Source organism: Tenrec ecaudatus, chromosome 13 (genome assembly GCF_050624435.1).
Source record: "Tenrec ecaudatus isolate mTenEca1 chromosome 13, mTenEca1.hap1, whole genome shotgun sequence".
Taxonomy (NCBI): domain Eukaryota; kingdom Metazoa; phylum Chordata; class Mammalia; order Afrosoricida; family Tenrecidae; genus Tenrec; species Tenrec ecaudatus.
In genome coordinates this window covers 2,144,719-2,429,346 of record NC_134542.1, presented here as the reverse complement: position 1 = coordinate 2,429,346, position 284,628 = coordinate 2,144,719, and the positions used below count along the sequence as shown (strand labels likewise).

The following is a 284,628-nucleotide window of genomic DNA, read 5'->3' as shown; positions in this document are numbered from 1 at the left end:
TTTCCTTCACCAAGACCTCTTTAAAATGTGAACAAGGCAAATCTGCCCCTTTGGGACTATGGTGCCCCGTCCCACACTGTGGTGTTTTTCAGTGGCCTCACATGCGTGGGGTGGAGGAGGCGGGACCATAAATGAGGAGCACGGAAGAAGGAAGGATGTCTTTGAGTCATGGTGCTGATGAAGATGACGCGTGGCCTGTGGACTGCCAAGGAGCCGTGGTGGCACGGTGGATCATGAATTGGGCCACTAACCACACGATCACACTGGCCACCCTGGAAACCCATGGGCTTCGTGGCAGTGAACTTGGTTTGGTGGCTGTCAGAAGAAGCACCATGTCAACAATTGGTCTTGGACGAAGTGCAGCCAGCAGCTCCTTAGAAGTGCAATGGCAAGGTGCACGTCTCAATGGTGACCCGTGAGCAGGAAGAACGGCTTCTGGGAGGAGGACACCATGCTCGGGGCAGTAGAGGGTCAGCGAAGGAGAGGGGGATGCTCAGTGTGGTGAACTGATGTGGTGGCAACATCTGGGAGGACAGAGCAGAACAAACGGGGCAATGCTGGCCCCGCTGGGCACGGGCTTGCTCAAAGCTTGCTCCACGGACCTAGCAGCATCCTACTGTGGCAGTGACGTCACCACCTGTCAACTGGAGGAAGGGGTGGAGCCGAGCCTGCCAATCAGATCACAGCTTGATGACCTCATTTGGAGGTGCTAAGGAGATAAATAGCTCCCTGGAGGTGAGATACACACAATTGCTGCGGGGACATTCCTGCTGACAAGCCACATGGAGCTACGCTGATGGAGTCAGAGCCCTGGAGCTGGAGGAGCTACGTGGAGACCCACGCCCACACGGAGATGCTTCCACTGCGACTGGATCCACAAGACTTTCCGCCCACTGGCCTGTGATCTTCTTGCACTCGGCGTCATTGTCTGTGTTGTGTGAGTCTGAAGAGGAACTGGACATATGGGCTAATATCGGACTTATGGACTTGATCTGGATTGGACTGGGATGTTTTCTTAATATATAATTACTCTTTATATAAAGTTATTTCTTGTACACATGTGAGTGTCTGTGAATTTGTTTCTCTAGACAACCCGGACTAACACAATCCCATTTGGTTCATCATAATCCTGATATTATGGTTTGAAACTAGCCCAAACCACAACATCCCCGACGTCAGTTTCAGTGTGACTTCTGCTGCCTTTTGGACCCACTCAGGCCAGTGCTTCGAGCTGATGGGGGAGGAAGTGAGAGGGCTGTCAGGGAAGGGATCTCTCTCTCTCTCTCGCTCACTTTTCTGAGTGGCATATAACCCACTGAGGGAACAGCAAACAGCCCCCTCCTGGGAACAGTGATAGCACCCTGACCATTCATCTCTGGTGGACCCTCGAGTGGGGCCCACCCTTGGCTCTTGTGAAGAGCGCTGCTGTTGACAGGGGTGAACACGTATCTGTGGGCCCTGCTTTCCGTCCCTAGATCTATGCAACCAGCAGCTGCGGCCTCGTGAGGATGGTGCAGAGCCGCGGTGCTTTCCTGCTTGACTTTGGGTTACTGTGAGCTGAAATCCACTCAACAGAACTTCACTGTCGCTGCCACCACCATCTCCTCCACCACCACCACCACCATCTCCACCACCTCCACCTCTTTCTCAACCATCACTAACGCCACCGCCACCATCTCCACCTCCACCACTACCATCTCCACCTCCACCACCACCACCTCCACCACCACCCCACCACCACCTCCACCACCTCCTCAACCACCACCACCACCACCTCCTCCACCACCACCATCTCCACCTCCACCTCCATCTCACCCATCACTAACGCCACTGCCACCAACTCCACCATCTCCATCACCACCATCTCCACCACCTCCACCTCCATCTCAACCATCACTAACGCCAGCGCCACCATCTCCACCATCTCCACCTCCACCACTACCATCTCCACCTCCACCACCACCACCTCCTCCACCACCCCACCACCACCTCCACCACCTCCTCAACCACCACCACCACCTCCTCCATCACCACCATCTCCTCCCCCACCACCACCATCTCCACCTCCATCTCACCCATCACTAACGCCACTGCCACCAACTCCACCATCTCCATCACCACCATCTCCACCACCTCCACCTCCATCTCAACCATCACTAACGCCAGCGCCACCATCTCCACCATCTCCACCTCTACCACCACCACCACCACCACCTCCACCACCACCCCACCACCACCATCTCCACCACCTCTACCTCTATTTCAACCATCACTAACGCCAGCGCCACCATCTCCACCATCTCCACCTCTACCACCACCACCACCACCATCTCCACCACCACCCCACCACCACCATCTCCACCACCTCTACCTCTATCTCAACCATCACTAACGCCACCGCCACCATGTCCACCTCTACCTCCACCACCACCACCATCTTCTCCAACACCATCTCCACCACCACCACCACCACATAGCAAGTCGATGGTTAACTTGCGGAATCGCCTGATTGTTTTCCATACTGTTTGCTCATTTTCCATCCCTGCCCACGCTGCATGGGTTCCCAGGTTTCTCCACAGACATCTTCATCATCGCTGGGTCTTTCCCACGTCCTCACCATCCCAGTGGATGGGAAGTGCATCGCACTGTGGTCCTGAAGTGCGTTCCAGTGGCTCATGGGGTGCACATCTTTTCCTGTGCTTACTGGTCCTGTGAGGATCTTCTCTGGAGAGATGTCTGTTGACGTCCTTTGCCCAACTTTTACTTTTTAAAAAACCGTTCAGTTGGGAGCTCTTTCTGCGTCCTGGGCAGGGACCCCTGGCACTTACCTGGTTGCAGTGACCGGCTCTGCTCCTCCTCTTGGCTCATGTTTCTCCCTGGGGTGCGATCCTTTTCATTTGAAATGACTATATTTTAAGGTGAAATTATTCCCTTGCTCACAGTTACGCCACCTATCTGGTACAACATTGGGTATTATTTGTTAGATTTTTATCCTTAGGGATTTAACATCTTTTATGGGATTTTTCTATAACGATGCAAACTCTCTATTATTCCAAAGTCAAATCCACAAAACAAGGATTGTTCCCAGAAGCCTGGCTTCCGCTTTTCTCCCTCCCAACTCTGTGTCCGTGGGGCTGAGCTCTGAACTGTGTTGTTAACTGGGGCCTGCTGTGTATTCCGAATAGGGGGGCGGGGAGCGGGGGGGGGGATCACACAGAGTTTATAGCACGAACAGCGTGGTTGATCCAAAGATCATTACTGTGCTTTTTTTAACGCTGGAATTTGGTAGTTATTCCAAATCAGAATGAAAAATACGAAGTTTGCTGCCAGAATAACTTGGGTTAGATTGTAAAGGTGCTCACACTGTGAGCCAAAGGCCAGTGTTGGTTCCAGATAATTAGAGAGCGGCAATGGAAGCCAGAGAACTGCAGTCTAGGGCAGCGATCACCCGAGTGGGCGGAGCCCATGGGTCCAAGGGTGGGGTCTCCCTCAGGGGGCTGGAGAACAGGACCTGCACCCACTGGCTTAGGCGGGGTAGGGTTTTGTAGACACCGAGGCAGGATTCTTTGTGGGGCAGGAGAACCTAGCAAATAGACCTCTTGGGACACTCTCCCAAACCATACCACAGAAGACCTCGTCTGTGAAAAGCAGAGATTCCAGACGTGCCTTGAAACCAAGGGGGTGCAGCAGCTGCCGGCTCCCCAGCTGGGCCACCCTGTGCACACCAACCCAGGAAAGGGCTGCCCGCCCTGCCCCAGACATCAGAGGCTGGCTCTCTGAAGGAAGCAAAAAAGGCCAACCCTCTCCATCTCCAGAGTCCCCTGGGAAGAGGGATGGGGGTCTCCCTCCTCCTCTCCCCTCCTACTTGGGACACCTCCTACCCCCGAGCAGCTGGAGACACAGGAAGGGCAGTTTCTCACTCCCTGCCAGGGCTCCAGGTGATGCAGTGGTTGAGCACTTGGCTGTGAATGGAAAAGCTGCGGGGCGGAGCCCCACTGGCGTCTCCCTGGGTCAAAGGCAGACGTGACCGCCTGCTTCTGAGCAGATGACAGCCTGGGAGGCCCGCTGGGCCAGTCAGCGAAGGATGCGTGCCTGGTGCAGGAGAGGGTGAGGGAAAGGGAGGAGGCGGGCTGCCCTGCCCTGGTGGCTGCAAGGACGGCTCATGCCATGCTGGATGGGCAAAGACTTGGGAACAGGACACCCACACTCTGGGCTGGCAGGGACTCTTAGAACCAGGAACGCTGGCTCCAGCTGCCCTCTGGGCCTGAGAGGGCTCCCTCTCAGGTCAGGCAGCCTGATCTCGAGCACCTAGGCTGGCAGCCACTCGATCCAGGTCTGGGCCCCCTCCGCTGTCCCTCAGCTGTCCGTCAGAGCACTGCCCAGAGCTCCAGCCCATTGTTTAAGTTGTTTCTGTCTGATCCCTTCCCTTGTTGTGGTTGTTGGTTGTGATTGTGGTCCCTGCCTTTGTGTTTATTTTTAGTTTCTTCTTTCTCTGGTTTCTTCCCACCGCCGTGTACTTTCTACAGCTGTCCCTGCTCTCTCCGTCTCTTCCTCCTTCTCCCACACTCTCCATTAGAACACAAACCAGTGCCTCCCCCATCAGCCTTCCCTCGGTCTTGCTTGTCTTTCCGCGGGAGGGAGTGGTCTTTCTTGTTCTTTCTGGGTTTTCATTTTCTTATCCTTTCAACTCCTTTTCTCCGCTGCTGTTTGTTGGCCTCTCCCCCACTTGCTTTCTCCTCCGTTGATTGTTTTCTTTATTCTCCGCCATTCATTCCTTTTTGTCCCACCTTTCCCTCTTGTTTTCTTTCATGTCACTTGCTGAGAGAAGATACCCTCTCTCCCAGTCGGTCCAGCCACACCCACACCTCCTGCAGCCCCACCCACTGGTAGAGAGCCACCATCCCACCAACTCTAGACAGTGGCTCACAGCAGCAAGCCTGCCCCCGCTGCGGCCACATGCAGCAGGAGGCTGAGAACTGTGCTCACACTCCCAACCAACCACTAACCTACTTGCCAGGAGGCAGGTGTGGGTGTCTGAGAACACACCAACATGCAATCACCCATCAAACGCAAACATAAACACACCACAATGAGCCAGCAGCAGCAGACTGCTCTGTTTCACAAGAAGAAACAAGAGAGAGTGGCTCAAACATGTGACCCAAATGCAGCAGGAAACCTTCCTGAGGAATAAGGAGCACAGGTGTACTACCTGAGAAAGAACGTCAATGGAGGTGAGTCTGTAGGCTAATGTCTTCTTGGGTGCATGTCAGGGGAAATTTGGGGAGTGGGGGTTGGGGAGCGAGTAATAAGGAGGACCAGAAAGAAGACATTGCTTTGAACTTGATTGTGGTGATGATAGTACAACTCTTCTTGACATGATCGAATTACTGAATTGTATGATATGTGGGTTATGTCCCAATAAAACTGTTTTGTTTGTTTGTTTTTAAATAATGCCAGTGAATGATATTTAGTCACCTTCAACTGACCGAGAGTGAGATTCATGGAAGCACAGACAAAACTCAGGAAAAAATGCAGGGACAGGTTTAGAAGAACTCAGGAAAAACCCTACAAGAATACATGGATAAAATAAATGAAGAAGAACCCAGACAGAGACCACTGGATCCGTACTAAGGTTTCGGAAAGGAGAGCTGCAGAAAAAGGACAAAGGAGTTGAGTTGAACCGTTGGAAGACAGAATCAGCGAGCTTGAAGACAGAGCTCTCCACCCTCATCCGCTAGAGGGGCAACGAGTGAAGATGAACGTGGCTGGGGGTGAGATGGAGAAAGGCCCACGTTCTCTGAGTTGGAGTGGACTCAACTGCCATGGATTTTCCACTGTCGGAAGTTCGAGAAAGAGCAAAAGAAGGATGAGAGGGAGGCTGGACACCCTGGACCCGGTGGTATCACAGGGGAGGGGGCACGACTGCAGTGATGGCATGGGAACCTACGGACCTTTGTGGGGAAGTCTATCGATTCATGATGGGTCCGTTGAGCAGTGGATGCCAGCCCTTTGTATGTTGTGACTCCACCCTATTGCTGTCTTCCAGGAAGGCGACTTCCATAAACTCTTTGGATGTCCATCACTGTAGCGAATACATTGTATTTTGCTCTGATGCTTGGCATCTTCATTTTAGGACTGGAAGATGATCTTTTTGGTGAACTCCCCCTCAATGTGGCACGGTGGACAGTGTTGGGTGCTTGAAGTCCTAGCGAAGAGGCTTACCACATTTGCTGAAAATAAAGCCAACGCCATATGGTCCAAGAATGTCTTTGCCTATGACAACGTGCGTCTAACCATCAGCACAGTGAAGCCAGGGTGTCAATGACTGGGCACATGACCATGTGGCTCCGCCTCCAGGATGTGTGACTCTCGGATGCCATGGGATGCACTGGTTGCCACCTCCGTCCGAGGTAAGATAGTTTGAAATGAAGGCGTCAACCATCTTTGCATACCAATGGGCTATGGGGTGGTGTTAGGGCAAGACTCACCACCATCATCAGCATCGGGCAGAAGAACTCGCTTTGCAAAGAGTGAAGTGCTGTTCACCTGGGAGATGCTGTTCCCAGCTTCTTGCAACACCAGCCTGCTGATTGGACCCTGCTGGACTGACCCTGGGTCTGTGGCTTCTCCCATTGAGAATCTGCTGAGGCTCCAGGGGAGCCTGATGGGAAGCCACGAGGAAGTGGACATAGGGCTGTGTCCAAGTTCGGATTTCCATCTCTGGCTCTAGCATGCAGTTCCTGGACCCCAGGGCCTGCTGGGTGGGCTAGGGGAGCTCACCTAGGTAGCAGTCTCTGCACACACATGCTGGGCTTCACTTTTCTTCTCAAGGATCGCCAGCCTTTTTCCCAAGCAGAGCTAGCAAATATCCCACCATCACTGTGACGCCCAGAGGTGTCACCTTCCTTGGAAGCAAGGGTAACATGAAGGGATCTCTGGTGGTGCAGCTGGTTAAGCATCGACCAGAATGGCCCGAGATTCGAGCCCCAATCACTTGGAGTGAGGAAAACTAGGTGTTCTATTTCTGCAAAGGTGTGAAGCCTCTGAAACCCGGTGAAGCGGTTCTGCCCATTCTTACAGGGTCCACAGGGGTCAGAACCCACCTGAGGGCTGTGGGCTTGGTTAACGGCCATCAAGTTCAGTGAGAAACATTCCTTTTCCTTCCAAGCCACTCTTGAGAAAACACACCTTCCTGAAGCGCAGACTCTTTCTGAGACAAAGCCACCTGAAACAGAGGGAGCACAGGTGTCTTCACAGGTAGGAGACGGAGTCGTGACAGGACTTCCCTCACGTGACACTGCTGAAATACTCCAAGAGCTGTTCTTATTCCCATGAATCCTTCATTGCATGACCCTAATCGGAGTTCCAGGGAGCCTGGGAGATTGTGGCCAGGGACACACACACCAACTCACGGTTTGTGTTACTCTTACATCGGTTTTACAAACCTTAACATCGCCCTGATTGCTAAACAACAACAACAAAAATTTTAAAGTTATAGACAGGTAACCTGAGTGCTACCTCCTAATTCAATTACTTAACAAAAAAAAAAAGGAAAAGAAAAAAAGCTGAGTTCCAATTTAGCCAACCCAAAATACAAAGAAATGTGAAGTGAGAAATCCTGGTGGTGCAGTTCCAAACAGTTAGCTCCTGGGCTGGGAAAGGCCACCTGTCCAGGTGGGAGGTCTCGGGCTTGAGCAAGGGAAACTCTCACAGAGCTCTGCAGGGTCCTGGAGCCCCACGGTTTCAGCTGTTGTCCCAGTGTAGGGAAGGTGAGACTGAAGAACTAAGCCAGGCTGTTAAGCAGAGGCAGTGAGAATCACAAAGGACCCACTGGGGCCTCAGGCCAAGTCCTCCACTCCAGTGTTGATGGAGTCTGCCGGTGAAAGTAGGCCCCCTAACTTGAGGTTGGCTCCACCTTCCAAAGACACCCCTGGGGCCTGTGACTCCAGGGGCTGGTCTGAGCCTGGGTTTTCAGTTCAGCTGTTTTCCCTTCCAACGACCCCCCTCCCTTCCCCGCACCCCCATGACCACCCCCACCCAAAATAAAGATCCCTGGTGCAGAGAGAGATTGAGCAGTATGCAAACCTGACCTCCTTTTCCTGGGAAGAAGGGGAGGGGAAATGAGCTGTGGGTCCCCCTTTGACACATGGAGCTGGTCAGATCTCTGCTCTATGTGCCCCAGACCTCGGAAGGCTGTCAGGAAGGAGCAAGGCTGTCCCACCAGCAAAATCCACAGGAGAGAGATCAGGATGCAGGCAGAGCGGGGTTTGAGATCCAATCGAGTCCAGGCTGGAACGGGGTGCAGGGTAGAGGAAGCAGAGGGAGCTGCGGCAGGATGGCACAGAGGCCGGCTGGAGTGGGGTGCAGATTGGAGCTGGGACAGGGCCTGGCTGCGTTGTTAGTTCTTTATTTAGAATTTGCAGAGGGAGGGTTCAGGATAAGCACAGGCATCCGGGCCCCTTGGGGTAGAGTCCCTGGAGGGCTTAGCTGGGTCCCCGGAAGAGCAGTACAGGCCAGTGCGTGGCTGCCTTTGGGGGTCCTAGGCAGAGCCCAAACCACCGCCCTCCCCCCTCCCCTCCTGGACCCTCCTAGCATCCCTGGCGAGGCTGCCTCTAGCCTGGTTCCACTTCCATAAAAAACTGGGCTGCCCTTGATCACGCGGCTCCCTGACAGCAGCGCGCAGGCAGGCCTAATTGAGCCCTGTCACCTGGGAATAGGTTCAAAGGCCTCTGAGCTGTAAACCACAAACCACCTCCAGGCCTGTAGCCCGAGCAGCCTGGCCAACAAAGAGCCAGGGCTCACTTCAAACGCGCCCGCGCGCGCCGCGGCCAGATGGCGTGGTCCAGGCTCTCGTCCCGCCGCCCCGCGCAGGCCCTGTCCCCCTCCAGAGCTCCGCACACGCGCCTCCACGTCCTGCAGGCCGGCGAGAGGCGGGGGTGCCCAGGCGGCCAGTGGTTGGAGAACGCTGGCTCGGCCGGGCGCACGGCCCCTAGCTCCTGCAGAATTCCGGTGGCTCCGACGGAGGGTACCCTCTGCCAGGCCTAGGGGCGCACGCGGGCCCGGCCGGGCCAGACTGGAGTCTGCACGGATCCCGCGGCGCGCCCAGGAATCAGCGTCGGACCGTGCGCCCGGGGACTCTGTGGTGTCCCACACTCCAAGAGCGCACGGGCCACCCAGCAGCAGTCTCTCCACGTCGCGGCGCAGGGCGCGGGGTACGGGCACCCGGGACGCCTGCGTTGGGGTATTGGGGCGGCGCTGGCGCGGGGGCGGGGAGCTGATTCCAGCTGTCCGGCCCCCGGCGCAGCGGCCAATCAGCGCGCCTCCCCGGCTCCTGACCGCTATTTAGCTCGCGGCCCGGCTAGAGTTTCCCCGAGTCCGACTCACTTCCTCCCGCGGAGCCCTCCCGCGCGCACGCCGGCCCTGCCACTCCCGGAGCCGGCGAGCCGGCCGGCCCGGGGCCAGCCACGCCGGCGCCATGGAGGAGGGCCCCAGCTCGCCCGTGTCCCCCGAGGACAGCCTGGCCACCAGCGAGGAGGAGCTGGAGCGGCAGCCCAAGCGCTTCGGGCGGAAGCGGCGCTACAGCAAAAAGTCCAGCGAGGACGGCAGCCCGACGCCAGGCAAGCGCAGCAAGAAGGGCAGCCCGAGCGCTCAGTCCTTCGAGGAACTGCAGAGCCAGCGCATCCTGGCCAACGTCCGCGAGCGCCAGCGCACGCAGTCGCTCAATGAGGCCTTCGCGGCACTGCGCAAGATCATCCCCACGCTGCCCTCGGACAAGCTGAGCAAGATCCAGACCCTGAAACTGGCCGCCAGGTACATAGACTTCCTCTACCAGGTCCTGCAGAGCGACGAGATGGACAATAAGATGACCAGCTGCAGCTACGTGGCCCACGAGCGCCTCAGCTACGCCTTCTCCGTGTGGCGCATGGAGGGTGCCTGGTCCATGTCCGCCTCCCATTAGCACGCGCCACCACCCGCCCCGGACCGAGCCAGGGAAGGTAGGTGTGCGCCCTGCGGGGACCAGTAGTGGGGGAGCGCCCCTCGCCCCTCTGGACCCCTGTCAGCTGGTAATACCGGCACGGGGAGCCATCAGCACTGTGGGATACAGTGGCAGTGTCTAACTGGATGTGGGTAAGAGGGGGCACCAGAAAACCGCCTGGGTCAGCAGCCTGGAGGGCGATGGGGGCCAGTCCTTCCAGGTCTGTGAAGTGGATGCCACCCAGAGCCCTGCGTTCCTTCTCTCTGGAGCACCGATGGTCTTCTAACAAGCTGTCCCTCCTGGCTCCTGGTGCCTGGGTCACATTTGCCCCCAACCATGGTCTTGGTGCTGGGGACAGCTTGTTTGGAAAAGCTGAGGTGGCCGGCAGTCCCGGACTTGGTCCTCAGCAGTCCTCGGTGGACACCACTGGCTTGCTCCAAGCCCCTACCCACCAGGTCCCAGGTGGACAAGCCCCCAAAGTGGTGTCCTGTGGGCCAGACAGGGATCTGCCGGCCCCAGGCTGCCCACTGGCAGGTGGAGGGCAGTCAATGGCAGAGCCGCAGGCCTCTGGTCTCCCTCCTAACCACCCCCACCCCCCACTTGAACTTGGACAGCCTGGGAGGCCCAGGGCCTGTCAGGGCTCCAGGCTGGGAAACAGGTTTGCAGGACTGAGGAGGACAAAATGCAGCTGGAGGTCGGGGTCCCCGTGGGAGTGCTCTGAGGGTCCTACAGGGTCCTTGGGATCAGGCACCCTCTAAGTTCCGGTAGACCGCTGGGCCGTGGAGGCACCCACCTCTCCAGAGGGCTTTACAGGTCTCTGGGCATCTGCTTCACAGCCATCCCCTGCTCTGGGAAGGATGGCGGGGTCTTTCTGGGGAACCCGATTTCTGTTTCCCCCCGACTTGGTATGCTTTCGGTTCTTGCCGGTCTTCCAATGTTGTTGCAAACGCCGCTCCTTTGCGCACGCAGAAGGAATTTAGATTAATCAAGAGTGGGGCCTGACGGCCCGTTCTCCCCAACGTCTCGCCTGCTTTTTTATTTGCTTCTGAAATATCTGCAAATGTGGTTGCCATCGCACAGGTGGGTTTCATATTTCATTTCACTTTTCCCGCACATTCCCGCCGCTGCTGAAAATTCTCTGGGCGCACCGGCACCCTGGGATAACGGCAGTTTGGCCGTTTTCTGTCACACACACATGTGAAACACACACTGCAGCGGCACCACGTGTGGGATCTTCTCGGGCCTTTGTCAAGCCCAGATGGAGTGTCTCAATCACATTTCTCCAGGAAAGACCCGTCGGGGTTGGCCGAGGGCTAAACCACTCCGGTGCGATCCCACACCGATTCTCCGTGTGTGCGTTTTCTCATGTTTCCACCCCAGGAACGAGCGCCCCTTAGTTTATTCCCTCTGCCCTTTGTATTGTCGTCGTTTATAGCACATCTGAAATAAGGATAAACAGACAAGGAATGCCTTCTTTCACACACACACACACACACACACGCAGAGTTTTGTTTAAGAAAAATGTCAACAGAATTACCATCAAGTTTGCCCCCCCCCCTGAAAATTCTGGGGCTGAGGCGGCGAGATGTGGAGGAGGGGAGAAGAAGGCGCCGGGAGAGCGTACCTTCACACAGGAGTTCCGAGGGGCTACTCAGAATCCCTTTTTAATAAGAGCTATTACCTTCTAAGATTGAAAGAGGCACGCACAGATCGCAATTACAGCCCATACTGAAGACCCGTGCTTGTGACCGTGACAAGCGGGGCTGGCACCTTTGGGGGGGCCCTTGAGAAAAGTAATAGATCACATATTGAGATGGGGAACAGATGGCCTCTGCGGGGTCCTTGTTTCATCCATCTGCATACAACTGGCCATTCTGATAAGCGGGGTTCTTTAAGGCGGTAAACACATGCAGCTTGCCAAGAACGGCAGAAGTATGGGTACACCAGTGCCCCGAACGTGCCTCGTGCTTATTTATCAGGCACGTTTAGATGAACATGGTTTGGGTCTTTTTATTTTTGCACCAAAATGAACCTCAACATGGCGGGGCCCGCTGCTTGATCTCTGTGAGTGAAAACGTGGCCAGAGCTGGGCTGGTCGGAGCGCGTTGCAAAATGGCATTTGCTCTGAAAGCATCCGTAGCTCTGCCCGGAGGTGCCGCCGATCCTCTGTCAGCTGTAGCCTTTCACTGTGAGCGGCTTGCGGCGTTTGTGTCCCATTAGAGATGTTTTCAGCTCTGCAGAAAGCGGAGTGTAGCTGCCCGGCAGCAACAGGGCTGAGGTCGCTGGCGTCCAGCTGGGACTAGTATTTATCCTGACTGGCATTTACAAACACCACGAGCCAGCTAGCCCTGTCCTGTCCCTGGCCGGTCTGCAGAATTTACCCACCTGATACATTTGGCTGTTCTTCTTAATTGTCTTCTTAAACATGTGGGCCTGGAGCAGGATCAAAGCCACCTGGCCGGAGGGGCAGTGGACGATGACCATGACCTCTCAGGTGGCTGGCCTAGTCTATGAACCCCCAGGGAAAGGAGAATTGCTTCTCCCGCATGTGCACAGATTTCCAGCAGTTACTGGAGTCCCAGACTGCAGCGTGCGTGCGTGCGTGCGTGCGTGTGTGGGTAGGTAGAACTTTTAATTATTTTGGAAAACGGTGCTAAGGCCTCTCCATGCAATACGCCTCAGCGTTTTCTTCCCTCCGGAAGGAAGTTGGGTTTCTTGGAGCTGTGTGTTGTCTTCTGAAGTCTAGATGGCCTGGGCGGAAAGAGAGGTCCCCTGTGGGGGTGTAGAGAGGAGCGGGGTGCATCCCGAGGGATTAGGAATTTGAAGGGGAGGAGGAAACAGACAGGAAGGCCCAGCCAGCTGAAGCTCGGGGTCACTGATGCTCATCCACAAACTGCCGCTGCTGTCACCTTTGTCCTTGTGGACAACAACAGTTTTGCTTTCCCCCCTGTGGGGAGCCAGGCTGGACCAGGGTGGGACTGGGGACCCCAGCACTGCTGCGTGAGGCCGTTCCAAGAGTCGTGCCTTCCTGGGTTTGTTTCTGTTTGTCGGAAGCATGTCTGGAGCCTGTGAGCACGGGCGTTGAGGCGTCCCTCTCTTGCTGTGCGCAGGCTGGGTGAGCCCGAGGCCAGGGCCCCTGGCCTGGACCCAGATCACACATCCACCCTTTCTGAGCCCAGTGCGGAAGCTCGCCACTTCAGCCTAAATCCGGGCCTTTGAGAAGAAATGACGACGGCAGATGTTTTACCCTGCCAGTTTCTGAGTGGGGACATCGTGGGTGGGTGGGCGGGTAGGAATACGCTGGGGTTCTGTGCACCTTTCCTGGGGAAGGAGGAGCCTGTGGGGGACAGCAAACCAAATGCAAAGCGCCCCTCTTCCTACAGTGCTCCCAGAGGAGGCGATGCCGCCTGGGATACGGGAAATGGGGCAGGAGTCATGGGACCCGAGGGGTCCTGTCAGGCTTGGCTGCATGCAGGAAAAAAGCCAAGAGGAAGGAGCAGAGGGACCACTTCAGAAGAGACGGCACATGGTCCTCGGAGCACGTGCACAGGCACACTCGCGCGCCAGGCAGAACGGTGGGTCTGCGTGCTGTGTCCGTGTGCGCTGTTTTCTGCTTGTGATCCTGGGTGGTGGCTTTGCGAGACTTTGCCTCTGTGGGCTGGAAGGGACCGGGTGCCTGAAAGGACCCCAAAGCTCCATCATTTCTCAGCGTTGAACTGTATCAGAAGCATGGGTTTGATATTATTATCAATGGGCATCAAACTCCAGCGGAAGCGACGATGAAGCCCAAACCGAGCTGGCTGCCATTGAGCCGCAGAGAACGGCCGCTGTGCGGTTCCCGAGACGGGAACTTTTCACGGGAGCAGAAAGCTGCCTCTTTCTCCCGGCCGCGGCCTCGCAGTGAGCAGCCACCAGGGCTCCTTGGAAAACCACCAAACAAGAACAAGCACACCTAAACCTTAAAATTAAATTCGAGATGATTGCAAGCTACGTCACAAAACATTCATTAAAAAGACTATTTTTAATAAAAGATATTCCACAAGCATTTGAAAAATATTTCTACAGGCAGGCCTGGGAGCTTCACGCTGTTTGCTTGCTGTGTGTGTGTGTGTGTGTGTGTGTGTGTGTGTGTGTGTGTGTGTGGTGTTGGGGACGGGGGGAGGGTTGGTAGACACGAAGCTGTCTTCTATGTAGCTGTGAAAGGTTTGAAATCGTGGGGGCACGGTCCACAGGGGCACAGAGGCGGCCCACAGCGAGCGCAGGTAGCGGGGAGATTGGGGCCCAGAGACTTGCTGGATGCTGGGTGGCTCCAGACCTTCCATTTGCCAATAAGCAGTTTCTGGGTAGCTCGGGAGATGGGTCCCCACATGTCCCCGTGCTCTGTCAGGGCTGGTCCTTATATCTCAGCAGAAATCCCCCCTGCGCCCCTCCACTGTTTCCACGTGGCATTTCTCCTCAGAATATGAGCCACTCTCAAAATATATCCACCAGTGAATTAAGTGGAAGTGGTTCCCATAGCCCTTAAGCCGAGGGTCTCGGAAGTCCCATCTGCTTCTTGGATACTTTGTAAGTCTTTTCATAAACCGACCGAGAAACGCCTCCTCTCCACGCTTCCTCTGCCGGAACCCATTGTTGCGGCCACTGTGTCCGTCCATCCCGTGGAGAGCCTCCTCTTTGTCTCTGCCCCTCCGCTTGACCGAGGGCCGGTCTCCCCTGACGGCGCGGACAGATTGACTGCAGTGGAGACTCCAGGCTGGGTGGCCGAGAGCTGGGGCGCTGGCCGGGAGCGGGGTGTTAGCTGAGTGTGGATTTGGAGGGAAGTTTAGTGGTGCTGACTGAGATTTTCATGCAACATCAACTGAGGCGTGCGTGGTGGGGGAATTCATCCTGGCTGGTGACTACGGTTGTCACGCCAGAAGGTGGCTTGTCCCAGAACCTGGAAAAGCCAGCTTTGTGCTGACGTGAGGGAGCTTTTCATAGCTCACCGTGTTCACTTATCCGTAACTCGGGTGCCCGATCTCACTGATGTTCTTATTATTCCGAGTGTGTGGGGGCTGGGGAGGGGACTCAGCTATCACCTGCTTCCCATGGTCACACTGTGTCCCAGCAGGGCCTGCACGGGGACCCTCTCAATGAGCCGTTCTCGCGGCACCCTGCGGATTCGTCACGTTGCTTCTCAGATCCCTGGGCAATGGCTTCAAAGCAGGCAGATCCCTCCCTCCCTTCTCTTGTGTGCCGTTCCGCTCGCTTCGTTGAAGAACGGTGGGCTGCCCAGAGAGAGCTGCTCTTATCAATGGCATGCCTTCTAGAACATTCTCCCGTCTCTCTCGCTCGCTCGCACGCCTCTGACAACGGCCCGTCCTCTGTGGGGAGTGAGAGTGAAACGTCCTGTGTGGCGTGTGGGTGTCGGGTGTTCGATGGGGACGTCCTGCTGGTTCATCTGGCGTGTGACTGGCAAGGAAGGTTTGGGCAAAGGCCTGTGGTTGGCTTCGCCCTTGCCTGTGCGTGGAGTGTTGCCATGGCCAGGACCGGAGCCGGGCCGGGCACCACAGGACAGGGCGGGAAAAGCAGGACAGGGAAAGCAATGACAGACAGACACTGCTGTCGGGCCTCGGCTTCCGTTGCGTCACATACAAATAGCAGGTCGCCCGGCCTTTCTGTTGGACTCTGACGGGTCTGCTGCCTAGGCAGGTGGGCTACGTGGGGGCGGGGGGGCAGCTTGACAGATCCACGGATGCCCCCAAAGAAAGAGCAGGCTACCCGGCCCCGGTCACCCTCTCCTCCCATGGCCCCAGTTCTCCGTGCCAGGTCTGCTCTGCTGGAACCTTCTGGAAGCCCGGGTGCAGGCCGGCGGCCGGCAGGGTCGTATTTGTTTTCCGTCATGAGAGCTGCATATAAAAACTGAGCCGCTGTTTCCTGCCGTTGGTCTCTGCTCCTTCGGCGGCTTTGGTCAGAGGGGGTGCAGAGGGACCAGAAGCTGGGGGCTGGGTGATGACAGGCTCTCAGCCTCTCCTCTTGCCGGACCCCGAGCCCCCTGGGCCTGCTGCTGGCGTGGCAGCAGCCACGTTTGCCAGCCACCTTCTGGAAAGCCTGTGAGCAGTTCAAGCCCCATTTGGATCCGATGCTTTGTCTTGGCAAACCCAAGAGGTTTCCTGGGGGCGCCCTGAAAGACGGGGAGGAGGAATGCGGGCGCATTGGCCGTCTCCAGCTGAGCCTCGTGGCGGCCCTGCTCCGGCGCTGGGGCTGAGTGATGGCCGCCATCTTTGTGGGCGCTGGCGTCCCGGCCAGAGCGGGAGAGGAGAGGCAGCTGTCTGTGGTGGGCTGGGAGTGGGTGCTGGAGCTGAGAGGGCCTCTTCTGGTGACGGCTCGGGCGTGGTGTGGTCCTCTAGAAAAAAGACCGGAGGGCCCGGCCTGTGGCCACCTTAGGAACCTGGCACATCTCCTCCCAGGATGCCCTGCACTGGGCGCGTCCGCGGGCAGCTCCGAAAGCACACCCCGCTGCCTCTACGCGGTGCTGCCTGCCGTCCGGGCGCCCTGTCACAGTGCGCTCAGTGTTCACGCCAACACCGCGGAGCCCAGGGATGCAGTGGGCAGCTCGCTGGGCTGCTGACCGCCTGGCCAGCAGTTCAAACCCGCCAGCTGCGCTCACACACGGTGAGTTCTGGGAAACCCGCGGGCCGTCCTAGCCTGTCCTGTAGGGCCGCCATGAGCCGGGACCGCCTGGGTGACGGCGAGTGAGTGAATAAGACACCGGCCAGCTCCGTGGGTACACAACCCCTGTGCCCAGGCATAATTCTGCAGCCGGGGCCTCCCCTGTCACGTGTGTGCTTGATCCTCATGTGCAAAACCACCCAGACCTGCATGGGCCCTGCGTGTCTGCGCCTGAGAGGGAGCTTGGGCAGACAGAGCTGAGAGGGAACACGCGCACACACGCACATGCTCACACACACGCACGTGCTCACACACGCACGTGCTCACACACGCACGTGCTCACACACGCACGTGCTCACACACTCATGCGCTCACACACGCATGTGCTCATACAATGACTTCTCCCAACCCCCGGGCATACAGCTAAGGCTCCCACAGCAGTAACTAGGTTTGGGGGTTCTGTGGGCTGTTGACCGGTGCCCCCAGTTCCCATGTCCCCTGCTTCTGGAACACCCGGATTTATTTTCTTGACCCCAAAGCTTGTGACGAGTGTCCATGGCGTTCAGCTTCCACCCACCGTGTGGATTCCTTTCTGAGCCCCATGCTTTCGCCCCACGTCAGGCCTCACGCCAGGTCACTGCATGCGCCTGGCCATCTGTCCATGTGCTTCTCTCCGTATCTGTTTCCCCTCATGACCCTCTGGGGTGGCACCGAGGGAAACAGAACTGCAGGGCAGTGTGTGAGCCACAGGGAACTGGCGCCTTCAGGAGTGGGCGTGGGGGTGTCTGCCCAAGGAAGGTGGGGGCTTTGTGTGACTGTGGGTCTCCTTCCCCTGGCGCCCACAGAAACCTCCAAGACAGTGCTTGGCAGAAGGGCCCCCTTCCCATCTCCCAGTTAAATGACACTTTAATGAAGCCCAACCAGACAGCCCTAGCACTCCCAGGGTGAGGCCCCTGGGCCAGCAAGCCTCCCCTCCTGTCCACTCTGTGCCCCCCCACCCCCACATCATCACGAGGGACATCAAGGATGTCCCAGAGCCCACCCTGCCCTAGAGGACCCAGCCCCAGTCACTAGGAGCAGGGGTCACCAAGATGGACACCAGGGTGCCTGACAGCTGTGCCCAGGGGGCCCTGGACAGTGTGGCCCTGACCCACCCCCAGGGCAGCAGTCCTGAGAGCTGGAAGTTACAAGTACTGTCTGAAACCAACATGAGAGTTCCCTTCTTCTGCAGGTTGTCCCAGGCCCCGGGGTGCCCCCACCGGCCCCTCCTCTCCTGGTCCCCCAGGAGGAGGAGCAGGAGTTAGGGGACCCTGGGGGCTCTCAGTGTGGGCCCACCTCCCTCCGTGGGTACCTTCCCGTGGCCCTGCAGCTCATGGAAGCCGTTGTTTCCAGTGTCCACCCGACGGGCTTCCCTTCCAGCGCCAACATGTCTGACGTGGCGCTTTATGATCTGGGCATTTGAACGCAGAACCTCCGTGGGAGGTGGGCTGGGCTTCCAGGTCGGCCCCTGGACAGAGACCTTTCTCCTTAGGACGCAGCAGCTCAACTGGGCATTCCCGCACACAGCCAGGAGGGAGCCAGCACACATTCTCGCTCCCCGCCCAGCAGCTCTGGGCCTCAGTTTCCCCATCTGCAACATGATGGCCCGTAATGCTGGTAGCCCTCCATTTCCAAAGTCCTATGGGACCAGGTGACCCAGCAATTCCACTCCTAGGTAGATACCCACAGGATCCAAGAACAGGTGTGCAAACAGACACCCTACCCGGGACGCCCCTAGTACAACTGCCCAAAGGTGGAGACGGCCCATGTCCACCAACAGGTAGATGGATCAGCCCAATCGGGTGGATCCGTCCAAGGAATGTGCTTCTGCAGGCACACACACGCTGCGACTGAGTACATGCATGCTGTAACATAGCCACGGACACGCTATGACGCAGCTGGATCTCAAAGACACCATGCTTTGTGTGATAGTCAGGCGCAAAAAGTCGCCCCCCTCCCGTGGAATCGCCAGGGTAGACAGAGACAGGAGGCAGAGGCCTGGTGGTATGGTGGTTACGCATTGGACTGCTTACTGTCAAGTCAGCAGTTCAAAACGACCAGCCGCTCTGCAAGAGAAAGACGAGGCTTTTTACTCCCACAAAGAGTGAATACCCACCGGGGCCAGTTCTACCCTGTCCTAGAGGGTCGCTATGAGTTGGAAATGGCTTGATGGCAGTGGACAGCAGGAGGGGGGAAGAGAAGTGGGATACTGCTGCCGGGGTGCAGGGTCGCTATTTGGGGTGCTGAGAGTTCAGATGGCGGTCCTCAGTGCCGGGGGACTGTCCATCTTGGAATGGCTAAGGCTGGCATGGGAGCTTTGCCACCCACAGGGATGCTGTGACCCATCGCATGGGGGCAGTTAGGTGAAACCTTCAGCCCCCACCCCCCTTTCAGAGACAGACTCCTGTGAACCCACAGGACTCCACGCTGATCAGGCAACCACCACCGTACCTCCCTAAAAGCATTTTCTTTCTTTCTTTAAAAAAAATCTCTTTATTGGGGGCAACTTTATCACAGTCCATACACACATCCATGTGCCAAGCACATCGGTACATTTGTTGCCATCATCCTTCTCAAAATATTCCTTTCTACTTGAGTCCTTGGAATCAGCTCCTCATTTCCCCCTCCCTCCCTCCCACATGAACCCTTGATAGTTTATAAATTATTATTTTTTCGTGTCATACATTGTCCAATGTCTCCCTTCACCCACTTCTCTGTTGTTTATCCCCCAGGGAAGACACAATTGATAACTGTGATCAATTCCCCCTTTCTCCCCCACCTTCCCCTTCTGGTATCTCTACTCTCATTATTGGTCCTGAAGGGATCATCTGACCTGGATTCCCTGTGTTTCCAGCTCTGATCTGTATCAGTGTACATCCTCTGATCTAGCCAGATTTGTAAGGTGGAATTGGGATGATGATAGTGGGGGGGTGGGGGTGGAAGCATTTAGGAACTAGAGGAAAGTTGTATGTTTCATCGGTGCTATTCTGCACCCAATCCATTTCCTTTCGATAAAAGTTGGTCAGAGGGCACTTCAGACAACCCTGGTGCCACCCTGCTCCCTGGCCGGTGCCCTGATCCTAGCGGCAGGTCCCGGTGCCTCTGAGACCTACCAGAGTGCTCTGGCCTCACGGGGCAGGGCGCTGACATGGTGCACAGCCTGAGTCCCGAGGAGCCCCGTCTACAGAGGACTGGTTAGTGTCATGGACATTGTAACCCCCTTCTCTGGCTCCCCTGCTGAGTGGGCATCACGGACACTCCCTCGGGTGTCAGAGCAGCAGGGTGGCAGGCTCTGATTGGCCAGGCTGGAGAAGGACGGGTGCCTTTGGTGGGTGGTCTTGGCAAAGGATGCTGGGTACATCCAGACAGCCAGAGCAACAAACAGAACTGGACGTGGGACACACAGTCTCTGTGCTCTCCCATTCCCACCCAGCGTCCCAGATCCACCCACTTGTCCTCTCACTGGTCACATCCGAGGGCCTGCAGGGTGTAGAGAGGGTCACATCGCCATCCCACTCAGCTCAGGCTCCCAGGACGTGCAGTCCAGGTGTGGGTAGAGTGCAGGCCGCACCCTGAAGCCCGCCGGTGAGCCTGCCGCAGACCCCAGGACAGTGCCTGGCGTGGGCCATCGGGGACTCGGAGGTGGAGGACTGGCCCTGCTGGGGGATGGGGTAGCTAGCAGCAATGGGGGGCCTTCCTGTGGGAACGTCTGCTCAGAGCCCCTTCCTCAAGCAGGAGGGGTTTCGTCTGCTCAGCCTGGGGGCCGGGGCGGCAGAGTCTGGGACATCAAACAGGGAGGAGACCACCACCCGGTGGGACAAGGCATGCCTTCCTGGAAGCAGCTCCTTTCCAAGGCCCTCCTGATGGCACCGATACGTCTCGTGACTCCGCGTGGGCAGAGCAGTGCTGTGTCCCACACGGTCCCCCGTGGCTGGTTTGAGGGGTTCAGTCACCAGGCCTGTCTTCCAGGGGCCTCTGGGTGGACTCAATCCTCCCACGGTTTGGTCAGCAGCCAATGACCTTAACTGTCAGCACCGCCATTTGGGCCATCCGACTCATGGCGCCCAGTCCAGGCAGAGGCTGCCCATCGTCTCCAGAGCAGACAGCCTCTCAGCCTTGAGCTGGACACACAAACCCACTGCCCTTGAGTCCATCCCGGCTCACAGTGACCCTGGGATCGTGGGTCATGCATCAGGCTGTTCGCCCAGAGGCCAGCAGTTTGAAACCCCCAGCCGCCCTGCAGGAGAACGAGGAGGCTGCCTGCTCCCCTGAGAGGGACAGTCTCAGAAACCCACAGGGGCAGCTCTACCCTGTCCTGCTCGGGGTGGCTGCCTCCAGGGCAGTGGTTTTCACCCGTCTTCATGCCGAGACCCTTGAATACATTCCTCATGTTGTGGTGAGCCTCCAACCATAAAATTATCTTCATTGCTACTTTATCACTGTCATTTCGCTACTGTTATGAATCGGGCGACCCCTGTGAAAGGGTCATTCGACCCCCAAAGGGGTCGGGGCCCACAGGTTGAGAACCGCTGCTCTAGGGTCTCCTAATTGGCCAACAAACACTTGAAAAGCCTTGAACTCCAAGATATTCCAGGCAGACCCTGGGATAGCTGACAATTTCTCAATTGAATTGGAAACGCGGTTCATCTCCCGCTTTGAGGACAGTGTGGTGTCCTTCTGGTGGGGTGTGTGAGAGAGGGCAGGTAAGGAGAGGGGCCACAGCCCCACCCACGGGGCCCTGACCAGGACCAGGGATCTGCCACAAAGCCTACCCATCAGGGCCTTCATGCCAGTGGAAGCTCGGGATGCTCACCGCCAAGGTCAGCAGTTCAAAACCACTGGCCGCTGCGCAGGGGCAAGACGGAGCTTCCTCTTCCCGTAAAGAGCGACAGTCTCGGAAACCCACCAGGGCCGTAGTACCCGTCCCTTCGGGTCGCTGTGAGTCCGTGTGGATTCCATGGCGGTGAGTGTGGCTTGGTTTGGTCTACGGAGCCCCAGGTGGGGGCTTCTTGAATAAACCTGCTGCAGGTAGGGGACTGTGTGGCCGGCGGGTTCTGTGGCACCTGGTATTTGGCAGTGCCTGTCACCAAAGGCTGCGGGACCAAGGGAGGCAGGCAGGGTCTCTGTGAGAAGCAGCTGACAAGCCCCTCCTCCTCTTGTCTTCTGTTTCCCCAGTGTCAGGGCTGGCTGACCAGTCACCGCAGGGTGGACAGGGTTCGGTGAAGGGGGAGTGGTGGGGACAGCCTTCCTTGCTCCCCTCCCCTCCTCTTGCACAGTGGTATCTTCCTGCCCTGAAGCAACGGCCTCGGGAAGACAGCCAATCCCAGACCCTTGGAGCACAGCAGACCCCGGAGCAACCTCAGGACCACACATTCTGTCCCTGTGTCTGCTTGTCTGTCCTCTGCAGACCCAGCTCGAGACCCTGCTCTGAGGACTGCCTCAGGGCCGTCTCCCAGCACTCATCCTGAGCATGGGCCTCACATAGGCACGGAGGCCCGTGGCTGTCAGCTGTCCTCACCGCTCTTGTGGTCGGCAGGGCTTCACTGAGGCCCCCCTAACTCCCTGGGTGATGCCAGGGGTTAAGGACCTCACCACTGACAGTGAGGTGGGCAGTTCGAATCCACCTGAGGTGCTTCTGCTGAGAAAGGCCTGGCAGTGAACCACAGCCGTGCTCTGACTTGCCCCCTGTCAGATCCTCGGCCACTGCGTTGCTCCCAGCAGCCTGCCTGGTCTGTGTTTCCGAACCTTGTCTCTGGGTGCACATCCTTACAAATCACTCCCGATGGTGGATAAAACGCAGTGGACCAGGCAGCTCTTTCCCTAACCTAAGTCCTGGTGACCCAGGGGGTTACTTGTAGGGCTGCTACCTGCATGGTCAACAGTTCAAAACCACCAGCCCCTACTCAGGAGAAAGCTGAGGCCTTCCACTCCTGTAAAGAATGACCATCTCAGAAGTGCTCAGGGGCAGTCTGCCCTTTCCTGCAGGGTGGCTGTGAGTCGGGTGGGCTGGATGGCAGAGGTGAGAAGATGGAGCAGGGTGGAGACCCCACCCCCTCCTCCACTGGGCAGCCCTGCAACTCTGCCCCTGGGAACTGGGGTGAAAGGCTCACCTCCCCAGCACCAGCATCGCGTGATGTTAGCTGACCATCCCCGAGGGTGGCTGCAGCCCAGGAATGTTCCGGTGCCAGGAGGGGCCTGGGCCCGGAAGTGTGCAGCACGGGACCTGGGCAGCCCAGTGGCCAGCGGGCCACATCACTCTCAGAGACATGACTAAAAGGTGTACGTGTCTCTGCCCTCACTAGCTGTGAGGCGGCCACACATCTGGGGGGTCCTGGGTGCACGGAGGGCAGTGGGGTGCTTTCTCCTCCTCAGGGGCCGAGAGACCCTCGGGGTGTGGACCCATCCAAGGAGAATACTTGATCTCAATGTGCAGGATCCCTTGGCAGTGGGAAGAAGGTCAGAGGTGAAGGGGCGGGGAGTCTGGGCAGCGGGCCTGCAGCGTGAGTCACAGAGAGGGAGCTGGGTGACGCAGAGCAGGCCTGTCCTCCTCCAGCTTAGGCCTGGGGTGCAGGCTGCTCGCAGTGTCCGCCCCGCTCCTCCCCTCAGGGCCTGGCCAAGGAGGGGTGGAGCGGGCTGTACTGCCGAAGGGGCAAGGTCAGAGGCACAGAGGAGGGTGCTGGGGGTGGCCTCTGAGTGCAGAGGCAGCTCACCCAGGGTCCTCCTGTCTAGCTCCCCACCCTGGGTCCATGGCCCCTGCACTTTGTCCCCTGCAGGCAGCCACACAGCTTGTCCCAGGCCCGCCGGCCCCTTGCATCTCCAGAATGACCCTCGTGACTTGTATCTACTCTTCCCAGGAGTCTGTGCTGGCTGGAAGGGCTCTGCGGGGCGACCTCTTCTGGGGACCGTCCTTACCTTCAGGCCTGAAGGGGTGGGGCCGCCTCCAGGCACCTGAGGAGGAAGGGGTTTGCAGGTGGGGGTATGAAGGCTCGGGGTTGTGCAGCAGTAGGACCATCGCCTGCCAAGGAGGGCTCCCCACCTCCTCGGGCTCCCCCATGCTCTGCACTGCTCCTCCTCCCAAGAGGTGTACAGTTTCACACAGGGAGAAACTGAGGCAAGAGGGGAGCAAAACACCAGTCCCAGTTTCATCAGCTAGCCTCAGGCAGGGACAGGCAGTCGGCAGGAGTTTGGGCTCCTGAGCCTGGGTCCTAAGCTCAGTAGTCAACACAAGTGGAGGCTTGGCCCCCTTCAGAAATGTGAGGCCCGTGCTAGGGACACACGCACCCATTCTTAGGATGTGGGCCGGGGGGTGGGGGCGCAGGTGAAGTGTGTGGTTTAGAATTCCCTGCTGCTTGGGGTGGGGGCTGTTTGCACTCACACACATTCACACAGATGTGCACACTCAGCACACAGTCACTCATTGCCGGCCCTCCTTAACTCTTCAAGACAACCTGAGACGCACCGCAGCTGGCTTCTGGCTGGGCTGGGGTGAGGGCCCTACTGAGCCCGCAGTTCCGGAGCTTTAGAAGGGACTACATAGGGCTCCGCACAAGCAATTGTGGCTTGACTACTAACCAAAAGGTGGGTATTTCGAGCCCAGCTAATGGTTCGGAAGGAGAAAGGTCTGGCAGCCTGCTTTGGGAACAGTGACCGGGCCGGGAAGCCCAGAGGGGCAGTGCTGCCCCTCTGGAGAGGGTAGGTGTGAGCCAGCCCCCAGTGGTGACCCAGGGAGCGGAGCAGGGCTCAGATGCCAGTAGGAGCGTGGAGATCCGAGGACACCAGCAGCTCCGAGGAAGCAAGGTTTGTTGACTGCTTCCAGGATGCCCTTGGGGGCACAGGCTTGACTCTCGTGTGCCCAGGGCTATGTGAGGGCGCTGGATGGGGGCGGGACAGGGCAGGGGCTGATGGGGCTCAGCGCAGCCAGAGCTGGAAGGCTCGAGTGTCCAACACCTTCCAGAGGGCGGGATCCCTGACGGTGACCATGGTGTGGTCTCTCCCGTGGAAGGTCCAGCAGACCAAAGATGAAGGACCCGTCACACTGTGCATCAGGGGGGTCCGGCTGAGACCTGCAGGCCCAGAATTGAGAGGGACACGGCAGGGGGCCACTCCAAAGCTCCACGACAGCGGCATCTCTCACCATCGGTCTGTCTGGCCCTCATGGGGCATCTGTGGGGACTCCTGCATGTGGGGCCCCATGCTCTAAAAAGACAGCACTCGGTCCCACTCCCCTGGGGCTCAACCAGGGACTCCAACCGATTGCCGTCAAGCGGAGGCTGGCTCCCGGTGGGCCCTGGGCAGAGCAGAGCGGCGTGCAAGCCACAGCATTTTCTAACCCCTCCCCCCCGAAGCAGACCACCAGGGCTTTCTCCTGGGGCACCTTTGGGTGGGTTTGAACTGCCCCCCTTTTCACCCGGTTACTGAGTACTTCACTGCCTGAACGCCTCCGGGAGCCGACTTGATGTCGGGATGTTGGAGGGCCTGGGGAGGAGCAGGGGGCAGGGTGGTAGCTGTCACTTGGGGGTCCCTGCCCAGATGGAGCTGGGGAGTAGCCCAGGGGGAGCCAGTGGGGGTGGAAACTGAGGACGGACTGGATGGGGAAGGGCTATCAGGATGGACGGGCATCACACCGTGCTGGCACTCAGCAAGTAACTCATCGCCGGTCCCTTCCGGTGCCAAGCCCTTGAGGGGTGGGGACCCAGTGTGACCGGTGTTGCTACCTGCCCTGAACAAGCTCACCTGTATGCTGTGGGAATTCTCACAAGGGGACCAACTGGTCCCATCAGGATAAACAGAGATAAGCAGACTTCGCTCTTCAACCCCGTCTTCCTTGGACCCGCAGTCTGTGCTCATGGAAGCAGCAGTCAAGAGATCAGACAGCACAGAGAACTGGGTAAGTCTGCCACACAAGGCCTGGGCACAAGATCAAGGGTGCCACTTTAAGGACTCCGGTGCACTTGACCCAGGCTGCGATGATTTTCAGTCTTTTGCTCGTGAAAGTTGGGCGATGAAGAAGGAAGGACAGAGAGGAATTGATACGTTGAATTGCGGTGTTTGTGAAGAATGTTGAAAGGGTCTTGCACGGCCAGATCTGTCTGAGAGGAGGCACAGCCAGAATGCTGGTCAGAGGCGAGGGTGGTGAGACTGCGTCTCCTGTATGTTGGTCATGTTAGCCGGAGAGACCATCTCTCTGGGAAAAGACACCATGCTTGGTAAAGTGGAAGGGCGGTTTTAAGGAAAGAAGACTCTGGGCAGGCTGGACGGACACTGGCTGCAACGGTGGGCTCACACGTACATTCTGACAGGGGCATGGGACCAGGCGGTCTTCATTCTGGGTTTGTTGCGCACGGGGTTGCTGTGAGTTGGAACCAATCTGAAGGCACCTAACGACCAGAATTCACTTGAGTTCTATACCTCCCTCCCTCAGGAGGGGTCTGTTCCAGGTGCCCGTGGGCAGCATGCAGTCTATGGAGGCCCACACCTTCTTCTGGCCTCACCAAATGGGCCTGGTAACTCAGGGAGTCAACCAGACAACCAGCCATCACCCAATCAACTAACCAGTTAGCCAATTAGCCAACCAACACCTAACCAACTAACCAGCCAGCCAACTAACCAACCAACCAGCCAACCAACAAACCAACCTACCCTCCAGTCAGCCAACCTACTAACCAGTTAGCCAATCAGCCAGCCAGCCATCCAACACCCAACTAACCATCCATCCAACCAGCCAGCCGTTAACTAACCAGCCAACCAGAGTACCAACCAGCCAGCCAACCAACTAACCAGCCAGCCAACTAACTAGCCAGCCAACCCACCAACCAGTCTACCAACCAGCAAACACCCAACCAGCAACCAGCCAGCCAGCCAGTTGCTGTAGACACTTCCGACTGTCGGCACCGTGTGTCAGGTGGACTACCCTCCAGAACTTGTCCCACGTGGAGTCGCTGGAAGCAGCTCGCCAGGCCTTTCCTCCGACTTGTCTCTGGTGGACACCCTCTCCAGCCCTTTGGGTGAGCACCTGAGTCCGTTCACTGTTCGCACACCCCTCAGGACCCCCGCAGAGAAGTTTGTGGTCCTGGAATCCAAGGGTCAACACAGCTGGGAATTCCACCTGCACAGACACTGTCATGAAATTCCCATCAGTCCTGAGGGCAGAAAACAAAAATTGCATCGCCCCGACCCTGACTCTCCAGCTGGGCCCTGCTGGCCCCGAGCTGCTTTGATCTGGCAGTGTTGGCGGCTAAGAGGTCCTCACGTCATCCTGTCCTTGGGCAGGTAGACAACAGAGACCAGGTGTAGCCCCGGTGTCTGCAGTGACAGGTGTCCTGGTGGCTCCTGTCTTCTGTCCCACAGACACGCTCTGGACCCTGGGATCCTGGAGACCCTTGCGAGCTCCCCTCTTCCACGAGGTCTAGGGGAGTGACCTCTGAGCTCCCTGAAGCTCCTGGTGGCTCCTGTGCCTTGGTCTCTGCCACATGGGGGCCTCTCTGTGCCCGTCACCAGTGGCTCCAGCTGTCGTCAGACACAGGAACAGGAGGTAACAAGAATCGACCAGGAGGAAGCTATTGGAGGAGGGTCAGCCCTGAGTGAACTCTGATTTCTCTGACCGCCAGATGTCCTGGAGCAAAGCAGGAGGGAGGTGGCCCTCAACGCTTCTGTCCCTTAAAGGGTTTGCCTAGCTGGACAAAGCCTGGCCAGAAGATGGAGCACCTGAGGCTCCATGAAGTCCCAGCCCTCTGTCCTCTCCAGCCCACCACCCTGGCCCCCGGCTCTGGGTGAGCCAGGCACAGAAAGGAGGACGCTCCAGCCCCCAGCAGCCTCCTCCAGGGAAGATCCAGCAGGCCTGGGGGTGGGCTCCCACAGCCTCCAGCACCATGTCCTCAGCAGCGGCGGCCTCCTCTGGAGGGTGGACCCACCAAGACACAGGTGGAAAAGGGCCATCCTATGAGTGGATGCGATTAGAGGACGGCCCCCGCTGCCGGGCTGCCCGCGTGTCGCTGCATGGTGCCTGGGTCAGGCGGCCTGGCTCTCAGCAAGCTGGAAGTCCTTGCACAGATGGGAGACAGTGTCCTGCTCCTGCCAGCTCCCTGCCCTGGGTGAATGCTCGCCCAAGGATCTATAGGCACCAAGACACTGGGCCCCTGGGCCGGGTCTTGGGGAGGGGTGGGGCAGTCTGGAGGCTCTGTGCACTCTCCCCAGCAGCCCCACCCGTCCCCCGAGGTCTGAAGGGGTACACAGATGGGTGAAGAGGTTACCTACCGAGAGGACCGGTAGCAGAGAGTGCAGCTCAGTCCGAAGGGAAAGCTTATATCTGAAGACCCTCATGCGAGAGAGAAAAAACTGAATAGAAGACAAAGGGTGCGGTTGCAGTGGGGCCCGAGTATCGGGGGCGGGGTGGGGTGGGGTGGGCAGTGGCCCAAGGAGGCTCTGGACTGGGGGTCAAGTTCCCAAGCCACGTCCCGGCCGTGGGTGCGCCGGGATGGGAGAACTTATTTTCAAGCAGTCTGCCTCCTCTCTGGTGTTTCACATCCACGGCGGGGAAAAGGTTTCTCTCTGCCCACCTTAGCTTATCAGCCAGTGGGCATCTCCCCCAGCAGGGGACCCACCCTCGAAGGGGGCCCGCTCTCGACACCACCCTGTCCTGGAGCTCAGCCTGGAGTTTGTCCCACCGAGCCTGTAACGGGGAGGGACCAGACGCAGGAGTATCGGGAAGAGGAGGACAGCGAGCCCTCGGTGGTGGTGGTGGGGTTAAGTGCCGGCGAGGCCGTGCCAGCTCACAGTAACCCCGTGCACGACAGAACGAGCCCTGCCCAGTCCTGCGCGCCCTCACGCTGCTCTATTATTGCTCGAGCCCCTGTCAGTCCAGCGATCTCCCAGCCACCTTAGCCCTGACCTCGTCCCCCAAAGAAAAGCCGCCCATGAGGAGCTGTGGCATCTGCTCTGACACAGCCCCGCCCAGGGGACCAACCCCTGCCCGGCCCCTGCTCTGTCCTCAGCCGCCCCGGCAGTCCGTTGTGTGGCGAGTCTTCCTCTTTGTTGCTGACCCTCTCGCGGTCCTGCTCCAGGGCTGGCCCTCCTTGACCTCACGTCCGACGTGCATGAGATGAAGTCTTGCCACCTGTGACCCCAGGGAGCATCTTGTCTGGATTTCTTCCCAAGCCAACTATTCAGTTCTCTGGTGATTCCACGTGTAGCCAGTCCTTTCCTGGCTCATCCCAGGTCTCTCTTCTTCACGGCCCACCTTTCACCTGCGTGGGAGGCGGCCGAGAAGGTCAGGTGCACCTCGGTCCTCAACATGGCATCTTCATCCCCCGGCACCTCAAACGGGGTTTTGCGGCAGATTTGCCCGATGCCATGTACCGTTTGGCTTCTTTTTATTTTAAAAATGCCCCCCAGCAGCTGTGTCGGCAGATAATTCACATATCAGACAATGCCGTTGTTCCAGCCCAGCAGGAAGAGCTGTAAAGTCGTCACCGTAATCGGTTCCGAACATGTTTTTGACTCTTGTCCTCGTCGTTATTAGCTCCCCCTCCTCCCGCCCCCCAACTCAAGGAACCGTCTGGACTTCCTGTGCAGAAAAATATTAAACAACAACCAAATAAGAACTGACAAGAGGAACAAAATAAAACAGACCAAGACCTCCAACAAAAAGAAAGGTACAGAGTATTAAAAATGAGAAGCAACTTAACGGGGTCGTAACAGAGAAGTGATCACCTGAGAAATCTCAACCCGCCTGCACCTGCCACCTGCCGCTTCTCTGAACGCTGTGGGTGGACCCAGAGCCACAGGACCCTCGACAAGGTCACGTCACCTTCCTTCATCGCCAGGTTGGCCCCGGGGTGAGGTTTCGGGCCGCGCTGTTGAAAGAGAAGGACCATCTCTTAGATGGACGGGGACACGACTGCTGCGAGCTCGGCCCTCACATCTGTCATACGACGGTGGCGATGGGAGACCCCACGGCCCTCTCCTTGGGCCACATGGTGGGGGGGGGGAGGGTCTCAATGCGCTGGAAGCGACCGGAGGCTGGCCAACAGCAGCACAAAAACAAGCCGCCAGAACGCTCTGCAGAAGCGAGGCTGATGGAGACTCCGTCTCACGCACTGCGGACACGTCGTCAGGAGTGGCTGGTTCCCGGAGAAGGACATCGTGCTTGGTAGAGCGGAGGGGCAGCGACAGAGAGGAAGGCCCTCAACGAGCTGGGCAGACGCGGGGGCTGCGTCCCTGGGCTCACACGCAGGCACGATGGTGAGGGGAGTGCAGGCCGGGCAGTGTTTCCTGCTGTGGTACTGGAGTTCCTATGTGTCAGAGCTCCCTCGGGCACCTCACAAGGACAGCAAGCATCTCTTGGCGGGGTGGGGTGGGGCCCACAGGAGCTCTGTGCACAGCGGGGTCTCCACACAATGATGCTGCACAGACACACTCATTATGGAGCATGTAGTTTCTCCCCCAGACCCGCCACCCCCCGAGCTGGTTCATGTAGTGACCACGATTTCTTTTTTTTAAATCGTTTTATTAGGGGCTCATTCAACTCTTATCGCAATCCATACATACATCAGTTGTGTAAAGCACATTTGTACGTTCATTGCCCTCATCATTCTCAAAACATTTGCTCGCCACCTAAGCCCCTGGCATCAGCTCCTCATTTTCCCCCTCCCTCTCCACTCCCTCTTCCCTCATGAACCCTTGATAATTTATAAATTATTATTTTGTCATATCTTGCCCTGTCCGACTTCACCCTTCACCCACTTTTCTGTTGTCCATCCCCCAGGGAGGAGGTCACATGTAGATCCTTGTAATCGGTTCCCCCTTTAAAACCCACCCGTCCTCCACCCTCCCAGTATCGCCACTCACACCCCTGGTCCTGAAGGGATCATCCACCTTGGGTGCCCTGTGTTTCCAGTTCCTATCTGTACCAGTGTACATCCTCTGGTCTAGCCAGATTTGTAAGGTAGAATTGGGATCATTATAGTGGGGAAGGAGGAAGCATTTAGGAACTAGAGGAAAGTTGTGTTTCATCGTTGCTACATCGCACCCTGACTGGATGTCCAGTGGCCTACAAATGCGCTTTGGCTCTCCACACCACACCCCTGCCTCATTCACAATGATATGACTTTTTGTTCTGATGATGCCTGATACCCGATCCCTTCGACACCTCATGATCACACAGGCTGGTGTGCTTCTTCCATGTGGGGTTTGCTGCTTCTGAGCTAGATGGCCACTTGTTTACCTTCAAGCTTTTGAGACCCCAGATGCTATATCTTTTGATAGCTGGGCACCATCAGTTTGCTTATTCACCCTCTTTGTCTTCAGAAGTTTTCATCGGGAAGGTGAGCGTCATAGAATGCCAATTTAATAGAACAACGTATTCTTGCATTGAGGGAGTACTTGAGTGGAGGCCCAATGTCCTTCTGCTACCTTAATACTAAACCTATAAATATATGCACATAGATCTATTTCCCCATCCTCATATATAAATATATTTGCATATGTACATGCCTTTATTTAGACCTCTATAAATGCCCTTTGTCTCCTAGCTCTTTCCTCCATTTCCTTTGACTTCCCTCTTGTCCCACTATCATGCTCAGTCTTCATTTGGGTTTCAGTAATTCCTCTTGGTTACATTACCCTTGATCATGCCCTACCAGGCCTCCTACACCCTCCTCACCACTGATTTGGATCACTTGCTATTCCCTTGTCCCTGGGTTTGTTAGCACCACTACCTTTCCCCCCACCTCTCCCATGTCCCCCCGGAACTGTCGGTTCTGTTGTTTTCTTCTCCAGATTGTTCATCCAGCCTATGTTATTTAGACAGACCTGTGGATATAATAATATGCACGAAAACAAGATAGAGCAAAACCAAGCAACAATATACAACAAAACAACAACAAACCAGTGACAAAAACAAAATACAACAAGAAAAGCTTGTAGTTAGTTCAAGGATTGTTTGTTGGCCTTTAGGAGTGTTTTCCAGTTCAGTCTGTTGGAGCACCACACCCTGACCTCAAGGTCCACCTTCAGCATTCCCTGGGGACCTTGCCGCTCTGTTCCCTTGCTGTTCTGTTGCACCCCCTTAGTGTTTTGTCTCGGTGTGGTGGGATCAGATTGGGCGCAATTCCCACACGGTGTCTCCAGTGTTGTCCCCTGTAGAGCTATGGGTCAGTGAGGGACATCATGTCTCATAGTGGGCCGGCCATGTAGTGACCACGATTTCTAACTGGACGGCATTACTCTACAAGAGAGCTGGACGCCCAAGGTGCAGGAATGGCGGGGCCTTGTGGGAAGGGAAAACAAGGAAGGAGAGGGAGACTGTGCTGCCTGCAGGGACTGCGAGGACAGCCCTGGATCTAAATGGGCTCTGGTGGAGGGGAGGCCGAGGCAAGGAGCCGGGGGAAAGACAGCCGTGGGAAATTGAGGAGGAATCCGAACATCTCTCCAATTCAGGCGCTCCTCGGAGGAGCCAGTTCTCAGCAGGGGCTGGGGGCAGTGTGATGGTCACATCATCTCCTGTCAACTTGCGAAGGGGTGGAGTCTAGCCAGCCAATCAGGTTGCAGCTTGATGTCCTCATTTGGAGGTGGGAAGCTCACTGGAGGCCAGACCCACACTCTCTGCTTTGTCTTCTTGCTAATAAGACACATGGAACTTCACTTGAACCCTGGAGCTGAAGGAGCTACCTGGAGACCCCTGCCAGTGCTGAGATACTTCCACTGGATCCACAAGACTTTCCACCCACTGGCCTGTGATCTTCCTGCATTCAGCATCATTACATGTGTTGCATGTAGGAATTTATAGGCTAGCATTGGATATATGGGCTAATGTCAGACTCCTGGACTTGATCTGGACTGGGCTGGGATGGTTTCTTAATATAAAATTAATTGATACTAACTCAATTTGATATAAAAGTCTCTCTTACGCACATATGAGTCTCCCTGGATTAGTTTCTCTACTCTAGTCTACCCGGACTAACACCGGCAGGTTGTCCAGTGTGTGATTTCACGAGGCTGGTGACCGCCAGGCCCATCAGGAGCAGCTGTGGTGGCCGTGCAAAGGATGACGCCATTCTCTGTTCCTCAGAAAACAGTTCTCGCGCGAGCTCGGTGCCTCTCCTCCCAGACTGCCTGGACTGTTTGGCTGACACTGGACACTTGGCCCCACAAAGCCCATTGATCAGAGTCCACCCCAGTCCCTAGAGACGGCCCTCCCTGCTGCTCATGGTCCCGTGACACTCCACTTTGTCCTACATTGCTCTAGCCCAGAGTCGGCATGGGGACATCGCTGTGGAGGGGGAAGGCGGAGGAGGAGCAAGTGAAAAATGAAGACGAGGAAGGCGGAGGAGGAGGAGTGGAATAAGGGATAGAAGATGAGGAAGAAGAGGAGGGAGAAGAAAAGACAGGCGTAGCAGCACAGAACTGGGGCTGGGCGCGTGGTGGTCTGTGCTTCCCCGCCACATACTGGGCGCCTCCTTCCTTGGGGGGGTACCTCGGGAGCCAGGTTTTCCTCGGATCTCTCCTCTGATGTCTGTTTTGGGGGACACACCGATAATCTATTGGACATGCAAAGTGAGGGTGTTGCACCCTGTAGCTCCCTGACACCAAGTGCATTCTGAGTCAGCGCCCCATGTGGGTTTCCAAGACTGCAGTTCTTTCAGAGGTAGAGAGCCTCTTCTTTCTCCCAAGGGGCAGCCGGTGGTTTCGAACTGCTGACCTCGTCACAGCCCGCCGTGTAACCGAGAGCTCCTGCTGCCTGGTGACTCGCTCACTCACTGCCATCGGGTCAATGCTGACTCACAGCCCCCCAACAGGACAGGGTAGAACCGTCCCCCGAGGTTTCTGAGACTGTGACCCCTTGCACGTGTATGAAGCCTCGCCTGCCTCGCTCCCTCAGAGGGGCTGGTGGTTTCAAACAGCTGACCCGGCGGTGGCACCGCTGTTGAACGCAGAAACAATGGTGCCTCTACTGGGCCTCCCTCTGCGTGTTGCACAGAGGGGAGGCAGGTGGCCCCTGCATTGCGAGAGTTGCCTGGTGGCGTATGCACACACGGCATCCTCACACCATTCCACGCTCACAGTGCGATTGCACACCACGGGATGCCAGGCTGATGCCACCACCGCTTACTGTGCACTGGGAAGCCGCCCACGACTGTATCGCCCCAGGGGCTTTCCCGTGGTGGTCCGTCACGGACCCATCCTGCAGCATCTCTCTCCTTCCAGGTCTCCCTGAGACAGGTGGGTCTGACTCGCAGCGACAGACCCGAGGGACAGGAGAATGAGACGCACCTCCGCCCAGCGCCAGCCTCTCAGTTGTTCTTACACGTGAGCCCATGGCTGCAGCCCGTGTGACCTCAGTCCATCCAGTCGAGGGCCTTCCTCTGTCTCTGCCCCTCCATGATGCCGGCGATGGAGGCTGGCCTTGGGGATGGTGCTGGCCCCTCTGGGCTGTGCTGGGCTTCCGCCCAGGTGGAGATTCTCTCAGCGATACCTGAACTCCATTCTATCCAGCAAGGGGTCCCCTAGGACCCCGGTCCTGTGTCCACACGGGGAAGCGCTCCGCTGAGCATGTTTCCACTCTCAGCCGCCCGGTGTACAGCAGCAGGGGACGTTGGTCCTGCCCCGCCCCTCCCACTCAGGGCTGTGTCCAGCCTGACTCGACCTCGGAGTGCAAACTGACCGCCGGGTCTCTCTCCCAGCAGCCCCGTGGCTTTCAACTGCCAGCCTGTCCGGTTGCAGTGGAGTGCTTAATCATTGTACCACTAGGACTCTTGCCACTGCCCATCCTAAAAAACCTCACTGCCGCCGAGTCAATGCCAACTCACCACATCCCTCCCGACCAGGTAGAGCGGCTCCTGTGGGTTTCCGACATGGTCGCTCTCTGGTCTAGAACTGCCGACCAGGTGACTAGCAGGTAGCAGTCCCGCTGCAACCACTGGGTCACCAGGGCTCCGTTGACCCCCGCAGTGGCCGTCCAAGTTTCTAGGCCCAGCAACTTGCCAGAGGCCTTCTCCTCTCGGCCTCGCCGGTAGGCTGCTGGGTTGGCTGGCCGGTGTGCAGGTGTCAGGCCCGGGGCCTGGAGCAGAAGTAGAGGTGGCTTGGAGAGGGTATCCATCGTCAGAGCTGGAGAAGGGGGTGGGGGGGTTCAGTCAGGCCTGGGCTGACTGGAGGACCAGGGTGTGGCGGTTTGGGGCAAGGTGGACTTGGGCTTGGGGTGATGTGGACTTGGGGCAAGGTGGATGGGGGGTAGGTGGACATAGCGGGAGGTAGACGGGGGGGGGGAGTGGATATGGGGGGGGTGGATGTGGACATTCCTCAAGGAACCTTCCTTCTGACTGTTCCCTGCTGACCCCTCAGCGGCCGGGACAAGGCTCTCGGGGGAGGAGGGTGGGCATTGCACTTTCTCTACCTCCCTCTCCCCTCTGTGAGTGACCTGCCGGGAGGGGGCTGCTGGACATACTCCTGCTGTCATGGATGCCCCCGTGGATCGTGGCTTCCCACTGAAGGGTGGGGAGACTGGGACCCGGGTGGGGGCAGCCCAGAGCCTGGCCATCCTGGGGGCACGTCACGCCACCTCACTCATCTTCAAAGTTTTGCAGATGCTGGGCCCCAAGGAGCCTCTCTGGCTTACCTGATGCTATTGGTCTGCTGATTACAAGGTTGGTGGTTCAAACCCACCAGCTACTCTGTGGGGGGAAAATGAGGCTGTCTGCCATCGACAGTCTGAGAAACCCTAGCCAGGGCTGCTATGAGCTGGAGCGGACACACTGGCTTTTTTAACCCATAAACCAAGGAGTCTGGTGGTGGAGGGTCTAGCTGTGAGGCAGAGGTGGCTGGTTGGAGCCCAGCGGCCGCTCAGCAGGGAAAATCCTGGTCAGACGCTCCTGTGGAGACTGGCAGTTCTGCTCTGACCTCAGGCCATTGGCATTTGGATGAAGTGGGTTTCGTTGCTGGGGTTCTCCTTTTGTTGCTATGGAAGCACACATGTTGGAGTGCTGGAGAAAGGCCGGGGGCAGGGGGTGGGGGGAAGGAGGTTTAGAATACGAGTCACATAGTGTTCTAGGGGTCTCTCAGAGGGTTCGGGGTTAGAACGCCCCTCGAGGGGTCGTAGGGAGGCTGGAGAGGGAGCTTGGCAGGGGACATTGATCCTGGAGCCTCACTGAGGCTTCCCTCTGTCTCTGATGGATCATGTCCTCTGGGGCTACCAGGCACCAGGCACCGTGGACCTACTTCGGGCCTGTCCCTGGGAGGGGCTCCCTCGGCCTTCTCCCTGGGGAGGATCTGAATTCCGCTCAGATACCCTCCTCCTCCTCTGGGAAGCCCTGTTCCTGCGACAGCTCACATGCCACCCCCTCTCCAGCGTTCTCAGGACCCCTGGGCCACGGAGACCCCATCCCGGCCTACAGCTGAGAGGAGGGGGGAGTGCACGGTGGACCACCTCCCCCTGGGGCCTCGGAGCCTCACCCCTGAGGAGGAAAGCAGGCTGTCAGACAGGGGTGGGGATGGGGTGGGGGTTGTGCTTGGAGAGGAGGGGGCGTTTCCTGCTGCCAGAGGCCCCGACCCCCAAAGGCAGCACCAGTCCCGAGAGACACTGGCAGGCGGCCATCTTTATTTGCCCATGAGCAACGGTGGGCATGGAGGCCTGCAGCTTGCTTCTGTCCATTGTCCACAGGCAAAAACGACAGTGGGCACAGCGCAGAAATCTACAGGGATGACCCAGCTAGGCCTCGTTGGTAAGGCCCGATGGCGGTTCGTACCTGCCAGCTGCCCCTAGGGAGAGACTGGAGGCTGTTTGCTCCTGCAGAGAGGTTGGCAGCCTTGGCCACCCCACAGGCAGTTCTCCTTTATCCTGTGGGCCACTGCCAGGGTAGAGCTGCCCCTCTGGGGTTTCGGAGACAATCACTATTTTCAGGAGTAGAAAGCCTTGCCATCGTCCCGAGCAGTGGTTGGTGGCCCTGCCTTTGCAGTCTGCAGCCCAGCTCAAAACCAGGACACCCCCAGGCCCCCGGGGTGGCCTCAGACTGGGGCCGCCTTCTGCTGCTCAGAAGGTTTTCAGCAGCTGGTACCTCCCACGTGGGCAGCCGATTCCATCTCCGGAGTCTGCTCTCCGTCCGGAAGCTCTGCTGAGGCCGGTTCCCGCGGGGAGACAGACCCTGCTGGCCTTTGAAAGACCAGTGGCCTGGCTTCCAGCATCACAAGCCACCACGGGGCCACAGACCGATGGAGCAGCTGGGCAGGCAGTTCCTGCATGGCTGTACCGCAGGGACGGCACGGCAAGGCTGGGTGCTCTCACCGGCAGACCCTCAGAGGCACCGGGGGCAATGCAAGAGGAAGGGTCAGGAGGGAGGCTTCCGCTTGGCTTCACCCCCTGAGACAGAACCCCAGACCCGTCCCCGGAGAAATGCACGCAGGGAGCCGTTTGTGATTCACGTGCCAGGTGTTCAAGTCCAACGACCCCATTTGCTATTGTTTTTGTTTCATTTTCAATCATAACTGTTAGCCCACAAGGTGGGCCCGATTTCGTCTGTTTGTTCACTCAGCCTGGGGCTCTGTGGACCACGGTTTCTTAGTGTAACTCGCTCTTAGCATAACCATCTCACGCTCCCTACAAATCCTCTCTCTGGTCCAGGGTGTTTTAATGCAGCTTCGTTTCTGACGGCCTGCTGACTCCTCGTCTCCCCCCGCCCCCCTTCCTCCTTGCTTGCTGGCAGGGTCGTGTGTGAGTCTGGGTGGGTTCGGCTTGAACTCTTTAGGGCTGCCCGGATGTCTGCACCATCTCTCGGGACAGACAGATGTTGGTTGGGGGGCATCAGAAGGGGAGGTGGGCCTCTGGCAGGGCTTGGAACTGGTCTTTCCATCTGGGCTCAGGGAAGACCTTCTCAGAGCCCCTGGCACCCCTGAGTCAGCGACCCCTCGTTGGCTTTGTGAGGCGGCCACCCTCTGGCCAGCTCAGGAGTCCCGGCCAATTGAGCAGGTCCTCGCCCCTGTCAGAGGGCTCTTGTTTTCCTCAGATGCTTGGCTCCAACTGACCACCGCCCCAGAGACGCTGACCTCCATGGGCCAACCCCTGCCCGTGCCATCCATCAGCTCCCGCCCACGGCGACTCCGTGTCTCAGAGCAGGCCCCTGCCCCTGTGAACACGACTGGGCTTGGCAGGGTCATTGGGTGGGTCCACAGGGGCATGAGCTGTGAGCCCCGGTCCCACGGGAAGGGTGTCTGCACACGACAGGGGGAGAGAGTCACCGAGATGTGGGGAGGGCGACCCTTCCCCCAAAGATGCAGCTGCAAACCCAGGAACACCAAGAAACCGGAAACGACGACGAGGAAGGGCCTCCCCCCTGAATTCAGCCCCCAATTCCTCCAGGGCTGTTGGTGACGGTGGCCTCAGGGAAGTCTGGCAGGGACGAGAGGCAGCGGTTTCAGGAAGTGCCCGAGAGGAAGTTCTGAAGCCCAGCAGCCACTCCAGCCGGCTAGGCAACGCGTTCCCTCCCGCGCGGGCTGTTTTCAGACACTCGACACTCGACGGTGTCTCAGACCAGCAGCCGCAGCCTGTTTCTGTCCCCCACTGGCCCAGGACACACGTGAGGGCTAGGGAAATGTTGAATCGGTTGGGGCCCCTCCCTCCTTCCTTTCTATTCCAAAAACGCTCTGGAAACAAAAGTCCATGACCGTAGGATGGATTTGCGCCTGCAGAAAAAACATCCAGGATCCCTCACTGGTTAGGAATCTGTGGGCTCACCGGGGGCTCCCCTCTGTTCCTTACTTGCTGTTGGGAAACATTTGGAAAACAGAGACCGCCCGGAGGCTGACTTCATTCAGTGGGTGAAAGTGCAGGGATGTGGCTGTCCATGCCGGGTTGTTATCTGCCGGTCGCTGAGGTCTCTCTGCACCCGTGTGCTTGTCCCGGGGTGGGGGGTAGGGACGTGCTGGGGCGGTCTGGGTGTAAGGACCCCTGAGCAACCTAAGTGCTCCCATGGAGACCAAATGAAGCTTGCCGGGGCTCGGGGGCTGTCAGCCCACCACCCTTCCAGACTGGAACTTCCCGACCCCACTACCAAACATTGCCAGCACCCAGAGTCTTTGCAGCTGGAGGCAGCCGGCACTGCTGCCGCGCTGCTCAGACTAGACTGCACGTGGCCCAACTTCCCCAGGATCGGGTGGGCCCTGCCGTCATGTCAGACAGTGGCCCTGGCAGCAGGACATGAAGGGGCCCCAGGGCCCCTGAAGGGTCAAGGTCAGTGTCCACAAGCTGCTCTGTGGGAGGGGGGGATGGGCTGCCACTGTTCTGCCTGCCAGGCTTAGAGATGCTTTGGGGCCCTTCTGTCCTGTACCATAGAGGAGCCAATTCCGCTGCAGGGGCTTGATTTGGGGGAGTGGTAGGGCCATGGTTAAGCACTGGACTGTCCACTGTAAGGCTGATGGGTTCAAACACAGTGGCCGGCTTCCAGAGAGACTCCCAGGTCCAAGCCCACGGCCATCCGGTTCGTTCTGACCCTCAGTGACCAGGGAGGACAGAGAACTGCCCCAGCTGCCATCTTGGTAGAAACAGATGGCCACACTTTCCTCCCAAGACTGGGGGGCTCCGCAGGAGTCCGGGCAGTGCCGTGGGCTATAAGATAGGCTGCTAATCCCAAGGTCAGCAGTTTGAAACCACCAGCTGCTCCTCAAGAGAAAGATGAGGCTTTCTACTCCGTGAAGAAGTGTCACGTTGGACACCCATAGGGGCAGAGCGGCCCTGTCCTGTGAGGTCGCCAGGAGTCGGCATGGACCCGATAGCAGTGAGTGTGGTTTGGGACGCACAGGCATAGTGTCCAATTGAGGGGGCTATGAGCTGGCGGGGGCGGGGTGAGGGGAGCGAGCGCAGGGGCTGCTTTGCTGTGCGGAAAAGCACGCAGGGTCCAGAGATAAGAAAAAGTGCAGACACCCGTTTCTCCCTGCTGGCTGATGGGGTGCACTGGGAATTGCCGGCCCTGGGGTCTCAGACGCCTCTCCTGCTGCGCGATGTCAGCCAGTGAGTACAGGAGACCCCCTGGACTGGCAGTAGGACTCAGAGAGCCTGTAACGGAGCTGTGCCCGCTCGGTGTGGGCGATTAGAGTCCAACGCCGGTCACCCTGCGAGAATGCTCCCGAGGGAGTCTTGGCCATCGCCTTACAGGCACAGGTTGTCAGACCGTCCTTCCATGACACTGCTGACAGCAGTGGGGGGGGTGAACCCCCAAAGTGCCAGTTAGCAGCTGAGCAAAAACTGTCACCAGGGACCTTCGCTGAAGCCGAGACTGCCAAGCCAGGGTTTGAACTCTGGTTTGGTGAGTGGAGTGGCTTGCCATTCACCGGCTTGTCTCCAGCTCCGGTGGCCATGAAACCTGAGCATGGTCTTTGCGTAGAGAAGTCGATGGTGCTAGGTCGGCCATCTGGTGAGCTTGGATGGCGATGGCGTGGCCCTTGGGCAGTCTTGCGTGGCACTGTGCTAGCCGACTGGTGTGGTCGGACGGCACGGTGGCGGTCATTGATGTCGCTGGGGGGCACTAGGTTCTCTGCTTAGTTTGGTCAGAGGGCACGGGGTGACTGTGGTGAGGTTGGATGGCACTCGGTGGACTGACACGGGCAGAGCCCATCCTCTGATCGGGGACTCTGGGGACCCTTGGCTTCACGTGAGCTGTTGCCAGGCAGCCCTGGGGGCTTCCTCAGGCCTCAGATACACACTTCGGTCCAGCCCAGTGACTCGCTGACCCCGCCCTGCCTCTTCAGATGCCGAAGTCCATGTCCCCAGGATGTGTCTTCCTCCCGCCCCGGGCTCTCCGAGCCTCGGCCAAGGACCACACACAGCTCTTCTCATCATTTGGTCTCCGGATTGCCCTCAATTGCACTTCGATTTTCTGCCGGGCGGTGTTTTTATCACCCTCCCAGGCTTCCCTGGGCCGAGTTCACCACAACTGGAGCAAAGGCTTTAACCCCTGAGTGTGTGCTGGTCGGTTTCTTAATCCATCGATGCATCTGCCAGCTTAGCTCCCGTGGTGCAACGCTGCAGAGGCTGAAAGGAAGCGTGAGCTGGGAGCCGGAGAGAGGCCTGGGCCCAGCTGCAGACACAGTTGGTTAACTATGTCCCAGCAGCTCTCCCACAAGCTCTCGAGAAGCCATGGGATCCGGCAGGGTCTCTAAGACCCTCTCCTGGCCAGGCCCGCCTGTGTCCTGTGGCTTTCCAAGCCCACCGTACCCACATGGCTCAGCCGGAACCAGGGCTGCTAGAGACTTGGAGTGGGTCATAGTCTCAGTCCTTTCCTCCATCAGTAGGGGGTTTGTCTGCTTAAATGAGCATCTTTTACACAGGTTGTATGGGAAACAGATTGTCTGGTGAGATCCACCCGTGTTTACTGTTTTCAGTGCCCGTCGGCTTGGCTTCATCTCTTCCTGAGGGGCCTTAGAAAGTTCATGGGAAAACTGCTTGATCTCTTAGTTCTGTTTTTTCCACGGACTTTCTGAAGCCCCCTCATCCCACAGAGGGAGATGCGGCTTGTCCTGCTCCATCGTCACGACTCTCGGCCCATTTCCTGCAGCCGCTCGTGCCAGGAGTGGCTCCAGCCGAAGGCCCTCACCTCCCGGCTCTCCACTCAGTGCTGTTTGGTGGTCACCTGCCCAGTTTCTTAAGCCTGCCCTTGCCCCGCCTGCTGCCTGTCTTGGTCTGGAAGCTCCACCGAAACCCGCCCACCCTGGGTAGCCCTGCTGCTGCTATTTGAAATGCCTTCCAGGGTCACCGTCACACGCCAGCCACCATGGCGCCACCCGCTGACCGACTGATAGGTGCCCTTGTGCCTGTGAGTGGCTTCAACTTTGACAGCTGTCTTCGTGGCACAGGTGAGGCCAGGGAAGGAATCAAGGGGGGGGGGCAGGGCTCAGATGCCGAGAGCTGACCTTGCGTGTGGAGCTGCTTCCTCCCTCGGCGCGTCTTATGAGCCCGTGTTTGTAAGTGTTCATGGGACGCCGTGCAGAAAGGTTTGTAGGTTCCTAAACCTCGGGCTCCACCCTCGGAGCTGATGGGGTGTGGGCCCTCAGAGCGCAGGCCCTGGCTTCCGGACACCCTGGGCTTGATCCTGGGTCCTCCGCTACTGCGCCGAGGGCAGGTCCCCGCAGGGGGCACCCCTTCCCAAAGCCTGCTTACGGGCCTCTCCAGCGTGGACTGTCCCATGACCGTGGCGCCATCAGCGGAGCCCCGTGTGGACAGTGGGGGTCCTGTCTTGCCCCCATCACCCACAGCTCTTGTTCAGTGCATCCGGACCCTTACCCGGTGTCCTGCTCGTGTGGAAGACCGCAGCTGATGGGCCCTCCCCATCCATCCCTGCTCAGCCTTCTGAGACCCAAACGCCAGCAGCTGCTGTCACACTGACTGACCATGTGCCCAAAGCAGGCCTGGCCCATGGGGCTTTCCGGCTCTGGGAACCCCTCCACAGAGTGGTCCACCAGGCCTCTCTTCTGAGGTCCCTCTGTGTGGATTTGAACGGCCTCCGGGGCCTTGCCCTAGTCACTGGTGAATCTCGTTTGTCCTTCCCCTTTCGGACATAGGGTCCTCCCTGCAGCAGGGGGCGCCATGGCTCCTGAATCCTGCCATTTCTGAAACACTGTTGCTAGAATGTTTGTTCTCAGCCTCCTTTGTGCGCCGCCCCCCCCCCCCCCTGCAAACACCCGTTCTGCTGCCATTAGGAGTCCAGATGAGAAGGTGCTGCTGACATACAGTGACCCCGAAGGACAGTCAAGCTGCCCCGAGGGTTTCTGAGAAGGTGTCTTTGGGGCAGCAGGCGGCCCTGTCTTTCTCCTGCTGCGCGGCGGGTGCGTTTGAACCCCTGGCTTTTCAGTCAGCAGCCAGGCACTCACTGCACCACCCAGGCCCCGGGTCCTGTTCCTTGGAGAATAGGAATCCGAGACCCGGTGCAGGCCCGACAAAGCTAGCCATGCTTCTGCCCGGAGTGCTGTTCTTTGTCCAGCACAGGAGGGGACAGAGCCTGGCCTTTTCCTCAGCTGATGCCTTTCACACGGGGCTCAGAGCCCACCCCACTTATGGGGTCTTTGACCTGAACAGCCTCTGTGGAGGGAACCGAAACTGCGGCTTACCCTGAAAGGCTCTCACTCAGCTTGACCGCCCAGGCGTCAGGTGGCCCCCAGGTACCTTCTCTTGCTCTCCTGTTTCCTTCACTGCAGTGCAGCCCCCACCCACCCAAACTGGAGACCCCACCCTCAGACAGCCAGCCTCTTCCCGCCTTGCCTGCTACTGCTACGGTGCGGCGGCCGCAGCCTGCTCTAGCCCTTGCTACCTCTCTCCTGGACCCCTGCAGGAGCCCCCCAACTAAAGACCCCATCATAGGGGACTCCCTCTGCCCTCAGCCATGCTTCCAGCCCATCCCGGCATGGCCTGTGCGGCACACCTGCCCGTGGCTTGGAGTTTTCACTGCGCGCTGTGGGCAGGCACCCTGCAGAACCCGCCTGCCTGTCCCCTTTGCAGCCACCATCTGTCATCACCTCAACACACTCACCTCCTTCAAGCCCCTCCTTGAAGGTTCTACCCACAGGCCCCTCCAGACCTCCTTGAAGACCAAGCAACGTCACACGTTCTTGGTGGAGTCCCCCAGACTCCCCAAGATGTAATTGTCACCTTCCCTTTGGGAATGTTTATGTCTTGTTAGGATGATGAGGAGGAGGATACAGGGAGCTCTGGTGGTACAGTGCTTACACACTGGGCTGATAACCACAAGGTCAGCAGTTCAGAACCAGCAGCCGCTCCTTGGAAGAAAGATGAGGTTTCTACTCCCGTAACCGGTTATAGTCTCAGAAGCCCACAGGGGCACTTCTACCCCATCCTGGAGGGTCACTGTGAGTCAGCATCAAGCTTTGTTGTTGTTGTTGTTGTCACGTGCTGCTTGTAGCCCCTTGTTATAGCATGTATTGTATTTTGCTGTTATTGATACTGTACTTATGCTGCGTTTATATGCTATGGTCCCAGGTTACCCATTGGGCTGCGGACCACGGAGTCAGTGATTGGAACCCACTCACTGTGGGGCCCCATAGGAGGGATGTGAGCTGGTCCAATCCTGTAAAGATTTGGGGGCAGTTCCAGTCTGTTCTCTGGGGCTTCTGTGAGGCAGAAGCATCGTGATGGCAGGGAGTAAGCAGAATGACCATGGGTCTTAAAGAGCATCCAGTGGGATCGAGCAGAGCTACCCCAGGGGCTCCCGGGCCTGCTGGCTTCTGGAGACACACTGCCTCATCTTTCTCCCATGGGCTACGGTGGGTTCAAACTGCCAACCTTTTGGCTAAGGCAGCCGAACGCTTGGCCACTGCCCCACGAGGACTTGGAGTGGACTCTGGGTGTTTTCACTGCACCTGATTCGGATGCTGTCTACATTTTTGTTCCAGTGCCAGGTGTGGGGTCAGCCCCAACCCCCCACCCCCCACCCCCCTGGAAGGGTGGGCTGGGTAAGGCCAGAGCTGTCCTGGGCGTGGCCACCAGCCTGCACTGTGTCTCAGCGGGGGTGGTGGGTGGTGTCTCTTCACATCTCCATGCATGCTCTGTCTGAAGCATCCATTGGTGTCACTGGGCTCCGCTTGGGTCCCAGGTTGTGGGTGCCCACAATCTGCAGGCTCTGGGGACCTGAGTGAGCCCCCTCTGTGTGCCCAGTTCTGCAACTCTGACTGGGCGGTTTCACGGCCCTGCGGGGTGGCCGCCTAGCCCACCTGTGTCCTGCCAGACCTCGTGGTGATGGCATTCCCAAGGGCTCCCCTGGCTGGGCCACTGGCCTCACGTGGAGCTCCCAGTCCATGCCTGTGACTCATCAGGAAACGGCGAGTCTGACCGGGGTCCTGCAGCCTCTGTAACTCCCAGGCTTCTCCCCAAGACTGGCCCCTATTGGCCCTCCGTGCCCCCCCCAGAGCCACCTGCCCTCTCCCCTGGTGGCTATCCAGGCCTTCCTCCCGAGGCAGCCAATCCTGAGGCCGGCTCTCCCAGCATGAGGGCCCGCCCTCCCTCCCCTTGAAGCTGGGCCAGCGAGCCTCGCCTGGGACCAAGCGTTCGAGCAGGCTCCCTGCTTCTCACGCAGAGAAGGCCAGCCAGGGGTCAGGCGGCCGGGCTCTGTGCCCTGCAGCACCCCGGCCCCAGCGTTCAGGAAAGGCACGCTCAGACCTGCTGGACCCCTGAGCAGGATCATCTCAGAAGGCTGGGGGGGCAGCTGCTTACCTCTGTGTGGGTGGCACCCCCTCTGACTGCCCAGGGGCCTGGTGGTGTAGTGCATCCTTAGTGTTCACCACCTCAGGACAATTGGGCTGTGTGTTCTTCTGACTCAGAAAGGACTCAGCAGCCTATGAAAGAGGGGCTGGGGCTGCCCTGTGACCACTTACGGTGGGGGGGGTTGTCATGGGGAGTGGGGGGCAGCCGTGGTGAACTGTCAGGATGGTGCAGTATCAGGGTTGTCACGGAGCGCACCCCGCCCCCTTCCCAAGGATACCCAGGTCCTTCTCTGCACACAGGGGCCACTCTGACCCGATGTCCCCCTCTCTCTGCCTTTCAGAGGACAGCTGCAGGGCAGGGCATGCAAAGCCTCGCTGTGGTGTGGCGCCCTTTCCATCCTGCAGCCCCTCTGGGCATCCCAGGCCACACACAGTTGGAGAGGGAGGCAGCCCCTCCCTCCTGGCCACACTCCCCCCCCCCCACCTAGCGGCCAGCAGGAACAGCTGGACCACTGCCCCTCGGTTTTTCCAGGGCCTGGATATCCCAGAGGGCAGGCCCCACACCCTCCCATGGGGTGGCTACCTTGTTGCTTGCTTCACTCCCTGGTCAGCCTGCCCTGGTCAGGGCCCCAGGGATCTCCACCCCAGCTCCGCCCCTGCCTCCCTCTGACTCTGGCCCCAGAGAGGCCAGCTATGTCCTGCTTTGAAAGCCGGCCACTTTGCTCCCTCCCTCCCCCGCTTCCCCTCTCCCTCATCTCTGGACAGGGTGGTGGTGGGGACAGGTGGTCCAGGCACTTCCAGGCTGGCAGGAGAGACAGCAGCCTGCAGGCAGAGCCCCCAGTAGGTACCTCAAAGCTCCCCATGGAAAGAAGAAGCCCATTTGGGGGAGGGGTCTTCTGGTTGTCACCCACAGCCCACAGGCTCAGCCAGCCCCCAACTCTGTGTCCATATGTGCGTGCCCCCTGCCCGCTCACGCTGGCCTGTCCCAAGAGGACGTGGAGTCCATGTGTCCAAGTTAAAGCTACCAGCTCACCCTCCGGGGCCAGACCTAGGACCCAGCATTGCTCCACACTCTTGCCTGATGTGCACAGCAAGCCAAGGGGCCCTTGTCAGGCACCCCGGCCCTGGGGGCCCTGTCTGGAAAGGGCTCACAGCATGGCTGCCCAGTGGGCACCACCAGCCCTGCTCGGTGCCCTCTTCTCACCAGGATGTAGGGGCAGGCACGGGTGCCAGCCAGCCTGCTCCCATCCTGATGACATGAGGCACCTGGTCTCCCGCCTTGGTCCTCCGGGTCTCGGGGTATATACGGCTAGGACCGCCATGCCTCTCCGGGACCAGGGGCATAGTCCAAGTGCCATCAAGCTGATGACCCCCTCCTGGTTGCCCCCCGTGACAGGGCACCTTCTTGGCTGCCACCCTCACAGGGACACATCTCCAGGTGCCACTGTCAGGTTTGAACTACAACCTTTCCGTTCGCCATGAAGAGGAAGCAGCCACAGACATGGGCAGGAAGCTCACTAGGCTGGAGAGGTAGGAAGGGTTGGCATAGGGGACTGGTCTGGGGGTGAGCCTCCAGGCTGGCCACCCTCCGCCTGCTTGGTCTGGGCCAGCCACCCTTCCCAGGGTCCTCCCACAGGCCCACCCTGGCTGGTGACTGAGGATGATTGCCTTCTTTCAGCTAGGCTTAGCCCCATCTGTCAGCAGTCAGAACCTCAGGAGAAGGCTGTGACAGCCTGCTCTGTCAGGATGACGTCGGGAACCCACAGGGCAGCTCTGCTCCACCCCATAGAGGCAGGTCTGCTCTGTCCCACAGGGCAGCTCTGCTCCGCCCCATAGAGGCAGGTCTGCTCTGTCCCACAGGGCAGCTCTGCTCCGCCCCATAGAGGCAGGTCTGCTCCATCCCACAGGGTCACTGAGAGTCAGAACTGACTCACTGACACTAGGGTTTCTGTTCTTAAGGTTGGGTTGGGCCAGGCCAGGAGACCTTGCCTCTCACCTCTGGGCTGCCCCTACTGAGCGGGGCCCCTTGTTAATAGCGGTATGTCCCCAGAGTCACAGAGGGGCTGGCCCCACTTTTACAGGGACAGCAGCTCCTGGTCTGTCTGAATCCTTTGTCCAGCAGGGCAGCTACTGTGCTCCAGACACTGTTCTAGACACAGCTGGAGACGAGGAAACAGGTCCAGGGACCGGAACATCCCTGGCTGTCCCCGGACAGGACCAGGACCAGCTTTCTGCAGGTCACACCATTTAACCTCCAAGCACGGGTACAGTTAACACCCTCGCCTTCCCCCCCACCCCCAAATTGCCTGTTTCAATTTTCTGTGTGATACGACATCTCGGATTTACAATCCAATCAGTTCCATGCTCCACACTCCAGATTCAGTGTTTGATCTCATGCACTGCGGTACCCTCCACTCACTGTGCCCATCCCCTCCTGCCTGCGTCCTCCCTTCCCAACTCGCTTAAGAAATAACTGCCGCCCGTGCCCTCACCTGGCCGACGGTCCTCACCTGCCCTCCACGTGCTCCTATTCTGACGGAGTCACGGCGAGAATTCATCTCCAGACCTGAAGCGTGACGAAGGGCCTTGGCCTCTGGAGTCCCACTGGTCTCTCTCTGACCAGCCAGCCTGGCTCCTCAGGGGACTCTGACCTCCTAAGGTGGGCCCTTCCACACTGTCCGTCTTGGGAGCTGGGCACCATCTAGTGCTCTGGTCTCTGGGTGGTGGAGGCAGAGGGTCATGTGGTCTGTTCTCTGTCACACTGAATGTTTCCAGGCATCTTTGATTTCCTGAATTCGTGGCCTGCACGGTGAGCTTTGCACAGACTTGTCCCAAAGCAGGGGGTCAATAGATCACAGTCTCTGTGGGTAAAGTGGAGCCACTTGATGACCCCGACTGGGGGTAGGGGGGTGGTGGTTCTGCAGATGGGGAAACAGAGGCATAGAGAGGTGAAGCCACTTCCCCACAGCCACAGCCCTTAGGCAGCGGTGCCAGGATGCAGGCAGCTCAGGACCCTAGCTCAGAGGGTTTCAGGGGCACCCCAGGATTGCAGGAGCTGTGGGGAGACAACCCCACGTTCCTGTGTATCCAGTCAGAGCTGGAGGTGCTTCGTGCCACCAGCTCTGTCTTCCTGTGTCCCCGAGGACACCCGACCAGGTGTCACCCAAGCACCCAACGTGTCTTGATTTGCCAGTTGGGGGTTTTTCAATTCTCATTCGGGGCAGGGAGGACCAGCCTTTTGTTGTGATGGCATCCCGGGACCAGCTGGAATCACTGAAACCGCAAGTGGCCCTTGTCTTTAGAGTCCAAGTACTGTAAGGGAGGTCAAGGTGTCCTGGTGGTGTAGTGCTGACGTGGTGCGCTGCCATCACAAGGTCAGCAATTCAAAACCACCAGCAGCTCCGCAGGAGAAAGATGGGGCTTTCTACTCGCGGAAAGAGTCACAGTCTGGGAACCCCAGAGGGGGGGTCTCCGGGAGTCGGCATTGACTCGATGGCCGTGAGTGGGGGGATCTGCTCTTAGAGGCTGGACTTCCTCGTGAGACCGTGTGGTGGGGTAGGCCCGGCTCTTTGAGCGCCCGGTCCACCGCTGGGTCAGAGGGGGGTGGGAAGCTGGACTTGGCACAGTTCCTGAGACCTCAGCCTTTCTCGCGGTGGGTCTCCTGCCTTAGCTTGGCTTTGGGGACCCGGGGAATTCCCCACCCAATTCTGCCGTCTCTCCCAGCCCGGGCCTGGTTTATTATTTTGTCTGTGTTCCGCAGGGGAGACTCCCTCCCAGGGCGAGGGTCCTGCTTCTTTGTCGGGAAAGGGACTCTTGCTCATGTGGTGTTTCTGCAGCAACGCCCATGGGGTGGCTGTGCTGTGGGGCCTTCCAAGCGCTCTCCCTCCCAACCCGAGGGTCTGCGCCTCAGAGGCCCCACGAGCTGCTGTTCTCTGTCCCTCAAACTGCTGGCCAGGCTGCCCCTGGCAGTCCTTGCCCAGCGGCCGCAGGGCCAAGCAGCCCTGCTAGTCCGATGCCCCGCATCCTTTCCTTTCGGAGAACCCCTGGGGGGTTAGGCTGCAGCAGTAGGGCTGCTCCACGGCTCCGTTGCCCCTCTTTCCTGTTTGTTTTTAAAATTTGTTTGGGGTCTCGGAACACCATGTTCCTTTAGACTCTGGGACATGGCTTTTCCTGGGGCGCGGGACCTTCCCCACATGAGCTAGCCCTTCCCCACCCTTCATTCTACTTTTGTCCCCTCGCCGTGACCATTCGCGCGGGGTCAGGGGCTTCCAGAAGGCGGTCTCTGATGCGTTCCTTACTTTTTTTGCATCACTATCTAGTTCGCTAGGAACAGAGTGGTTACAAGGCGGGCTGCCACTGGCCATCCCCTTGCTGAAGGGTCTGGGGGAGGAGATGAGCCAGACGGGGTGCGATGTACCAACGATGAAACATACAACTTTCCTCTACTTCCTAAATACTTCCTCTTCTCCCCCACCCCCGCCACTATCCTGATACCAATACTACCTTGCAAGTCTGGCTAGACCAGAGGGTGTACACTGGTACAGATAGGAACCGGAAACACAGGGAATCCAGGGCGGATGATCCCTTCAGGTCCAGTGGTGTGATTGGTGATACTGGGAACATAGAGGGAGGGTGGGTTAGAAAGGGGGAGCCGATTACAAGGATCTATATGTGACCTCCTCCCTGGGGGACGGACAACAGAAAAGTGGGTGAAGGGAGACTCAGACAGGGAAAGATATGACAAAATAATAATTTATAAATTATCAAGAGTTCATGAGGGAGAGGGGGGCGGGGAGGGAGAGGAAAATAAGGAGCTGATGCCAAGGGCTTACGTGGAGAGCAGGTGTTTTGAGAATGATGAGGGCAATGAATGTACAAATGTGCTTTACACAATTGACGTATATATAGGTTGTGATAAGAGTTGTATGAGCCCCTAAGAAAACAATTAAAAAAAAACAAGTCGGGCTGCAATTCACAAGGTCGGCAGTTCAAAACCACCAGCAGCTCCTTGGGAGAAAGACAGGGATTTCTACTCCCATAAACAGTTGCAGTTCAAACACCCACAGGGGCAGTTCTGCCCTGCCCTATAGGGTCGCTGTGAGTTGGCATCGACTCCGGGGCAGTGCCTTGGGTTTGGGGTCATCTGGTTCCTTATTTCTTCTGTTTTTAAAACGTGGCTGCTGACTAACTGAAGGTGAGTGTCTCAGACCACGCAGAGGTTCCTCAGGGGAAAGGACCCGGTGCCACTGTGCATGGGCATGACCTGGATCCTCATTTTATTTGAACAGTTTTACTGGCGCTGCAGCCACGCGTCAGGCCATTCAACAGCTCAGTCACGCCGACCAGAGCCGCGCGACTGTGGCCGCCATCAGTGTGGAGCTCGTCCTCCATCCCTGCTCGCGGGGTTACCCCTGCCATCATTTCGTTCCATTGCACCCTCCCATTCCACAGCTCCTGCACTGTGATTCCGGGCCATTGACCTGTGCTTCGTGTTCCTGAGATTCCCTCCGCAGATTGTTCCACCACCGTGGACGTATACCCATCACCTCCCCCCCCCACCCCGCCCTGAGCAATCAGGTGGCAGCACATTGGTACTGTCCACCCTTCAGACAAGATAGCCTCGTCCTCCCGGGCTCCCTCTCTTGTGGTCTGCTCACATTTACAGGGAAGTGTGAGAGGAGACCGAGTGGGTGGGGTGGCCGAGGAGCTGTGTTCACAAGACAGAGGAGGCTGTGGCTGGGGCTTCTGGTGCGAGGGGAGGGACCCTGCTCCCTAAGACTGACGAGCAGGAGGCCTGGTCCATCCGTGACCCGCCCACCCTTCTTTCCTGTCCCAGATCCACCGCGATGGGTGGAAGCTGTGGGCGGGTGGGTTGTGTCTGCAACTGAGCCTGGCACGTTGCCCAGCCTGATGCGCACAGGAGCCCAGGGTCTGCGAGGACCGCAGTTCCAGCTGCAGCGAGTGAGGGTGGGGGGCAGGCACAGAGTGGCAGGTGACCCCTTTGGAGTAAGCTAAGGAACCACAGGAGCCCCTGGAGGCCAAGGGCACGCTGGCTCTCCATAATGGGGTGCCAGGGGGAGCATAGGCTGTGCACATCCCACCGAGCTGTGGACGGTGAGCAAGTGCCTGCCTTCCATGGTCAGGTCCTGGCCCCCTGGTCCCCCACTCCCTTCCCTCTGGTCTCGACTGGAAGAGTCCTGGGCCAGTGTGTATGAAGGTCTGAGGAAAGAGTTCTTGTCTCCCTGGCCCCTGGCCGTGACACTGTCCCCTTTGCAGAAGAAGTTCAACATCATCCGAGGGCACTCTCGCCCCTCAGGTTGCAGAGCTTCATGTGTTTCTTCTTAAGACCTTGCCTTATCTTTGGGTTCAGTACAAACCTGCTGCTTCTCCCCTGCTTGGTCTCTGATGTGTCCTCAGGCTAACTCAACAGCCATGGCCTTGGGTGTTCAATGGATGGTCCACTAGGGATGCTCACTGTGGACAGGCGGGCAACAGACCAGTAGATGGATGGGTGGGTGGGTGGCTGGATGGAGGGTTGGATGGATGGATGGATAGGTGAGTGGGTGGATGGATGGAGAGATGGATGGATGGATAGGTGAGTGGGTAGATGGATGGGTGGATGGATATATGGGGGATGAATGGATGGATGGATAAGTAGATGAGTGTATGCATGAGTAAGTAGGTGGATGGATGGAGAGATGGATGGATGGGTGGATGAATAGATAAGTAGATGAATGGATGTGTGAAAAGGTGGGTAGATGGATAGAGAGATGGATGTATGGATGGAGCAATGTATAGATGGATGAATGAATGGATGGATAGATGAGTGGATAGATAGATGGATCTATGGATGGGTGGACGGATGGGTATATAGAGGATGAATGGGTGGATGGGTAAGTGACTGAATGTATGTGTGAGTAGGTGGGTGGATGTTGGATGGATCCATGAATGCATAGGGTGGAGAAGGCAGCTCTTCCTCAGTCATATTTTGAGTGTTTTCTGGCCCACGGGGCTCATCTTCTGGCACTGCCTCTGACGATGTTTAGCTTCTATTCATTTGGCCTTCTGTATCTGAGAGTGTTTCAATGTTCTGTGTAAGGTTTTCTGCAGCTAATTCTTCTGAAGTGGGCAGCCTGTTCCTTCTCCATTGTCTGTTCTTACTCTGGACGCTCTGCTGAGCCCGGTCACTTTGGGTGACCCTGCTGGCAGTTTAAATGCCAGTGATATAGCTTTCAGCAACACACAACCCACCGCACTGACAGGCACGTGGGGGAGTCAGATAGATGGATGGGGTGATATTAGAAGTACTAATGGATCAGTGTATGGATAGGTGATGGAGAGATGGGTGGTCTTATAATAAAATCCCTCCCCCTTAAGCTCACAATGGTCTCACTCTGCTCTGGAGAACTGTCCCCTGCTGTGTCTGCCCTGGGCTAAACACTGGGTACCTGGAGGCCTAGAAGACCCTCTGCCCACCTCTCAGTGCCGGCTGTTCTGGTGTTGTGGGGGAGACCAGGCCAGGCGCGCTTCAGACGGGCAGGCAGATGCAGGGTGGTAAGCTGGACACGGCCCCAGACACCATTCCAGGTGGCTTGTATGTGCAGGACACTTAGCCCCGGCTGTCTTACATTGCTGCAGATGTGGCTGGGGACAGAGTGACATCGGGGGGCCCGGCCCAAGACTCTCCGTCAGGAAGACTAATGGACCCATGGCGTAGCTCTGCCCACGCTCTGGGGCCGAGGGCAGAGCAGCAGACTGGACCCGCCACCGACCAGGCCTGGCCAGCCCCGCCCTGTCCTGCTGGCCCTTCACGGCCATGCTCTGCTTCCCCTCAGAGGCCTGATTCAGCTCATATATCAAACACGGTTCTGATTTCCTCCCCTGAGGAAGGCTTCCATTTAACCTCCCTGAGCTCACCCACTTATTAATGACCTAATTACAACCAGGCTCTCTGAGAGCGAACAGCCTTTGACTGGGAGCCCAGGGCCACTTAGCGCGGCTTAGGAGTTTGAGTGCTCTGGAGTTGAGAACACAGATGCGTGTGTGCATGTGTGCACACATGTGTTTGCGTGTGCCTGCTTCTGCGCCCATGAGTGAGTGGGGACAGGGGAGGCCTACCTGAGCACCTCCAATAGACCATTGTCTTATCCAACACAGGTCCCGGCCAGCGCACCCTGAGACCCCATCCTGGGGGCTAAGTGGGGAGCAGGGGATTGTGGGGAGGATGCCCACCCCCACAGTCCATTCTGAGTGACGCCAGAGTCTCACATGCTCACACTGACACACGCACTCACCCTTACACACACACTCACGCTGACACACATGCTCACATGGGCACAAATGTTCACATGGACTGACATGCTCACACGGACACACTCAGAGTCAGAGAAGCACACTAACTCACACACACTGACACACATGCTCACACTGACACTCGCTCACACCAACACACATGTTCACAGTGTGCTCCCATGCACGTCAGTCCCCAGTCTGGTCCTCGCCCCCCGGCCCCCAGGATAACTGGGTTGAAACTTCTCCCCCCTCCCTGTTCCAACCCCCTCCCACAGTCTGATCCCATAGGATTACACCCGGGGGAGCCTTACAGGGTGATCGGTTCCTCAGACCAGACTCTGAGGCTTTCCAGGTGGGTGGTCTCAGGGGCTTGCTGCTTCTGGGCGGGGCTCACCATTCCCCTTGTCTTCCAGACTGCCCGTGCGCCTGCAGCTCCCGGACCGGACACATCCACGGCCCTGCCTTCTGGGCCCCGGGCCACCTCCAGGAGCCCCCGGGGCCCTGCTCTCACCCAGAGGAGCAGCAGCACCCGCTCTGACCCGGAGAGACTTCGCGGCCTCCTTTCTCCCAAGAGGAAGTGACCGTCTGGCTCCAGCGGAGGCGTCTGCGCTGACACCCTCCTCGCTGTCCAGCCTTTTCTGCCAGGGTGTAGCCCTGGGCGTGCGACGCCTCGGCACTGGGCTGCACACCTCGGCGGTGGTTCGAGCCCACCCGGCCCTGCGCTCTGCTCCTGTGAAGGTTTGCAGCCTTGGAAACCGGACGGGGCAGCCCTGCTCTGTCAGGGCTGTGAGGAGTGGGGGCTGCCCCGCGACGCGCTCCGCCCCCTTCCCGCTGAGCATCTCCGGGTCCAGGAACACACAGATGAAGGCTGGACTGGCTTTCCCTCCAAGTGCCTCCTCTAATGTATATTTTTTTAATAAAACAGAAATGTATTCCTGCACCATTCTGTTGAAACTGGACCCAGTGCCCCCACTCCAGCCTCCACCGGAGGGTATCAAGTAAACCCTGGGCCTGGCCCTGCCCCCCCTTTCCTCCCCAGACCCAGCCCCTGAGACACCTCTCTCCACCACTTGCTCAGTGAACCCTCTTTCATATTTCCTGTGCCAGGTGTGTATGTTGCTTATGTGTTTATTTATTGAGATATTTTGAACAAGCTAAGAGGTGCCTGTCGGCTGTATGTACCGCTCCATCTCACAGGGACAATAAAGACGTCGGCCCAGCTCTGGCCTCAGCCTCTCTGCCCCCACCCCAAATTCCTCCACAGGAGCAAGAGACATGGGCATCGCCTCGGTGTGGGGTGGGGCGGGGGAAAGCAAGACAGGACTCCAGGCACTGTTGTGCTTCAGGAGGCTGTGGAAGTTTCTAGAAACTACTCAGCTGAGTGCAGGATGCTGCTGGGTGGACCCACGACTGACCTTGAAGTGGGTGGGTCACCCAGTTGTGCCCAAGAGGAAAGGCCTGGCAGTCTACTTCTGTAACATTTGCAGGTGAGCAGGTCCCAGAGAGAGCACTGATGTGCCAGGGACCTGGGCGAACCAGCCTCGGCACACAGGCACACACACCTGCATACACACAGATGTGTACGTGCACACATTCATGTCTCTCACAAATGCACACGTCTGCACACATTTATACAGGCACATGCCTCTACATGCATGCACATGTCTCTACACATTTACATGTACTCACATCTCTATGCACACACATCTCTGCACAAGCAAGTGCGCACACAAATCCCTCTCACAAATGCACATTAGCACATATGTCTACACTTGTACATGGGTGCACATGCCTCTCCACATGTGCACACACATGCCTCCACACATGCACAGCCGTCTACATGCATGCATTGTACACACGTCTCTGCACACCCACATGCATGTGTGCCTACGCGTGTACATGCACACACATCTCTGGACACCCCACTGCAGAGACGTTGGGATGACAGACTGGCCAGCCGTGCTCTGGGACACTGACAGCCGCCCCCTGCCACTGGCTCCTCTCTGCCTACAGGCCCTGTGAAGACACCCTGACTCATGGGGACCATACACACTCGGGACACAACACTGCAGTGTCTTTGCCAGCCACCCCCCCCCCCCCATGATCCAGTGCAGAATGGGCCTCTGAATGAAGAAGGTAACCAGGCCTTTTTTCCTGCTCCACTGACACCACTCCACATCCTAGTGCTGCACAGGTCTCTGCGGACACACAGGTTCCCCGACTGGGACTCGAACCCTGGTCTCCCCTACTGAAGGTGGGGATCTACACCTGAGACACCACCACCACAATCTATGCCTTCTTGGTGTGATTTAAAACCAAAGTACATCCAACCCACGGAGCCAGAACATTCACATCAGAATCCCTCTTCCCGGTGCTGCAGGCTTGGCCACCTGCTCCTGTGAGCAGCTGGGCCTGAGCTGGAGGCAAGGGCATGTAGGGCTCAGCCCTCGCAGCGCAGGGGACAGAGGGCACCCGTGTGGGCGAGGTGGACACCAGGACCAGGGGTGACCAGGAGGCAGAGTTACGGCCTCAAGATCACCATCTGCCAAGAGCTGAGGTCTCCTCCCAGGCTCTTGGACCCCTCCTGAAGCTCCTGCACCCACTGCCACCCAGACTGAGACACATGCCACGAGGGCCTCGCTGTCCTGGGTGCCCCAGCGGGTGGCCTACTCTACTGCCCTGGGCCTCTGCTGAGGTCCCACCTGAGGACTGAGCCAGGACACTGGGGGTCTTGGGAGCTTACTACCACATTTCAAGGGTGTGGACATTACCCCCCATGAAACCTGGACTTACCTGCTATTCCCACCCTGCAACCCCTTCAAGACAAGGATGCTGAAGGAAGCTGGGCTTCTCGGACTTTGCACACACATGTACGCACATGTTCACACGCACGCACATGCGCAAACAAGCGTGCAGACACGTGCACATGTGTGGGCACACTCATGTATGCATATTCACACGTTCACTCGCATAGGCACGTGTGAGCACGTGCCTGCACATGTATGTATTCACACACACACAGGCACACAGGTAACAGCACACCCTTGAGTCAGATAGTATTGCTTTTCTGTCTCCAGTTCAGCTGCACACGGCTGGCTCCCCCTAATTAGCCATACTGCGGCCCGTCTGCCATCAGAGGCTGGTCCGCTCCTCGTAGTCCCTTTCAAGGCAGGGGGTTTTTTCAAAAAGTGAAAAATGTCCCATGAGACCCATGGCTTCCCAGGGAGCTGCTGGGTGGAAATGATCTGAGGCAGGAAGTCAGCTCGGATGGCCCTGGGGCCTGGGGTTTGATAGCTCCTCTGAAAGGACACAGGGTGGCCCCAGCTCTATCCTGTCACGACCACAGGAGCCAGCTCCTTCTGACTTCTTCCCCAGACTCAGAGAGCACAGGGCGAGAAGCAGGGCGTGCCTCCCAGAGCAATCCCCAGGGCTGCCCCAATGAAGGGGCTCCGCTGAGGAGCTGGGATGCCCATGGCTAATAGGCTGGCCCCGCACCATCTTCCCGCCGCCCCTTTGGACCCACTGTCACAACCCCTATGTCCGCCCACCATGTGGAGGGTCTTCTCCTCTGTCACCGCCACCCCCAGCCCCCACTTCACCAAGCTCGCTGTTCTTGGCTGCGTTAGAGACCACCACCAGGAGTCTACAGACCCGAACGCAGGAACCGAAGCCAAGCTCACTGCCTCCGGGTCGGTGCTGACCCACATATGCCTGTTGGACAGGTTCGAACTGCCCCCGTGGGTTTCTGGGGCTGTGGCTCTTTCCAAGAAGAGGAAGCCTCGTCTGTCTCTTGAGGAGCGGCTGGTGGTTTTGAACTGCTGACTTTGAGGTTAGCAGCCCAGCGTGTGACCTACGCCACCAGGCTCCTTTCAACCTTTTCCTTAAAAAAAGAGAGAAAATTAAACACACACACACACTCACGGCCATCAAGTCAATCTAGAAGCCTAGTGACCCTGTGGGACAGAGTGGACTGCCCGTGAGTTTCCAAGACTGTCCCTCTTTAGGGGAGCAGGAGGCCCCATCTTTTCTCCTGCAGGACGACTAGAGGTTTTGAACTGCCAACCTTGCAGTGAGTATCCCATGCAACCACTACCTACTGCCCCTGGCTCCCTCAGAGGATGGGCAGTGAACCCCCCTCCCAGGGCTCCCACAGGGGACGGGCAGTGTAACACCTCCCCCCGGCTCCCACGGAAGACGAGCAGTGAACCCCCCTTCCAGGGCTCCCACGGTCGACGAGCAGTGAACCCCCCTTCCAGGGCTCCCACGGGGGACGGGCAGTGAGCCCCCCTCCCAGGGCTCCCACGGGGGATGGGCAGTGAACCCCCCTTCCAGGGCTCCCACAGGAGACGGGCAGTGAAATTGCTCCTTCTGCTCTCAGTTTTGATGTTTTCACGAAAGGTCTATTCTTTGGGGGCAGTTCTTTTTGACTTGCCCACATATACACGCATGTACACATAGAATGTATGTGCACGTCCGTGTGCACATGTGCCGGGTCTGGGAGAGGACAGGGATGGCCTCCTAACCCACGTCCTAGGCCACCAGCCCTGGGCACCCGCCCCCCCGCCACAGGGTGCAAGCATTCCGTGGACATGTCTGCTCACATGGCCTGGGAGTCAGGCTGGGAGGGTGGGTGCAGACCCCGCCCTCCAGGGTCTCTGGCAGTCTGGTGGGGCTGTGGCAGGTTGCGTGGGTGGGGCTATGTGGTGTCCTTGAAGCCCAGAGTGTAGCTCCAGCCCCTGGAGCCGGCAGGAGAAAGAGAGAGAGAGAGAGAGAGAGAGAGAGAGAGAGAGAGAGAGAGAGAGAGAGAGAGCGCCAGAGCCTTCCACTGGAGCTGAGGCCCTGAATTCAGGTTTCCAATCTCCCAGGATCCCTGGGGCCACACTGGGTACACTTGGAGTTGCTAACTTGTAGACCAGCAGTTCGAAACCACCAGCCACCCCGAGGGAGAAAGAGGAGGCTCTCTATGCTGTAAACATGCACCGCCTGGGAAACCCGCAGGGGCAGCACCACCCTGTCCTGCAGGGTGACTGTGCGTGGGCATCACCTGATGGTGGGGTCGATCTGAGTGGAGACGGTGAGAGCGTGAATGTGCTTACTGAAGCCTCCCCACACAGGTTTCCCAGGGCTGCGGGGGCCCTTCGCACAAACTGCCCCGGGCTTGGACGTCAGTCTGGTCCTGAGACCCTCAGGCCTGTCTATGCTTAGCCAGAAGCAACCTTCAGCTTCCCAGCCCGCCAGGCAAGTGAGCGCCTGCCCAGCACCCAAGACCCAGCACCCAGCACTGCCTTGTTGCTCCTTTCTGTCTGCTTCCTGACCTGCTTCCCTGCTTGCCTCTCCTTCTCCAGCTGGTTGCTTCTGCAGTCGTCTGAGGATCCTGGAGACACAGCACGTCCATGCCAAGATTAGCAATCGCTGGCTCGTCCTCCGGTTGGAACTGGCCCAAGAGTGCGCAGCTTTGAAGGGGACGGACAGGAAAGGCTCGCTGCCCCGAGCGGAGGTCGCTGTGTGGCTCATCAGATGCTCCTGCTGACCCCACAGCCCCGTTCCGCCCACGTTCCTCCTGGAGCTGCCAGGATGCATCCCAGACGGGGCCCCTCAGCAGCCGCCACCCCCACCCCCATTCTCCACTCACTGGTGGGAGCGGGCAGCTGGGCGCCCAGCGGTGGCTCAGCCCATGGATGGCCCCGATCAAAGGCAGGAGCTCACCCAGGAGGGACCCTCTCACGTTGGGACACAGAGGGGCTGGCCCCACTCCTGGGGGGGTGGTGGGGCTGAGGCCCAGAGGACGGCCTCAGAATAGGGAAGGGAGGGGCCCTAGGGAGGGTGAGGTCCCTTAATGTGGGAGAGAGTGTTTTCAGAGTGGACGGTGTGCATAGAGTGGGTGGGGGACCTCAGTGTTTGAGGGGGACCTAAGGAGAGCATGGTGCCCCTAGAGTGGGTGGAAATCCCTAATGTGGGAGAGGGCATCCCTACATGGCCCCTGGGGGGCAGGGGGGCCCCTGGGGGCCAGGATCCCCAATGCATAACCCACAGCACTCTCAGGGCTCTGAGTTTCAGCACAGTGAGAATCAAAGAATAAGCCCCCAAAAGGGGCTGCCCATCAACCGGGTTGCACCCATGGGTGCTGGCATAGAGTCACACTCAACAGCCAGTGGTGGGCCTGGCTGGCTAGGGCATGTCCATTCTGGGAACATGTGACAGGACACATTCCCTCTCCTATTGGACACACCAGGTGCGCAGTCACTGGGCTGGACAAAGACAGCCCACACTTTGTGCCAACAAGTGGCACTGAGGTCCGGATGGTGCCAGACAGAATGGCACATGCACGCAGGACAAAACCCAGCCCTTCAGAAGCAGATGCCCAGATGAACTGGACCGGCGGGGACCAGAGGGCGCCCGGGACTGGTGCCCAAAGATGCTCAGTCAACTGTCAGTCAAAAGCACCTGCTGAGATCACCCTTTAGCACCCAAAGTAGAGGGTGATCTCATATGTGCAGCACTGCTTGGAACACCTGTCGACATCCATGAGCGAAGCTGAGAAGACCAGGGGCAGGAACCCAGTCAAAGAAAACGGGGTCACCTGTGGGCACGAGGGAAGCTCTCCAGCTGGACATATGTGTACGCATTGTCAAATGGAGCCTAGCTGGCCACGAACGCGCTCACCCAAACCCAGTGCACTCTCTGATTCTTCATAACTATGCAAAGCCCGGACACGGGCCCGCACGGCCAGGCTGGGGGGTGGCTGCGGCATCCCCTCCCTCCAGCCTGGAGAACCAGGTGCTGCTCCTTCTGCGGGACTGGAGGCGAGGGCCGAGAGGCTGTGTCTGTCCTTCGGACGCGTCATCGGGGGGACCAGTCCCTGGAGAAGGACATCGTGTCTGGTGACGAGGAGGGCCCATGAGAGCGCAGGAAAGCCTCCCGGAGCTGGTTTGGCGCCGGGACAGTTGCCACAATAACTCACTCCAACATAGCAACACCGTGAGACCGGCAGTGCTTCCGTCTAGTGCGCACGGGGTCGCCGTGCGTCAGATGCGCCCGGCCCGGTTGATACAACTCTGGTCTGGCAGCCAGGGTCCTCCAGTCCCACGACGGTCTCTATCAATTGCCACCACTGGCTGCAGGTAAGCGCCCTCCTGACCACAGGACCACGTGTGACACAGGACCAGCCCTAGCAGAGTAGCACACATCCCATAACACCGGTGACATGTGTAACCGTGATGTGTGCAACATAGGCGTTTGTAAAGCATGGTGACAGAGTAACACAGCGACATGTGCACCAGAGTGACACGTCCAGCACAGGAACACGCATAACACAGGGACCGTGACAGTGCACCAGCACAGTAAGACACATAACACCTAACACAGGGACTGTGACAAGTGTAACATAGTGACATGCCTAACAGTAGCATTTACTACAGCAGCAAGTGGTGTAATGGTACATGTAATGAGACATGTATGACACACGTGTAACATGGGAATGTGTGTGGCGACAGGCATGTGGCAGTGACGTGTAACAGGGAGGGGCTGAGGTCCCATGGCACTGCAACATGTGTCACCTCATGGTCTGTGCAGCATGGTTCCCCGCATGTGACAAACCTGAGGGGGGGGGCGACATCTCCCTCGGCTTCCGCTTCTGATGTTTTCCCAGGATTGGGGATCCCAGAGGCCCACAAACTCATCCATTCTGGGAGGTCCCTCATGAGGACCTGGGCTTGCCAGATGTCTCTGCCAGCTTTCCCTGGGAGCACACACCCAGAGCCCGTGCACGTGTGCACACACACGCACCCACACACAGATATACAAGCACACACCCCACCCCGTTATCTCCTGACCCAGAGCCAGCTGGGCCCACGTTCCCACGTGGGGCCAGGGTGCTTCCTGGGGCCAGGAGGGGTGGTCAGCTGGGCCCCTTCCAGCATGAGTCACCTCCCTCCTCCTCTCCGCGCCGGGCGCTCTGGGAGTGGCTGTGTGATTCCAGGGAAGTTGAGAGAAATTAATCACAGCGGAACTCCTACAAGAAGTGGGCTCAGCAGTGCCGTCCGGCCTGACCCCACAGCCCCGTTCCCCAAGGGCCTGCCGGCCTCTGCGCTGGTCACAGGCGTCTTGTTGAAGTTGAATCAGTCCACGCTTTTCCACGTGCTCCCACGCCTGCCTTCCCCTGGGCACAGGCATTTCCTCCTGGGCATTCTGTTCCGGCGAATTTTTCCTCTTTCCCCACGTAGGGCAGCCTTCTGAGAAACCCGATGTTTGTGGGCCCGGCTGGAGGTGCAGCCCCTGACCGCTCCTGGCCTTGGCCCTGCAGCTTCCCTGCTGCCTGGGGGCCCTGCTGTGCCCCCACCCACTGCGCTGTCCCATGCCCATCAGACCAGCCTGCAGGACTGCTACCCAGGGCCCACACTCGCTCATATCTGCCATGACAGCTCCAGTTTCAGGCCCAAGCTGCTCATCCCCCAAGGAAGAGGCGTCAGGGCCTCCGGACCTTGCTGCTTAGAGGAGAACCGAAGGGAGTCTTGAAGCCCGGTGGTCACTCCCCGCCTTCCCCTCGGCTGGATGGTGAGGGGCAGGCGAGGGCCCATCTCAAAGAAGAAACAGCAACATTCCTTTATCCCCCGGGCCAGGCTCAGCCTGAGCAATGGCTTGGTGGTGCCCCCAGAGACACAGCCCAGTGCTGGGGTTTGTTCTGTCCTTCCATTTGGCACTGACCCCAACACTGCGGTCATGGCACCTCCCAACCCCTGCTGGCCACACCCCTGCTGCTCCCTGAATAGGAACATGGTCCCCACGTCCCTGCCGCTCCCTGGATGGGAACACATGCCCAGGTGAACGGTCAAAGGAACAATGGAGGTCCAGGGGCCCCTGCTGACCCTGCCCACCCAGGGAGAGTCGCCCCAGGCCAATAGGTCTCTGTGGGTAAGAGGCTCCATTCACCAGCAGGAAAGAGGTCAGGGTGGGAGTGGTCCCAGGGTCAGTTGGCCTGGTGGTCCCCAGGGATGCTGCCCCCTTCTGTATTCGTGGGCCCACCTGAGATGTCGGGGGCCCCTGGGGAAGCTGCCCCTGAGCGCATGCCCTCGGGTGCACCTCATGCCCTGGGGTGCCCAGGTGTGCCCATGAACCCAAGGGGGGATGACAGGGGACTTGCTGTCTACTTTGTCAGCAAAGAAGTTGGGACTTGGCCATCTGCAGCTTGTCACGTGAGATGCAACATGGGCCATACCTCTGAGTCCTGTGAGGAAGACAGGGAGCTCCCGACAACCCCCAAGACTGGCCACGTGGAGCTCAGGCTGGGGGGTTGACCTCGAGGAGGTTCCAAGGGTCATGTGTCTTCCGCGTCATGACAGCGTCCAGGGGCCACTAAGCCACCTGGGGAAGCAGGATGCTCCCCAGGCTCCCCGCACGGGGCTGGCCCCACGCTGCCCTCTGGCTTGCTAAGTGTTCTCAGGTCACCCACGTACCTCTGGCCTCTTAGTGGGATGGGAGGTGGGAAGAGGGGTGGTGGATGAGCCCTGCCCTCCTCTGGGCTAATGCCAAGTGCAGGCCCTGGTAGGGAAGCCCCAGGCTGGGAGTGGCCCCCAAAGGGGAGAGCTGCTCTGGCCAGGGAGAGGGGAGCTCAGTAGGACCCAGCCCTTCCTCCTCGGCACACCCCACACTCAGACCTCAGCCTTCCTCCTCCAGCACCAAGGCATGGAGCCCTGAGGCCACCTTCCCCCTGGACAGCTGCAGGACACTCAGCCTCCGCCTCGGGGCTGGGCTCTCAGGTGCCGCCTGGTGGCTTTGTCTGCAACTGCTGCAGACTTTGCCCGTCCTGCCCCACAGGGTCCACTCCTGGGGCCAGGGGCCAGCTCCACTCGAATCCTCTGAAAGGGTCGCTTACCCACATTGTGTTCATGTCGTGGTTTGTACAAGGGCAGAGGTTTGAAACCACCAGCCGTTCTGAGGGAGAAAGATGAGGCTTTCTACTCCGGCGAAGAGTGACAGTCTCAGAATCCCACAGCGGCAGCTCCACTCTGTCCTGCAGGTCGCTGTGAGTCTGCATCACTGCTGGCAGAGAGGGATTAGTTACTTGTGAAGAAGTGGCCTTTGTCAGGTTAAGAGGCTCTGTTGACTGTTGGGAATCCTTTAAGCCAATCACCTTTGGGGCGTGAAAGGAGAAGATTGGCCAGAGAAGCGATCAGAGATGGTGGAGGATGGTGAACGCCAGTCTGCAGGAAGCCCACCCGGGAGCCCAGCCGCAAGGAAGCAGCTGCAGGTGCCCTTTGGAGCCATCCCCCGGGACTTCCATGAGCTGCAGGGTCAGCCTGCTTTGGTGTTGTCTAAGTCAAGGTCAGGGTGGTGCCGAGAGAGCCGTGTCCAGACTTCCTGCTTGCAGGCTTCCAGAAAGAAATTGGACATGCCATCGTTTCAAGCTATTCTAACAGGGGCCATCCAGGGGTTAAAATCAAGACAGGTGTCATGTCCTCTCCCCGCACTCATGATGGGCTCCTTGCCCCCAGGCCTGGACACTGCCTTGGGTGGGCTCTCCGGTGCCACCTGGTGGCTTTATCTGCATGGTCGGCAGTTCAAAACCACCTGCAGCTCCATGGAGGAAACCTGGGCTTCGTTTGCTTCTTTTAAAGAAATCATTTTATTGGAGGCTCTTGCAACTCTTAGCACAATCCATCCACCCATCCATGGTGTCAAATGTATTTGAACATATGATGTCATCATCATTTTCAAAACATTTTCTTTCTACTTGAGCCCTTGGTATCAGCTACTCTTTTCCCCCTCCCTCTCCCACCCTCCCTCCCTCATGAACCCTTGATAATTTAGATTCTTTTTTCATGTGTTACACTGACCACTGTCTCCCTTCACCCACTTTTCTGTTGTCCGTCCCTTGGGAGGGGGTTATATGGAGATCATTGGGATAGGTTCGCCCTTTCTCCTCCCACCTTCCCCTCGCCCTCCTGGTATCACTACACTCATGATTGGTCCTGGATTCCCTGTGTTTCCAGCTCTTATCTGGACCCGTGTACATGCTCTGGTCTGGCCGGGGTGTAAGGTAGAATTGGGGTCATGAGAGTGGGAAGGGGAGGAAGCATTAGAGAACTAGAGAAATGTTGTATATTTTGTCAGTGCTCTACTGCACCCTGACTGGCTCATCTCTTCCTTGTGACCCTTCTGTAAGGGGATGTCCAATTGTCTACAGATGGACTTTGGGTCTCCACTCTGCCCTCCCCCTCATTCACTTCGATATGATTTTTTTTCTGGGTGTTTGATGCCTGATCCCATCGACACCGCGTGATCACACAGGCTGGTGTGCTTCTTCCATGTGGGCTGTGTTGCTTTCTAATACTGTGGACAGTGACCACCTCGGTCGCTGTGAGCCAGCGTTGACGGACTCAGTGGCAGTGAGTGAGTGAGATGTCCCACCCAGTGTTTTGTAAAAGGGTTGTCACTGTGGCACCATGTCCTTGGAGTCCTCAGGAAATTCTTTCTGAACTAGAGAGCTGGGCACAGGGAAGGCAGAGTGCCCTGGTTTGCAAGGGACTGGCTGGTCTCAGCGGCGGCAGACCCCACAGGCCCCGGCTAGCTGGCACCAGGGTCTCGGGTCACTGCACACGGAACCCACTTTGGGGAAACTGTCCTGATAAATTGATATCAAAGCACATTCCGCTGAGCACACGTGTCCCTGTTTGTGTGAGTGCACACGGAAGTAACACGGAAAACAAGAAAGGAAACCTGGGTGGGGGCTGTTGGCTGAGCCAAGTGAAGGGCCCCCAGATTCAGGGGGAGAGAGTGGGGCGGGCACAGGGGTGGGGATGGCCACCTCATTATCCCCAGGAAGAGGAGGCATGGGCATCCACCGCACAGGCCAGATTCCAGGGTCCCAAGAAGGCCAAGGCATTCACGAGGCTTCCATTTCATCGGAGACACCCTGGTTCTTTACTGCCACAACTTCTCTGCTAGGAGAGGGTGGGAGGGGAGGCCGCCGCCTCCTCCTCCTCCTCTGCCTTTTCCTCTTCCTCCCAGTGCCAGGGCAGCTTGGCCGTGAGCAGTCTTCTACCTTTCCCCAGGTTCCTCGCACCCCTCCAGGCCAACCTCCATCCTATGTCCTTCCCACACCAGCCACCCCGGGCTCCACTCCCTGACCCTGGACGCCGCTGCCCTGGGCCAAGCCCAGCCCCAAGGGGCACCAGGGAAAACATGCATCTTCCTCTTAGACAGGCTGACCTAGTTCTGACATTTCAATTCACTCCCCTCTTGGCATAACAATAAGATGGAGGGGAATTAGCTCATTTGGGACTGCCCAGCCTGGTCCCCACCCTAACACATCGCTGTCTGTCCTTTCTCTTCCCCAGAGCCAGCATGCTAGCTCCTGTCCACCGTTCCAGGGTGGTGACTGCAGCCAGGCGCAGAGCTGTCTTGTGCCTCCCTCAGTAAACCGCTGCGAGTTCCCCACAGTCATGGGGTTCTTCAGAATTCTTCCAGATGCTTCCCGCCTGGCTCTGCTTTCAGTGCTGTAACTCGCAGCTTGACATTGTTCCTGAGCTCTTTCGGGTTAGGAGATGACAGCCGGGTTAGGAGATGACGGCCGGGTTAGGAGATGACGGCCGGCTTTCTGGTTTTCTAACTGTAGGTCTCGCTCGTTTCGTGATCACATTTTACTTTGTCTTCCTGAGCTGCCCTTTGACATTTTTAGCTCCTGTCAGCTTGCAAAGAGGAGGAGTCTAACCTCTCAGTCAGGTCGCAGCTTGATGACCTCATTTGGAGGCGCTGAGGAGAGAAATAGCTCACTGGAGGCCAGATACAGACAGACTCTCTGCTTGGTCTTCCTGTTGACAAGACACATGGAGCTATGCAAGAGCCCTGGAGCTGGAGGAGCCACATAGAGACCCCTGCCAGCGTTGAGATGCGTCCATTGCCACTGAATCCACAAGACTTCCCACCCACCGGCCTGTGGTCTTCCTGCATTCAGCATCATTGCATGTGCTGCGTGAGTCTGAAGAGGAATTTACAGATTGGTATTAGACATATGGGCTAATATCGGAATTATAGAACCGACTTCATGGAATCTAACAGCAACCTGCCTTTGCTGCTGCCTCTGTGGCTATAGGCTTAGATGGTTATGGAGACATTGGGAGTTCAAGCCTGCCAGCTATTCTGCAGGAGAAAGACGAGGCCATCTGCTTCTGCCCAGATATAAACTCTGACTTCACGGCCATCGAGTCAATGCGGACACACAGAGACCCCCGTGGGTTTCTGCGACTATGCTTTTTTATGGGAGTAGAAAGCCCAGTCTTTCTCCCCAGGGGCTGCTGGTGGTTTTGAACTGCCGACCATGCAGAGCACAGCCCAGCACGTAACCCCTACATCACCAGGGCTCCTCTGTAAAGACGCACACTTCTGGAAACCCTATGGCACAGTTCTAGTCTCTCTCACAGGGTCCCATGAGTCCTCTGCGTTGAACTCAAAGGCTGTGCGTGCACGCGTGCGTGTGGGCACACGTGCACAGACACATGCTCTTTGGGCTGGCTTTTATGTAATTCTCAATCCTTTCAAATGGATGGAGACTTGTTAGACGGTGGGGTGTATGGTCTAGTCTGAGGAATTCCCTATGTGCGTCTGAGAAGAAGGTGTACTCAGCTCTTGTTGGGTGGCTGGCTCTGCATGCGCCTGCTGCGTCTGTTGGTTTACTGTATTGTTCAAGCCTCTCACTATCATGTTGATGTTGTTTACTTTTTCCAGTCTCTGTTGAGCGTGGGACACTAGAGTCTCCAAGTATTAATACTGAATTGTCCATTCCCCCCGCCACTCTGTTGGTGGTGGAACTCTGCCCGCGATGTGTGATTTGTTGGATGTTGGATTTTGTCAAAGAACCGTTTTCTGCGAGCCTGGGCTTCTTTTGGGGGTGATGAAAATATTCCGCAGTCAGTGAGTGGTGATGGGGGCGTGCCTTTATGAGCCCAGTCAGAACCCCGGAGTTGGGCATTTTAGTGGGTGAGAACAAAATGCAGTCTATCGTTTGGATAAAATGCACCCTTGGATCCAGATGCTTATGAGAAGGTCGTGAACGACATGCAGGAGGCTGTTAATGGTGGCAATTTCTGAGCGGTGGGGACACAACCCTCTTATGATTGTTTCCTAATGTTCTACAATGAGCGTGCTCCACTTTCGCACAAGTCAAAGGTTGTTTCTCATTAAAAACAAAACTAGAATCGTTGCGAAGTTCATTCCTATGTGACAAAGAAGCAGCACGTCGTCCATTCCCAGAAGGTTTTCCTCATGACAACCTCCTCCTGCGCGCTCCTTCTCAGGGCGGCACGGCCGCAGTTTGGGAGCGACCGCCGTTCCTGGGCTGCTTTATCCAAACAGCACTCGTCACTCCTGAGGTTCGGTTATGATTTTCATTCAAACACACCCTTGCGTTTACCTCCAAACTTGGGTGGTTTGATTTGTGGAATGCTGACTGTTTGGGGGACTTCTTTCTCAGGCACATCGTGCTTGAGGTTCCTCTAGACGCTGGCCATGCCACACTTCTCCCCGGCATTCCATGGACTCGCTGTGCCTCTGCTCTGCATATTACCAGCCCAGGACTCTCGCCTATGTTGAAGAGTACTCATGACGATGATACAGCCTGTCCGAGCGTCTGTGGGCACACTCTTCTCTTGGGTGTCTAGGGATACAGATGCTAGACTTTTCTGGGAAGCACCACCTCTCCAACGTGGCGAAAACCATTTGCACCCTCCCCCCCCAGCGATGGGGGAGAGTCCCTGTGAGCCCCCCATCCCCCCATCTTCGCGGCATTCTGCCCCGTGGCTGCCTCGCTGTCGCGTCTCTCGGACGTGGGATGGCTGTGCTCACACCTGCATTTCCCCGACCCCTAGGCTGGGGGATCCACTTTCATGTACTTACTGGCCATTTGAATGTCCTCTTGACTCTCTTGCCCATGTTTGTGGACTGGGTGCATTTTTTATTATTGTTGTTGCTCTTGTTACCATGTAGAAATTCCTTGTGTGCCCTTTTAAAAATTTATGTTAACAGTATTATTCACATAGGATTCATAAACTCCAAACAAACAACAACGTGAAATAAACCTAAACAAACTGCCACCCAGTCGAGGCCGACTCCAGCGACCGTGTGGGACAGGGTGGAACTGCCCCTGTGGGTGGCCTTCTCTACAGGAGACCGTAGTGCCGTCTTGCTCCAGGGGAGTGGCTGATGGCTTTGAGCAGCTGACCTCGTGGCTAGTGGTCCGATTGTAACGACCATGCCATCAGAGCGCCGTAGATTCCACACATCATAACGCAATGGTTTGAACATAGTGGAAAGCAGGAGGCAGTCATCACCACGGTCGGTCTTAGACTGAGTTCATCTCTCTCGCCCCGTTGTTATCACCCCCCGTCCCCACAGTCCCCCGGCCACGGCGTATGCAGCAGACGTCGTCTCTCAGTTCGTGGCTTGTGTTTTCACGATCTTTCTCTCTCTCACCCTCCCTTCCCCCCCCCCCCACTTCATTTTGATTTGGATGAAAATTTACAGAGCAACTGGCTTTCCCTACAGATCTCCATACACATTTTGTTTGTGACATCGGTAGCCGTCCCCGCAATCGAACTGCTCTGCCCACTTCGTCCCGGGGCTCGGTTTCCACTCACCCATCCGTGGTCCTTACATAATTTGACCATCTGGAAAAGCGTAGGGGTGCAGTCTTGCCTGTCCATCGGTCACAGCCTGATGATGCCTCCTTGTGGGCGTGGCCTTCTCATAAGGAGGGTCCCGGGAACCTCCCTCTCCCTCTGCCTTCCCCTTCCTGCTGGTGGGCCACTCAGAGACCTCCACAGCCACCGCCATTGCAGCCACATGACTTTGCACCCACCGGCCTGTCGATCTTCCTACAATCTGCATCACTGCATGTGGCTGCGGGAGTCTGACTATGGACTAGCATCAGACTTACGGACTGGAGTTGGATTCGGATGGGAGGTTTTCTGGATAGAAAATTACCCGTCGGCACAAAGCTCTCTCTAACGCATATAGGCGTGTCTCTAGATTTATTTCTCTAGTCAACCCAGCCTAGTACACACCCCTCCTGCCCCTTCCTGCTCCTGAGTGTTATTCCTGGGCAGCTGCCCCTTCCTGCTCCTGAGATGGTCTGCAGCCTGGGCAGGCAGATGCTGCCCCTTAATCTCTCCTGGTGGATTGTTCCGAGGAGCCTCCCTGGTGGAGCTGCTCACTTTGTGGCCTTTATGGTTCGGCTGGAAGTGGAGCTATATGGGCTGAGTTTTGATCCTGGGTCTGCGGCCCACGGCCTCAGGGCTTCCCTCAGTCTGGATCAGGCCAGTCAGCCTGGTCGTTTATGGCCAAGTGCTGTCCCACCCCACCCCACCTCTGTCGGGGCCTTCTGCTGTGATCCCTTTTAGAGCAGCTGGGTACCATCTGCTTCTCCTGCTCTCAGCGTCTTGGAGACTCAAGTTCTCATCATCTCTTTGATTGCACGCATCTCTGACTCCCCCCCTTTGTTGCGCCTGACGGGAGAGGACACTAGCTGCACCTTGGCCAGCCTCTGGCTAGTCTGTAAGGCCCCAGGTGCCACTCTACACGTTGTCTTTGTAGACTGTTATGCCCGTTGACGTAGCTGTCCCCCAGGATGGTGGTCCTGAGTCCCCAAGTCCAGGCTGTATGTGAATGGCTCAGAAGCACTCACAGCATGGGGCCCGGAGCCCTGTACGACATACATGGATGCATTTACAGTGTATACAATACATGTGAGAAGCCCCTTCCATAGTCTACAGCATACAATACATGTGTGAATCACCTTCCACCATCTACAACATACAATACATGTGTGAAGCCCCTTCCACAGTCTACAACATACAGTACATGTGTGAATCAGCTTCCACCGTCTACAACATACAATACATGTGAAAAGCCCCTTCCATAGTCTACAGCATACAATACACGTGTGAAGCCCCTTCCAGAGTCTACAACATACATGTGTGAATCAGCTTCCACCGTCTACAACATACAATACATGTGTGAAACAGCTTCCACAGTCTACAACATACAGTACATGTGTGAATCACCTTCCACAGTCTACAACATACATGTGAGTCTACAACATATATGTGTGATGCACCTTCCATAGTCTACAACATACATGTGAGTCTACAACATACATGTGTGAAGCCCCTTCCACAGTCTATAACATACATGTGAGTCTACAACATACATGTGTGAAGCCCCTTTCGTAGTCTACAACATACAGTACATGTGGGAAGCCCCTCCCCAGTCTCTCTTGGTGGGCCTTGGGAGCGCTGGTGCGTAGTGGGCTGGCGCGTTGGTCTGCCTACCACAGGAAGGCCGGCAGTGTGGAAGTACCCACCGTTCCTTGGGGAGAAAGAGGGGGCGTTACAGCCTCAGGAACCCCGAGGGCAGTTCTACTCTGTCTCGAGTGGGAGTGGGTGCGATGGAGTGCGTCCTTATTGATGGGATTGATTGATGTTGCTGTTAGGTACCGGGGAGTCCGTTTCAGCTCCTAGTGTCCCCTGTGACAGGAGGACTGCCCCACAAGGTCATCTCGGGGCTCCCCTGTCTTCCTTCCAGGGGCTGCTGGATGAGCTTACACTGCTAGCTTCCAGGGAGAAGCCAAGCCCGCACTTAACCATGGCACCAGCTGGGCCCTGCGCCTATGATACTCTATACAGTCATTTTCTTATAATACAGCAGATGATCATCATGCAGAATCCCACACATTATAGACCAGCAAGGATCATGGGCAAGGACTTCCTCCAGAGCAGGCAGAGAGAGCCCCTCCCCAGTGGCGTCGGCGCCCTGAATGTGTGCTTCTGGCCTCGGACAGGAGAAGAACTCTGGCAGCACAGTAAGTTATGCATCTAGCTGCTAACTGCAAAGCTAACAGTTCAAGTCCACCAGCTCCGAGGAAGATGAGGCTGCCTCGTTCTGTACAGCTATCTGTTTTAAAGTTTGAAATGACCTTGTCTGTCACGACAGACTCCAAGTCCCCTTCCGTTTTACTTCCCTCCTTTCTCAGCCACTCAGACTGATGTTCATGTAAGGAAGCTGGAGGCTTTTTCTTCAATTAAGTAGTTTTTATTTTATTGTTTTCATGCTAAACCCACCAGTCTTTTGTCCCCTTTCCCTGTTCCCACCCTGTCCGTGGCCTTGTCGTGTCTGTGGTGTCTAAGCCACATTCCTCCTTCTTTGTTTTCCTGGTAACAATAGTGAAGGTACATGGGTGTCTTTGTCGGGCTGGCTGCGTTTGCTAGGCGCCATGTTGTCTGGTTTTGTCCGTGTCTTGCGGTTGTTCAGGAGAGTTATGACTGTGTGATTGGTGCATAGAGTGAGGGTGCCCGCCCTCGTTTACCCACTCCTCTGTAGTTGGGGGTGGTTCTGTCGAGATGGACAGCTCAGCCACGGGGGCAGTTCTACTCTGTCCTGCAGGGCCGCTCATTGTGTGTCGGCCTCGCCGCGATGGTGGAGAGCGAGAACTCCGAGAAGAGTTGTCTGTTTGTGTGTGTCTTTCAAAGGCACCTGGCTGCTGGTGTGTTTCTGGTACGGCAGCACTGGATCAGCTGGGCGGATCAATAAGCCGGAGGGATTTCCACCGGGATCCCATTCCGTCTTCCTGCCTGTCTGGACGTGTTCAGCTTTAAGAACCGTGAGACGTAACACATCATCCACTTCCTTGAGTGCCCTTGGGAAAATGCCCCTTTCCCTGCAGATCCCGCGGGCACACTGCTGGAGCGGGTTTCTGGTGACCTCACTTCCTACTGCTGCTTTCTGCTCCCACAGGACCAGCTCGGTGTGCCTGGCTCGTGGGCACCCTTCCAGCAGAAATGCTCAGCACCTACTTCGACAACGGCTGGGAAGCTGACCTTGGCCAGAGGTCAGCCGTCAGGCACTGGTCTTCCAGGCAGCCCTTTGAGGAGCCCTGGTGGAGCTGTGGCGTAAGCACCTGGCTGCTGCCCCAAATGTTGGTGGTTCAAACCCAGCAGCTGCTCCAGAGGGGAAAGGTTTGTAAGAATCAAAGGGCCTTGGCCACCCTGCTCCCCTCTGACCCGTGGGGTCACCCAGTCAGAACCAGCTCCATGGTGGCATCTTTGATGTCGTTTTCCACATCTTCCCCTCCCTGGTGTCTATGTTACGTATCTTGTCCTCTCTGACGGCTATTTTTTTCCTTGCAGATAGAAAAATCATTAATTTTTATAACGAGTTATCCTCCACCACACTCATATCAATTCGATGGGAACTTCCATCTTAGTCCTGCTTGTTTTCACTCCTGGAAAAACTTCCTCTGTCTGTCTTTCGACCCCTTACTTCCCCTCAAAGACTAGAACTCCCGGGTCGATGGTGACCAGGAGTGGACAGGCATGGAAGGCTCTCCTCGTGTCCGCAGTCTTAAAGATGTCATCCGAGGGCCAGGCCCTGGAGACGGACACGGTGCTCAGTGACATGGAGGGGCAAGGAGAGGAGGAAGCCCACAATGAGATGGACGGCCACACCGGCCACAACAAGGGGCTCAAATGCAGCACTTCTGCGGGCGGCGTAGGACTGGGCGGTGCTTTCATTCTTGCACACGGTCGCCCAGGGTCAGAAGCAACGCAGCAGCATCTCACAACGACCATCTTCCACTATGAAGAGGGTGTTTTCCTTGAAGAAACGAGTCGCCGGGCCACGGGGACTGAGACTGTAGTCCCCGGGCACCACACAGTCCACCAGGACACATTCTGCCTTCGACTTTGGGGAGGACCGCGAGGTGAGCGGCAGGACAGAAGCCAAAGAGAGTCGTTGGTTTTGTGTGTTTGTGTTCCTATACGTGAAACCCAGGGTGGATGGGCAAATCGAGAGAGAGAGAGAGAGAGAGAGAGAGAGAGAGAGAGAGAGAGAGAGAGAGAGAGAGAGAGAGAGAGAGAGAGAGAGAGAGAGAGAGAGAGAGAGAAACTGGATTAAGGGTTTCTTGGGAGTATGTATGAGATGGTTTATTGGGCCAGCCTGGCCGATAAACACAAGTGAGATTAATTGAAGGGCGGAGAGATAAATGGCTTGGTGAGCCTCGCCTTTCTTGTCTCTCGCTCTATAATCATTGGACCAACGTGCGGCTGCCTTGCTTGTTCTGCGCCTCAATTTAAAGGGCCCACTACCTGTGGGACGCCTAGCCTGTGGACTGTGTTGCTGTAAGTTGAGGTCCCTTTAAGACCACACTTTGGAATTTACATCTCCGGAGCTGAGGACTGACAGTTGGTGACCTGCCTTGCTGTTTGCTGCCTGTGCTGGGATAGCCTAGCTCTCTCTACAGATGACTACCCGACGGACCCCAAGACCTGAAGGACTGCCAGTGTCTCACAACTCTCTCACAGCAGTGAGTTGCACTGAGCCATTTGTGCTGCTCTATAATTTAACTGTTCTTGTATTATCTAGCTCTATATCTATCTATCTATAGATATAATTTAACAGTTCATTTCTTGTGTTATCTATATATATATATTATCAGCAATCTGGTTTTATCTCTCTAGAGAACCCTGTCTAACACATTTTGGTACCAGAAGTGCTTCTAGAGAAATAGAATCATAAATATGGGCTTCGTAAATTGGCTCTCCAGCCTGATTAGTCTTAACAGCACTAGTAATGCTACTTCAATGTCCCAAAGCACGGATGAGCCTGCGACTCTTCCTAATCCACGGTGTGAAACAGCAGAGCTCCTACCTACAGTAGCACCCCCGATAGACGAGGTGCTGATTATGGGAGAGGCTCTGAGTGATTGTAGCTTTGGCATTTTCCGGGAGTTTTGTGAGGATGACAAGCATAGGGAAGCTGGTTGGCCAGTCCTTCTTACAATGGAAAGTGTGATTAAGGAGAGGGATGGTCTCAGAGCCTCAAAAGCACGCCTCAGGTGCAAACTAACAGATTTGAAAACTTCCATCTGTGTTGCAAAGGAGAGCCTTCTCTCCTCTAGTAAAAGAGCTGACAGTGCTGAGAACCAGGTCCAGAGTCTCATTATACAAGTGGCTGAATTACAACAGCAGCTGACTTGCAGATCTAGAGTAGTGTCTGAAACCAAAGTGAGGGCATTGATTGGGAAAAGTTGGGACCCTGAAACATGGGATGGGAACATATGGGCTGATGATCCAGAAGAGGAGGATATTGAGCCCCTAGAAACAATTGACCCACCCAGTCAATAGAGCCACCCCTCCCAGCTGAAAGTATTAATTCACAATCCACACCTGAGCAGATTCGCCAAACTATTCAAGTTGATATACCAGGTGGGGCTGCATCAGTAGCATTGCCTGCAGGAGCCTTACAAGATATTGCTGAGAGCACCCAGGAAACACCCTCACCACCCATTATTTCCGCTAGACCTGTCACTAAAGTTAAGTCTCAGAAACCTCCTAAAGGTGAGGTTGAGATGATTATCCAAGAAGAAGTGCGCTACACACATAAAGACCTGCTTGAGTTTTCAAATACGTACAAGGAGAAGCATGGAGAATACCCCTGGGAATGGTTACTAAGGGTGTGGGATACTGGTGCACGAAATGTAATATTAGGCCGGTCTGAGTTTCTGGATATGGGACCCCTAAGCACAGACTCTTCTTTCAATGTCTCTGCAAGAGAGGCTAAGAGAGGATCTGATTCTTTCTTTGGTTGGTTCGCTGAAGCATGGACTTCCAGATGGCCTAGATTAGACCAACTTGAAGTACCTGACCTGCCTTGGTACGCTGTAGAGGAAGGCACCCAAAAGCTTAGAGAAATTGGTATGTTAGAATGGATCTATCAAGATATTCCCATAGACCCAAAAAGGGGGTGTCCTGAGGACATATCCTTTACCACAACCACAAGGAACAAGTTTGTGAAGTGGGCCCCAGCATCTCTAAGGACTCCTGTAATTGCTATTTTATGTGCACCAGGATTAACAGTGGGCACTGCCCTAAGCGAACTCCGACATTTGCCCACAATGGGGCTGATTGGTCCCCGTGATAGTAGAGGGCAGGTGTCAGCACTGAATCAACAGAGACAGGGTGGACGTGGTTATAATAGACAACAAGTTTTCAATAATAATCAAAGCAACCTGTCTTGTGTGGAATTATGGCACTGGCTACTTAGCCACGGTGTCCCTAGGAATGAAATAGATGGGAAGCCTACTAAATATTTACGTGATCTGTACAGGCGAAAGAATGGTAGATCAGGTGAACAGCAGAATAGACAGTCACGATCACTCAATCAATTCCCAGACCTGAGCCAGTTTACAGACCCACAACCCCTTGAATGAAGGGGAGGCCGGGTCCCTTGTAAGGAGGATCCTGCTACATCACTGAAGGTTTATACTGTTAGTCTTTCTTCTAGCCTTCCCCCAAAGGGACCTGCGGCCTTTCACAAGATTGACTGTTCACTGGGGGAAAGGAAATAATCAAACTTTTCGGGGATCACTAGACACCGGCTCAGAACTGACACTAATTCCAGGAGACCCAAAGTGTTTCTAAGGCCCACCAATCAGAGTGGGGGCTTATGGAGGTCAAGTTATCGATGGAGTTTTAGGTCAAGTATGCCTCACTGTGGATCCAGTGGGCCCCAGACCCATCCTGTGGTTATTTCCCCAGTTCCAGAATACATCAATGGAATAGACATACTTAGTAACTGGCAGAACCCCCATATCGGATCCCTAAAATGTGGAATAAGGATTATCATGGTAGGGAAGGTCAAGTAGACACCATTAGAATTGCCATTACCTAGGAAAATAGTAAACCAAAAGCAGTACCGCATTCCTGGAGGGATTGCAGAGATCAGTGCCACCATCAGTGCAGGGGTGGTGATTCCTACTACATCCCCATTTAATTCACCAATTTGGCCTGTAAAGAAGACAGATGGATCCTGGAGAATGACAGTGGATTATTGTAAACTTAACCAGGTGGTGACTCCAATTGCAGCTGCTGTCCCAGATGTGATTACATTGCTTGAGCAAATTAATACTTCTCCTGGTACATGGTATACAGCTATTGATCTGGCTAATGCCTTCTTCTCAATACCAGTCTCAAAGGACCACCAGAAGCAGTTTGCCTTCACCTGGCAGGGGCAACAATATACTTTCACAGTGCCCCCCCAGGGGTACATCAACTCTTCTGCCCTGTGCCATAATTTAGTCCGAAGGTACCTTGACCACCTGTCTATTCCACAAAATGTCACACTAGTCCATTATATTGATGACATTATGCTGATTGGACCCACTAAGGAGGATGTATCAAAGACTAGATTCATTGGTACAATATCTGCGTACAAGGGGGTGGGAAATTAACCCAACAAAGATTCAGGTACCCTCCACATCAGTAAAAATTTCTAGGGGTCCAGTGGTGGGGGGCATGTCTAGATATTCCTACTAAAGTGAAGGATAAGCTATTACATTTAGCTCCCCCAACGACTAAAAAACAAAGGCACAATGCCTAGTGGGCCTCTTCGGATTTTGGAGGCAACATATTCCTCACTTGGGTGTTCTACTTCGACCTATTTATCAAGTGACACGAAAAGCCTCCATTTTTGAGTGGGGCCCAGAACAAGAAAAGGCTCTTCAACAGGTTCAGGCTGCCGTGCAAGCTGCTTTGCCACTGGGACCATATGATCCAGCTGACCCAATGCTGCTATGGGTGTCAGTTGTAGATAAAGATACAGTGTGGAGTCTTTGGCAGACCCCTATTGGTGAATCACAGCGTAGACCATTGGGATTTTGGAGCAAAGTCTTGCCATCCTCTGCAAACAACTACTCCCCGTTTGAAAAACAGCTGTTGGCCTGTTACTGGGCCTTGGTGGAGATTGAACGCCTCACCATGGGCCACCAAGTCACCATGAGGCCTGAATTACCCATCATGAACTGGGTATTGTCTGACCCACGTAATCATAAAGTTGGACTGCGCAGCAACTCTCCATTGTTAAATGGAAGTGGTATATACGAGATCGGGCCAAAGCAGGACCTGAAGGAACAAGTAAGCTGCATGAAGAAGTGGCCCAAATGCCAACAGTCTCTACTCCTGTCACATTGCCTCCTTTCTCTCAGTCTGCACCTATGGCCTCCTGGGGAGTTCCTTACCATACTTTAAGTGAAGACCAAAAAAGTCATGCTTGGTTTACGGATGGCTCTGCACGATATGCAGGTGCCACTCGTAAGTGGACAGCAGCAGCACTACAGCCCCTTTCTGGGATCTCCCTACAGGACAGTGGTGAAGGGAAATCTTCCCAATGGGCAGAACTTCAAGCAGTGCACCGGGCTGTTCAGTTTGCATATAAGGAAAAATGGCCAGATGTGAGATTGTGTACTGATTCATGGGCTGTGGCTAATGGCTTGGCTGGATGGTCAGGGAATTGGAAGGACCATGATTGGGAAATTGGTGACAAGGAGGTGTGGGGAAGAGGCATGTGGATAGACCTCTCTGAATGGGCCAAGAAAGTAAAGGTAATTGTATCTCACATGAACGCTCACCAAAGGATTACCTCTGAAGAGGAGGACTTTAATAATCAAGTGGATAAGATGACACGCGCTGTGGAGACTGGTCCTCCTCTTTCCTCTGCCACCCCTGTTATCGCCCAATGGGCACATGAACAAAGTGGACATGGCGGCAGGGATGGAGGTTATGCATGGGCACAGCAACATGGACTTCCACTCACCAAGGCTGACCTGGCCACTGCCACTGCTGAGTGCCCCATTTGCCAGCAGCAGAAACCAACGTTAAGTCCAAGATATGGGACCATTCCTCGGGGAGATCAACCAGCAACTTGGTGGCAGGTTGATTACATAGGACCACTTCCATCACGGAGGGGACAGCGTTTTGTTCTTACTGGAATAGACACCTACTCTGGATATGGATTTGCCTTCCCTGCACGTGATGCTTCTGCCAAAGTTACTATTCGTGGACTTACAGAATGCCTCATCCACCGGCATGGCCTCCCACACAGCATTGCTTCAGATCAAGGAACTCACTTTACAGCAAATGCAGTGCAGCAATGGGCCCATTCCCATGGAATCCACTGGTCGTATCATGTTCCTCATCATCCTGAAACTGCCGGCTTGAGAGAACGATGCAATGGGCTCCTAAAGACACAATTACGGCGCCAACTAGGTGGCAACAACTTGCGGGGCTGGGGCAATGTTCTCCAGGAAGCTGTATACGCTCTAAACCAGCGGCCAATATATGGTGCTGTGTCTCCAATAGCCAGAATTCATGGATCCAGGAACCAAGGGGTGGAAGCTGGAGTGGCACCACTCACTATTACTCCTAGTGATCCCCTTGCAGCATTTTTGCTTCCTGTCCCAGCAACCCTGCGTTCCTCAGGTCTGGAGGTCCTGGTCCCGAAGAAAGGAACTCTCCCACCTGGAAACACAGCACGGATTCCACTGGACTGGCACCTGAGAATGCCCCCTGGGCACTTTGGGCTTCTCATGCGGTTGGATCAACAGGTCAGGCAGGGTGTCACTGTACTGAGTGGTGTGATTGGTCCTCATTACCAAAGAGAAATGGGACTGGTGTTACATAATGGAGGTAAAGAAGAATATGTCTGGAATCCAGGAGGTTTCATAGACTGACTCTTAGTGCTACCATGTGCTATGATTAAAGTCAATGGTAAATTACAGCAACCCAATCCTGACAGGACTTATAATGACCCAGACCCCTCAGGAATGAAGGTCTGGGTCACCCCGCCAGGCAAAAAACCACAGCCAGCTGAGGTGCCTGCTGAGGGAAAAAGTAATACAGAATGGGTAGCAGGAGAAGGTAGTTCTAGCTATCAATTACGACCACATGACCAATTGCAAAAGTGAGGTTTGTAGTTGTCGATGTATTTTCTTTTTATGTGCTTATTGCATATCTTTCCTTTGTTCGTGTATGATATATCAGATACAATATGACTCAGTGTGTTTTCATTTATATGTATGATAGATGACTGATGATAAGTATAAGTGTGATTTCATTAATGTCTGGAAATTATATAAGTATATATGGCTAAAGACTTGTGTATAGGTGCCAGGTTGTCAAGGGGTGGATTGAGATAGTCTTATTGTGCCAGCCTGGCCGATAAACAGAAGTGGGATTAATTGAAGGGTGGAGAGATAAATGGCTTGGTGAGCCTCGCCTTTGTTGTCTCTCACTCTTTAATCATCGGACCAGCGTGCAGCTGCCTTGCTTGTTCTGCGCCTCAATTTAAAGGGTACACTACCTGTGGGACACCTAGCCCGTGGACTATCTTGCTTTAAGTTGAGGTCCCTTTAAGACCATATTATTGGAATGTTCATCTCTTGAGCTGGGGGCTGACAGTTGGTGACCTGCATTGCTGTTTGCTGCCTGTGCTGGGATAGCCTAGTTCTCTTTACAGAGGACTACCTGACAGCCCTCAAGACTTGAAGGACTGCCAGTGTCTCACAACTCTCTCACGGGAGTGAGTTGCACTGAGCCATTTGTACTGCTTTATAATTTAACTGTTCATTCCTTGTACTATCTATCTATCTATCTATCTATCTATCTATCTATCTATCTATCTATCTATCTATCTACTAGCTATCTACTAGCTAGCTAGCTATATATGACTTACCAGTTCATTTCTTGTGTTATCTATCTATCTTTATAAATCTATATATATATAATTATCAGCAATCTGGTTTCATCTCTCTAGAGAACCCTTTCTAACACAATGTATGGCAGGGAGGTTGGGGGAAATGAGGAGCTAATAATAAGTGCAAGAGAAAAGGTTCTAAAATTGACTGTTGATGATTGTGTAAGTCTTATTAATATGATTGAACTATTGAATGATACGATATATGAAAGACAAGCCAATAAAACAGCTAAAGAGAAAAAGACTATCAATGGCCGAGGGAAACAATCAGTCTGAAGGCCTACTGGACCTTGAGGACCTCGGCCTCTCTGACTCTGAGGCCAGAAGAACTAGATGGTGCCCGGCACCCCACTGACCCCACCGACCACACGAAACTGGATCCCAGTAGAACGGCCTGGACAGAGGGGGTGGGTATGCGTGCGCAGGGAATGTCAAACAAAGCTCAAAATCATGCAAAAGAAGACCCAGCTGGCTGGTCTGAGAGAGGCTGGTAGGACCCTCGAGACTGGAAACTGTACACACACCTCCACACAATGTCAACTTAGAGCTGGGGAGCAGCTGGGCCCTCCCTTGAAGTGCATGGTAGATCTCTGAGGGGTGCATTCCAGAGGGACCAGAAACAAAGCTGAGGAGGCAGCCAGAGGGGGAGGGACGGCAGGACACGTGGAAGCAGGGGATCCTGGGAGGAAGCAGAAAGGCTGTTGCATTATGGGAATGCCCTCTCCCCCCACGTTGTGAAACCAAATGTGTGTCAATGGCTGGAGACAAAACAGATTTGCTCCATAAACTTTCTTTTTAAAAAAAATCATTTTATTGGGGGCTCTTATAGCTCATAACATTTCATAAATCAATTGTTTCAAACATATTTGTACATACATTTCCATTATCATTTTCTTTTCTTTCTTTTTTTTTTTACATTTTATTAGGGGCTCATACAACTCTTATCACAATCCATACATAAACTTTCACCCAAGCCACACGGACAGTGTGTGTGTGTGTGTGTGTGTCTTAGGCTCAGCTGACTAGAGAAACAAATTCATAGACACATATGTGTAAGAGAGAGTTTTGTATCCAAGAGTACTTGTCTATTCAGAAAACATCCCAGTGCAGTCCCCATAAAGTCTACAAGTCCAATATTAATGCATATGTTCGATACCAGTCCATAGATTCCTCTTCAGACTCATGCAACACATGCAACGACGCCAAGTGCAGGAAGATCACAGGCCCATGGGTGGAAAGTCTTGTGGATCCAGTGGTGGTGGAAGCATCTCAGTGCTGGCATGGGTCTCTTGTGGCTCCTCCTGCTCCAGGGCTCTGACTGCCATCAGCATATCTCCATGTGACTTGCCATCAAGATTGTGTAGCAGAGAGTGTCCTGCCTCCAGGGAGGAAGACCTGAGTTCCCATGGTCCTCGTGATAAGGCCACGCCCACACAGAGGCCTCATTGGCTATGATCTGATTGACAGGCTAGACTCCACCCCTTCGCTCAAGTTGACAGGAGATGATGTAGCTGCCACAATGAGATCGAGAGAGCGAGAGCAAGAGAGAGAGAGAGAGAGAGAGAGAGAGAGAGAGAGCATATTAAATTCAAGTGCCCTTCTATTTCATTTTTGAGGCATTGAGTGAGTGAGGGGTGGGTGCTGGCTCCCCCGCCCCCTTTAATCTCCTCATCCGCTGGCTCCTTAGAAGCCACTCTGGCCCTGAGACCCAGGACCATGTGCGCAGCCTAGAGTGGCTGCCCCGAGTGGAAGCAGAGAGCCAGGGGCAACACTATGAGGGGTTCACGGGGGTAGTGAGAGCCCACTTAACCCTGATGAGAAAGAAACGACATGTTTTGATTCGCATAAACAGCTTCCATCCGGGATCCTTGTGAGTGCCGCAGGGCTTTCTGCATCAGGGGTGGGGTGGGGGTTCAATCACGGTCTGCATGGAGCTTCTTGGGTACATCACCCCACAGATCCCCCCAAAGGCTGCTGGAAAGAGGCCCCATAGCAGTCATCAGGGGGGAGCTTAGTCAGAGAGTGGGCACGTGGCGGGCTTCCAGAAAGGGCCCTTGCCCCTCTGACTGCACAGAGCAGACTTCTGTGTAGACCTCCGATTACATCTGCACCATGGGGGGGGGGCTCCCCTGTCCATGGAGTTGCCGCAATGTGGAAGAGGGAGTGTGGGGGACCACACTGACCAGGTCCCTACCAGGAGATAGACAGGTGCCAGGTGTCTGCAGACCCAGCTGCCCCCTCAAAGCAAGCATTGTGAGGTTCTGGGTCCCATGGGCTTCAGGGTCTGCAGGCTGGATCCGGGGCTGCCTTGTGGAGCCAGGGTCCAGAGAGCCCCAAGACTTACCAGTCATTCAAGGAGGAAATGACCTCCTAGACCTCCCATCACCAGCCCCTACAGCCCCTGCTGGAGGCCCTACATCTGGGGTCTAGCCTCCCCCTCCCAACAACGACATGGGAGCGCTTGGGTGTAGGGCTCCCCAGGAGCTGGTGAAAGGAGAGATGTGCAGGCCTCCAATGCCCAGGGAGCCGGTTTCTCCGCCCCCCCCCCCACTGTTCCTTTGATTTCTGTAGGGTGTGTTTCTTGCCGTTTCTTGTCTCGTTTAACTTTCTAGAACTCTGGACCAAACCTTTATTGCACGTGCAGGTGCCTTAGAGGATGCTTTCTGTTAGCTGACGTGATATGCTCGGGGACCACCTAACTAAGACCCGGATAACTTCACATTCATAGAAATGTTGCACAGAGGGCATGCGGGGGAAGACAGAACCCCCTCTCATAACTGTATTCTTTACAAAACACATAAAGAAGAGAGCCAGGGTGGGCCTGGTCAAGAGGAGGGGGTCCAGAACAATACACTGCATTGGATCAATCAGCTGCCCAGACTCTTTAGAGCTGCGATAAAGCAAGGCGGTTCCTTTGAGGACTAAGATGTGCCTGACCCAAGACCTGGCCTTTCAACATGTGAAAGTTGGACGTTGAATCAAGAAGACGAGAAGAATCTATGTATTTGAACGGTGGTGCTGGCGAAGGCCAACAGTAATGGACTGCTACAGAGACAAGCAGATCTGTCTTGGAAGGAGGACAGCCAGGACGCTTAGAGGCGAGGATGGGGAGACTTCGTCTCACGGACTTTGGACAGGTTGTCAGGAGAGACCAGTCCCTGGAGAAGGACATCGTGCTGGGTAAAGTGGAGGGTGACCAAATAACGGAGGGTCCTGAACAAGATTAACTGTCACCGTGGCTACAATGGGCTCAAACATAATAATTATGAGGATAGCCCACAACTGGACATGGTTTTGCTCTGTCGTACATAGTGTCGCCATGAGTCAGAACTGACTTGATGGAACTGAACAACATCCATCCACCATCCATCCATCATCCATCCACTCATCATCCATCCACCATCCATCCATCATCCACCCATCATCCATCCACCATCCATCCATCATCCACCCATCATCCATCCACCATCCATCCATCATCCATCCACCATCCATCCATCATCCACCCATCATCCATTCATCATCCATCCATTATCCACCCACCCATCGATCATCAACCATCCATCTATCATCAACAATCCATCTATCCATCCATCCACCCATCTATTCATCATCTATCTCTCTAGTTATCAGCTAGTTAGCTATCCATTCACCTATATGTCCAACCATCCATCTATCCGTCTGTTATCTATCTATCTATCTATCTATCTATCTATCTATCTATCTATCTATCTATCTATCTATCTATCATCTACCTACCTACCTGTCTATCTTAGACTCTACCCATCTTCATCTGTGGCTCAGTGGTGGAATCCCCATTCTGTGCAGGAAACCTGGGTTCAATCCCGGGCCGTGCCCGCTGTGTACAGCCATGCCCGCTGCCAGTGAGGGCTGGAGTGTCTCTGTGACGATGAGCAGGTGTTAGTAGGAAGAAGGCTTGGGGCTGTCCTTGGGAACATCAGCCTCTTGGAAGCCCCATAGATCACACTGGGTTCCTTATCAGCAATGTGGACGGTGCTGGGCGGGGCAGCTCTTTGCTGCCATGGGCACTTGATCCCCATGAGTTGGGGGGCTTGCCTGATAAAGACCCTCACCCTCAGTGGGGCCCCACCAGGAGCTGGTCTCTGCCCACAGAGGGCAGTATAAGACCCTGTTCTCATGGCCTCCCTATCCAGCTTGCTGCCACTCTGCATGGGGTCCTGAGCTCCCCAAACTTCCCTTGGATCCAGGGAGGGACTGGACAGGATGCAGTTTCGGGCACTACCACCAGGTGGCGAGGGATCACCTCCGCATCCTTGAGCGGAGCAGGCAGCAACACCTGCAGAAATAAGGGGAACTCAGGACCATCCCAGCCCCACCCACCTGCACCCCACTACCACGTTCCTCGGCTAAGCCAGGGCTCACCAAATCCCGTGATCATGGTATGCTAGCGGCCCCCTGACTTCTCTGCTGCCCTCTTGCCCTTGTAGGGTTCAGGGAGAAGAGGGGGAGGGATAGGATGCCCTAGCGCCCCACCTCACCTTCAGCAGAGAAGGACGCGCGCGCGCGCACACACACACACACACACACACACACACACACACACACACACACACACACACACACTTCTGGGCAGCGCCCCTCAATCTAGCCCCTGGTGTGACAATGTGTGGAGGGCCATTTTTGCAAGATGGGCCCCAGAGGGTCTGGGCAGACGCCCAGGGTAGGGTCAGAGGTCAGCAGAGGATAGTCCAGGCGGAGAGGCAGGGTCTGTCCCCAGGAGACTAATCCGAGGGCCAGCGGCCCCATCCCCCAGGGCCGGCCCCTGCTGCGCACACAGGGTTGCCGGCGCTCTTGAACACTGGGTCTCCTTGGCCCCGGGCTGGCTGGTCTGGGGACACGGGGAACGGGAGGGACAAGTGCTCTCCCAGAGGGTCCGGCACCATGATCCTGGTACCAGTCACCTCTCGGGTGCGTGCCGTGGAGGTGGGCATCTCAGCGGGGTTCTGAGCCCAGGGGCAGCCGGGCAAGGACGGAAGTGCACCACCCGCATGAGAACGCGAACCCCAAGACGCGCTGCGCATGCGCAGTCATGGAGACCCGCGCAGCCCAAGCGGTGCAGGCAGTTCCCGACGTGGGCAAACCAGCTAAAAGCGGGTTCCTCCGGGACGCTTTTCTCCTGCATTATTGTGAAAAAAGAGCAGGAAAGAGGGAAACTTCCTCCAGACCCTGGTGGTGGTGTGTTCGGTGCCACGGAGTGGATTCTGACCCAGAGCATGGTTCCCGTGCCTGCGCCCACCGCTGCGGCCCCGGTGTCAGGCCAGGGCCTTCCTCTTGGTCGCTGCCCCTCCTCTTTACCAAGTCCGTCGTCCTTCCTGACCACAGGTCTAAAGTACGCGAGATGAAGTCTCGCCTTCCTTGCCTCTAAGAAGCACTCTGGCTGAGCTGCTTCCAAGACAGACCCGTTAGTCCTTCCAGCAGTCCTGGTACTGTCGACACTCAGCACCGCAGTCCAAGTGCATCCACCCTTCTCTGGTCTTCCTGATTCAGCGTCTGCTTTCACCTTTAGGGGAGGCGATGGCGAAGACGGCGGCGTGGGTCAAGCGTGCGCACGTGGAGAGACAGCGAGGAGGCCCCCCCCCCCCCACCCCCGCCCAGGTTGGGCACCCCCTGCGGCGTCCCGTTAGAGGGCCCCTGTTGCATCCAGTTAGAGTGGCTCCTGTGTGTGATGTGATGTAATCACTTTCTGTAATGTGATGTAATATAGTCACCTTCTGTGATGGTTGTGATGTGGTCCAATTGTCTTCTGTAATGTGATGCGATGTAACCACTTGGAGGTGATGTAGTGTGACAATCACCTCCTGTAACATAGGTGATGTGATAAATCATTGTCGCCCTTGATATCCGCGTGAGCCTGGCAGCGTTGAAAACCAGTGAGCCCACGAGTGGCGGAAACATTACACCTAGAGCAAGACAGGCAACACCTGGCTGGTCTGGGCACATTTCCACAACTCATGCTGTGAGTGCAGGTGGGGGCACTGAGATGGGCAACTTTTAAGCCCGTTGCTGGTAGGATGATCTGAGGGCCAGCAATGGAAGTGACCAGGTGGATGAGGGCCACCAACATATCACAGGCTGAGGCTGAGCTGACATCCCTAAGTGGGCACATCCCTATTGTGTGTCTTCCTGAGCTGAGGTGGGGTGGGCACTGCCAGGGGCTGCAGAGATCCTGCCTGCTGGCCTGACTGAGCCAGAGACATGCTGACCTCGTCACCCAGGTGTGACTTTGTTCGGGCAAAGGGTCGTTGCAGACATGGGTGACTTACCCATCGTGAGGTGAGCTCATTGGATGATGCTTCCCCAGGGACACAGAGCAAGACAGAGAGAAGACCAGAAGACGGGGTTCTGAGAGAGAGAGAGAGAGAGAGAGAGAGAGAGAGAGAGAGAGAGAGAGAGAGAGAGAGAGAGAGAGAGAGAGAGAGAGAGAGATAACCAAGTACAATGTTTCACAAGCACTTGTCTCCCACCAGAGCCTTTCCCACCTGGACAGGGTGGTGATCATATTAGGGCAGGTCCTACCTGTTTCTAAAGTGCAAGGTAGAGTCTGCTTATGTTTAAGACGCCTCATCTCAGAGAGACGCTGAACGATCTGCCAATGGAAGTGTCAGACTTGGTTAAAAGTAGTTGCAGTGGTGGTTGTGTGTGTGAGAGACACTGACTCACTCAGAACTCCTTATTTTAATGTCTGCAGTAGTTACGAGTTGGGCTGCCAACTGCAAAGTCAGCAGTTTGAAGCCACCAGTCACTCCGTGGGAGAGACAGGGCTGTCTACTCCCGTAGAGTGCCAGTGCGGGATACCTGCAGGGCCATTGTCCTCTGTCCTGCAGGGTCACTGTGAGTCAGCACCGACGGGACGGCGGTGAGTTTATCTGAACAGCGGAGCCCTGGCTGCACCGTGGGTTATGTATTGGGCTGCCAATCTCAGGTCAGCAGTTGGAAACCACCAGCTGCTCCCCGGAGGACAGGGTTTTCTGCTCTTACAGAGTCAGTCTCAGAAACCCGCAGGGACGGTTGTCCTCATTCCCATAGGCTCACTACTTTACCCAGAGGCACGATGGCCTTCTCCAAGGCCTGGTCTCTCCTGACCACATGCACAAAGTACGTGAGACGAAGTCTTGCCATCCTTGCCTCTGACGGGCATTCCAAGACAGACCTGTTCGTTTGGCCGTCCATGGTACTTTGAATATTCTTCGCCAACACCAAAATTGAAATACATCTAAAAAGAGGATGACCTTTGACAAGATGGACCGACCCAGCGGCTGCATCTCCAGGCTCGGGCCTAGGAACAAGTGTGAGGGGGACGCAGGACTGGGTGCTGCTTTGGCCTGTGGCGCCCCAGGTTGCTAGACGTCTGACTGGCTCAATGGCACCTAACGACACCAACAGTAGGGTCGAGAGGTGTTGGAATGGATTTGATGGCATTACGTTTTTTGAGTGTACTCCTGGATAGGTTTGACCCTATTCATTAACACAGGGTGCAGGAGGATAGTGGGTGGAGGTTTGCCACTCCAAACCCAGAGGTGGGCTGAGACCATGGGCTGAGAGGGCAAGGGCCAGAGCTCTCATTGGCCCAGCTGATGGGCAGCTGGTGTTAGAGCTGCTTCATCTCTGGGGGGTCCGGGGTGAGCCTGAGCATGTGTCCACACTCCTGAGCCAGGACAGACCACATGGTTTAGCAGCGTGTATGCTTGGGAGCTACCAGAGGCTTTCCATGGGGCCCTGGAACCCCATGTGTGGCCAAGACCATGTGGCTGTGTGTTGAGAGAAGCTGAGAGGGAAGTCGTGGGAGCTGGACTGAGGGAGGGCAGGGGTGCTGCTGACCCATGAAGAGAGGTCCCACAGGTGTGTCTCCTCATGCAGCCACCTCCCCTGCCCTCCCGAACAGATAGAGAGACACTAAGGAGGAGAGCCTGTGAAGACCAAGTGGTGCCCGGGGACAAGGAAGGACCTGCCTTGGCTGGTTGGGGCATGCACCCTGCAGTCTGTCGAGACAGGTCAGCTAGCTTTGGGCAGCTCCCCAGACTCTCCTGGAGTCTGTCCACCACCGTGGAACATGCAGGCCTGCACTGGGGGATGGGGGCGGCTATGCGGAGGTGCACTGGCCGGGGATGGAACCTGGCTGGGTCTCTTGCATGGCAGATGAGAATTCTACCACCGAGTCAGCACGGCTCCTTGTGAGTCACTGGCAATGCAGCATGAAGACATGCCTAAGAGGACCGGAGGGATGGGCAAAGGTGACAGGACAGCCACAGTGCTGGGTCCTAGGTGCCCAGGGGCAGTGGCTCGCCCAGCAGGCTGCATCCCTGGAGCGAGCGGGGCAGTGCACAGGGAGAAAGCAGAGGACCGTCCACATGTCTGTGCATGTCCACCCCACATTGCAGGTACCATTAGTGACAAGGGACATTAGCCCTGATGAAGGGGAGTCGGACTGGGAAGTGGACACTGGTGGTCAGGGACGTGGAGGACAAGGACATCACGGGCACTACAGAGCCCATAACCAGAGCCTGGGAAGGTCTAACGCTCACCGGGCATGTTTGTCACAGGAGATGCTGGTGGCACCTGCTGGGTGGGGGTGGGGTGGTGGGGCACGCTGGGCATGGAGGGGGAGTATAGTCAACATGGGGTCCTGGGGCTCTGATCATGCTCTTACTGTCCTCAGAAATAGAGACAGATCTCTGGGGAGCTGTGGGGCCCATCTTGCAGAAAACGATGATCCGTTCTGTCCGCATCAGTCCAAGGCTGTCCTGCTTGCCAATGCACAAGTCATGCGGCTCCATAGCACTGGCCATGAAGGAGCCCAGATGGTGGCATTCCCTAAGTGCTGGGCTTAGGGAAGCGAGGTTGGCAGTTCACACCTGCCAGGCACTCAGCCGCTGCTCTGTTCTGCAGGGTTGTCACCAACCGGCCTTGACTCTGCCCAGCCAAGGGTGATGGCGTCAGTGGTGTGTGCGCTGGTGTGATGGGGAAGGTTAGATCTTGTGAGAATGCCCAGCATGGGGCACACAGAGAGGAAGAATGGTGCCAGGAGGACACAGAGTAGCTTCAGACCTTCCGTGTGAAGCATGCAGGCCCGTTCACGGACCGTCTCGGGCGCCTGTCCTCTAACATGCGCACGCTTGTCCAGTACAGGCGCACGCCCTCAAACTGGGCAGATGGCGAGGGTGGTGCAGTCACCGTGGGTCGGAACCAGCTCTCTGGCAGCCACCCCCACCACCTTGTGGGTGCGTACATCCTAGGTGGGTAGGCACCTATAGATAGGTGTGTAGACATTGCAATATGTACATACGTGTGCACTGTGTATACATGTGCACACATAAAGCTTTTATACATAGGTGTGCTGCTGTGTTCATTACACACATGCTGGGGAGATACAGGGCACCTGCGAGAGGGTTTTGCAGTCCCCTGTTGCGGGGCACCTGTCCCCACCTGACCAACCACACGGAGCGGATTCTTTCAATAGAAGACTTTTAATCAGCATAAGAGACAGAGGGAGGGGCGCAGTGAAGGGCACGCCCCTCGGCGGAGTATTGAAACCACAGTGCTCGCACGGGCCGGTGGGACAGGAGCCAAACGCCCCTGGGAGGGATGAAGGAGCCGGCGCCCAGTTTGGGGGGGAGGGGGGCGGCCTCCGGTGGGCCTGCTCGGCCCCTGGAGAGGAAGTAAAAGGATAAGAAAAAACCAAAAGTGCCCCTGCCCCCTCCACGTTCCTCCTGGAGAGACAGGCAGCGCAGTGCTGGGCCCCAGCAGTTTCCCTAAAACACTGTTTCCACATAAATACGATAAACTCTATGCTCGGTCGGTCACAAGTGCTAGATAAAGGTTTTCTTAATATGACAAATGTTTAAGTAGTCCTTTTAATTTTTCTGACGGTAAAAAGTAGTTTCTTAAGAATAAGTTCAAGAAGACGCAAACGTCCCTCCCCACCCGCCCCGCCCCCCCACTCTCCTTCAAGGTTTTGTGTTACAGAAAAAGGTTTTGACTTTTGTGTCTGCAAATGTCATGGGGGGGGGGGGACAAAAAAGGCATGTGTTTCTTCTTCCTTTCCCAAAGCTGCCACGCCTGGCGTGCGGAATCTGCGTACAATATAAAGACATGCCGATCCTAGTCATGCAACGTCCAGGTGTAGGAAACTTAAAAAAATATATTCATATATATTTCTGTATAGATATTTATATAGAGATCAATGCCCACAAAACACGTGGGCCCCAAGTCTACAAAAACAAGCATGGAATGAGAGAGGGCCAGTGGGGAGAAGCCGCGCCCGCGCAGAGCAAGGACGGGAGCCGGCAACGCCAGGCTCGAGTTTGTGCCGGGCCTGGGGGGGGGGGGGGGACGGGCCCGCTCCTGGAAACAGAGCTGCTCTTTGTTCTAGAGGAAAGGAAACTGAAACACTTTGACAGAGAGCCCCTTCCACACCAGAGCCCTGGGATGCTGCAGGGGCCGCGGGGTGGGCCACGCGCTCCTTAGCTCACGGGCGCCCCTCAAGGGGGATAAAGTGCTCACTCACCAGTGCCCTGAAGGCCTTCCAGGACCACCCTGCTGGCCCTGGGCACGGATACCAGCGGTCCCTCCATGCTGGCCAGGGGCAGCCAGCTGGGGACAGGCAAGTGTATGTTCAAAGGAAACAAAGGCTACACGGTAATGCTTCAAGCAGGCTTTGAGGAGCTGGAGTGGGTCACAAAGGAAATGGGTCCCCCAGGCCGCTGCCTGAGGGACACTGGACGTCTGCCCCACAGTGGTCAGCTGCAAGAAAACGGAGACCGAGTGAGTCTCCCGAGCCACTGCTGGCGGGGGGAGAGGCTGGGGTCAGTGGCCCCAAGATTGGGCAAAAAATGGGGCCGGGAGGCCGGAAGAACCGGCCGGCTGAGCCCTGCCCGAGTGGGCCTGCTTGGACTCTGCATGCTGCCTCTGGGCAGAGGTCAGTCAGAAACTATGCTGTGGACATCACCACACCCCATCACCGGGCTGGGGGCTGCTTGTGAGGGCAGTGTACAAGAAAGCCCACCTTCCCCCACCCCCAGTGCAAGCTCAGCCCCCTTCGGAATGAAATTGAGGGCTTTGGGTGATGGAGGTTAAATTACAGTAAAAAGTCGGTCAAAGGAAAGGACAGGACGGCTGTCCTGCGGGGAGGGGGACATTTGGGGGGGTGGCTGTGCTGTCCCTCAAGGGTCATGGCAAGGGGGGCCCTGGGCGCACTGCTGACCCACTTCAAAGGTCCATGGAAAAGTCAATGTCAGGGAAGTTGACCAGTGGTACTCCTTAGCGCTGGGGCCCCGCAGCCTTCACCTGAGGTTCCGGGCACCCTGCCTGGGTGACCCCACGCGGGTCGCGAAGGGACACAGTGACACCCTAAAGTCCTACCAAGGTGGGTGGCCAGGAGGGCTCTCTAGATTTCCAGGGCCAGGACTCAGAAAAGACAATGGCGGGGACGTCCACATGAAAGGCCCCTGCCCTCCTGCCCACCCCTCCCCCTCCATCACTCGACGCTCGCTCTGCAAACAAACTCTGACGCAGTGGCAGCGCCTGCCCGGGAAGGGCTGCCAGCCGGCTGCACAGAGACAAAACGGGCATGATGGAGAACAGGAAGGCCCGTGAAGGGTTTTCCTAACAAAGGAAGAAAAATGTACAAGTGAGAATTTAGAAAGGAAAAACAAAGAAAGAAAGAAAGAAAGACGCCATCACCGCTCAGTAAAACCGCCGAATGGTGAGGGAAAATGTGTAAAATTCACAAAACAACGCTTATTCGGAATCTGCGTGTGAAAAAAAAAATTCATACAAAAAAAAAATCAACCCCCCAAAATTTATATCCTTTGCTACAAAAACTCATTAGATACATATGTGCATGGAGGTCCGGCGAAGGAATGGAGGCTTCTGGGAAAAACAAAACAAAACCTGAAAGCAGCAGCCTGGAGGGTAGCTGCCCGCGGTCAGAGTTGGCCACCGTGAGCGGACCGGTCGAGAGCTCAGGGTAACGTGAGCTTCAAGCGCCATCCCTTCCCAGAAATCACCTGGGCATTCAAGCTGCAAGCCCCCGGTCACCAGGGACCTTTACCACCTGTGTTTCTCATTTATATAATATATATATATATCTAGATATATATATATATACTTTTGTTTTTTTCTTCTATAAATGCATTATAAATATTTTATCAAGATTTCATAAGAATCAAGTTTCTTAGCTTGGAATACATTGGAATATATATTATACATATGTATGCATGTATGTATAGACATACACACACACATACATATATATACGTATACCTAAAATGTTAAGCAATACTTCATGCTACCTGCTTTTCATAAAAAGCATTCTGGCCATTAACACTGCGAGGTGCCCGGACATGCTGGACGGTCAAGGGGAGGGCGCTCGGTCGCTGTAAGACGCCTGAGGAAGAAGAACGCTTTGGATTGGTCAAAAGGGGGTTGGAGCTCAACACCCCAACAGTATTTGCCATTTCTTCTGTCATTTGGCAACGACCTCCGTTTGTCTCACGCAGCCGCAAGGCGTCCTCGCTGCGGGCCCCTCCCGGAGACGCTGGCGGGGTGGCCACGAAACGTCCCGCCGACCCCGCGGTTCAGTGTTTTTGTGTTTTTTTCTTAAGGCATTGTTCCTCAGGCTTTCGAAAACCCGGCCACGAACCCCCACCAGAGCAGTGAAAGGCACAAACTCGCATCTGCCAATGGCTTCCAGAGACCACGGCAGCTCCTCCGCTGCGCATCTCCGACGGTCTCCGTGCCGCCGTGCCCGCACCCCGCTGGGGCGCACCGCAGCCAGAGGCGCGAGAACGTTCTCTTGAATCACAACACAAGACAACAGGGGGTCAGACGAGCTGGGGAGTGGGGGGTCGGCGCGCGGAGACCGCGGGGATGGGTGGGAATCGGACGTTGAGCACCAGTTTGGATCAAGTTGGTTTTGAGAGATCTGTGATTGTCTCTTTCTCGTGCCAGCTGCACCCCGCAGCTCTGCCGACACACCTTTCTTCCGTCGACCCCCGGTGGCGCCGAGCGCCCCGTGCCCACGTCTGCTTGGCTGCGGCGCGTGGACGGCGGGCAGCAAAGGCTCTGGGCGCTGCTCGTCCCGGCCGCCCCTCGGGTTCCGAGGACACCCGGCAGGACGCAGGCGGACGCGGGAAATCTTGGCTGAGCTTCAAGACAGAGACGAACGAACAAGAGCAGGCGGCCGGCGGCTACAGCGGGGGCTCTTCCTCCATGGGCTCCTCCTCCGGCCTGCGGACCCCAGGAGAGAGGGGCTCAGGGGCGCCAGTGCCCAGCCCCTCCAGAGCCTGCTGCCCCTGGGGGGCCTCCCGAGAGCCGGCTCTCAGCCTCCCCCGACCTCCCAGGCTGCCCCAGCAGTTTGCCCGCTCCCTGCAGAGCCCGACTCGAGAACCTGCCTCGCTGCGCCCCAGACCCCGCCCCTGCTACCAACGGAGCAGACCTTACCTCTTCTCGGCCGTTTTGACGCCCACGGAAAGCGAGGCCATGGCGGTGACCGTCTCGGCCTCCTCGTTCTCACACTTCTGTGCCTCTACCAGCGAGTAGGCCACGGTGGAGGCGGCCCGCTGCAGGGAGCACCAGTACTTGCCTGGGGACAGAAGGCAGCAGCGGTCAGCGTCAGGTGGTCTGGGGGCTAGACGTTGTCCAGGGCTGAGGGGTGCTCCTCATGCCGCGTGGCCGGAGCAAGACCTGGGGATCGGGTGAGAACTCTGGAAGCCTCTTTCCGTGGACAGGGTGGGCACCCGGGCTGCCAACCACACGTTGCGCATCTGTGGACACTGTCTAGGACACGCCCACTAAGCCCTCTGTCCGACACACCAGCCATGAGAACAAGGACAGGAACTCCTGGGCAGTGCCTGCCCTCTTCCTCATCTGCGGATGCCACGGAGGCCATGGAGCCACCGGCCCATCTCCATGGTCTGCCAGTGTGTGTGTGGTCCTGGTGATATCTGGGTGGGGTCTGTGTGCCACTGGGGACGGGGAGTCCCTGCTTGCTGTCTAGAGGCTGGCTGGTGGGGTCCTATGCGGTACCTGGAGAGGTGGGCGAGGCCCTTGTGTGGCATCTGGTGGGGATGGAGGTGCATGTGCCAACTAGAGGAGTGGGCAGGCGGGGGTCCCACCCGGTGTCTGGCTGCATGGCTGCCCCTCCAGTCAGAGGAGTGCCTTGTTCTGTGGACCTGTAGGGAAGTGTGCTGCCGGTCCTTTCTTGCTGGGGGGTGGGGGTGGCTTGGGGGTAGACAGACAGGGGCTCGCCCTCTCACTTGTAAGGCAGGGGAGGAGCACAGAGGCGTCTGTACCACCCACCTCACCCCCATTGGCCATCATTCCTCCCCAGGCCTATCTGTAGCCTGTGTCCACCTTCTGGCAGGCTAGGTGGGAGAAGCCAGCCTGTCTCCCTTTCTGGGAACTCAAGCCTAGGAGGGGAGCTCTCAGACCACTGCTCGGCTCTGGCTGAGCCCCTTGCAGTTCCGTGTGTGTGTGTGTGTGTGTGTGTGTGTGTGTGTGTGTGTGTGTGTGTGTGTGTGTGTGTGTGTGTCCTGAAAGTGGTCACGGTGGCTTTGGGCGCATCATTGTGTGTGTGTGTGTGTGTGTGTGTGACCTGAAAGTGGTCACGGTGGCTTTGGGCGCATCATTGGGAAGTACTCAAGGTGACTGCCAGCTAAACCAGAGCCGCAGGACCTGTAGGTCTAGGGAGACTGTCCCCTGGGCTTCTTGAGGTGGTCTGGCTGTATGGGAGAACCCTGCTTCATCATTCTCCCTGGGAGCGGCTGTGGGTTTCGAACCACCGACCTTTATGTCACTTATCAGCATTTAACCACTGCGCCACCAGGGCGCTTACACCCACAGCCACTGAATCCATTCCATGGCAGTGCACCGAGAGGGCAAGAGTGGAACAGCCCCAGAGGGCCTCTGAGACCCTTTGTGCAATGGCATGGGGGCACACAGCCTCCATCTTTCTCCTTCGGAGTGGCTGGTGGGTTTGAACCGCCGACCTAGCAGTTAGCTGTGCCACCAGGGCTCCTTAACTGCTGTTACGTCCCGTTCTGCTGTGGCCAGTAGCAGGAGCCACCTGCATCCAAGGATCAGACAGACACTTTGAGAGGATACAGAGCAGCAGGTATGGATAAGCGCTCCTGCATTGGGGAGATCTGAGCACCCCGTTATACCGCACTTGAGTCAGTGAAGCGGGGTACTTCATTGCAGAGATGGCCAGTCCCAGGACACAGGCTCCCCACATCCTGGCCTGAGCCCCTCCCTCTTGCCAGCCCCCCGGGGACCCGGCCACAGGAGGGACTCACTGTGGACCTCGATGACCTTTTCCATGGACTGCACGGCATTGGAGTTGGGCCTCTGTTCTAACGTCTTCTCAGGGAGGGGGTCCAGCTGGAGAAGAATATGGGCAGTGGTCAGTATGGATCCCACCCCCCAGTGTCATGGACGGCCAAGGCCTGAGCTGGACTTCTTTGCTGAAGCCACTTCCAACCAGGGAGAAACCTCACACGCTCCCACAGAGTCGGTGCTGACTCACAACACCCCCAGTGGGTTCCTGAGACTTTAACTGTAAATGGGAGTAGAAAGCCCAGTCATTCTCCTGAGGAGCTGCTGCTGGTTTTGAACTGCCGAACATGCCGATTGCAGTCCAACATGTAACCACGACACCACCAAGGCTCCCAACAAGGAAAAGATGACTTGAAATCCCAAGAGTGGCCTTGGCATCGACTGCAGAAAGTGGATTCGCTCAGGACAGTTCAGAGGTGTTCTGGGAATCGGACAGTGGACTGCCCCAGGCAAACTTGCTTCACGCGACCCCTTTAAAGACCTCCTTTTTAATGTATGGATGTCGCTTTGAGGGCAAGGTGTGCCTGACCCCAAACCTGGGTATTTTCAGTTGCCATTCATGAGTAAGAAAGAATTAAGAACCGATGCACCTGAACGAGGGTGCTGGATAAGAAGACTGACCGGGCGGGACCCCTCAAGAACCGACAAGATCTGTCTCAGAAGAAGTACGTCAGAATGCTCCTTGGAAGCAAGGATGGAGAGACTGCGCTTTGGGCATGTTATCAAGGGAGGCCGGTCCCTGGAGAAGCACATCATGCTCGGTGACGTGGAGGAAGAGGAACTGAACAAGAGGAAGGCCCTAACAAGATAGAGGGGCACAGGGGCGGCAACAAGGGGCTCAGACATAAATCCATTAGGAGGATGGTGCAGGGCTGGCGCTGCTTCTTGCTGTTGTATTGGGGTGGGGGTCGCTATGAGACGGGACACCCCAATAACAACAGCAGTAGTCCCTGGGTGTGCTGGCCAGTGGGAAGGCAGCATGTCTCAGGGTGTCACCCTGCCATTTAGGGGCATGGTCAGTTTGTGGGAATACCAGTGTCCAGCCCCTCATCAACCACGGCTGTGCTCTGGTCAGCCCGCTTCATGATCAGCCCCAGCAGCTGGCCAGGAGCTTCTGGGAGTGTCTGTCTGCACAAGGCCTTAGCGATAGGGGTGAAAGCAGCCCAGGGAAGTGGACAGAGGACCCGGAGAGCTGTGGCCCAGATGTGGAAAGCTTGCCTTGGTTTCCCTCCCTCCCTTGAGCACCAGGATGAGGAAGGAACTAGGTGGGGAACATCCCTGGTCCTCGGGCTAGAGCCCAGAACCATTGGGGAAGGGGCAAAACTTGACCAACCCAAGAGATAAGCCCTGGCCACTGGGCCCAGAAGTGACATCAGGCTTTGTCCCAGGCCTTAGGGTGAGCTGCCAGAGGGCGCCCTAGTGGGATTCAGTCTGGACATTGCCTGTGTCAGGGACACTGGGGGATACTCTCTGACCCCTGCTCAGGCCTCACCTTGTCCACTGATGTGTCCTGTGGACTGGCTTTGCTGGCTTGGGTTCAGGCACAGCCCACCTGGAAACGCGCCCACCACGGCGAGCCAAACCCCCACTCCTTGGCTCTGCCTTTTCCCCACCAGAGCAACAAAGTGTCTGCCGAGCTCTGAGCAGATCCACCAGGGGCTGGAGGCCACCCACAGATGAGAGCCCCCACGGGGCAGGTAGCCGGGACAGACATGTGGATGCACCCCCTCCCCACCTCGCTCCTCAGCAAACACACACACACACACGAACAGACAGGGATGCACACACCTCGTTCCCCAGCAGACACATGGATAGACTCAGACACACACACACACACACACACACACACACACACACACACACGAACAGGCAGGGATGCGCGCACCTCATTCCCCAGCAGGGCGGAGACGCAAGCCTCTGAGGCATCACAGATGGCAGTCAGGTCGTGGCCACCTTCCAGGGCCAGTACGATGCGGCCACCAGCCAGGCCCATCAGCTGCTTTGTCAGGTACCCGAAGCCTGCAGGCGAGAGGGAGGGGTTGCAGCCGGAGGGGGCAGAGGGTGCCTGAGGCATGCTGGGTCGGGGAGTGGACACAAGGCCATGATCCCTTTACAAAGGCCCCCTGGGGACCAGTTGGGACCCCCACTGTGGGAGCAGGGATCTGGTAGGGATGCTTACTCAGGGGACTCAGAGGGACAGCTCAGCTTTGCAGACAGACGGTGGCGAGGTGGCCAGACACCCCTACTCCAGCTCCCCAGAGGGCCCTGGCACTGCTTACCCTCTGGTGTGTACACACATACAAGCTCACATGTTCTGTGCACTCACACACTGTACATACACACTACACACATGCACATACATACTTGTGTACACACATGAACGAGTTCACAAGTTCTATGCACACTGCACACATGCACACACTTGTGTGCACACGCACACGCTCACACGCTCTACGCACACTCACACCATTGTGTAACACACATAATATATATGGTGCATGCCTGTACATACTGGTGTGCACACACACTGACATCCACGTTATGCACACGCCCATGCCCACTGCCCCCCAGGAGAGGCACAGAATTGCTGGGATCCTCTCCTAATCCCAGGCCAAGGAAGGGCCCTGGAAGGCGGGGACTGGTCCTTCCCCTGTCCTGGCCAGAGGGGCCCCCAGTGGCCATGCAAGACTGCACAGCTGGGCTGTCTGCACGATAGAGATCCTGTCAGAACTGGAGAGGGGAGAGGAGCCCCCAGGGCAGGGAGTGGGTGGGCAGGTCCCCACTTACATTTGGCGGAGAGGTTGTAGCCCCCAAGGGGCGTGGGGTGGCCTTCCACCGCGTCGAAGCCTGAGGACACCAGCACTACGTCTGGGGCAAACTCGTTAGCTATCGGCATGACCACTGTCCTGTGGGAAGGGTTGGGTGGGTCAGCCATGGCTAAGGGAGAGACCCTGGGGGAGAGGGTGGGAAGCTGTATAGGGGGCCCAGAAGGCGGTGGTCAGCAGCTTCAGTAGTGGGGCTGGAGTGATTAGTCCGATAGGGCTGGGCTTGGGGGTGTCAGCCAGGCCAGGGACTAGAGAGGGGGGGTCAAGTGGTCAGCCAGGGCCAGAGAACCTGGGGGTATGGGTGAGCCAAGGTTAGGCTGGGGGTCCCTGGAGGCCCGATCAGCCAGTCAGGGGCAGGGTCTGGAGAATGTCATCAGGACCAGCCAGGGCCACAAGTCCAGGCAGTCTGGCCGGTCCAGTGTGGCATTTGCACCCCGCTCACACAGGGCCAAGGAGTTAGAAGGGACATGGAGCCTGAGAGTCACTGAGCCCCTCTGGGCTCATATACCCGCCTCCCCCTCCCCTGCTCAGACTAAGCAGCTACTGAGGTTCCAGAGCACATCACCCTGTCTGGCAGGAAGCCTCCACCCACTGCTGCAGCCTGGCCTCATGGAGGCAGCCAGTCAGGTGGGAGGCGCAGGCCACGTGCCAGAAACGGGGAGACTGGCGGCCTGCAGCTCCCGCCCCCCGGGGAAGTTTGAAGGAGAGAAACTACTTGAAGTGCCCTCACTCCCACAGAGCGCCTCTCTTGCTCCTTTGTAACCACTATGCCACCGGGCGAAACAGACCCCGCCCCACCCCCGGGGTGGGGGGGAGGGGGGGGCTGACTGCTTCGTCTGCGCGGTGAGTGCGGGTGGCTGTGGCCGGGCTGTGGACGCCGTCTGATGTCATGGGGGGTGGATGTGGATCCAGAGATTGGGGACATGTGTGTGCAGGGATGGGCATGCGCCTGGGTCCCGCTGTCTCTGACTGCGGCTGCGCGGAGGGAGTCGGGGGCAGGGCCAGGTGTCGAACCTGAAAGCAGTCAGGTACTCGGCGTCTCCCATGGGGGGATCAAGGCCACCAGCAAAGGCCATGTTCACGTTGAAGCCCACGCCGGGCCCTGTGCCCACCTGCGGGAGGGGGGCACAGCGTCAGGGCCTGCCCACCACCCCGCCACCGGCCGGCCGCCCCCTGGCGCCACCCGCTCACTTCGTCTGGGGCGCCGCTGCCTGGAAAGAAGTTGCCGTCGTCGTAGCGGTGCAGGGAGACGTAGAGGACGCTGGGGTCGCTGTAGAAGGCCTGCTGCGTGCCGTTGCCGTGGTGGACGTCCTGGGGGCAGGAGGGGGGGCAGCGCACTGTGAGCCCCCCCCCCCCCCCCCCCCCCCCCCGTGAGCCGTCACGCTGCTCATGGACTGACGGCAGCGAGAAGCCCGGCCAGACCTGCCCTCAGCCCCAGGTGTGACCCTGACCCAGCAGTGAGTTGGGCCTGTGCCCCGGACCAGGGCCCTGCTTCGATGTAGGTGCTCGGGTCTGGAAGGGCCCTGGCTTGGCCAGTCTTCTGTGGCTCATTAGGTGCCCATGGCCACCACGCATCGCCCTGGAGGGGCAGGGATGCAGAACAGAAGCGCCGGGTGGGGGCCGGCAGTAGCCTCCTGTGGACACACAGGGCCAGGGTCCTCTTCCTAGAAGGTTCTACCTCTATGAGGCCGATTCGTGGGCAGGACGGGTCACGCTGCCAGCAACCTCATCAGGTGCATTTCTCAGAGTCCTGGCCTGGGCGCAGTGTGAGAAGAGCAAGGGCGGCGGTCACTCACCCAGTCCACGATGAGGATCTTGCTGATGCTCAGCCGCTGCTGCAGGAGCTTGGCCGCGATGGCCACTGAGTTGAAGTAGCAGAAGCCCCTGGGGTAGGGGTGGGGGGCAGGGGCTGGGATTAGTGTTCCCGCCACAGCAGGCTCTGGGGCATGGGCTGGCCAGATAGTCGGAAACCACATCCCTGCACCCATCACATCTACACTCACACCACACACACTAAACCTAACACATACACAACACCACAGCCCCATACCATACACACACATACCACCCTGCCACACCCCTATACCCTCACACACACTGTACTCACATGCCTATGCTGGTGCCCCCCTTGGCCCCCTGCCCCCCCACCCCCCTGCCAAATGGAGTAGGCTTGTCCATTTGGTGCAGGTCAGAGGCCCGGAGACTGGCAGCAATACTGGCCCCACCTCAGAGGGCCAGGACGCATCCCCATCCCCACCCCCACCCCGACTCCCTTCCTCCACTCACATAGGTGTGCTCTCCTCCGCGTGATGTCCGGGGGGGCGGACCACAGCAAAACCATTCTGCACCAAGGGCGGGGGTGGGAAAGAGAGGCCGTATCTCACTGGGGGCACTATCAGACTCAGTGGGGGGCACTATCAGACTGGGTGGGGAGCACTGTCAGATTCAATAGGGAGTACAGTCAAGACTCGGTGGGGCACACTGTCAGACTGAGCGGGGGCACTATCTGATTCAATAGGGAGTAGTCAACACTCGGTGGGGAGCACTGTCGGATTCAGTGGGGCACATGACTGCTTCCCCCACCCCAAGCCCCTGAGCCAAGGCCTTCAATGGAGATGGCACCCAGGACCACTGGCACCCAAGGAGCCAGCTCAGATGGAGGGGCATGTGCCCTGGCTTTCTGCCAACCACTGCTGCTGGCAGCTGGCTGAGCCAGGTACTAGTGTGTATATAGGAGGGGGTGTGTGTGTGTATGAATTGCTAGTGGTCACAGGATGTCCCCACTCCAGACTCAAAGCCCTGACCCCAGGCTCCCAGTGGCCCTTCCACCTTGGGCATGTTGGAGGGGGCAGTCCCCTGAGGCCCCAGAGTGCACCGGGTCTCCCTCACCTTTAGCTCGCCGGTGGCCACCTTGAAAACCAGCTCCACCACGCAGCCCACGGCCAGCCGGGCTGCCCCTGAGGAGTGCACCTCGTTCCAGATGGTGTCACTGTCCACCTGCGGACACAGCCCTCAGTCACTGCTCTGCCCACCATGGCAGCAGCCCGGCCCCCAAGGCCTGCTGAGGTGCCTCTCCTGGGTCCCCTCCTTCGACTCCCTCTGAAGGGCATTCTTGCGTTTGGCCACGCCAGGGCCACTCAGATGCGACTTTGTCATGTTCGGGATGGAACTGGGTCAGTTTACGACGATGGGGCAAGTGGGCCCAGGCATGCGCAGGGGAGTGTCAGCCAGGACAGCGGGGAGGCGGGTGGTCCATTCTGAGAGCTGTTGACCACACCCCAGCCCTGGAGCTGGGGACCCAAAGCGTGGCTTCGGCAGCACAAGCATCTGGTTCAGGGGCCTCCGAGGGCCCTGGGGTTCTTGGTGAGTGGGGAGCCATGGCACCTTTGTGCCCGAGTCTAGGAGGTTCTCAGCTGGGGGACATTGGTCCAAAGGCTGAGCAATGCTCCTGCTCTGCTTTCTTGGCGTTCTGAGTCCCTCGCTCAGCTCATTTCTCCCTCCTTGGATCCCGTGTGAGGCACAAGGTGATGCCAACTTTTTCACAGGGAAACGGCCCACATGGCCATCCTACTGGGGCAGGGTTAGGAGTCCCGCTTCCTACTCTGGATCCTTTCTTGGCCGATGACGCCAGGCGGCATCACGGGAGACGAGGGTGCCATAGCAGACCTGCCGAGCACCGAGCGCCACAGCCCTGGCCGAGTTGGCTCATGTTTCCTGCAGCAACTCGGGGACACACTGCACGAACACCGGGTGGGCTCTTGGCTGTGTGGCCCCGGGCTCATTTATTTGGCTCGTCATATTTGAAAGGACACTGCGGCTAGTGGTGGACGTCACTGCCCGGTGGCCAGGGAGGACTCTGTGACACTCACTGGCCCTCGGCAGCACACCCACAACCTCTCCCTGTGGCCTGTCCGCTGAGCACCAGTCCCCAGGGACTCCTGGAGCCTTGCGGGCCTCAGGCAAGGAGGTCCCTCCAGTCTCCTCACAGCCCGCTAGAAGGGCAGACAGGCCACTTCAGGAGTTGGCTTCCATTTGGAGATTCAAGGGTGCCCAGAAGGATGTCCCCCGCTGCTCGGGGACTGTCTGCCGGTAGCCCCCAGTCCTGTCGATGGGGGCGCCCTGGTGGCATAGCAGTCTAGAGCTCTCCTTGCGATCTGCCTCCCTAGAGACCACAGCTGGGGACACTGTGTGTGTGTAGTAGGGGTGGGTGGGGGTGGTATTGGTTCTCTGTCAGGGTGGCCAGGGGCCCAGGAAGACTGGGCAGCACAAAGCCACTGTGGATCGGGGGGAGTGCCAGGCCTTTCTTCCTGGGATACCCATGGTCATAATGAACCTCCAGCCAGGGTCTAGTCGCTGAACTCTGTGCATCCCCAGGGGCTCCTCAAACACCAACCCATGGCACAGGGTGTCCGAGGTGAGGTCTGCACAGAGTAGGCTGCCCCAACACTCCTGCTCTGTGGCTGACTGGTGGGTCCAAGCCACTGACTGGCCAGCAACCCAGTGTCTTCCCGCCACTGCCTGTACCACTCGGAGCTGTTTCAGGTTCTGAGCTCGGGCTTGGCCGCTACCCCCACCTGTCCCCTCTTCCTGTCCAGGAGTCCCACCACAGTGGCAGGGAGCAAGGGCAGAGGCCCGCCCACCAAGGGGCAGGAATGAGGCCTGGGGAGGCTGCCCCACAGACAGCGGGCCTCTGGTGGGCTGGAGAGCCAGCGTCCAAGCAGAGGACCAGGCCTGAGGAAACCTGGCTCACTCAGTGCCCAGCTCGGGAGGTCAGTGGCAGGGCCTATCCCAGGGAGACGTTCTCATTCTTAGTAGTAGATGATAGCCACATGCTGACCACACTGGTACATGGGAAAGCTGAGTCCGAGGGCTGAGAGAGAAGCGGCGGTCACTCTTCACATACATGGCCTTCTGTATCCCCTCCAAAGTGGCGGCAGCAGCGTCCCTCACCAAGACTGCCTGTCCAAGGTGCCCTGTGTTTGCTGCTCTCCGCAGCTCCTGGGAGGAGGTCACAGGCTGGTGGGTACTCTTGAGCCTGGGCTCCTAGTCAGGTAGCTTCAGGTGGGGCCTGTGATTGGGCCCCCCCAGGACCTGTCATCCCCATCCAATGCAAGCAATAGGTTCTACAGGAGCTGGCTTGCCAGAGGCAGGCCGAGTCTCACTGGCCATGAACTTGCCAAGGCTCAGAGGACCCTGTGGGGGGTGGGAGGTGCACTTGAGCCGAGCCCCACGTGGCCATGTGGACACTCACTGTGAAGGGCATGTGCGGACTGGGCAGTCCCCGTCACCCCGACAGAGTGAGCCCTGAGAGTGTGCGCTGCAGATACTCACCCCAACCCCTCCACACGGGAGCCGCACGAACACCGAGGTGAGGGCACCTGTGGGGGTTAGAGGGCAGTCAGGCCAGGCCGCCAGCCCCACCCACCGGGCCAACAAGGGTGGCATGGCACCTGTCCAAGCCAAGTTCCCCCCACCCCCCGAAAACCGTGATGGCCGGCATCTGCAGGCTGAGCTGGGGTGCAGAACTGCAGGAGAGCCCTGTCCTCTGGCCAGAAGCCCTGCCTCCAAGTCGCAGCCTGTTGGGGTAGAGCCCTTTGGGGAGCAAGCGGGGCTACTCGGAGACTCTGGGGACCCTGGCCATGTCCCACATACCCGGGACCCCTGTGCACCCTCGGTATGTGGCTATGGGCTGCATGTCCCCACCTGTGTCCCCCTCACTGGACTGCACCAGGCTGAGCAGAAGTCCCAGGGCAGCATGTCCCCTAGAAGCCCACCATCCCTGGCGCCTACATGTTTCCAGGGACAAGGGGCCACCAAGCTGCCTGGAAAACTCTCCCAGGCCCCAGAGAAGCTGGCTGTGTACTGCGGGGGCCAGTGGCATCTCTAGTGGGGCCTGAAGCAGCCAGCGGCTACCTGGGCTCTCTGAGCACCTTGGGGGTCCCGCTGTCCCACTTTGCAGACCCCTGCCCTCCATATCCAGGGTGCCCCAGCCCAAACTCTTTCTTGTTCTGCACTTCCAGGCCAGAGCTCTGGGGGTGAAAGTGGCCATTGGGTAGAGGTGGTCTCCATACCGGGTGATGGATCTCTACCACCAACCATCATGTCCCCCAACCCAACCCCAAACACATTGACAAGATTGGGGCCCTGCCAGGATGGTGGTCTGGGGGCTTGTTCAGGCTGCTCTCTGCCGATGAGCGTGCACTGTGGGGCCAGGATGGTGCACATGTGTGCTCTATGCTGGGCCTGCTCCCTCTCCCCGACGAAGCTTGCCCTGCAATGCTGCCTGGTCCTGTCACCATGAGCCCTCCAGACAGACCTTTGGATTTCTGATCACCATCCTAATCCCACAGCCACAGAGGAACACTCCCTCTGTGCAGTCAGTTCACAGCGGCCCTACAGGGCAGAGTAGAACTGCCCCTGTGGGCTTCTAAGACAGTCCATCTTTCTTGTTGTCTGTCCACTCCAACTCACAGTGACCTGATGTACAGCAGAGCAAAACACCGCCCGGTCCTGCACCGTCCTCACAAGTGTTCTTAGGTTTGCGCCCACGGTTGCAGTCAGTGTGTCCGCCCATCTTGTCCAGGGCCTTCCTCTCTGTCGCTGCCCCTCCACTTTGCCAAGCACGATGCCCTTCTCCGGGGACTGACCACACATCCAGAGAACCCGAGACGAAGTCTCACCATCCTTGCCTCTAAGGAGCGCCCTGACAGGCCTTCTCCCAGGACAGATGTGCCGGTTTGCTGGCAGTCCCTGGTCCTTCTGCATTGATTCTTCTTGGGTCTTCCTTCTTCAACGTCCCACTTCCACAAGCGCAGGAGGCAATGGAGAAACCCCGGCTCAGGTCAGGCGCACCTTAGTCCCCAAAGTCACATCCTGCTTTTCCCCACTGGAGAGAGGCCTCGTGCCGCAGACTGGCCCAACGCAGCGCGTTGCTTAGTCTCTTGCCTGCGGCTTCCACGAGCACTGATGGTGGATCCAAGCAAGACACAGCCCTTGCCAACTTCAACCTTTCCGCCGTGCACCACAATCCTACCTAGGGGTGCAGCTGTGGTCTCCACGGGGCATTGTGACCCCTACTGAAGGCTGCACTCCTTGATCTTCATCAGCAAGTGCTTCCCGTCCTCCCTTTTGGCAAGCAACGTGGTGTCATCTGCATATTGAAGATTATTAATAAGCCTTCCTCCAATCCTGATGCTGCATTCTTCTGCACATAAGCCAGCTTCTCTGACGATTTCCTCAGCGTGCAGAGTGAGCAAGCACGGTGAGGGGCTACAGGCCTGGCTTTAAACCAGGCAGCGCTCCCTCCTGTTTGCATGACTGCCTCTGGATCCACGTACCAGTTCCTCAGGAGCACAAGCAGGTGCTCGGTGACTTCTGCTCCTCCCGAGGGTGTCCACAGTCACAATCCACACATCCGCACGCCTTTGCCTTTCACTGGAGTTGGGGTTACCTACCATTGAGGGGCGCACGGGCCTTGTCTGTGAGCCTGACACATTGGCGGTCTCCTCACAGGCCGGGGGTGGGGGTGAGGTTCGCACAGCGAGTGGGACCTCCCTTCCCTTCTAAGGGGCCTCATGGATTCAGTGCTAAGGAAGCTCCCTTACTAAGGTGACCCACGCCTGTCAGAGGGCCCTGCATGGCCAGAGAGCCTGTTGGTGGGTCTGAGTCCCTGGGTCCCACTGGGAGCCGCCGGCGAGCTGGGGGCCTTGTAAGCGTGTTTCTGTGAGAACTGCAGTGAGGGTCTCCTGGGTGGGTCACGTGGGGGGGAGGTAGGGGGGCTGGGGGCCTGTGTATGGTGTCCTGTAAAGGGTACGGAGGGGGACCTGGGGGGCTGTGTGTACGGAGGCTTCGGTCAGCTGGAAGCCTCTGATGTGGGATCCCTCCTGTGTGGGACTGCAGTGAGCTGGGGACTTTGTCTGGGGCCCCATGATAGGCTGAAGGGAGCTAAGGTCTGTGGGGGGCCTGTAGGTTATGCGGGGGTCCTGTGGGAGGGGGTGCTTAGGGAGCCTCATGGTGGGTCTTTCTCCTTCCAAGACTCGGGTTGGAGGTGGGCTGCTTTGCTGTGAGATACACAGAGGGCAGGTTTGGGACCCCCAGCTGGCCAGTTCCAACCTTACTCAGCCATGTGCTGTGCAGCCAGGGCCATGGGAGTGGGGGTGGGGGCCCAGTGCTGAGCAGACCGCCCACTGTGTCATTCTTACTGCCTCGTCTTCTGGGGGGCAAGGGGGCTGCTGCTGCTACTCGGGGAGGGGCCAGTGCTGGGCAGGACCAGGGGACCAAGTATGATGGCATGCCCAGGGTGGAGCTGGGAGAGCCAGGAAGGAGCACCCCAAGGCCATGGCCAGTGGGGGGCCCCAAGTTCCCAGACCTCCAGTCTGAGTATCTGGGAACACCGAGTCTGAGTCCCCACAAACCCCGAGTCCACCCCAGGAGCTGCTGTCCTCTGTTGAGCCTCTAACACCTAACCCCCTCCCAGGTGCCCCAACTTGGAGGAGAGGCCTGTGTTGGGATGAGGAGCTGAAGCCCTCTCCTGCCATTGCCCCATGGGCCCAGGGGACTGGGGACAGGTTGGCTGCAGCCTCAGTGCACAGGTGAATCTGAGCTCCAGGAGAGAGTACAAGAAGCAGGCCCACCCAGCAGTTTCTTACTGTCCAGTTTCTGCCGATTGAGGGGGTTGGTGCCGTAGAGCAGGGCGTGGGACTCGGAGTGGACCGTCTGCAGCTCCTCCAGCGTGGCCTTGCGTCCACGGATGCACTGTGGGGACAGGGAGCCGGCTGTCACACGGGGCCACCAGGGCCCAGGGACCCCATGACAGATGTGTACAGTGAGGATGGGGCCCCAGTGAGCAAGTATAGGGACAGGATGGCCAGGCTCCCATGTCAGATGTCACCCTGCCTGGCCCTCTGCCCTTTGCGGGGCCTCGCCCTGTGACATTCAGCCTGCTTCGGCTCCTGGGGAAGGTGGGCTGCTATGGGCAGCTGTGAGCTCACCGTCTGGGCAGAAGTTGCTCTGCTATCCAACCTCCACCAAAGGCCCCCAACCCCCACCCTGCCCCTAGACCTGTTTCCTGAGAGCTGAGCTGCTGCGGGTGTGCCCCTGAGGCCGGCAGCTGCCTTGCTGGGCTCAGCCTGGAGGAACCCCTGGATCTTCTGAAGCAGCTCCTGATGCCCACGGAGTGCCCTCGGGCTCCCCGGGGATGGGACTCAGAGCAGGGGTGCCCTCCTGTGTGATCCAGTAGGAGGAGCAGGAGCTGACCCCACACAGGCCCTGCTCAGCCGAGCCTCTGCTGCCCTCCAGTGGTGAAGCCAGGGTTCCACACAGGCTTCTCGAAGTTTCTTCACCCCACAGGCCCAGGAGCCCTGGGTGCTGATGGGAGCCCTGGACGTGGCTGTAGGCCCCCCTCATAGACAGGGACACTGAGTGACCCCCACAGGCCCACTCGCTTGCCTGCCCTCCCTGCTCAGGGCTCAGTGTGGGGTTCGGAGGCTCGTCAGGCCCATTGGACCTGGCTGAGAGCAGTCCTGGCCCTCCCAGGGGTCACAGGTGAGAGGAAGGGGACAAGGCGGGGCAAACTCACTTCAAAGGAGACCTCCTGACCCACATAGGGATGGAGGCCCAGGGGACCTGCAGAGTGGCCAGACAGGCCGTCCCAGCTCCCACCTCATCCCCCAGTCCTCCCTGGGGGTCCCAGAACCCTTGCTCTGCCGCCTGGTCACCCACCTCACACTTCCCCCGGAGGCCGGTCTCCTGCAGGCGCGACCAGATGCTCTGGATACGGCCGGCGTGCTCAGGGTGGCTGTGTGTGCTCCCACACCCACACTGGTGCTTCAGCATGAGCGTGTCATACACCAGGCCTGCGGGGCACCCAGCGGGTGGGGATGACAAAGGCAGGGGTCAGGGCAGGGTGAAATAGGACTGGGCTCCTTTAGCAGCAGAGGAGAACGAGGGTGCTCTCCCAGGCCTGGCTGGCCGAGCTGCAGGGAACAGAGATGCCTGGGTGTGTGGGTACCTATGTGGGCAGCTGAATGGGTGTGTGGGTGGGTCCCCAAGTGGTTGGCCCCCAGAGGCTGGCTCTAATCAGGGGACAGCGCTTGGCAGATATGGGAGTGATCAGAGGAGCAAGACCATGAGGCCCAGAGCTTGAGAGAGACCAAGCCCTGTGAGTTAAGGCAGTGGTGCCTGTGGGGTGGGGGCTGTGTGGGCAGTGGGGGGGGGAGCTGCTGGTGGTGGCGGCCTCCTGCTATGACCTGCAGCGCTGGAGCCCGCCCACTCAGCCCCACTCCATGCGAGCTGGGTCTTGGCGCAGCCCCGCCCCCACTGCCCTACAGGAGCTGCACTGGCCATGGGCTGCAGCACTCCCACCACTCGCCCTGTGGGGCCCACTGGGCTTCTACCTGTTGTGAAGCGTGGCTTGGTTGGGGACTCTTGCACAGACATAGGGAAGGTGGCGGCTGCCGGGGAGGACTGCGCCCGGGACAAGGGCCGGTGGCCGCCAAAGGACACGGGGATGCCGGCCGCCTCCATGGACGCCTGGTAGTTCCTCAGCTGGTGGATCCGCTGCTGCTCCAGGAGCAGGGCTTGCTGGGGGCGGGGGTGGGAGGACATGCTTCTGTTGATTCAGGGTTATGTCATGCCTCAAAGTACACATGCACACGCATTCTTTCTTACAGACCAACCGTAGATCATGCACGTAGATCATGCACGTGTCCACCCACGCATGTATCCACCCAACCATCCATCCATCCATCTACTCACCTACCAACCCATCCACTCACTCTATCAATACACTTATCCATTTATTCATCCACCCACCCTCACACTCATCTATTATTCATCCATACACCCATCTTTCTATCAATTAATTAATTCTTTCACTAATCACATATCCATCCATCCATCTATCCAACCACCCACATATCCATTTATTTAGCTATCAATATATCCATCCATCCATCCATCCATCTATTCTTCTTCCCTCCCTCCCTCCTCCCTATTTATTCACCAATCACAATCCATCTCTCCACCCACCCAACCATCTATTCATCCACTATGTGTTCATCAACTATTTATCCACCCACCTACTCATCCATCTATCCATCTCTCTCCACCCATCCACAAACTCACCTTCGTCTCCATCAATCCCCCACCATCCACCCATATATCCATTCAATCACTTATTCATCGATGCATCCATCAATCCAATCTTTCTATCCACCCTCCCCCTCATCCATCCATGCCCCCCTTGCTGAGCACACAGGGGCTGGCCCCACAGTCTTGGCCAGTCAGCTGGGCGAAATCTGCCTGTCCCACAGGTCTGTGGGCATGAGGTGCACTTCTGTCTCCAGGGGTGGGGGTGAGAGCCTTCACTGAGGATCTGGTCAAAGACTTAGGAAGGGCTCAGTCAGTGTCCAGTGGAGCTGGGACCAGTGGGGTCCAGCTGGGCATCTGAGGAGGGTGGTACCCAGAGGAGCAGGGTCAGGTGGTGATGGGGAGAAGGCTCTGGCTGAAGGCAGTATGAGTGGGGACAGTGTGAGGTTCGCTGAGGGCTTGGCTGGGAGCAGAGTGGGTTAGTCGCTGGGCTGTTGAGAGAAAGGCCGGAGGTTCAAACCCCACCCCAACGGCACCAAGGAAGAAAGACGAGGCTGTCTGCTCCAGTGAAGGTGGACGGGCTTGGGAACCCTGCCAGGGTCACTCGGAGGTGGACATGACTGGACGCAGCAGGTCAGGTGGGGAGCACGGGCACTGATGGTACCGCCCTGAGGAACGGAGGCTGATGCTGGGCTAGCTGAGCTCACCTGTCGGAAGAGCAGCTCCTGCTGGCTGGCCTGGCGCTGGCCCGCCTCAGCCTCCCTTGGGGGCTCGGCCTCCTCGCTGTCGCTCTCGGGGGGCTCCTGCTTCACGTGCACACCACCTAGCGTGAGCGGCCCCTTCTGGCCTGGCAGTCGGTCCACATAGGACTCCTCCAGCAAGGCCTGGTGCTCCCGCAGCTCCTCCTCCGTCTCCTCTGGGTGGCTCTCCGGCTGCCGCGCTGGCTCGCTGGGCTTGGGGAGGATCTGCAGGGAGAGGGGCGCTGATGGGGGTGGGTCTCTTCTGGGGGAGGGTCGTAAGAAGGAAGGTGATAGGGGTTGGGGAGTCCACCCAGGGGCAGGGCACTGGGCTGGGGGTCCGAGGAGGCCACTCAAAGGGGCTTTATCTCAACGCCACCCTTGGGTGATAGTCAGTCGCGAGCCTGGCTCCCATTTCGAAGGCCAGCATACCAGCCACCCTCCCCTGCTCCTCACAAACTCTTGAGAAGGGGCCTGTCTGAGGGGCGCCTGCATTCCCGGGGGCATGTAGTCTCCTTGGGTAGCGGGCTCCACCACTTGTGAGGCAGCCAGCCCCAGGCTTTTGGGGGTCCCCATGTCATGGCAGAGTTGGGGACATCCTGCCATGTTAACTCAATGAGGAGTCACGGTCAGTGTCCCTCAGGTGGAAGACTTCTGTGCTGAGCGAGTGCTGGGCCCACTCACTCCCGGACACACCTCCCCTTTGATGCTCTGCAGTGGTGCTGTGTCAGATAGGGTGTGGGGGCTGATCGGACACCACCCTGCCCTCACAGGGGTGACAGGGGGCCCATACTCCCCCATCCCCACCTCCTGTCATTTCTTCCCATCGCCCCACCCCTCGAGGCTCCTGCTGGGCTGTGGAGCTAGCTACAGGTATGGGAGATGGAGGTGTGGGGGCGGGGTGCCTGTAGACCTGGCTGACTCAAGTTTAGAGCACCTGTGGGCTGTGGGCCACCTGCTGCCCCATGGACCCTGTGTTGACGAGGGATCCACCTGCCCCCCCCCTATGCCGCCCGCCCCCCCTTTGTGCCACCCGGCCCCCCTGCCCCTCTGTGCCGCCCGGCCCCACCTGGCCCCCTCCGTGCAGCTGCTGGAACTGCTGCTTGTGCTTCTCCAGGAACTGCTGGTGCTGCTGCTGCATGACCAGGTGTTGCAGGGCCTGCGTGTTCTGGGGCAGCGGCGCCGACTGCGTGCGTCCCAGCGGGCGGTGCTGCCGCAGCTTGTGCACGGATGGGGACACGCGCTCGGCGCCCACCAGGGCCTGCGCGTGGAGGGGCAGCGCACCCAGGCCTAAAAGAGACCATCGGGGAGCAGGTGGGTGGGTGGGGCCTCGGGTCGGAGCCCGCTTCTCTTGCAGAGGCTCTTGGCTGAGTTCTGCAGCTCGGGAGCCTGCTGGCACAGTGGGTCGGGCACAGGGCTGCTCGTGACAAGGTTGAAGGTCCAGATCCTCCAGCCACTCCATGGGAAATGGCAAGGCTGACCGTCTGGGACCCCTGGGTCACCCCCCCGCCCCCCTCAGCTGTCCTCCAGGGCAGTAGGCTTGGTGTCGGGAGTCTGTAGCTAGGACTCTCCAGGTGGCAAACAGTACGGCGCTCAGTGCCTGGGCGAATGCCTGAGATGCCACAAGCCCCTGCCAGGTGCTCAGGAAGCAAGGTCTGGTCATCCCCTCACAAACAGTGCCCACAAGCTTGGGGGCACGCGCCAGTGTCACCCAGCATGCTCCAACCCCCACCCTTGAGTTAGAGCCACTTGGCATGAACTGCCCTTTAGGGGGCCTGGGGGAGGGGGTCTGTTGTCCATCAGCCCAGCCCAGTGGGCGTGGGGCCTGCCCGTGGGGTCAGCGCCACAGGCCTGGCTCACCTGTGACCAGGGGCGCCTGTGCCGGCGACTGCTCCAGGAGCACGAGGTGCTGCAGCAGGGGGTTGTGGGCTGCCCCTGCGTCCCGCTCCAGGGCTGAAGTGCTCAGGTAGGGGGCGAGGTGGGGGCCGGGGAAGAGGGAAAGGCGCTGCTGCAGGGTGGGGAGTGGCAGGCGGTCGGTGTCCTGCTGGCCGGCGGCACCCTGGGGTGAGGGAGATGGTCAGGGCCCAGGGCTGTGGCCCGGCCCAAGCATGGAAGACACATGGCCGTGACACACAGGCTGTCACACCAACTGCCCTGCAGGCATCCCCCAAGGGCTACTCACGGCAGAAGGGCCGGTGGCGGGCAGCCCCAGCGTGATGTTGGGTAAGGAAGGTGACGTGTAGAGGGGCAGCTGGGCCACTGAGCTCTCCCGGGCCGCTAGTCGGTGTGCGAGGCCAGTCTGTGGGCAGATCACAGGGTGAGCATCAAGCTAGGGCCTACCATGGCCTGGCCAGGGGTGACCACAGACACCCCATCTGTACAGTCAGATGATAGGCAACAGTGGAGGCCAGCAGCCCAGGGACTCCCATGGAGCAGGGACTCCGCACCCCTGGGCAGCTCTGAGATAACCCTGGTGAGAGACGGGTAGCTCTACCATCATAAGGCTGCCCCGACCTCAGAGAAGAGAATAACTGTGGGGGAGGGGGCTACCCCTGGAGGCCCCCATCTGCCAGGAGAGTCTGGCCACCATGTCTCAAAATCCACACTCAGTGACTGATAGTGACCCCATAGGGAAGAACTGAACCCTGTGGATTTTCCGAGACTAGAACTGTTTACGAGTAGAAAGCCTTGCCTTTCTCCCGAGGAGCGGCTGCTGGTTTTGAACTGCCGACCTTAGAGATCACACCCTTGGCCCTAGAACAAAGCTGATTGGAAATGACCTTAAGAAAGTACCTAGAGAAATGACCCTGCTGCAAGCTGTGGGCAGCAGAGCATGGGTTCTTACTGCCATGTGCCATTGAGCTGGGTCAGAGGGGAGGCCACCCCACCTCCGGACACCGGAAAGACCCGCTGCAGTCCGGCGCCTGCCAGCCTCACAGCCAGTGCTGTTTGGGGCTGCCGTGCAGCCACTGGGTCAGTCCCTATCAGGACGGTCTTCTTTTTGCTCCCCCCCTCTGGCCCAAAGTGACAGCAGTATCCCAGGATGTGGGGCCTGGTGACCACATCGCCCCAGGGAGGACACCCAAGCTATGGCATGTGCACAGCTGTGCCAGGTGGGGCTTCTGCTTTATTGTCACTCTGGCTGGACAGTGCATGTGTCCAGGAACCGAGTGGACCAGGGAGCCCACGAGGCCAGCAGTCAGGCTGGGGCAGTGAGGACGGAGAGTGGTGACCGGTGTCGGCGGCTGAGGAAGGAAGAGTGACATCTAGCACCATGATGCTCCATTTCCAGGAGGGAGTTGGGGGGCTGCTTTGCAGGGGCTTGGGGTCCATCCCCACTGTGAGCAGGCCGCGCTCAGGGGCCAGGGGCTGGACTTTCGCTCCTGAACTTTCACCGCCTTGGCGAGAGGGCCAGCGAGACAGCTGCTTTGTCCCTTGGCAGCTCTGCAGGGTCACTTCTCCAGAGAAGCGGTTTCGTGTTCCTGTTGGCTGCCCACTCACACACTGCCCGCTGCCCCTCAGATGGCACGGCTTCTGTGCCTAGGACAGGCATGCTGGCAGGCTCTCCCACGCTTTTCTCGCCTGAGCTCCTGCCCACTAGTAGAACACGGAGTCGGGAGTGCTGCTGCCTGCCTTCTGCCCAGGCGTGGATCCCATGGGCAGGCACGGCCCGCCTGGTAGTGCGGGGCAAGTGACCACACTGTGTCCTCTGTGTGCTTCAGGATCGTTGGGCTTGTCCGAATCTGAGAGTTCAGGTTCCTGTCACCCAGACTGGCACCCCCAGTTCCAGAGATTTGTGGGGACTCCAAATCTGACCACTGAGCCCCTTTCCCTGCTGACCAGGAGTGCTCAGGGACACACTTCCGGGCCTGAAAGACAGAGGGCAGCAGTGAGCATGCTGGGTCCCAGAGGTGACCCATGGAGAGGGCAGCCTGATCAGCTTGGTGCACAAGGCCAAGGTGACTGTGGGCCACTGGGCTGGTGGCCGGATCCCTGCCTGTGTGTCTGGCCCCTAAAGGGTCCATGTTTAAGGCTCCCTCCCTGGGAGAGTTAAGGCATGTGCATTACCGCGAGAGTGTGTCCGAAGTCCTCCACCGATGGGAGAGATGCTTTCTTTTTAAATAAACTCATGCAAGTATGGACTGGAACTGGACTGCGAGCCTTTTTGAATCACACACATATTCTAGCACAGGAGTTGTGAAGATGCACCCCGCCTGAAAATGAAGCCATGAAAGCCCACCTCCAACAAGGTCTCGGAACTCCCTATATGAACTGCTAATCCCACTCCTAACCACGAACCCCCAATACTAACCATGAACCCCCAATACTAACCACGACCCCCCAATACTAACCACGAACCCCCAACACTAACCACTAACCCCCAATACTAATAACTAACCTCCAATACTAACCCCCAATACTAACCACGAACCCCCAATACTAACCACTAACCTCCAATACTAACCACGAACCCCCAATACTAACCACGAACCTCCAATACTAACCACTAACCCCCAATACTAACCACGAACCCCCAATACTAACCATGAACCCCCAATACTAATCACTAACCTCCAATACTAACCACTAACCTCTACTAACCACAAACCTCCAATACTAACCACGAACCCCCACTACTAACCACTAACCCCACTACCAACCACTAACCCCAATACTAACCACTAACCTCCAATACTAAGCACAAACCTCCAATACTAACCACGGACCTACAATACTAGTCACTAAACTCGTCATAACCAGTGACTTATTATACTAACCACTAATCCCTATACTAGCCACTACCCTCCACTACTAACCACTAACTGCCAATATGAACCACTAACCCCACTAACCAGTAACCACCCACACTGACCAATAACTACCAGTACTACCCACTGACTGCCAACACGAACCATTAACCCCCAACACTAACCAGTAACCACCAACACTGACCAATAACTACTAGTACTACCCACTGACTGCCAACACGAACCATTAACCCCCAACACTAACCAGTAACCACCAACACTGACCAATAACTACCAGTACTACCCACTGACTGCCAACACGAACCATTAACCCCCAACACTAACCAGTAACCACCAACACTGACCAATAACTACCAGTACTACCCACTGACTGCCAACACGAACCATTAACCCCCAACACTAACCAGTAACCACCAACACTGACCAATAACTACCAGTACTACCCACTGACTGCCAACACGAACCATAAACCCCCAACACTAACCAGTAACCACCAACACTGACCAATAACTACCAGTACTACCTACTGACTGCCACACGAACCATTAACCCCCAACACTAACCACAAACTGCCAATATGAACCACGAACCCCAATAGGACTAAGCCAGTCTGTGCGGGAGAGAGGACCGAGGAACCCCACTATTTCCACTAATTCCTAATGTTCACTAATAACTCCTGGGACTGACCTCTTTCAGTTCATTAACCAGAGTATGGGTTGGAACGGACTCAATGAGACCTGACCACCACCACCATGCCCAGTACTGACCACTAACCTCCAGCACTGAGGACGAACCCCAACAGCACTGCAGCTGTGAGGTGGCACCACGTCAGTTCCAACACTGAGGTACCCCAGGTGCAGCACAGTGAAACACCGGCCCTCTACTCTGCCAAGCATGACATCTTCCCGGGACTGGTCTCCCTGACATCATGTGCAAGGTATGTGGACGAAGTCGCACCACCCCTGCTGCTAAGAAGCACTCTGGCCATACTTCCCTTGGCAGCCCACGGTACTTCCAATATTCTTTGCCAGCACCCCCGTCCAACGATGATGCTTCTTCAGTCTTCCTCGCTCCACCCCCCACTTTCACGTGCATACGAGATGAATGGCGAACACCTCGGCTTGGACCAGGCGCGCCTTAGTCCTCAAAGCCACACCTGCATTTCGTTCCGACACGGCACTGCGCTCCTGTGTAGCCTGTACTTGGGTGGAGGGATCCGTGGAGCAAGAGGCAATTTGTGACCGGACAAGGGAGCACAGTGTGGTGTCCAACCGGGAGAGGCGTCAGGGTGTGTCCTCTCTCCATACTTATTCAGTCTGGGGCTCAGATAATCATCAGAACAGCTGGGCTATGTGAAGGACAGGGCGGCATCAGGATGGGAGGGCGGCTTACGAGCCACCTGTGTGCAGCGTGCGGATGGCACAACCTGGCATGCTGAACGTGAGGCCTCGAAGCACTTGTGGATGAAGATCAAGGGCTGCAGCCTTGTAAAAGAGACCCAACTCTTCATCCCTGGACCAGTAGGTGGCATCAGGATAAATGGAGACAAGGTTGAAGTTGTCAAGGATCTTGTCTGGTTAGGGTCCACAATCAGTGCTCATGGGAGCGGCAGTCAGATCAAAGCATATATGGCACTGGGTCAAACTACTGTCCAAGACTCTTTCTTTAAACTGTAACTCCCAGGACTGACCACTAACTGCCAGGGCTGACTACCAGCTCTGCACATAATTGCCCACACGGGACCTAAGGCCTGTGGCCCACTGTCAGCAGGACCTGCTGGCTCCCATGCCAGGCGGGCATTGCTCTCCTGTTGGCGGCCTCCGTGTGCCAGTGCAGGGCCACTCAGACAGATAATGAGCTAAATACGCCCTGAGCCCAGGCGGAGGAAAGGACCAGGAATAAACAAGACCTAAACAGAAAACTGCAAGAGAGGGCAGGACCAAGCAAGCTAGGACCCCAGTGCCCGAAGCCTTCTCAGCCAGAGCACTGCTTCTGAAGCATCTTCCAGAACGCCGAGGGTCTGGAAACCAGGGACAACAGTGGCTGGGCCTTAATAAGCCATAGACTGTGCGGGAGAGAGGCCGGAGGGACCCCACTCCTTCCACGAGAGAATGAACACGCTCCAGGGCCCCATGCCCCCTCGGGTCTGGGGTGTGCGGGAAGCTGCTGGAAGCAGGCATCCCAAGGCCAGTGCGGGGCTGCCCAGCTCATCGGGAGTTCAAGGGCCGAGTTGAGTCAACAAGGCCATGGCTAGAGGGTTGAGGTGGTGCCAGGGAGTCACCCAGGACCTGCAGCCCTGGGAAGTCTCTCAGCCACATACTGGCCACGCAGGGCACACTGCTGCCTGGCACTCTCCACCTGCTGTTCCCGTGTCACCTGCTCAGTGGAGCCTGAGCTGCCTTCTTGCCCTACGGGTGATTTCTGGAACCTTCTGTCCTGGCTGTCCCATGGGGCACCCTCTAGATCCCAGCACAGCCAGGCCTGACCATGGGGTGGGGGTGGGCCTGTTGCACCTGATGCCCAGGGTCCCTGACATGCCCTCTCTGACCAGGAGGAGCACTGCAGGTCGCTGACTAATCTGAGGACTTCTCAGTCTGCAGCTGTGAACCCCCTGGCTCCCAGTCCTGTGTGCCAGCACCCCTATACATGCGTATGGTCCAGGGCTCAGTGACGCCTGCCCTATACCCAGGGGCAGCCAGGGTGGCCAGCAGGTGCATGGACACGCAGATGCCGAGTGCTGACCTCGGCTGGGAGGCTGGGGACCGCCGGTGTGAGGCCGTTCTCCGAGCTGATGCTGCTGGAGCAGTTGTTGGGGGAGCTGGGCCCGGAGCCGGGGGCGCTGCTGCACGCCGAGTCTGCGGGCGACAAGGTGTGGCACACGTGTCAGCGGGCACCATGGTCTGCCACGTGGGGACAGAAGACAGTGTTACAAAGGGGGGCTGGCAGTGGGAGCATTCTGCTGTATGAGCACGGGAGACGGCGTTACACAGTGGGGCTAGCATTCCTCTGTCTCCAGGCGCCTTACAGTGACCTCCAATCTCAAACTCACTGACTTGATCTAGGTGGCTCTGACTCATAGCCACCCTATAGGACAGGGCAGAAGAACCCCCATGGGTTTTACGCGAGCAGAGAGCCTCATCTTTCTCCTTCGGAGCGGCTGGTGGCTTTGAATTGCTGACCTTTTGGTTAGCAGCCCAACACACTGCCCACAGTGCCACCAGTGTTCCTGACAGCCCATCAGGTCCAGACATCTCCCCAAGCAGCAGATGGTGCACTTCTGCCATCGGCCTCTAGATGGGGGTCAAGAGCAGCCCCTTAAAGAGTGGCTGGGTTCCTCCCACAAGCTGAGGGCTGGGAGCTCAGCGGCCAGCCTGGCGGTGGGCCGTTCTCGGCCCCCAGGTGACCAGCCCAGCACGGACTCCAGCGTGCCCAGGACTTTCCACAGGGAGGACTCATGTCCTCAGAGCACCCTGGGGTGCACGCCTCTCTGGCCAGCTGCAGTGCAGACTTGCAGCGTCCATGTGTGCAGAGACCCCACGTACCTGTGACGTCCAGCGGGCGCTTTTTGAGCGCAGTGACCACAGGCCCGTCTTTCCTGCGCAGGAGGGGGCTGCTGCGCCGCTCGGCCACCTTCTGCTTCAGCCGCGAGCGTAACTTCAGGTTAGGCTCTGAGGCTGCAGGGGGTGGGGGGATGGGGACAGTCAGCATCGTCCCCTGGGGAGGGGCAGGGCGGAGCAGCCCACATGGCACACAACCCTGTCCACCCAGGACCCAGAACAGGGCAGATCCAGGCTTTGTCACTAGGGTCGCTCCTGAGCAAGCCACTCCCCCCCCCCTTCCTCCCCAACCCCAGCTCGGTTCTTCCTCTGCTGAGAAAGGGCCAGAAGAAACATACAGCTAGCCGGGGCCTCCCTTGGAAAAGCCCCCAACCCTGGAGGTGCCCCTCCAGTCAGTGTGGACCACGCACCTGGCTGGACTCAGGGTACGGTCCCTGAGGGGCCAGGAGGTGGTCAGTGTTGGTGTTAACCTGCCCTCAGTGTGTGCAAGGCTGTACCCCGACTTTCAAGTCCCCCTGGGAGGGGGCAGCTGGCTGGACTTGGTAGCTCTCCTTCAGAATGGGTCTCAGAGCCCAGGTCGTGTGGTCTGCCAAGGAGACCGAGGCTTGGGTCAAGCCCTGCTCAGCTCGGGCTTCTCGGCTGGGGCTGCTGTCACGGTGCCCAGAAGAGGGGGTGCTTGGGGCCCTAGGTGGGGGGCACCGTGGCCTGGAGAACTGGGGTCTCTGGGCCGATATCAAGCTCAGGACTGACAACCTGAGGATGGAGCAGGCTGGGCAGGTGCGTAGGCTGCTGCTGCCCTGGACTTTGTGGTGCAGTGGTCTCCATCTTCCTCAGGCCGCCACCCTTTCATGCAGCTCCGCATGTGGTGGGGACCCCCCGACCATAACATTATTTTCGGTGCTACTTCATAACTGTAATTTTGCTACTGTTAGGAATCGGGCAACCCCTGTGAAAGGGCTGTTTGACCCCCAAAGGAGTCGTGACCCACAGGTTGAGATCGACTGATCTAGATGGCCTTAAAAAGCAGCACTGCCCAGTGCAGGTTTGATTTTTACCTTTCCTGAAACTGTCCCCCTGGTCCTCCCCACCCCAGTCCACTCCTCGGCCCCCAGAGCAAGGGGCAGGGGAGTCTCCCTGGGGCATCAGGGATGGGTGGGGGAGGCCTCTGAGGCTATGCCTGGTTATGCTGGGGGTCCCGGAATCAGGGGACACTCACTGCTATTTAGCAGAGTCTGACTCATGGTGACTCTAAGGGACAGGCAGGACTGCCCCTGTGGGTTTCTGAGACAGTCACTCTCTATGGGAGTAGAAAGCCTCATCTTTCTCCTGGGGGGTGGCTGGTGGTTTGGAATGCCTGACATTTTGATTAGCAAAGGTCACCTCACCCCAGGGCTCCCCGAAGTGGGGCGGGGGAGGGGCAAGGCCTCAAAAGTAGGTCTGCAGGGACATCCTGCCAGGTTTTCCAAAGGGAGTGGGGGCTTCAGAAAGTCAGTGGAAAGTGAGAGAAGACAGGGTCTCTCTGGACATGCAGAGCCCCCGGGACATTCCTGACATGTAGTCGGGGAAATTCACAGCTTCTTGTTGGGAGCGGGCCACCTCCTTTCCCTTCATCTCCCCACACACGGCACTCTTCTCCCGCCCCCTCCCCCAATGTTTTGCAGCCCCTCCTGCACCGCCAGGGCTGAGACCATTAGACTCTGGAACATTCAGGGGCAGGTCTGGGGAGGTGGGCTTCTGATGGGCTTTGGGAGCTGGTGGGGTGAGCAGGGTGGGGCTCGGAGGGGGCCGAGGGGCACCATGGGGCTGCTGTCTATGACGTCTCTATCTGTCCCATGCCCCGCAGCCGGTCCCCTTCCTGAACTGGTCCCGCCCACCCTCCTTGCTGTAGCACCAGGTAAGGGGCACAAGGCGGGCGGTACTAGTGTCCACATGGCCTTGAGTGCAGGACAGGGTCACCTGTGTCCACTGCACACTGTGGACAGAACAGCCAAGACAACAGGCACTGACCGGGCACCTGAGATGAGACTGGAGTTGGAACCCCCAACTCCAGCCCTGTTGCCAGGCAGGGGCTAGCCTCAGCTTCCTCCTCTGTAAACAGGGCCCTCGGGCCCCTGCCCAGAGTTCTGCCACCAGTGCAGAGGCCACAGAACACCTCCTGCCTCCTGGGAATGCCCACCTGGCCCCTCCAGGCAGCTCTGGCTGGCTGATCCCTAAAGAAACAGTGGGCACTGCACCCTGCCAGCGAGCTCACTGGGCCCCTCGGGGCACTGGCCGAGGCCCACAAAGTCAGAGGACACGGTGCCCCAGGCAGTGAACTCACCTGTCTTCCTCAGAGGGAAGTCGTCTTTGGCGTCGTACATGCCCAGGACAGGGTGGTTGTAGGAGGGGGACACCCCGCTCTGTGGGGGCGAGCTCTGGTCCAGTGAACTGTGCTGTGTCTTCCTGGGGCCAGAAAGACAAGGGACCGTCAGTGCATGGAGGGACACTTGCCTCCCTCTGCTCCCCGCCACCTGGACAGCCTGCACAGAAGCCCACCACTGACTGCACTCCGACAGCCAAAACGGGCGGATCAGGTGGGCAGGGCTGCAGCCACTCTACTCTGCCCCATGTCCCTGGGATGGCACTGCCCTGCCCTGTCCCCCAGTTACCAGGCGTTATCCTCAGAAACCCAGGTGGCTCCAGGCGTAGGGATTATATGGGTGGGGGAGGCATGGGCAGTGGATGCTGGCGTGTCTGGGTCTTCTCTGCCTCCAGAGAGCAGGGCCATGCTCCAGGCCAGCCTTGGGGCCACTTGCCTGCTGAGAGCAGTCTTTACCTAGCAGGCTCAGGACCTAGACCAGCGGGATTTCCCTGTCTTCGAGGGCAGCTACCGACCCCATCTGCCACACGAGACTTCTCTGGGAGGGCTAATCCCTGTGCGGACCGCCAGGTGGCAGATAGAGTCCTTTGGGGGCTCTCATTGTGGTGTGCCCCTAGATTGATCCTGACCCCTGTGGTGGCCTCGCATCACTAGGCACTCATGGTGAGTGTCCAACCGCCTGGTCAGCTGGGCCTTTCTCCTGCCGAGTAGCTGGAAGGCCGAAAGCACTGGGCCAGCAGCCTGGCTCCACTGCTCCTCCAAAGGGCTGGGGCCCTTCTTGAGGCTGCAGGAAGGCGGGGCCCCAGGCTGGGGTGGTCCCAATGGCTGCTGGCATTACAGATGCCCCTGCTTGCCACCTACTTTCTTGGGACGCCCCCCCCCACCCCAGGAAACCGAGGACGTAATGAATTCGGTGAGCCTGTAAATGGTGCAATAGGCTCCATGACTTCAAACACACTTGCCGGCGGCCTGATTTGGAATCAGCCAGGTGGCTTATTTGGATATGGACCCTCCACTTCCACACACCTGGACTAATTTGAATTCAGAAGGTGAGCCCTTTAGCGTGCACAGGTGCACATTTAAGATCTGAGGGCTTGCTCTTGTCTAGGCCGAGTGACTGGGAGCTGGCTGCTCCTTGGCCCCCACCCGTTCCACAGGTGGTGGTGTTGACCACTGAGGAGTTGGTTCTGACCCACAGCGCCCCTGTGCACCACAGAGCAAAACAGTGCTCCGTCCTGCGCCATCCTCATGCCTGAGCCCACGGTTGCAGCCTCTGCGTCCATCCATTTTGTCAAGGGCCTTCCTCACTTTGCTGCCCCTGCACTTTGCCAAGCAGGGTGTCCTGCTCCAGGGACTGGTCTCTGCTGACAACCTGTCTAAAGCACGTGAGATGAAGTCTCGCCACCCTTGCCTCTAAGGAGCCCTCCGGCTGTATTTACAAGACAGAGCCGTCACTTAAGCAAGCTGGGATACTTTCTCTCTTCTCCAGCACCACGATTCAAAGGCATCGATTCTTCTTTATTCAGGGTCCGACCTCCACAGGGTGTACGAGGAGACTGAAAATAGCACATTTGGGTCAGGGGCCTCAGTCCGCCTCACTCTTCAACACCAACACGGGGAGGGGGGTATCTCGTGTGGAGGTGAACCCACTGTAGCCTTTTCCTTCATGAGAAGCTGTCAGGCTGCTCCTCAGGAGCCAGCTGAGTGTGAGGGTCTGTGAGCCCATCTGTAGGAGCCAGGGGGCCCGGGCTTGGTTCCCTCCCGCCTGCTATGCTGCTGTGGCACTGCCCAGGGTCCGGGGCGTCTGGACTGAGAGCAGGAGGAAAGGCCTGGAGACCCACCTCCGAAAACCAGCCAGTGAAGATGCCAGGCATGACAGGGTCTGTCCAGGGGTGACCACAACCATGGCCAGTCGGGAACAGTAGTGGGTGGGGGTGGGTGGGAGCATTGGAAGGCTGAGCTGCCACGTGCTTCCTGGGCATGAGATCCTGCATCTCCTGTTGTGCAGCTGCCCCCGCCCCCCCGCCACCCTACCCATACCCCCCGTCCCCAGGGCCCTGCGGGTAGGTCGTTCTCCCTTTGCTGCCCCTGGAGCAGGACACCTAAGCGCTGGCACTGCCCCTGACAGGTCACGCTCTTGGTTTAGAGTTCCTGGTTTCCATGCCCTGGGAAGCCCACCCCGCCGGCAGCCCCGAAGCAACCCCATGGCTCTGGGCTCCATGGCTAGTCTGGGATCCAGGGGGCTGCTAGACGGGGATGGGAGCAGGAAGCCAAACACAGGCTGCTACCCACAGGCTGTCCGAGAACACACAGCCATCGAGCCAGAGGGGCCTGCTGGGGAATTTGACAGGCCTCTGGTGACATCACAGAGACAGAGGCTGGCCCCTGGATGCACCCAACTCTGACCCCCACCCCCACCACTGCTACTGCCAGTCATTCTGGAAAGGGGGCGTGCCCCGATGCCACTAACCTGGGGTCATGCCTCATCCTGTGCAAGGATGCTCTGGGGTCACCCTGCTCACAGGGAACCTGAACCAGGGCCCTGGGGCGTGCCTGCTCCTGACTCCCTGAAACCCCTCTGCACCTCCTCACCAAGTATACTCCCAGATGGCCTACCTCCCCTCTGGGCCCAAAAGAGGCAGGCTGTGTGCTGGGCTCTGTCCCAGGGTTAGGAAGGGGCTTTTATTCCAATCCAGCACAACCTCCTGACTGAGCCCACTGGCTGGGAAGCATGGGCAAGGTGGGACATGAGAGCGCCAGGTGCCTGCCATGAGCAGACTCCACCTCGATCAGTTGGCACCCAGGCCTAGGGTGGCACACAGAAGAGGTAGTATCCTCACCCCTCTGCACTTACCCGTACCAGTAGCGTGGGTCACTGGAGATGCAGTGGTTGAGGTTCCGGTGGGCCAGTGCCTTCTTCTTGTTGAGGACAAACTCCTGCAGCTTCATCTTCACCTCCGTGCTGGCCACGGCACCTGGAACAGGAGAGCAGAGGGTGGCTTGTGGGCTGGCCGTGCTCGCAGTGGGGGCCCTCCACCCAGGAGCAACCGCTCTGGGGGACAGGCTGCTGGGCCCTATGTTCACTGGCTTGTCCATGATGTATCCACAGACCCTGCTCTGTCGGGGTCACTAGGGGGTCCTCATAGGGCCAGGAGGCGCGTGTTCAGATGCAGCCCTCAGGCTTTGTCTGTGGGGTCCATCGGCACTGGACCAGTTTCCACAGTCCCACTGTCCTCCCCGATAGCCCTGCCCTGCATGTTCACTGCCAGTGGCGCTCACACTCCCAAGTGCACACTCAAACCACCCCAGACCACCAGAGGTGAGTCCATTCCAGCTCACAGCGACCATACAGGGCAGGGGGCTCCTCCTTTAGGGGTCCTGTGAGGTCGGTCAGTCTCTTAAGGGAACAGGAGGCTTCATCTTGTCCCGAGGACTGATGGGTGGCTCTGAGCTCGCCAGCTTGGCCCCTGCTTCACCAGGGACCCTTTCCCAAGTCTACTCCAAGTGAGTGAGGTCTCCCTGAAGTCCCCTCCACGGGGTCGTCCACGTGGACACCAATAAGTTAGAAGAAAACTGCAGGGCTACAACCAGGCGTGGGATAGACATTTACAAACGAAACAAAACTTCGTATCAAATATATGGCAAGAAGCTGAGAGACGTGTGGCTGGGGCCGGCTGTCCCCATGCTGGTGGGACTCACACGGCCCCATGGATGCCCCGAAAGCCAGGATGTGGGCCTCCCTCCATGGTGTGGCCATTGCTGGGCTGGGCTGGCCAGTGCTCCCATGCTGAGATCACATTAGAGGCCTGCCAGCCAGGCACTGCCTACCACACACCCAGACTGGGCACAGATGATTATTGATAATCAAACACAGCCATCCAAATTCACAAAGGGGACCACGGACGGGGGGCTGAGGGTGACAGGGAACATTCCTGAACCCCAAGAGATACTGCAGATGTGGCTTCGGGCCGCCAAGAAGGCTCATGTGGCCCAAACGGCCATCTCTGCCTGTTTTGAGAGCCGTGAGAGGGTACCCTGTTCATTGCTGGTCAGCAAGAGGGAAGTGGCTCACTGTTGACCACGCAACAGGCCCAAGTCCAATGCACAGTGGGCCCACTGGCCAGGGAGAACTGCTCCCTATGATTCCCAGAGGGTCAGTCTTTAAGGCCTCATCTTTCTTTCCCGGGGTGGCTGGTGGGTTTGAACTCCTGGTCTCAAGTCAGCAGCCAATGATTTGACTCGCAACACCAAATCCGTGGACAGTCAGTTCTGACCCATCACGCCACACTGGACTAGGTTCGGGACTTCCCGTCGCAGTGGCTCAGCCTTTCCCTCAGGGCACTGTCAGCTTCCTCATGGAGACTTGGGAGGGCGGTTTCAACGTCCTTGTCCTCAGGTGCCATCGAGTTGGTTCCGATCCATAGTGACCCCGTGCACTGTGAACAGAACAAATCCAGCGCCGTCCTCATGATCTCAGTCAGGGCTGAGCCCATTGATGCAGCCGCTGGGCCGGTCCAGCTGGTCGGGGGCCTTCCTCTTTTTTGCTGCCCGTCTACTTTCCGCCGGGAGCAATGAGGAACATCACCATTTGCTGGTCAGTCGTGGCACAAACCAAGGACCAGGCGCTCGGGGTTGACATTTCAGTGCACAACTTTTCATCCCTCCTCCCCAGACCCAAAGCACACAGGTATACACCGAGAGCGTGCAGTGGAGGGGAGGGACGGGCAGGGTCCTGGGCCTCGGTAGAGCACACGCCAGGTGGTGTGGTGCGCCTCCCGCACTGGGCATCAGCAGCCAGGGGTGCATGTGACTGCTCCCTCACAGGCTCCCCTGGGGACAGCTGCGGGGGCAGAGAGAGCCCCACGGTATGGCACACAGCTCGCTCCGAGCCAGGGCAGGCTGGGTACCGTGTGGGTCCTGCTGAGGACCATGGAGAGGACCGTGGACACTGAAAACAGCCCAGCCAGGGCTCCCCTTAGAGGTGAGGACGGTGACAGGCCATCTCTTGGACTCAGGGGTCCAGTCCCTGGAGAAGGACACCGTGCTGGCAAAGTGCAGGCACAGTGCAAGAGAGGAAGGCCCTCAGCGAGATGGACGGAAGGACACCGTGGCTGCGACTACGGGCTTGGACGTGACACCTATGCGGGCGGTGCAGAACGGGGCAGGCTTTGTTCTGTGTGTGGAGGCCACTCTGGAAGGTTCACTGCCCCTTCCCAGGCAGCAGGGGTTTTCAGCCGTGAAAAGTGCCCAGAGGAGGCTGGGGGTCAAAGCGCTAGCTAGCGCTCAGATTAGGGCCCCGGATTCTGCCACCCTCACTGCCTGCCGTCCTCAGCAGCAAGGCATTTGCTGGGCCCCAGGAGCGGGCTGAGATGTGAATGCAGCCAGCCAGGACACTGATGTGACCAACTCCGCCCCAGTGGAGGCCGGTGGGGACTGGCTGCGCCACGCCCGGTGCATGGGCACTCCTGAGAGGAAACAGAAAGTGACTTTAGAAGTCAAACCTCCGGTCCCCTGTTGAGCCCTCACATGTATCCACAGTGAAAGGAAATTCCCGTGGACAAGATGATCGAGACAGCGCTGGTCACATTACAAAGAGAGAGGGCACCGCAGTCCTTGGGGGCATGGGCTCCTGCTAGACCGTGAGGATGGCAAGACAGTGGACGTGCCCCGTGGGCATGGCCTTCCGACCTGGCAAGGATTCCTTAGAGGGAAAACGTCAATTTTACAACCTCACAATGAGGCGGGGAGACAGATTCGCAAGCCTCCAAATGGACCCTTTTCCTGCCAGGCAGTCCAGAACACTCAGAGTCCAGAAGAGAAGAGCCGCTCTGAGAGGCTGAGGGGCCCAAGCCCGCCTGGTTCTCAATGCAGCAGCTCTGAGGGCCCCTGCCTCTGCGGGTGGTAAGCTGCCGCTGGGCCATCGGGTCAGTGTGATGCACAGTGACCCCGAGTTCCACACAGTGACGCACAGCCAGGCCTGCACCACCGCACACTGCTTCTGACGCCGGAGCCCATCATTGCAGCCGCTTTCTCCCTGCCCATCTCCTTTGCCAAGCATGATGTCCTTCTCCAGGGACTGGCCTCTCCTGACAGGATGTCCAAAGTAGGTGCCATGAAGTCTCCCCATCCTTGCCGCTAAGGAGCGCTCTGGCCAGCTTCTTCTAAGACAGATATTTGGGTTGTCGGCAGCCCACGGCCCATATTCCCCTCCAGCGCTGTCATTCGAATGCACGGCGTCTTCCAAACCAGGTGAATTCAAACCACAGCTACTAAGACTGCGCAGGAGACCTGGCCCAGAGACTAGGACGCTCTGTCTGAGGGCTTCAGAGCCACTCCGGTGGTCAGCGACAGCAGGGTGCAGGCCAGAGTGAGGAGGGAATCAGAGAGCGCAGCTCTGTCCAGGTTGGGTGGACTGTGCCCCACAGGTCCCTCCTGATTTGAGGGGGGACCACAGCTGGGAACTTCTAACTGATCCCCAGTAACATGTCGACACCCCCACCGAGGGCAGACCCTACTCAAGCTGACGTCCCAATGGGCTTCACACTGAGGATCCAATCTACTGCCATCGAGTGGACCCTGACTCCCAGCTCCCCTACAGAGCAGAACTGCCCGGTGGTGTTCTGAGGCTGTCTGTCTTTCTCCCGCAGAACGGCTGGTGGGTTCGAACTGCTGACCGCCACATGACCGCAGACACTTTTGAAGGAAGACATCTGAAATGTTCTTGAAGGCAGTAGAGATAGATGAAAAACCCTCCAGGGACTGACAGAGTTCCAGTTGAAACACTAAAAACAAAACAAGGCAGACGAAGCACTGGAAGCCCTTGCTGGTCGATGCCAACACATTTGGAAGACAGCCACTGGCCTGCCAACGGGAAGCGGCCCATATGTGTGCCCAAAGACGGGGGATCTGATGGAATGCCTCATAGCATTATAGCTGTGTCAGTCTGGGTTGACTAGAAAGCAAATTCACTGAAGTACGTGTGCCTAAGAAAGAGCTCTATCTTAAAGAGCGGTTATCTATTGAGACGCCATCCCAGCCCAGTCCAGATCAAGTGTGTGAGTCCCATATTAGCCCATATGCCCGATACTAGTCCATAAAGTCTTCTCTAGACTCACGCAGCACGTTCAATGATCCTGAACGCAGGAAACTCGCAGGGCACTGGGTGGAAGGTCTTGTGGATGCAGTGGCGGTGGAAGCATCTCAGCACTGGCATGGGTCTCCACGTGTCTCCTTCAGCTCTCTCAGTATCTCCACAGGCGGAAAGGGAAGGCAGAGATAGTGGGTCTGGTCTCCAGTGAGCTCTTTATGACTTCGTGCCTCCAAATGAGGTCATCAAGCTGCAACCTGGTTGACAGGCCCAGACTCCACCCCTTCCCTCAAGTTGCCGGATGATGTCACTGCCACAGAGGCGCCCATAAGTAAAGTGTTGTAGAAGACCTCGCAACAACACTTGCAGCAGCACATCGCCAGGGAGCTGCCAGGAAGTCAAGCTAGATTCACAAGAAGCCCGGCCCGGGGAGCATCATGGCTGACAGCACACGGATCTGGGCGGAAAGCAGAGGGCGCTAGAAAGATGCTCGCGTGTGCTTCGTTGACTGCGCACAGGCATTCTGCTCTGTGGGTTGTGATGATGATGATGGGTGGCCTTGAGAAGAGAAGGCGTTCCAATCAGGAAAGGTGAAGGTCAGAGTCCCATCCTTTCATCGTACCGAATCCACCAGCGTACCAAGCAAAGAACCTGAGAAGTTGCATGGAAAGAAGGACATGGGCCCGGATCGGAGGAAGGCTCCCTAACAACCTGCGACAGGTGGTGAGACAGCCTGGCTCACCAAGAGCAAGGAGGGCTTGAGGCTCTTACCGAGGAAGACCACAGACCGCAACTCACGACAAAGAAACAAGCATCCTCACAACGGGGCCAACATCATGGACGGAGGAAACAGATCTTTCAGGTTCAATCAGCTCAGACCGATTGATCCTCCGCACACTTCTTGGAAGCAGCAAAGACATCAAATGACATCTCACACTGGGCAAACCTGCCGCCCAAGTCTCCTGTAAAATGTTGAGGAGCTAGGATGTTGCTTTGAGGACACATGTGTGCCCAGCCCACGCTGTGGCATTTCCAATCATGCCTTACCCGCATGGAACCTGGACGGTGACTGCTAAGGAAGACGGAAGAAGAGCGGGGGTGTCTGAACAAGAGATGCGTGTGGTCCTGGTGCAGCCTATTGGATGGACGGCCAGGAGAACCAGCAGCTCTGTCTTGGAAGAAAGACGGCCAGAGGGATCCTTAGAAGGGAAGATGAGGAGACTTCGTCTCACATGCTCCGGACTTGCTGCAAGGAGGTGGTCATTGGAAGAGGCCATCATGCTTGGTGAAGTACAGGGTCCGTGAAGAAGAGGATCCTCTTGGGTGGGGCAGACGGGCACCTCGGTGGGCATATGGCACCAGTTGAGAGGGTGGCCCAGGGCCAGGCGGTGCTTCCTTCTGTCATGGTCACTAGGAGTCAGCATCCACGTGACAGCAGCTGACAAGTCCCCTGCTCCCGAGGGAGGAGCGTGACCGGGAGCACAAGAGAAAACTGTTCCACGTGCCCCGAGGCGTCCGTGACAGTGACAAGCCATCGACAATGCGCAGCTGCAGAGATGTCCCTGTGTCTCTTGCACCGTGGGAGGGGCCTGGAGCAGCATCAGCTCCCCTGCTGGCCGGCTCTGCAGGCTTAGAGACTGAACACACGCTGCAGCAGGGCAGGACCTCTCGTTTCCACAGTGTAAATGAGCAGATCAAGAGCTTCGAGAGGAGGCCCCAGGCCACCCTGGCCCTGAGACCAGCACAGCGGCTGTGGCTGCAGTTGGTAGTTGCAGACCCGGGCTCAGAATCACAGCGCCTCCCTGCCCACCAGGGTGGAGTGCCGCCTGGTCTGGAGCTGTCCTCAGTATGCCTCAGGCCGCGCCGGCAGACGACAAATGAAGGGCACAGGGCAAGCGGGACCCCGCCCTCCCCACCACTGCACCATGGGGGCTGCGTGTCCCCTCTCAGTCAAAGGCTGTCGTCTCCCGGGAACGCCTGCTCTCGAGGGGAGTCCTTGAGGACTTGCAGAGCCACGGGGACGTGCCACAGCCATCTGGGCTGCTGCCAAGTCTGAGCGGTTCTGAATCCCAATGTTGACATGGGGACCGCCATCCAAACAGCAGGGACACTGCATCAAGCCGCCACAGCCGCACTGTCCCTCCCAGGAAGTCCAGGGTCAACCCGGTGGCCCCACAGAAAAGCAGCCGTGGGCCTGGCTTCCCCCATGGGGACCACCCTTCCTGTGGGGGTGGGGATGGAATACCCCTGCTGCTGCCTCAACCTCCAAGGCAAGAATCCGAGAGCCACTATCTGTACTACGCCCACACTCACTGTCCTGGTCCTTGCCCCCTTCCCCACACTTGCTCTCCTCGTCCACCCCCACCATGCCCACACTGTCCCCGTCCACCCCCACCATGCTCACATTGTCCCCATCCACCCCATCATGCCCACACTGTCCTTGCCCACCCCATCATCTCCACACTCTCCTCGAACACCCCACCATGCCCACACTGTCCCCGTCCACCCCGCCATGCCTGCTGTCCCCGTCCCCTGCAAATGCACACTGTCCCTGTTCCCTGCACATGCCCACTGTCCCCATCCACCCCACTATGCCCACACTGTCCCCATCTACCCCGCCATGCCCGCTGTCCCCGTCCCCCGCACGCCCGCTGCCCTGCCCCCGCACACGCACACTTACTCTCCTTGCCCTTCTCCTTGTTCTTGAGCTGCTGCAGCTTCTGCTCGCGCTGCTGCTTCTCCAACTCCTGCTCCTGCCGGTGCCGCTCAAGCTTGCGCTGGTGCTCCAGCAGCTCCTGCTGGTGCTTCAGGGCCAGCATCTCTTGCTGCTGCTGCATGAGGAGGGACGGAGGTCAGCTCCTTGCCACGGCGGACGGGCATGCCCATGTGGACCCAGCACGTCCCGAGCCACAGGTGCAGAGTCCCGGCAGACATCCAGGTGAGACCAGGACAGACAGACCACGGCCTCCCCACCACATGCCCTGAGCCCATACTTCCCAGGAGCCTCAACTGACCAACTCCAGCCCCAGGGGAAGGAGGCCGCTTTGTGCCCAGATGGGACCCATTTCCGGTGTTGGAAACAAACCTGAAAGCCCTAAGGGCTAGCAGTGAACACAGACGCCGCTCATTTACATCACCCTGCACACCTGGGAGGCCTTGGTGGCAGAGAGACAAATTGTGTGAGGAGGTACGGCCACCTGGACCCCTGCCTGACACACAGCAGTTGTCTGGAGACCAGCTTTTGCACTGCTAGGGATGCGCCGGTGGGCTGGGGCTGGGGCTGGGGCTGGGGCTGACTGTGTGAGACACCAATGCACCGAGACCTTTCCTACCCTCTCATCCCTCACAGCCTCATGCCAGGGCCGTTCCCCGGCCGTGTGGCCGGCATCATTGTCGTCTGACAGGAGACAGAAGGAGAGAGACCAGAGCAGAGAGGGGCTTACTGCCACCAAGAGAAAAGAACAGGGAGGGGCGCCGGGGTCCCTGCACTGAGAGCCACCTATTCCCAGGGGAAGGCTGATGCAGGAGACGTGGGCTCTCCAGGGAGCTCGGAGAAGACACTGGGGCTTGCTCTATGGAGAGGCGACGGTGAGACCCTCCCTCACAGAAGTCACTCGGCAGACGGCCGCCTAGCCACTGCTCTGTGAGAGGCTGGAGTGAGGGTGCTAACGTCCCCCACTCGATGGCACTTGGGCCACGGCAGTGCTGGATGATGAAGACAGTGGCTGCCCACCGCCAGATGGAGCAGAAGGCGGGCCGAGGACAGGGGCCGCAGGAAAGAGGTGGTCAGAAACAAACACGGACAAAACGCACACGCTCAGAGCAGATATATACCCACAGTACCCTGCTGAACTCAGGATGTGCCTGGGAGGGTGCTTCCCTCAAACCTGAATCCACAGCTGTGAGAATGGCACAGGACTGTCCAGGTTTCCTCCTGTTGACCGTGGGGTCTCTGAGTCAGCAACTCAACAGGGCTGGAACCCGGTGCTGCCAGTGTGATGAAGCATGGCATGCCAGTGGGCCCAAGAGACTGTGGGTTGAAAGATGGCCAAGGTGTGGGACAGGGCCCTTCTACCACGAGACCCCAAAGGCTTCCTCCTAGAATGCCAGCCTACTCCCCTTTCTACTCAGAAAAGACAGAAAAAAAGTCCTGCAACCTGCACACAGCTGGGGTGCTGTGGCCAAGGTGGGGACAACGTGAACTCGGCTCCAGTTTCCAGAACCCAGCTTTTTGAGTCGCCCCCTGGCCCCCGGCTGTCAGGACCCTGGAGAGCCTGGGCTTTCGGGTGAGTCAAGAGGCCCCTGGCCCAGCTCCACTTCCTGGAAACCCCAGTTGTGGGGTACACAGCAACCTGTGGCTTTTAGCAGGGCCCCTGCACCCCAGGGTGGCGTGCCAGCAGCAAGGACAGTGTGCCTGAGTGGCCTCTGGGATGTGGGCACTTGCCCAGGTGTGGGTGCAGGGAGAGAGTAACCTCAGGCGACCTGGGAAGTCTGGGCTGGCAGCGTTCACCCGAGCCACCTGGGGCAGGTCATAAAGGAAGGAAGTAAACAGCAGGCCCAGGTTTTCAGGCCAGAAACCCAGGTTGTCCATGCTGCCATTGGCACTGCATAGGAACACATACACCACACTCAGACGCATGCCCACAAACTCACATACATACTCACGCACTCACAAATGCACATGTACACACCCAATGCACGTACTCACTCATGCACACACACAATCACAAGCAGTTACACACATGCTTGCACACACTTGTGCACACCCACAGTTGGCACCAGCCCAGTTCCCACAAGCACAGGTGTACTGCACACAGAACATGGTTGTTCCTCAACATCATCAGTGATGGCAGCAGACACACGCCCTCAGTCACACACTGGCTCAGTCTTGTTAGGGCGCCTTTCACGTGGCTTCTGAAGGGTGACCTGCTGGGCCAGCTCGGTAGCTCAGAAGGAATCACCAACAGCAGTGGCTAACCCGGACCCCCTGTCAGGAGTGGCGTCGGACACACAGGGACCCTGCACAGGGCTCTGGAAGCAGTAAACAGCCTCAGGTGAGCAGATGGCTGGCCCTGGAACATCTGGCCCTACCCCTGATGGGTTGGTGATGCTGTGGCTCTGGGTGCCCCCCCAGGGGAGAGTGGCCGGATGGTCAAGCCCTGCCCCAGGCCCCACCCACCTTGATGTGCTCATGCAGCTGGGCCTCGTGCTGCCTGGACAGCTGCTCGTGCTGCCGCTGGAACTCAGCGATGAGGATCTGCCGCTGGATCTGCTGCTTCTGCTTCAGTGCCAGGAGCTCCTGCTGCAGCTGCTGCTCCCTCAGCGTGGGCTCGGCCCCGGGCAGCGCGAACTGCGGGTCCAGGCGCAGGTCCATGGGGACAGCCGCTGGCGCCACCTGCAGGGGCAGAGGCCCGGCCACGTCCACTGTGGGAGAGCCAGGCATGGGTGGTTAGTGCCGGATCTGCTCCCCTGGAGAACACATCCCCTGCCTGTATGTGTGTCCCAACCTCCCACCCCTCAGAGGCCAGGGCCACTAAGCCCGGCACAGAAGGGGCCAGAACTCAAGTGCCCCACACTCCACTCCCCGTGAGGCCATGTTCACTGGGGGAGTATGGAACACAGGGTAGTCACTGGTGGAGGGCCCTGTCCCTCCCTCTGATGTGGCAGTCTGCCTTTGGGGGTGCCCAGCATCTACGGGGCCCCCTGCTTTCTGAGGGGTCCTCCTTGCACCCCAAATGCACAGCCTAGAGCCATTAAGGGGCTCTACTTCTTAAGTACAAACACTATCCCCCCTACCAACCTAGAAAGGGCACATCAGAAAAACACAACACCCCCCACCCCCCAAATAAAAGGGGAAGAACCTGCTCTCTGTGGAGGAGGAGCCAGGCCGGGGGGCCTCACTGGGGAGACACTGGATCAGGCGGTGGGGAGGAGGCCAGCTGGTCCGAGGGTTTCATGCCCCTGGAAGTGGCCCCGGTGGACGGAGGAGGGGAGGACTCGCCGAGGGGAAGTGAGTGTCGGGCTCTGAAAGGTGCTGACAACCTGCAGCCAACCTGATACTCACTGCTTGCCCACCCAACCTGGAGCAATTGACTGTGCTGTGTCCACGGAGAGTCCACAAGCCCCAGACCCGGACTCCCGGCCCAGCCCCCGTGTGCTCCTCAGGCAATTCTAATGGGCAGCAGGGGCGAGGCCGCGACCAGGGCGTACGAGCCGCGCCAGAGCAACGAGGCGAGCTGTGAACGAGGCCAAGTGCTCGGGAAAGCGCCCAGACACGCTTGACTGAGGATGCTGCCCCAGGACCAGGAGCACCAGCCTCTGACCCTGCCCAACCAGGACACTGCTCTCACATCACCTTGCTGCCCACGTCAGGCCACCGCAGTTATCCCCACCACTGCTGCACCTCTGCCTGAACAGACAGACAGACACCAGAACTCTCCGCAGGGGAGGACCTCCCTGGGCCTGGGAAATGCTGCCTCCTGGTGGCTGAGGTGTCTTCGCACACAGTGCAGGTTGGGGGGAGGGCAGCGGCGGACTGGGGCTGAAGGCCCCCCTGGGCAGCCCACACAGCTGCGGGCTCAGAGCCACAACCCCGTTCACTCAAGAGCCCAGTGGGTGCGTCAAACTCCGCTCGGCCTATTTCTGTCCCAGAAGGAGCTGAAATGCCAGGCCTTCTCTCCAAAAGCCACTAGTGCTTTGACCCAAGTGCCCCGAGGGGACAAGAGGAGCTTCTCTGCTTGGAGAGTGCAGCGTCAGCACAAGAAAGGGGGCATTCTCCTGGGCGTGCAGAGGCTGTGCCTGTGGAGCCCGGGAGTACAATCAGCAGTGACGCTCACAGAGACACAAAGGCCATATTCAGAGGCGAGGGGAGCAGCGGGCGAGCCTGCTCTGTGAGCGAGAAGTCGCCAGGCACAAACAGAAAACCGGGTCATCTCCTTTAGAAACACTGAGGCCGGAGTGACCCTGCGGTTTTTCCATTACGTGGGCTAGGTCCTCGGTCATGGGACCATTCCATGCCATCCTGCAGACATGGATTACAAGAGGTCGCGGTCTCCATTCAGGCAATGACTCATTCAAACCTGGGGAAAAACATGGGTATTCCAACGCTGAACCGCTATTTCCTCCCACAGTGACCTTTGCCTGTGTGTGTGTCTGATCCTGGAAAGACATCGTCGACTTCAGTGTGCTCTTTTCTGGGGTGAGGGGGCTCACACAGACGGAGCGGCTTTAGGAAGGTCGTGCCATTTCTGCACGAGCCTTGTGAAGCTTCCCATGTCCATCAAGAGCCAAGGTTAAGTGGAAGGACTCGAGTCCACAATGGTACCGCCCCCCTCCAAAAGCACACCACCATCTGCCCCTGCCCCTACTTCCGCCTCCCCACAGACCGCAGCACCGCACACACGCCTAACGCGCTGTCCACAGTCACAGCAGACAGCCTTGAAGTGGACTCCAAAGGGTCTTTGCCTGCGGTCATGCCACCTGGACTACATATGCGCTAACCTCCATTCTCCACTGTCACACGCTCAGCCTCCACGTGCACCAACATGCATTCTCCACATACAGTTCTTACGCTCACACCATCCACAGAAAGCCCTGGCATCTCTTCTTGAGTCTGCAAAACCAGAGGACCGCGCCCACGGGGGGACGAGGAGAGGGAGAGGCTGTCACTGCTGGACTGGGGGCTGGGGGGGGGCTGCAGCCCTTCAGCCCCAGTCTGTCTTCAGCTTCCAGGGCAACCTCCCAGATGTGCTTCTAGGGCCCTGTCGAGCAGTAGCTGGTCGAGGAGGAGGAGGACCAGGAAGGGATTTCCAACAGACCTGGCCTGGGCTGTGAGCACCCTGGGCTTGGGCTTCTGGGGTCCCCTCTGGGTCACAGGGCCCAGCACCCAGTTTCTCTGGGGGAAGAGCAGGCCCACAGGTGAGTGAGGAAGGTGGGCACCAGGTGGTTTTCGTGCCTCCTGCGCTGACACTTCTAGTGTGGTTGTTGTCAGGTGCTGCCAGGTTGGTTCTGACCCATAACAACCCTATGATGCACAAAGGAACAAAACCAGGGCCGGCCTGCATCACCCTCATCTCCCAGCCGCTGTGCCCTCCACCTCGCCTTCCTCTGTTGGCCGCCCCTCCTTCATCCAGCACCATGCCCTTCCCCAGGGACTGCGCTCGGCAACATGGCCAACGTCCGTGAGATGAGTCTCGCCATCCTGGCTGCTCAGGAGCGCTCTGGTCACACTTCTCCCAAGACAACGCTGTCAGTTCTGCCGGTTCACAGTATTGTCGGCATTCCTCGCCGTAATTCAAAGGCACCCATCCTTGTCCCGCCTTCCTCACTCTCCGCCCAGCTTCCCCATGCACATGAGGTGCACCTGAGTCCTCAAAGGGAACAGCTTCTGGAAGACAAACCACATATCCGCACAGAGAGGAGTGGTCTCTCATGTCTATTTCCAGGTCCCTTGTTCTTGCCCCACGGGTGCCGGGTCTCCTCTGATCTCCAGGGCCAGTCAGGGGAACTGTGAGCACATCTCCGTTTCCTCTGGGTTCTGGGCCAGGCTGGGAAGCTGTGAGCAGACGGGAGCCTCACAGTCGGCGAGTGGTGGGGCCAGTGATGGGGCGCACACGTCCAGCATGGGAAGGCTCTCCTGACGCTGACCGGCTTCTCTGTGATGAGCCCATGGGTATGCCCAGGGGTTGAAGATCAGGCCCTCAGAAGACTGAATGGAGGAGCCTGCGCAGGACTGCCCCCCCCTTCGCCCCCCAGGTCAGCAGGCCCTGGTGTGCATTCTTCAGAGACTATACCTCTGTCTGGCGGTCAGCACCATGTGCTCAGGCTCATAGGACCCTAGGTCAGTGGACCCCTGGTGTGCATTCTCCAGAGACTATACCTCTGTCTGGCGGTCAGTACCATGTGCTCAGGCTCATAGGACCCTAGGTCAGCAGGCCCTGGTGTGCATTCTTCAGAGACTACACCTCTGTCTGGCGGTCAGCACCATCTGCTCAGGCTCATAGGACCCTAGGTCAGTGGACCCCTGGTGTGCATTCTCCAGAGACTATACCTCTGTCTGGCGGTCAGCACCATGTGCTCAGGCTCATAGGACCCTAGGTCAGTGGACCCCTGGTTTGCATTCTCCAGAGACTATATTTCCACCTGCCAGTGCCAGTGGAAGTGGGGGAAGGGTCTGCTATGTGTGCTTTGCCCACCGCCTGGCCCCAGAAGACAGGGTGCCTGCTGAGGCAGTGGCGGCATTAAGCCTGTGACCCCACCACTCCACCCAGGACCCCTTCGCCCAGGGCTGCTGCATGGCCACCTGCTTCTCAGCCTGCTGTTCCTCTCATGTCCGCCTCGTCTTGGTGAGTTTGTGACTTCAGATTTTCTGTTTGTTTGTGTGGAAAAATGTGAAAACACACAAGAAGCAGAGGAGGCAGTTGCATGTGTCTGCTCTAGGCGCCCAAGCACCACCCGGTTCCAGGACCATCCGACCGGGCTCGTGCCCCCACCCCACCTCTCAGCCTGAAGCCTGCTCACTCGCTTGCTCGATGGGGCAGGGGCCACCTTGAGCAGCTGCAGAAGGGCCCTGACCAGTGGCCACAGGGACCGATTCTCCAGGTGCTCGGGCAGCCACGGGCCTCGGATGGCCTCCCAGGCATTTCTACACCGTGGTTCAAATCAGTATCCAAAGGCCCAAGCTCTGTGACTGGCTGATGTGAAATCCCTCACCCCCTACCTGCCATTGTCCCTTTTCACCCTAGGGCATGTGCCCAAAGTCAGACCAGTCTGCACTGCACCCGTTGACCTGTGGGGCAGACTGGGGTGGGGGAGATGAACGTGTGAAGATAAGAGTGGGGAGAAGACCAGGAGAGTGGGGCAGACAGGGAAAGCATAGACCGGGGGGCAGCCTGCCTGGGTTTCCCGACATCTGCAGGCTGGGTCTGGGGAGTGGGAGGGAAGCAGCTTGGACTTGCCAGCGAGGTGCACCTCCTGAGTCGAGCCAGGTATATCGTGCCCCATGGCTCCTGGGTGCTTACTCACTGTCCAGCTGGCTCCGCTGACGTGGGGCCATCGCTGTCCCAGCTGTGCCTCCCTCTCCCTCCAGTCACTGGGCTCTATGTGCAATAAGGGGGTGCCCCAGGCCAGTGGCCGTGGCTCAGGCAACCCTTTGGCAGGAGGGAGGGTGAGGGGAGCACTCGGTTCCTCCTCTCCACTTGCTAGCTTTGGGGAGCCGTCCTCCAAGCGCTGGATGTGAGGTTTTCTGAGTCCGCTCTTTGTGTTTTTGTTCCGAGGTACAATAAACTTGGGCCACTGCCACGCTTCCCAGAATGCACCATGGCCCTTCTGTGAAGGCCCTCTTGTCTGCAGTGACAAGACGGGCAGGCCTTGCCACCCTGTGCCCTCCCAGGAGAGCATGGTTCCCTTGGGTGTGAAGGTCACTTCAAGGTCAGTGGTGCTACTGGGGCAGGGCTGGGGACACCTGTCCCTCCCCTGGCCTTTGTGCCCCTGGAGAAGGGGGTGGAAGGGGCCGCCTCGTCCCCGCAGAACACGAGGTGCACCACTGAGTAAAAGCACCCACATGGCTGAGCAGCCGGCCACCGGAGCTCTCCCTCCGCAGGGCTGTGTGTGTGTTGGGCGTGCGTATCTCTGTTCGCTGGTGGATCCACCCCACGAGGTTCAACCCTTCAGGAGGGCGGCTGACATGGCTGCCTCTGTAGGACAACCACGCTCAAACCCAAACTCCCTCCCTCCCTCCCTCCGTCCGTCCAGTGGGCCAGGTGGAACTGCCCTGTGGGTTCTTTACGGAAGCAGGAAGCCTCGTCTTCCTCCCTCGGAGCGGTTTGGTGGTGGCAGTGCCATGCGTAACCACGATGCTGCGGTGCCTGGCCTGTGAGGCGCACCGGCCGTGCACTTGCTGAGATGGTGACTCGATGGATGGCCAATGCGTGAGAACTCGCCCCGTCTCCAGGGCAGAGCGCTGCTGTGTTTCTTTGCCTCTGCTTCTTCCGCTCTGGGCTAAGACTGAGCAGCACATTAAACTTGGGTCGGCATCTGTCTCCCAAGCCTAGGCTTGGACCAGTCAGGGACAGGTCTCCAGAAAGACGTGTGGGAGGGAGGCTGGTGCAGAGGGTGATGAAGGGGGACAGTCCTGGCTTCCTGTTCAGAGACTGGTTCTCCTCCTGGGGCTCCATCAGCAGGTGGGGGGACAGCACTCCTCATCTGACTCGTGGGGCAACCACTGCATGGTCCTCCTTCCCAGCCTGGAGGAGCCTCAGGGCCTCACTTCCTTTCTCAAGATGTGGGGAGGGATCCCCTGGGCTTCACTCACCAGGGTCTGCACGCCCTTCTGGCGGCTCCTGCGCAGGCACAGGTTCAGCCCCCGCTGCCCTCCCTCCCCTGCCCGACTGCCCCGGCCACACTTTGTCGTCCTTACAGGCTTGAGGACAGCCCTGTACTTTCATTTGTCCCTGGAGCGGGGGTAATTCAGAGGGCTACCTGCAGGGCTTCACTGAGATCGAACTCTCAAAGTTGCTGTCCTACACGGTCCCGTCCGCATTCCTCGCTGCAGCGTGCTCCTCCCGCAGGGGTTTGGGGCAGAATAATCCTCAGGGCAGAGCCCGCTGCCATCGAGGGGGTGAGGCTGGCAGCCACGCTGCAGGGCACGGGGGCACGTACTTGACAGGAGTAGAAAGAAGGCTCTTCGTTCTCCCTCAGGGTAGCTGGTGGCTTTGAGCTGTTCTCCCTGCTGGGAGCCACACACCTCATAACGCAGGATGCCACCTGGAGGTGCTTCGGCTGAGCTGAGGAAGGGGTGTGTGTGTTTGTGTGGGTGGGGTCTGTATGAGATAGGAAGGTGACCCTGGGTGTGAGGGTGGTTCTGTGTCTCTGTGAGAGTTGTGAGAGTGTGGACTGCACGTTGTGAGAGTGTGGACTGTGAGGTATGAGTTCATGTACCTGTGTGAGTGTACGTGTGTCGAGAAGTGTGAGTGTGCGTGAGTAGACGTCTGAGAGTGTGTGTGTTTATCTGTGTGAGAGCGTGTGTCGTGTGTGAGGTGTGAGCATGTGGCTGTGTGAGAGCATTGTGTTGTGAGACATGCATGTGTGTAAGAGTGTGAGCGAGTGTGTGTACGTGTGTGGTATGTGCGCAGGTGGGGGGGTGAACGGGGAGGTTGGCTCACACCGTGCACACCCACTGTGATGTACACCATCCCCACTGAGGCACCGTGAACAGTGTCCTTGGTTCAGAAACACATGTGCCGTTCACAGTTCTCCATCATGGAGCTAACGCCTGAGACACTGGACCTCAGCTCTCTGGGCACCAAGACCGCCCACTGGTGGGTGTGGGGTGAGCAGTGCCCAGGAGAGGGGCCAGATGGGGTCGGTCACTTTGGACTGAGACTGGCAGGTCAAGCAGTGACCATGAAGAGCACCGTGTGGTGGGGGAGGTGGTCCCGGGGCAGGCGTCACTCTGAGTGGCGTGTCCCCCTGTAGGGTCCTGACCACACTCTGGTACAGGAAGACCCCTCATCACGTCCTTCCAATCAGATCAACAGACTCTGTCACATTGCCAGCTGGCTCTAAGGACAATAGAAGATTGAATATGGGAGGAGACCCATCCCTCATGAAACCAGGTGGCCGGGTCCTTTGGAACATTCTGTGAAAGGGTGGCAGAAAGGTCTGTACCTATGGAGACAGGAGGGGCTTTACCCGGTCCACACCCAAGCCATGGTCAGTCCTATAGGCCCAGGGCTCACATGGCTGGGGGTGGGGGTGAGGGTGGGTGGCTGGAAACAACAGTGCTCATGACCCTGGAAGAAGAGTCCCATGGTGCCACGCCAGCCCCGAGGTGGGCACTGCAGGGCAGCAAAAAGGGCCTGCCCGTCACTGCCATGCTGGCCCTGACCCATAGTGACCCCACAAGCAGCAGAAGGAAACACTGCCCGGACCTCACCATAACGGCTGGGTCTGAGCCTGAGGAGGCAGCTGCTGTATTAGTCCATCTGGTGGAGGGTCTCCTCTTTTCCCGCCACCCCTCCACTTTAGCAAGCATGAACTGCTCTGCTCCAGGGACTGCTTTCTCTTGCCCACGTGTCCAAAGTCTGTGAGACCAAGTCTGCCCGTCCCTCCTTATACAGAGCATTCCTTTTGTCAAGTCAGAGTTGTCTGTACTTCCGTGCATCCGTTCCTCTCCATGTTCCACCTCCACCTGCACAGGGGAGAGTGTAAACACTGTGGGTCGGGTCGGACACACCTTCCCTGGCCCTTTCTTTCCAACACTCTGAAGGGGTCTCCTGCAGAAGACGGGCCCAAGGCAAGGTGCCTTTCGAGGCCTTCTTTTCTCCATTGGGTTGGTCCCGACCCGTGGCGACCCTGTGGAGAACACAAGGAAACACTGCCCGGTCCTGCACTGTCCTCCACTGTCCCTCTGTCTGAGTGTCCGTCCATGCTGCTGAGGATCTGCCTCTTTTTCACCTCTTGCCCACATGACCAACCATTCCTGATGTCCCTCCCCAAGGACTGGTCACTCGGATAATCCGCCCACACTGTGGAAGGGAGAGCCTCGCCGTGCTGGCCTGTGAGCAGCACTCTGGTCGCATGCCTGCCACGGCAGACCTGCTTGGAAGGCCTTTAGCTGTGCTGCCGTACCTTCCAGCTTCTCCGCCAGCACCACAGCTCAAATGCACCATCTCTTCCTGCTCTTCCTTGTTCCGTGTCCAGCTTTCACACAGGTGAGGCTCGCGTCAGTGCACCTCAGGCCTTAAAGGAACAGCCTTGTTTGGCAATCTTCTCATGAGGTTTTGTGCAGAAGACTGACCTGATGCGACACATCCACATCTCTTGAGTGCTGCTTCCATGAGCATTGACTGAGGATCCAAGTGAGACAAAAATCCTAGACAACCCCGACCTTCTCTCCCTTTATCATGATGCTGCCTGCTGGTCTAGTGCTGAGGAATCTGGTCTTCTTCACAATGAGTTGTAACCCCGACTGAAGGCTCAGTCCTGGATCTTCATCAGTAAGAACTCTGAGTTCTCCTCACTTCCAGCGAGCAAGGTTGTGTCATCTGCACACTGAAGGTCATTAAAAAGCCTTCCTCCCAGGGAATGCTGAAAGTGGACTTTGGGGCCAGGGCGTGGTGCCCCAACAGAATGTACTGGAAAACGCTCCTAAGGGCCAGCAAAAAATCCCTGAACTAACCACAAGTTTTTCTTTTGAGAAGTGTTTTGTTTTGTTCTCTGTCAGTGGTGTGTATTTGTGGTTTTGTTGTATGGTTGTATACTGTTGCTTTGTTTTCCTCTGTCTTGTTTTCGTGCATGTTAGTGTCTCCACAGGTCTGTCTGATTAGGACAGGCTGGATGAACTATCTGGAGGAAAAACAATGGGACCGATAGTTCTGGGGGGGATTTGGGGTGGGGGTGGGGTAAGGGGGTAAAGAAGGGGTGTCAACAAACACAGGACAAGGGAAGAACATGGGACCCAAAATGGTAGAGATGGGGGAGTGGTAGGCCTGGTGGGGAATGATCAAGGGTAAGGTTGCGTAGAGAAGAGGTATACTCTAGCCCAGGTGGGGTCAGAGCATGGTAGTGGGGCAGGAGGAAATTCAAGGGAGATGGAGGAAAGGGCTAGGAGTCAAAGGGCATTTATGGAGGTCTAGACAAAGACATGTACATGCAAATATACATATGAGGATGGGGAAATAGATCTATGTGTCTATATTTATAGGTTAAGTATTAAGGTGGCGGAAGGACCTTGGGCCTCTACTCAAACACTCCCTTAATGCATGAATACCTTCTTTTATTAAATTGGAACCCTATGATGCTCACTCTCCCGACACAACTGCTGGAGCCAAAGTGGGTGAACAAGTAAATGTGGTGAAGAAAGCTGATGGTGCCCGGCTATCAAAAGAGATAGTGTCTTAAAGGCTTGAAGATAAACAAGCGGCCATCTAGCTCAGAAGCAACAAAGCCCACATGGAAGAACACACCAGCCTGTGTGATCGAGTGGTCCCGGAGGGATCAGTTATCAGGCATCAAAGAACAAAAAATCATATCATTGACTGCACACCTCCATGATAGGATTGCTGAAGACAAATGGGTGCATAAGCAAATGTGGCGAAGAAAGCTGATGGTGCCCAGCTATCAAAAGAGATAGTGTCTGGTGTCTTAAAGGCTTGAAGGTGAACAAGCGGCCATCTAGCTCAGAAGCAAAAATAGCCCACATGGAAGAAGCACACCAGCCAGTGTGATCACGAGGTGCCAAAGGGACCAGGTATAAGGCATCATGCAAAAAAAAAAAAAAAGAAGATATATGTATATATATATGTGTGTATATATATATACACACATATATATATATACCATATTGAATGAAGGGGAAGTGCAGAGTGGAGACCCAAGGCCCAAGTGTTAGCCACTGGAGATCCCCTCATAGAGGGGTTTAGGAGAGGAGATGGGTCAATCAGGGTGCGAGGTAGTACTGATGAAGAACATAGCTTTCCCCCAGATCCTGGATGCTTCCTCTCCACAACTACCATGATCCGAATTCTACCTTGCAGGGCTGGATAGGGCAGAGGTTGTACACTGGTGCATATGGGAGCTGGAGGCACAGGGAATCCAGGGTGGATGATACCTTCAGGACCAAGGGTGTGAGGGGCGATGCTGGGAGAGTGGAGGGTGAGTGGGTTGGAAAGGGGGAACTGATGACAAGGATCCACATGTGACCTCCTCCTTGGGAGATGAACAGCAGAGAAGGGGGGGAAGGGAGACTCCGGATAGGGCAAGATATGACAAAATAACAATGTATATATTACCAAGGGCATATGAGGGAGGGGGGAGCGGGGAGGGAGGGGGGAAAAAAAGAGGACCTGATGCAAAGAGCTTAAGTGGAGAGCAAATGCTTTGAGAATGATTGGGGCAGGGAATGTGCGGATGTGCTTTATACAATTGATGTATGTATATGAATGGATTGTGATAAGAGTTGTATGAACCCCTAATAAAATGTAAAAAAATTAAGAAAAAAATTAACAAAATGGAAAAATCTATCTATGTACATATATTTTTACATATATTTTTATTTTTTAATGCATGTTAAAATCATTTATGTATTCTAAAATTCTTATATATTGTAAACTCATCATCCTCTTCTCTGTGGAAATATATGAGGATTTCCTTCTCTAGATGTTAAAGTTTTTGAAACCTAATAGAGTAGTTCTGCTTTACCCATTAGCACCCCTGCTAATTGATATCAATTTGACAGCACAAAATACACCTTTTTTGGATACAAAAAAAAAGTCTTCCTCCTACCCTGACTCTGCATTCTTCTTCATAGACTCCAGCTTCTCTGATGACTGAGCAGTGTGGTGAGAGGACACAGACCTGACACACCCCTTTCCTGACTTTGAACCACGTGGTGCGCAGTGCTCCCTTATTCCGTTCATTTAGCGGCCTCTCGATCATGTGCAGGTCCCCCATGAGCACAGTGACGTGTTCTGGAACGCCCATTCCTCTCAAGGTTATCCCCAGTTTAGGATGGTCCACGCAGTTGAATGTATTAGCCTAGTCAATGACATACAAGTGAACATCTTCCTGGTAGTCTCTGCTTTCAGCCAAGATCCACCTGACATCAGCGATGAAACCCCTGCTTCCTGGTCCTTTTCTGAGTCGGACCTGAACCTCAGGCAGCTCCTGTCAGGGTGCTGCTGCAGCCGTTGCTGTGTGATCTGCAGCAACATTGTATGTGGGTGCTGTGCTTTGAGGAGGCAGCCCTCCCCGTCGTGGTTTGAGTGTGTGAACCTGAGCCCCCCCCCCACCCCAGGGCACAACCATCAGCCAGTGTCCCAGTGCTGCTCAGAAGGGCTCCCCCGACCCAGTTCTCTCCTGATGCTGATCACTATGCTCCCCTTCCTCATCTGTCTAAAAGCACCTGCTGAACCCCTCTGCCATGGGGGCCTGCTCCCGGACGGGATCCCAGCGCCGAGCCCCAGCACGACACGCTGGCAGATGCGGGCTTGGGTTCCTTCTTAGCAGCCTCACAATGTGGTTGTGCATTTCCCCTAACCACTGGCCACGGAAGGAACTGGCATTACTTAATGGTAACAGTTGAAAGGCTTAAAACTAGGACACGCTTCTTAAACTCAGGTGGAGAGAGCACAGGCAATCTTAAAGAGGGCTGCATTCCTCAGGAGGAGCTGGACCCTCCGGCTCACCTTCCCAGGCATCAGTGAGCACCCCAGGCTCCCCACAGAGGTCAGCGTGCAGTGGACGCAGCTGCTTACCAGGTGTCGTGGCCACAGTGGAGAGATAATCCAGTGGGTGGTGGGAGACGTGGCCCGTACCTGTGTTCAGACCTTGGGTGTGTATGACTCACCTGGCACTTGCTAACGCGTGGCCGTCGGCACCTGTGTGCACACGGAACGTTCTCTTCAGGTCCTCTCCTAATCTACGCCAACGCTAAGGGCCTGGGGAGAGTGTGCTGTGTCCCTCGTGAGGCAAGCTCGGGTCCTGGTCACCTGCCTACCCAAGACCCCTCCTGGGCCAGCCTCTCCTTCTTCCTCACATGCTTGTTCAGGGCAGCTCACCTTCTCCCCGAAGTCCCAATGGAAAATCAAAGCCCCTCCCTCCTGCCCTGGTAAATGCCACACAGTCCCTGGAGCAGGTTATGCTGGCAGGCACCTGGCCTAGCAAGAGATCCGGAGAGACCAGGCCCTGTGTTCCACTCACAAGCAAATGCTTGCCAGGTGTCTGTCAAAGGCAATATCACCTAGAATATCCGTACTCAATAGAGGTTGATGGATGGATGGATAAATGCATGTATGTATGTATGTACGTGTGTACATATGTGTATGTAGCATGAAGGAGTAGCTAGTGATGGATGGACGGATGGCTATGTGGCAGGGTGAGTGGATGGATGGATGGCTACGCAGGTGAGTGGATAGATGGGAGGGTGGACGCAGGAGGGACTGTATGGAGGAGTAGAGGATGGATGGATGAACAGGTGGATGAGTCTAGTGCCTGGACCCCCACATCTGAACACCGGCCCCTCCCCTGCTAGGCATGTCTGCTCCGGCCTGCTCATCTGCCCCCGTACATGCACTGACTTCTCCCACCATCTCATCTCCTTAATACCAGCCTGGTGGACCGCATGCAGTTTGTCGTCCGGAGCACACACAGCGGCCAGCAGGCACAGGAGACAATCGCTGCGACCCACAGGGCACACACTTAGGAGACAGACAGCCGCTGAGGCGGGAACTCAGGGAGACCAGCCACACCGAGCTGACTGAGGACTCAGGACACAAGACAGTTGGACAGCCCGTGCCTTTAGAGATTGGCAAGGGAAACAATGTCTGAATAGTTCATCAGAGCAGAGGGGGAGGGGATATTTTAGAGAAACTACGAATTAACTCAACATCCTGGTGGCATCGTGGTCACGCTCACCGCAGGGTCAGTAGTTTGAAACCTCCAGCCACTCCACAGGAGAAAGATGGGGCTTTCTTTCCTGACAGCCTCAAGACCCCCTCTGCCCTCCAGGGTCATTGTGAGTGGGCTGTTTGGGAAGCCCTGGTGAATGAGGTTTCCTCATCCCCAGGGCGATCTACAGTCACAAAGGAGGGGTGGCTGGACGTGGACGCGGTAACTGCCAGTCGCAGGCAGAGATGGAGTGGCACCTGGAGGGAGGTCAGCTGGTGCCAGGAGGGTGACTCAGAAGCTGGGAAATGCAGCAGACAGACCAGTTCCTCCACCTTCCCCACAGTAAGAGCCACCTAAGAGCCATCGGTCCACACGTGTCAGGGGACCCACCTTCTCTCTGGACACTGATCACCTGCTACTAGCCCTACCCCTCTCCCGGCCCCTAGTTCCTGCCCCTGAGCTGGGAGCCCCATGTCTAGCCACCCACCGGGCCTAGGGAAAGGCCGGGAAGAAACTGGCCATCTTCCCCCCTCCATGGTGGAGGGGATGAAAGCAACACCTTGTTGATGGCCTCTGAGCAGAGCCCCTGGGGGAGTCAGGGGGTGGGGGATGAGTGGGGAGGGGGAGAGACGCGCTTTACTGAACACAGCCGAGCCAGCAGGCTTTTCAGGTCCCTGGCCCCTGGGCATCCAGCATTCGGAGTCCAGCCTGCCTGGGTTCTGAGTCATCAAAGACAGATGTCACATATCACCAGCAGATCCTGTGGCCGACCCAGCCCAGGCCACCTTCCTCCACACTAGCCCTTTCAGGCTCTGACCTGGGCTGGGGTCCCTGGGACTCAAGGGCAAAGTGCGCTGGCTTCCTCCTACTGTCAACCCCCTCCATTAAGACAGCCCGGTCCCTAGTGAGTGAGTCCGAGCCCACAAATCGCCCCCCCTATCTCCATACCCCACCACAGAGCAGCTGCAGGCTCTGGCGGCAGGCAGGCAGGGCCGGCGACTTACCAGTGCTGGCCATGTGGTTCACGCGAGCAGGGCTGAGTAACTCCACAGGCTGGTCTCGGCCAGAAAGTCCGTCTGGAAGTGAAAAGACACCGGTTTCAGACATGCCTGCGACTGTGGGGCACTGCAAGCATGCACCCTGGGGTCCCCAATATTGGCCATAGGAAGCACCAGCCCCAGTACCCCTCCCACGCCCTGCTCATCCAGGTGGGACGAGGCCATGCCCTCCTGCACCTGGTCTGCCATACCTGGGGTAGACTTTTCCAGGGATTCCAGCCCCTGGTCTATGACATCATGGAAGGGCGCCTGTCCCACTGCCCTTAGTGAATAGAAAGTGCAGGGAAGTCCTGCCTCCAGGAGTCTATTAGCCCCACTTCCCCAGCAGCCTGCAGTCATTCTAGAATCATCCCGAAACTTCTCATGAAGCTGTTATCATTGCCTCGAGCCATTCCCAGATCATAGGAGATGACAGCACACTGCATCATCACTGGGACCCAGCAGATGTGGATATGCTATAAAGGTCCCTGGAACCCAGGAGGGGAGGATACGCTGTAAACATCACGGGGACCCAGCAGAGAAGGATACACTGTAAACATCACTGGGACCCAGCAGAGAAGGATACACTGTAAACATCACGGGACCCAGCAGAAGAGGATACACTGTAAACATCACGGGGACCCAGCAGAGGAGGATATGCTGTAAACATCACTGGGACCCAGCAGAGGAGGATACACTTTGTAAACATCACTGGGACCCAGCAGAGAAGGATACACTGTAAACATCACAGGGACCCAGCAGAGGAGGATACACTGTAAACATCACTGGGACCCAGCAGAGGAGGATACACTGTAAACATCACTGGGACCCAGCAGAGGAGGATACACTGTAAACATCACGGGGACCCAGCAGAGGAGGATACAGTGTAAACATCACTGGGACCCAGCAGAGGAGGATACAGTGTAAACATCACGGGGACCCAGCAGAGAAGGATACACTGTAAACATCACTGGGACCCAGCAGAGGAGGATACAGTGTAAACATCACTGGGACCCAGCAAAGAAGGATACACTGTAAACATCACGGGGACCCAGCAGAGGAGGATACGCTGTAAACATCACTGGGACCCAGCAGAGGAGGATACACTGTAAACGTCCCTGAGACCAAGCAGAGTAGGATATAGTGTAAACAACAGTGAGACCCAGCCGAGGAGGATACAGTGTAAAGGTCCCTGGGACCCAGCAGAGGGGGATACACTGTAAACATCACTGGGACCCAGCAGTGGAGGATACGCTGTAAACATCACTGGGACCCAGCAGAGTAAGACACTCGGTAAATGTCCCTGGGACCCAGCAGGGGAACCGCAGAGACAGGGGTTTGCTCTGGAGGGGCCGCTGAGCAGTGACCAGGCCTGATGGTGGCAATAAGAGGGCTGAGCAGCACATTTCCCCCTCTTTGTTTCATCTAAATGATAAGGTAGATGGGGGAGGGGGGTGCAATTGACTGAGGGTGTTGGCAGGCACAGTCAGCCAAAAGAAGAAACAGATGTGTCTCAGGAGAAGTGCGGCCAGGATGCCCCTGAGATGCGACGGAGGGGAGGTTTTGCCTCCTGGAAATGTTGTCAGGAGACACCGAACAAGGCACTGGGTGTGTGGGTCACAAGCAACCCCAGGCTGCCTGGGGATGCATGGGGTTCCAGAACATGGCAGTGTGTGTGTGTGTGTGTGTGTGTGTGTGTGTGTGTATAGCATAGAATTCGCTGCTGGGCGAATAAAACGGGGGCTGCCGACAGGTGTGTGACCAGGTTGTTATCCTCTCACCATCCCTGTTTGACCTGTAAGCTAGCCAAATCATCATTCAAGACACTGATGATAAGAAGATGGTATCAGGGCAGGGGGCAGGCTTATTGACACCCCTGATAGGCAGATGCCAGCACCTTGCTCGCTGAAAGTGACGAGGACCAGAAGCCCTTGCGGATGAAGATCAGGGACTTCGGCCTTCGGCGTGTACTACAGCTCCGTGTGAGAAAGACCACGATCCTCACAAGCGGGCCATCATGGGCAGTGGAGAAAGGCTGAAGTGGTCAATGCCCATGGAAACAGCGGTCAAGAACCTGCATGAGCCGCTGCATTGCGTCGCTCTGCCGCACAGGACCTCTTCAGAGTGTGGAAAAGCCAGGCTGTTCCTCTGCGGGCCCGCACCTTCAGAAGCCCCACGTGCATGTGAGCGCCTGACGAAGAACAAGGAGGCTGGAACAGAAGCACCTGGACTGCGGCGCAGGTGACGAGGCCTGATCGAGGACCAGCAAGTCTGGCTTGGAAGAGGCGCCCTGAGAGGCAAGGACAGCCAGGCTTCACATTACATGCTGGGGCATGTCAGGAGAGACCAGTCCCTGGAGAAGGACACCATGCTTTGGGCAGTGGAGGGGCAGCGAAAAAGAGGAAGGTGCCCAGCAGGATGGACAGACACAGTGGCAGCAGCCATGGGCCCAGACATGAGGACGTCTGGGAGGTGGGTGGGGGTGGTGTGGGACGGGTGGTGTTTCCTTGTCTGGTGTACCGGGCGGGTAACTGGCTATGGGTCAGCTGAATCCACTGTGCCAACAGCAAGAGGCCCCGGGAAGAAAGGGCGCCCGCCCACGGGCTCACGCTGCCCGCCACGGGTCTCCTCACTGCGCCTCCCACACAGCTACTGCAGCCAGACCCCTGTAGCAGCACACTGGGAATCGCTGTAAAAATCATCCTTTCCAAAATTTGAAAGCTGTGTGGTTTCTAAGAACAGAAACATCACCCACTCCCCCCCACCCCCGCCAAAAAAAATCAAGGCTGCACTCGTCTCTGAACTTTTTACAGGGATTCATTTTGAACTCAGACTAGTAGTCAGGAGGTACTCCCATCCCCTGTTCTCCCCCAATGCATGATCTTACACACAAAGAAGCATGCACACACACATACTCCCGCAGGCCCACACTATTTGGATCCTTGTGTGCAAGCAGATGGTCAGGTCTTGCTCTGCTGGCCCAGCTTCCAGGATGAAGAACACAGAGGCCCCACCATGCTGCTCCTCTGGCTGTCTGTGCCCCGGACATTGCGCCAGGCAGAGTGGGCACCCTGGGTCCAAAGAGAGCCCACTTGGAGGATTGCACTGGACTCTCCAGGGCCCTTCACACTCCCTCCCCCTGCCCCCCAGGCTCGCTTCACCTGATTCCGCCTGAAAAGGCAGCACCCTGGATGCTGCCAGCCAGGCCCCTGGGCAGGGAGGGTCCACTGCTTAATGAAGCAGAGAGCTGTGATGGAGTGTGCCCTGGGGCTGTGTCCTGCACTGTGGCTGATGGGACTGGAGCGAGACACCCAGAAGGTGAGCAAGACCAGCTGCAGGAAGAGAGGGGGACAGAGGTCGGCTCCGGGTCCCAGGTTGGTGCTGGGTCAGCAGGGACATGGAGCAGGGCTAAACCCCCAAGAGGGCTGCACCGGAATATGGCCTGAGCAGGTGAATTCAAGGTTGCTGGATGGAGCCCCTGGTGGCAAGGCAGCTGATGAGCTTGGCTGCTAAGAACCGCAAGACCAGCGGTTCAAACCCCCAGGAGCTCCACAGAAGAAAGGGCTTTCTACTTCCATAAAGACCGACAGTTTCAGAAACCCAGTTCTATGTCCTGAGGGTCAGAATGGCCTGGGGCCTGTGAGTGCAGTGTAGACCTTGCTGGGCAGGAACGCAGAGACCTCGCTTCTAGAAGGTCCCCAGCCCACCTCACCCTCTACCCCCTTGCTCTGCACTGAGATGAGGTCAGCCTAGAGACAGGACAAGAGACCAGGCATCCGTAGCAGGTACACCTATCTTCAGCACCTGTTCTTGCCCCAGGGTCAAGAGCCCAGGACACGCAGGTGGACAGGAGAGGGGCCCCAGGGCTCCCCTAGACTGAGTGCAGCTTCGAGATTGTGAGGGCCAGGTTCTCAGCTGTTTTCTGTCAGCCCTCCTCTCCCGACCAGAGAAGCGTCCCTTTTAAGGCTCGCCTTCCTGTCCCTTAGGCCTCCAGTGAAGGGCGGTGCCTTACAGATCCCTGGGTGACTGCAACCCTTTCCCTTTGGTTGTGTTTTGCTGAATCTTGCATGAATGGTTCCCATGTGCCATTGATCATTTTCAGTGCAAACAGCTGTGGCAGGCAGTTCTTTCCCCTCCTCTCCATAATCCCCCTCCCCTTCTCCCCAGGTGTTCTCCTGCCCCCTGCCCCCCACCCCACCCCCACCCCTGGGTCAGCGCTATTCCTGGGCCCCAAGTGGGTTCCAAGCCCTGGCTGAGTCTCAGTCGGAGTATCAGACCCTGGGAGCCTGACCTTGGGGGCTATTCCTCCCCACTCCCACCACACACCCCACACACACACACACACACACACACACACACACACACAGCCACAGCCTGAGAGCACCAAAATGAAAGACAAGCACCCAGCTGTCGGGAGAACAAGACCAAGGGCAGAGACCGGGCTGCTGGTGTTGGGTGGCACCGGCTGGGTTCTACTGACAGCAAGTCGCGCGCCACCCAAGGCAACAGCACCAGGCCCACGCCAACCTCCACGTTTCCCTGTGTGAGCCCATGTCTGCATGTGTGCATGTCTGGTGAGTGTGTGTATGTCTGTGTGTGAGTATATCTGAGTGTGTGTGTATGTGTGTCAGTGTGTTTGTGAGTGTGTCATGTCCTAGGTCGGAGTGTAGACTTTCTCTGGAATATGCACCAGAATTGAAAAGCAAGCATGTCCCAGAGAAAAACTGGCTCCCTCCTGGGCACCCAGGGGGTCCCAACTCCAAATGAGCAGTCCCCTCTCCTGTTGGACCCATTCTGACCCGTGCAGGGGCCTCACAGAAGCCGAGCTTCCACGGGGAACTTCTCAACAGGGCCTTGGTGGCCTGCTGCTGCAGGGAAGTCTGGCCTAGGATCTCTGTTATTTCATGATCGATTGGGGTGGGTAGTGGGTTTTGGGGGTCTGCTTCACCCTGACTGCCTCCCTTGGCTCTCAGTCATCGGTGAGGCTGCCCAGGCCCAGAAGATGGCACTGCCCGCGTGTGCGCGAGACGCTGGCCTCTCCGATGAGTAGGGAACTGAGGCAGGGCTGGTTCCTGCGTGAGGAGACCCGTGGCTGAGCTTCAGCAATAGCTCATCAGCCCCACTTTCAAACACACAAAGCTCAGAGGAAATGGCTGCCGCAGCCCCGCTGTGCGCACGTGGGCCATTCTCTGGCTGCACTTGACACCGCATTTGCATGTCAGAGAGCCAGCCTTTGAAATCAGCAAGCTGGTGCAGAGCAGGCTTTGTGGGGAGTAATCAGCCCAGAGATGGCTTGTCCCCCTCTGCTCGGAAATGAGTTAAAAGAAACCAGTTCTTGGAAAATGATCCACCATTTTATGCAAATGTGCTCGCAGAGCCTCTCCATTAATGCAAATATTGTGTTTGCCTTTTATTTTAATGAAAACAGCATCTGTTTTGCACCCTCAAAGCCCGGCTTTGTAGTTCGGGCTGAGCGCCTCAAGTGTGTCCCAGCTGCTGGGCAGGCAGAGAAGCAGCTCCCACAGAAGTCCCGGGGAGAACCCAGACTGGCAAGTTGGTGGGACTTCTGGGAGGGAAGTCAACTAGCAGAAGAGAAACCGACAAACAACTACAACAACAACAACAACAACAATTCCCAGCATTTACGTCTGAGGCGGTCTGGTGTTGTGGGAGGGGTTGTGTTTTAATTTTAGTTTTATTCTTTCTCATTTAAAAAAATTCACTTTAACGAAGGGGGGATTAACTTGCTTTTTATAAATTCCCTTTGCTGGGAAAATGCACTCAGAAGGATAGCACATGTTGGGAAGGGAAACTAGGCTGCCATTACCAGCCCCCTCTGGGCCGGCCTGGCTGGCAAGCTCAGGAAAATGCAGCCCTTCCTTCCCCTTGGCCCTAGCAGACAGAAGCAGGAAAAGGTCCCCAAGGCTCCCTGGCACTCCAAGATCTTCCAAAAGCCACATTACCCCCTGGACAGGGCGAGCAGGTGAGGCCCTGTTCATTTCTGTTTCACAGCTCAAAAACAATGTCCTAGCTCAGCCAGGGTGGAACCTGATGGATGGGCGGATGCAGGGAGGGAGGGAGGGATTGATGATGGATGGATGGATGGATGGATGGATGGATGGATGGATGGATAGATGGGTGGGTCCATGGATGGCTAGATGGGTGGGTAGATGGATGGGGTTGGTGGATGGATGGATAGATGGGTGGGTCCATGGATGGATGGATAGATGGATGGGTAGATGGATGGGGTGGGTGGATGGATGGATGGATGAAAGGGTGGATGGATAGATGGGTAGGTCCATGGATGGATATAGATGGGTGGGTAGATGGATGATGGGTGGATGGATGGATGGAAGGGTGGATGGATAGATGGGTCGGTAGATGGATGGGGTGGATGGATGGATAGATGGGTGGGTCCATGGATTTATAGATGGGTGATGGGGGGGTAGGTGAATGGGTGGATGGATAGATGGGTAATAGAGGGGTAGATGAATAGGTGGATGGATAGAAGGATGGATGGACAGATAGGTGGGTACATGGATGGGTAGATGAGTGTGTAGATGGATGGGGTGGGTGGATGGATGGATGGACAAAAGAACAGATGGATGAATGTTGAATAAATTAATTATGATCCATATGGCAAAACAGATTTCATGAGAAAGACTGATTTGAAGCCCATATGTCTCACCAACCAAGAGTCCTAGTATGAGCTTGTCTTCAAACCACCAGTCTTGCCAAATTTCCCATGCCAGATGCCTGAGGCACAGAGCCCCAAAGCATGGGTCAAGAGAACAAGAGCAGAAGATGCCCCCAAATAAATATTGACTCCCACATCAGCTCACCATGACAACTCAAAAATACCTCCATATTCCCTGAGCGATTCAGGTGGGTGACATGCCCAACTCTGTGGTGGCCCCTCTGATGTCCACCCATCATCTGGTTGTTAACTCAGCTTCAAACTCACTGACCAGTCTCTTCCCCTAATTCATGTGCTTTTGACAAGACAGACATGGGGCACCGATGATTGATGGGAAACCAGCCTGCAAGAAACAAAGTACTGCAAAGTATGTGATACAGGGTCAAAGGGTAATTCGGCTCAGCCCTACAACGGAAGACACCAGAAAACTGCGCGCGCGTGTGAATAAGAGTGAAGCGTTACAGGACTTGACTGGGCCAGGAATGTAAGGCTGGTGCCTCTGGGGCTGTTTTCCCACGCCCCACCCCCCCAATAACCCTGGTACTTTCCCCAACTTCTTGGAGCACATTTCAGGTCCAGGGGTGGAGGACAGGGGATGGAGGGAGGGACCGTGGGATGCACACAAGGGTGTGGTGCCTTCACTCTGGTTGGAATGCTAGCAGAACCCTGGGGATGGCTGTGATCTAAGAACCAGGGGACGGGCACTCTGCTCACGGCAACTCCAGTTCCTGGGGTCACAGCGATTGCTGGAGCCCCCACATCTGGAAGGACCAACCTGTCTCTATGTCGGGGATGGAATCACTGAGGCTTCTCATTGTGTCAACAGATTTAGCAAATGGTGCTTCCAGTAAGTGCAACACACACACACACACACATACACACACACACACACACACCAGGACAGAAGAAAAGACAATGCTAGAATTAAAAAAACCATAAAGAGCAAACAATAGAAAATGACTCTCAGGTGCTCCAGATGTTGGGATTTCCAGGAAAAGGCACTGTCAACGGGCTGCACCCCATGATGTTCCAGCAGCACCTTCAAAGGAGTCACGTGCGGCATTCGAAGGCAGCTCCCGTGAGGGAAGAGCCTTAGCATGGCGCAGAGGTGCCCTCAGTTAAGGAGGGGCAACAGGAGCCACCTCGGCCCAGAGTGAGAAGTGTGAGCTGTGGAGGGATGGACTGTCTCCCAAGAAGACAGGTGGAACAAGAAGGGGCAAAGAGCTGCCCCCCGAGACACGGAGAACAAAAACACAGCCGCAAACCGGGTCCCACACCCGGGACAGCTAGTCCTGGGGCAGGACGTGGAACAGAGGCACCTTGTGATAAAAGCAGGAGACTGAGCACCAGGAAACACCACCCTCCTAAGAAAGAATTCGGAGCATGTGCGGAAGACAGCAATGGAGGGGAAGAAACATGTAAATGCATTTCAGTGAATATTCACATTGCAAAAGGACACTGGACCCCACTCCCAGTACAAAAAAACAACCCGATGCTGGCCGAAATGGGTGGCACACGACCAGCAAGGAAGGGCTGAGCACAGAGGGCAGGATGGTGGGTGTCTGCTGAAGGTGCCCAGGGGCTGCTGAGTGCCCACGGGCTGAAGGCTCTGGAAGGAAGGCATTTTCTGGACGGAAACAGACAGATACAATGACTCATCTCTAATCTCTGTGCATGACGAGAACACACAGCACCAGAGAAAGGACCTGAGTGAAGCTCCAGGAAACCGTGAGTCTCCGAAATGGCAAACAGAGGGAGCCTGCAAGGTGTGGGGCAAAAGGATGTCTCTGTAAGAGAACAAAGGCTCAGACTACGCCTCACTGTGAGGACAGACAGTACAGAGTGAGTGCAGACAGTGAGGACGGACAGTGAGGACAGTGAGGACAGTTAGTGAGGACAGACAGTGAGGACAGACAGTGAGGACAGTGAGGACAGTGAGGACAGGCAGTGAGGACAGTGAGGACAGGCAGTGAGGACAGTGAGGACAGGCAGTGAGGACAGACAGTGAGGACAGTGAGGACAGGCAGTGAGGACAGTGAGGACAGACAGTGAGGACAGGCAGTGAGGACAGACAGTGAGGACAGGCAGTGAGGACAGACAGTGAGGACAGTGAGGACAGACAGTGAGGACAGTGAGGACAGGCAGTGAGGACAGACAGTGAGGACAGTAAGGACAGGCAGTGAGGACAGTGAGGACAGACAGTGAGGACAGGCAGTGAGGACAGACAGTGAGGACAGGCAGTGAGGACAGTGAGGACAGTGAGGACAGACAGTGAGGACAGACAGTGAGGACAGTGAGGACAGGCAGTGAGGACAGTGAGGACAGTGAGGACAGACAGTGAGGACAGACAGTGAGGACAGTGAGGACAGGCAGTGAGGACAGTGAGGACAGGCAGTGAGGACAGTGAGGACAGGCAGTGAGGACAGGCAGTGAGGACAGGCAGTGAGGACAGGCAGTGAGGACAGAAGCGGGGCCTGACAGCTAAAAGCTTCCCTGGGAGATGGCAGGGACCGGCTGGGTGCCAGGGGCTCACAGTGCTGTTGAGCAGTTCTCAGTGTAGCTGGAAGGAGAGTGCGCCTCAGAGGCTGTTTCACGCACTTTGCACACATGGTCAGGAGAGAGCCTTCCGTGGAGAGGGATACCAAGTCTGGCGCGGGGCAGGGGCAGCAAGGGAAAGGCTGGACAGGGTAGCTGGACACCGTGGCCTCCAACAAAGGAATGCTGGCGCGGGTGGCGCAGGCTCCGTTACACATACAAGCACTATGAGTCGGGACTGAATCACAGCACCTACCACGGCCACGGCCCCGGCCCCGGCCAGCGCACACTAGCCTGGATAGCAGGCCCCCAAACGGCGACAGGAACACAAAGGGTCAGACACCAAAGGCAGCTGCCACTTCCACCATCAAAACGGGTGACTGTAACATGGTCCCACAGGCAGCAAACAGGGCAAGCAGACAAAGCCCGGCAGAACCCAAGGACGGCACAGGGACATGTAGGCCGAGCAGAAGCCCAGGACACAGGCACAAGCAGGGCCGACGACCCACAGCCAGTTCTTGGATCCAGGAGCCGCCCTGCCAGCTCCCGGTGGAAAAGATGAAGGTCTCAGGAGAGGCGTGAGGAAGGCATGTCTGTGGGGACATCGCTGGTGGTGATCAGAGACACTGACACCTCGTGACAGACGCTGCAGGTATCCAACCCAGAAAGGGGAGGCTCGTACGCATATCCATGACCTAGAAACAGGCTACTTCCTACAAGGTCAGCAGTTCAGCTCCACCAGCTGCTCCTCAGAGAGAGGTGTTCCTGTCATCTAATCCCATACAGATGGATGGCCTAAGAAACCCACGGTGGCTGTCCCCGCTGTGCTGGGCCACCGTGAGTCAGCACAGGCTCCTGGCAAGCCACCAGCATGGACCGGAGAAGAAACGAGGCCTGAAGGGTCTGCCCAGTGAAAGACATCTCACCTAAGTGCTTCAAACGTGCTCCCCAGCAAATGCCAGTGGGCGGGGAAGCCGAGGGCACGTCCTGCCCGTTACTCCAAACTCACTGCCATCCGGCCAGTGGAGGCCGATTCAGCAACCCTTGAGCACAGGGCAGGGTTGCGGGGGGGGGGAGGGGGGTGAGGTGGTGTCTCTGAAGAGCTAACTCCTAACTCTCTATGGGGACAGACCTTGATACCGTCCTCCCACAGGAGGCGGATCCTGCAGGTGACAGCCCCGCCCACCGCCCACTCCGACCCTCAGGCGCAGGAGAAGACCTGCCACAGGCCCTGTTCCCCAGCACACTGACGCTGGCAAGGGGAGCCGCAAGGTTGGCAGTTCAAAACCACCAGCCGCTCCGAGGGAGAACAACAGGGGTTTCTCCTATAGACTCACAGGCGTGTTGACACCCATGGGAGCCCTTCTGCCCTGTGCTGTTGGGTCACTCTGGGTCAGCATCAGTGCAATGGCACTGGGTCTGGTTTGGGGTTTGGCTTCCAGGCAGGGTGCCGGTGAGGGCTGAACCCCGAGGGGAAGAGGAGTGGAGGCGTCAGAAACAAGGTACAGCAAAGCCCCTGCTAACAGAGCTCACCGAGTTACAAAGAACCAAGGGGAAGTGCGTGGGTGACAGGCCTCTGTCTCAATCACAGGCAGGGCCGGTGGCAGCCATCTGTCCCTTCTGAGGCGGCGGCTGAGAACAGTCCCGACATGGCCTTTCCTATCACACAGGCAGGGTGGGGCAGCCCTAGCGGCTAGTTGGGGGGGGGGGGGGCTGCACAGGAAGCAGCCGGGCTCGGGCCCTGCTGCCCCCACCTCCCTGCCCTCACGGCTGCAGCTCTCAATGTGGGCTTCTGAGGGACAGCAGGGGTCACTCGAGGGTCCCCAGAATGGCTGGCACTGCCTCAGGGCCCTGGAGTGTCTTCTGCTGGTGAACCAGCATCTGGACCTCCTGTGGGGGGCACTGCCAGTTGGGGGAGGGGATAGGCCATGCACCCCTAGGATCTCAGGTGGGGGGTCCATGCCTCACTGCCCCCTACTCAGTCTGGACTCAGCCATTCCGATGTCCCACTCTGACCTGGTGCATGCTGGGTGGAGGGGGAGGGAGGGGGGATTTCTGCCTCCAGATGCAGCCCAGCTGGGGGAAGCAGGAGCGGGACCCTGGGTCTGCCTGCTCTGGGTCAGCGACCCTTGCTTGAACCTGCATACAGGTGACTGGTGGAAGCTGGTCCCATAGCATGTTCTAGAAGGTTCTGCAGAGAAGGCCTGACTCCTGCCAGGAGGACTGAATGAGGCTGACTGGTCACCTCTGCCAAGCCAGCAAGCTGTCTCTCTCAGCCGCTGACCCCGGGCAGAAAGTCTGAGACCCAACTGGCTCACAGCCCTGACCGGACCCCAGGCAGAAGAGCTGGGGCCCAGCTGGCCCAGGGTCTCTGGCTCACACATCATGCTCCTCCAAGCCCTGACCTGAGTGAGACTCACTTTCCCACAAGGTGTCATTCTGGTATTTTACTGTTCACCTTTGGGGGGTGGGGGGTGGGGAGCGTGAGAGAAGCATCGTTTAACCCCAAACTCACTGCCACCGCGTCCATCCTGACTCACAGAGAGCCCACACCGGGCTCTGAGACAGTCAGCATTCACGGTGCAGACAGCCTCATCTTCCTCCCAACCAGCAGTGGGTTTGAACGACCGAGGTTGTGGTCAACAGCACACAAACCCACAGCCCAGCAGGGCCCACCCAGCAGAGGCAAGAAGGAGCCAGCTGCCCCTGTGGGGCAGACGAGCCTGTGTGTTCCCGTAAAGCTCACAGTTAGACACCCTGTCTAGGTCCCTCTGCGTCAGAGCCCTGCGGGTGGCTGTGGTTTGGGTTTGGTTTGTGCCCACAAAAGCAGAGCTGGGGCACCGTGGCTACATGTTGGACGGCTACCCAGAGTCGGCGGGATGAACCCCCAGGGGCTCCGTGCGGGGAGAGAGGTGCAGCCGGGGAAACCCTAACTGGCAGCCCCGCCCCGTGCTGTGGGATGGCCAGGCGGAACCTGCTGGACATGGTGAATTCCGAGCACACACTCTGGAGGCATGCTGGGCACGGCTTCCTTCCCAAACCAACCAGAGACCCGAGTGACAGGGACCGAGGGGAAATTGGGAGGGGGGGAGGTCTGGGGAGGACTACAGAGGGAAGCTGCTTCGGCCAGGGAGGCCCGCACCCATCAGCCAGCGTCCCTGACAGACAGACAGACAGATAGACAGGAAGACGGGGCAGGTCTAAGCAGGCCTCGTTTTGCAGAGGAGGTGGGGCGTCCTTGAGGGTTTGTGCCTGTCTCCGAGAGGGCGTGATGAAACTCGTGTCAACTGTTACAGAAAGTGCCACCAAGAGCCGGCTGCACGCAGGGCCCAGGGGCCTCCAGCTCGCCAGCGGGGGTGGGGTGTCAGGAGGTGCACCCCAGGCAAGGGATGGTGGTTCCCCAAAGGACATGGGGTGAGGTCATGGGCAGGGAGCTAGGGGCTGACTCAGGGTGGCCTCCCCATTGCGGACCCACAAGAAAAGGGCACCTCCCGCCCCCAGTAAAGTTGGCCTCCAACCATTAGTGAGCTCAGAAGCTTGGTCAGGGGTCTCAGAAGCCCTACTTCTGCAGGGCGGGGGATGGGCACTCTCCGGCCTCTGTCCCCTGCCCCCCAGCACCTACTCAGCTAGGCCAAGGCCCACAAAGACAGATGCTGGAGGAGCCTCCAGTGGCCAGCACACCTCACGTCTCTCAGAGCCGCTGTCACTCAAAGCAGGCTGCCCTGGGGGGGGGGGGGGGCGGTGTCCAGAGGGGCCCTGCATGCTGGGGTCTGGAAGAACCCTGTACCCCATGATGCAAGGGACTTGCTGGGTATGACAGTCCCCGTGGCTGGGTGCACAGGTCACACACGCTGGGGGACAGAGCAGCAATTTGGAGCTCCGTAGCGGAGTCAAGAATGGAAGGTCTTTTCCTGGAGAGTTGAGAGGTCACTGTGGAGGACAGGAGGGAAACGTCTAGAAGGCAGGGCTGACAACGGGAGAAGCCTGTGAGGGTCTCCTCCAGGTGTTCTGAGTGAGGCCCAATCTCCATCACCTGCACCCCCAGGAGACAGTCCCTCACACACAGCCCTGGGGCCACATGCCGGCACAGGACCCTGCCTGGAAGCCCCCCTGCCCACAGCCACAGGGGACATGCTCAGGGGCACTGCAGAGGCCTGGCCCAGTCCTGGACTGAGCTAGTCCAGACACCTGTGCCCAGACTCCCATGTCAAGTGGCAGGAGGCTGGGGGGGGGGGGGAGCAGGGGAGAGGGAGGCTGCCCTGGAAGCTAGCATCTCATGAGAGGCTCGTGGGAGGACCCTGCAAACCTGTACCTTCAAAGGGCCCCTTCAAACACAGATACCCCTCAGAGAGTGAGGATCCTGCCACTGAACCAGACACTTGAGGTCCCCAAAACATCCAGGTTCCCACTGGTCCAAACACCCGGGGCCCCCCAAGAAGGCGACTCCTCGGGCTCTGATCTCTGAGGGCCAGAGCAGGAGCTCAGAAAGTCCTACCTCCTCTGGGCAGGCCAAGTCCCCCCTAATTCCCATCCCCACCATTCTAAATATCCTTTTCCCTGCCAGCGAGTTGGGCCGGCCCACACGAACTAATGCACAACATAACAAAATCCTGGTCCCTGAGCCTTGCAGCCAGAGTCGCCCCCTGTCCCGGGGAAGAAGGACATCAGGTCCCATGGGAAAGTGTGGCTGCTCTCCTGGGGGCATGTCTGGCCACTGGAGGAGAAAGTGCTGACTGCACCAAGGTGGACATGGGCCCCTCCCTCAGGCCCAGGACAAACCTCTCCCAGAGAAGGCAGCAGGCTGCCAGCTGGCCCCTCTGCCTCCCTTGGAAGCCGCAGCCAGTAATACAAAGACCCTCCCCCCACCCCTGCTCCTCCCTCCACAGGCACCCGGGCCCAGAGGGTGGAATGGCCACAGGGACCCCGCTGACCACCTGCCCTCGCCGTGCTCATCTGTACCCAGCGGGCAGGGAATGAGGGGCTTGGGCTGGGCCACAGTGCCATCCCCCAGGGGTCGGCACCCGCTGACGAGAGTGCAGAGGGCCACATCCGAGATCTGAGACCCACCAGCCGAAGCCCTGGGTACGAAGTGCCTGACCTGAATGTCAACAGTGGGCCCCGACGGCCCACCAACAGATCACCTGTGAGCCTTGGAAGCGCCCACCCCAGGGCACCGGGAAGCAGGTCACACACAGGACAGGGGCCACAACCAAAAAATGTCACAGCAAGGCAACAAGGCAGCTCCTCCTCCTGGTTGCCAGAACAGGGCCCACCGCACCCCTCCCCCCATGGCTACCCAAGCCAGGTCCCCCACCCTACTCTGGGTGGGAGTGGAGACTGCGGGTCGACACAAAGGCCGTGAGGACAAAGATCTGGCTGTCCTAGCCCCCAGAGCCCTGACCCCACTCCCATGGCAAGCTGTCTAAGAATGAAGTCTTTTTCCTAAAGAGACAAGCTCTCCCCGGGTAGCTGTTTCTAAACTACATGCCCAGCCACAAGCTGTGCTTCATCTCAACACACAGCTGCCCTGACTCTCCTCCGCCAACCCTCAGTCAGGGGTGGGGTGGGGGGTTCAGCCCATCCTGGATTGGGGCTGAGTGTCAGGTGTGTGGGACCCTGAGGCATCATTCTGGTCACCAAAGCGAACACTTGTGTCCTCAAGCTCTGGAAGCCAAGGACAAGAAGCCAAGAAGGTCACACCTGGTTCCCTGGCCTCAGCCCTGAATGTCCCCACCATTCAGAGGGTGGAGGGAAGGGAAGGAAAACAATGGAGCTTTCCAGAAACTTTCTGAACCCCTCACACCCCCAATAGCCCCCGCATAACTTCCCTGACCACTGAAGAAGCTGGAGATGGGGCCCTTCCTCTTGGTGTGAGGCAGGTGAGGTGGGCACTGGAGAAGCCGCTTGCCTAGGGAGTGGCCAAAACCGGTGTCGGACGTTCTCAGCAAAGGGCGGCCCTGTAGCTTCCAGGGGCACAGGGCGTGCCCTGTATGTGTGACCAGGAAGGACGGAGAGCAGGTAGGACAGGCAAGAGGCCAGAGGTCCCTGGGTGAGTGGTCCATTGGGGGGGGGGGAGGGGAAAGACCATGAAGCCCTTTCTACCTCAGTCAGCAATCTCAGGGACCACTGTTACTTTTACATACACACACACAGAAGCACCTGCGTGTTTACAACCTTTAGCCAGTCATGGAAAAAAGGACAAGACGGCACAGGACGTCAGACCAAAGGGGCCCTCATGGCCTAGTGGATGACGAACAGGGCTTCGAGCCACAAGGTCAGCAGTTTGAAACCACCAGCCACTCAGCGGGAGAAATATGAGGCAAGAGAACCCCACAGAGGCAGTTCTACTGTCCTAGAGGGTCGCTAAGAGCTGGGATTGACTCGATGGCAGGGAGTTTGGCTTCAGAGTGCAGACCAAGAAGGAACCCAAACCCAAACCTGGCTGTCAGGGGGCCCCCAACTCACACTGACCCTGCTGGACAGCTTGTTCTGCCCAGTTCCCAGTGGGTCAGGCTGTGGTTCACAGCCACGGCACACAGCCACCTGTGTGGAACTACCCCATGCATGCCTGTACTTTGTATTGTAAACTGGATGGAGGTTTGGGAGGCTGTAGGTCTTTCCAGGGGGGGGGCTGGTGGGTTAGAACCACTGACCTCACGATGAGTGGGTGTTTGATGTGTTCTTGTGTCTAGGGCAACGGCACCAGCAGCCTATTCTAAAGGTATACAGTTGAGCTTCAATTTCGCCAAATTTCTGACAGCCGCTGAGATACTTGGTTTAACGGAAGTGATTGCTGGAGGCCCTCTGGGTTCTTGGGGGCAGTTTCTGGGGTCAGCGGGCAGCCCTGCAGGCAACTGTGCTGAGCATCTCTTTAGAATGTCCAGGCCAGTGCTGGGTATAGTCGCATGGAGACAGTCGGCCAGGGTGTCTCGCTAAGGCCACGTCACCCTCCCAGCTCAGCCCACAGGACAGAGCAGACCTGCCCCATGGGGCCTCCGAGTCCCTGCCCCGCAGTCTCCGGAGGAGCGGCTGCATCAAGTGCTTTGTCCCCGGCACCACCAGGGCTCCTTCGAGTGACCATAAGCCCCGTGCACTCCCACTCTTGGACACGCGGGCATACGTCCACGCAGACTGAGGACACGGATGTCATGGCAACACCGCCCAGCCAGCCGAGAGGGAGATGCAGCCAAGTGGCCATCGACGAAGGGACAAGCAAACCCGAGACTGTTCACACCCAAAGCCAGACCCACCGCCACTGAGTGGATCCTGACGCCCAGACACCCAGCAGCGGCGGGGACAGAGCGGAGTGGCCCCTCGGGGTTCCATAGCTGCCCACGCTATGGAAACACTGTCCGTCTTTCTCTTGTCCAGCAAGCAGCCAGTGGCTTCAAACCTCTGACCTTTCCTGAGCAGCCAAGCAGCACTGACCCACTTTTCCTCCAGGCTCCTTCACGGTCAGTCATCCACCAAACACGCCAGGTTCTGGCGCAGGGGGGTGGGCTGGTAAGCCCCACTCAGTGAATGCCGGCTCAGAGGCCAGTCTCGAAGGCCACCCCGCCCATGGTTCCAGCTGCAGGAAGGGCCAGGGGCAGGCATGGCTAGGGAGCCAGAAAGCAGACTCAGGGAGGAGTTGGGGTACGAGGTGCTTTGAGGGTGATAAAAGTGTCCCTAGACCCACCGTTTTGGCGGCTGCGCACTTGGGGAAGAGACCTGGAAGCAGTGAGTGGACACTTGAAGTGGACAGGGTGCTGGCTCCACACAGCTGTCAGCACAGATGGACACTCAAGTCCCTGACCCCTCATTCTCGTTAGCCACGAAGCCATGTGCCTCCTTGGGGTCCCCTGCTGGCCCCGGGAACGGCGTGGCTATGGCTGTGGGCAGGGCTCTGCAATCGGCCAGGCCCAGCCCTGCAGACCTCGCAGTGGGGCTCCACCAAGCAGTCCCAGACCTGCGCCATGCCCGCTCCATGTGTGACACTGCCTTTGCTGTGCCGCAGCTGGTGTCTGCCACTTGGCTGCAGGGACAGGCCACATGCACAGGCAGGGCCCGGAGGGGCACCCGGCAGGGCTCAGGGTTCCCTCCTGTCCCCACCACATGCAGCAGTGGGCAGGTGGAGGCGTCGTGGGCTGGTGTCTGGGTGCCCAGTGCCCAGAATCCTACTTGAGCCACGAGCATGCGGGGTTCACTGAACAGCATGCAGTTTACTGGGACCTGGACAAGCTGTCCGGAGAGTCGGAGGATGACATCTGCTGAGCCCACAGGTGACCTGACAGCCAGGAGAGGGCTGCAGGAGGCAGAGGCAGTCCTGGGCCCGGCAGGATGCCCTGGAGGGCACTCAGAGATGGGGAGGGACACATCTCAGAAATAGTCCGCACACCTGCCTCACTTCCAGGAAAACAAGGCAAATACCAGCCAAGGCGGTGACGGGAGACTGCACGCCTTCTCTGTGTTCAAAAGGCAAAGGCAGGGCTGTTGCGGGGGGTGGGTGGAGTGGGGGGTATTGGGGAAGGGACCCTGGAGACCGGCTGGGCCCCATCGGGGCTGTGAGGACACACCTGCAGACCCTGCCACCCCAGCGCCTTTGCTGTGGAAACCACATCCCAGCAGGCCCCAGGGCACCTGCTCCAGGCCTAGGCCACAGCAGGGGGAAGGGGGGATGAGGTCCCTCTAGGGCCCAGGTTCTGTGTGAGACAGGGCAACAGGCCCCCTTCACAATTCTGAGCCCTGAAGGAGAAAGAGCAACAGGCTCCTCCTGGCCCAGGAACCCAAGGTGGCCATCTGCACACACATGCCTGGCTTCCTGGACTGCATTCTCTCCAAGGGACCAGCCCAGGCCTGCAGGTCAGCACAAGCTGGCCAAAGGCCTCCAAAGACACCCATGTGATAATCCCAGAGCCTCCACAGCAAAGGGTCCCTGGCAGATGTTGGGGTGCTGATATGGGAGGTACCCCTGGGTTATCGGTATGTCCATGGAGCCACCTGTCTTCTAAGTTGGAGGCAGGGGCATCGAAGTCACAGAACAGCAGGGCTGATGAGAGTGCAGAGCCCTGTATGTGGGGAGAGGGTCCTGCGCAAGGGTCATGGGGACCTGGACCAGGAAAGGCCAGGGCTGCCCCTGGACCTCCAGGAGGAACGCCAGGCCTGTCAGGGCCCTGATTCTACCTCGGGCCACTCACCTACAGAGCTGGGTTTGTGGGAAGCACACACATGTACAGGGGACAAAAGCAGAAGTGTCCTAAGGTCACCAGGCTAGACAGCTAGGGACACCCCAGACCCTGCTCTGAGCCCCCCACCTGTGCCAGTGGCACCTGGACAAAAGCAGAGACGAGGTCCTGCCGGTCCTCCAAACAGGGCCTTGGATGACTACTCCCCAGCACATCCTACCCAGAGAGAGGCCACCCTGGGCAGAGGGGACTGCCTGGCCAGCAGAGTGTAGACCATTGTCCCTTAGGGGGCGCTGAGGCCCCTTCGATCAGTGGTTGCTCCAGGTTGGGGGCACACAGTGAGCCTGAAAACAGAGAGCAGGGACCCACTGGGGACCATCAACCTCCGGTCAGAGGCTCACGAACATGCTCAGAGTAGCTCCACTGGCCAAAGACTGGACAGCAGGGTCTCAGCACGGACAACAGGGCAGAGGAGGCGCATGCAGGGTCCACTCTCTGTGGCTCTTGGCGGTCAGCGTGAGTGGTCCACCAGAGGGGCCAGCACAGGAGCATGAGCTCCCCAAGCCCAGTGCCAAGAAGGAATATCCGCCTCACACTAGCCCTCCAGAGAAAGAGAGTGTGGACCCCAAACAGACCCCCAGCTCTGCCCACTAACGGACCAGCCCTGACTCTGGCCCAAGGTGCCCGGCACTGGGACCCTAACAGGCTGACCTGCCATTCTCCTCACCACGGCTTCCAAGGTCTGTAAATGTCTCCAGTTTCCCTGGAGAAAAGAGAGACACCCCCCACCCCCGCCAAGAAGGGCCAGGTGCAGGCAGTGTGTGTGTGTGTGTATGTGTGTGTGTGTGTGTATGCTCGTGCATAATTTTTCCAAAGTTCTAGCTTTGATTGGGTACTTTTTAAATGTGCGGGGATATGATTTAAATGACAATCCTTGAAAAAATAATCTTTAGGGTACAGATACAGAAATGAACATGCCTGGGAGCATGGCGGGGGAGGATCTGGCCCCCAGCCCCCAGCAGCAACCCTATTTCTGTCAACTTCATCAAGAGTGAGCCCCCAAAAACCCTGCCCTAAAGGTTGGGTGGGATGGCTGGGAGGAGCTTCCCCAGGCTTCTCAGAGAAGAGGTGCCAGGCCCCTGGAAAACCCAGTCCCCAAGCTATGCTCAGCTGGGAGGGGCTGGCCATGCTGGGCTGGGAACAGCCCTCAGTGGTGACCCAGCTGGCTCACACAGGAAGCAGCCTTCCCTGAGGCCACACCCTGAGGGCCACGCCCCCACTCTGCCCTGGCCAGGGGTAAGGGCTGGACCACCAGGCGAGAGAGGCAGGCTGGCTCTGTGGCTGTCCCTGGCGAGGGTCCCCGAGCTGGACGCGCACCGCCAGCCGAGCCTGGCTCATGGCCGGCCTCTTCACATGTGGTTTGATTGACGCAAATCGGGAGACAGCCAGTGATTCATGCCTGCGTACAGCCTGCTGATTCACGGGCCAGGCCCACCCGCCCTGCCACGGGGCTCCGGGAAGGGAGAGACCCTGGGTGCCCACTGCCTCCTCGACGCCCACAGGTTCCGCACGTGTGCCTACGCATGCAGCCATGCAGGGCCAGCGACACCCAAGGCCTCCCTCTCCAGGACCCTGAGCCAAGCGAGCAGAGGACAGGCGGGGGCAGGGCAGCCAGAGCCTGCCAGGGGGCATGGTGGGAGGTGGGGGGATCTGGGGGGTGGGAGTACGTGTCACAACCACCTGCCACAGCTGTTTTCTTCTCATTCTCTTACCTGCTCAGTCACAAAGCAAGTGTGTGCTCACACGCACACACATGAACAAGTATGTGCACAGGAACACATGCATGCAGGGGACATACATGCGCACACAGGAACACAGTCGCACACAGAGAACACACACAGGAACATGCAAACACACACACACATAGGAACACACAGACAAGCACACAGGAACACAGAACACACGTGCACACACACTTCCTCCCTGCTGAGCGCGAGTCTCAAGAGTGCAGCAGGTTGTGGCACGACCTGGGGGACGGGCCACACTGGATGTCTGACCTGCAGCTGCTGCTGTGGCCGCCCCCGTCGGCTGCGAGCCCAGCCACAGTCCTCTCCTGGTGCCGGGGGCCTAAGCAGACAGCAGGCCTCCAGGAGAACCCAGCGGGCGGGACGGGAATCCCTCGGGGGAGGCAGGTGGGCACGCGGGGAGCTCCCAAACAGCCACTGGGACCCCAGAGTGCAGCGCACTCCCTTCACTCCGAGGGTCACGGGCAGAGCACGGGCTGCTGTTTCAGAATCACTCACCAGAAGCAGCAGCAACAGCTCCGTGCCCGCACACACGAGCCTGCACGGGACACGACCATGAATGGAGACGGCGGGAATTAGAACCTGCTGGACGAGGGAGGACTTGGGACCATTGTCGTAATGGTCCACGAACTACTCTTGCGTCTGGGGACATGTCACCCAGAGGGACCAGCCCCGGAGAAGAGCCTCGCGTTGCTGATACAGACCTTTGGAGAAAAAGAGGCCAGCTCCCAAGGAGAGGGGCCGATGCAGGAGGCCACACCGATCTGCTCAGACACAACGGGGCTTGTGAGGCAGGCGCGGCACCTGGCGGTGTTCCCTTCTGTTGTGCCCAGCGTCGGAACCGACCGGCAATGACAGAGACTGCTCAGGAGATCAGAGGAAAGGAAAACTGATGGGAATCTAGCTCAAGAAGAGACACGGAGAGTCTCAGAGGGTACCTGGACCACCAACGAGCCACATGGGAAACAGACAGCAGGGCCAGTCCAATTCAGATCACGCGCCTCACAGTGGGAGCCAGACAGCGGGAAACAGCCCAAGGCCGCCACCTGCTGACCCTCCCACCTTGTCAGCACTGCGACGCCATCTCTGTTCAGATGTGCCTGTTCTGGGGTCTCTGGACATGTGATGACAGAGCAGCTGCTCTCTTTGCAAGTAGCATGTGTTTCCAAGCGCCCCACCCCACCCCAACACACAGTACAAAGTGCAGGGAGAAGAAGAAGAACCAGTTACATGGACCCCTCATGGAGCCCGGGAAACAGAACCAGGAGGCTCAGAGAGGGGGAGGACAGGTAGAACCAAGAGCAACAGTCCAGGAAGGGTCTCCATAAGCCCCGCCTGACCACAAACTCACCTCAGGGCAGGGAGGCTGAGATGGTGGGTGCCCTCCCCCCCAGCGGCAGGGTACACACACCCAGAAGTAGTCCGGCGGCCTGAAGGCTCCTGGGAAGCCAGGACAGGGACTTTGCCTCTCGTACTTTGGACGAGTTGACCGGTCCCTGGAGAAGTGGAGGGGCAGCAGCAAAGAGGAAGGCCCTTGACGAGGTGACGGACACGGTGACTGAGACCGTGGACTCAAAGGTGGCAGCTATGGTGAGGGTGGCGCAGGACCAGGAAGTGTTCCCTTCCCTTGTGCATCGGGTCGCTGTGGGGCAGTCCATCGGGTTAAGTGCCAGGCTGCTTGGAAGGTGGGCAGTTTGAGCCCACTGGTCCAGAGAGATGAGGTAGTCGGCCTCCATCTCTCTCTCGGCACGGAGTCAGTGCCGACTCACAGCAAGTCCACAGGACAGCTGCCCCTGTAGGTTTCTGAAAGTGGACAGCCTCATCTTTCACCCTCAGAGTAGCTGGTGAGTTCAAACCACTGACCTTGCAGTGTGTGGACCAATAGGCAGTTCTGCCCTGCCACCCTGGTTGCTCTGTGCCAGACAGCACGCCCTAGGGCATGGGGGAGGGGGTGTGTGTTCAGTGGAGGCCCACATTCCTGGGGGAGAAACTTCAAGGGGGCTAGCAGAGGGTGGCGGGAACGTCACCCGACGGCTGTGACAGGACGTCTGGGGTCACTGGTGGCCTGTTGAGACTCGCCCAATGGTCAAAGGGCCTGGCAAAGGGCCACAGGCCGCAACAGCTGTGTCCCCGAAGGTCCGAAATAGCCAGCCTGTTTGTGTCCACTTCTGTGTCTGAGGCTCTTGCTGAGGATGGAGACGTGGGCAGCTGAGAGTGGTGACTTGGTGGGGGTTGGGGGCGGGCACAGTGCTGTGGGAGTGGAGGGGAAGGTAGCACGGCCAGCGCCTGTGTGAGGATGTCCCCTTCCTGGAGAGGAGGCTTTAATGGACCCCGGAGCACGGGTCCAACTGAACATCCCTGAAAGACTCCCTACAATTCTCAAAGGACAGCGGCTGCCCCATTCCCGCCACTGAGAAAACAGCAGTTCGAAACCACCAGCAGCTGCAAGGGGGAAAGACGAGGCTTCTGCTCCCCATGAGGAGTGACAGCCTCAGACACCCACAGGGCCCGCCCAAGCCTGTCCTATAGGGCAGCTGTGAATCAGAAGTGATTTGACGGCATGGAAGGGGAAAAAAAGAGGTCACACATCTTGACTGTCCTGGAGAACACTGAGCCAGGGAACCTTCTAGGCAGGGGTCCACCCTCTCACCACCCCACCTGCTGTCCTTCCTGCAGTGGCCACATCCACATAAGCCTTTGTTGTCCCCAGCTGCTGCTCGGTGGCTCGGTCAGCACCCAGGGCAGGGCACGCCACCAGGGTCTCTGCTCACCTCTCCAGAGATCAAGGAGAGGGAGTGGGCAGCCAGATCTCCCAGGACCCCAAGGGGCCAGATGCAGAGAGAGCCTTCCCCATTCCCTGGCTCTGCCCCCCTCTGATGCCATTCCCGATGGGGCTGGGGGCATTACCACCAAGTGCCCACTGGCCATTTTGTGGTCACTGCATCAACACCCCCCCACACACAAGGACTCGAAACAGCCCCTCAGTGGGTATCTGAGTTGAGAATGGCCAGGAGCTGTCAACCCCGCTGTCCCCCATGGACGGGCCCATGGGCCAATGGCTGACCCAGAGCTGCCCGGGCTGCCCAGCGAGAAGCTAGCCAGCCTGGGCAGCAAATCGAGTTGAAGCCCCACCGCCTGCCAGGTCTGTAAGGTGGGCAGACCTCTAGTCTCAGGAGAGCAGACAGCAGCAGCCTGGGCACTCCTCACAGCTGACCTACAGGACAGGACAGAGCTGCCCCCAGGGGTCCTAGGACTGTTACTCGTCATGGGAGGAGAAAGCCAAGCCTTGGTCCCGCAGAGCGGTGGCTACTGGTTTTGAACTGCTGATTTTCGGGTGAGCAGCCCACTGTGTGGCTGGAGCCAGAGTTGACTGTGTGCTTCTGTCTGGAGACAGAGCTCCTGGCTCTGAGGGTTGGGGCCAGGTTGCCAGGGGCCAGGCCGGCAGTTCAAACCCACCCCCTCTGGAGGAAGATGGGCTGCCTGCCACCACGGAAACCTCCGGGGGCAGTCCTGCTCTGTCCTACAGGCTCGCTGCTGTGAGTGGGTGTGGGGTTCTGGTCCAGGGGATCCTGTCCAGGCAGATGGACAGACCAAACAGGGGCCATCTTGGCATGGGTGGGGCTCACACCCAAGGCCACAGCCTCCACCAGCTGCAGGACAGAGAACGGCTGCCCCCAGGCTCTCTGTGGCGGCCACCTTGATGCCTGTACTTGGGAGACCTACCCTCTGGGGCAGCTGGTGGCTGGAGCCTCTGCCCTCTGGCTCTGCAGCGCTTCACCGACTGTGCCACCAGGCAGCCACATCACACAGGAAGGAACTGCCGGTGACGGTTGGAGGCCGGCTGGGAGCTCAATGGTGGCGTTCCTCTTTTTCTCTGATGGGGGTGGGGTGCACATAGCTGCCCACAGCCAAGGAGGCCACCCCTTTAACCCAAGCAGAAAAGGCGAGGCGCTCAGGCGCGGGGCCACCAACTGCAAAGCCCCTCAGGCCCTTAGGGGCCTCCAAGCCTTATCCTGACCACCACGACCTCGACCTTGCCCACCACCACCACCACCGCTGCCACCACCACCACTACTGGAGACCCCGTCCCAGCTTGCACGCCGAAATGGGACTCCTAGCAGAGCCATGGTGTCCCCCACCACCCCAGCCGGGTGGGCTGGACCCCTGGCTGCCACTGCTGGAACCACGCCATACGGCCACCAAGCTTATCCCAGCCGTATGACCAGTCAGCCAGCATGGTGATATGGGGGACAGGAGTCAAATGTCGCGTGTCAGGACCCTCAGCACACGCAGGAAGTCCCGCAGCTGGCTCCTCTCTATATGGATGGCTCCCCAGAGCCTGCCTTCAATCCTGCACAGTACCCCCAGATCAGCCAGATAGACAGATGCAGTGAGGGCAGAGGGGTGCCCGTCCTCAACCCAGGCTGGCTGGTCCCGGGCCGAGGGGACACTCAGGAGCTCCTGACCACCTGAGGCCACCATGAGGGCCAGCCAGCAACAGAGGAGACTGAGGGGCCGTCTGACTGCTGGAGCGGCCAGAGCCTTGGGAGGCCACAGCTGGCCAGCGGCTCCACTTCCTCAAGGCTGAGGCGGCCACTGTCAGGCCGGAGTGGGCACCAGGGTCAGTGCCCACAGGACAAGGCAGACAGTGACTCCGTGAGCACCAGGAAACTGTTACCCCAGGAGACTTGGTTCTCTGAGGGAGCAAGGTGCCAGGGGGACCCAGGGATCAGCAGGGGGACCTAGGAGCCAGGGGGAGGGGGTCAACTTGACTGGCCGCCAATCCCACGTGTTCCTACCACACAGCAAGTGAGTACAGTCAGATGGCGGGGGTGGCCACTTACTGAAAACTGGGCTGTGACCGCTGGACCCAGGCACATGGCAAGGAGCCTGATGGAGTGGCCGGGTGATCCTCACAGGAGGCACTGACAGTCCTGGCGACCCTAGGAGGCAGGTCTACTCAGGCCTCAGGGGCGGTGGGCACTGGTCCATTTACAAAGTCAAATGTCCTCCAACCATGCAGATCCACAACTCCCCAAGCCCACAGACCACAACTCATGCCTGCCCCTGCCACGGCCCTTTTCCACTCAGCTCAACGAGCACCTGACCGGCCACCACGGCCTGGCCATTCCCCGTGTTTCCCTATTCTGCGGTGAACCAGAGACCCACACTGATGGTCACCCATGGGCACAGACGCTGGGGCATGCCCTCCACAAGCACGCCCACCATGCGCACAACCACCATGGACATGAGTCTGCCCTGTCCTAGGACAAGTCTGTCCAGAGCCAGTGAGCAGCTATCCTGGGGCAGGACTGAACTGCCGACCTTGCCATTAGCAATTAGCCCAGCACTTCAGGGCCCCACTGTGGCACCGAGGGCTCCAGGCTGCCCACAACCACCCAACAAGGCCTGGTGGGTAGCGGGGCTGTGTCCACTAAGACACCAAGGCCTCTATCATGAGAGGCTCCGCCAGCTGTCTGGCCATCTGCCTGTCCACTGGGCCAGCGTGGGGTCTCTGTCACAGTGGGGCTGGAGCACCAGGTTCTCTGGTCCTGTCCCTCCCCTTAACTCGGACAAAGGGCCAGCAGGGAGTTTAGCCCATGGGGCCAAGTGTGAGAGAAACGACACTTTGTTTGTCGGGATTTGGCACTTTGCCGAGCATTTCCGGCTCTTTGTCTTAGAAAGAGGCTGTTCAGTAACACGCTGGTGCTGTGGTGGGTGCTGTCGGACACCAGCTTGGGGTGGCCCGGGACTGGGGTGATGCACCTGGCGGCGGGTCCTCAGCAGCGACTCAGTCCTCCTGGGTCTGAACTCCCAGGCAGGCCCATCTGCCGCAGCTCAGGGAGGCTCTCCCCGGAATTCCCAGCGCCAAGTCACTTGTTCTTACCCCCGAAAAAATGAAGTTGGAGTCTCCCGGGATGCGGGGGAAACAGTTAACAATCCGGCTGTCCTCATCCCTGTCCATTTATCGTCCCATTTAATATGGGCTTTTGCAAATGTGTGGGGTCTGGCTTGGAGCACTATCACACAGCAGAACATGTGTCCTAGGGGTCCCTTCCCTGGCGTCGGAGGGGGTGGGGAACAGGAAGGCACAACATGTGGGGTCCGGCCTGGCAGGAGCAGGGACACTGCTGGGCTCGCAGAGACGCCCAGGAGTGGGCCCTAGCTCAGCTGGTCCCAGAGGGCAAAGACTGGAGGGAGCTGCGTGGACAGCGGGCCGTGGAGTCAGAGGCCATGCTGGGGCCATATGCCGGAGGTCTCCCTGTGTCCTGCCGTCAGCAGAGGCTTTGTCAGGAACACACTGGGGGCTGGGCAGCAGCCTGCCAGCCCCCATCACCTCAGTCGCTGTGGCCCGAAGCAGCACCGCGGGGGTAGCTGTGATGGCACAGCTCGTGCAGGGCCAGCAGTTCAACCCTCCCAGTTGCTCTGAGGGAGAGACAAGAGGCTGTCTGCCCCGGTGCAGTTGCCAACTCAGAAACGCAGAGGGGCAGCTCTGGCCTGGCCTGTTGGGTGGCTGGGAGGAGGAAGGGACTGGATGGCAGGGGGTCTGGTGGGTTGTGGGTGCCATACCGAGAGCCACAGCCACCTACGTTGGTCCGTCTGCTTTGAGCTGTTTCCGAGATGAGACGGCCCTCTTCAGGAAGCCAACTGACTCCCAGTTCTCCCTCGGGCCTGGCCCAGAGGCCATTGGTGCCCCCAGGGCTCCTGCTCAAGGTACATCTGAATGCTTCTGTCTCCTCTCAGGAGCAGAGGGAGGGCCTGTCGGGGGAGGTGCTGACCCAGGCTGGGCAGAAGAGAACCTGCAGACCTGGCCAGAGCCGCCCAGGGCGCAGCAATGGGGGACACAGTGCATGGGGAAGGGGCACCTGTCACAGGGAGACCAGGCGGGGAGTAGGAGCGGGGCTCATGGAGGGTGGAGTGGGCTTGCTGGCTGGAGAGTTTTATAGACAGGAGCCTAGTGGCGCAGTATTCACCTAGCCCCAGACTGCTCTAGGGAGAAAGGCGTCAGGCAGTCTCTGGGGGCAGTTCTACTCGGTCATGTAGGGTCACTGTGAGTCAGAAGTGACCAGCCTGGGTGAGCAGGCCACAGTTGGAGTCCACTTGTCGGCCACAGCCACCTGCCTGCTCCTGGCAGTAACCGGAGAGGGGCCAGTCCAGCTTGCCAGGCCACAGAGAGAGGGATGCAGAGCCACGGCGGGGAAGGGTGTGGGGGCCAGAGAGGAAACAGACTGAGGATGCACTGGGGAGGGGCTCAGAACTCCTGACCCCAACACTGGGTCACTTCAGATCCTGAATTCCAGCACCAAACCCCTTAATCCCTGAACCCCAACACACAGCCCCTCTGCCTCGTGGGCCCCAACATAGGACCCCCACCTCACGAACCCCTGACACCTTCTACTCTGCCTTCTGGACACTTCCGTCGGCACTAACTGTACACTCCCTGTCCTTACAACTGGGGAGCCTGCCCAGTGGTCTCGTTGACACAGCCCCCCTTGCTGCACCCCCAAATCCTGGAGAGAGCCACACCAGGGTCCCCCCTGTGTCCAGCTGAAATTCAGGGGTAGAGGTCACTGGCTGGGACTGGGGGCAGGGGACAGCTCCCAAGCCCAGCCTGGAGCCTGAGCCTGCAGAGAGGGCCACTGGCCTAGGAGCACTCAGTCACAACTGGTCGGCAAGGGCACCTGCCCCTCCACCCCCAGCAGCCCTGTGCCCGGTGGCCCTCCCACCGACACAGAGACTTCTGGGTGCCACGGGCTGCCTGTTTATAATCCCATGTCTTACTCTGTTGCTCCAAGTGAGCCTGGCATTTAGAAAATTAACACTTTTTTTTATGAAAAACAAAACAAACAAAAAAACCAGCCATCTGCCCCATGGGCTACTTCTGGCCACATGCCACCAGGCAGGAGGGAGACTCAGTGTGGATGGGACCCACCTTCTGCTCTGCTGATGTCCAGAAGCTGTGAAACCCTCACTTTCCCCGTACCTAACCCCCTTCGTCTCTGCCTGCCTCCCCCTCCAGGCTGCCCCTCCCTCCCTGTCATTACTGGATGGTGGGGGGAAAGCCAGAGCCCACTTACTCATCCTGTCCAGCACACTGCTCCAAAGCACACGGGGCCATGCTCTTCCAGGAGACATCAGAGGCCAGCTCCGCTGTGCTGGGTCCCACGGAAAGAGCCAATCCACTCCTTATGGCCAGGGGATTGGTGAGCAGGTCTCTGCCCCCAGGACACAGATCCTATCCACCAGGAAGGGGCCCACAGTGGGTAGCATTCGATCCAGGACCTGCTGTCTCCTGGCCCTTCTCCACCCTGCCCCGCCCCAGATGAACCCTCCGCAGGGCCAGAGGGCCCCTCCTTCTGCCCCCCAGACCCTGCACCCTTCAGAATGTGAACCAGCACGGCTGCTTCAGATGTGGACTGTCCCCCCTGCCCCTTGGCCACGGCCTGCCATGCAAGGTAGGGGGTTCCACAGGGCTAGAATAGGAGCAGTGGTTGGTGGCCAGCGTAGCCCACCACCCTGGGTCCACGTACTATGACGTAGTCTGTACCTGTCTTGTGCCCCCCCTCACCCAGAGCGTCAACAGGCGTGGCTACAGAGTCGCTATGACAGGGGAGGGCTGCCCGCTGGCCCCATGCAGGCCCCAGGTCCCCGCCCCTCCTTCTCCTCTACCAGTTCGTCACGCTTCTGGACGTCTACACCCCAAACCAGATTATTGCCTGCCGGTTCACAAAGGTGGCTCCTTGACACCACTCTCCTCTCCCCGAGCCCGCCTGCCTGGCCCTCCTCTCCTCTAAGCCCTCCTGACCTGACCCACCGGCCTGCCTCTCTCTTGCCTAAGCTTCAGGGGAAACGTTAGCTATTTGGTGGAAGGAAGGTGACTGGAGTCCAGCCTCGGAGGGCAGCTCAGGAAGGCAGCTCTCTGCTTTACCCTTTGCTCCTGTGCCAGCCTGGACCTTCCTGCCCATTGCAATTGGGAACCATCTAGTTTCTCCTGGTCTCAGTTTGGAAGAGGCTGAGGTTTGTCCAGGACCTCAGGCTTGTGGATGCATCTCTTCCCTGAGTTGTTTATTTACTTCATGTCCTGCTGGGTGGGGCTAAAAGACCAGCAGTCGTGCCTCTGATGGCTGAGCGTGAACTTTCAAGGCCCCAGACAGACGTGCCATGCAGCGCCAACATGGAACATTGTGTCTAGGAGCTAAGTGACGCCCGTGGGCCCGGCTGCCCCATGAGTCTGGCTGTGTCCAGAACTCACCCCCCCAGGGCTCTATACAAGTGCACACAGTGGGCAGACAGACAAGGGGACACCTGTCAGCTCACCCACTACATAGGATGCACATGCCTTCTCCCCACACACGTGTGTCTAAGGGCTTAACTCTGGGGCCACTCACGTGGGTTTCCTTGTGACACCGGAAAGCGGCGGTTCTAACTGCTGAGTATCTTGGCGCAGGGGCCCCCACCAGGTGGCCAGGCTCGGCTGGGACCCTCCTCTGTCTGTCAGGCTGCCCTTTCATCTTGGACAGCGGTTTTCAACCTGTGAGTCTCGACTCCTTTGGGGTTTGAATGACCCTTACAGGGGTCGCCTAATACATTCTGCATATCAGATGTTTACATTACGATTCATAACAGTAGCAAACTTACAGTTATGAGGTAGCAATGAAAATAATTTTATGGTTGGGGTCACCAGAACATGAGGAACTGTATTAAACGGTCGAGGCATGAAGAAGGTTGAGAACACTGGTCTAGGAGGACAGGAGGCTGCTGGTGCTGATCTCGGAGCCCTGGGCCACACCGGTGGTTGGACTAGGGACACGATGAAGGCGCTGGTGAGAATGGGACAGCGGTGTCCCAAGGAGTAGCTGATAGCACCCCCACACCAGCCCCTGCCCCAGCCCGGGGACGCCCATACCCCACTCTTCCTGGAGAAGCTGGTTTGTAAAACGGCCCCCCTGCTGACGATAGATGGCAGTGACCAGAGCCAAGAGGGCCTATGAACAGCCAGAATCCAAGGGTCGTGGGACAGGTCCGTTCAAAGTCAAGTCAAGCCCCACACCCATGGCCGTTGAGCAGATCCCGACCCATAGCAACCCTATCGGAGTCTCTACGGACCAAGCAGTCATCCACGACCTTCTCCCAGTAAGCTGCTGCTGGGTTTGAAACAGGGACCTTGAACTTTGTAGCCCGACACCCAGACCAAGCCTCACCAGGCTCATGTTCTGAGTGCAAATCCAATGGGGGCACAAACCAGAGTCGGCACGAGAAGCACCCCTCTGCTCAGCACCCCCCACGAGCAGGCGGGGAGCACTTGAGGCCCCTGAAAGGCGGGGGGTATCGGGGCTGAAGCGCCACACAGAGCCTGCCTTTTCTTGTTCCCAGTTGTCCCCTGGGCGCCGCCAAGCCTCCAACGCCCGCTTGGTCCTCCCGTTCTGAGGAAGCTACCTCCCCAAGCCGGCTTGGGGGCAGGTGTGGCTTGTTAAAGAGTGGCCCTTGGGAAAACTGTCACCGGCAGGGACACCACTGAGCTGGCTTTAGGAAGTCTCAGGCCCTGTGTGGAGGACAAGGACCAGCTGAGCTGCTGCGGCAGGGACGGTCTTGTGGACAAGATGCTTAGGGTAGCCTGGGGCCTGTCTGGACTTCGTATGGACAAAACTTCTGCGGGGATGGGGTTCTCCATGAGTGAGTGACCAGTTGGTCCATGGGCACTCTGGCAGAGCTAGCTGGGGTGGGGGGGTGCGGTGTGCATGTGAGTGGACAGGGCTCCCTGTGCTCACTCACTGCTTCCTCAGGAGCCAGGGCAATTCACTGAGGGTGTCCCGGGGGTGCTGGGGACCAGCTCCCTCCACAGGCCCGTCTCTCACAGCAGTGGCCCTGAGCCAGCCTGAGGAGGCTCAGGTGGTTCATGGGCACATGTCCAGGAGGAACAGTGTGGCAGTCTGCCCCCGCCCTCAGAGAACAGCGCAGTTCTGGCACACCAGGTCCAGCGAGGGCATCCTCCCGGCCTGTCTGCACCCCAGGGTCCTGCAGGAACTGCCTCCAAAGGAGAACACCCCTACACCAGCTCCTGGCTATCGAGGCAGAGCAAGTCAATGGTCCTCTTGGTGTCCCGCTGCTCCTAACGATGCACGTGCGTGCGTGAGCCTCGGTCTCGGTGAGCTGCAAATGCACCTGGGCTCCCCAAGCTAGGCCAAGGGCCTAGTGAGAAGTGCTGTCCGGGTGAGCATGCTGGCACGCACGCGCGCACACACACACACACGCGCGCAGAGACTTGTGAATATGGCATCTTCCAGCTGAGCCCTGCTCTCCGCAGCAAAGACAGAGCCTGAGGATCGAGCCCTGTGGGTGGGCTGGGTGGCAGGTGGCAGGCCCCCTCCCCAATGACGGCGCCCTGGGCCAGGCCCTGACAAGTTGTCACTGTCAGTTGAATGCACGCATGCTATGCCCAAGCCCAGACGACCTAGATGGCGCCCAGCTCCCACTACTGGACCACTCTGAAAGTCCCACAGAGGGCAGGGGGAAAAGGTGGGGCGGAACTCCAATCCAAAAAAGAGAAGACAGAGAGGTGGGACCCCCCAGACCTGTCAGACCCCAGTCTGGAGTGAGCCCAACCCTGGGGCTTGGTTTTCAGTGGATGAATAAACAGGTCTGGGGTGGGGTTGGGGGGAGGCACAGGCTCCAAGAGCAGCCAGCCGTTGGCACTCAACAAGGACAGAGCTGAGGGTGAGGAACTGGCACAGGGAGGAGTGGGGTCTTGTGGGCTCGGAGGGAGCTGCGAGGCCCGACAGGGAACCAAGAGCTTAGGGATGTTGAGGGGCAAAGACCACCGGACTCTGCCAGTCCCCCACTCCACCTCACCGAGCCAGAGAGAAAGACTGACATGCTGGCACCTGACCTGGAGAGGTCCCGCCCCAAGCCTGGCAGTTCTACCCCATCCTGGCGGGTCAGCACTGAGCATGGGGCCCATCCACAGAAGGCACGTGGGAGCAGGGGACTTAGTTGATGTTTGATGGACACGGACACCGGATACCCGGGAGACTGGGGTACCCCCACAGCCCCCAGGCAGACCCCGAGTGGGAACTGGAAGAGAACCCAGCCCTTCACTGGGTTTACCCCAGTGGGGGAGCAGAGGAGGGGGACCGGGGCCCCACTGAGGTATCGAGACTCCCAGACGCCCAGGGCTTTGTCTCCAGCTAGCGAGCTGCTTCACCAGTGGCCCATGGAGGGAAGCGGCACAGTTAGATGCAACCCGAAACCACCAGGCTGGCAGGCGTTATGGCAAGGGGGGTGGGAGGGTGTCCGATCCTGAGCTGGAAGCTCTGCTCACCATGTCAGAGCAGCGTGACGGCGGCTGGTAAGTCACGGGCCACGTCCCGCCATCACACAGAGTCCAATCCATCTACAGTTCCAGCTTGTCCACATAGTAGACCAGGACATCCATCCAGGGCCCAGTCTTTCCACAGTGTTCAACTTGTCCACACATGGTCCAGTCGATCCACAAAGAGCCCAGTCTGCCCACACAGGGTCCAATCCATCCACACAGCATCAAGTCTGTCCACACAAGGTCCAGTCCACTCACACAGCATCCAGTCCGCTCACACAGTGTCCAGTGCGTCCACACAGGGTCCAGTACATTCATACAGGGTCCAGCTTGTCCACACAGGGTCCAGCCCATCCCCACAATGTCCAGTCCATCCATACAACATCCAGTCCAGCCACACAGGGTCCAGTCCATCCGCACAGAGTCCAGTCCATCCACACAACATCCAGTTTGTCCACACAGGGTCCAGTCTGTCCATACAACAACCAGTCCACCCACACAGCATCCAGTTCATCCACACAGCGTCCAGGCCATCCACAATGTCCAGGCCATCCACAGTGTCCAGGCTATCCACACAAGGTCCAAGCTCCTGGTGTCCTCACCGTCCAGCATCACGGGCCCATCTCCACCAGCAGTCTCTGTAGACTCACCCAGGAGTCCCTGACTCTGGCCCCGGCACAGCGTCTCTCCCCAGGCAAGCCCCAGCAGTGACACAGGAAGCAGGCTGCAGCTGCCTGGGCCCCCGGCTGGCTCCTCATATGGAGCTGGCCCAGACGTCCAGCCAACAGGTCACTGGGTTCGGACTGTACCTCCTCCGGGCTTGCTCGATCCCCTGAAAGCTGTCCCCCAGCACCAGCCGCGTCTCAGAGGGGCAGCTCTACACCACCCCGGGCTCTGGCTGCACAGTGCCAGGGCTCCACCCCGACATCTGGTTTTCATCCTGTGCCCGGAGTTGTCAGATGACATAACACACAGATGACACGCGGGCCGGAGCGTCCTGCCAAGCCCGGCCCGTGCCGATCCCGCCCCCAGGCCCCCAGAGCCTCCACACCCCCCCCCAGGAGGTCACCTCAGAATAGACACTTCCTCTCTGCCCTCCTCTGGGCCAAGTTCACACTGGAGAGCAGCATCCTGTCTCCCAGCATGGAGAGAGGGGCGCCAGGGACCCGGCATCATACAGGGCATGCAGGGTCCAAGTACACAGGCAGGCTGCCCTCCTTCCCGGCCCCCGAGCTGACTGGGGAAGACAGATGTTCAGCAGGGCATACCAGCATACACTGTACGCTAACAATGTTGCCCTGTCCCCCATTCCCCGTGGGGCTGGGGGTCCTCAGAGTGACCCCGCAGGGACACCAGCTGCTCCGAGTCCCCGTGAATGACCCGTGGGGACCTTGTTTTACTGGATGGCCGAGTAGCACCCAGAGACAGGAACCCTGGGGGTGCTGTGGGTACAGCTGCTGGATGCTAACTGATGGTCAGTGAGGGGACCCCCCCCCCCCAGACACACACTGGACGTTCCAGGAAACCGAGCAGGGGGCTTCCGCAAAGACGGAGGCTGGGAAGCCTGCAGGGCACCTCCACTAGGGCTACCAGGTCGCTGCAGGTCAGGGCGACAGGGTAACCAGTCAGGCTGGGGCCAGGGACAAGGGCCAGACCAGACCTGAGAGGGGAGGGGCTGGACCAGTCAGTCAGGCTGAACTAGACTACGCCCGGATCGTGGCATGGACACTGCACAGGGAACCCAAACCATGAGGCCCTGCTCACAATGACAGCAGCCCCACAGTTGGACCTGACGGCCACTACTGGTAGGAAACAGGTAGGCACAGTGGTGGGCAGGGAGGTTTGGCAAATGTGTGAAATTAGATCCCTGCTAACTTTTGTTGGGAAGCTGCCGGGGTGAGGTGCAGGCGACTCCAGGGCCAGGGTCGACATAGAGCAAGGGGTGTGGGAATGGTGGGCCGGGCCCCACTAGCTGAAGCAATGCCGCCCCAGCACCTGCCAACAGCGGCAAGAAAGGGTTCTGACCAGGCCAGGTTCTGAGTCCAAACTCGTGTAGATAAACTAGCAGATTAGGACTGACCTGGGAGCCGCAGCGGGCCAAGCCACCAGCTACAGGCACCCTGATCAGGACAACACTCCTGCTGTCCACACAGGCTGACCTCGGCGACAGACCCCCACAGCAGTGTGGACACAGCATGGACAGGGCAGGGGAACCAGTCACAGGCGCCAGCTGACCCCCGAGTGCCGAGAGGTGATGCCACACCAGCCCGACAGAGATTATGAAGTCAGTTCACCCCTTGTTTCGTTAAAGGACCCGCTCTGGGCGGGCCCACAAGTTCCTGGAGAAAGGCCTGGCATTCCTGGAGACCAGCCAGGGCGCACCCTCAGGTGCCAGCCGTCAGGTCCCTGGCTGGGGGCAGACTCACCAGGCAGCAGCCACCAACAGCAACCATCCTGTTGGTCGAGGTCTTTGTCATGAAAAGACTTGGCCAAGGACTCCTCTTCCGCGGAGGTCCTGAGTGCGTGCGTGAGCGCGCGCCTGCACACACACACACACACACACACACACACACACACAGTTTCCCAGCATGCCCGGCTGGCACCATCCCCTCCGGATTTAGAACGCAGCTAAACATAGAACGCCGTTGCCTCATTCCCCCAGGATGCCCTCGCCAAAACCCCCGCGCCCACCGAGGCGGCCAGTGTGACCTAGGACACAGAGGTCCAACCCCTGTGGGGGGTGGGGAGTAGGACCCGAGGGAAAATGTCCCCATATCCCGAGGGATCGACTGCTCGACACTGTGTGACAGCAGGGACCGCCCATCACAGGAAAGGCACAGATCGTGTAGACCTGGGTGTGGAGGCGGGGAGGACTGTTGGCCAGCCTGGGACCCCCAACAGTGAGGGCTCACAGGCAGGGAGCAGGGAGGGGTCAAAGAGCAACAGGAAGTGACAGCGGGTGGCAGGGACGAGGAGGGGGCAGGCCTCAGGGTGGCTGTGGGGCTTCACAGGCGCAATAGCTGGGCTTGGCATCAAGTAACCTTGGGTCACCCAGCCCTCACACAGGAAGTTGACAAGACCCTACGGGCATGCCCCACCCAGCTCCAGTTCTGTCCTGCAGCTGCCACCATTGCTGGGTGTCAGCCATGCCACCTCCCTGCTTGGGGGTAGAACAGCCTTGCTTTGAGCTGTGTATCATCGCCTGGCAGAGGCGACAGCACCTGGGGGTGGAGCGGGATGAGAAGGAATGTGGCAAGGTGCCTGTCACTGGCCCCCAGCTAATGCGGGGCCCGGGGGCTTGGTACCCAGGCGAGCAGTCACACATTCTCTGGTCCCCCAGCGAGGGTGACACTCTGGTGCCGCTGTCCATGAAGTGAGCCCAGCGGGAGGGACCAGGTTGTAATGTCTTGAGAGTGACCAGCTGGGTGCTGGGCAGCCCCAGATCTCACAGCAGCCCTGCAGGACAGGGTAGAACTGCCTGGTGAGTTTCCCAGACTGTCACTCTTTACGGGAGTTGAAAGCCCAGTCTTTCTCCCAAGAAGAGGCTGGAGGTTTCAAACTGCTGTCCTTGCGTTCGCAGCCCGACACATAACCACTGTGCCACAAAGCAGAAGAGCGCTCCTACAGGGAGCCTGGGGCTCCTCCCAGGTGGGTAGGAGTCGGAGGCGGGAGAGGGTTTGCTCTCCCAGCCTGCCTGTCCCTGGCCAGTCATGGGGCAGGGTGTGGCTACCTGTAGACAGGACTGAAGCCCTGGCTTCGCAAGAGGCTCCAGGCTGCCCTGGGCTCAGAAAAGGCCGGCTCCTAGCTGGTTTACCTGGAACTGCAGGTGAGTCTGAACAGAAGCACGTGGTTCTTACTCAGCCTGCCTGGTTCAACTCCACAGGCGGCGGCTCCTTGGAGAAGGGCGGGAAAGGCCCAGAGCCTGGGAAGCCCACAGGTGCAGCTCTGCCCTGCCCTGCCCTGCAGCATCACTCTGAGTCGGCAGTGACTCTATGGCAGGGGCCTGGTGTGTGTTTACTTGGCAAAAGAACAGGCACAGGGCAGACTCCATGTTTCACAAGCCACTCCCGCACAAGGAGGGTTGGGGTGGATAGCAGAAGGGCTGAGCAGAGGCCGGGGCTGCCTGCACTGGGCATCACTCACTCTGGGGCGCAGAGTACCTGGCCTTGCTGCCTGCTGTCAGGGCAGCTGTGCTGGGGATGTGCCCTCCCACGTTCCAGAAGTCCTCAGGTATCATAAAGCCCCAGCTTCGACGGGTGGGGTGTGGAAAGTGCCAGCACCAGCCGCCACAGTGCGTGTTAAGCGCCGTTCCCAGGGCACCCACAGCCAAGCCTCACAAGGCTTCTCCCCATGGGGAAGCAGCAGGTGGGCCACGGCCGGAGAACACCGTACCTGGACACCACCTTACCCCGCCCGGTGGGTGGGCACCTGTTCCTGAGGAACCAGGAACTTGTCAAGGGCCCCTGAACATGCCTCCCGAGGTGGCTGAGAAACCTGGTCAGATGCTGGCCTGGACTCTGTGCAGGTGCAGGGGGCTCTGGCTGGCCACCGTGTATAGCCACAAGGATGGGGATGGGCCAGGAGTGTCCACTTTGAGCTGTTCCTGGCCCTGTGGGGTGCAGGCTCCTGGGGTGGGGGTGGCACAGGGCCGGGCTTTGCCCCCCATCGGGAAGGCTGCCCCTCTGGTCTATGCTAGTTGTACTTAGGGGAGACCCTCAGGCTCCTCACACATGGCTCTTTCATTGAGGGGGGCAGGGAGGGGCGGACCCCTTCCTGCCTCCCAACTGCTGCAGTCTTCCACAGCCGCCTGCTCCAGTGCCACCCCTAGCCTCCTGCACGCCAGTGTCCACCGGCCAGGTCCTGCCCATGGGCACACCCATGTGTCCTCAGAGTCTGCGGGACCATTCCCTGGTGCCACCAGGTCCTCACTGCCTGCCAGGGCCGGTGCCAGTGGACGGAATATCCCCGAGGAAGCTCAAGGCTGTGCTGGCTCCAGATGCCCTGCCTGGCTGCTAGGCCGCTGAGTGTGGCAGGGCGAGCTGGTTCACACAGAGCAGAAGGCTCTGTCACCAGGCCCCGATCTCTCACCGTGGACACCCCCCCCCCACCCATGGGGTCTTGCCCCCCAGGGTCTGGCTGGTGAGTCACAGAGGAGCCCCGGAGGCAGGAGCACCGAGCCTTCGTGATGAGGACAACGAGCGCCACCCTTTCAGGCCTGGACACTGAGAAAAGCCCTTTGTCCCTCGGGCGTGGCTGGGCCCGCAGGCAGCCGCCTCTATCTGGATGGCCAGGCCTGGCTGGTGTCCAGGAGCGGGGGCTGGGCGCTCTGTTTATGCTCCAGACGGCAGGGCTGTGACGATCGGCTGACGCAAGCGCCCCTGGCCCCACATGCCAGGAATTAATCAGGGCGGGATGCTCGCGGAGAAGCCACTCAGGGCCCCAGAGAGGCGGCGTCCGCGCGTCAGCCACCATCCCCAGGCCCGCTCGGGCCGCCAGGGGGCAACTCTCTGGCTGCTGTCCACCCTCCAATGGGGACACAGAGCCAGCTCAGCAAGCTGGAGGGGCTGGGCTGATGGCCCATCTCTCAGCTCCAGGCAGAGAGTCTGGTTTGGGGGTGTTAGTCCCCAGGAAGGAAATAATTTTTAAAATGTGAAGTTAAATCTTACAGTTCTCCAGGGAGCAAACAGGATCTGAAGCAAACAGGGTGGGGATGGGGTGGGTGGGCGGCGGTTCAGGCTGGAGGCTGAAGTGGGGGTGGGAGAAAAAACTGAGGGGGATGTCAGGGGACAGGGACCTTGAGTGGAGGAGGACTGGGGGTGGGGGCCCATGGCAGGGCAGGGGCTAAGGGCAGCGACCAAGCACAGGAGGTGGTCTTGCAGATTGACCCCTCTTCCTCTGTGGTGCTCCATGTTGGGTGCTGCAGGTTGGCCCTGGGTGCTAAGTGCTGGTCCTACACAGTGGGTGCTGGCCCTGGGCTAGAGACAAATTCAGACTCCAGGTGGGGCTGGCCAGGCTGGGCTACTTGCCCGGTCCACTGCCTCTTCCCCAAGGACCCCAGGTCACAGCTCCTGACACCCGAGTCAGTGTGCAGACAGAAAAGAAAGCCCAAGTCTGGGAGATGGAGAGGGAGAGGAGTCACGTTGTGGGACAATGTAGTGGCCCTCTCTCTCCCTACCAGTCCGGCACTCCCCATGCGCCTGTGCCAGCCCCTCTCCAAGCTGCGGGAGGGCTGCTGCTGGGTCTGTTCTGCAGCTGCCCTCATCTTAGGCTTCTTATCTCTGGGGAGGACACGCAGTGGCCCTGGTGATGCCACGGTGATGCATTAGGCTACTAACCACCAGGTCAGTGGTTCGAACCTACCAGATGCTCCTCAGAAGACAGCCGAGGCTGTCTGCTCCTGTAACATTTTGCAGCCTCGGATTCGCTCTGAGTCAGGATGGCCCAAAGGCAGTGGGTTAACCAGGAGGAGACCGACATCAAACAACCAGGTAACCATGGTCCCCACATCGGACAGCCCTTCCTGGCCCAAGGTGGCCTCTCCACGAGTAAGGAAAGCCCATTTACTTAGAGATACTTCCACTCCTGCCATCTGGGACACACAGTGCTGGTCACCTAGACGTGTTCCTGCAGTGCATGCTCGCGCATGGGAGAGGTGCATTTCAGCGCTCAGAGAACCCTCACAGTGAGGCAGTCAGCTTCAGAAGTCCCCTGGGGCAGTTCTATTCTCAGCGTCAACTTGGTGGCAATGGTTTAGGGGGGCGACCCCACTCCACAGCCCCAACAAAAGCTGTGAAAGAAGTTTGGCGCCCCACTTTCAAGATGAGAAATTCCTAGACCCCGTGCCTACAGCTTCCTTTCAATGTTTCTGCCCTGGCTACCGCCGCCACCACCACCACCACCGCCACCACCACGACGTGGGGAAACAACTCCTAGAAGCAGTTGCCCAGACAAACTGACCCACAGAGAAGGGGCCGAGAGAAGCAGAGGTTCAAGCACCCTCGTGCACATGCAGGAGACCGGGTGCATGGCCAAAGTGACTGCCACCTGGCCTGAGACAGGCCCGGTGTCGGGAAGCCCAGTCCTGAGGGTGTGGGGGGAGTGGGGCAAGAAGGGGCCCACCAACCCTGCCTGCCACATTTAGGTCAGCCGAGTGCAGACAGCAAGTCTGCAGGCCCACAGAGCTGCTGACCTGCAGGCAGGTGGGGCTCAAACCTGCAGAGGAAAGGCCTGTGTGTTGTGCAGTGTGTGTATGCTGTGTGCATGTGCTGTGTGCTTGCGCATGTACATTGGGATAACCTGAGACTCCTCTATACTCTGCTCCAGGATTCTGCAAACCTAGTCCTGCTCTAAAAATAAAAATAAGCCCCCTCCTTTAGGGATAGGTAGCTATTGGTTAGCACACAAAAGCTCATGAAAGAAAGAAGCACTCTGGTAGCAGGGCAGGCAGACCAGCGGCCCTGGGGACACCCCCACGTCTGAGGGCCCGGAGCCTCCTGCCCTCTGAGCTTGCACACACAGCCTCCCAGGGTAGAGTGCTTCCCCTACAGATCTCTGAGCTTTCCGCACCCCCAGTGCCCCTACAGCTGGGTCCTAGGGTGGCAGGAATAGGTGGTGGTCTGCAGGAGCCGGAGCCGGGATGAGGGCTCCCGTCCAGCCACACCCAGCCCCTCTCAGGACCAGCTCCAGTGGGGGCAGCTCTGCAGCCTGGACCCCAAGTGGGATCACAGGAAGTTGGGGGGCTTGGGGAGCCGGACCTCCACCTGCTGGAGCAATCACTGGCCATGCCCTTGCTGGTCTACCAGGGAAGTTGGGGTGGTGAGATGGGACGCATCTGCACCCTCTCCCGGATGGCCCCTGAGCCAGGGGCTGTGTGGAGTGAGTGCTTTCTGGGGAATGCTGGCTGGCTGTCCACAGCCCCCTGATTGGTTGCAGGGAGGGGCTGCTCCAGGGGTCCTTCCAGACTGGCAGGGCATTCTTCCACAGTGCCGGCCATTTCATTTGCTTCAGGCTATGAGTTCATGGGGGTTGGGACCACTGTGACGCCCACTCGGAGAAACTTAGAAGCCATGCAGGTGCCACGAGCCCGAAGCTAATGAAATGGCAGGCGCACTCGGTGATTCCCTTCTGGGCCACGACTAGAATTAGCTCGCCCAGAGGCTCCGGCAGGCTTTATCGAGCAGCTGGTTGTCATACAAACAGCCCAGGGGGACAGGGTGGCAGCAGTCCCTTTGGGCACCTGTCACAGCCCCGAGGGGACTTGGCTGGACTCACGGGCACAACAAACAGACTGTCTGACGTGCGGGGCCTCACACAAGGCGCCCAGGGGCCACAGCCATGGGCCTCCATGCAGGCTCCCCAGCAGACGCCCCCAGCCAGGTCCCCATAGGGGAGAGGGGAGCGGTCAGGGGCCTGGGCTTGTCACTCACAGATGAGAGAGAAGCATCCGTCTGCATGATGTGTCTCGGCACTTAGCAACCAAGTCAGCTGGTGGCTGCCTCTGGGGTTCCCTGCGCCCCCCTGTCCTCTGGGCCCCAGCCGTGGCCACGACTGATTGGTGGGAGCTACCAGCTCAGAAGGCGGAGAGGGGACCGGACTTACTGAGTCCAGCTGAGTATCCCATGGCACCTGCGGACTCATAGGCTCAGGAGCAGCTGGGTGAGACGAGATGGGTAGGAACCTCTAAGAGGGAGCTCGGCACAGACCTCCACTGAGCACCAGGGAGACACCCAGTGCACATCCAGGAAACAGAAAAGCCAGTGGTGTGGCTAGACCCCAGCTCGGGCCCCGTGGCTGTCATCCTCAGCAAGCGGATCGCGGGACCTCCCCAGGGGTGCAGCGCTGTTGCTGCGATGACCCCTGAACTGGAAACCAGCAGCAGGGGTGCAGCTCGAGTCCACCCTCTGAGGCAAGGAGGGGTCTGCCAGCCTCGCAGCTGGTCAGACAGGCTCTCACTGGGGAGCGGGGAGTGCCACAGTTGTTGGCAAAGAGGAAGAGTCCACGTGTGTGGAAAACTCGGTCTCCTGACAGAACGGCCGGGCTCTGAGCACAGTCACCGCCAAGGTCTTTCTTCCTCCAGCAGCCCGGGCAGTGCATCTCTGCGTGGACCTCGCCCTCGCCCTTGCCCTTGCCAGCAGGACCCACCTGAGAAGAGACGCGCTGGAAAAGCTGGATGCCGTTAGCCAGAGCCAACAGCCCGCCCACTGCTCCCACACAGGTCCAAGCTGAACGGGAGACAAAGTCCACACAGTCACTGAGAGCCGGATCTCAGAGCATGAGATCGAGTGCATTTGCCCGAAGGCAGGGACGCTCCAGGGTATTGTTTGGCCCCAGGATGGGAGGCAGGCCCTTCCCCAGCCAGGATGCACGGACGTACAGCAAGCTTGCTGAGCGCAAAGAGCTCGTCTGGTGCACGTGCTTTGGCAGATCCACAAGGCAGCCTTCAGGACGCATTACGCCTCAACACAAAGGCCACGAGGACCCTCACCACTGCAGGATGGACGTGGAACACTGTCAAGGGCTTGGAGGCTTTGGGCAGCGAAGCAATCTAAGTGCACTGGGCAGGTCTTCTCCCCAGGCCCTCCTCCTAGCGCCTGGGGGAGGGGGCCGCTTTGAGGATGAAGGTGCACGGAACCAAGCAGAGGTATCTCCCATCACCTCCACGGCATTAGAAAGCTGGGCGAGAGAGGAGGAAGGGTGCCTGTCGACACTCGCGTTGGCAAAGAATATTAAGATGCCAGGGGCTGCTGGGAGAACAAACATGGCTGCCTGGCTGGGAAGGAATATGGGCAAAGGACTCGGTGGGAGCCAGGGCAGTGAGGCCTCTCCATTTTACTAAGCATCAAGGCCAAGGCACCGTGAGACAACTTCCATAAGGGCTCGGCATGCACTCCTGGAAGGCCGTCTCGGCCACCGGCGGGCGACTGATGCAGGAGCGATGTCGCCGGTCTCTCCAGTGGTGGTGGGGGTTGGGGTGCTCTCAGTGGGGCGAGCCGCTAGGACTGCCTTGACAGGCAACTGGGCAGGAAGGGCACGCTGATCAGGCAGGGCCGTGTGAATAGCACACAGTCTGGTCACACGCTGGAGAGCAAGGGGCCGAGAAACAATGGCCCTGAGAGACTCGCCACAAACACGCCTCGCTCTGACACATAGGTATGGGCCCTGCCTGGATTGCCCTGTCCAGGGCCTGTGCCCAGTCCTGTGCCTATGGGGTCCCAACAGGCCGCTCGCTCCAAACACCTCCGGAAGACCAAGCGTGACCACTTCTCCTGCCCAGGGCTGTCCTTCCATCCATCCATCAAATATCAGCCCCCTTCAGCTGTGACGGAGTCTGGGCTTGGGCTGAAAATGCAAGTCCCACCACCTGAAAGCCAGGAGCCCTGGTGGCACTGTGGGTTAGGCGGCAGGCTGCGCACTGCGAGGTCAGCAGTTTGAAACCACCAGCTACCCCAAGGGAGGCTGTCTGCTGTATTAGAGTTCGTCTCGGGGCCCCATGGAGCCAGCTGCGCTCTGCTCCGTCGGCCGCTCTGAGTGGGAATCGCCTTGGTGCTGGCGGTTTGCGAGGACACACGGAAAAGTGCCTTGGTGGCACAGAGGGGGGCTCACTAAAAGGTCAGTGGCTTTAACCTGATGGACACGTCATAGGCAGATAGGATCCCTGCGCTTCATAGAGGTGGCTGCTGTGGAGACCCTCTGGGATAGCTCTGCTCTGTCCTGTGGGTGGATGGACGGAAGGACAGACGGAGGGGGGAGGGACGCCACCTGGAAGCCCACCACTAGATAAGGAACTCTCAATCTCACCTTCCTAAGATGACTCACTGGTAACACCCCCAGTCCCATCTGGCCCAGGCCTGGGCCGAAGGCCACCTGCAGTCCCTGGGCAGGGCCAGGCCTGGTGAGGAGAAAGTGCCTGGCCAACAATGCTCCCCCCCCCCCCCCGCTGGTGCCCTCACACAGGAGCTGAGCTGCACACTGCTGGTGAACATGCACACGCGAGGCATCTCGGACGAGGTCCAGCGGCTCCACAGACTCAGAGGCAAGTTTCTGCTCTTAGGCTCTCTTAGTTTCTACTCTGGCACCAGTCTCCCCTGGGTCTAGGAGGGGCCTAGCACAGGGACCCTGGGCCCAAAGGTTGTACCCTGCACCCAGTTTGTCTTTCTTGGTGGTAGTAGGACACAGTCTCTCTCTCTGCTGGCTTCTCTTCTCTCATCTTTCTAGTATGCACCCCACCCTCACCCAGACCCACCCTCATTAACGGCCTAACTAACCCCCACCACCCTCACACCACAACTGGAGGACGATCGCATCGGCTCACATCCCCATGAGGTGGGGAGGGGAGTTACGTCATTGTACAACCTCCAAACAGGTGGCCCGAGGACGCAGATTCGGACCGGCACAGGGCAGCCCATGAGTCACCATGGGTCAGAACAAACTGGACCGAAGCAGTGTCCTGGCCTATGTCACGGGGCTGTACGGCCAGCACCTGCAGGGGCTGCTCCTGGAGAGTTTTCAGCCTCACTCGGCGATGAAATTCTTCCAATCTCCTGATGCCATTCAGCACCCCAGACTCTCCCCTGCCCACCTGCCCCTGCCTCCAGGTGGGTACAGAAGAAGTAGGATCAGACAAGGACAATGAGTCTACATTGCACAACTCCCTCCGTACAGCGCACCCACGACACCAGGGCCCTACTACAGGGAGCCTGAGCTACACACAGCCCACAATGTCTGCCACACGTAGTGTCTGTGCCACACCCCCACGTCATAAACGCCCCCGCCACATGGTGCCTGGCTCAGCGGCACCCATGGCCACACGGCTCCTGGAGGCGACGAGAGGCACCATGTCCGCCAGCTTCCCTAGAATAATTGTTCTGTTTTTAGCTGACACTTGGCTGGCTTCTCACCACGCTACCGGGGGACAGGCCATCTGATGGCCCCACAGGCCAGCACCCTGCCAAGACCAACACGCACCCAGTCTCGGACATGTCCTAGAAACTTCCAGAAATGACCCCGAAGACTGGAATGTCTGTCCTCAAATCCATCTCAGGGCAGTGAGGCTAGGACTGATGGGGGGTGGGGGTGGCTGGGGTGCCAGGTGGCCACCCTCCCAGGCACACTTAGACCCCAGGCAAAGTCCATGCCATCAGGGAGCACGGGGGACAGGGAAGGGCACCAGTGCCCTCCACGGAGCCCAGGCCCTGGGCTCTACCCTGTGACTCTCCTCCGCCCCTGCGGGCCATGCTACAGGAGCAGGGCTGCCCGGCCAGCTGTGTGGAGCCCGGCCCCGCCCACTGCTCCCGCCTCTCCCCGAAAGTCCCTCCTTGGAGCCAGAAATCGGTCAGGGAGGCAGCGTTTGCGTCAGAGCAGCGGCCTGCTTGGCAAAGTCCAGCGGGGCAGGCAGTAAAACCGTCGTGTGCAGCTCAGCCCCGAGGGGACTCCAAGCGGGTGCTCCCACTGTGGGGTGAAGGGGGTACCGTGGAGACCAGCCAGAGGAGGGAGGCCGAGCAAATGGCTAGCTGGGATCAGGAGGCCCAGGCAGGACCCGAGGCGGCTCCCTGGGTCGGGGTAGGAGGTCCGAGTAGCGACGCCCAAGCACAGTGAGAAACCTGGAGCCCAGCGGCTGCCTGCCCAAAGCCTCGACCTCCACAGGCACACGTGAGCAGATTGGCACCAGGACGGACGCTTGGAGGGGTGGCCTGTCGGAGGCACACAACACACAACCAATGAAAGAGCCCACCCTGCAGGCGGCGGCCCCGAGCCCCAGCTCCATCAGCAGTGGGTGAGGGGCCAGAGCAGCAGGAGGCTGACGCAGGCCCACGCTACAGGGGGCACCGTGGGAAGGCACTGAGGACAGTGCAGGGCAGACCTCAGACAAACTGGGAGCAGCGAGGTGGACGTGCTCCCCTGGCTCCAGGTGACCAGCAGATGTGCACTGGGGCTTGAGGCTCAGCCTGAAGGCAGTCCTGCCCCCGCCAGCACCAGGCCAGCTCTGTCTGGTCTCTGGAGACCAGCACTGGCCCACTGAGGGCTGGCAGGGGGCAGTGACACACACACACACACACACACACACACACACACACGGGGAACCAAGGCAGCAGCATGAGTCCAGGCCCAGCAGCGACCCCACAAACATCAGCGGTAAAATGCCCCACTCATGGGGAGTGGCGTCCACTCTGGGTCCCACAGCTGCGCCCCATGATGTCTCACGAAAACAGGAGCGTGCTGACCAGAGCGCTGAAGGCAGGCACGCCCTGCAGGCAAATTGGACATGGGGTAGCATGGCCGAAAGGAGTGGCAGAGACGGGACTGCAATGTGGATCAACAAACCAAAGACCACCCAGAGCACCAGCACTCATTGACAGGTATTGAAAAAACAAAAGAAAACAAACAAAAAAAATAACACTCAACTGTCTGTCAGCCCCACACGGCTAAGAAAATACACAGAACATGGAGGAACTAGAATGGTGACAGAACACACTCCACCTCTTTCCCGGAGGCCACGCACAACCACGGAGGAGTGAAGTGAATGGATCCTAGTCACCCAACTCCACCCCCCACCGCTCACTCGCTGCCATCGGGTAGAGGCTGACAAGCGTGCAGTGGCCCTAGGACAGGGGAGAGCTGCCCCTGCGAGATGCGGAGACTGCCACTCTTGACAGTCCCAAGGAGCGGCTGGTGGTTTAGAACCACTCACCTTGTGGTTAGCAGCGCTCTGCAGCCCAAGCTGCTGCCAGAGCTCCGTCGTTTCCTTCATTTCCAAAGTAAAGCCCACTGCCATGCGGTCCTCTGACTCACAGAGAGCACCCCCTGCTGGGCGGGACAGCTGCCCCCAGGGCTCCTGTGGCTGCAGACCTTTGGGAGCGTGAGAAGTCTTCTCCTCGGGCTGAGGGTTTCGAACTGCTGACCGGCAGTGAGCAGCTCGAGGTCACCCACAGAGTGACCATGAACACAGTGTCCACGCATTCAGACCCCTTGAGACCAGAGGACGGAAGAATGAAAGAATGACTTATTTTCTCTCCAGATGCCCAGGTGGATGCACAAGACTTTGCTGCACCACCAGGCTGGAGGCCCCTCAGGTGCAGTAACTTCCGGCAAGAATCCCCCGCCACGTGGCCTAACTGAGCCGCACTCTCTCCTGAGAGGCGGGGCTCCGGGGAGAGAAGACACACATCCTGGTGGCCGTGGTGAGGAGGCAACCCGAGATTTGACGGTCACCCGATGGTGTGCAGACATGTATACCCACTGACCCATAAACCCACCTCCTGGCCCCTCTCCGGCAGAGAGCTTTGCCAACAAGGATAGTGTGTGCACACTGGTGGGTACCACACTTCGTGCAGGGAGACCCACACACAGCGAGGCACATCCACGGATGAGCAGGGCTGGAGACAGACACACAGACAGAGAGACGGGTCTGAACACACCTGTGGGAGGAAGGCCTGCGTGGGCGCCACACAGGGCAGGCCCTCGCCTCTCGGCCTGCACGTGGAGACACGCACGCCCCTCAGAGAGGGCCCCCGCCACCAGCCAGTGTCCACAGCGATCAGTCCTGTCACATGCTAGAATGCCACAGAATCACAGTCAGGTGGCAGCTGTTCGCAGCCTGCCTTCCTCTCAGGCCCGGGACCCAGGGCAGACCCTGAGGGTGAAGTGCCAGTTTCAGCAGAAGGGGCTCACAGCCCCTCAGAGAATGCTGCATTCTCAGTGGGGTGGAGTAACCTCGGGCTTGGGTGTGGGTGGCTGGTGTCAGTGGGGTCTCCCAGGACCTGGCATCTCACAACAGCAGCTGCACCAACCCCTGAACCCCAACGCCCTGGGGTCCATGGTGCAGCCTGCACTGTGTTGATGGGAGGAGGGGCGGTGACTTCCCGGGAAGCCGGCGACTGCATGTGTCTTTAAAAAGCAGGTCAAGACCCTGCACACGTGGGACCAGGGACGAGCACAGAATGAGCAGGGCCACGGCGGGCCGCTGGCCAGGGGAGAGTAGCAACCTGCTGGACACTCTGCTGGTCCGCCCGCCCGCAGGAGGCCAGGCCACTGGCAGCCACCCCTCTTCCTGTCACACCTGCAACCCAGGCCACTGCCATGCTCAAAAAGAGGGAGCCTCCATGGGGAGGGGAGTCCTGCCTGGGCTCTGGGAAGGCTCCCCTCTGGGGATCAGCCCTCCCAGGAGGGGCTCTGTTCTTGGGGTGTCACCCAGGACCTTCATTTTGGGGAGTTTATCTCATCCATTGGGGGAGGCGGTTACCACTCTGGACTGGGGGGAAGGGTCTCTTGCCTGGGAGTGTCTACTCCACAGGGTCCTACCCTGGTAGGGGGGTGGGGCTTAACCCATGGCGCCACCAGGGGCTCTCTGCTAGCCGTGCAGCAGAGACGTGGGCAAATCCAACCTCTTGGCAACAGCTCCAGAACCAGGAACACCAAGACCCCAACCCCAATCACACATCCACCAAGACACGGCAAATGCCACTGACTGTCCCGGCCACACACAGTTGACCAGGCCACACCCTGCCTCTAGAGGCCACTGCTCTGCTGGCCCAAGGAAACCTCCACATCAGTCCTGCCTGGTACTTGAGGTGTGTCCAGCTGTTTCCTCACAAAAGTGACAGGCAACAACCCCGGCAAGGAGGCCAGTAGCCTGACTCCACGCGTGCTGCAGGCCTATGGCCCCACCTCGGGGGCCTCCTTACCTGGGTGGCTTTGGGAGTTCATTGCTCAGAACGGTTCAGAATGGCAACCAACACACGCAGTGAAGCAGCTCCTGGGCCGCCGACACCGGGCCACACATGCGCGTGCAAAGGGCAGAGGGAGATCAGGACGCGTCCGGTCAGCAAGCAGCACCTGGGTGGGCGCAGAAGGAAGCAAGTGTTAGGGTGGGCCTGGGGTCTCTGATGGCCCCTGGGTGGACCTGGGTGGGCGCAGGGGTGCCTGAGGAGCTGCAGTGAGAGCCTGAGTGCAGCCCTGTGGGTGAGTCAGCTCAGGGGGACTCATCGACAGCTCAGCCCTGAGGGCTCCTGCCAGTGCTCCCCGTCACATGACAGCCAGTGCTCCCCATGCCATGTCGGGCTCAATACCATGTCCAGATCAGGGCAGCACCTGCCTCCTCCAGTCATGACTGTCCCAACTGTCCCCAGAGAACACAACCTGTCCCTTGAGGTCCAAACGGTGGCCACAACTCTGCTCAGGGACCACAACCACTGCCCCTTCCACGCGATTCCTGACTTTACAGAGGCTTTGGAGAGGCTTTGGCAGGCCATCCCCAGCCACAGGGAAAATCAAGCACCCCACCCCCATCACTGCCAGCGAGCCCACTCTGACTCTTGAGCCAGGCCGCCCAGAGGGTCCCCAAGGCTGTGGTGCTTACAGAAACCCACAACTGCAGCCTCCTTCCGAGGGTCGGCTGTGCCAACTGCCCATGTCTTGGTTGGTGGCCCAGCACTGAACCACTGTGCCGCCCGGGATCCCTCAGCTAAAGAAGCCGCTCTGAGCCTGCTGTGTTTAAGCATATTGTTTGATGGGACAGGGTCCTGTTCTACTGCCACTAAGGTGTGTTATAAGATACAATGTTGCTGTGAGAACGCATACCTGTTCTACTAAGAGAGCCATCCTCTGGACCCCCCCACCCCACTTGCCGGAATGGCTCTCTGTGCACCTCCTCCCTCCCAGCCCCTACCCCAGACGCCCCTCCTTTACAGAGGTGTGATCACAGAATCCAATGTTAACTTTCCCTCTCGTTGTAGCCCACCACCACTTTCCTCCAGATCACCATTTTCTCAGCTCCTGGTCTGGCTGCGGGAGCAAAAGCCCGCCAGGAGAAGGCATTTAAACCCATCCATGCTGCCGCAATCTAGAGACAAACCCTGTGTCTGCGTGCGTTCAAGCTGACAGATGGCCTTTGCCGTTTGCCCAAACCTCTGCCTATGCAGGTGTGAGCCTCGGGACCTTTGCTGACCTGGCAACCACAGTGGCATTCCCAGTGGCACTCCTCAGACACCTGTCCTGTGGCTTGCCTGGGGAGCCTGCTGCCACAGGGCACTGCCCTGGCACAGCCAACAGACTCCCAAATCACTGGGCTCATACAGGGATGAATAGAGCCACTGGGAGCCAAGTCCCTGCAGAGACAAGCCCACGAGCTCCTACCTCTCAGACTCCCACACCCACACCCACACCTTGGTCAGGTCCTTGCTGAGGCCTCTCTGGCCACACCTCCCTGTGACAGTTGATGAATCCCATTCTTGATTAATCACTCAGGAGTCTCAGTTTGTTGTTTCCTACTGCTTAGAGGTGATGTCTATTTAATATAACAAAGAACGGACACGTCTGTCTTAGAGGAAATGCAACCAGAATGCCCCTTAGAAGCGAGGACAGGGGAGACCTTGTCTCACATGATTTGGATGTCCTGGAGCAGGACATCATGGTCGGCCAAGGAAAGGAAGACCCTCAATGACAGAGGACAGACACGGTGATGGCCACAGTGGGTCTGAGGCCAGGGCTGGGCAGTGCGTCACTCTGTCCTCATGCCGTCGCTGTGAGTCAGGACCTACATGCAAGGACCTAATGACAAAGGCATGATCAAATCGCCACAGCTGATTGCGTGTGGAAAGGATCCTTCCCCTAGAGGCTGGCTGCCCGAGTGGTCTCCAATTACACACACTTCCCCCGACCCTGCGGTGAGCGCCTCTGATGAGCCCTGAGCTGCAGCTGGTTCCCTTCTTAGAAAACAGTGGCTCGGTCATCTGGAAGTTTTCAATGAGCTCTGGTTCAGCCAGAAAACACCATTTTCTTGAAGGGAAAGTTGATGGTACATTTTGCAAGTCCTTGCAAACCTCCAATGGCTCCATAACCCTCACAAAATGCATGTGCATACACATCTTGGCTGGGTATAAAAGTATTAGGTTGCAAGCAGTCTGGCTGAGCTCTGGCTCCATGGTAGGCAGCCTTGCTCCTTCTGGTCACCGTCTCCTGCTGGGACGAACAGAGATTGTAGTCTTCGTCTTGACAGCCTAGATGTGCCAGGAAGGCGTCGGTGCATACTCTGTTCTGCTGCATTCTGCAAAACTCATGACCCTTTCCATACATCTCATCCTCTTTTCCTGTCTGCCCTGAATGTCATCCTCTGTTTTCCTTTCTCCCCCATTCTCCTGTTGCTCCGGCCTCTCCGGGGATCCCTGTAGTGCTTTGCTGGAATCACTCCGTCACCCCTGGGCGTTTACCAGCCTACCCAAGGTCCTCTCGAGCGATGCCCAACCATGGGCATAGCTGTCATCCACATCAGCTTGAGTCTTCAGCGTTCCACATGGGGGTGGACGATGCTGCGAGCCCCTTGCTATCACTCATCTCTGTGCCCAGCTCATTCCACCATGCTCCCCTCGTGGTGCCCTCTGACCCAGAACCGCCTGGGGTTTGCAAAAGGGGTGTGCACTGGGTGTGCATTCGCAGGCATCTGAGCTGCTGCTCTTGCAGACTGGTGAGCCCAGGCCAGGTGCCGAAGGGCCAGTGTGGCAGGTCTGTGTCTCCCCCTCGGGCCATGGACAGACTCAGTTTCCCACCTGAAGCACATGTTCTGGGGCGCTCACGGTGAGCTCTGAACCGCTCACTGCCCCACCTGGTGTAAGCGAGGCGAAGGAGGCCGGCTCGGAGCATACAGGCGCCCAGAACTACGCAGGTTTACAACCAGGACCCTTGGATCAACTGTGAGAGCATGGGCTTTGTTTCTGAAAAGAAGAAGCCATGTTTCTGAAAAGAAGAAGCCATGTTTGAAAGGTCAGCGAGTGCAGCGTTCTGCCTTTTAAGAAAGCGGCAATCGCCAGGTGAGCGGGAGGAGACAGAGTACTCTGCGCTCGCTCATTGGTGAAGGGCAGGAAAGACCCGCTGACGGAAAGGGGGCCTCGGTGAGGGTGAGGGCAAGGGCATGCTGTGGACACGGCTGCCTCCTGCCCCGGCCATGCGCTTGGCTACGCCCAGTTCTCGGGGCTCATGCCCTGGAGCTGGAACGCGTGGAGACAGCGGAGACACCTGCGGGCCCAGGGCCATGTTCACATGAAGTGGGTCTCCATCGGCCTTCTGGTAGCGTGTGGCTGACCCATGCCAGGCAAGCATGCCCTGGGGCAGGGCCAAGTGTCGGTCAAACACGGCAAGGCCTGGTCCTGGTGTCAGCCCAGGGTGGCTGGGCTCTGAGGAGCAGGGCCAGGCAGCAAGGGACAGTCACTGGCCTTCCTGGTTGGTTCAAACGATGAAGTTGTAAGTCACAGAGGGTTGGGGAGGGGGGCTGGGGGACAAGGGGCTGAAGGCAGCATGCGCCCACTGCCCTGGCCTCATGCAGATCACATCCACAAGAGGCCGGGCAGCCAAGCCCGAGTCTTGTCAGGAACACTCACAAACTGTTGGCTGGTGACGGTCTGGGCTTTCGTTGTGACTGAGGGTGTGATGTCTCACAGGCTCACCAGCTCATATGACTATGACCCTGAGCACACGCGTGCGCACACGCACACACACACACTCACTCACTCACTCCTCATACATGGGGCACTGATAACACAGGCTGTGTTAAGGATGAGACTGGCTAACACAGGGGAAGTGAGAAACACTGAAAGCACCTCGGATGGACAGAAGAAGGACGATTCTGTCTCAGAAGTCCGGTCAGAACGTGCCTTAGAAGCAAGGTTGGTAAGATTTCGTCTCCCATGCTTCAGACGTGCTGTCAGGGAAACCAGTCCCTGGAGAAGGACCTCATGCTTGGTAAGGTGGCGGGGCAGCGACACAGAGGAAGGCCCTCCAAAAGATGACAGACATATGGCGCAAGAATGGCCTCAGCCCGGCATGAATGATGGAATGATGGTGAGGACCCACTGGGACATGGGCCACTATGGGGCAGCTCGGCCCCTGGCCACCCTCGGTCAGTGCTGGCCAGCCTAAGAATTCAAATGTTGGCTGCATTACTGCTATGCATGCTGCACCCAAAGCTTATAATTAAGGTCTGATCATTAAAGTTTCCCCTGAGGACACTGGACTTCTGCTTTTGGCCCAAGAGCAAAATAAAACAGGGAGCAGTTTTATTCCCTGCCGTGAAGCGGCTGAAAAGCAGAACAGGATGTCAGAGGCTTGTGGATCTTGGCGGTGGGACAGCACAGGTCTGCGAACTCTGTGAGCTCCACAGTCTCCGCAGAGGGCACCCAAAGACCATCCCTGCAGCCAGGTAGGGAAGAGGCAGAAGTCACCCGATCACGATGCTTAGAATTCTCCAAAATTGATGAAAACTCTAAGCCCAAAGACCCAAGTATGAGCTCAACAAACCCCAGACACAAAACTCATGGAGGACACACAGCCCGGCAGCTCAAAAATCTCTCCATCCCCGTATCATGCTCTCTGCACCCTGCACCACGCTCTCTGAACCACAGCACCACGCTCTCTCACCCCTGCACCACGCTTCCTGCACCCCTGCACCAGGCTCCCTGCACCCCTGCAGCAAGCACTCTCTCTACACCCCTGCACCATGCTCTCCATACCCCTGCACCATGCTCCCTACACCCCTGTATCACACTCTCTGCACCCCTGCACCATGCTCTCTGCACCCCTGAACCATGCTCTCTGTACCCGAATCACACTTTCTGTACCACTGCACCACGCTGTCTGCACCCTGCAATAGGCTTGGCACCCCTGCATCAGGCTCTGTGGATCACAGCCTTAGAGTCCCCTGTGCGCATGTTGGAAGAGTAAGTTCTCAGACCCCATTCCAGAGCTGTTAAGTCTCAAATTCTGGAGTGGAGCCCAGTATTCTGTATTTTAACAAGCTGCCCAGGTAATTTTGATGCCTTCTAAAGTCCAAGAACCATCATTCTTTGTAAATCCGCTGTATTAAAAGTAAAACGAATAGTCCCAATGGCTTTGGAAGAGCATCGACAGATAAGCAATACAGTAGGGAGGCAGGAATAAATTTTAGTAAATATTGTTTAAAAAAACAAAACTCAAAGAAAAAAGCCAACAGAGAAGGACAAAGACAAGAACAGCAGCAAATGTTTCAGTGGAGGGAATGCTCATCAGACGATGATGGAGCAGCCTCCTACGGGATTTTGAAGAATGGGACAGGCTGGGGCAGGACGGCTGCGAGAGGGCAGGGAGGGAATTCTACTCCTAGTGGACATAGCACTCCAAAGCAAAGGTGGGGTGCACGTGTTTACAGATCTACAAACGCTGACATGACTCGGAAACCCCCACCCCTCCGGCACAAACTGTGCACAGAGTACTTCATGCAGCAGAACACCGCCAGGTAGACAGAGAAACTTACACAGAGGGTAAGATCACAGCGGGAGGGGGGAGTGCAACAGAAAAATGCATCCCTTATCTTAGATGCATTTAAAGGAGAGCTGACTGAATGAAGAAACGAAGTAGTAACGTTTGGGGAAGTTTAACATATACTACTGAAACGTTTGACAAAAATGGCACAAAGGCAAAAACAACCAAACCCACAAACATGCCAAAACAGGCGGCATCAAGTCGATTGTGACTCCTGACAACCCCTGTCTCAGAGGGGCCCAGGGACGTGGAGTGGTATAAGGCGCGTGGAAGGTAGGAAATGAGGAGAAATACAAGACAGGACGCGATGGCGGAAACAGCTATGAAGCTGGAAGCTCCCTGAAAACCCCGCCTACCCCAAATTATCAGGCAGAGGCTCTCGGCGTGGCTCTAAGTGCAGGACCCAGCCGTGTGCTGCGGCCAGGGAAATCACTCTAAACATGGAAACAGCACTCAAAACCAGATGGCTGGGGGAAGAGCAGATACCATCATGCAAACACTCACCAAAAGAAAGCTGTATTGGTTACGTTCCGATCAGAAAAAGAAAACTTGGTAGCACGGGAGATCCCTGAGTGATATAGGCCATTTTGAAATGACGAGGGGGCCAGCTCATCAAGAGGACATCCGAATTCTAAACACACGTGTCCCCAACAGTGGAGCTTCAAACATAAAGGAAACATGGAAAGGGAGGAGGAAGCAGACACATGTACAGTTTCAGCCTCTGACATCTCTCTCTCAGGAACTGCCAGAGAACAGAGGGCCACTGAGGGTGGAGCAGACCGGAACAGCACGCTGCCCAGCTTGACCCAAGTGACGTTTCGAGAACATCCCATCCACAAAAACAGAACACGTGTTCTTCCTACATGCACACGGCACAGCTGACAAGACAGACTACCTCCTGAGCCATAAACCAGCCTCACAAAGGTAAAAGGCTTCAAACCATACAAAGGTGTCCTCTGGCTACATTGAAATCCAATTAGACATCCATCTGGGAAGCTGCCAAACATCCAGAAGTTAAATAATGGACGTCGGGCCGCCAGAGGCATCGAGAGAAAGTGGGAGGTGTTTCTGAAGCGGAGGGATAGGAAACACAACACGTGGGATGTGTAACAGAGGAAGTGTGGCGCACTGCAGCACACACACCCCACCAAGTCGGTGCCAGCACGTCGTGGCCACTGACCCGTGTCAAAAAACCAAACTCACTGCCACAGAGCCAATTCCAAAGCAAGTGACCTTCTAGGACAGGGCACAACTGGCCCTGGGGGGTTCTGGGATGGTCAGTCTTTTCGGGGGTGGCCAGACCTGCCTCTCTCCCATGGAGTGGCTGGTGGTTCCGAACTCTTGACTGTGTGGTTAGCAGCCCAATATGTAACCCAAAATGTACTCATATGAGGGGGTAACCCCCCCCAAAAAAAACCACTGGGATAAAGCTCCACTGGGCGGAGCTTTCATAGGACACATCCCCTCCCCCACACACACACACACACACGGTGAGCATTGAGCAGCTCACTCTGAGTCAGTGCACCCAGTGGTGTCACCTGGGAAGGTTCTCTCTGCTCACAGTGCATTTTTACATACAAGTAGTTTTGCTCAAACCTCATTGTTTTGGTGGCCAATTTTAGAGAACAGTGTGCGTCGGTGAAATTTTGTTTCCTGCTCTGGAAAAATGCCAGCGAAACTGCTGCGATGTTGAACACAGCTTCCAAGGACAGCGCTGTGGAAAAACTCAAGTGTACCGGTAGTTTCCTCGTTTCAAAAAAGGTGAAACGTCGATTGATGACCGACCTAGTTCTGGACATCTACCAACTTCCCAAACGGACAGGAATGTTGACAGAATGTGTGCACTTGTACTCGCAAACAGACGACAGACCACTGGAGAGATGGGGACGTTAACTGGACGATCTTGGAGCGCGGGTCAGTGAATTTTAACAGTTTGGGAATGAGAAGGGTCCCTGCGGAAGTTGTCCCTTGGGTTCTGTCTGACCAGGAAAAGAATTTTGTAAGAGCAAACGATCCCTGAACTAACTATAAGCTTTTCTCTTGTGAAGTGTTTTGTTTTGTTCTTTGCCAGTGATTTGTTGTTGTTGTTTTGTTGTCTGGTTGTATACTGTTGTTTTGTTTTCCTCTGTCTTGTTTTCGTGCATGTTAGTGTCTCCACAGGTCTGTCTGAATAGGACAGGCTGGATGAACTATCTGGAGGAAAAACAACAGGACCGACAGTTCCGGGGGGACTTAGGGTGGGGGTTACGGGGGTAAGGAAGTGGTATCAACAAACACAGGACAAGGGAACAACATGGGACCCAAAATGGTAGAGAGGGGGGAGTGGCAGGCCTGGTGGGGAATGATCAAGGGTAAGGTTGCGCAGAGAAGAGGTATACTCTAGCCCAGGTGGTGACAAAGCATGGTAGTACGGCAGGGGGAAAGTCAAAGGAGATGGAGGAAAGAGCTAGGAATCAAAGGGCATTTATGGAGGTCTAGACAAAGACATGTACATGCAAATATACATATGAGGATGGGGAAATAGATCTATGTGTCTATATTTATAGGTTAAGTATTAAGGTGGCGGAAGGACCTTGGGCCTCTACTCAAACATTCCCTCAATGCATGAATACTTTCTTTTATTAAATTGGAACTCTATGATGCTCACTCTCCCGACACAACTGCTGGAGCCAAAGTAGGTGAAAAAGTAAATGTGGTGAAGAAAGCTGATGGTGCCCAGCTATCAAAAGAGATAGTGACTGGGGTCTTAAAGGCTTGAAGATAAACAAGCGGCCATCTAGCTCAGAAGCAACAAAGCCCACATGGAAGAACACACCAGCCTGTGTGATTGAGTGATCCCGAAGGGATCAGTTATCAGGCATCAAAGAACAAAAAATCATATCATTGACTGCACACCTCCATGATAGGATCGCTGAAGACAAATGGGTGCATAAGCAAATGTGGTGAAGAAAGGTGATGGTGCCCGGCTATCAAAAGAGAGTGTCTGGGTCTTAAAGGCTTGAAGGTGAACAAGCGGCCATCTAGCTCAGAAGCATAAAAGCCCACATGGAAGAAGCACACCGGCCAGTGCGATCACGAGGTGCCAAAGGGACCAGGTATAAGGCATCATGCAAAAAAAAAAAAAAAAGATATATGTGTGTATATGTATACATATGTGTGTATATATATATATATATATATACACACACACACCACACTGAATGAAGGGGGAAGTGCAGAGTGGAGACCCAAGGCCCAAGTGTCGGCCAATGGAGATCCCCTCATAGAGGGGTTTAGGAGAGGAGATGGGTTAATTAGGGTGCGAGGTAGTACCGATGAAGAACACAGCTTTCCCCCAGATTCTGTATGCTTCCTCCCCACAACTACCATGATCCGAATTCTACCTTGCAGGGCTGGATAGGGCAGAGGTTGTACACTGGTACATATGAGGGCTGGAGGCACAGGGAATCCAGGGTGGATGATACCTTCAGGACCAAGGGTGTGAGGGGCGATGCTGGGAGAGTGGAGGGTGAGTGGGTTGGAAAGGGGGAACTGATTACAAGGATCCACATGTGACCTTCTCCCTGGGAGAGGGACGGCAGAGAAGGGGGGGAAGGGAGACTCCGGATAGGGCAAGATATGACAAAATAACGATGTATAAATTACCAAGGGCACATGAGGGAGGGGGGAGCGGGGAGGGAGGGGAAAAAAAGAGGACCTGATGCAAAGGGCTTAAGTGGAGAGCAAATGCTTTGAGAATGATTGGGGCAGAGAATGTATGGATGTGCTTTATACAACTGATGTATGTATATGTATGGATTGTGATAAGAGTTGTATGAGTCCCTAATAAATTGTTTAAAAAAAAAAGAAAATGATTAGGGCAAAGAATGTACAGATGTGCTTTATACAATTGATGTATGTATATGTATGGACTGTGATAAGAGTTGTATGAGCCCCTAATAAAATGTTGAAAAAAAATAAAAGGCTTATTCAAAGATTTTTTTAAAAAAAGAGCATTTCTGAGGCGATCCAGACTCTTCTCCAAAGTTAATCCTGGTGCCGAGGCATGGTGCTGTTCTAACAGTGCTGAACCCAAACATCAACGCAGCCAGGGGAAGACGCCATCAGGTCCTCGCCACAAAAGGCTGTCATGTGAAATCAAAGATCGAGACGATGCTCATTTTTTTTGATGGGGGGGTGGGGGGGTAGTGCACGTGGAGGTTGTTCTACCAGGTCGGAGTGTTAATTAAGATTTTGATTGAAAGACTGCAATGTGTGACAAAAAAGGCCTAATTTGTGGCAGACGGGGGACTGGTTTTACCACCACGACAGCACACCTGCTCACGCAGCCATCACACATGGCTCTAATTGGGGGGAAAACAGCATGCATCTCTTGCCCCACCTACCTGGCTCACGCATCCTCGGTCCGTGTGTGACTTTTTGTTTCCTCGAATGCAGAGGGACATGAAAGGACATGGTCTGAGGACGTAGATGAGGTAAAGAAAAAGAAGAGGGAGGTGCTGTCAGCCATCCAGACAGATGAGCTTGGAAAGCATTTCAAAAATGGAACCACAGATGTGACAAATGTGTCACGGAGAGTATTTTTCAGGTGATAAGTTTGTTTTGTTAAAAAAAAGATTAAATACATAGCTTTGGGGAAAAAAATTCAGGGTTTCATTTTTTGGTGGGGGGGTTACCCCCTCGTATATATGAGAATGTAAAGCAAATCCAACAACAACAAAAACCTACACCCAGGGCCATCAAGTCAGCTGCCAACTCACAGCGACCCTGTGGCCGGTCAGCACTGCCGCTTACAGGCTGTAAGTCTGCAGGAGCAGGCAGTCTAGCTCCTCCTACAGCCCAGCTGCTGGCTTTGAACCGCTGACCCTGTGTGAGCAGTCCTGCAGGGACCTACGAGGCCACCAACACCCCTTATGCATTAGAAACTCCGTCTGAAACCAGTAGCGTCTGGTTTCACCATGAGAGAGGAGACAGCAAATGAACAGCCAGAATAAGGCCCCAAATACACCCCTTTCCTCTGAGCGCAGGGGAAGCCAACACAAAGATGTCTGAACAATCAGAAGAACAGCCAACACCTACGACCCCACAGGACAGAGCAGAGCTGCTCCTGTTGACTTGGTCTCTCTATAGGGGTAGAGAGCCTCCCTTTTCTTCTGCAGAGAGGGCAGTGGGTTCGAACCGCAGGCCTGTGGTTAGCGGCCCAGTGTGCCACCAGGGCTTGAAGGAAGGGCTGGCTCTCGGCTTTTTCCCTCGGGGGTTCTCTGGGGCAGGCCACACTCGAGGTCTCCTCCCAGGCAGACAGGCTCGGGGAAGGTAGATGGTGCAGGACGTGTCACCGGGTTTCACCCTAACTGCACGGAGTGTCTGAGTTGAGTCCCACCCTTGGGCTGGGGAAGGCACCACACCCTGACGGACAGTCTCTGGATCCAGCAGGAAAGGGGGGCATTCCTCAAGGAAGGAAGACTGAAGTTGTGCTTCCAGAACAGGGGGCAGGAGGGAGCAGACAAACCCAAGGACAGCTGGGAGACGGGAGTCACCGGTCACTTGTCACGGTCAGGCCCCCAGCAGCGCCCAGCACTCACAGCGGCTGCCTTTGCAATAACCCCTGGGTCGGCCTCTCTGCTTCGCAGCGTAAGATCCGTGAGAATGACCACCATGTACCAAGGCTGAGAAAAGGCGGGCCTGGCCTCTATCTGGTCCCTGGACTGCCAGGCCAGGTGGCACCGTTGACCTTGGCGCCACCTCTTTTCCTCTCGGGGCTGGAGCGCATCAGCATGGGTAAGGACAGCCTCTGTGGTCAGCCTGGACACCGAGTCCAGCAGCACCTGCTGGCAGGGTGACATCAGCCTGGGGGGAGGGATGTTCACTCAGAAACCCTGTTCCTGCCCACAGTCGGGAGGAATGCCCGACCCTGCTGGTGAGGTGTCCCCGGCACGGAGTTTGAACTGATGTACAGATGCGGGTGTCCTGCTGCAGGCTTGGCCACGGCACCCACCTGCACCACTCGGGACATGTGTGTGCGCGAGCGCAAATGTCCCTTCAGCAGACCCCGACTTCCAGCCTTGGTTCTTCCCGCTGCCATAGGCTGCCTTGACCCAATTTCCCAGGAGGGGCCAGAAAGCTTCCCTGCCAAGGAGTAATGGTCCGGGGGGAGGGGGAGCCCCTGAAGAGGACGGTTCCTGAGAAGCCCTGCCAAAGGCAAGGATGGTCGGGGTTTGGAGTCTGGGCCGGGTCCCCGAGGTGGCCCTCCTGTGGGCATGGTGCAGGAGTGGGGCGGGATGGGCTGACAGGGTGTTAATGAAACTCAAGCAGATTCAAGAGCAGTGCAAAGGCACGTGGCTGATGTCCTCCACCCACCGTGCAGGGCGCGCTGCCCACCTCCCCGAGAGAGGGGAGCCTGTGCCTCTCCCTCCCTGAGAGCAAGGACAAGAGAAGGGCGCCAGTCCTCTCTGCAGGCCCACAACAAACATGTGCAAAAGCAGTCTGAAAACAACAGAGACCACTTACTCGCGTTCCCAATGCCAGCAAATGCTTAGGAATAAGTCTGCCGGAAGGTTTCTTAGAACTTCACACAGAAAACTACAAAAAAGCTCACGTCTCTCACACTCTTGCTCACCCTCGCTCACTGCCAACCAGTGGGTTCTAACCCACAGCGGCCCTTAGCACAAGGGAGAACCCGTGCCTGTGGGTTTCTGACTAAATCTGTACGGGAGCAGAGAGCCCCATCTTTCCCCCACAGAGCAGCTGGTGGTTTTGAACTTGCTGACTTTGCAGTTAGCAGAGCAGCCCTTGCCCCACTGTGCCAGCGGGGCTACAGCTGAGTGAGCCTGAAGGTCTCAGAAAATGGGTGTCCCAGGGTGAAGCGTCAGACCCACAAGGCTGATGGGTGGATTCAGCGTCATCACCTCCCCCACCCCCACCTCACAGAAGTGCTTGGGAAAGTCAGCCCTTGATTTCAAAACTTCCCATGGAAGCACCAAGGGTCCAAAATAGCAGTGGAGGAGGGGAAGGGCCAGCCTCCCGGGCTTGCAGGAGAGCTTTGTCATGAAGATGCTGAGACACTGCATAAGGATAGAGGGAGACCAGAGTGTGGGGTTCTCCAGAAAGAGACTGAGTGTGCTCACAGCAAGGCCCCCCACAGGTCACAAGGGGGAAAAGAAGGGCTCTGGAAGAAACGGGGCCCAGGCAGCTGCAGCCGTCCAGGTGGAAGAAGAGTCATGCCTGCCCCACCCCCCAGCCCATACCACCAGGGACCACAGCTCAACTATAACATAAACTCCCTGCCCTCGAGTTGATGCCAACTCACAGTGGCCCTGTACCACGGCGGAGAGCTGCCCCTGGGGGTCCTGAGACTGTGACTCTTGATGAGTAGACTGCTTGTCTTTCTCCCTGGGAGCAATGATGGCTTCGAACTGCTGGCCTTGCAGGGAACCCACTGCACCTCCAGGGCTCCAAAGGCTAGTGCCTGGTTTGTTGCCAGGCCAGCACTGCACACCTACACTGCCTCCTATCAGCATCGACCTCCACCCAACAGAAGGGGGCAACCCAGAGACCCCAAGGACTGGGAGCGAGCAGTCAGATGGTGCCAGGCGGGGAAACAAACAGGAACGGTGGAGAACACTTGACCATGTGGTTTTCCAGAGGCCCGGACACTTGGCAAGTCCCCATGAGTTAGTGAGCACTGCTTCCTTCGGTAAAAGTCCTCCGTGCCTTGTGGCCTGAGGTGTGAGAGGGGTGGGGGTGTAGACCCCGAGAGGCCTAGCCCTCTGACTGCACAGAGCCCCTTGATTGACCAAGGCTCCTGCAGAAGTTATGGCTCTTCCCCACAATTGGATTTATTTTCATTCCACAACGTGGTCTAGACTTAAAACAGCAAGCCCACACAGCTGAGCTGATTCTGACTCGCGTGACTCCTAGAGCTGGGGGCCACTGCCCCACTGGGTCGCCCTGAGTTGATTTGACTGTATGCTGTGTGTGGCAATGAGTTCAATATTTAAGATGTCTGAAATGCTGGGCTCACTGACATCAGGCTGCCGTGAGCCAATGCCTAGGCTGCGGTGGCTCTCGGGAAGGCCCTGCAGAAACGGCTGGTTCACCAGGCACCACAGCCCCGGGCTGCTCTGCTCATGGGGCTCTCTGATGCTGCCTCACCAACCAACAGACCAACCAGACCCACTGCCATCGAATCAGCACTGATCTTATCCACCCCTGTGGGTCTCTGAGACTGTAACTGTTTCCAGGAGTAGAAAGCCTGGTCTTTCTCCCTCGGAGCTGCTGGTGGTTTCAAACCGCCAACCCTGAAGATCGCAGCCCAACATGAAACCACTACACCACCAGGCCAAGGGATGAGTTTATGGTTTATGGTTTCTGGTTCCAAAGCAAGGCGCGGTGGTTGGGGGCGTGGCGCTGTGTTGTGGGTTTAAAACTTCTCACTCAGTAATAATTATCCACAGACGCCATCCACCTGGGGACCTGGTGGTGCTTGCTCTAAGTAGATCCTGAGACCTCCCAGCCCTTCCCTGCGCAAAAGGGGGACCAGGCGGCGAGGAAGCTACCAGCAGCAGCCATTGGGGAGCAGGAAGCGTCTCTGGGCTCACAGTCCCCTCGGGCCGCAGAACCTAACACACAACGTGTGTTTCAGTTCTTCCGAGAACTGAAAGGCATGTCCCACAGTCTGGAGACTGGATCAGTATCGCAGTGCAGACTCGCCCCAGGCTCTGCGGGAGGCTCTCCCGCTCTTCCAGCCCCTGGAAATGGTCTCAAGGCAGGTGTCGGCAGAGAAGCAGAGTGTGGCTGGCCCTGGACAACACGCATGGGAACGGTGGGCCTGGAAGAACACGCATGGGATGGGCAGAGCTGGCTTCCTGAAGAGTCGCAGCAGAGACGCCAGGGCAGACCAGGCTCGCCACTGCCACTCGCCTCTCTCCGAAGAAACGCTTGCTCACTGCAGTGTGGCTGCCCCCATGCCCAGGTACCAACCAGCACAACCTCGGGAGCAGCCTCCTGCTGCTGTCCCTGGAGTGCCCCCTGCCCAATATCTATGCCGCCGGGACTAACTCTAAACCTGCAGTGAGGGCTGGACCCCGTACCTGTGCCAGTGCCAGGGTGCTGCTCTGACTCAGTGTCCAGAGGGTCTCCATGGGCCATTTTCACAACCCGGTCAGCCAGTCACCAGGCCTTTCTTCTGAGCCACCTGACTGGACAGTACCCTCCCCTCTCTCAAAGAGCTTCTGTCAGCACCACAGGGCTGCACCCTGACCACAGGATGTCCCACTGACCTCAGGGATGCCCCCATTAACCACAGGGACACCCCACTGGCCACAGGGGCACTCCACTGACCTCAGGGATACTCCCCTGACCACAGGAACACCTCACTGACCACTAAACCAAAAAATAAACTGGGCACAAAAACCCACTCATACTGCTATCAAGTTGATTCCGACTGCTGGTGACCTTCCAGGACAGAGTGACACTGCCCCTGTGGGTTTCCGAGACGGTCACTCTTTATGGGGCAGACAGTCTCCTCTTCTCCCACGAAGTGGCTGGTGGTTTCAAACTGCTGACTTTGCGGTTATCAGCGAAACACTTAACCACTAATTACCAGAGCTCCTTTATACCCCACATACACGGCACTAAACACACACATGGGCATCACAAGCACACCATATGCACACACATCACACATACCGCACATACAACACACACACACCGGATGGCTGCTATTTGTCTCTGAGAGACGATCCGCCCCCCATTTCTCTGAGTCGGGCCTCCCAGAATGTTCCACTGTGTGGCTCTCCCATGTGCATGGAGCCCACCGGCCTCAGCTGGGCTGGCGCTCCACTGGGCACAGCCTACAGCCAGCAGGATCAGGCTGACTGCCACTAGGACCACCTAATGTAACACCAGGTGTTGGGCACGGCCCCTCCCACAGCATGCAGGGCTGGGGGGTTCATCTGCTGACCAGAGAGAAAACTTGTGGGTCTACCGTCTGCCACTGCCCCACTTGATGGGTTGGTCTCCCCCGGGGCCTGTCCCTCTCCAGTCTACCTGGGGTCTGTGCAGCACAGGAGCCAGATCCTCTCCCAAGGCTGTGCGGGCGGTGCCGCCACACACTAGAAGCTCTGTGCTGGTGCCCAGACCACCGGGCTGCTCTCCTCCTGCAGCTTCTGGGGGTCTGCAAGCAGGAGCGCTTGCCACACCTTCCGATTCCTGTGTGCCCCCCTCCCCGCTTGGCTCTGCACACGGAAGCCTCCCCTCCATCTGGGGCTGCCCCTCCCTCCTAAAATATGAGCAGCTGGGCAGCCACTCAAGAAAAGGTGGAAGCAAGGAAAAGAAGGTGCAAGGGACGTGAACCAAAAACTGACCAGGGACACGGAGTGTGTGTGTCTCTGTGTGTGTCTGTCCCAGCAGGGGGTGCTGTCCAAGGCTGTGAGCCTCCTTCCACTCCTGATGCCACCCTCCTCTTCAGGTAACCCAGCCTCCTGCACAGGACTGACCAGAACACACCGGGCAGGTTCAGAGAAGGGAGGCCAGTATGTGAGTGCCCCCTGTAGAGCCGGACGTGACGTCACGTGGGGAAACTTTAGAGAAGGAAATCCAAGGGCTGGCAGTCTCCCCAGGGGTGGGCACAGAGGCCCCATGGTGGCGGGCCGGAGAACCACCAGCAGAGACCGGTGGGGATGCTCCCAGAAGAACGAACAGGAAGCCAGATTTTCAAATGAAGGGGCGCTCTGTGGCCCATGGGGGACGACTTTAGGGTCCTGCACTGGGAAAGACCAGGGTGGGGCACGGACAGACCGACTCTCGCATGAGGGGCAGCTGAAGAAGCCAGGCTGCTGTGGAAACCCCAGCCATGAGCAGAGCCCGGGGCTCCCCCGCTCGGCGGTTTCAGGGGTTCCCCAGCTCCCAAGAGCTGCTCTTAGAGCAGGGTTCTCAACCTTCCTCATGCTGCAACCCTTTAATACAGTCCCTCATGTGGTGGTGACCCCCAACCATAACACTCTCTTCGTTGCTACTTCGTAACTGTCGTCTTGCTACTATTATGAACTGGGAGACCCCTGTGAAAGGGGTTGTGACCCACAAGTTGAGAACTGCTGTCTTAGACAAGTGCTGCAGTGGGTGGCTTTGACCCACAGAAATCCTTTTTTTGCAGCTTCTAATCCCTGTTGGGGGCTGTGAAGTTGACTGATTCAGAGAACACCCCCCTGCCCCCCACCTGCAACAGAGCAAAAGTCCTCCCGTCCCGCACCATCCACACAGCCTCATCTCGATGTGGGACCCCCACTGCGGCCAGTGTCTGCCGAGTCTCCTGGAGGGCCTTCCTCTTGTTCGCTGACCTTTCCCAAGCACAATGTCCTTCTTCAGGGACTGGGCCCTCGCCGCACCGTGTCCAAAGGATGTCAGGCAAAGCCTCCCATGGTGATTTCCTGGGAGGTCTGGCTGGACTTCTTTTGGTACCGCTGACTCAGCACGCCCCGGGTTCTTCGCTGGCACCACCGTCCCAAGGAGCCCGCCTTTCTGCCACCTTCCTGTCCTCTGCCCAGGTTTCACGTGAACACGAGGTGCCTGAAAAAGCCACGGTTGGGCTGGGCACACACAGGGGCACATCTTGCCTTTTGAACACTTCAAACAAGTCTCTTGGGGCAGACTGACCCGGCGTGGCTGAGGTCCGCTCTCCTGATGGCTGGTTCCGTGGACAGGGACGGTGGGTCCAAGGAAAAGGGAGTCCTTGACAACCTGTGTCTCCCCTGTCGGTCACGGTGAGGTTGACGGTCCCCTTTTTCTTGAGGCCTGATCCACAACGAGTGCTGCGAGCTTCGATTTCCACCAGGAAGTCCTCATGTGCTCTTGGCTCTCAGCAAGCAGGGTTGTACCATCTGCTGCGGAAGGCCGCTAACGAGCCTTCCTCCACTCCCGATGCCTGTTCCTCTGCGCGTCACGCGGCCTCTCGGATGGTCTGCTCAGCACAGACTGGATGAGTGGGCTGAGAGGATACCGCCCGGACACGCGCTTTTCCCGACTAGAAACCAGGCAGTGTTCCCTTGTTCCGTGTGAACCTGATCCATGCACAGGTCCTGCGGGAGCACAATGAAGTGTCTGGAATTCCCATCCGGCTGTCTGTAGTTCGTTACTGCTCCAGCACAGTGGAAGGCCTGGGTGTGGTCAAGGAACCCGGAGGAGACATCTTTCTGCTCCTCTCTGCTTGGAGCCAGATGATCGCCATGGCACCCGCGGGAATGACCCACAGGGCCCTCCAGGCGACTGCCATCCAGGCCTGTCTCCCGCAGCACTCTGGGGCGGGCTGAAGCGCCACCCTTGCCTGCGGAGCAAGCCAGCCTGTAGCCCCAGGGGGCAGGTTCTGACCTCCCAGTCCCAATTCCCCTCAAAGCAGCTGCCTTCCCAGGCTCAGCAGGGCCTGTGCTCACGGAACAGATTAAAACTAGGTGCCCTAGTGATTAAAACATCACCCTGAAGCCCGAGGATGCCATTGCTCCGAAAGAGGACTTGGAGAATTTGCGGATTTCTTCATTTGCTTGCATTTGTGATACTCAACCTGTCTTTATGACCAAGGCAGAGAGTGTGTGTATGTGGGGGGGGGGGGTGTAGGGGGACCTTCTGACACATATACAAATTAAATCATTAGCACTTTTCCCTATTACAGTAACTGCTTTATTTGTACTGCTGATCTATGCTCCTAATTTAATTTCCCGAATATTAACGATATGGAAAATGCTTCCATACAAAAAATGCTTTCCGGCAGAATGCCCACCCGGAGAACGGTCTCCGTGGTGCAGTGTGCTTCCTTCCAGTGGAGGCCGGCTGAGGCTGCCCATGTCAAGAGGCTCAGAGCACATCCCTGAGGGCCGCCCGTGGCCGGCCCGCTCCTGGGAGCCCCAGTGCTGCCCTCTTTGCCAGGTAGGACAAGACCTTCAGTCAGGGGGCAGCGGAGCGAGACCACCACCTGGAGGCTGACCAGCGCACCTCCTCCAGTTGGCAGCCAGGGGCTGTGGCACACACATGATCCTTGGGGTTTCATCTAGGGGGACACCTGCCCTCCCCTCCCCTTGCCTCACCCGCTTGTGACTAACACCACCCTGTCTGCCAGGAACCGACACCCACTCCTCAGAGTGGAATGGGTGTGCCTCTGGGGGCCCAGGGGCTGGAGCAGAGTTGCTAGCGTTTCAGAGGCTGTCTTTACTGGAGCGGGTGGTCTCCTCTTTCTCCCGAGAAGCGGCCACTGCTGGACTTGGGGCAGAGCCCACTGGGGCCTGAGGAGGGGGTCCCAAGTTTCTGGAAGAGGGTGCTCTGAAACAGAAACGGGCTTCAGGGTCACGGCTACTGAGGTAGGAGCAAGGGCCCCAAGGAGCATCACCCCAGGATGGGCAGTGAGGAGGTAGGGCTGAGCCATCCAGTTCACGGGGCTGGTTTGGGAGGAGCATCCCAGACAGGGCTGGTTTGTTGGAGGGGTGATGGGAGGACAGGCCAGCAGAGGGGGCACTTAGTGTTGCCCAGAGGGCAGGGCCCAGGCCAAGAGTGAGGCCGCAGGAAGGTCCCATGGCTGAGACCAGGCCCGGCTTCAGACACAGGCCAAAGGCCAGCCTGCACCTGACCCACTGACCCACAGGACCCGAGAAATGACCCCTCCAGAAGAGACAAGACTCCACCCCCCCAACCCCCACTCCTTCTCCTGGTCCTCAACACAGGCCCGCCCCCAGGTCCAGCGGGCCTGGGGATATAGCACTATGCTACCCCAATGACCAATGGCCAGTCACACGCCCACTGCTCCTTCCATGTGTTCATGCATGTGTGACAGGTGTGCAGGCATGCACAGAGTATACATGTGCACACGTGTGTGAAATGGGCCATGTGTGTGCCCAGGCATGTGCAGATGTGTGTGTACCTGCACATGTCTCCTCGTGAGTGCTCAAGTGTGCATGCACTCAAGGCTGAAGGGGAGAAAGCTGGAGCATGCGGTGGGGTCTGGTGTCAAGCAGCCTGGTGAGGTCACCATGGGGGCTGCCCTTAGGGGCCATAACTACGTGTGCCCAGGCCCACAGCCCTCCTAGAGCCCCTGGGGAGCAGGAAGTGGGTGGGCTCCCTCCTGGCTCTGGCTGGGACCCCACGTCCGCCAGAGTCAGAAGATCATTGAGGTAGATAGTTTACAGTGGTGGGATCTGGTTCAGTCCCTCTGAGAAGACAGAGGTGGCCACACGAGCCCTGCCACCACATATGCACCCTCCAGACCCTAGCTTCTGTGAGGCCGCCCCGACCATGGGGCAGGGGTGCCAGCTCACTGTGAGGGGATGGGCATACTCGGAGCAGGGGTCTGACCAAAGCCACCACCACCATCACCCAGCTGTCCACGTCCCAAGGGCTTTGAGGATGGGCAAGTTTTCTGAAATAACCACGGAACCACAGGGTGCCCAGCAAGGCACGTGGGACCCTCCACAGAGTCATGTCCAGGTCACAGGGAGCTCTCCTGCTGACCCATGGGCACTGAGCCCAGGAGGGAGTCACACCAGCCTCAGCCCAGTGCTCACAACAGCCAGGGAGCAAGCCCTGCCCCTGATGAGGCCCCTCCAGGGAGGACACACATTCCTCGGCTGGCATCCACCAGCTGCAGTGCAGCAGGGGCTCTGAGACCCAGTGATGTCCACACTGGGTCAGGACCCTGGCTCTCAAGTGGGTGCAGGAGCGGCTATTGTCCCAGCTCCGGGGCCCCCATGGCCATCTTTGCGTCCCATGTCTTAGCAGCCAGGCCTCATGTATTCCACTACCTGTCCACCCTTCCAACCTGCCAGGGCTGCCCATGAAGCCCCAAGAGACTTCCCAAGAGAGCACTTCCCCAGCCCCTGTGCTCATTGACCCCGGAATCCCAGCAGGCCCTCCTCAGTCCACACAAGGTCAACTCACCCGAAAGACCACTGGGGATGTCCGCAGACCTGCTTCCTCCCTTCCCCTTTCCTCCCCCTTCCCTCCCACAGCAAATCTGCTGGAAGGGAACCCACCCCACCTGAACCTGCAGCAGCAACAAGCTCATGAGGGGTCTCTGGGGGTCTGCTGGGTCAGCCCAGGTCTGAGGCCCATGACCTGGACTCATCTGGGGTGGGGGGTGGTCAGCCCTGGACAGGCTTCAGGAGCTGGAGCAAATCCCACCTGAAGCCTCCCTTCATCTGCTGTCTGGGAGGCTGAGCCACGAAATGCCCTACTGTAGTCCATCCAGGGTCTGTCACTGCTGTGACCTATCACCACACGCTGACCCGTGACCCCACCTCTACACCAGCCCCTGTGACCGCATCTCCACACTCACCCCTGTGACCCCCCCTCTACACCGACCTGTGACCCCATCTCCACGCTGACCCTCAGTGATGGTGTCCACCATGGATAAGGTGACCAGACGCCCGCTTTTGATGGGACAGTCCCGATTTTTAACATTTTTTCCCGCGTCCCACGGCATTTTAAGAAAGTCCCAATGTTTGGAAAGAAGGCATGATAAGCTAAGGTATACAATTTTCAGCTGCCATGTGGCTATTTCGCCAGGATATGAGTTTTACCAATGGTGTCCCACTTTACCAACGTTAAAATCTTGTCTCCTTATCCATGGAGGCTGGCACCTCCTTCAAGGACAATCACCAGTATCACATGTGTCAACCAAGCAGAGCCACCCTCCCACCCTCTTCAGGCTGTCCTCTGGATGGGGACCTAGCCAAACACCGAGACCATGGCAGGTGGAGCTGGGGTCCCAGCCTCTGATTCCACGCCCCAGCTGACTCCGGGCATCCTAAGCAGATCCACGGAGAGTGCTGGCTGCACCCGAGCCCACACCAACTAGCCCCACCAGGGACCCCGGGACCCCAAGGCAGAAGAGGCGTGGAAACAACAGGGGCCAAAGCCCCTGCACCAGTACCCAGAGCTCCTCAGCCTGGACTCCTTCTGAGCAGCCAACACACAGCCTGGCTTCCAGGGGGCAATTAGGGAGCCAGCCTGCCAGCCAGCGAGGTTCACACACCTTCAAGTAATCAACCGTTTGAGATCAAAAGGGCAGGATGTGCCCAAGGACAAAGTTCAGAAGGGATGGAAGGGGAGGAGAAAGACTGGGGTGGGGGACAGGAAGGAACGGGGTGGGGGTGGGCACCGCAGGGTCTGCAATCCTGAGACAAGTGGGTCTGGATTCCTGACGGTGAAATGGATGATCTGCTCTGTAAACCTTTACCCAGCGCGCACGCACACACAGCCAGCAGCCTACAACTCCAGTACAGGACAGACATATACACTCACACCACACACACAAACACACAAAGCCAGCAGCCTACAACCCAATACAGGACAGACATACACACACGCACTACGTACACACATGTATACATACACATATATACATACACACACACAGCCCACAGTCAACGACTCTGACACAGGCCAGACATAAGCACACAACACACAGATACACACACACACACACACACAGGCAAGGACTGACACAGGATAGACGTGCAGTGACTGATGTCAGGTGCCATCCCTTCAGTCCTCGCTCGCAGAAGGGGGAAGGGGCGCGGCCTGGCAGACCCCACAGCCAGTGTCCTCACAGGGACCCTGGCTGAGTGCTCACCCCGAGGGTTTCAGGAGGGGCTTTGAGGCCTCAATCTGGAAGCCTCACTGGGCACTGACATCATTGTTTGTCGGCCTGGTTTGTTAAAACAAACTCCAAACCCAGTCACCTTTCCCAGCAAGAGAACGGGGCGCCCTAACTGCAGTCCAGCCACAGGGGAACAGGGCCCTATGGCCTGGCGGCTGGCAGCTGACACAGCCCGCTGGGCAGGGCTGTCTGGGCCTCTCTGTGGGGCCGGTGCCCAAGCCCCTACAGCTGTGCAGAGAAGGAACATGTGCAAAGCACCCCGCCCCCCGCAATCTCAATCATCAGGGTGGGGTCGCCTCCCAGAAATACCACAATAGTGAAGAGTCTCTCATCAAATATGACCTCTCTGGTCCTCGGCCAGCTCCAGGCAGCCTGGCCCACTGCCCACAGACCCTCAGGCCAGTCCATCCCTGCCACTCCATTGGGCTGCACCCCACGCAGGGCAGAGCTAAGAAAGAAAGTTCTCCACCCACAGTCAACTAGGAGGACACAGGCCCAGACTCCTGGGCCCCCACCCCTGGGTGGCTTCCCTGCATCCTCCTGGCCTGTCCACTTTTAAAGCCCAAAAGCTGGGTGGCAGGTCTTCTAGGCTGCATTCTGGAAGGTTCTGTACACTGACTCTCACCCAGCTCCAGTGAAGTACAGGCTCAATCCCAAGGGCAGCTCAGCTTGCCCCAGCTGCTGGGAGGGGCTTTCTCTGGGACTCGGCCTGAACAGCTAGAGCCGCCTGACTTTGCCAGCAGCCCATGCCCACCCGGATGGAGCGACCGCACAGCCATGAAGTTGGGCTTCAGAGAGGTGCTGGCCGAGCTGCAGTCGCCGGGGGTCTCTGAAAAGCACCCCACGTGCTCACAGTCTCAGAAGGAGGGTAGACAGAGCAGGGGCATCATCCCATGATGACCAGGTCCTCAGCCAAGGACAAGCCCCTGGCCCCAGACAGAGGCTGCCAGACTGAATACAGTACTCAGCCTCGGGGTCTGGACGCCAGCGGGCAGTACTAGTCTCCCACCAGGGTGGCCACCACTCTAGCAAAAAGAGGCCGTGGCCAGCCCCTTCTGCCGTATCCCCAACCTCCCACCTCAGCCCGCACTCAGTCCCCTCACCGCACCCCACTTCACCCTACTCCCACCCCCATCTCTCACTGGTCAGCTCCCAGCACTGCCCTCACCCACATATGCCTCAGCCAAGTCTCCTCCAGGGATGTCTGTCCCCACCCCACCCTCATGGTGCCCTCATGGTGGCACCTGGGCAGCAAGGACCTGCAGGGACCAGGCCCAGCTCACTCAACACTGGGGCTCGGGAAAAGCAGCAACATCGGGACATCTCCACACATAAGAACCATGTCCCCAGTGTCCGCTCACGGCCCACTACACCTTTCACCCACCAACTCCCCAAATCAACCACTCACTCAGTCTCCCACACACCCACCCACACACCCACCTACTCACACTCACCCCCCACACACCCACTCACTCACCCACCCACTCACCTGTCCGCCCACTCAGTACTCTACTCACTCACTCACTCACTCACTCACTCGCTTACACACTCACCCATTCACCCACTTATTCCCCGACCCATTCACGGTCTCCTCCACCCACTCACTCACCCACCCACCCACTTACTCACTCGCCCACTCACCCACCCACTCACTCACTTACTCACTCACCCATTCACCCACCCACTCACTCACTCACCCCACCATCCCCTTAACGGGCGGTCTGTCCAAGCTCATGCTGCACCCAACGTTTATTTTCAGGGGTCCCATACACCAAAGGCCACACTGTTTCCGGGACTTGTCTTCTCATTCAGAGGGACTGTTCAACCAAGGCCACACTGTCTCACTCCTCCATCACTGCACATCCCCTGAGCACCAGGCAGCAGGTGATGCTCGCCAGCGGCATCAAGACCTTGGAGCACCTGGACCCTATGCCACCCCCAGGGATGCCACCGTGAGGGGCTGGGACTTCAGCCTGGCCCACCTGAGGGAGGAGAAAGACTGGCTGGTGGGCTAAGCAGGGTGGGTGTGGTGAGCCAGAGTGAGAGGCTGGAGAAGGACAGGACAAGGGCACGTGCAAAGGCCCTGGGGCCTAAGGAGGCAGGGAGCAGGGAACATAGCCGTCAGGAGCTAAGCCTGGCAGCAAGTGAGGCCCAGGGCCGCAGGGCGAGCATGGGTGGGAGCCTGAAGAGGCTGGTGGGTGGACTTTGGGGAGGGGTCACTGAGGTGGCCCTGGGAAACACTGCTGAGTGAAGCATGGACAAGGACCAGTACCCCAGGCACACGCCGTCCTCGCTCATTGGAAATAGGGTGTGACCGCCTTCATTGCCCAACGGAGACAGTTGTGTCATCCGTGAGTGTCCCCAGCTCCCTGTAGAAATGCAAATGGCACCAACATGGCAGGGGAGGGCCCCTCACTGCATATGTCCTATGGGGGACTGGGTGCCCTCACCTGACACCCTGCAGCCCTATGTCCCATGCATAATTCACCTCACACGCGGCGGGGAACGGACACGTGTGACAGAAATGCAATCCCCAATGACAACAGCGTGGCATCACCTGAAATGAGACCCGGACACCCCATGACACCCCCAACACACACACAGACCCATGGCACCCACCCTGAGACCTAGGGCCAGCAGACACGGGACGGGCTTGGAGGAGGGGTGGAACAGTGTCACTCAGCGAGAGAGCCATCTTCTCACGACCCCGTGAAGCCCCTTGCAGGCGGCGGCGTCCGTCGCCAGGCATGGACATCGGCTGACTCAGTGGCAGTGTGTTTGGTGTTGGGTTCCGTGTGTGGCCCTCGGGTCCATTGCAGGACCCTTCACACCAGAAAAATATGTATAGCACCCAGGGGTCCACGCTGGCTCCCACACAGCGGTGCTCCACAGCCTGAAACTGTGGCCGTGAAGCTGGCCACGACACTGGCCGGCAGGGGTGCGGTGAAAGCGGTCCGTTATAAAAGAGCCCAAGGCGTGCTTCCGTGAGCCACGGAGAAAAGCTTTCGCACCAACAGAAGCAGTAGCACACTATGCGTTGGGCTACTAACAGCAAGGTCAGCAGTTTGAAACCACCAAGGAGAATGAGGCCGCTTTCTGCGCTGCTAAAGAGTTACCGGCGGATTCCCACAGGAGCAGTTCTACCCGTTCCTAGAGCGTTGCTCTGAGTCGGAATCACCTGGGGGCAGTGGGTTTGGAGGGGTGGGAGAGGAAGGGAAGGGAAACCACTCACTGGTGGGGAGACCCGTCTTCATTTGAGTGAAACAAACCAAAAGCTCACTGCTATCCAGTCGTTCCAACCCAAAGCTGGGCTATAGGGCGGAGTGCATCTACCCCCTTCCACAGGGCGGTAATTCTTTGGGAGTAGAAAGCCTCGTCTTTCTCCTTTAAACTGCCGACCTTGCAGCTAGCAGCCCAAGCCGAGGTGCTTGTGAAGGGGGGGCAGATAAACACATGAATGTCGTAAACAGCACGCGTAGGATCAATGGAAGAGCAGCTCTGCGCACGATGCATCCCACGCCCTGGTGCTGGTCTTTCCTGAAGATGCACGCCCTCAGCAGGACGGCTGCGCCAGGGGAACTGGCCCTCGGGCAATGCTGCCACCCACTGCTGTTGGGCGCTAGAGCATACACAGAAATAATCATCGCCGAGCCGAGCCTCCTGCCCTACAATGCCTCCACGGAGTGGCTTACTTCGGCTGCAGAGAAACCGCTAAGAGTGATCCTTACACCAAGGATGGATATTAGCAAGCTTTTGAGTCTTTGCTGCTATGAATGGACCCCCTTAGACTTGAATTTCTTTACCCGCAAGGTCTTTATTCACTATTAACCAGTCAGAAATGCCCAGCTGTGTGTCTCTCTTGGTTTGCAATGGGGATGGCCATTCTTTTCTCATTGGCTCCCGAGAGCTCTTTATACAGTGACCGTTAGGTCCCACCAGGCACGTGATAGCCTGGAGGGGCTGCTGGTTAAGGTGCTGGGCCACTAACTGAAGGTCTGTCATTCAAACCCACCATTTGCTCCTGGGGCAAAAAGATGAGGCTTTCGCTCCCACAAAGGCTTAGCGTCTCAGAATCTCCACACCAGGTTTTGGTACACGGGAACTGACCCGCCCACAATGGCCTTTTGGGTTGGCCGGTAGGTTGGGGTTTCCTGTTTTGTCCTCTTCCTCTCAGCATCTCTTCCCTTGCTTGGAGGGAATTTTAAACTATCGGATACTCTTGAATCTGCCCTATTCCCCCTTGGGGTTCCTGGTTTGGGGGTGGACCGCTGATGCTGGTGCTGTAGGAGGAGTTCCGGCGCAGAGCAACCCGGGGTGCGACAGAAGGAAGCGCTGCGCTGCCTGGCACGCGGCTCAGACACTGCTACTTGTGAGCCCAGCGCTGCAGTCGTCGCGTTAGCCCACTGCGTGGAGGACCTTCCTCTACTTTACCCAGCACGACGTCCTTCTCCAGGGGCCGCTCTCTCCCGAGGGCACGTCTCTCCAGCCTCACCTCCAGGGAGCCCTCTGGCTGCACTTCCCCCGACAGGGGTGTGTTGGTTCTCGTGGGTTTCTTCAGCAGGATGACCGTCCGAAGGCATCAGTTCTTGGGCCTGCCTTGGCCACGGCACGGGGTTTGCCTGCTGTGTGAGACCACTGAAAACACCACGGCTTGGCCCCAGTGCGTCTTGGTGCTCAGGGTGTTAGTTATCTTTGCTTTCCCGCCCTGACAGAGGTCATCGGCTGCAGAGGGGCCCGACAGGATAAGGCTGCTTGGCTTCTGGACTGGCGCTCTCACACATGTGGACTGTGGGCCCCAGCGAGATGAAGCCCTTAGCTACATCCGCTCAGCGCGATGCTGCGCATTGGCCCGATTGGGAGGGCTTCCGTTTGCCTTGCGTTGAGGCGTCATCCCTGCTGAAAGCTAGTTTTCCACTGTCGGCTCTAAGTGCCTGCAGGCCTCTTGGCTGTAGGCAAGCAAGGCTATGCATGAAAAACCACACTCACTGCCATCCAGCCAGCGCTGGCCCACAGAGACCCCGTGGGTTTCCGGGACTGTCCCTGTTGACGGGAGAAAGCCCTGTCTTTCTCCGGAGGAGCTGATGGTGGTTTTGAACTGGCGGCCATGCGGATCGCTGCCCAAAGGGTAACTGCAACACCACCCAGAGCTCCTGCCTGTAAGCCACAGGCTGCGAATTAAGTCTTCTTCCAGGGCTTCTTCAGAGCAGGGTTCTCGGATGGCTTGCTCTACACACAGATGGAGAAAATGGGAGGCAGGATGCAAGCCTGGTGCACAGCACGCTGCTCCAGACGGAGGAGTTGTTCTCCAGAGCTGGTTTCCACCACTGGAATGCACCCATCCATAAAACCTTTCCAGATAAGGTGAAGCTGCTCAGGATGCCCTCCGGTGGGCCCCCCCCCACCCACACCCCGGCCACAGCCCCTGCCCCCCGTCAGCCCCTGGGCTGCTGGGGGAAGAGTTGAGCTATGCAGCTGCCACCCACCAGCAAACCTTAGCCCCCACCTCTGTGGCGATGGAGGGAAATGAAGATCGCTTTAGGCAGAGGCCTGGTCTGATTGTGATTCAAGGACTTGACCATGCTGGAGCAGCTCCTGAGGGACTGAGGCATCGGAGGAGGATGGGCAGAGGGAGAGCCCCTCGGGACAGGAGGGTAGTTGGCCATCCTGGGCTGGGGACAGGTGGGGAGCGTGGAGCCCAAGCGTTTGACTACAGAGCAGAAGGAAACCACTTTGGTCATCATGGGCATCGGTGTCACTGCGGGTCAGATGCTCTGAGGTTCCCAGACAGGAGAGGTTGGGCAGCTCTGCGTCCAGCCAGTGTGTCGTGCGCCTCTGCGTCCTGTTCAGGCCACTGTCACAGGGTTTCACACTTTCTCACCAGCTGGTGGCATGTCCCGAGACCTGCCTGTGGGCAGCCAGTGTGGACAGCAGCCGGAGAAGTAAACAGTGCCCCTCAGCGCCCTGTGTCCGAGCAACACTGCATGGCTCATGAAGGAGTGCGGCACTGTACCCATTTTTACATGACCTTCCTCCCAGGAAGTGAGTAAGAGGAGAGTCGGGTAGGGGGCCATCTGCCCCAAGCAGATCCCTGGCCTTCCCTCACACCCAACAGAAAACACCCAGTGGGGTCACACTTCATTGAGTGCAGTGAAAGCCTGGGGCTCCTCATCTAACCCCAACAGGAGCCCTGGGAACCTGACATCACAAGCCACTGCCTGGCCTCCCCATGGGCCCAGGCATCAACTGGGGAATGGGCCAGTGGGTCTACAGGGGTCCCTAAGTACATTTTCAGAAGCAGGATGGCAGGCCTTCCTTCCTAGTCTCAGTCTGGAATCTCCCAGGAAGCCTGTCCAGCACCGCAGTGTCCCACAAGCCCACAGGGGCAGCCTGTGTGCAAGGGGCACTGGGGGGGAATCAATGCCACTTCTCCTGCAGGGAAGTGGAGATTCATACAACCAAGCAGTAGATTACAAGGGCAATCCAAGACCCACTTCCCACCCCTAGGGCAAGGGGTTGTAGACAAGTAGGGGTTCCCCTCTGGTCCGGCTCACCCACCCTGTGCAGGTGGCCTTGGTAGCTCCAGCCACCCCATCGGGTATGAATCTGTGACTGGGGTGGCTTACAGCAACGAGGGCCCAGCCGTTTCCAATAGAGTAGTTCTGCCCGAGAGACAGCACACTCGTCAATTACGGCACACAGTCGGGCTGCCTCCGAGACCCCCCAACATCAAAGCTAACCATGCAGGCAGCCCCGAGGTCTCACAGAGCAGCTGGAAGGATGGCAGACCAGGCACAGCAGTTCAAAGACACCCCACAAAGTCAGAGTGCAGCAGCCCCCCAAGATGTGGGGACTTCAAGAACCGGAATCCGACTGGTAAACACACAGTGGGTGGGGGCATCGTTACAGAGCCAGCTCTGATCAAGGCAGCTGCTGGGGCTGCTCGGGGCTGGGTGCCCCGTGGGCTCAGCCCCAAGGCCTCTGCCCAGGGCAATGGGGCTTGACCACAGAGACTTCTCCCGGCCTTTCAGGCCACATCTGTCCTTGGTCTGGGCCTTCCAGGTCTGTGTGTACTCCAGTCATTTCCACCCTCCCCCCAGACCCGGGATTGCTGGGCAGAAGGGGCAAGTCACTACGTAGGCCTGCTTGTCCAGGTCCTGAGGCCTTTCCAAAGGAAGGCACTTTCTCTTTAAAGTACTGAAGGCCTAGGAGAGCCTCCCTCCCTACAAACTTGCACTCTCTAGCCAGCAAGGACCACTGCTACAGACCTCAAGAGATTAATCACCTGGGGATGCTCACGAAGTCTCAGATAGATAGCTAGACAGACAGACAGACAGACAGACAGACACACAGACAGACACACAGAGCTCTCCTGGGCTACCCAGGAAACAAAACAACACTGAAATACAAACAAAAACAGCCATCACATGAAACTTCTAACTGGGTGGCGTGGTGCATTGCCAATGATAAGAGAGTAAATGGAGTTGCCATAGTTACCGCTAAATCCTGCACTAACTTTTGTTGCTTTGTAATTGCTATGTACACTCATGTGTACAAGCAACCCAATTTTCTTCATCCCAACCAACCCCCCCCACACACACACACTCAACAGTACCACCGTCCCCCCCCCCCCAGCCCCTGAGCCCTCAAACATCACCCTACTCTCCCTGGCAGAGCAGCCTCATCTGACAGTTGCTGAAATAAGGCAGGGAATTACCAGCTACAATTAAAACCCCAGGCAGCCCAAGTCACAAGCAGATTACAAAAGAAAAAGTGAAACCACGGGGCCTCTGCCTGCACCCCTACCCCTACCTCTCAGTGGCAGGCAGGACCACGGCAGGACCACAGCCCATGCAGGTCCTCCATGGTCTTTGGTGGTCAGTGGGAATAAAGAGGACCCTTGAGTGGGGGAGACCTGGCCCTTCCGTTTGAGAGCAGGCACTCCTCTCAGCAAGCAATTAGGTAGGTCTCCACAGTAATGCACTTAGGATTTAGTTAAGAAAGTCATTAGTTTTAAAATAACTGAAGTTTAATTTCTGCAACGCTTTCTTTGAAAATTGTGTCACAGCAGGTCAATTTACAGCATGCAATAAAGAAAACACTGCGATCAGAGCTGTGAGTTATTACAAATTTCTGATGTGCATTAAGTGAGTCCTCGAGCGCGCTGCCTTCCCACCCCCGCCCCAGTAACGGAGACCAAGGTCTCCTGCTAAAACAGTGTCAAACCACTCAACAGTTGAATGTAAATAGAGATCATTTGCTTATAAACTACACTGCACACGGAGTGCGTTAGCCACACCGTAAATGCTGATGGCAGGTACAGGCCTGAGCTGGAAAATGCTAGGTAGCCCCTGCCTGCGGGTGTGGACTCATCCCGAGGCTGGGGGCCAATAGAGCTCACACAGCCTGGGGCAACAGCGGCACCCAGTCCGCCACGCCATGCCACACCACACCACCGGGCTTTTTCTGCAAACTCACAGCATCTAACAAAGTTATATAAACGGCTGCCCGCCTTGGGTCTGCAAGCCTGGATTCCCCACCACCACCCCAACACCCCCCTTCACTGGAGCCTTGAGCACACTGGATCTTCTCGGGCCCCACCTGGCCCCATCCTCAAGACCCAGGCTTGGGGGTCCGGGCGCTCCCCCTCCGGGATCCCCACCGGTCACCTGCTTGCAGGTAGGAGGCGGGCATCAGCACACGGCGGGTTTGGGGTTTATCGCCTGGGAGCGGAAAGGTGCAGCCCAGCTCCCGTCGGGATAAACAGGCGGGTGGCACTCGCTGCGGCCCAGCGCCGAGCCTCTGCCCGGCCTTCGGCGGCTCCCAGGCGGCGGCCCGGCCTGCGCCTCCTCTGGGGCCGGAGATGGGGGGTCTGGAGGCCGAGGGCAGGGCGATGCCAGAGCTGGGGGTCGGAGCTCGAGGCGATGGCGGGGGAGGAGGGCTGGAGCCGGGAGGGAGTATGCGGGGTCCGGAGCAGGGGTCCGGCTCCGGCAAGATAGAAGGGTAATGGTAGGGCATCAGGGGCTACTTAAGGGGTCTGGGGTCTGGCCAGGCAATGTGGAGCAGGACGGTTGGGGACGAGGGGAGGGGGGCTTGGAGACAGAAGCGATGCCTGAGTCAGGGCAATCTGGGGTGTGGGAGTTGGGAGATCTGGGGGGCAGAGGCCAGGGTCCAGGCCTGGCCATGAGACCCGGGGGTCCTGAGGTCCCCAACCGCCCCATCCGGAAGATCTGGGGTCCTGGCGGAGCCATGCGATCCATGAGACCCGGGGTGTGGACAGGGCTATGGGGCGGGAGGGGGGAGGGGGGTCTGGACCGACGGCTATCCCAGGGGGCTGAGGCCCAGGCCAAACCAGGCAATCCAAGAGGTCCAGGCAGAGATGAGCTATCGCGGGGGGTCTGGGGCCCTGGCTGAACAGGGCGATCCTCAGGGTCTAGGGTTCGGACAGGGCGAGCGATCCGAGGTCCCGGACCCGGCAGGATGATAGGAGTCTGGGGCCATGCGATCGGGGTCCGGGACCCGCCGAGCGATCGAAGTCCCGGGCCGGGTGATCCGGGTCTGGTGCCGGATGATCCGGAATGCCAGGCCGGGCGATCAGGGGCCCCAGGCCTGACCATCAGGTTGTTGGGCCGGGTGATCGGGGGTCCCGGATCCGGCGATCGGGGAGTCCCGGGCCGGGCCGGGCGATCGGGGCCCCAGGCGGAGCCGGGCCGGACGATCGGGGTCCAGGTCCCGGAGATCGGGGTCCCGGGCCGGGCGATCGGGGTCAGGGGCCCGGCGATCGGAGTCCCGGGCCGGGAGAGGCCTGCGGGCGGCGCGGGACGCGGACAATGGCCGGGCGGCGGCTTACCGCGGCGGGCGGCTCGGGCGGCGGCTCCGGCGGCGGCGGTCTAGCCCAGCCCGGGCGCTCCGAGCCGCATCTCCTCGGCTGCGCCGCGTCTGCCGGCCTCGGGCGCTCCGGCTGCGGCGGCGACAGCGGGACGCGGCCGGGGGCGCCGGGCCCAGGCGCTGAGGCGGCGGCGCAGGCAGCGGGTGCGGGCGCGGGCGGTGGCGGCGGCGGCGACGGCGGCGGCGGCGGCGGCAGCGGCAGCGGCGGGGACGGAGCACCGCGGCGGCGGCCCCACAACCTCCCTCCTCATTCACAAAAAATTGACCCACGTTGAACCATGATGCTGCGGCCCCCCGCCGGCGCCGAGCGGTTCGCTGATAGGCCGCATCGGACGCCCGTCAGCCGCGCCAACCCCGCCTCTCCCGCCGCAGCGGCTCCGCCATTGGCTGCTGCAGCCCCTCCCTCCCGCCTGGTTTCTAATGAAGTGCTCGTCAATTACGGCTCGGCCCCGCCTCCCGCCCGCCTATTGGTCCGCAGGGAGTCCTAGGTACCGCCTCACTTGCGCCCTCCCCTCGTCAGCTGGCCGCCCAACCGCGGCCCTGACACGCCAATGAACGGCCGCGGCGCCCCGCCTCCGCCCGCCTCCCCACAAAGATCCCGCAACCTCTTGGCTGCCACAGCTGCCAATCATAGGGGGCGGGACGCAACCGGGACGCTCGCGGCGCAAGCCCCGGGCGCTTTGCGGTGGGGAAAGCACAGGGTGCTGGGCGGGAGTGACTGTAAACATAGGCCTGGCAGCGGGCAGCGCCACTCGGCGGGCCTGGACAGCGTTCCAGCGCAGGGCTGGCGACCAGGACTCGAGGCTTGAGCGTCCGGCGAGGCCGACCGCAACGCGGGCTGAAGCGCCGGAGCCCGCCAGGCCTCGCCTCGGCCTCCATCTTGGCTCCTGGCAACGGGTCACGTGTTGGTACGTGCTCCTGGAGACGCTGGGGGCAGCCTGGGGCGCCAGTGCGCAGGCGCGCCGGCCTCGCCCTGCCCCGCGGCGGGAACGCGGCCTGCCGGGCCTGTGAGCACCCAGGTGGATCCCTGCGCGGCCGAGCCGCGAGTGGCCAGGCTCGGCATCGTGGGGGGCGGGCTCGCTCAGGGGTTGTGGACAAAATCAGGCGGGGGGGTCCTGCGGGGCCCAGACCCACATGGCTCACCTGCCACAGCGAGGTGTCAGGGCAGTTTGACCTTCCTGATGGACCTCACCCCTTGGAGGCCAGCAGTGCAGAGGGTTAGGCGCCCGGTCTTCCCAGAGCCCACCCTCCTTTTAATTCAATGAACTTCTGAGTTCACTACACCCCAGTATTTCTCAGAGCCCCCCCCCCCCATCACACACACACTATTCACCTAGTGAGGGAAGTACCCCTTGGAAAAGGGGATTCACCCTATGGGATATTGGACACATCCTGGATTCCTGCAGGAAGTCCCAGAGGGAGATCTGAGGGACTCGCCCTGCCCTGCTGCAGAACGTGGCCAGGCCCATCCCTGCACAGGCTCATCGCTGGCTGAGCGCTCTCCTGGACCCACAGGGGAGGCAGCGCCCTCGTGAGTTATTGATAGAATAAATGGCTGGAAATGTTTTTGAATATTCAAAACCAGGATCCTCAGACCCTTAGCGACCCTATAGGACAGACAGGAGCTGCCCCGTAGGGTTTCCAAGGTCACCGGTTGAAACCCACCAGCCCTTTGAGGAACAGAAGGAGTGGCTGCCTGCTTCCTACAGGTTTACCGTTTCAGACCCCACTGGGGACAGCACTACCCTGTCAGGAGTCAGGGTGCTGGAATCGCAGTGGGTTTGAGGGTGGGAACAAGATGGCTGCTTGGCTCCAAATTCGGGCTCAGTAGCAGCTGAGAGTTCCCACTGAGCCGTCTGAACTCCTCAAAGACAGCCAAGAGTACAAAGCCATGCTGTCCTGAGTGGATCCAAACTCACAGCGACCCCGTGGGGCAGGTAGTGTGACTGTCCCTGTGAGTTTCTGAGACTGCACCTCTACACGAGCAGGAAGCCTTGTCTGATGGGGCAGCAGGTGGGATTGACGTTTGTGTAATCAGCCCAACGCATAACATCCGCACCTGCCGCCATAGCCCTTTAATAGACCTCAGGAAACGTGATCAGGTCGTCAGAGGCTCACAAGTGCTTCGTTTTAGGAAACACCGCCCTTCCTCGTAAAAATGCTGAGTGGAATCTACATTTTTAATTAAAAGCGCTGGGCAAGTAATTTGCCTCAATAAAGCTTGGTACCTTGCCGGGTGCTGGAAAGCTGTCAGGGTGTCACACCCAGAGAGAGTGGCCGCTGCTCCCAGGACACGCGCTCCAACGAGTCACATGGTGTTAGCTGTTTTATGCCATAGGGGAGATATTCAAGACCACGGAGGGTTTAGTGGTGCCATGGGTTAAGCGCTCGGCTCCTAGCGAACCTACTCACCAAGTTGTAGCTTCGGAAACCATGTGCAGTCATTCTCTGTCAGTTGCACTGTTGCACTTACTGGTCCTCTGTGATGAAACCTGATACGAGGAGGCACAGGTGTAAGGCGGTTAGAATGGATGCACCACCGTTACTCGGGTTTCAGCCCCGATCCCAGGTCCAGGGAGGCTCCCTGGAGTGTGGCCTGCAGCCTCTGTCAGCTTTCTGTAAGTGAAAGGAGACAGGAGAGGAAGGAGGAGAGAGAGATCAGCTACTACTATGAAACAAGAATTGGGGAGGAGCGGAGCACATCCTTTGGACCTGGAGTCCCCTGTGCTGGGAACCTCCTAGACCCAAAGGAAGGTTGATGCCAAGACACAGAAATGTCCAAGGAACAGGGCAAGGAAGGACCTTCCCCCAGAGCCGATGAAGGGAGAGTACCTTCCACCTAGAGGGAGGCCTGGGGGACTTTTGTTCTGCCCAGAGCCATTTGGATTTTCATAACATCAACACAAAATTATCCACTTGAAAAATGAGCCTGGTATATTTGGTCAAACATTTAATTAGCTGGTGGTGTCGTGGTGACACGATTGGGCTGCAGTCTGTGGGTTCCGCAGTTCAAAACCATCAGCCGTGCCTCGGGAGGAAGATGAGGCTTCCCTGACTCCCATAAAGAATGATGGTCTCGTACGATCTCAGAACTCCCAGAGTAAGTTCTAGCCTGTCCTATAGGCTCGCTATGAGTCGCCATCGACTGGATGGCAGTGAACTTTTTTGGTTTGAACGTGGTTAATGTCACAGAAGACCAAGTCCCTGGAGAAGGAAATCATGGGGTAGAGGGTCAGTGAAAAAGAGGAAGGCCCCGAAAAGATGGACTGATCCAGAGGCTGTCACAGTGGGCTCCAGTGTAGGAGCCAATGGGTAGCACAGGACCAGGTGATGTTCTGTTCTGTCGTGCACAGGGTCGTGGTGAGCCAGAAGCGCCGGGACAGCACCCCACAATAGCAACTGCAACAGCAATGTGAACACGGAATTCCAGTGGACCTCTGTAGGGGCTGGTGTGTTCGGGTGGACGAGAGAAATGAATCCAGAGACGCTCATGTGTATAAGAAAAAGCTTTATATAGAAAAGCAACTGAATATTGAGAAAACATCCCAGGCCAGTCCAGATCAAGTCCGTAAGTCCAATATTAGCTTATATGTCCAATACCAATCTATAAATTCCTCTTCAGACACACAAAACTCGTGCAACGATGCCAAATGCAGGAAGATCACAGGCCTATGGGTGGAAAGTCTTGTGGATCCAGTAGCGGTAGAAGCATCTCAGCACTGGCGTGGGTCTCCACGTGGTTTGTTCATCTCCAGGGTTCTAGTGTACCTCCATGTGTCTTGTCCGCAGGAATGTCTGGCAGGGAGTGAATCTGTCTCCTACCTCCAGCGAGCTATTTATCTCCTTAGCGGCTCCAAAAGAGGTTCATCAAGCTGTGACCTGATTGACAGGGTAAACTCCACCTCTTCATTCTGAAGTCTCAAGTTGACAACAGATGATGTAACCACCACAGCTGGCAAGACAGTTAAATGGTCCATCGGGAAGCAAGGACACCAGAAAACAGTCCCAAAGAAGAATTATGAGGGAGAAACTTCCAGAAAGACAGTGCATGCTATCTAGGCCCCATGACGGAAATGGTGCAGGGCTGGCCAGGATCCACAGAAAAGAGTAGAAAGTGAGGCTTCCTCTCCAAGCGAGCATGCACACTTGGGCTGGCTGCCCACCAAGGAGCCATGGACGTGGTTCAGGCGGCCCCTTCCCCCAGCGTCATTTATCGTGACTAATTACCCCTGTCGGAACTGAGCACTTTGTAAAGGCAGGTCTTCATATCAGCCACGGAGGCGGGGAAATGTGCTAGGGCATTTGGCTAAAGCATTTGGAGAAAATGAGTCCAGTTGGATTCCTGTCTCATCGGACAGAGACGGATTTAATTGCTTAAAAAAGACAAAGCTGTAAAAGTCCTCTGGAAATCCACGTGCCCACGGGCGTGTCTCCGGGTCTGCAGGAGGCAGAGTGCCCTCAGAAACCACGCAGGCCGTGTGAAAGGCTGAGCACCATCAGCAGGATCGCAGGAACCCCCGCGGGTGTTGCTCTCCATGCTGGTGTGGTGTTCAGGGCTGTCAAGTCAGGTAAGACTCAGAGCAGATCAATGGGCCACAGAAAGGGGCACTGCCTAGGCCAGGGCCAGCGACATAGCCGCTGCCGCGCTTCAACCAGCTGGGGCGGCCACCATGACCACCTTCCTTGACGGCCTTCCGCTTTTTTGGTTTCTTCTCTCTTTTTCCTGTTGAGCCTCTGCTTCACCAAGCATCCTGTCTTTCCCAGGAACGGCCCTCCCTAAGTGCCTCGGGTGTAGTCTGGCCATCCTTGCCTCTCAGGAGCAACTGGGCTGCACTTCTTCCCAGACCGATTGGCTCCTTCTCCTGACGCTCCACAACCCCATGCCTGCTCTCCAGCAGCGCCATGGCCCAAAGGCGCCTGCTCTTCTCTGGTCTTCTTCATTCACTGCCCAGCTTCCTCGTGACTTGCCACCGTCCTCTGGGTGGCATCTTTGCCTTGTAACCCCGAGCGCGTCTTTCACTGCAGCTCCGTCCCGTGCGATTTCCTGACACCCTTCCACGAGAGGCGACTGCGCCACACAGTGCCCGCTCCGCCTCACCAGCTCCTCTCTGGCCGGTTGGTTGGTCTTTGCTTTTCAGCTTTGGATGACCCAGCCCTGCTCCCCAAGCCTGCCTGAGTCTGGGAGCTCTGTGGAAACATGTCCACCCGAGGGACCCCACTGAACTTGGCGCACCAGCGGCAGAGTTCCAGCCTGTCTGAGCCGCACGCCTGTCACCACAGGATGACAAACTGACAGATGAGTAACACTCAGAACTCCCTCGCTGCCATCGAGTCGATTCTGACTCACAGCGAGTCTGTCGGTCAAGGTGGAACAATCCTTGTGGATTTCCAAGACTGTAAATCTTGCTGGGAGTCGGAAGCCTCGTCTTCTTCTCTCAGAGTGGCTGGCGGTTTTGAACTGCTGACCTCTCAGTTAGCAGCCCAACTCGTAACCTACTACGCTACCAGGGCCCCGCCACAGATGAGCAGCAGGGCCTATTCATACAAGGCAATATTACTGGGAAATTATGGTAGTTACATAATCTGGTGTCAATTTGGGACTTGAGAGGATTAAGAGTGTAGGGGTGGAGTCTAGTCTGTCAATCAGGTCATAGCCAATGTGGCCTCTGGGTGGGTGTGGGCTTCTGAGGATTCTGGGAACTCCTGTATTTTCCTCCTTGGAGGTGGGAGACATTTCTCTCGCTCGGGTCACTCCCTTGGAGACTATTGACAAGACTCAGTGCTCACTCCCGGCCAGATACTCTAATGACAGGACACGTGGCGCTACGCCCTGGGAGCTGGAGACGCCACATGGACCACCCTGATGCAACCAGACCTCTAGAGCCGGAGAAGCCACGTCGAGACCCCTGCAGTGCTGAGAAGCTCATAACGCCACTGATCCACAAGACTTCCCACCTACTGGCCTATGATCTTCCTGCACTTGGCATCATTGCATCTGTTTCCTGAGTCCGAAGAAGACTTTATAGCTTAGTGTCAGACACATGGGCTAATAGCGGACTTATGGACTTGATCTGGGCTGGGCTGGGATGTTTTCTTAATGTGCAATTGCTCTTTGATATAAAATTCTCTCATGCACACATATGAGTGTCCATGAATTTGTTTCTCTAGTCCACCCAGACTCACACAGCAGTAGAAGGAAGGAAGTACAGATACAGTTGGAGGAACCTCAAATGCACCAGCAGAGCCAAAGTGTACCCACTCTGCGACCTCATGTACATAAAAGCCAGGGACCAGCCTAGATGGCCCACAAGGCTGGACATCATCAGAGCAAAGGTTCCCTCTGAGGTCTGAGGGGTGTTGGGGCATAGACATGCGAGACCTTCCTGGAGCATGGGTGATGGCACCCCAAACTCAGTGGATTGAAGAGTTGTGCCTTTCCTGGGGGTGGAGGGGCATGGTCTCTCACACGCACACACACACACACACACACACACACACACACGTAGCTGCCCAAGCTGGGGGACAAGGGACCCGTCGATGCATCAAAAACACAACGAAATGTAAAAGGCAGGTGACGAGAAAAAGGGTCACATCCTATGTTACGAGGCTCAGCTCACCTTCCTTCCCAGGTCAGCGGGCTCTCCCACCTGGGCGAAGGAAGAGGACAGGACCATTCCAGCAGCGAAGTGGAGGGGAGGGTGAGTCGTGAGCAAGCAAATCCCAAAGACCAAAACATGCCCAGGGAACCTGACAGCAGGCTCCATGCCCGCGGGCACGCTCTTCACGAGAGCAGCTCAGCCTTGCTCCCACGCTGGATGAAAGCAGGCGTGGAGGAGGGACGCCAGCACCCGCCGACGCGGCGTGTCCCAGAGCGGAACCTTCCAGACAGCCATTTAACAAGACACACAAATCAGACCCCGGAATTTGCATGTTATCTCACCTAGCAATGTCACTTCTAGAAGGGCAGTCTAATGAGACCACAGAGAAGACGTGTGTGTGTGTGTGTGTGTGTGTGCGTGCGTGCGTGTGTGTGTGTAGCTGTTGATAAGTGTCTGCCTCACTGATCCTGAGCAGCGTGGCAGTGGGTTTTCCTACTGAAAAGCCCCCGAAGTTCAACTGTGCTCTTGCAGAGAGAGCAGGCCAGGCGGTGGCTAAAGCGCCAATGGGAGGAATGGCAGCAGCCTGGCATGACTGTACGATTCGACCATGCCCTTCAGGGAAAATGGAGAGACAGACGCCCCTGGGGCTTTCCCTCTGGGTTCGGATGGTACGAGGGGCTGAAACAGGATTGTGAGGATGGCACGGGTTGGGCAGTGCTTCCTGCTGTTGGGCACAGGACTGGAACCAGCTGGACGCCCCCTGACAACAACCAAACAACAGGCACAGAGGTAGAAGTGCCCAACTGCTAACAGTCTGGGCACCCGCCGGCCATGCTGTGGGGGATGGATACGGCAGTCGCTTCTGTAAATGACCTGCAGTGTTGGGCATCCTGTGGGCAGCTGTGCTCCATCCTGCAGGGTCTCTGTGAGTTGGGGTGGGGTGGGTGGCTGTGGGTCTGGTTGGTCTTGGTGCACTTTCCAAAACTCACTACCATCCATCGCGACCCTGCAAGGTAGGGGAGCGCTGCCCCTGTGGGATTCCGAGAAGAACTCTTGAGGGGAGTGGCAAGCCTCGTCTTCCTCCTGTGGATCGACTGGTGGTTTCCAACTGCTGACCCCATGGTTGGCAGTGCAGCACATGACCCAGCACTCCACTGGAGGAGTGTAGGGAGCTCACGTTCCAGAGTTCTCATTCCACTCACATGCCAGCGCGCTCCCAGATGCAACTCGTTGTGATTCATACGGTTTTCCTTTTCCGTGAATGAAGAAGCTCATCAGGACTTTCTTCTTTGCCTGTCTTCGTCTGGAAGCGCTGCTGAGAACCAAGGTGTGGACACTTCAGAGACCTCACGTCCAAAACGCCAGCCACATTCTTGTCTGACAGACACTGGCCTCCCCGTCAACCACGGTCTGGGCCTTCCCCCACCAGGCCACCATGGAGTAAGACATCGCGGCTAGCTCACAGGGAATGGACAGGTCAGACGGACCCCAATGAGGTCAAGGTGATGATCCGATGATCGGATGAGACCCGAACCTTAGGGGGCCGTGAGCATGACCACAGGGAGGGGCAGCTCAGGAAAGGGGGGAGGGTGGCCGCATCCCCGCCCCCCAGGACTACTGTCTTGGTCATGGAGCCGTACCTATAGATACAGCTGTTGAGCCCGTGGATGGTTTCCCCGTGGATGTTCTCAGTGGCAACAGAACAAACACAAACAAAGAAAGAAGAGCAACCGCAAAGCGCCAGGACTGATAAGAACTTCCACAAAGTCGGCGGATCTATAAGATCCACGTGGAAAAGGCCAGCAGGCATAAAGTCGTAGGCCACTAAGGAAAACGCTCTGCACCCTGCTTTGAGGGAGCCCCCGGTCTGCAAAGCCCAGGAGCGGCCATCGAGGCACAGCTATTGGTCTCTGGAGCAAGGAGAGTGGGTAAACTGAGCCACGAGAAAAGGATTGTCCAGAGAACTAATGAACCATGTGAACCTGAGCCTGAGATCAGAACTAGATGGTGCCCGCTGCCACTGCCGACTGCTGGGCAAGGGGTCCCATGAGAAGTTCTGAATAGAGGGGACAACTGTGGAGCAAAGCCATCGTCGTCAACAGGACCAGACCTACTGGCTAGATGTAGGCGGAACTCCCAGTACAGTGACTCTTAGTCATCTTCCATCTCTGATCTCAGAGTTTTCAGTCAAACAATAGACAGGTCGATAAGGTGGACAAAGATCGCACCGGGAAGGTATGCAGGTATGCAACCAACTGTCTGAGATACCAAGGGCGTTGGCTGGGAGACAAAGCTCAGGAAGCAGAAAGGGAGAGGGAAGAAGGAATGGGAATGGGAAACTCAGCGAGGAGGCGGGGCAACGGAGTCGCAGTGTGGGATTGCAATCCATGCCTGAGACAGACAGACGGCGTGCATGTGGATGGTTAGATGGAAAAACCCGTCTTCCCTGTACATTCCACCAAAGCACACACAGTCACAAAATCCGGTGTGTTTCTGTGCACCCATTGGAAACACCCAGAGGGTAGAATGTTAAAGAAGATAACATTGGCATGGCAAAAACAAAAACTTCATGATACCCAGGATACATATAAAAAATAGTTGCATGAGAAACGCATGTAGCCAATAATACACTTTATTGCAAGATGTTCAAAAAGACCCAAGCCACTGGGGCAGACCCACCACATTGTATCCATCTGGAGAAATGCCCTGCTTCACATCCCCACACCTCGGAACCCAGATTGGTCCTGGAATCTGCACCGCTCACCTCTTTTTCTGTTTGCTCACACAGCTTTATCGACACGGCGTTCATGTGCCGCACAATCCAATGGTGTGGATCTGTTAGAAAGACCTGTGCAATCACCACCACGATTTAAGGTCATTCTCTTCAAATTTTCACTCATTAGTATTGATTGACTCCCCATCTGCCCCAGCCTCCCTGCCATGACCCCCAAACTGTTCATGCGGTTACTGCCTCTGTGGATTGACCTAGCCTGCATTTCCTATAAACCATAACAAAATAAAACACGGGAAACACTCCATCCAGCTGAAAGCAGGAAATAATAAGAACTAGAACAAGTTAAAAATACCGTAGGTCAAAAGGAGAAACCAATGAGAAGGGGTTAAATTTCGCACAGCTGTAGCTGTGTTAGTCCCCTCTATGGTGTCCTTTCCCGAAGGGCACGGTTATCCACAGCCTGGCCAGTGGCCTGAGGGAATCCAGTGGACCCTTAATCCCCTGGGGGACTCTGCAAATGGATTTTGGGGTTTCACTGTCATCCATAGCCTTCTGAAAATCAGGGTCTCAGGATCTAAGCTCAAATCCAATTCCCTCCTCCAGCCTTGGATCTTATTATTCACAATCCTTAGATCACACAGACTGGTGTGCTTCTCCCATGTCGATGTACCTAACACTGCATTGAGATGACTGCTTGTGGTGAGACACGTTTTCAAGACCCCAGACACCGTTCTTGCTGACAGCCAGACACCATCTTTTCCATAGCACCCACATCTTCAGTCATCACGGCTTGAGGGTGAGTATCGAGAAGGGCCGTGTCGTGGGAAGTGATGGTTCTTAGGTTAGGGCTGATGGTTAAGTGTAAGTAAATCCATTCCGATATCTAAGCTATACAGACCTACCTCCCTGGTCCGTGTTCGTGGCGCATTATCAGCTTTTGGAGCGGTAACAGAGGTCACTTTCGTGCGGCCTTTGGTAGACTATTAACAGTATCTTTAAACTAGCCAGGGGTATGGGACTTAAAATGCTGTTAATATAAGGGGAATAGTCAGATATGGGAAAGTGTTTTAGACTGAAATACATGGGATGTTCACTTTTACTTATTAAAAAACGTAAGCAACCGACTCCTGTTTAAGAAAAGAATGGGGGTGAGGCCCGGGGCCCAGAGAACCAGGACTCCCGTTCACTGGGGGGCTGCAGCACTAAGACACTAAGACATTCCCTTAGGGCTGAGAAGCCGTGACAGAGGCAGGCATCTGGTGGTCTCGTGTTGCCTATCATGAGCGACCTCCAAGGCAAGAGGTCTGAACCCGAGTCCAGGGTGACATCCCACTCCAGGACTCCGGGCAGCAGTCCTCCTCAGTTGTGCGTTACAGCTTTACGTGCAAAGGGGCACATTGGTTCCCGGCGGGATTTCCACCGCGGGTCCTTCTGGTGTGACCTATGTAGTCTGAGGAGGCCCTCAAGAAGATAACATCTAAAACCCGGGGAGCCTATGGTTTGGACCTGGGTCCCCAAGGGGAGAAAAAGAGCTGTGTTAAAGATGGATGATTGGCCAGAGGACATAGGGTGGAGTCACCCCTTGCGGGGAGCCTAAGAAAGCAATGTCAGGTGGTTCCCCAAGGGCAAACCTCCCCTCGCCACCCCCATCAGAAGTGAGAGACAAATACAGCACCCCATATCATGAATCCATTCACTGAACACCCATGGACTCCTTGCCCCTTTGGACGTGTCATCAGGAGGGACCAGTCCCTGCCGGACACCACGCTTGGAAAAGTGGAGGGTCCTCAAAGAAGAGGAAGACCCTCGGAGAGATGGGTTGAGGCAGCGGCTGTGACAGGAAGCTACTGCCTCATGGCACTGGAGAGGCTGGCGCAGGCCTGGGAGGTGTTCCTATCGCACTTGGGTCCCTGTGCATCAGAATTGACGCAGCACTGCAGCTACAATGCCTCCGTGTCACCGGTCAGTCGCCAACGTCGGCCTTCAAAGCACAGGGCACGATGACACGCCTTTCACTTGGTGGCGGCTCACAGCAGGGAGTGTGCTATAGGTTGGTGTTTTTGGAGCTTCGTTGAAAACCAGGTTTGTGGGTGGCGAGACTGGTGTATTGTCAGAGAGTGATTCTCTGAAACATAGTACGACACAGCAACCTCAGCTTCGTGATTGGCGATCAGCTGCGAGGATCGATGAAAAGCAAGGGGTGGGGGACCGGTCTCAGAAAGCATCCTGGTGGTCTAGGGTCAGGGAAGAGGAGAGGGGAAGCTGAGCTTTGGGGACACAGACCCCAGGCCATTGGCCCAAGGGGGTGGGAGGGGAGACCAGTGGAGCCAAGAGGTGGAGGGAGGGAGAAAGAGAGCCGGCATGACACGTGTTAGTTGGGCCGGGGGTGGGGTGGGGGTTGGGGGGTAGGAACCTGAGCTGTGGCCCAGATGGGATGTCAGAGAGGCAGGGAAAGCCTGTCAAGTGGCCAATGTTGGCACGGCCATCAGTCTTCTTGAAAAGTGGACTCATCAGCTCAGCCTGTGCTGAGCACACACACTTGTCCCCCCAAATCATTTGTGTGTGCATAGCAAGCAAGTTTCAGAAGGACAGGTCGGAGGGGCAGTGTCTGGCCCAGGAAGGATTTCTCAACCAGAGCACAGGAAATACTTCCTCTTATGACACGGTGGAGTACCACAGCCCACGAGGCCAGGCAAACACCTGTTGCCCGCGGAGCTGATTTTAACTCAAGGCACCCCCAGAACAGGGAGCCTCAGGGTGGTTCATGGCTGGTATTTCAGAAGCCGGTCACCAAGTATTTCTTCCGAGGTACCTCTGAATGCAATTCGGCAGCTCACCTTGCGGGGAACTTCTGAAGGTGTTGACCATTGGCTCACTAAGGACCCAGGAAATGCAGACTAAAGCCACGCCTTTAGGAGTAACAGGCCTCCAACGGGGACCATGCCAGTCACTGAGGACTGAGCCGTGACTGCTGCCCCTCGTCAGTGGTGGCTGCACAGGGACGCAATCACCCCAAGAGCAGCAGAGCGCTGGCCCAAGAGGAGTGGGCACCCCTACCTCAGATGGTGAGCACCCACGGGTCTCTCAGGGGCTGCGGGACCCTCCTGTGGGACCCGGCAGACCTGTGCCCTGCAGGGTCCTCATGTCACAGACTCATTTGGGAAGTGGATCACCAGGCCTTTCATCCGAAGCACGTCCAGGGGGCAACTAAGCATTTGGACCACTTGTGCCCCCCAAACGCGCCGTTTCTGTGGCAATCATGTGCGTGCGTCCACGGCGATCCTCCAGGACAGAGTCAGCTACCCACAGAGCTTCCTAAGTGGTCATCGCTGGGGCTTGCTCCCGGGGAGCTGGGGGCCCGTGGGTTTGAACCAGCACCGTTTGGGTTCAGCCCGGCGCTTTACTGAATCACCAGGGCTCCTCATAGCTTCATTCAAACTCAGTGCCACCAAGGTGGCGTCGACTCACAGCGGTGAGGATGCAGGGGACTGCCCCTTGGGCTTCTGAGACGGTCCCTCTTCACGAGAGCAGACAGCCCCCTCTCTCTCCCATGACGTGGCTGGGGTTTCATCGGCTGGCCTTGTTAGTGGCCCAAACATGTCACCACCAGAACTAGAGCGAGATTCTCTCCGGCGCTCCAGTGGGGAAGTGAGTTTGGGTCCATGGCACTGAAGGGGAGGGTCACCTAGAGACGCCCCCCCCCCTCCACCAGCCCCACCCTCCTGCCTCTGCAAAACCTGGAATGTATGCAGGTGGGGGACCCACAGGGGGCTGCAGGGTTGTCTGTGGTTCCCTGGGGGCATGCTCCCTTCCAGGCTGTGGGAGACCCGGGATGAGGCCCAGGTGCTGCATGTCCTGCGCAGTCAGAGGCTTGTGTGTTGCTGTGATGTTGGGCTGGTGTCGATGAACCCAGGCTGGGAGTTTGGGGGGCACAAAGAGGCCTGGCGATAGACTTTCAAAAACCAGTCAATGAAAACCCCATGAAGCACAATAGTGCCATCTGTTCTCAGTCATGTGCCTGGGACCCTGGTGATTCAAAGGTCACTGCCACCACCACCAGCATCACCATTTCCACCACCAGCACCACCACCTCCACCATGACCATTGCCACCACCATCACCACCATCTCTACCATCACCATTGCCTCCATCTCTACCACTATCATATCTACCTCCACCACCACCAGCACTACCACCATTACCACCACCGCCATCACCACCACCACCTCCACCATTATCACCACCGCCTCCATCTCTATCACCAACACCATATCCACCTCCACCATTATCACCACCACCACCGTCACCATCACCACCACCACCGCCATCACCACCACCACCTCCACCATTATCACCACCGCCTCCATCTCTACCACCAACACCATCACCATCACCACCACCACCACCATCACCACCATCACCACTGCCTCCATCTCTACCACTATCATATCCACCTCCACCATTATCACCACCACCACCACCACCATCTCCACCATCACCACTGCCTCCATCTCTACCACTATCATATCTACCTCTACCACCACCAGCACTACCACCATTACCACCACCGCCATCATCACCGTCATCTCCACCATCACCACCGCCTCCATCTCTATCACCAACACCATATCCACCTCCACCATTATCACCACCGCCGCCATCACCACCACCACCACCAGCTCCATCTCCACGTCCATCACCATGATCATCATAAGCAGGATCATCACCACCACCTCCACCTACCATCACCACCGCCATTATCACCACCGCCACCTCCTTTCTCTACCTCCTCCACCGGCACCTCCACCACCACCTCCATTCCCATTTCCCGGCATCCTGTCCCTAGGGGCTAGGTCAGCTGGTCCCCTCCACCTTCCCTGTTCTCCCCTACCTCCCATGGGGCTGCCTTCTCGCCACCCATGTGATTCCTACATCAAGACAGCAATACGGCATCTGCTTTTAGATCCGCGTCTCAGCTTCCCACTAAAATATCCAAGTGAGAAACATTTGGAGATTTATATTCGTATTCGGGGCACAGGACCAAATGGCATCTGAAGCATTTCTTTGTTAAACATAATTAATGTTTCCCTTTTTTGTTTTCTCCCTCGCTCCCCTCCACCATGACGAAGCTCGATGGGCGCCACTCGCCCTACGTCTGGGTGGGCATGTCCCCTCCCGGGAGACCTGTGGCAGCCCCACAGAGACTTGAGGCCAGCATGCTGTTGGACCCGCTCTCCCCTCTCTGGGCTTGTCCTGAAGCACAGCCATGGAGGGAGCCAGGCCTGGGAGCTCACAAACAAACAACAACACTCCAGCAAAAACCACCCTCCGCGTCCGCTGCTTCTCCTCGGGCCTCATCAAGGCGGCTGAGCTCACTCTGAATGGGCAAGCGAAAACAATGCTGGCAGCTGGGGAATAGTGTGGGTGGGAGGTGGGGAGAAGACAAAGGAAATATTGCTTCTCTTCCCCCCCCCCCCACCCCTGTTTTCTCCTAGGGGAAGAGAGAGAGGGGGAGAGAGAGACGCTCTCTGTAATACTCATACACACACATGCACACGCACAAACACAGAGAGAAAACATCATTGGAATTTAAAGATCTGTAGCAAGGAAACCGCGCCCGAGAATATGCTATTTTTCTAATAAAAAATATATGGGATCCGGCCCCTGGGTGTTGGTTTTAAGTGGAGATATTGACTCGCAGCCGGCAGATGAGTGGGGCGTCTTCTCCTGCAATATTGATGGTAGATTACACGAAACCGCACGCCGGCCCTGGGCACGCCGCCGCGAGAGCTGATGGTGCCGCCTTCCCCCGGGACGCAGCTGCCCTCGTGATCTGATGGCTGCATGCGATCTGGGGGGGAAACTTCTTACCGTGCTGCTAAATTAACTTGTCAGGAGCCTTCAAACTTCGGAAGCTTTTACAGCTCCATTCAGTCTATTATTCAAGACTAAATGGGGAGGCCTCGCCGGATGGTAAAAGCCGGCGAAAAATAAATTTTCGTAGGCTTTCAGAGACAGAGTGAAATCCTTACCTTTTGTTCAGCTTGTACATCTTAATCAGGGGCCTCAGAAGAACTACGTTTGGCCTCTCCGTCCTCGCTGGCACCCGGAAAGGCCTCCATGGGTGGGGGGGGGGGAAGGGGGGAGGAATCTCCTGCCCTTGGGGGTTCCAGCAATGTGGGGCTGAGGCACCTCCAAACTCGGGGCTGGGGTGTGGGGGGCACAAGGCCCTTCTATGCAGGGTGAGTCTGCATTTTCAATAAATTGTTTGCTTCCTGAAGCAGATTCACAAGGGATTTGATAGGCAGTCACTGAGTGGAAACGCAAGCTCACGGTCATGGCACTTAACAGGGGGTTTGTGTGTGTGTATTACAAGGAGGGGAAATGAAGGCATGGCCATAGTTAAGGGTAGAGCTGTCACTGGGATGAGGTCGCAGAGGACCAGGGGTCGCACCAGTGGCCATGGTCAAAGAGGTCTTCAAGCCAGCTCCCTCCAGGTGGAGGCAGCCAGGTGGGTGGGGTGTGCCCAGGACATGAGGTCATGCCCTGGGAGGGAAGCATGAACTTGATCAGAGGTTGAGCTAGTTGCCATGTGCCGACGGAGGCCAACATGGACATTGGGCAAGCCCTTGCTTCTATACCTGGGTGGCAGCTCCACCTGTGCATCCCAGAGTTCTGGCACCAGGAGGGGGCGTGTTGCATAAGATTAGTCCTTTCCCTCTACATGTAGCTTCTCTTTCCACCAAGCCCTGCTTAAGTAAGGAGCCTAGTGGCATAATGCTCATGAGTTAAGCTGTGGTCCCCAAGGTCAGCAGTTTGAAGCCACCAGCTGCTCCTTGGTAAAGAGATAGGGCTTTCTACTCCCATGAAGAGTTATAGTCTCAGAAACTCACAGGGGGAGTTGTCTGCTGTCTCATAAGGTCGCTATGAGTCAGCATCCACTCGACGGCTATGAGTTTGGGGTTTTGGGGGGTACCTTAAGCGAATTAGCCCCTAGCAGATGCCGGGTTTTGTTAACTAGTACTGGTGGGACAGTGGTTACCTACTGGGCTGCTCACTCCAAGGTGAGCAGTGTGAGACCACCAGCCACTAGATGTGCAGTCTCGGACACCCAGAGGGGCAGCTGTGTTAGGTCCTGCAGGGCCACGCTGAGTTGGCATGGACTCGATGTCCGTGCGTCTTGAGTGGGTGCGGCGCGGAGTCCCCTGGAGCAGGCGCTCTGGGAGGCCCAGGGGGTGATGTCTCTTCAATCTGTAAGAACGTGTTCCGTTGCCTGCTGGAGAAGGTCGCCCTGCTCACCACAGACCTAGAGGTTTCTACCTGCCCATCTACTCCTGTCATGAGTTATTGTCCTGGGAGCGCTCAGGGGGCAGCTCTCCCCTGTCCTGTAGGGTCACTGTGAGTCCAGATCAGCTGGACGGCAGTGAGTGAGTGACTTGCCCCTTAAAAGCAAGGGTGGTGAGACTCTGTCTCGTGGACTCAGGGCGTGGTGGCCAGAGGGACCCGTCCCTAAAGAGGGACATCCTGCTTGGTGAAGTGGAGAGTCCTCAAGCAGAGCCCACCATCCTCGTCCATCAGGATGGATGCAGTGTCTGTGCCAGGGGCCCACATAGCCTCGGGGGTTCTGTCTCTGTTTCCAGGGGGCGGGGGGAAGCAGGGGTCCTCAAAGTTACACCCCCAACACGTGTGTGGCAGAGCCAGGGGTCAGGCTTCCTTCTGGTGCCACAGGTCCACGAAACACAAGCTCGGGCTCTGCTCCAAGAGCACTCGGCCGTGCAAAGCCAGCCCTGGAACAGAATCCGTGACCGAGGATTGTTTTCAACGTCACAGGTCTTGTTTTCCTGAGAGCAGCTCCTGGTGAATTCACAGAAAACCCGGGAAATTGCGAGTGTGAGTTGCCAAGCTGTCTCGGTGCACACCAGTGCTGGCAGCGTGTGTGCGGGTGTGCATCTAGGTGGCATGCACTGAACACGTGCTCTGTGGTTCCCCGAGCGCTGCCTCTGCTCGGTTGCCCCTCAGACGGCTGCCCTGGGCACATGGCTGTTGTAGGAAGCCGGGCACAGAGCAGCAGCACTGCCAGTGCCGTGCGCCCAGTCTTGACCAGAATACCTCCCAGAAGAATACCAGAAACAGAACGAGGGGGGAGGAAAGTGTCAGCCCATACTGGAAGCGGGATCCGCACAGGTGTGTGTAGAAATGTCCACGCCTGCATTATAAGCCTCTCTGTGCTAGCCCTGCCCACAAGAAAATAGACACACACATACAAAAACACACAGCACACAGAGCCCTATAACATACATGTACCTGCAACACACATGTGCCTGTCACATGCATAGTCCTGTAATATACATGTGGCTGCAGTGTATGGCCAGAGTGTTCCTTAGAGACAAAGATGGACAGACTTCATCTCACATACTCTGGACATATTGTCAGGGGAGACCCGTCCCTGGGCATGGTGTCTGCTAACGTGGAGGGGCAGCGACAAAAGAGGAAGGTCCTTGATGAGACGGACGGACACTGTGGCCGCCGCCACGGGCTCAGGCACAGGAGCCATCATGAGGGGGCCCCAGGACAGGGCAGTGCTTTGTTCTGTTGTGCACAGGCCGCTGTGGGTCAGAACCAACTCGAGGGCCCTGGCAGCCGCAGCAGCATCGTATGCAGGTACCTGTAATACACCTGGAGCCCTGCTGTCCCAGGAGTTGAGTTGGGGCGCTAAATACAAGGTGAGAGGATCAAGCCTACCTGCCACTGTAAGGGAGGAAGACAAAGCTTTCTGCTCCTAACCAGAACCCAGACTCACTGCTATCCGCTTGATGGACTCACAGCCATCCGAGATGACAGAGTCCTGGAATTCTCACCCTGGACTCGTGCATGTAATGCCATGTGGTACAATGTCATGTCACCATCCCGTGTGCAATCTAATGTCATGTTCATGAGTCCTGCATGGGGTAGGGTGGGTCCCACACCTGATTGCTTCTGTGGTCCGTGGAGCAGGTCAGATGGACGCCAAGCACAAATGGCAGGAGACAGGTGCCAACTGCATGGACGCCTAGGGCGCTGGGGCTACAGAATCGGAAAGAGACGGGACCTTCCTCCAGAGCCCACCGAGAGAGAGCCTTTCCTGCAGCCAGTGCCCTGTAGTCAGGCTTCCAACTTCCTAGACCACGAGAGGTAGCGTTCTGTTTGTGAAACCCACCCCCTTGTGGCCCTCCTGCTGCCTCAGCACTGGTGGACCGAGACACGCTGGGAGCCACCAGTGGTGCAGCCAGGGATCCCGCGGCGTCTTAGTGCTTAGTATGAGCTCGGCTGCTCACTGAAAGGTGGGCGGTTCGAAGCCACTGGTGGCTGAGTCCTCGGTAGAAGAGGCTCCTGTGAAGATGCACTGCCACCGCGTGGATTCCTGCCCATCGTGAAGAGCTCCCCGGGGCAGCTCTCCTCTCCTCTGGGACCACTTCACCACCACGCTCTCTCTTTCCACTAAGCTGACAATCTGCCTTCTTCCGGCAAAATCTGACCTGGGAGCCGGGCACTGGCTCTTCACTTCCCCTGTGCGAGGCCCTCTCTCTCCTCCCTGGTTAAAGATCGTGACTCGGGGAGCCGAGAGCCAGCACAGACCACCCTTCCCTGGGCGTCCACCCAGAGAACAATTGCCCCGCTCACCTCCCCTTGGCCCTGGGAGCAGATGTTCCAACACAGCCTGCTGTTCTGTCAGACCCCAACCGGTCCCCTCTTGGCAGCCTGGTTTCAATGATCGTCAGAGGGGAGATCGGTCAGAAACCATCATGTCATTATCGCAGACTGGGACTCAAATTTAACTTTTTAAAATTAGTGTTTTCCCTTGGACGAAGAACCCTCCGCGTGTGAGACCCCGCTCAGCGGCTAGTGTAAAAAGGGACGCCGTGGGAGCATCCTGATGACACCCTGAAGAAGCGTCTGCTCCCGGGACCGCCGCCCCTTGAGTGTTGGTTAGAGGCGATCTTGTGTTGATAATAATATAAAGTCCATTTACCTTCAGTCGCGTGAGATGCAGGAGAAAGACGGGGCTGTCTGCTCCCATGAAGAGGCAGAGTCACAGTCTCGGGAACTCACAGGGGCCACTCTAGCCTGTCCTGCAGGGTCGCTGTGAATCGACGCCTGCAGCTGTGTGGCTGGAACTTGGGGACATCAGGGAAAGCGTGTGGCCGCGTTGAATCCTCTCACTGCGCTTATTCAGTCTGAACGCTGAGAAAAGCTGGATTCTAGGAAGAAGATTGCGGCATCAGGATGGGTGGGGGGAGGCTGATTAACAAGCTGCAATATTGCAGGGGGCACAACCTTGCCTGTGAAAGTGAGGAGGACATGAAGCCCTTGCTGATGCAGATCAAGGATGCAGCCTTCGGTGTGGATGACGACTCAATGTCAGGAAGACCCAAGTCCTCACCTCCGGACCCACAGACAGCATCATGATCAGTGGAGAAAAGGCTGAAGTTGTTGAGAATCTGGTCTTGCTTCGATGCACAATCAATGCTCAGGGGAGCAGCAGTCAAAAGACCGAAAGGTGTGTTGCATTAGGCAGATCTGCTGCACAAGCCCTTTCGAGTGTTGACACGCAGGGATGCTCCTTTGAGGACTGAGGGGCGCCTGACCCGGGGCACGGTGTGTTCTGTGGTCACAGGCACATGAGAGTTGGACACTGCATGAGGAAGACTGAAGAAGAAACGGTGACTTGGATGGCGGAGCTGGAGGAGACTACTGACAGTAGCATGGGCCGCTAGAAGGACAAGCCCCGCTGTCTGGAAGTAGTTCAGCCAGAGTGCTCCTTAGAGGCAAGGGTGACAAGACTTGAGCTCACATACTTTGGACATCTTGTCAGGAGAGACCAGTCCCTGGGGAAGGACAGGGTGCGTGGTAAGTGGAAGGGCAGCCAAGGCGAGCAAGGCCCTCAGGGAGATGGGTTGACACTGTGACACGGCACGGCCACAGGGACGATGGCAAGGAAGGCGTGGGACTGGGCAGGGTTTGGTTCTGCTGTGCAGAGGGCCGCTACGGGTCAGAGCCGCTTTGATGGCCCCCCACAGCATCAACGCGAGTCAGGCGGTCTCACCTCTATGGCAGTGAGTTTGTGTTTGGGGTTGGAAGAAGCTGAGTGTAGCCTCCAGTAGTGGGGAGTCTTTTTTTCTGCCAAGTCCTCTTGGGGATCTATAATATCATTTGAGGCCCACATTAAGTCATCAGATTTAAAATCGGTCTGCTGTATTTTATCAAATATTTAGTTCACTCACCCCGAATGTGATGGGGACTGGGAGCCCTAGTGGTATGGTGGTTACATGTTGGGCCCCTAACTGCCCAGTCAGCAGTTCAAGACCACCCGCCGTTCCTTGGGCTTCGTCAAGAGTTACAGTCTCAGAAACCCACAGGGGCAGTTCTACTCAGTCCGCGAGGGTCACCGTGAGCTGGAACTGATTGGACGGCGGTGAGTTCGGCTTGAGTTTTGAGAATGTGGTGGCTGGAAGGGCTTCTCTTAGGGGTGGCGTGTGATGTTCGCTGGTCTTGGCGATTTCTCCGCTTTATACAGCCCATGGACTGGACGGTCCCACCTCTGGCCTGGGCCGATGACATCAACCAGCTTGAGTTATTTAAATGGAGTCTTCCTGGAACTTCCATAGCTACCGTCTTCCCTAGAAGTGGCATAGTGGTTACAGGTTGGGCTGCTAGCCTCCAGGTCAGAAGTTGGAATCCATCAGCCACTCCGTGGGAGAAAGACGGGCTGTCTCCTCCCATAAAGAGTGACAGTGTGGGAACCCCACAGGGGCCGGTCCGCCCTGTCCTGAGGGGTTGCCGTGAGTTGGCATGGACTCGACAGAAGGGAGTTTTCCCCTGAAAGGAGGGTGTTGTGGGGTCTCCAGGGACACTGGCTGGCTTTGGAGAAAATCGTGGGTCTCATCACTGTGACTAGGTCCCCAGCAGTGAGCCCAGTGGGCAGCACACGGCCTGTACTCGCTGAGGTTCTCAACTGCCGGGCCCACCCGGCGGCCCCCACGAGGAAGAAAGGTCTGGAGAGCTGCTGCTCCACCCCCTGGGGTTGCCTGAGTTGGACTTGACTGAACAGCAAGTGGCTAATCTCTCCACCTCCCCAAAGCATCCCCTCAACTTGGCAGGCGTGCCGGCTGATGGTTCAAATCCACAAGCCGCTCCACAGGAGGAAGACGTGGCTGTTCGAGGTCGTCAGCAGCATTGTTGCTAGGTGCTGCGCCGTCCATTGGGACACGCCGTGACCCAGTGTATAATGGACCAGAACGCCATCCGGCCCTGCGCAGTCCTCACCATTGTCCTGGCCCGAGCCGGGGGTGCAGCCACAGTGTCCATCCGTCTCACCGAGGGCCTTCCTCTTCCTCACTGCCCCGCTACTTTCCCAAGCGTGCTGTCCTTCGGAGACTGGCCCTTCCTGACAACATGCCCAAAGTCCCTGAGAGGACGTCTCTCCACCCCTCTCCTAAGGAGCAGCCTGGTGGTGCTTCAAGCACAGATTTGCTTGTTCTTCTGAGAGCCCGTGGTCCTGGGGGTATCCTGCACTAACACACCCGCTCTCTGCTGATTTTCCTTGTCCGGCTGTGTGCAAGCCAGGCTGCTGAAGCTACAGTGGCTGGGTCAGGCCCCTGGTGACAGCCTGGGAGACCCTGGGGAGCAGGCCGGCTCTGCCCTTCAGGGCCGCCTAGACTCAGCGTGGGCTCCTTGGCGATGGGTTTCTTGCTGTCTCGGGGAGGGGCCGCTCTCGGCCACCGCATTGACTTCCTACCCAGCCCGTCTTTCTCAGAACTGCTGACTCTTTCTTGAATCACAGCTTCCGGATTCCTAGACTCGGACCTGCTTTTTCGTAACCAGCTCCGCTCCGCTGTGGGGCCCGGCCCGGCCGCCGCGCGTGCCTCCTGGTGACTCGGAGCACGGACGCTGGCCTGCTCGCTCCTTACCCGCGCCAACTGCAGCTGCCCGTGTGTTTATTTTGGTCCTGGATTTCAAAGGGCCGTTTCTCCCCGAAAGAAAGCAAGCACAATGGGGCAGCTGTGCCTGATAGAGACACCCAGGCATAATCACCACCCTCTTTACGCATCCTGTAGTGGGGGATTTAATTTTTAAAAATCGCCCTTAACTTTTGATTCATGATCAGTGCGGAGGGTTGGACAGACCCAGGTCCCTCTCCTGCATGTGATCGGGCACAGATGAGCAGGGCAGAATAGAGGCGGCCTCCTGTCCTTCCCCAGTGGCAGAGAGGACAAGGTCTGGCTGGTGGACCTCCGGAGAGGAGTGGGCAGGGGCGCCGGGAGGCCCACAGGTTGACCTCCATTGGCCTCAGTCTGTACCCAAGGTGGCCCTGGCCTAGAAGCGCCCTTCTCCTTGTTCTATGCCCACCATTATCTCCGCGTCTGCCTCACAGAGGGAGGGACTTCCTTTGATGGCAGAGCGCCGAGGCCCTGAGGATGGTAAGCGACACCTCACAGCTGAAACAACCACTCCACCCCTCCTTCCCCAGGCTGTCAAGGCGTGGGGCTTCCTTTTCAACCGCACACAGTGCTTCTTGGAAAGAACCAGCTCTCCGTGGGGCCTGGACAGGGCAGGGCAGAATGGAAGCGGAGCGGGCATTTGCAAACGAGAGCCCAGCCGCCCCTCAGCAAGGTGAACCTAGGACCCTGGGTTTTCGTTGGATCACACACACCTTACCTTATGGCCCCTTGTGATGGCAGGTTCCCCCCACCCCCGGGAGGCGGGAGCCCTGAGTCCGCCCTTGGCCAACCTCTGGCCCTGGCCTTGGTGAGTGGAGCTTCCCTGGTCTTGTTCTGGGTGGAGCTTCCATGACCTTGTGGGTGGAGCTTCCCTGGCCTTGTGGGTGGAGCTTCCATGGTCTTATGGGTGGAGCTTCCCTGGCCTTGTGGACAGAGTGCCCCCCACCCCCCCGAGAGCTGCCTAGTGCTTCTGCTCCCCAACCCTGCATGTGTTCAGCAAGCTCTGCTTTTCTGTAGCCTGAGATGCTTAACAGTGACACACCCTGAAACATGGCACGCATGACCCGGGGAGGGAGGACAGTCTAGGGACAGAACCTGCCTCATCCAGGCCCTGTCCGTGGTTAAGCACCTGCTGTGGCCAGGGCTGTGCAGCGGACTGTGCCTTACAGAGACCCTGAGGGTGGAGCAGAGCAGAGCTACTCCTCCATGTCCCTGGTGGCCATCTGCAGGAAGCAGTCTCTCATCCCTTTGACTGATGGGCCTCTGATTCCCAGCCACCAAGATTCCTGCAGAAAAAAGCTCCCTGCCACCATTGAGTCCACAGCAACCCTGCAGGACAGGGCGGAACTGCATCTGTGGGTGCCCCACGCTGCCCCTCATTTATTGCAGGAGTAGAAAGCCCAGTCTTTCTCCAGAGGAGTGGCTGGTGGTTTCAAACTGCAGGCCTTGTGGATCTCAGCCCAGCACATGACCACTACACCACCAAGGCTCCTGTAGGCGACTGTATCCAGCAGGATTCTCTGGAGAAGCAAAACCAGGACACTTACAATTATATATGCAAAACAGGATAGGTTTATACAGCAAGAATGAATATGATGGCTAATTAGTCCACACAGCAGAACAGAGGGCTCAGTTCAACTCACTTTCATGGAACAGTCAATATACTAAAGGTCTTTCATCTCATGGAGGTTGCTGGTCCAAGGTCAGGAAAGACAGGTGGAGTCCTCATGCAGGCTGCAGACAGCAGAGTAGGGCAGCAACAGTCAGTAGCTCAAGGGGGTGTAGCTAAGCAGGTCACTGAAGGGGTCTCAAGCTCCAGTCATGTGCCACGTCTACACAATCCACCAGCAGCGTGGCAATGCAGGTCTCAAAGGAGCCTCTAGCTCTAGCTACACGATCCACAGGTTGGCTCGGCCCATGGATAGTACAGCACACGGTTGAGGGAAAGAACTAGCTCAAACAGAAGCATGCCGGTCCCATCGCCAGGGAGGAAGAGAGAAGGGGCCGGTCTTAGAGAGTCGTTTATCTCGACGACCTCCAATCAAGCTGTGACCTGATTAAACCCTGCCCACATGTTCCTAGTTGGCACAACAAACCTAACTACCACACTGCCCTAAAACCCCCAAACACAGCCCACTCCAGTTGAATCCGTCCCAACTCCTTGCCACCCTCTGGGACAGAGGAGGCCTGAGAAAGTTCCCTCAAGATCCACTCTTTCTCCAGATGAGAGTCTCGTGGGCTCAAGCCCACAGCCTTCCTGTTACCTTCCAGGCGCTTAAGCACGGTACCACCAGGCTTCCTCAGCTGAGTGCTGAGGACTACTCTGACCCGAGTCAGGACTTGGGAGGCTTCCTCCCCTCTTCCTGACTCCAGGCAGTTGGGGGCTGGGCCCACTTGCCTTGGCTTCTGAGGCCCCAGGGAGCAGCCTTCTTCCCAACTCCAAGCTCAGTGATGCCATGTGGGGTTGCACGGGGTCTCTGTGCAGCAAGGACCCCTTTCAGGTGTTGAAAAGCCAGGATGCTGCTGTGAGGACTGAGGTGCGCCTGAGTCGTGCTGTGGTCTCCCCAGTGCATCAGACACATGTACAGTTGGACACTGAATAAGGGAGCCTGTTGAAGAATCTTCCTGACCTTAAGTCGTCATCCACACCGAAGGCTGCGATTCTTGATCCTCATCAGCAAGCGCTTCAAGTCCTTGCTTTCAGCAAGCAAGGTTGTGTCATTTGCAGATCACAGGTTGTTAATCTTGATGGCATATTCTTCTTCATAATAGGCCAGCTTCTCTGATGATTTGCTCGGCATACAGACTGAATAAGCATGGTGAGCTGATACAGCCCTGACGCACACCGTTCCCGGTTGCTAACCAAGCGGCATTCCCTTGTACTGCTCGAGTGCCTCTCGATCCCTGTCCAGCTTCTGCAGGAGCACAGTGAAGTGCCCTGGAATTCGTCTTCTCGCGCTGTCCCTGGTTGCTTGTGATCCACACGGCCGGGTGTCTTTATGGAGTCCACAAAACACGGCAGACGTCTTTCTAGAGCTCTCAACTTTCCGCCCACATCCATCTGACGTCAGCAACGTATCACTCGTTCCACGTCCTCTTCTGAATCCAACTGGAATCTCCGGCGGCTCCCGGTCAATGTACGGCTTTAACCATCATTGAATGGTTTCCAGGCACATGTCACTTGTGTGTGATGGTTACGCCGCTGCGCCACACTGTGCGCGTCCCGGTGGTCACTCCTCCTGGGAATGCTCACAGTATGGATCTCGTTCCGTCAGTCGGCCGAGTAGCTGTCTGCCAAATGCTTTGCCCTGGAAGACTGAGTGTCTCCAATGCTTCCCCGGCTTGTTGCAACATTTCCACTGGCATCTCATTATTTCCTGGAGCCTTATTTTTCCCTGCTAATGCCTTCAGTGATGTCACTGGTTCTTGATCACAGGCTAACTTATGAAGTGATTGCGTGTGGACCAGCTCTTTTGGGGATTCCTCCCACCATCTATAGCTCTGTCCTTATCCATCTAGATCTCTCTGTGTGATTTTTCACCATCTTAGACAAATAGATACATGGGATCCAAAAGAGCCCCGGAACGGAAGGGAAAACCCCAGGAATGAAACGTTTTCTTTGCAAACACACAGGCAAGAACTCAATGGCTGCACACTAAACCCTTCCCCACGATGATAGCTACCTGCTGCTGGCGGGGTGCCAGTGATTGGGGTTCACGGCCAAGAGGGACGCTAGCCTTGCACGGTAATGCTTGGGGTTTTTGTCAAGAGCAAGTTTCTTTTTGTGTGTTAATTTGTTTTAGAAGAAACAGATGGATGTGTGAACATAATCTGCCATCTAGACCCACCACCCTGTCATTGAATAAAGGGCATCTGAAAATCAGTAAGGTGGAAGAGATACTATTTAAGGACAAAAGCACGCTCAGGAAATGACGGTGGGTGCGTGACAACAGACTGTTCTTTCTGAGAAGCTCGGCTTGTTGAGGAACGGGGAAGCGGATCGCGGTGTCACTTCACACCAGGATGTGACAGGGCTGTCCAGGCGGATCAGCCGTGCGGTGACAGACTTGTGCTCCGTACACACCTTTCAGATACGCGCACCCGTCCTCCCATGACTACCGAACAGCGTTGGTTGGCGCAGGCTGTTGGGCACTGAGGTGGGTGTGAGAGATGGGTGCATTCAGTACAGCCAGGCTGGCCTTATTGACACAAGGAGTTGGGTGCTCAGCAGCGAATTGAGAAGTTAGCGGTTCAAAGATTCCCAAACTCAGCCCAAGCCCCCAAGCCACCCAGTGGATTCCGACTCTGAGCACTCCGGAAATCTTCATGGGCTCAGGCAGCCCCGTCTCCTTTCCTGAGGAGTACTGGTGGCTTTGAACTTCCAACCTAGCATTTAACCCATAGCTCCACTGGGACTCCCTCCCCTAGGGATTAACATTTCCTTCCAAATCTACTGATATCAAGTTGGCTCCAACTCATAGCAGCCCTGCAGGGCAGAGTCAGCGGGCTCCGCGGCGGGGCTGCAAGTCTTTACAGAAGCAGACTGCCTCCTTGTCTTCCTCTGGAGGAGCTGCGAATGCAAACTGACTCCTGGAGCTACCATGCCTCCTTTTGTAAACAGTACAGCTTCGAACACACCACAGGGCACCCTGCTCTGTCACGTGGGGTTGTGGTGAGTCAAAACTCCACTCACAGAGCGCACCCAACGGCAGCCTCCACTCCACCGCCTCATCCGTGACAGTACTCAGCTCAGAGCCAGCCGGCCCACGCTGCTGACCTTGCCGTCGCAGCCCGGTGGCGTCACCAGGACTCCCTCGGCTTTTAGAAGCACGCTCACACCGCAGTGATCGGTTGGACCCAGGCCTGGGTGAAATGAAGGCACTCACAAGTCCTGCATTCTCAGGCATTCCCCCGAGACCGACCCTGGCCACCTCGTGGTCTCATTCCCAGCAATGCCCTCCGCGAGAGGCTACTTCTCTGAGAGAGACAGAGACTGTGGCATTGACTCATTTCGTTCTGAATCATGTTGTTTCCACAGAAATGCCCGGTGGATCTATCTGCCTGTGGGCCCCGCTGGCTGGCCTCAGGGTCATCTGGGGGCTGAGGGCTGATGGTCAGAGAGCGCTGCATTCCGCCCCGTAGGGGGGTCTCTCAGGGCTGTGCTTTGAAAGCAGGACAGCACCAGTGGAACGGACCAGGGAGGGAAAGGTTAGGTGTGCTCCGGGGAACACAAGCTGTCCTGGAGACTGTGATAGGTGGTTTATTGTGACAACCTGGTCAATAGGAACATGTAGGATTCATCAGGTCGCAGTTTGATTGGAGGGCCAGGAGATAAATGGCTTTGCAAGGCCCGCCCCTCACTCTCTTGCTCTCTGGTGATCAGACCAGCTTGTGGCTATTTTAGCTAGTTCTCTGCCTCAACCTGTGAGGCACACTACCTGTGGGCCAGGCCAACCCATGGATCATGTCCCTAGAGCTTGAGGTTCCTTCAAGACCTGCTTCACCACGGTGCTGGTGCACACATCGCCTGAGCCTGAGGCTGGTGGATCCTGTCGTCTTGCGTGGCTTGAGTTCAACATCCCATCCCGGCCTGCTTCACTCAGCTCCTGAGCTATTGACTGTTGGTGACCTGCCCTGCTGTTTGCTGCCCGTGGCCACACTGCCTGCATTGTCCTGCGGAAGCCTCAGCTCTCTGCTTCCTTGACCTCGGACCCAGAAATCTCTGTGATTTGAAGGACTTCCAGTCTATTAACTGTTTCACCCATGAGTGAATTGACCCGAGCCCTCTGCACTGCTGTGTGGCCACTTTTTACAGAAGTAGGTCACCGGGTCCTCCTTGCTTGTCTGTCTTAGTCCAAAGGCTCTCCTGGAACGTTCCCATCATGGGTGATCTTTCTGGCATTTGGTGTAGAGGTGGCCTGGCTTCCAGCAGCACAGAAACGCACAAGCCACGCCGGTCCCTCATGCCGCAGAGGAGCCATGGTCCAGATGAAGGCAGTGGGTGGAAGGCACCTGCTCTGTAGACGATGATGCTGACCGAGTGGGCCCTCCCAGGCAGGAGCGAGGGGTCTGGGGGAGAAGCCCTGGAGCTCCGTTGGTGCAGGGTGGACAGCTGGATCATTTGTGAGTCCCACAGTGTGTCACAAAGAGCACATGACGTTGAGGAAAGAGAGGCTGGGAGGTGGTAGGCATGCTGCCCTGCGTCCTCTGAGCCTCCATCTCCTCGTGTAAAGAGAGAGGGCATCCCCAGGGCAGGCCCACTTGAGGAGGACCACAAAGAAGACAGGGATTCCGAAGGACCCACCAGGCTCCAGCATGGTCCCGCCTGCTGTGTCCGGCATACACTTCCTGCTGTAGTTCTCATCCTGAAGGCATCTCCTGCCATCTCCATCCTCTCCTGTCTATGGACCTCAGCCTCCTGACAGCCTGCCTTGGGAAGCCCTGCCCCTTCTCCAGCTCTCTCAGGGCATGCTTACCCCCCACCCCCCACCCCACCTAGCCTCCTGGAGCCTAAGGCGCAGCAGCAACCGGAACAGATGGAGGGCCCCACTCAGGGACAGAGGGAGGTGGTACCACTGCCATGCTTGGTACCTCCAGGATGAAAGATGAAAACAGTGGCCACTTCTGAAAACCTCAGAAACAGCCACAGAACACTGTCTTCTAGGAGCCAGAAGATGCGTCTCTCAGGTTGGAAAGTTGGAGGGCTCAAACTACAGCTCAGGAAGAGCTGCCTCCTCAAGGCAGAGTTGACCTTGATGAATGTGGAAGGAGTAAAGTGTTTGGGGGTTGGGGGGACCTTCGTTTGCTGATGTGGTGCTACTCAAAGGGCTACAAAGACACGTCCATCATTAGGAGGCATTGGGAGTTGTCAAAAGCAGAAGGGGACACCCACTGATGGATGCCCTGGGCATTCATGAGCTGACAACACTGGCCATTTCCAGTCAGGAAGTCGTACGGTTTAGTATACTGAGAGTGACTGATTCAAGAATGGTGTTACAATCACAGTCCAAAGGAACATTTCAAGATTTATCCAGAAGGCCATTGCTGTTGGTGAAAGGATCGTATCCACGTGTCTACAAGGAATACCAGCCAATAGAACTATGATCACAGTGTATGCACATACCAGTAACGTTAAAGATAAATGGAAGATTTTTTTTTTTTACCAACTTTGCCACATTCAAGATGGATCAAGCTACAACGATCATTGGCGGTGACTGAATGAGATGTTGGTCACAACAAAGGCAAACCTTTAACTGGAACACATGGTCTTGGTGATAGAAACAGGGCTGGAGATTGCATGAAGAGGATTTCCAAGGTCAACGACCCATTCATTGCAAGCACCCCCCATTAGCAGCATAAATGGCAAGGATACACACGGACCTCACCAGATGGACGCAGGAATCAAATTGATGGCATCTGTCGGGGAGAGATCACGGAGAATTTCATTATCACCAACCAGAGCAAAGGCAGGGCCAACTGTGGAAAAGATCATCGAATGCTGAGTTCAAGTTGAAGCAGAAGTTAAAAACAAGTCCATGAGAGGCGAGAGCCAAAGTACGACCTTGACTTTGGAGGCCGTCTTGGAGATCTCCTCAATAATAGATTTGATGCATTATGAAAATAATGACTGGAGACCAGGCAAGTTGTGGGATGACATGGAGACACCTTTCATGAAAAAAAAAAGAAAAGGCCATTAAACAGAAACAAAAGACCTAAAGCAGCATCAGAAGAGACTCTGGGATGCGCTGTAGAACTCACAGGAGCTAACACAAAGGGGGAGGGGCTTGCAAAATGATGAGTAACCTAGCTGAGCAGATTTCAAAGGACACCCCATGACGACGAATAAAGCAGTGTGATGAAATGCGCAAGAGCCGGAGCTGGAAAACCAAAAGAGAAGAGCAGGATTGGTGTTTCCCAAGCGGAAAGAGTCAAGCCTCAGGTTGCAGTGTTGAAAGATTCTGTGGGCAAAATACGGACGACACAGGAAGCATCGAAAGAAGATGGAAGGAATACACAGAGTCACTCTACCAAAAAGAATCGGTTGGAATGCCACCATCTCAAGAGGTAACGTTCGCTCAGAAACCGAGAGACCCAAAGCCCATCTGTGAACAACTGGACATCCCCTTACAGAAGGGTCACAGGGAAGAGACGAGCCAGTCAGGGTGCAGTACCCCACCAAGGAAACACACAACTTTCCTCTAGTTCTCTAATGCTTTCTCTCCCCACCCCACTATCATGACCCCAATTCTACCTTACAAATCCGGGTAGACCAGAGCATGCACATTGGTACAGATAAGAGCTGGAAACAAAGGGAGTCCAGGACAGATAAACTCCTCGGGACCAATAATGAGAGTAGTGATACCAGGAGGATAAGGGTAAGGTGAGGGGAGAAAGGGAGAACCGATCACAATGATCAACATATAATCCCCTCCCAGGGGGACATCAGTTAGTGTAAGACATGGAAAAGAAAAAATTGTGCTGAAAAACTGGGGTTCGGCTTATACACGGTTAGTGGTACCCAGCAAGGTGTAACATCTCGCTTCCCCCCACTTCCCCCTCCCCCATCGAAGTAACGGAAAAATGCCTGTTATCGCACGGTGATTGCCATTTCTATGCTGTTCATTCAAAGCCCCGCTGACACTGCAGGGCTTTGAATGTTTGTTTACTCACATCTAACCAATCAGAGCTGTCCTATGATGTGGATAGCTCCAATTCACAGAAGCACCCGTAGTGATTCACTTACGCTGACAGCTGACCTGGTAAAGATGTGTTTGTGGCTGGGCTCTGTCTCTCCCCTCTGGTCTCTGTGCTAATTCACATCCTGCATGCCCTGCCCGCACGAACTCTACCCCCCCTCCCAGCTAACACGTCATGGGCCGGGGGGGAGGGGGACAGGCATTACCATGAAAGCTCTTTTTCAAATTCTTGTTTTTTTATCCTATTAGAAATGGATACTCTTGAACCAAAACAAAAACGCCAGTCATATGAGGCTGGTTTCAAAATGAAGGTTGTGTCAAACGCAGAAGAGAGCAATAACAGTATTGCAAGTAGGGAATTCTGTGTTGACGAAAAGCAAGTGAGGGAGTGGCGGAAAATGAAGGCTGACTTGGAACAGATTCCAAAAGCTAAAAAAGCTCGTTGTGATTTAACGTCTTTTTATGGGGCTCTAGAGAGTGAATTGCATAAACGGGTTATGGAGTGTTGTCAAAATGACTACTGCATAACAGACATGGGAATCTGCATACATGCTCTACAAATGGCTAAGGATGGCAAATATAAAGCACCAGGCATTGGAAAATTTGCTGCGTCAGCAGGATGGTGTACCCACTTCATGAATAGGTTTGGCTTACTATGTTTGAGACAAAGAACAAAGATTTCCCAGAAATTGCCACAAGACCTTGAAGAAAAAATTTTGTCATTCCAGTCATTTATTACAAAATAAAGAAGGATTTATAATTATGACCTGGCAGGTATTGGGAATATGGATGAAACTGCCATGACTTTTGATCTTCCAAGCAACAGAACTGTGGCAAGTTTAGGAGAAAAAAACATGTTTCTCAAAACCACAGGAAATGAAAAAAAAAAACACTTTATAGTTATTCTATCATGTTTGGCTAATGGAAATAAGTTGTGTCTTCCCAGAGAGCCATCTAGTCTTGCTTCACTCTGTCGCCAACCAGTGTGTTGAATGACCATGCCCAACAACAAGTAGACTGCATTTGGCCTGAAGACACCACACCAAGTACCAAGTGTGGGTCCAGACATGCGGGCACAGGGGAAGCAGGAGCCTGACCCTGACCCAGTTCTGCCCAGCTGCAGGCTGACTGAAGCTGATTGCCTACAGCCTCAACATAGAATCTGCTGGCAAGGGGGCTGACAGACCCCTAAGGCTGGCCACCCATCAGGGGGCCTCTCCCTCTTCCCTGGCACCTGCCAGCATGTGCCCCTGGCAGGCAGCATGGTGGAAGCCAAACCCGACCGTGGCAGAGTGTTGGAGCATCATAGGCACCCAGAGAGTGACTCTAACCTTCTAGCTGGAATCAGACGTGAGTTTTGCTGGAGTCCCCTCCAGGTGAGGAGGACAGCTCAGTTTTAAAGTCTCCATGGAGTCATCTCCTTACAGCTGTGCAAACACTCGTTGTGGGGAGTGGGGAGTCCAAGGTGAGAAGGCTGAGCTAAGACCGATGGAAGTGGGGATCCAGCGCTGGGTGCAATGGCTGAGCTTGGCGATAGCTAGAGGTGGGCGGTTTGAACCCACGCAGCCGTTTGCAGGGAGGAAGTTCCGGCAATCAGATCTTGTATAGACTCCAGAACACCCCACCCTCTCTCTGCCTTTGAGACAGTACTGACGTGTCACCACCCTGTAAAACTGTGAGCCTTCATGGGAGCAGACAACCTTACTTTATGCTCTTGGAGGGGCTGGTGGGTTTGAACTGCAGACCTCGTGGTTAGTAGCCCAACACATCAATGTGCTCGACTCCTGACGATCCTGCACGTCCGAGCAAAACTGACCTGTAGTTTCCTAGGCTGGCGCTTTTGAACTGCTGCCTGGGGTTAGCAGCAGATGCAGTACCGGCTTAAAGAGGTAACATTTTTGGTTGGGCCACAAAATGGCTCCTCACCCCTGCCCTGGGTCATGGGTTGGGAGAGTGTACCTTGAGCAATGTTCTTGTTCTCTCTGAGTCCAGATTTCTGGGACCAAGGATTCGGGGTGACCACCCAGGCCATTTCCCTTGGGTGTCCTTTTAGACTTTGGAGAAGTTGGTTCACGGGGTTTGCCTTTGAGTGAACTGGTCGGGGTGCGTGCCCTCTGGCACTGTGCTGGCCAGGCCTGGCTGGGACCAGTGTTTAGGGTCACTGGGAAGGATTGCCCAAGACACTGCTGTGTGAGAGCCTGCCTAGCCCCGATTTGCTAATGGTCCCGTGCCCACTCTTGGCTCCGCGGCAGTGCTGGTCAGACGTGGGCGTTTCCACCTTCTCCTGTTGTGCAAAGCACACATGAAAGCAGCTTCAATCACCCCCCCTCTCTCAAGCAGCTTATCGGCACACATTCCAGATACCATATAATTCAATAGTTCAGTCATAGCTAGCGGAGATTTGCAATCATTATCACGTCCATGGTAGAATGTTCCCTTCTTCCGTGCACTCATGATTCTTAGCTCCCCATTTCCCCACAACCTCCCCTGCCATGCCCCCAAGAAACCAGTAATTCGCCTTCTGTCTTTATAGATTCTAGCTCTTTGCAATCTGATTATAATGCCTGGCTTTGTCTTCTCAAGCTGCCCGTTGACCCTGTCTATGCAGCTCTTTGACTCGGTCCTTCCACTTGCGTTCGCTGCTCGGTGATGAAGAGCACGTTTCAGAGTCTCTTCTGACATCCCGTTTGGCCCTTTCTTTCTTCCCTCTCTTCTTAATGACCTTTGGCTTTCTTCACGGACGGTCAGGAAACAGCTTATTGTTTTTGTAGTTGGCGTCGTTAGGTGTGCCGAGTTGGTTCTGCCTTGTGGAAACGCAGCCGGGTCCTGGGCCACCCTCACGGTTCTTATGCTTGAAGCTGCGTGTCCGTCCGTCTCATGGACAGCCTTCCTCTTTGCCGCCACCCTCCACTTCACCAAGCACGACGCCCCCTCCGGCGACTGGTTTCTCCTGACAACATGTCCGAAGCATCTCGTGCATGCTGCTTAGTGGCTGTGTGTTAAAGGAGCGTGGTGGGAGGTGGCTGATCCCGGGCCCCCCACGCACAGTGGAAGGGAGCTGTCCGGTCCTGCACCGTGTCCGCGGCAGCTGTGGATCAGACTGATGTAGTCTATGGGTTTAAGTGGACAGAAAGAGGTGAGAGATGCGATAAGAGAAGACGTGGGAAAGGAGGGAAGGAGAGAGAGAGGAAGAAGAAGAAAACGAGGGAGGAGAGAGAGAGAGAGAGAGAGAGAGAGAGAGAGAGAGAGAGAGAGAGAGAGAGAGAGAGAGAGAGAGAGAGAGAGACCTGTAGGTCAAAGCAGAGCCCCTCTCACAGACACATCACTGGGCCCTCCGCTCCCTGTCTTGTGTGTGACCCCTGGCTTGTCGATACCTCGGTTCATCAGAGAATTTCATCTTGCTGTGCTGAAGCAGGTCTCTCGACTTTCCTCCCATGAATCGTTGCTCTGTTTACTGCAGCGACGGCAAACAAGTCTCCCCCGTCTTCCACCTGAAAAGGCTTCTGGTGTCCGACCATGGCGCTCACGGAATGTCCTCACCTTCTGCACAACCTTCCAAGTCCTGGTCAAGGCTGTGGTCCCCGCTCTTCCACACTGGAACCCCAGGAGTGTCGTCAGACCACAAGCCAGGAAACCAAACTCACAGCCATCGAGCCAATTCCGACTCAAAGTGACCCTATAGGAAAGGCCAGCACGGTGCCCATGGGCTTCCAAGACTGCAACTTTACAAGAATAGAAAACCTCACTTTCTCTCATGGAGCTGCTGGTGGTTTTTGAACTACCAACCTTCAGGTTAGCCGCCCAGCATGTAGCCACTGCCCCACAGGGCTCTCCTTCAGGCCACTAGCCTGGGCAAATGTCGTGGTCAGTTTCCATGGAATTGACTCCAGCCTGTGAGGACATTATACCGACCAGGTGGCTGTCATCCCACCCAGTGACATCATGGTGGGTATTTCTGAGTTCATGGCATAGCTACGTGTCTGTGGTAATTACATCATCTCCTGTCAACTTGAGAAGGGGTGGAGACTAGCCTGTCAATCAGGCATTAACCATAGGAGGTCTCTGAGTGGGCATGACCTTCTCCTGAGTGGGCATGGCCTTCTGTCTTCCTCCCTGGAGGAGGAACTCACACATGCTCTCTGCTTCGTCTTCCTGCTGACAAACCACATGGAGCTACACTGATGGAGCCAGAGCCCTGGAGCTGGAGGAGTCATGTGGAGACCTACACCAGCGCTGAGATGCTTCCACCACTGGATCCACAAGACCTTCCACCCACTGGCCTGTGCTCTCCCTCATTCTGCATCACTGCATGTGCTGCGTGAGTCTGTACAAGAACTGGTGGACTAATATTGGACATATGGGCTAATATTGGACCTAAGGACTTGATCTGGACTGGGCTGGGATGGTTTCTTAATGTACAATGACTCTTGGGTATCAGACGCTCTGTTACATACACAGGAGTGTCTCTGGTCAACCCGGCCTGACACAGTGTCCTTGCATCCTGCGGCAGGCTTGTCCCGCGGGCTGACCCTCTACGGGACCAAGTGATGTCCTTGTGCAGTTATTGGTCTTTCCCGAGGGCACGCCAGAGGAAGTCAGGCGAAGCCTTTCCGCCCTTGCTCCTGGGAGTGTTCTGGCTGCATTTCTTTGAAGACTGATTTGTTCATCCTTTGTCAGTTCTTCTTGGGCCCGTGGTTTCTTGTGGCCTGATTTTGAGTGTGAGGCAGTTGAAAGGACTGTGACCCAGGGCGGGCACCTTCGTCATGCGAGCGACATCTCCCCGTTTCAGAAATCCAAAGAGGCCTTTGGGAGCTGGGTTGCCAAACTCAATCTGCTTGCTTGGTTTCTTGGCTGCTGTTCTCCTGGGTGCTGATTGTGGTTTTGAGGCAGACAAAATCCTTGACCACTTCAGTTTCTCCTCTACCCAAGGAAATGGGGCCACAGAGATCAGGGACAGGCGTGCTTGGGGTGACTGCCAGCCCCGCATTCCCAAAGTAAATCCATTCAAAGACAAACAGCTTGGAAAATCTAAACAGCCTCTTAAAAAAAAAAAGTTGGCCTTGAGTTTTGTCATAAAAGAGAGCTCCACGAATCGCTGGCCAGATGCTGAGCCAGCCTAGGTCTCCTCCTGGCCTCCACACGCCATTGCTTGCTCCCACCATGCCTCTGTAGGGTCTCCGGCTCTGAGATGCCTCTCACTTCCTGTTTCACCCTCTGAAGTCTTCAGCCCACCTCAGTGCCCTTCCTGTCCTGTCCACTCTCTAGAACCAGGCTGGTCCAGCACAGGTGCCAGCTCTTTCATCAGTGGTCCTTGTCTCCTCCTCTGGAAGCCTCGGGCCACCCAGCTGCCCGAATCTGCCTCTGCTGCTGATGCTGGGCTGGACCTCCATTGCTGTCCCCCACTCCTATCTCATAGAAAGCCAACTCCCCGGAGGGCTGGGACCCCACCCCACCCTCTCCTTCTTTGTGGTCCTCAGTGAGCATGGGGTATGAAGTGGATGCCCCACACACCCTGGAGGTGGAGGCGAGCTGGGGTTCCGTGTCTCACTTGGATGCTGCATGATAGAGGGATGCTTTCAGAGCAGGACAGGCTTCACCATCAGCCACCCCATGTGGCCTCTGCTGCCCGTTGCCATCTGCCTGAGCCACTCCAGACAGTGTGTGGGGGCTCCAGTGACTGACCAGGCCAACATACTGACCCCCATCCTCTGTGGCTCTGCTAAGCATGCTGACTGACCACCCTCTGTGACTCTGGCCAGTGCACTGACCATTCACATTCCACAGGGGCACTCCTTACTTTTGTTCCCATCAAGGTCAAGGTCAATGAGCTCTGGCATCGAACGTGGGATTCAAGTCCTGCCTTCCCTCCTGGACAGCTTCGAAGGTTCACACCACGTTGATCTGGGGGAGCAACCCCTCAAAAGAACAGCTCATAAACATGCAGCCCAATGGGGGCTCGATGTCTTCCAGCCTGGCCCAGCCCGGGAGCCTGGGGAGCCATTCGTCAGTGTCGACACTCCTGGTAAGGACGAGGCAGTTGTTAGCACCTCTTTGCTTCGTTGCGGCCACAAGCTTGTTTCAGGCGAGGCTAGTTCAAGCAGCACTGCCTGGCCACTTTCGCCCACCCAGCAGAGCCCACAGCAGTGATAGCAGGAGACTGGTCTCATGCACGGGCAGAAAGAGCAGAGGGGCACAGCTCTAGACCTCAGCCCCCACCAGGAGCCTTCTGGTGTCCAGTTTGCGCAGTGCTGGCCTCCCAGTCCTGTGGCCTCCCCGTGGTCTCTAGCACGCCACCTCTGCTTTGTTCATGAAACTGAGTCTGCAGGTTAGTCAAGTGACTCATCGCCGGGTCCTGGGGAGAAACCTTTCTACCAAGAGACACTAAATGATTCCCCTCTTGCTGTCCACACTAACACCTGAGAGTAGAGAAGTGAGTTGGGGGGAGCTTGGTGGGGGGGAAGAACAGTGTGGGTTCCTTGGCTAACCTTGCCCTTCAGGGCTGGCTCCTCCTCTGGGATACCCACAGCTTGGGATGAATGGGAAGCACAACCGCCCCCCACACCTCGCCTATTGTTCCCAGCCACCGTCTGCTGCCCTCCCCCCAAGAGGGGAGCCAACGCGGCTGTGAGGGCGCCCCTCGGGAGAGCAGGAATCGGAGGGCTGAGGGAACCACAGATGATGGCCCATGCCAGGCAGCGCCGGGAGCCGTCTAGAGGGGTTTGGACCGTCATTATTTGTAATATTCTCTGAAAAGCCAGAAAATAATTGTTTTCCCCCCCTGCTGATGTTGTTCTTCTCCTCCGAGCAAATATTGATTCTGCCCCCCCTCCCCCGTGCAAACTCCCCGCTGAATGGAACAGAAATTAACAGGGCCGCTTTTGTTTCATACAATGAACAAAAACTGGTGTTTGGAGGGGTCTGGTCCTGCCAGAACATCTGTGCGGGGCCCAGATGGCACGAGGCTCTGCAAACGGGCCGCGAGGGAGGCTTCTGCCGACTCAGCAGCCAGCCGGTAGGAGATGCTGCGTTTTTTATAGGTCCTACAGAAATAGTAACTTCTGAAAACTTCTTGGCAAAAAAGGTTCTCTCTCTTCACCCCCCCTCCCCACCACACCCCACCACCCCTCCAACTCCTTCGTCTTTCTTTGTAAGGCGCTAAGAATTTGGGGCTTCCCTGCGGCAGAGAGAAGCCTGATTTATAACAGTGTCTGCTGCGGGCCCTGCTCTAAGTTTCCACGTCCGTCCATGGGAGTCACGTCAGGACATAGGAGGTGCTGGCAGGGCCTCCTCCTGGGTGCTACCATCCGCTGCCTTGAGCAGACTCCGGCATGGGTGGGTGGGAGTGGAACTGTGAAAAGACCGGAGGTTCAGGCCCACCCAGAAGGCCCTCCGAAGTGAGGCCTGGTGACCTTTCTTGCCCCAAACCAAGCTGACGGCAGCCCAGTTATGGACGGCGTGTCTACAGACAGCCCCTGGGGGAAAGATCTGAAACGGCACTGCCCCTACCCACCCAACGAAGACCTGCTGCTGTTAAATGTCAGACAGGGTGGGACAGGGGCGGCCGGCCAGGTCTTTCTCCTATGGGCCACGTGCGGGGGCTTGAACTGCCAGCCTCTTGGTTGGCAGTCGAACACGTGATGTAGCGTCCCCAGACATACAGGCATACCTCGAATTGGAACAAGGCACTCTTCTGACGACTTTCCTGTGAATGGTTCTGGAAGGAGTGAAACACACCAGGAGCCATTGGCTCCATGACGCTCGCCTGCGTGATCAGTATCTTCACTTAAAGGTCCACGGTGGTGCAGTGAGTAATGCATTGGACTGGAGCCTCAGGTCAGCAGTTCAAAACCACCAGCTTCTCCAGGTGAGAAAGACGAGGCTTTCTACTCCTATCCAGAGTGACAGCCGTGGAAACCCACAGGGACTGTCCCGCCCTGTCCTGTAGGGTCACTGTGAGTCAGAAGGGACTCGATGGCAGTGAGCTTGCAGTTGCTTTGTATCTTAATGAATCTGACTTTTGTATTGGTAGGTTGGCCTGAGAATGCTATGAACAGCAGAAAATATGCACTGCAACATTGTATCTAGTAGAGATTACTAACAAGACACACATCAGGGGTGGTCTCCTAAGTGTGGTAAGTGGAACATGAACACAGGGCCCACCTATGCAGACTAAACATCTGTCATCCCAAGCCAGAACCCCTGCTCCCCAGTTCATCCCGACTCTCAGGGATCCCATGGGACAGAGTAGAACTGCCCCCTGCGGGGAGGGGGGATTCCAAGGCTGTAGCTATTTCCTGAAGCAGACGCCTCTCTGGCTCCTAGGAAGGAGCTGGTGTGCTTCAACTGCTGACCCTTTGGTTGGGTTCTCAGCTTCTGAGCCACCACGGCTCCCTGGACATCAGGAGGGACTGACAACCCTGGTCAGGAGGGAGCCAGCTCTCCAGCCCTCCCCTCAGGGTTCAGGTCCAGATCCCCGACTTCGTTGGAGGATGCTTCAGAGTGGGTGAAGCTACAGGGATGCTCCTTCAGGGCCCTGGACACCGTGGAGAGGGGCTGGCTGCAGCTCACAGTGAGCAGGTGGTGTTCTCAGCGTGGGTGAGTCAGCTCCGACTCGGGAGACCTTGTGTGGACAGAGGGGGAACGCTACCTGATTCCACTCCATCTCCACAACATTGATCTTTTTGCACCTGCTGAGGCGGCTATTGGGTCTCTGAGCTGCCACTGTGCCAACTACAGTGAGCATGTGCTGTGAGACCTTTCTCGATGGCTCACGCAGCAAGTCCCAAGTCCGTGGCCAGATGGCAGACCGGAGGCTTCTCCTGACTTGCGTAGCCGCAAGGCTGATGAATCCAACATTGGTCAGACAACAGGCTTCTGGTGGCAGAGGCAAAGGAGCCCGAGGTTGACAGGTGAGATGACGAGCCGCTGATGGCGCCCAAGATGAGCTGCTCAGACCACAGGCTGCTACTGATCAGCAGGCAAGCCCAATGGCCAGATGACAAGTCAGAGGGAGGAGCCAGATCTAGGAAACAGCAAACAGCAAGCATGCTTTTCCGCAGTGCCCACTAATATTGGAAGCAGGCCACACTCCCGAGATGATCTCATAGTGAGGAGTTTTCGGGTCTTCGCTGTTCAACCACTGAGAATTGTGGCCCGATCAAATAGACCCATCACCCTAACTATCACACACACACACACACACACACACACACACACACACACACACACACACCTCTGTCCTAAAAACCCCGACAACTTTACCTTGAACTTGTTAAAGAAACATTTCACAGCCATGTGCCCAACATAATTCGACGCCTGGGTTCTTGGTGGCTCCTTCCCTGGGTACTCAAGCAGAGTAGAGTTGTTGGTGAGTTCAACTTCCCCTCCATGTCTCTAGGAGGCATGATGGTTTTGTTCAAATGCAGATTCTGGCTTCCGGAGCCTGTAGGGGCGAGGGCCCACAAGACTCTGCCTAATGGCCCACAGGTGAGGCCGAGGTCCTGGTCTTGGGACCTGCGTAAGGACTTCCCGTGAGGGTGGTGCTAGCAGCCGGGTTTCTCGGTCTGAGCGCGGGAGGCAGGAGTTGTGTTAGTCTGGCTACTTTGGAGAAACAAATCCACAGCAACTCATGTATAAGAGAGAGTTTTATGTAAAGGTTAACTGTGCATCAAGAAAACATCCCAGCCCAGTGCTACCCAAGCCCACAAATCCAACATTAACCCATTAACCCGTATGTCCAACACAAATCCACAAAGTCCTCCTCCATCTCACAAAACACACGCAATGATGCCGACTAAAGGAACAATGCCCAGTCAGTGAACGTGTCAGCAGCTCAGCGCTGGCAGGGGTCTCCACACAGCTGCTCCAGCACCCAGGGCTGCATCGGGGTAGATGCATGTGGCTTCTCCTTGGGGACGTCTTGCAGGAAGTCAACCTTAAAAGCTGAAGCAGGGAACTGGCTAAGGCAGCTGCACCCTGGTGCAACCATCAGAAAGCAAGAGACCCGAGAACTAGAAAGGCGAGGCTCACTGAACCATTTATCCCTGTACCCTTCAATTAACCCCACTTGTGTTTATCGGCCAGGTTGGCACAATAAACTAACTAACTCAGGAGTGATGGTGGTCCACGGGTGGGCAGCGTGTCCCTGCCTATGCGCCAGTGGCCACTGTGTGCCTGGGAGCTGGCACCACAGTGAGAAAGAAGAAGGTGAGGGTCAGTCAGAGGGTCGCTATGGGAGCAGAGAAGCGTTTTCAAAACAAGTCGAGCAGGGTGGGAAGCTGGTGCTCCCACGCACAGTCTCCATCTGGGTCACCCACGTCTCACAGCGGGCTTCCCCTTCACCTATCCCTGAAGGATGTTGTGTGCTTCTACACCACGTCCACACGGAAATTTTGCCCCCCCCCCTCCGGGACCTCAGTGGTGTTCTGACGTGCTCTCCCTTTCAGAGGGACAAGAGGTCTGAGGCACATGAGCAGGTCTTCCAGTGAGACCCCCCTGGAGCAGCCCATGCCACTGCCGTGAGTGGACATGTCCCTTGTCCGGGAGGCCTTTTCCTGACCTATGCCACGTACAGTCCCGTGTATGGTAGTGACATCATCTGGTGTCAGTTTGGGACTGGAGAGGATTAAGAGTGAAGGGGTGGAGGCTAGTCTGTCAATCAGGTCATAGCCAATGAGGGCTCTGTGTGGGCATGGCCTTCCCCTGAGGATTCTGGGAAATCCTGATTTTCCTCCTTGGAGGTGGGACTTTCCTCACTCCCTGAGTGATGCTCTACTGACAAGGCACATGGCACTATGCTGATAGAACTGGAGGAGCCACGTGGAGACCCCTGCAAGTGCTGAGACGCTTCCACTGCCACTGGATCCACAAGACTTTGCATCCACCGGCCTGTGATCATCCTGCATTCAGCATCATTGCATGTGTTTCATGAGTCTGAAGAGGACGTCACAGATTGGTATCGGGCATATTGGCTAATATCGGACTTATGGACTTGATCTGGACTGGACTGAGATGTTTTCTCAATATTCAACTGCTCTTGTACATAAACCTCTTTCTTATATACATATGAGTCTCCCTGGATTTGTTTCTCTAGTCTACCCGGACTAACACACTGTGTCCTTCAAGAAATTCTATCAAGATTACTCCTTTTCACCCCCCACCCTCCCACTCCATGCGCAGTCTCCATCACATGAACAGACCCCTCAACCTCCAACGGAGCTGGTCCAACAGAACTCCTGGGAAGCCACGGTGTCAGCCAAGCCTTTCTCATTTTAGGAGGCTCCGAAGACCCCCACATGTACGGCACAGGGAGAGCTGGTTGCCGCCATCACAGGCCACCGAGACCAGTCAACCCAGGCTGGCCTGGAGCAGACCTGTGCAGGTGTGAAGTGGGACCTGTTGTGGCCGCTAGGTGACATCGAGTTGTTTTCTGACCCATAGAGACCCTGTGCACAACAGAAGGACACACCGCCTGGTCCTGCACCGTCCTCTCCACGGTTCCTGGCCTGAGCCCATGGTGGCAGCCGCTGTGTCCCCCGTCTCCTTGAGGGCCTTCCTCCCATTCGCCGCCCCTCCGTGTTACCAGGAACCCCAACAATACTTCTTTCAGCTGCTTTGACACTGTCCCTCCCTCCTGGCTGCTCCCCCTCCCACCTACCTCCCTTCCTCCCCTCCTCTAGACCAGTGGTCCTCATCCTTCCTAATGCCTGACCCTTTCATACAGTTCCTCATGTGGTGGGGACCCCCAAACCATAAAATTATTTGCGTTGCTACTTCATCACTGTCATTTTGCTACTGTGATGAATCGGGTGACCCCTGTGAAAGGGTCGCTCGACCCGCCCCCCCCCCCAGGGGTCGCGACCCACAGGTTGAGAACTGCTGCTCTAAAGCAATTGCTTTGCATTCTGGTTTGGAGATGAGGGCTCCCCCTAAAAGCTCTCACAGTAGGACAAGGGACACAAACAGAAGCCAGAGCACGTGGGCCATGGGCCGACTCACTCTGCAGACCCCGTGTGGTCACGGGTGTCCCGTGAGGAGAGGCAGAGCCGGCAGAGGTGCCCTCTGAGGGCCACTGATGGAATCAGCCAGCTGACGCACCATCACCATGGCAACGGTGAGCCCCAGTTTCTGGGAATGGGGGTCACTTGCTCCCTTGTTCCTGGGGTTGTTAACACCCACTTCCTTTCCCATGCCTCCCCCTCTCCCATGTTCCCCACCCCTGGAACTGTCGGTCCCGATGTTTTCTCCTCCAGATTGTTTATCCTGCCTATCTTATCTAGATAGACCTGCAGAGATAATAATATGAACAAAAACAAGACAGAGCAACACAAAGCAACAACAAAAACCAATGACAAAAAAAGAAAAACCTATAAATAGTTCAAGGTCTGTTTGTTGACTTTTAGGATTGTTTTCCGGCTGAGTCTGATGGGGTGCCAAGTCCTGGTCTCAAAGTCTATTTTTGGTGTACCCTGGGGACTTCCTTGCTCTGCTCCCCTTGCTGTTCTGTTGCACGCCCTTAGTGTTTTGCCTCGGTGTGGTGGGGTCAGATCAGGTGCAATTCCCACACTGTGTCTCCAGTGTGGTCCCCTGTAGTGTGATGGGTCAGTGAAGGGTGTCATGTCTCGTGGTGGGCCCGGCCGTATGGTCTTCTCTGTGCATTGGCTGCTCAGAGCAGGAATATCGTCTCCAGGCTTGGTGGGCCAGGATGTGCTCCACTCTCTCTCCCTACTCCTTCATTTGCTCCCGTGTGCTCTGATCAGACATGTCTCTCTCCCTGAGCTGTAGCCACAGTGCTGTCCTCTGAGTAAATTCTTCTGGAATGAGGGGGGACTGTCCACTTAGTTGGGATTGGGGCTGGACCCTCAGACAGAAATAGGAGGATGTGGTGCTCCACTAGCCACACAGACTGGACATGTCTCGGTTTGGGGGCTTCTCCCACATCTAAGCCCCTGCTGCAGATGGTTTGTGGAACTTCAAGATGAGGCTCACCGACTGCCTTCGAAATGGCCCCAACTCACAGCAGACCCAGAGGCCAGGGTGACCCTGCCCCGTTGGCCTTTATGGGAGCAGACAACCAACCTCCTCTTTCTCCCTCAGAGCGGTCACTGGGCTTGAACCTCCGACTCTGTGGTTAGAAGCCCAGTATTAAAACCACCGCACCACCAAGGTTGCTTCTAAGACCCAAGCCAACCCCACCCCCACTGCCACCCAATCACTTCTGACGCCCGGTGGCCCTGCAGCAATGAGCAGAGCTGCCCCCGTGGGTTTCCGAAGCTGCTCGTCCTTACAAGAGCAGACAGCTTTGTCCTTCTCCCTCAGAGCGCTGGTGGATTCAAGCTTCCGCCTTTGTGATGAGCAGCCGGAAGCTTAACTCACAGTGCCACCGAAGATCCTTTAAGGGCAGGCAGTGCCACTTAGAAGGGCCATTTTCTCTGCCGGGCTGTGGCCTCCCTGGGTAACCACACCAAGATCACTGCCCTCGAGCCCACTCAAGGTGACCCACGGGGCAGGGTAGAACTGCAACTTTCTGCAAGGTAGAAAGCTCGCCTTTCTCCCAGGGAGCAGCTGGTGGATTTGAACTGCTGGCCTTGAGGATTGCAGCCCAATGCATAGCCACTATGCCACCAGGGTTCCTCCTCTACCCACCCCCAGGAGACAACCTGTGCTCAATGGCAGCAGCCACCACGAGCTCAGATGCCAACAGAAAGCAGGGGCCCCTTGGGAATCCAGGGTGGATGATACCTTCAGGACCAAGGGTGTGAGGGGCGATGCTGGGAGAGTGGAGGGTGAGTGGGTTGGAAAGGGGGAACTGATTACAAGGATCCACATGTGACCTCCTCCGTGGGAGAGGGAAGGCAGAGAAGGGGGGGAAGGGAGACTCCGGATAGGGAAAGATATGACAAAATAACGATATATAAATTACCAAGGGCACATGAGGGAGGGGGGAAAGGGGAGGGAGGGGAAAAAAAAGAGGACCTGATGCAAAGGGCTTAAGTGGAGAGCAAATGCTTTGAGAATGATTGGGGCAGGGAATGAATGGATGTGCTTTATACAATTGATGTATGTATATGTATAGATTGTGATAAGAGTTGTATGAGCCCCTAATAAAACGTTAAAAAAGGAAAAAAAAGCAGGGGCCCCAAGGCACCAAGAGGACCTTGGAAAAGAGGCATGGCTTCTGAAAAGCTCCCACTGACCAGCCCCACGGAGTTACTCACCACCACCACCACCACCACCACCACCACCACCGCCACCCCTACCACGTGGAGCTCATTGGACCAAGGGCCTGGGGTGTGCTGGGCCGAGAACACACAGAAATAAGCTTGGGGAGAGACCCCAGCCTCACCACCTGGTGCTTCAGTTGCGGCCCGTGGTTCCAACATGGCATAGGCCAAGAATACATCCCACCCCCACTCCCAGCAGCAGTGGTAACTATGGGGCACTGAGGGGGGGCCTGGCGTGTCACTCAGTGCCCCGAGGTGGGCTGGAGTGTGGTGGACTCAACTATGGCCTTCCAAGTCAGCAGGCCACCTGCGCACACCTACGCTGTCCAGCTGCTTTCTGCTGGGCTCCTGCCAACTGTGGCACACCCTCGCAGGATTCCTGTCCCCAAAGCTGAGGGACACTCCCAGCAGGGTGGCTCCTCAGTCCCTGGGAGTTACAGCTGACTTTAGCCCGAGCAAGCAGAAGGGGCGATGCACAGACACAGGAGACACCTCCCTGCCCAGTGTCACCAAGCCCCAGCCCTCACGTCCACCTTCTCCAGCCCAGGTCCCACCCAGGCCCAGTCTCATCACCACAGGGCTGGCCGGCCACGAAGGATGACCTTCCCCTGCAGCCTGGGTCTCCAACTTATTCCTGCGCTGACCCGCTCTCCCCTCCTGAGGCCAGGGCGCTGGCCAGTCTGGTGGTCTCGGGGAAGTGGCGGATGGGCAGCCCCTTTTACTCCGGTTAGAGAGGTCCATCGTTCCCCCCTGAGGTGAGGAGCCCTCAGGGTGCAGTCGGCTAAATGTTGGTGGTTTGAGCCCATGAGCCGCTCTAAGAGAGAAAGAGGTAAAGGCGGTCACCTGGGGAGACACTCGGGGGCAGCTCCCTCTGTCCTGCAGGCCCCCAGTGAGTCAGAATCCACTCAGCGACAGTGGGCTTTGGGTCCCTCAGGGCCCTGCTGGGGTCCAGGAGAGGCTCGTGTTCCACTGACCAGAGGAGCCACTGGGGTCCTGAGGGACCGCACTGCCTGTGACAGTCAGCTGCCTTAGAGGCGAATCCGGGCCTTGCAATCCGGCCTCTGCTGCTCCGAACACGCCCCTGCCCCCCAGACCTGCTCCTGGAGCAGGGGAGGCACCTTGCAGCACCAGGGGGCCATGGAGCTGCACAGAAGCGGTGGCCCTCCGTTGTTCTTAGTGCTCCAGGTGGGGGTGTGGCGGACCAGGGTTGGGTTCCCGGGAGAGCTACAGGGGCAGTGAGAGCAGGGGCAGATCCAAGCTCTACCTGACCAGCCTTCCTGATGGGCTCATCCTCTCCAGGGGGCGGAGAGGGCCCCTCCGGTCACCAACCTATTTTTGCGTAGAGGTGGGCGGCCCCAGCGACGCTCACATGGATTCACTGGAGAAGCCCAAGAGAGCGGGGCTCCCATATGGGCGGTCCCTGAGAACTGCAGGCACTGGTTCCAGACTGGATCGGGCTACTGCCCATCTGGCTGTCTGATCTTGACAGGGGCTTTGCTGTTTGGTTCCTGGGTCCCCCTCCCCCTGCTCAGCTGTCTGTCACCCACCCTGCACCTGGCTTACTTCCATGGAAAAGATTGGGTCTAAGGCACAAGGGAGATGGGCTTCATCAGGTCCGTGGGGAAAGCAGTGGCTTGGCCCTCCCCCTGCCCATGCAACCCTCTGGGACACCTCCCCCACCTGGGGTCAGGGTCAGCCCCAGGAGGAATCAGAGGGAGGCCTGGGGGCGGGCTTTTCAGAAAAGCCCAGAGACAAGGCGGTGGTGGGTGGGACTGGTGGCTGGTGTTTCCGGTTCTGCTCCCCACTCAGAGACACCCTGGCTCCAGAGCAGGACAGTCTCTTGGGGAAGACCCGGAGCTGCACACGGTTTGCGCACAGCCCTGAACAGCGTAAGGAAGGCTAGAGAGGCCCGGCAGCACGTGGGCTCTGCTGCTGGAGAAGCACGTTGAAAGGACCTCGGGGGGCCAGGAGAACGGACCGCTCCGCCTCCGAAGGAGCACGGCCAGACCCCTCCTCAGAGGCCAGGACGGTGAGCCCCTGTCTCGTGTGCTTCGGACATGCTGCCGGCGGAGACTAGACCCTGGCGAAGGGCATCCTGCTTGGTAAAGTGGAGGGGCAGCGAGCAAGAGGAAGACTCTCAAGGAGGTGGACGGACACAGTGGCTGCAACGACGCACTCAGGCCAGAGGACAGCTGTGGGAGAAGCAGGACCAGGCGGTTCGTTCCATTGCTCACAGACTGTTGTGGGTCAGAGCCAACAGATGGCACCTGGCAGCAGCAGCAGACGGACAGGCTGCCCGCTTACTCCCACCCAGCAGAGCTGCACGAGCAAGACCTGGCTGTACTCTGCTGTCACGTGGGGCCGACAGGAACAGGCTCCATGTGTGTTAGCATGAGAGAGAGTATGAGTGTGTATAAGTGTGAGTGTGCGTGTGAGCATCTGTAAGTGTGAGAGTGTGGGGTGTATGTGAATGGGTGTGGGAATGAGTGTGAGAGTGTGAATATGAGTGTGTGGGTGTGCATGTGTGTGAGTGTACATGTGAGAGTGTATGAATGTGGGTGTGTACATGTGATAGCGTGTATATGAATATGTGAGTGTATACATGTGAGAGTTTATATGGGTGTGTATAGTAATATGTGTGTATGAATATAAGTATGTGAGTATGTACGCGTGTGTGAGTGAGAGTGGTAGGGGTGTGAGTGTGTGTGCACGTGTGTGCATGTGAGCGAATATGTGTGGATATGACTGTGCAGGTGTCCATGTGTGCATGAATGTGTGTGTGTGTGTGTGTATGTGTTGGTCCTCACAGGAGCTGAGGACCAGGCTGGTGCCCAGAGTGAGCAGCGATGCCACCACCCTGGGCCATGGTCAGCTGGGACAACCTTGAGAGTTCCCTTACCCCTGCCCCCGAAGCCTGCTGAGTCACCCAGACCCTGGGCCAGGGGGGCTGAGGCTCCACAGTCACCACACAACAGTGTCCCCAGATGCAGTCTGCTGGCCCAGTGGCCCAGAAGGGCTCCCTCCCTGAGAGGGGCTGTTCCAGCCATCCTTCTGCCCACGCCCCTCACCCTGTGACTCTGCTGGGTTGCCATGGGCACGGCTCCCCAGGAGCTGTGAACAAGAACCCCGACGTGGGGGGCTGCCGGGCGCCAACTCCAAGCTGCTCATTACGCTGCGTGCTTTGTTTTAAATTACCTTGCACCGAGAGAGCGTGTTTTATTCCCACTCTAAGTACTGTTGACAGATGTGTTAATTCATGTATTTAAACAGATATTTAGCAACCGGCAGAAGAGCCAGCTAAAAATAGGTCATCTCGCTCAAAAGACTTCTGCCCAGGAGCTGGCTGGGGCTCAGGCTCAGGCTCAGGCTCAGCCTGGGCTGGGGCGGCCTCTGAATCTGTGTGCATGCAGGGACTAGGGAGCCCAGATCCACGCAGCCGGCGGTGTGGGCTCAGAATGGGATGCCATCAGGGGAAGCGGTGGCTGGTGGCCGGCATCCACCCCATCCCAACTCTCGGTTCCTCTTTGTGAGGTGAGGGGTCTTGAAGCAGGCTCTGCGAAGCTCCCTGTATCCGTTACCCTGGGGCCCAGGACCCACCCGTGGAGGAATCGGAGGAGTGGACTGGGGAGTCCCACTGGTCAGCAGGGCTGGGCTGGCAGAGTGCGGGCCCAGTGGGGCCCTCCCTCCCAGGTGCACATCCACCTTGTCAGCTACAATGGTTCTTTGGGTGCTTCATGGAGGGGTGTATATGTGTGGGGGGATGTGTTGTCAGGGAGGACTGTCCTGGGGAGGAGGGGTGTGGGGCCTCGAGCTTCATCTTGGGGTGATGGTCCTGGAGGACCCCAGGTGCCTGGACTGGGACAGCACTGGGTTTCATGCCACATGGCAGGTAGGTGGGTCCTGCAGGTGTGGATGCTGGGCCCCTCCTCCTAGGGGGCCCTGCAGGCAGAGGGACCACAGGGGTCTGAGGTTGGTGCCAATCAACCCTTCTTGCAGTCTGCGTGAGATGGGGTAGGTCCCCTCCCCCAGCTGGACCTCGGAGAGGGGACTGCAGGCATGGACACACAGAAGGGCCTGGCAGTGCAGGACGTGGGCCTGCCTCTCTCGGTCCCCATGAGGTCCCCGAAAAGCCACCAGAGGGAGTGAGGACCCGGCACAACTAGTGGCCAGCACCTGGACCCTGGTGGTGGGGGTGGGGGGTTCAGTTCTCTGTCCAGCGGTACCTGCTGTGAAGGAGGTGGTGGGGTGCAAGGACATGTGGATGGGAGCCAGCAACCTGTGGTCTGGGGACAGGAGGAGGAGGAGGTCCATCAGTGAAGGGGAGCAGAAAGTGGTAGGCAGAAGGCAGTGTTGGGAGCCCCCCTGACTCTCCCTCCCCATGGGCTCCCTCTGTATCCTGACTCTGCTATCTCCTTGGTCCACATTGTAGGCATCTCTAAATCCAGGGCTCCCCTAAGTCCAGGGCTCCCAGGTTGAGTCTCTTCTCCCTCCTATTCCTTGCTGATGGGCAGTGGGGTCACCTGACAACCACACTACCCCTCAACGCCAGCTGCTTCCTCAGAGACGCCCTCCCCAGGAGCTGGTCTTGGCTAGGCCATCACCAGCCCCTGGCAACAGGCCTGGGGCCCCTCACTCTGTACAAGCCATTCCCTGCACCCCTCTGCAGGGAGCCATCGCTGCATGCAGCCTGCCCGCAACATGACCACCTCACCAAGGGCTGACGCTCACGTGGTCATTGCAAAGGCTCTAATTCTACGTAGACAGATCAGCCTGGCACCCACGGCTGAGCACAGACCAGGGGATCCTCGCCCTGGTGAGGGTGACAGTTAGCTGCTGGGGCTGTGGGCCTGTGCCTGTAGGTGGGCATGACATTGCACAGAGATGTTCCCCTGGGCCCTTCCCTTCCCCAGGCTAGGGCCCTGGAGAGTTGGGGTCGGGGTGGGGGCCATGCTGACATTGGCTGAGTGTCTGGGAGGCCTTGCTGACCTGAATGAGCAAGGGGAGGGCCAAGTACTCTTTCTGGGAACAGACTTTCTGAGCAAGGGAGGGACAGGCGCTGGCCAAGGAGGTGAGGGAGAAAGCTGTGAGTGTCTGAGCTCAGACAGAGTCCGACCAGGTGACTGGCAGAGGGGTACGGGGGCGATACAAGTGACGGTAGGATGGTAGGTGTCTTTCTGGAGGGTGTGAGCAGAGGGGACAATACCTGCTTCAGAACTGATGTGTGCGCTCAGGCTGTATAGCTGTGTGGGTGTAAAGGTGAACGTTTGTGTGAGTGTGAAGTGGGTGTGAGCATGAACGTGGGTGTGGGAGTGAATCTCTGTTGGGATGTGTAAGTGTGCATGGGAGTGGATGTGGGCATGCCAATGTGTGAGTGTGTAAGATATGTTCTATATGCATAATATGAGTTTGTGTGAGTGTGCGTGTCTATGTGGGTCATATGTGCTCATGTGTGTGCATTGCATGTGTGAGTCTGCAAGAGTGTGTTCACATGAGTATATTGTGTGCCTGTGCATATGTGTGTGATTATTCATATGCACGCGTGTGCCAGTGTGTGCATGTGTGATTATGTGTGTGTGACTGTGTGGGGTGTGAGCATGTGTGTGTGTGATTATTCACATGCATGTGTGGGTCTTCAGGCATGTGCAGGCATGTGAGTGCATGTGTTTTAACATGTGCATATATGCATGAGTGACTACACACATGTGACTGAGAGCTTATGTGTGTGAGCATGTGGGAGTGTAGGGGAAGGTGTACACGTGTGTGAGCATGTGTGAGTGTGTGTGAAACATTACACATGCATGTGAGCATGCGTGTATGTGTGTGGGGTGTGCATGTCAACATGTGAGTGTGTCCCTGCAAGTGTGTATGCAGGCGTGGGAATGTGAGTGGGAGGGGGAGGTTCCCCCTCTGGGCTGACCCGGGTCCTGCCTGCGTCCAGGGTCGGTTAGGGCTAGTCCTGCGGGTGCTTTGCTCACAGCCGTGCCCTCCCCGTTGCTCATGCACAACTTGCCCACAAGCATGCTCCACGTCCCACGCGCGGCAGGACCCAGGACCCCCAACATAACCTTTTCAGGTCAGGGAGCTCAGGTTCCCAAGGGGAGGGTTACAGGTCAGGCTAGGCAGGGGTGATGGCCAGAGCCGGAGCCCAAAGAGACCTCCAAGCTCCCTTTGCCAGCTTCGTGGGGGTGGCTTGTCCTTCAGAGGGAAGTCCTGGCGTCCCCAGAGCCCTAGCCTTTGAGCGCTGACTCTCACCGCTCCCCCAGCTCCCAGCACATGGGGCGCCTGGTGCTGTCTGCTTGGCCTGACTCCAGGAGGGCATCACGGTAACGTGGCGATGTGACGTTCTGCGGCGTGGCTACGTCCTTAGGCTTGCGTTGTGACAACGATGGGGATGTAGGCTTAGTGCCCTGGCACAGCTGTCAAGTGCACGTGATTGTCTGTCCCTGTGTGTGCATGCAGGTTGCCCTGACTTTCCTGTCTTAAAGGGACAGAGATGCAGCTTGCAGACCCGTGGCTGCCGGCCAAGTCTCCAGGCAGCGTGGGTTTGCTCCAGCTAAACCCAGGGTCCGGCCCGCGCGCTGCAGTTATGCCGGGGCCAGAGTGACGCACCTGATGGAGAGACACACCAGGCTGCTAATCACAAAGACAACAGTTCGAAACCACCAGCAGCTGTGTGGGAGAAAGATGAGGCTCTGTGCTCCTGTAGAGGGCAGCGGAGGAGAGGGAGGCCCTCCAGGAGACGGACGGGTCACCGCGGCTGCAGCCATGGCGCAGGCACAGGGACGATGGTGAAGACAGCGGGACTGGCAGTGGGTCCTGCTGCTGTGGTTAAGGTCACTGTGGGTTAGGACAGACTCGACGGTGCCCAACCACTGCTACGGCCGTGTGCCCATGAAGATGGGGTCTCAGAAGCCCACGGGGGCTGCTCCGCCCAGACTCTCCGACCGAATCACAGGCTAAGAATCAACACGGATGGCAGTGAATTTGAAGTGTCTGGTGATTAAAAAAGAATGGGCCATTTCCACGAGCTTTCTGAAGCCCCCTCCTCATGTGTGTGTGTGTGAGTGTCTGAGTGCACGTGTGTGAGCATGTATGTAAAGAGGAGCTGAAGGTGCAGTGGTTAAGCTTTCAGCAGCCATCCAAAAGATGAGCGATTGGAACCCACCAGCTGGTCTACTGGGACAACGTCTGCTTCCGGAAAGAGCCACAGCCCTAAGTCTGCTCTGCCGAAAGTTCCAGGGTCACAAGGCGTTGGCATTGACTCGATGGGCAATAGTTTGCTGTTCAGTGTTTCCTGCTGACTTGGCAAATGCCACGAACTCTCACAGCACTGACAGTGGATAGGCAAATGTTTGGCCAGGGTTCCTTGGGGAAGGGCCCGTCCACCTGCAGAGCGTCGCAGGAGATTAGCTGAGGCTTGGCGTCCACACACACACATCACACACAGCGTCTGCCAGTTTAATGATGCTCTTGGTGGGGTGGTCATGGGGTCTTCCTCTTTCAGCCTCAGGTCCGTGAGGGTGGCACCCATTCTGCCATTCTCCGGGGGTGGAGGGGTGGGCATGGGCAGACATTGGTCTGATGAACATCCGGAGCTTCCATCTGAGCTTCTAGTGGGCCTGCCAACTTGAGCCCATGCCCTTCCAGTGCCTGCTCTGGTGGGGTGGGGGATCTAGGCTGGTGCTTCGGGTCCTCAGGGTATCTCCACGCCAACGTGGATCCCATCCCAAGAGTTCCCGCCACGCCTGGGTCTTCCCCTTCCCCGGTGCGGCGGGTCCTTGAGGAAAAGCCTCTAGGACCCGGAGCCGTCGTTGTCACGGGCAGTGCCTGCCCCGCCTCTCCTGGTCATCCTCAGGTACATCACCAGGTCAAGGCAGGCGAAGAGTATGCCCTGCAGCTGCCAGGGGGAGCCTCGGCTCTCAATAAGCATGTGGGCCATTGACCACCCAGCGATGCCCTTGTCTCCTCTGATCCCACGACGTTCATCACTTACTGTTGGCTGCTGTGTCATCCCCACGAGCACCCCCGGCGGGAGATGTCCCTGCCACCCCGACGGGTCCTCACTGCCAGCCGGTGAACCAGATGCAGCTGTACCCTCTTTAGAATGGGCCTCCTCGGGCCCCTCCTGGAACCAGCTGGCCTGGACCTCCGTCACTAGGAGATGAGCTCCACGCTCCCCAATCCCGGTCTTGGTGTCCCTGTCAGGGAGCTGCCGGAGTAGAGCTGGGCGGGAGAGCAGCTGAGCGGTGGTGCAGTGACGGCTGGGATGTGAATGTCCTGGCTTTAAAGGAGGACCCAAGAGAGGCAGCATGGCGTCCCCTGCAGAGCCAAGGGGTGCCAGGTGTCCATCTGGCCTTTAGGTGACCCCTCGGCCAGTGAGAGTACGTCTGTCGTTCTGGGGAGGGGGGCTGATGGAGATGGGAACTTGGAGGCCTTCATTCTACAGATGGTGTTTGGACTCTGGCTATGGAAGGCGGACGTACCGAGTGAGCGATGCGATGAGGGGAGGCTCACCTCTCATTCTGGAAGAGGAAGATCGCCTGGTCCAAAAGGCAGAGGCGGGTGGTCACCAGGGACCAGGAGCAGGAAGCAGGTGAGGGGAGTGTGCTGCGAAGAGAGGCAGCTACCACGGCCGGGCTCCAGGGAGGCCCAGGGAGGAGAAGTGCGTGCTCTGCACTTGCCAACGAGAACATGGGCACCTCCCAGACAGCTTGCCTCACTGACCATCGTGCCCCAGAACGACATCGTGCCTACTGAATTCGAAGGGCCAAGGCCTCCCCTTGAAAAATCAAAGACGTCAAAGACAGAGCCGAAAGGGCGCCTGGAGCCAAGCCCTGGTACTTTCAGTTGCCTCATTGGGAGTGAGCACGAAAGACAGGTGGGAAGGGTGCCTTCGAATGGTGGTGCTGGGGACAGTGTTGAACCTTCCACAGACTTCCAGAAGGCCGGGACATGGACGGCCAGATGCTCACAAACTCTGCACACGGCATCAGGAAGGACCGTCTCTGGAGAGGGGCATCCTGCTTGGTGCAGGAGAGGCTCAGTGAAGAAGAGGAAGGCCCTCAAGGGGTGGACTGGCCCCCCAGCTGCAATCACATTCTCCAACAGAGCAACGGCGTGTGGGTGACCCAGGCCTGGCGGTGTGTGGTTCTGCTGCTTCTGCTCTACACAGCGTCGCTGTGGATCAGAACTGACTTGACTCCACTGAACAAAAGACCCGCCCTTTGGGTCTGTCATGACCTCTGTGGTCCTGGAGGCCCCGGTTCCTGACACAGAGCAGAGGAGGGAGTCCCGGGTGGGGGTCAGCTGCTGCTGTTCTTCCTGGCGGATCTCCTCCAGCCCTGTGCTGTGTGAGTGGGGGGGTGACATCACCTAATTGTCAACTGGAGGGTATCAGGAGTGAAGGGGGAGAGTCTAGCTTGTCCATCAGGTCACACCCGATGATGTCTCCTAGTGGGCGTGGCCTTCTCGTGAGGATTCTGGGAACTTCCTCTTTCTCCTTCCCTTTGTCTTCTTGTGGACAAGCTAAGTGGAGACTTGCTGAGCCCTGTGAGAGTCCTCCCTCCCACCACCCCGCTTCACCTTCCTGTTGAGGAGCCGCACATGGCTGGAGGGGCCACATGGAGGCCTGCACTAGTGATGTGATGCCAATGGATCCACAAGACTTTGCGTCCGCTGGCCTGTGTTCTTCCTACATGATGCATCATTGCATGGGACTGCATGCGTCTGAAGAGAGATTTATGGACTAACTTCAGGCTTTGAACTTGATCTGGACTGGGATGGGATGTTTTCTTAATATATCATTGCTCTTGGATATGAAGCTCTCTCTTACATACATATGAGTGTCTCTGGATTTGTTTCTCTAGTCAACCCGGCCTAACCCGTGAGGGAGCCAGGTGGGCAGTGCTCTGTGACTCATCCCCTGGACTCCCAGCTTCTTCTGTCTCCCTTTGGCTTTTTTTTCCCCTCCAGTTCTCAGCCTTAGCCCTACCATGCCCCAGTGACCAGTGACCCACAGAGCAGAATGTCTTTCTCTCTGAGTCCAATTGGGCACAAGTCCCGGGCGAGTGGATGGGTTAACCCATGTGATGATTTTCCCTCACGCCTCCTTTCTTTGTTGGTGAGCACAGCGGGAGAGGGAAGGTGTGTGTCCCAGAGACTGACTTGGGATGTCCAGGGAGAGTCTGCTCCCTGATGCAATGTCTGTAGGATGTCTGCCACCACGGTGCTCATGACATTGGGACATAAGAAAGAATGTCACCCTTTTAAGTACCGTTCCAAAGACCCGGCATTTTTTAGCAGTAGAACTGCAGTCTTGAACTTCAAGACCCAAGATAGCTCTTCACTAGGGAAAAAGAGGGTCCCCCCAGAGGGCATTTACCCCCCAGGTTGTCCAGAATATACTCTTCTCTTTGAAAGGGAAGGCCCAGTTGGCTCTGGGGGAAGGCCCTGGCCTGTGCTCAACACCTGTGGGCCCAGCATCCCTTGGCGATCGTCAGGTGTCCTGGCATCTGTCTTCCCCTGGGTCTAGGAGGTTCCCAGCACCGGGACCCTGAGCACCAAGGACACATTTCACTCTAGGGCATTCTTTCTTTGTGATAGGAGGTCTCTCGCATTTCTGCTGGCTTAAAAAATTAAATTACCTTTATATGAGAGAGAGAGAGAGAAGAGACTAACAAAGGGGCCATGAAGCTATGATAGAATCCCATATGCTCACCAACATTTTACAGTTTGCAAGGCCATCTTCTACACAGCACCCCATGCCTTCTTGTGGGGGCTGCACACTGTACGCTTTTGGTTGGCCTTCTCGATGCCTGTTCCGTCGTCTTCCCACACCTGTAATGACACTGGTATCTGTTCCGTCGTCTTCCCACACCTGTAATGACACTGGTATCTGAAAGGCTCTCCTCCTTTCCCACCCCACGGGTCCTCACATCTTTCCAACCCCGTGCTCCATTTGCCACCAACTGTTTTCCATTCAAACCTTTGAAATTAAAATGAGCTTGTGGGGCTGTTTAAGCAACAGACACATCCAGTGTATGCTGTGTGTTTACGTGGTAACTGGTGACCACTTAATTACATAGTAATCACCCTGCAGCGGGCAGGGTGATTACACAGTAGGTGCTCTGCCATTAGCCCTGATTACTCCAGTCTTCCTAAGCTTGGGGAGCCTGCATGGTAATTGCGTATGGACCTTCCAAATGCGGTGGAGACGGATCCACAACAGCCCGTAATTATCAAGGACGTATGTGACGTTTATCAAGTAAGCAAACACGGTGGGTTGCCATGTCTGAAGAGAGCAAGATCAAAGCCCCCTGGGAAGTCTGCTGAGGCCGAAAGTCAGAGCCCGGTAGAGCAGCCTTCTCCGCAAAGTCTCAGAAGACACCAGGACCCAGTCCTGGGTGAGCGCCATCTGGTGCCATGGGGCCAAGGCCAACTCATAGTGACCCCAAGGACAGCGGAGCCGAGTGCTGCCTGTTCCGGCACCATCCTCACCATTATTGCTATGGTTGAGCCCCTTGGGGAGGTCCTGATGTCCGTCCATCTGTCTGTTCATCTCACAGAGGGCTTTCTCATCTCTTGTTGACCTTTCCCTTTTCCCAGCATGCTGTCCTTTCTCAGGGGGGTGTCCCTCTCAGTAGCATGCCCACGGCACCAGAGATGAAGCCGCAGCCCCTTGTTTCTAGGGAGCATCTGCGAGCATAGTTTGTCCTTTCGGAAGTCCACATGAGACTCGGTGGCGTCTGCCAACATCGTGATTCCAATGCCTCGGCTCCTCCTCAGTCTTCCTCACTCAAGGCCCAGCTTTCACGGGCATAGGAAGGACAGGGCGTAGTAGTCCTCACAGTGACATCTTTGCTTCTGAGCACTCTCAAGAGGTCTGTGCAGCAGAGTTATCCCATGTAATAGATCATTTGATTCCTTTTCTTTAAAATTATGAAACATTTTATTTTTAGTCGTTTTATGGAGACCTAATTTACACATCATACAATTCAACAGTTCAATCGTATCCAGGAGACTTGTATAATCATCACATAAATTTTAGGATGTTCCCCATCACCCATGGTTAAAATCCCCCTAACATGAGTTGGGCAATCCCAATCCATTCTAGGGCTCCCTCCCTCTCCCACTTTCATTCCCCA

General features: G+C 57.3%; 2 protein-coding genes across 2 annotated transcripts; one reads left to right on the top strand and one right to left on the bottom strand.

Annotated features, from left to right (window-relative positions):
- Nucleotides 1-9,357: 9,357 nt before the first annotated feature.
- TWIST2 (twist family bHLH transcription factor 2) lies at nucleotides 9,358-54,360 on the top strand. Its single transcript, XM_075529562.1, has 2 exons — nucleotides 9,358-9,995; nucleotides 53,560-54,360. The coding sequence occupies exon 1, from the start codon at nucleotides 9,476-9,478 to the stop codon at nucleotides 9,956-9,958; it is 483 nt and encodes a 160-aa protein (XP_075385677.1). The 5' UTR covers nucleotides 9,358-9,475; the 3' UTR covers nucleotides 9,959-9,995; nucleotides 53,560-54,360.
- Nucleotides 54,361-91,510: 37,150 nt separating this feature from the next.
- HDAC4 (histone deacetylase 4) lies at nucleotides 91,511-227,398 on the bottom strand. The gene is made up of 27 exons (XM_075528828.1): nucleotides 227,221-227,398; nucleotides 195,136-195,286; nucleotides 146,909-146,980; nucleotides 132,697-132,941; nucleotides 130,198-130,348; nucleotides 123,285-123,405; nucleotides 120,392-120,513; nucleotides 118,057-118,188; nucleotides 117,257-117,369; nucleotides 111,928-112,044; nucleotides 111,606-111,804; nucleotides 110,815-111,035; nucleotides 109,716-109,973; nucleotides 108,315-108,501; nucleotides 107,641-107,774; nucleotides 106,569-106,674; nucleotides 103,252-103,298; nucleotides 100,810-100,917; nucleotides 100,207-100,262; nucleotides 99,717-99,804; nucleotides 99,112-99,231; nucleotides 98,935-99,032; nucleotides 97,883-98,001; nucleotides 96,981-97,114; nucleotides 95,056-95,140; nucleotides 93,203-93,344; nucleotides 91,511-92,989 (listed from the first exon to the last, which is right to left on the bottom strand). The coding sequence occupies exons 2-27, from the start codon at nucleotides 195,155-195,157 to the stop codon at nucleotides 92,950-92,952; spliced, it is 3,237 nt and encodes a 1,078-aa protein (XP_075384943.1). The 5' UTR covers nucleotides 195,158-195,286; nucleotides 227,221-227,398; the 3' UTR covers nucleotides 91,511-92,949.
- Nucleotides 227,399-284,628: the final 57,230 nt, after the last annotated feature.

Coding starts and splice junctions, on each gene's coding strand:
- TWIST2 (XM_075529562.1), top strand. CDS start 9,476: ATGGAGGAGGGCCCCAGCTCGCCCGTGTCCCCCGAGGACAGCCTGGCC.
- HDAC4 (XM_075528828.1), bottom strand. CDS start 195,157: ATGAACTCCCAAAGCCACCCAG. Junction 146,981..195,135: donor GAACTCCCAAAGCCACCCAG/GTAAGGAGGCCC, acceptor TTTCACTTCCAG/ACGGACTTTCTGGCCGAGAC. Junction 111,805..111,927: donor CCGCCACCGGCCCTTCTGCC/GTGAGTAGCCCT, acceptor CCCTCACCCCAG/GGTGCCGCCGGCCAGCAGGA.